The sequence below is a fragment of the Erinaceus europaeus genome, chromosome 12 (assembly GCF_950295315.1).
Source record: "Erinaceus europaeus chromosome 12, mEriEur2.1, whole genome shotgun sequence".
NCBI lineage: Eukaryota > Metazoa > Chordata > Mammalia > Eulipotyphla > Erinaceidae > Erinaceus > Erinaceus europaeus.
In genome coordinates, this window is record NC_080173.1 from 44470626 (window position 1) to 44757445 (window position 286820).

General features: G+C 44.3%; 6 protein-coding genes and 2 non-coding genes across 24 annotated transcripts; 5 read left to right on the forward strand and 3 right to left on the reverse strand.

Annotated features, from left to right (window-relative positions):
• Positions 1-11106: 11106 nt before the first annotated feature.
• On the forward strand, positions 11107-115788 carry GPATCH8 (G-patch domain containing 8). 5 transcript variants are annotated; one of them, XM_060203395.1, is made up of 10 exons: positions 11191-11237; positions 36867-36941; positions 44557-44574; positions 48058-48130; positions 71805-71849; positions 73821-73888; positions 75367-75453; positions 83194-83337; positions 103912-104045; positions 109628-115788. In XM_060203395.1, exons 6-10 carry the CDS (start codon positions 73862-73864, stop codon positions 113466-113468), a joined length of 4233 nt encoding a protein of 1410 aa, XP_060059378.1. In that variant the 5' UTR covers positions 11191-11237; positions 36867-36941; positions 44557-44574; positions 48058-48130; positions 71805-71849; positions 73821-73861; the 3' UTR covers positions 113469-115788. The 5 variants fall into 5 exon arrangements, with proteins under 5 accessions (XP_016047485.1, XP_060059378.1, XP_007531877.1 ...); XM_060203394.1 differs by lacking the exon at positions 71805-71849 and adding an exon at positions 38217-38251 and having other exon boundaries at positions 11192-11237; XM_007531815.3 differs by lacking the exon at positions 71805-71849.
• Positions 28546-28649, forward strand: LOC132542253 (U6 spliceosomal RNA). The gene has a single exon (XR_009553356.1). It is a non-coding gene; the product is annotated as a U6 spliceosomal RNA (small nuclear RNA).
• A 6561-nt stretch (positions 115789-122349) lies between the features above and the next one.
• On the forward strand, positions 122350-140182 carry ITGA2B (integrin subunit alpha 2b). Its single transcript, XM_007531817.3, has 30 exons — positions 122350-122616; positions 125014-125135; positions 125223-125320; positions 125421-125586; positions 125931-125980; positions 126054-126099; positions 126199-126327; positions 126626-126673; positions 126838-126881; positions 127006-127059; positions 127175-127227; positions 127405-127616; positions 131481-131663; positions 131891-131936; positions 132035-132139; positions 132233-132288; positions 132381-132532; positions 132691-132816; positions 133161-133228; positions 133391-133538; positions 135639-135731; positions 135993-136072; positions 136391-136471; positions 136581-136677; positions 136813-136965; positions 137079-137198; positions 137590-137703; positions 137884-137985; positions 138163-138279; positions 139774-140182. Exons 1-30 carry the CDS (start codon positions 122429-122431, stop codon positions 139828-139830), a joined length of 3108 nt encoding a protein of 1035 aa, XP_007531879.1. The 5' UTR covers positions 122350-122428; the 3' UTR covers positions 139831-140182.
• Positions 140183-144238: 4056 nt separating this feature from the next.
• Positions 144239-158614, forward strand: FAM171A2 (family with sequence similarity 171 member A2). The gene is made up of 8 exons (XM_060203373.1): positions 144239-144488; positions 148664-148891; positions 149122-149214; positions 154649-154807; positions 155108-155287; positions 155384-155500; positions 155628-155754; positions 156619-158614. The coding sequence occupies exons 1-8, from the start codon at positions 144371-144373 to the stop codon at positions 158063-158065; spliced, it is 2469 nt and encodes an 822-aa protein (XP_060059356.1). The 5' UTR covers positions 144239-144370; the 3' UTR covers positions 158066-158614.
• On the reverse strand, positions 158609-167122 carry GRN (granulin precursor). 2 transcript variants are annotated; one of them, XM_016192017.2, is made up of 13 exons: positions 166980-167122; positions 162764-162908; positions 162523-162648; positions 162326-162410; positions 161739-161851; positions 161509-161644; positions 161318-161412; positions 161009-161093; positions 160697-160794; positions 160364-160609; positions 159914-160141; positions 159148-159375; positions 158609-159057 (listed from the first exon to the last, which is right to left on the reverse strand). In XM_016192017.2, exons 1-13 carry the CDS (start codon positions 167084-167086, stop codon positions 158953-158955), a joined length of 1797 nt encoding a protein of 598 aa, XP_016047503.2. In that variant the 5' UTR covers positions 167087-167122; the 3' UTR covers positions 158609-158952. The 2 variants fall into 2 exon arrangements, with proteins under 2 accessions (XP_016047503.2, XP_007531880.2); XM_007531818.3 differs by having other exon boundaries at positions 161009-161132.
• Positions 167123-170216: 3094 nt separating this feature from the next.
• On the reverse strand, positions 170217-170416 carry LOC132542277 (small nucleolar RNA SNORA73 family). The gene has a single exon (XR_009553374.1). It is a non-coding gene; the product is annotated as a small nucleolar RNA SNORA73 family (small nucleolar RNA).
• Positions 170417-216384: 45968 nt separating this feature from the next.
• On the forward strand, positions 216385-221351 carry SLC25A39 (solute carrier family 25 member 39). 2 transcript variants are annotated; one of them, XM_060203374.1, is made up of 12 exons: positions 216385-216612; positions 217991-218090; positions 218211-218285; positions 218781-218825; positions 219058-219167; positions 219413-219480; positions 219640-219764; positions 219896-220069; positions 220188-220297; positions 220498-220579; positions 220667-220747; positions 220870-221351. In XM_060203374.1, the coding sequence occupies exons 2-12, from the start codon at positions 218006-218008 to the stop codon at positions 220983-220985; spliced, it is 1071 nt and encodes a 356-aa protein (XP_060059357.1). In that variant the 5' UTR covers positions 216385-216612; positions 217991-218005; the 3' UTR covers positions 220986-221351. The 2 variants fall into 2 exon arrangements, with proteins under 2 accessions (XP_060059357.1, XP_007531915.1); XM_007531853.3 differs by lacking the exon at positions 216385-216612 and adding an exon at positions 217117-217301.
• A 651-nt stretch (positions 221352-222002) lies between these two features.
• RUNDC3A (RUN domain containing 3A) lies at positions 222003-233268 on the reverse strand. Of its 11 annotated transcripts, XM_016192015.2 has the most exons (12): positions 232912-233268; positions 227369-227484; positions 226886-227034; positions 226663-226748; positions 225178-225267; positions 224995-225075; positions 224691-224856; positions 224432-224589; positions 223716-223877; positions 223516-223622; positions 222473-222570; positions 222003-222267 (listed from the first exon to the last, which is right to left on the reverse strand). In XM_016192015.2, the coding sequence occupies exons 1-12, from the start codon at positions 233016-233018 to the stop codon at positions 222256-222258; spliced, it is 1332 nt and encodes a 443-aa protein (XP_016047501.1). In that variant the 5' UTR covers positions 233019-233268; the 3' UTR covers positions 222003-222255. The 11 variants fall into 11 exon arrangements, with proteins under 11 accessions (XP_016047501.1, XP_016047500.1, XP_016047499.1 ...); XM_016192014.2 differs by having other exon boundaries at positions 222003-222570; positions 226886-227019; XM_016192013.2 differs by having other exon boundaries at positions 222003-222570; positions 226886-227022.
• Between the last annotated feature and the right edge of the window lie 53552 nt (positions 233269-286820).

Below are 286820 nucleotides of genomic sequence, written 5' to 3' on the forward strand. Positions count from 1 at the left end.
TTGCTGTTCGCCTATTTTGTTTTCCATGTCTTATGCCAGTTATTTTGAAAACGCCTGTACGATATACGTTTCTGTTCACCCCACAATGGCCATTAGTTAAAAAGAAAGGGGGAATTGTTGGTATACATGAGACCCTTTCTGTTTCATTTGGTTTAAATCCCCCCTGCTTAACACTATTCTATTTACATAACCACTTCATTCTATTTACTGTTAACAAGTTCTACCCTCCCTCCAGGGCATTTGTAGTTCAGTGACAGGATTCTTGCCTAATCTGCCCCCTCCTTGTCACACTCTGATTTTTACCAGTCACTTTTCTCTCTACCCTCTCTATGTCACATCCTGTTTCTACCCTACTTGGGAAGTATATATAAAGACAGCATTGTGAGTTTTAGAGTACTTTACCTTTAGTTTAGCTCAGCTCGGCTTAGATTGTGCTGCGTCCTGCATGAATAAAGAGATACTGCGTACAACCCAGACATGAGTCCCTGGTCATCTGTTACCCGCCCGTGAAGCCAGCCCGGTGAAAACAACATAACCCATCGAAAACAACAGAAGGTCTGGCTTCTGTAATTGCTTCCCCGCTGAACATGGATGTTGACTGGTCGGTCCATACTCCCAGTCTGCCTCTCTCTTTCCCTAGTAGGGTGTGTCTCTGGGGAAGCTGAGCTCCAGGACACATTGGTGGGGTCTTCAGTCCAGGGAAGGCTGGCCGGCATCCTGATGACATCTGGAACCTGGTGACTGAAAAGAGAGTTAACATACGAAGCCAAACAAGTTGTTGAGCAATCATGGACCCAAAGCTTGGAATAGTGGAGAGGAAGTGTTAGGGGGATACTCACTGCAAACTCTAGTGTACTTCTGCTTTCAGGTATATATTTTGCAGTAGTTTATGGATACGTGTGAACATATGCTCTCTCTCACAGAAACTGGTATATATCTAGGTTTTGGGACTTTGTTAGAAAATGAACCACTTGAGATGGAATTAGAGTATACTATGAAAGGAAAGGTCTCACCCGAGTAATGAAGCTGAAGGGTTGTCATTCCACACGTGAAGTCTCTGGACACAGTCTGAAGTGAAGCATGTTGAGGTGGCAATCGTGTTGTTTAGGTTGTGATTGGTGGATGCAATATTATTTGATATGGATTGGGAGAGGCATATGGGAAAGTGGGCCCTATCCAGTGGTTCCAGGACTGGGGTAAGTAGAGGCTCTATAGTGGAGATGTGAGGTTCCTGCTGTCTTAGGGTTCAAAAAGACAATTGATAGTTAATGTTATCATCACATTATTTGGTAATTGGGTTAACTTTGAAAAGTCCTTTTGTTAGGGTTTGCTGTACAGCACCCAGTATCTTGTATATAGCTGTGCTATAAAAGAACATTTTTAAATTAATAAAATGGAAATATTGACAAGACTATAGGATAAGAGGGATATATATATCCATACAATTCCCATCACTAGAACTCCATATCCAATCCTCCCCCTTGATAGCTTCCCTATTCTTTATCCCCCTGGGAGTATGGACCCAGGATCATTGTGGGGTGCAGAAGGTGGAAAGTCTGGCTTCTGTAATTGCCTCTCAGCTGAACATGGGCATTGGCAGGTCAATCCATATTCCCAGCCTGTCTCTCTATTTCCCTAGTGGCACAGGGATCTGCGGAGACAAGGCTCCAAGATATACAGTGGGATCCTCTGCCCAAGGAAGTTGGGTTGGCATCATGGTATCATCTGGAACCTGGTGGCTGAGATTCCCAGGTTGAAAGCAGCTTCCTTGCAGAGCTCACACCAGTGTTGTCTCCAAGCCACCATCTTGGCTCCTCCCCACAAAAGAACATTTTTCAAGGCTGCCAGACTGGGAGATAGCATAATGTTATTCGAAAAAGAAAAATAAAACATTCATGCCTGGGACACCAAAAGTTCTGAGTAGCAGTGCTCTGGAGAGAGAAAGCAAGAGACAGAGAGAAAGGGGGAGGAGGAGAGGAGGAGGGGTGTCAGAGGCACCAAGCTCCAGAAATAACCCTGGTGGAAATAAAAAAAAAGAAAAAGTCCAGAAAGTTCCATGATATGTGAAATTCTTCTAAAGATTTATTTTATTTATTACATATAAAAGAGTTTAATTTGAGGCAGGAGAGAGACAGGGAATGAGAGATAGACAGAGAGAGAGAGAGAGAGAATATCTGAGATCACCACTCTGGTATGTGTAGTGCTGGGGACTGAAAGGGGAGTCAGAGGGGTCAGGGTTATCTGCATGATGAATCCACTGCTCCTGGCAGCCTTTTTTTTTTTAATATAATTTTCTTTTTTATTTATTTATTTTTATAGAACAGAGAGAAATTAAGAGGAAGGGGGATTGAGAGAACAAGCGAGACAACTGAAAATCTGCTTCACTGTTTGTGAAGCTTCCCCCTATAGGTGGGAACCAGGGGTTTGAACCTGGTTCCTTACTCATTGTAACATGTATGCTTTACTAGATGCACCACTGTTCAGCCCCTTGAGTATTTTTAAATTCTTTTTAAAAATTTATTTATTTGTTTATGAGAAAGATAGGAGAAAAAGAACCAGACATCACTCTGGTACATGTGCTGCCAGGGATCTAATTTGGGGCCTCATGGTTGAGAATCCAATGCTTTATCCACTGTGCCACCTCTCAAACCACTTTTTAAAAATTCTTTATTCATTTATTACTGAGAGCAAGAGAGCCAGTCATCACTCTGGCATATGCAGTGCCAGGGATAGAACTCAGGACCTCATGGAAGCAAATTTAACTTGCTACCCATTGTGCCATTTCTCAGGTCATATAATTTGAGTTTCCTTTCTTTTTTTAACTTTATTTATTTATACATATATTAAAAATAATTTAATTGTTATTGGATAGAGACAAAGAAATTGAGAGGGAGATAGAGAAAGAGACAGAGACACCTGCAGCCCTGCTTCATCACTTGTGAAGCTTTCCCCCTGCAGGTGGGAACAACGGGCTTGAACCTGGGTCCTTGTGCACTGTAATGTGAGCACTTAGCCAGGTGTACCACAGACTGGCTTTTCTTTCTTTAGTTTTTTTTAAAATTATTTTTTAATTTTCCCCTTTGTTGCCCTTATTTTTTTTTTATTGTTGTTGTAGTTATTATTGTTGTTGTTACTGATGTGGTCATTGTTGGATAGGACAGAGAGAAATGGAGAGAGGAGGTGAAGACAGAGACGGGGAGAAAAAGACAGACACCTGCAGACCTGCTTCACTGCTTGTGAAGCAACTCCCCCGTAGGTGGAGAGCCCAAGGCTTGAACCGGGATCCTTATGTGGGTCCTTGCGCTTCATGCCACGTGCACTTAACCTGCTGTGCTACTGCCCTACTCCCTTTTTTAGTTTTTTAATTTTTTTATTATCTTTATTTTTATTCAATAGCCAGAAATCAAGAGGGAAGGGGTGATAGGGAGAGAGACACCTGCAGCAATCCTTCACCACTTGTAAAGCTTTCCCCCTACAAGGGGGGACCAGGGGTTCGAACCCGACTCCTCACACACTATAATGTGTGTGCTCCAACAGCTGTGCCACCACCCAGCCCGAGTTTTTTAATTTTTCAAATATTTTTGTTGTGGTCCAGGAGGTGGCACAGTGGATGAAGTACTAGATTCTCGGCCATGAAGTTCTGAAGTCAGTCCCTGGCAATACATGTACCAGAGTGATGTCTGATTCTTTCTCTCTCTCCTCCTATCTTTCTCATGAACAGATAAATTCTTTTTTTTTTAATTTTATTTATTTATTCCCTTTTGTTGCCCTTATTGTTTTATTGTTGTTGTCATTGTTGGATAGGACAGAGAGAAATGGAGAGAGGAGGGGAAGACAGAGAGGAGGAGAGAAAGACCTGCAGACCTGCTTCACCGCCTGTGAAGTGACTCCCCTACAGGTGGGGAGTGGGGGTTCGAACCGGGATTCTTATGCCGGTCCTTGTGCTTTGTGCCACCTGCGCTTAACCTGCTGCGCTACAGCCCGACTCCCAGATAAATTCTTTAAAAAATATTTTTGCAGAACCATTATGCTAATTCTCCAGCTCCTTTAAAATATTTTATTAATATCTTTAAATTTGTTGGATAGAGACAGAAAAACTGAGATGGGAAGGTGAGGTAGAGACGGAGAGAGAGAGATAACACTTCTAGCATTGCTTCACCACTCATGAAGCTTCCCCCTTGCAGGTGGGAACCAGGGACTTGTGTTTTATTAAACAATTTTTCTTTTTCTTTAATTATTTTTTTATTATATATAGAGAAATTGAGAGGGGAGGGGGCTATAGATGGGGAAAGAGACAGAGACACCTGTAGCCCTGCTTCATCACTCATGTAGCTTTCCCCCTGCAGGTGGGGACCAGGGGCTTGAACCCGGGTCTTCATGCATTGTAATGTGTGTGCTTAACCAAGTGCACCACTGCCTGGCCCCTTAAACTTTTTTCTCCGCAAGAATTGCCTAGTCATGATCTTGCCATTTTCCCATGGAGTCATCTTTTTCTTGTCAATTTGTAAAATCATTTTGTATAGTACAGCTGTTAATTCATGATTTGCTATCTGTATTATAAAATTTATTTCTAAATTTATTATTTATTTAACAACTGTTTATATTCTGTTTTTCACTCAAAAATTCTTTTAAATACATATCTTATTTATTTTATTTTTGAGAGAGATGTAGAGAGACACACACAGAAACACCAGAGCACTGCTCAGCTCTGGTTTATAGTGGCATGAGGGATTGAACCCAGGACTTTGGAACCTCAGGCATGAGAGTCTTTGCATAATCATTATGCTATCTCCCCCACTCCACTCAAAATATTTTTTTCAAAATTTTCTTTTTAAAATGTATTTATTTTTGATAGAGACAGAGAAATTGAGAGGGGAAAGGGTAAGAGGGAGAGGAACCATGGTTGTGCTGAACCATGCATGTCACCAGCCAGTCCTTCATTAAAATTTTTAACTCCCCTATCAATACATTGAGGTATAATTGATCTGGGGGCTGGATGGTGGCATACCTGGTTGAGTGCACATGTTACAATGCACAAGGACCCAGGTTTGAGCCCCCAGTTCCCACCTGCAGGGGGAAAGCTTTATGAATGAAGCAGTGTTACAGGTGTCTCTCTGCCTCTTCCTATCACCACCTTACCTCTTGATTTCTATCTCTATCCAATAAATAAATAAAGTTAAAAAATAAAAAAAGAGATATAGTTGATCTGGATCAGGGTGATAGGATAATGATTATGCAAAAAGACTTCTATGCCTGAAGATCTCACCAATGTGCCCCTGGACCTCACCTCTCCAGAATCCTATTCCACTAGGGAAAGTTAGAAACAGGATGGGAGTATGGATCGACCTGCCAACTTCCATGTCCAGCAGAGAAGCAACTAAAAAAGCCAGAACTCCCACCATTTCCACCCCATGAAGAATTTTAGTCCATATTCTCAGAGGGGGAGAAATATTAGGAAAAGATTACCAGAGGGCTCTGAACCCCAATTCCATCAGGACTCTGAGAAAGAAGAGGATAAAAGGGAGGGAGATTTGGAAGTAGTAAAAGGTGTAGATGTAACTAAGAAAGGAAGAGAAGAAAGGACCATAGGAAAAAAAGGGCAAATATATATATAAATATAAATACAGATAGTTCTAGAAATAGTACTCAACCTATATCTGTTGGGAGAGCTACTGCAGTTTCCAGTGGAGAGAATGTGGGCAGAGAACTCTGGAGGTGGAAATGATGAGGAATTATATCCCTGTTATCTCATAATTTTGTAAGTCAATATTAAATCACTAATTTAAAAAAAAGAATGTTGTGTCTGAGACTCCAAAGCCTCAGTTTCCTCAGCACCACCATAAGCTAGAACAGAGTAGTGCTCTCATTAAAAAAAAAAAAAGGCTGGGTGGTAGGTTAAGCGCAAATGGCACAAAGTATAAGGACTGGCTTAAGGATGCTGGCTAGAGCCCACAGCTCCCCACCTTGGCAGGGGGGTTGCTTCACAAATGGTAAAGCAGATCTGCAGGTGTCTGTCTTCCCCTCCCCTCTTAATTTCTCTCTTTCCTATCCAACAACACCAGCAATAACCACAACAAGGGTAACAAAATAGGAAAAATGGTCTCCAGAAGCAGTGGATTCATAGTACTAGCACTGAGCCCCAGCAATAACCCTGGAGGCAAAACAAACAAAAAAGTATATATGTATGTATACATTTGTGTGCCCACACACATATGTGTGTGTGTGTTTGTGTGTGTGTATAGGCTGGGAACTGGCACATCTGATAAAACATGCATGTAACAATATGCAAGGGACCAGGTTCAAGCCCCCATCTCCACCTGCAAGCAGGTCTAGAGGTGTCTCTCTTTTTCCTGCTGTATCTCTCCCTTCCTTTAATTTCCATATATATATATATATATATATATATATATATATATATATATATATATATATTTGACCTATAGTATTATGAAAGTTTTGAATACACAATGTGATGGTTTGACCTATGTGTATATAGCAAAATGAATATATATTTTTGCTTCCAGGGTTACTGCTGGGGCTCAGGGGCTGCAATATAAATCCATAGCTCCTAGCTGCCATTTTTTCCTTTTTATTTTTATTTATTTTTTATTGGATAGGACAGAAAAAAATTGAGGGAGGAGGGAGATAGAGAGGGAAAAAAAAAAAGTATAAGAACCTGAAGACCTGCTTCACCGCTTATGAAGTGACACCCCTGCAGGTGGGGAGCCAGAGGCTCAAATCCAGATTCTGTTGGTCTGCTTCTAAGACCCCTTCTGTTGCATTGTTTGTGGTCTATTTACATAATCATTGTTTTGTTCACACTGGCTTAATCCCCACTGGTTCCTGTGCTTTTTCCTTCTTCCCACCCCCTATCCTATGTACATCCTCTTCTGACCTGACACTTCCGCCTCAGGAGATATATATAGGACAGGATTGTGATTAGAGATAGCTAGATCACACTGCATTCCCTCTCAATAAAGATTGAACTGCGTCCCACTCAGCCATGAGTCCCTGGTCGTCTCTCTTCCGCCCGTGAAGCTAGCCCGGCAAGATTCGATATATATGAGGGCTGGGGAGACAGCATAATGGTTATGTTATGCACTAAAACTTTCTTGCCTGAGTCACCAAAGGTCCCAGGTTCCATTCCCAGCACCACCATAAACCAAGTTAAGCAGTGCTTTGGTAAAACAAACACATTTAAGTTTTAGACTTCCAATTCTGAGTTCCCAGGTTTTATCTCCAGCACAACAAAGTGCTGCTCTGGCCTCTTCTCACTCTTCTCTCTCCGTATTTCTCTCTCATGAAATGAAATAAAATAAATCCTAAAAATAATTTCCAATTTTTTTTCTTTTTTGCTTCCAGGGTTATTGCTTATGGGTGCCTGCACTATGAATCTATTGTTCCTGGAGGTTATTTATTCCTATTTTTGTTGCTCTTGTTACTATTGTTATTGCTGTTGCTATTGTTGGACAGGACAGAGAAATTGAGAGAGGAGGGGAAGACAGGGAGGGGAAAGAAAGAGACCTGCAGACCTGCTTCACCCTGCAGGTGGGGAGCTGGGGGGCTTGAGTCAGGATACTTAGGCTGGTCCATGCGCTTTGTGCCATACACACTTAACCCACTGCACTATGGCCCGGCCCCCTATTTTTTTGCTCTATGATATGGTCCTGTTTTTTTCTTCTTGACGTGATTTTATATCTCTATGGTTTTGATTATAATTCTCTTGAAACTTTTTTCTTTCTTTCTTTTTTGCCTCCAGGGTTATAGCTGGGACTGAGTACCTGCACTACGAATCCACTGCTTGTAGAGGCTATTTTTTCCCTTTTGTTGCCCTTGTTATCGTTGTTGTTATTGTTATTGCTGTTGTTGTTGTTGGATAGGACAGAGAGAAATGAAGAGAGGAGGGGAAGACAGAGAGGGAGAGAGAAAGATAGACACCTGAAGACCTGCTTCACAGCTTGTGAAGCCATCCCCCTGCAGGTGGGGAGTCTGGAGCTCAAACCCAGATCCTTACTCTAGTCCTTGTGCTTTGTGCCATGTGCCATGTGCACTTAATCTGCTGAGCCACTGCCCAGTCCCCCTCTTGTAACTTTATCTCTGCTATCTCCCCAGCCTGTTCCATATAGTTCAAGCTCAGTCTTGTGGTCTGAGAGGTAGCACAATGGATAAAGCATCAGACACTCATGCATGAGATCCCAAACTTGATTCCCAGCATCACATGTAACAGAGTAGTGATTTGGTTTTCTCTTTCTTGTCTTAAAGGAATTCAATTAACTACATTTTTTTTTTTTTGCCTCCAGGGTTATCGCTGGGGCTCGGTGCTTGCACTGCTTCTGGTGGCCATCTTTTTCCCATTGTTATTGCTGCTGCTATTGTTGGGTAGGACAGAGAGAAATTGAGAAAGGAGGGGAAGACATAGAGGGGGAGAGAAAAACACCTGCAAAGCGATCCCTCCCCTCTACAGATGGGAAGCAGGAGGCCAGAACAGGGATCCTTGCGCCAGTCCTTGAGCTTCGCACTATGTGCACTTAGCCCAGTGTGCCACTGCCCGACCCCCTAACAACAATTTTTATTAGAAATGTTACATAGGGGGCTAGGCGGTAGTGCAGTGGGTTAAGCGCACATGGCGTGAAGAATAAGGACATGTGTAAGGATCCCGGTTAGAGTGCCCAGCTCCCCACCTGCAGGGGGGTTGCTTCACAAGTGGTGAAGCAGGTCTGCAGGTGTCTATCTTCCCCTCTCCCTGTCTTCCCAACCTCTTTCGATTTCTCTCTGTCCTATCCAACAACAACGACAGCAATAAGAACAACATGGGCAACAAAAGGGAAAAAATAGCCTCCAGGAGCAGTGGATTCCTAGAGCATGCATTAAGATCCAGCAATTACCCTTGAGGAAAAAAAAAAAAACCAACAAAATGTTACATCACAGAGGATACAGGATCGTTTTTATCATTGGTGAATTAACATGACTTTACTTTGCATTTTTTAAAAAAAATTTATTTATTCATGAGAAAGATAGGAGAGAAAGAACCAGATATCACTTTGGTACATGTACTGCTGGGGATTGAACTCAGAATCTTATGCTTGAGAGTCCAACACCTTATCCACTGCACCACCTCCCAGACCACTTTGCATTTCTTTACGCTCTCCAGTTTCTCAAATGTTGATGAATGTTATTGTTTCTTCTCCAATCCTTGGTCCACAAAAGTTTATGTCTTCCTTTTCTCAATCTTTCACTATTATTTTAGTGGAATTTAGGAAGGTAAATGTGTCATGTGTGAATATGACTCTATGTTCTTTAGTTCTCCATCCATGAATACAGAGGTCTTTTCACTGCTTAGAACTGATTATAGATTGGGTGAGGCAGAGGATAACAATGGAATAGAAGACATACACCCTTCCTCCAAGGAGTCATATTTCATGTCTCTCAGGGGAGAGTGTTTTTCCATTATGTGATTTCTGTCAACTGTTCTTTTCAAAAGCAGGAGTCCTACTTCTCCTCCTGTGTATTTTGTGTTTTGGTTAATGGAGCTAGAAGGCTGGATGAAGTCCACAGGATGGTAAAAATCTTATTTATAACACAAAATCAGCGCTAGGCAGAACAGTATAGATTAGCAAATTTATTGTCTTTATCTTATAAAAAGAAGACTGGAGCCTAGAGCGCTTTAGTGGATTTGTATTAACTTGGATCACTTGAGAAATACTTCTCTCAAAATCTCGCTTGAACCAGTCAAATTCTTGGTAGTCTTCTTTTTTTTTTTTTTCCCCTCCAGGCTGGGGCTCAGTGCCTGCACTACGAATCCACTGCTCCTGGAGGCCATTTTATTTTTTTTTCCCTTTTGTTGCCCTTGTTGTTTATCATTGTTATTACTGTCATTGTTGTTGGATAGTACAGAGAGAAATAGAAAAAGGAGGGAAAGACAGACAACTGTAGTCATGCTTCACCGCCTGTGAAGTGACTCCCCTGCACGTGGGGAGCCAGGGGCTCGAACTGGGATCCTTATGCCGGTCCTTGCACTTTGCGCCATGTGTGCGTAACCCGCTGCGCTACAGCCCGACTCCCTAATTTTAAAAAATATTTATTTACTTATTTTCCCTTTTGTTGCCCTTGTTTTTTATTGTTGTAGTTGTTATTGTTGTTAGTGATGTCATCGCTGTTGGATAGGACAGAGAGAAATGGAGAGAGAAGACAGAGAGGGGGAAAGAAAGACAGACACCTGCAGACCTGCTTCACCACTTGTGAAGATTCCCCTGCAGGTGGGGAGCCAGGGGCTCGAACTGTGATCCTTACGCCGGTCCTTGCGCTTTGTGCCACATGCACTTAACCTGCTGCGCTACCACCGGGCTCCCACCAGCTAGTTTTTTAAAGTAGACTTTTAAAAAAGTTTCTTTTAAAATCTTTATTGGATAGAGACAACCAGAAATCAAGAGGGAAGGGGGAGAGAAAGGGAGAGACAGAGACACCTACAGCAGTGCTTCAACACACAAAATTTTCCCTCTGCAGATGGGTATCGGGACTCGAACCAGGGTCCTTGTGCACTGTGACATGTGCACTTAACCAGGTGCGCCACCAGCCCCTAAAAGCCATCTACTTTATTAGATATCTGACCTCCCTCCCCCCCCCCCCCCGCCCACCCAAAGATAAGTGACTGTCAGAAGTCTATCTCGTTTCAGTCACCGTTTACTCCTTTGAAAGAAGTGGGATTTAAGCAATCTGGTTCCAAAACTCGCGCTTTCAGTCACTACGTTATGCTGCTAGTTGGTGAAATAAAGCAGACTCTAAGATTCTGAATATATGGGAGTCAAGGGTATAAAGTTAACATTTAAGTGGGGGGGGGGGAGCCTGTTGGCAGGTGGAAAACATCCGTAGCGTGCACACTGCTCCCCCGTGACCTTTCTTCCCGGAAGCGCTTGCAGCTGTCGTGCCCGAGTGCGCATGTGCGTTCGCGGGTCGCTCTGGGCCGAGGGCGGAGCCGCGATATGAGGGAAGGCTCCGCCCCCAGGACTGAAAGGCTCCTGCGCATGCGGCTCTCCGGTCCGGACGCGCATTCTCGCTTTCTCACTCTCTTGCCTGCGCGCGCCGGGTGGGCGTGGGAGTAGGCGGGAACAGGGGAGGGGAGCGAGGGGGCGGGTGCCGCAGGAGGGAAGGAGCGAACCGGAGACCGTCGTCCTGAGAGGAGTAAAGGCGGCAAGATGGCGGACCGCTTCTCCCGCTTCAACGAGGACCGAGACTTTCAGGTAAACACGGGCGTCGCCGCGGATCCAGTCGAGACACCGACGGAGCCCGAGTCCCATCATCCCTCGGGACGGCGCTCTTTTCCTCTGGCCTCTGCGGCGGCGACGAGCCGGCTAGTTCTTCCGCCTCCGATTCCTCAAGGGGCCTCCCGGCTTGAGGCGAGGCCGCGTCTCCTTTCACCCCGCGATCTCTGGTTTCTTAAACTCCGGGACTTGGTTTGCGGCTTCGGCTCGTTTAGGCTTCGGGTTTTGGAGCCTCGGCCGGGCGCGGAGTCGGGTGCTGGCTCGCCTCCCGACTGCCCGACCCGAGGGCGGCTGGGCTGGGGGCCCGGGGCCCGGGGCCCGGGGGAGGGATGCCGAGGCCAGAGATTTCTGAGCACTTTCACTCACACGGTTCCTCTCGGGGCTCGCTCTCCTGTCTCACACACCAGTCCTTTCCATTGTCTTTCTCCCCCTCCTTGCCTGGGAAGGGAAGAAAAGAAAGAGAGAAAGGGCGCTTTAGCTATCGGACTTCTTGTCTTGTCAAGACAATTCGGATTTATCTGGGCGGAAATGCTGCTTTTGTTATTAGGTCGCTAATTGGGTTTGGAAAACCGTGAGTTGTAGGTTCATGTAAGCTGAGCCCCAATTCCCAGAGAAGACTCGTAAGAAGCCTAATGATAATGGACTGTCCAAGTGATAGAACTGGCGCCCAGGGCGTGAGCTATCTAGCTTAGGTCACAAACGCAGTGCTGTCCTTGGGGGTGGCGGCCCTGGGGTTGGGGGGGGCAGGATCAAGACCAGCTCAGACCACTTGGTCTTTCCGTCTGGCGGTGTCACTGTAGAGAGGCAATGAAAAGGGTTTCGGCAGAGATGAGTTGTTTCTAGGGTAAAACGACCTCCCCAGAGCCTCCAACCACTGCATTACTCCCGCATATGCTGGCAACAGCAATTTGGGTCAGGGGATGAGCGTCAGAACTCAAGTCCCCCTCCCCCCGTGGCACATCTTGCTCGAAGCGACACGGGGATGAATACTCGAGATACGTTTCGGAAGGCGATGGAAGGGTTTGCGTTCCCGGAGATGGTTGAGTTGGCAGATACACAGGGCAGACAGTTCAGCCAGCACTGGTAGCAGGCCAGGGTCTAGACCGCTTATGAGAAGTTTTGCAGCAGTCAGTGGTCATGCGCCTGCTGTCTAGCTGCGGCACAATACAGTGTTGAAGGTGTTTAGCAATATGATGCAGGTCCAGGGAAGTTTGAAGTAATTCATGTTAGCCATTTGAGCCCAAGAACAGTCGCTTTTTAGAGCGCACCATAAAACACAAACAGACTGCAAGATGTGTGGGCTTAAAAAAAATGTTGATGACCAAAACCCTCAAGTGTTTTTTGGAGGAAAGAATTTCAAGGTGACCTAGTGAAATTGAAAATAGATAAATACAGAATTAACTTTGAGGGAAATTGACTGTCAAGCACAGAATTTCAGCAGGTTCAAATAATAGAGCATGAATGCTGTCTTCTGAGCAAAGTGAGAAAGTTAGCTTCTACCTTTTCAAGTAAGGCGACTTTGTTGTCTGATATTTCTACTTGTGTTTATGTAAGACCAGTTTTTGTTTGCTTGGTAGTCCTTTGAAGATATTTCATATTTCTTTCATATTAGAATGGCCTACTCTTGCTGTTTGGGTCAGCCAGGATTTTCTTTCTTTCTTTCTTTTTTTTTTTTTTTTTTTGCTGCCAGGGTTATTGCTGGGGCTCAGTGCCTGCACCACCACTAATCCACTGCCCCTGGAGACTATTTGTTTCCCTTTTTGTTGCCCTAATTTTATCATTGCTGGGGCTATTATTATTGATTTCGTTGTTGTTGGATAGGACAGAGAAATGGAGAGAGGAAGGGAAGACAGAGAGAGGGAAAGATAGATAACCTGCAGACCTGCTTCACCGCTTGTGAAGGGATCCGGGTTCGAACCCCTGGCTCCTTACACCAGTCCTTGTGCTTTGTGCCATATGCGCTTAACCCGCTGCATTATTGCCCGACCCCCCCCCCCAGGATTTTTTTATTTTACTTTATTATTATTTAATCAAAGCACTACTCACTTCTGGTTAGTGGTTGTGTTGGGGATTGAATCAGTGATCTCTCCATTGCAAGTCCAATGTGTTACTGCTTTGTTATATCAAGATACTTGTTAAATTCTAGCATTATGGGTCAATTGGGAATGGAAAACTTTCAGGCAATTATAAAATGTTAAACCTTTTATCATTTGCTAACTTTAAAATATGTATTAAGATGCTTTAGAGTAATTTTTTCCTGGATATTTTAATAAAAGGAAAATGTAGGTTGACTTTGACCAGTGAGTGCTCTGATTAAGAGCATTTTTCATTGGAGAGAAAGTGTGAAGTCATAGGATACTTCTGAGTAGTTTATCTGAAACAGTTTTCAAAGTCAGGTTGTTCTGGATTAACTGTATTCTTTTAAGTGATAAATGAAGTGAAGCAACTGAATACACTTGAGTGAATTTTTTTTCTTTTTTTACACCAGAGCATTGCTCAGTTCTGGTTTAGGGTGGTGCAGGGGATTGAACCTGGGACTTTGGAGGCTCAGGCAGGCGTCTCTTTGCATAACTATTATGCTATCTACCCCAATTCACTACTGATTACACTTGAAAACAAATCTAAAGTTGCTTTCTAAACACAGTATATCTATCCTATAGTGCTAAAAAGAGTTTACCAATCTGGACTTTTTTTTTTTTCCCTTTCTGTACTTCACAGGTAAATTCTAGATGACTTTTCTTTGCCTTTCTTTTGGCAAAATAGTTTGGAATTGCAGAATTTTGGTAATTTGGCATTAAATGAGAATTTTGTAGAATTCAAATGACACCTCCAACTGAATGAAAGGTCAGTTCACTATTGGATTATGTAAACACCTACGTTTCAGAGCTATTTTTAAAAAGTCTTTTGTTTTTTTTTTCATCTGACATTGTTTTACAAAATGTCAGATTTCAGGAGTATTTTCCTCCCCACACATGATGCATGTAAGCCACCACAACCCCCCACCAAAGTTCTGTGGGCCCTACCCCCCCACACACACACTCAAACCATTTTATTTTATTTTTCACAAAGTCCAAGTGACAGTCTAATTACCTTTTATTTTTGCAAGATCATATACTGTAGTCATCTATATTTCACATATTAGTGGAACCATCAGTATTTGTCCCTCGCCTCTTTCAAAGTTACTGTTTTTTCTTTAGATAGAGGCAGAAAGAAAGTGAAAGAAACCCTAGCACCAAAGCTTCCCTCAATGTGGGGCAAAGTCCCAGGCTAGGGCCTGGGCTTTGTACATATGGAAGCAGCACACTATCCATGTGAACTATTTCATTTTGTTTTATTTTAATGAGAGAAACCAAGAGAAAGGGTACAAAGAGAGAGAGATCAGAGAACTACTCTACTGTGGCTCATGGTGATTCTGGGGGTTGAACCTGGAATGAACCTCAGAGCCTCAGGTGTGAAAAATCTTTTTGCAGAACCATTATGCTGTCTCCCCAAAGATATAACACTTTTTGTGTGTGGCATATATGATATGCTATTTGAAACATTTATGAATATAAAGAGTAATTATCATGGATATCTTTCAACAAATTTTTCTAACTTCATTATAGTAACAAACAGGTACTAATAGGCTTTGCATATATTGTCTCAGTCTTCACAATAACCCTAAGAGGTAAGTAATTTCTCTCTCATTTCCAAATGAGTAAGTTGGGATATAGAGAATTAAATAACATGACCAAGTACATACATCTGGTAAATGATACCCTGGATTCAGACTCTGACTTCTTAATTATTTTTATTTATTTATTTTTGTTGCCCTTGTTTTTTTATTATTGCAGCTATTATTGTTATTATTGATGTCATCATTGTTGGATAGGATAGAGAGAAATGGAGACAGGCGGGGAAGACAGAGAGGGGCAGAGAAAGACACCTGTAGACCTGCTTCACCACTTTTGAAGCGACCCCCCTGCAGGTGGAGAGCTGGGGCTGGAACTGGGATCCTTATACTGGTCCTTGCGCTTTGCACCACCTGCGCTTAACCCGCTGTGCCACCGCCCGACTCCCAACTTCTTGATTCTTGAACCTTTGCTTATGACCATTATCTCTACCAACAATTGTGTGTTTTGCATGACTAATTGAATCATTAACTATGGATGATAAACTTACAGGTTACAAAGGACAAATTTTCAGAGGAGTGATACAACTACAAATTCCACTCTTTGTCTTGATTTTTTAAAAATATTTTATTTATTAATGAGAGGGTTAGGAGAGAGAGAGAACCAGATCACTCCGGTACATGTGCTGCTAGGGATTGAACTCAGGACCTCATGCTTGAGAGATCCAATGTTTTATCCACTGTGCCACCTCCCGGACCACTATTTGTCTTGATTTGTTTGTTAGTTACTGTAAGCATTCTAAGGAGGCATCTGACAGTGATAAATTATGTTGTATTCTAGAGTTTATATTGTTAACTGTTCTTCCAGTTTAGGCATTTTTATGGTAACCTTTTTAACTACTACTGTTAATAATCTGGCTTCAGGGGCCAAGTGGTAGGGGTACTTGCTTGAGTGCACGTCTCCATACACAAGGACCTGGATTCAAGTCTCTGGTCCCCATCTTCAGGAGAAAGCTTCATGAGCAGTAAAGCCAGACGGTCTGTAGGTCCCTTTTTTTCTCCATCTCTGCCCAATAAATAAATAGTTAAAAAAAGAATCTGATCTAAATTTCTGAATGATGGTTTCTGCGTACATTTACTAAATTAAAGCTTATTTCACAGATTGAAATGTTAGGGAGTCCAGCGGTAGCTCAGTGGGTTAAGCGCACGTGGCGCAAAGCGCAAGGACCGGCATAAGGATCCCAGTTCGAGTCTCTGGCTCCCCACATACATAGAAATCACGTCACAGGAAGTGAAGCAGGTCTGCAGGTATCTGTCTTTCTCTCCCCTTCTCTGTCTTCCCCATCTCTCTCGATTTCTCTCTGTCCTATCTAGCAACAACAACAACAATAATAACTACAACAATGATAAAACAGGGCAACAAAAGGGGAAAAAATGGTCTCCAGGAGCAGTGGATTCATGGTGCAGGCACCGAGCCCTGGCAACAAACCTGGAGGCAAAAAAAAAAAAAAAGAAATGTTAGACAAATTAGGGGGAAATAGGTAATGCACTTTATTTATTTTATTTTTTTATTATTTTTTTTATTTTTTATTTTTTTATTTAAGAAAGGATTAATTAACAAAACCATAGGGTAGGAGGGGTACAACTCCACACAATTCCCACCGCCCAGTCTCCATATCCCACCCCCTCCCCCGATAGCTTTCCCATTCTCTATCCCTCTGGGAGCATGGACCCAGGGTCATTGAGGGCTGCAGAAGGTAGAAGGTCTGGCTTCTGTAATTGCTTCCTCGCTGAACATGGGCGTTGACTGGTCGGTCCATACTCCCAGTCTGCCTCTCTCTTTCCCTAGTAGGATGGGTCTCTGGGGAAGCTGAGCTCCAGGACACATTGGTGGTGTCTTCAATCCAGGGAAGTCTGGCCGGCATCCTGATGACACCTGGAACCTGGTGACTGAAAAGAGAGTTAACATACAAAGCCAAACAAATTGTTGAGCAATCATGGACCCAAAGCTTGGAAAAGTGGAGAGGAAGTATTAGGGAGATACTGCAAACTCTAGTATACTTCTGCTTTCTTACTTTGGTGCCATATTCCAAACTCAGTCAATTTCTGCTTTGCGTTTCTACTTCTTTTTTTTTTTTTTTTTTAGGTAATGCACTTTAAGGTACAGATGTATTCAGCATTTTGAATTATAGTTTCAGTAAAGAAAGTTGTATATGTACAGTTATGTAAAGCTGCAAGATATTAAAAAACACTAGTTTTTAAAAAATTTTAAAAAATATTTTCCTTTTAGTTGCCCTTGTTTTATTGTTGTAGTTATTATTGTTCTTGATGTCATTGTTGTTGGATAGGACAGAGAGAAATGGAGAGAGATGGGGAAGAGAAAGATAGACACCTGCAGATCTGCTTCACTGCTTGTGAAGCGGCTCCCCACCTGGCCGGTCCTTGTGCTTTGCGCCACATGCGTTTAACCCAGTGCACTACCACCCGACTCCCACTGTTTAGTTTTTAGTGGTTGTGCAGTTACTAATAGTGAAACATAGCAGATGCTAGTGAGGAATGTTTTCAGTTTGTGTACCTGCAGAGGATTGATGATTCTCTCATTCTTCTCTGTTCTGAATACTTTCTACATTAGATTTCAAACAAAAAAGTTATAATAAATCAGTAAGTGATAAAGTGAGAGAGACAAATATAAAAGGCAAAGGATTTTATAAAATCTATACAAGTAATCAGAATCGTAAATAGTTGTAAGTTACATATTTTTCTGATGTAGTGTATTTGTAGAATATCCTTCAGATAATTATTATATCTATTAATTTTTTTATTGATAGTACACTTGCATATGCCCATGCACACACACATAGAACAGTACTTCACTTGTGAAGCTTCCTCCATGAAGGTGAGGAGCAGGGCTTGAATTGGGGTCCTTTTACATGGTAATATGTGCACTTAACCAGGTGTACCACCGCCCAGCCGGTGCCTTTTCAAAGGCACCACAAACCTAGAATTTAGTGTTTAAAAGTTCATCTTGAGTGGTCTTGGGAGGTGGATAAAGTGTTGGACTTTATGAGATCCAGAGTTCAGTCTGGCACTGCATGTTCCCATGTGATGCTTCTGGTCACTTTTCTCTCTCCCTCTCTCTTCCCTTAATTTTTTTTTTTTTAAATGAAAGTTCAAGGAGTCAGGTGGTGGCTTACCTGGTTGGGCACAGATGTTACAGTTCACTAGGATCCAGGTTCAAGCCACCTATCCCCACCTGCAGGAGGGAATTGTCACAAGTGGTAAAGCAGTGCTGCAGGTGTCTTTCTCCCCCCCTTCCCTTTCCCTCTTAATTTTTCTCTGTCTCTATCCAATAGATAAAATGTAAAAAAAAAAAAAAAAAAAAGATCGTTCATCTTGAGGGAATAATGTATAATATAATTTGAAATAAAGGTATAAGTGGTCAAGGAGGTGGCACAGTGGATAAAGCATTGGACTCCTCCCAAGCATGAAGTGCTAAGTTAAGTCTCTGGTAGCACATTTCTCTCTCTCCTCCTATCTTTCTCATTAATAAATAAGTGAAATCTTAAAAAAAAAAAGTACTTTATGAAGAAGAGCATTATAGTGGGTATTACAGTGAATGAGGTAAAATTCTTGAATAGTTTTCTTACACAACTGAAATGCATTGACTAGGCTTTTATTTTGTTTTTTATTTTATTTTATTTTTTAAAATTTCTTTATTGGGGAATTAATGCTTTACATTCAACAGTAAATACAATAGTTTGTACACGCATAACATTCTCCAATTTCCCATATAACCCCCACCAGGTCCTCTGTCATCCTTATTGGACCTGTATTCTCCCCATCCACCCACCCCAGAGTCTTTTACTTTGGTGCGATATGCCAATTCCATTTCAGGTTCTACTTGTGTTTTCTTTTCTGATCTTGCTTTTCAACTTCTGCCTGAGAGTGAGATCATCTCATATTCATCGTTCTGTTTCTGATCATCCCATATTCATCCTTCTTATTTCACTTAACATGAAATTTTCAAGTTTCATCCAAGATTGGCTGAAAACGGTGAAGTCACCATTTTTCACAGCTGAGTAGTATTCCATTGTGTATATATACCACAACTTGCTCAGCCACTCATCTGTTGTTGGACACCTGGGTTGCTTCCAGGTTTTGGCTATTACAAATTGTGCTGCCAAGAACATATATGTGTACACAGATCTTTTAGGATGGGTGTGTTGGGTTGCTTAGCATATATCCCCAGGAGAGGAATTGCAGAGTCATAGGGTAGGTCTATTTCTAGCCTTCTGAGAGTTCTCCAGACTGTTCTCCACAGAGGTTGGACCAATTGACATTCCCACCAGCAGTGTAGGAGGGTTCCTTTGACCCCACACCCTCTCCAGCATTTGCTGCTGTTACCTTTTCTGATGTATGACATTCTCACAAGAGTGAAGTGGTATCTCATTGTTATTTTGTAATATGTAGTTCTCAAGACATTTTATTTGAGGGTGCTGGCAGATGGCTCATGTGGTAGAATGCATACTACTATGGGCTTGAGCCTCCAGTCACCAAATAGAAACATCATGTGAAAAGGGGTAGCTTCAAAAGTGGTGGAGTGGTGCTCTAGTTCTTTCTCTGTCTCTCTCTCTACCATTGAGGCTTGGTGTCTGCATAATTCACCCTTCCCAGTGGCCTTCTCCCCCACCCCTCTCCCCAGCTTCCTTTCTTTTTGTATTAAGAGAAGGGAGAGGAGAGATACCTGCAAAAATGCTTCACCACTTGTGACGCTCCCCTCCCATTACACTGATACACAGAAGCATTACTTTCTTTTTTTTTTTTTTTTTTTGCCTTCAGGGTTATTAGTGGGGCTTGTTGCCTGCACTATGAATCCACTGCTCCTGAGGCCATTTTTTTCTCTTTTGTTGCTCTTGTTTATCATTGTTTTTTTAATTGAATAGGACAGAGAGAAATCGAGAGTTGAGGGGAAGACAGTGGGCGAGAGAAAGACACCTGCAGACCTGCTTCAACGTTTGTGAAGCAACCCCCTTGCAGGTGAGGAGCCGGAGGCTTGAACCGGGATCCTTATGCTGGTTCTTGCACTGCACGCCATGTGCGCCTAACCCATTGCGCTACCACCCCTGCTACCGGCCCCTGTAGCATTACTTTTATGTTCCCTATACATATAATGATTGGTGGACAGGATTGGAATCGAAAACATACAAATTTCAAAATGATGAACTGGTATGATTACTAGTAAATGCAGTATTGTTGGTTAGTATTTTTTCAGAGCATCAAGAGTGATTAAAGAACAGTCACCCCAGGGGAGTTGGCAGTAGTGCAGCAGGTTAAGTGCACGTGGCGCAAAGCACAAGAACCAGCATAAAGATCCCGGTTCCAGCCTCTGGCTCCCCACTTGTAGGGGAGTTGCTTCTCAAGCAGTGAAGCAGGTCTGCAGGTGTCTATCTTTATCTCCCCCTCTGTCTTCCCCATCTCTCTCCATTTCTCTCTATCCTATCTAACAACAATGACATCAATAACAACAATAACTATAACAGTGAAAAACAAGGGCAACAAAAGGGAAAATAAATAAATATATTTAAAAAAAAAAAAAAAGAACAGTCGCCAGGAAGGTTCCTTGATGGTGATTTGGAAGGTAAAGAGTAGTATATGTATTTAAGACCAAAAAAAAAAAAATCCTTGGGTATCAGGCAGTGGTGCATATGATTGATCACATATATTGCCAGTTGCAAGGATCTAAGTTTAAGCTCATGGTCCCCGTCTGCAGAGGGAAAGTTTCATGAGTAGTGAAGCAGTGCTACAAGGTGTCTTATTCTCTCCTCTGTCTCCCCTCTCCAAGGATCCCTGGTCCTCATCTGCAGGAGAGAAGCTTCAGGAGCAGGGAAGTAGTGTTGCAGGTGTCTCTTCTCTATCACCCTCTATCAGTAGTGAGACAGTGCAAGTAAGGGTCATGCAAAAAAGTCTTCTTTGCCTGAGGCACCAGAGGTCCTAGGCACCACCATAAACCCAAGTAGTGAAGTGCTCTTTGGTGGGAAAAAAAAGGCTGCCAGGAGAGGTGGAGCCATTTTTTTAAAACCTTAAAAAAATATTTATTTATTTCCCCTTTTGTTGCCCTTATTGTTTTATTGTTGTTGTTATTGATGTTGTCGTTGTTGGATAGACAGAAATGGAGAGGGGAGGGGAAGACAGAGAGGAGGAGAGAAAGACACCTGCAGACCTGCTTCACCACTTGTGAAGTGACTCCCCTGCAGGTGGGGAGCCGGGGCTGGAACCGGGATCCTTATGGTCCTTGGGCTTTGTGCCATATGTGCTTAACCCGCTGTGCTACCACCCGACCCCCGGAGCCATTTTTTAGGTATCAGTAACCCTAGTGGCAAAAAAAAATTTTTTTTAAAGGATTTTGTTCATGTATTAATGAAAAAGATAGGAAAGAGAAAGAATCAGACATCATTCTGGTACATGTGCTGCTGCTGGGGATTGAATTCAGGATTTCATGCTTGAGAGGCCAATGCTTTATCTGCTGTGCCATCTCCCACACAACTTTTTTTTTTTTTTATATAGAGCTGGGAAATCAAATATACATGATTTCTTTTTTTAATTTATTTTCCCTTTTGTTGCCCTTGTTTTTTCATTGTTGTTGTTGTCATCGTTGTTATATAGGACAGAGAAATGGAGAGAGGAGGGGAAGACAGAGAGGGAGAGAGAAAGAGAGACACCTGCAGACTGCTTCACCGCCTGTGAAGCGACTCCCCTGCCTGCAGGTGGGGAGCCGGGGGCTCGAAGCAGGATCCTTACACTGGTCCTTGCGCTTTGCACCATGTGCGCTTAACCCGCTGCGCTACCGCCGTACTTATTAATGAGAAAGAGGAAGAAAGAACCAGATCATCACTCTGGTACATATGTTGCTGGGCATCAGATTAAGGACCTTATGCTTAAGGGTCTAATACTTTATTCAGTTTACCAACATCCAGATCATTTACCTTTATTTTACTGACTTAATGTTGAGGTCAGATAGCTCTTGCATTGTATGTCACTCAAAATTTTTCTTTTTCAAAAAAATTTTTCTGAGACATAATGATTTACAAGATAGTTGTCATATGACACAATTTCTTACTTCCCCGTGATAGGTATCTGCACACTATTACTGCCAACGTCCTCCATTGTGTACTAGGTTCAAGATATTTTCAACTAGAAAATATTGTTGTATTATTACATTTAGTTTCATCTCATGAGGCCTAATTTGTCATCTTTGCCATTCTGGCACTTGTGTTGATTTCAATGAGAAGTTTCAATACATTTCAGTGTTTCCTAGAATTAAAGTAAAAGAGTTTCTTATTTAAAAAAAAAAAAAAAAGTTCTATTAAGTTTTAGAGCGATAATGGAAAAAAAGTTATTGGTCCTTTGTGACTGACTATTAAAATAATGATTGTTGGAACACAGTATGCATATCTATGACTCATGTAACATTTTTCCATAGAGCAATGTAATTTCTCATCCTTCTTAAGGATAGTGCTTTTTAAAATCAAAGATTTATTTAATTATATGTTAATGAGAGAGGGAAAGAGAACCACATCTCTCTGGGATATGGAATACCAGGAATCAAACTTTGGACTTCTTACTCCTAAATTCAGCATTCTATTAACTGTGTTACCTCCTGGGCTACTCCTAATATTAGGAAAGATTGTTAATATTTGAGTAACATTTGTTCTTAAAAGTAATTTATGAGTTTATCTGAGGGGGAAATTAGTTAAGACATGCTTATTTGAGGGTTTTTTTTTTTTTTTTTTTTTTTTGCTCCAGGGTTAACACGGGCTCCCTGCCTGCACTACGAATCCACTGCTCCTAGAGGCTATTTTTTCCCTTTTGTTGCCCTTGTTGTTTATCATTGCTGTTGTTATTATTATTGTCATTTTTGTTCGATAGGATAGAGAGAACTTGAGAGAGGAGGGAAAGACAGAGGGGGAGAGAAAGACCTGCAGACCTGCATTACCGCTTGTGAAGTGACCCCTGCTGCAGGTGGGCATCCCGGGGCTCTACCTGGGATCCTTGCTCTGGTCCTTGTGCTTCGAGCCACGTGGGCTTCATTTGCTGCACCACTGAGCCCGGTGGTAACGCAGCGAGTTAATAAAAGAGACACAAGGGCGCAAAGCACAAGGACTGGCATAAGGATCCGGGTTCGAGCCCCTGGCTCTCTGCCTGCAGGGGATTCGCTTCACAGGTCGTGAAGCCTGTCTGCAGGTGTCTTTCTCTCCCCTTTTCTGTCTTCCACATCTCTCTCCATTTCTCTCTGTCCTATCCAACAACATCATGAATAACAACAACAGTAATAACTACAACAATAAAAAAATAAGGGCAACAAAAAGGAATAAATATTTTTTAAAAAGAGGCACAAGGAAAGAGTTAATAAAGAGACACAAGGAGGGAGTCGGGCTGTAGCGCAGCGGGTTAAGCGCAGGTGGCGCAAAGCACAAGGACCGGCATAAGGATCCCGGTTCGAACCCCGGCTCCCCACCTGCAGGGGAGTCACTTCACAGGCGGTGAAGCAGGTCTGCAGGTGTCTGTCTTTCTCTCCTCCTCTCTGTCTTCCCCTCCTCTCTCCATTTCTCTCTGTCCTATCCAACAACGACAACAACAATAATAACTACAACAATAAAACAACAAGGACAACAAAAGGGAATAAAAAAATAAATATTAAAAAAAAAAAAAAAAAAAGAGACACAAGGAAAGAGAGAAAGATTACCACTACATTGAAGTTTCCTTAACTTTCCTGAACCTAGGTTATATGCTTGACTAAGCAGTCACACTATCCAGCCCAGTGAAGTTAACATTTGAGCTGAATCTTGAAAGATGAGATTATATTTTTGCAAAGGAAAAGAATAGGAAGACATACATTTTTAGACAATAGCCAGGATAAAAATATTGAAGTGGAGCATGCAGAATTTGTCTCTTAAAACAATGAGTAAACCATTGGATATAGTGACAAAGTGAAAGCCAGGGCTACAAAAATAAAATGTTTATTTGGGGGTGGAGGGTTGTGAACCAGAGCATCACTCTAGCACATGCATACCAGGGATCAAACTCAGGATCTCATGCCTTGGAGTTCAGCTCCATACCCACCGCACCATCTGCCAGGCTTCAGAGCTACAAAAGTAAGATAATTTAATACTCCAAACAAGATTATAGTAGCTGTTTATGGTGTACAAGCAGGAGAATGGAGATCAAAACAATCTTTTAAGTAGGAAGATTTAATTTATAAACAATTGTGTTAGATGTGCTATACTTAACAGTTACAGTGGATTATAATCCCATCTCCATTAGCCATAATTAATGTAAAGTGGAGCAAAAGAGTATAAACTAGAGAGTTGTAATAATGAGCCATGTTTGTTTGTCTTTGTCTCTTGACTTTCAGAGAGGAAAGACATCACAGCATTAATAGTCCCATGGGGCATTAAACCTGGGTCACATTCATGCTGAAGCAGGCACCCTCCCAGATGAACTATCTTACTGGCCCTGGACTATGTAGTTTTAAGCTTAGCAAGGACATAAACGAGGACTTCTTTAAAAATATTCACTTTATAGGAGTTGGGCGGTAGCACAGCGGGTAAAATGCAGGTGGCGCAAAGTGCAAGGACCAGCATAAGGATCCCAGTTCAAGCCCCTGGCTCCCCACCTGAAGGGGAGTCGCTTCACAAGCGGTGAAGCAGGTCTGCGGGTGTCTTGTCTTTCTCTCCCCGTTTCTGTCTTCTCCTCCTCTCTCCATTTCTCTCTGTCCTATCCAACAACGATGACAATAATAATAACTACAACAATAAAACAAGGACAACAAAAGGAAATATTTTTAAAAATTCATTTTATTTGCACATCATATTTTTCTTTGAACTAGTGCAGAGTTTTTTGTTTAAGTGTCTGAATAAAGATTATACCAGTCAGTAGTTTTAAAAAAAGCATTACTGTGAATCCCATAGGATCTCATAAATATTCTTTCCGTACCTTTTTGAATGGATTGTATGCTTCATTTTGCATATATATCTAAATGGGTTTTCTCTAGTGTTGTTCTCCTTCCCCACCACCCCACTTCACCCCTGTTTTTCAGTGTAGTGCTCTTTTTGGAAACTAGTTTCTTCTGGTCATATTATCCTAGAAAACTTGATATGTCAGGCAGGTGCTGATATATTTTTAGACACTTGTATGATATGTTCATGTGCTTGGCCCAGTATAGTGTGTGTTCAAGTTGTTAGTTAGTTGCTGAGATTGCTAACCAACTGTCTTTTCTGCCAACATACACAGAATTAAATTTAATAAGTGAATTTATTCTTCTGTTTTTTTTATTGTCTTCTACAGTGCTTTAATAGTATAATTCACTATGTGTGTCTTTAACCCATGTAACCTATATGGTAACACATAGGGTAGTAATCTGAATTTCAAAGCTTGTGAAAGGTAGGACTAGTCCTAGAGAGAGTTTGGGTCATTTCTCCAATGTTATAGTTAGCAAATGATAATACTCAGTTTCTTGTGCCTTTAACTTCAGAGCTCTTTTGTTTTTATAATTTATAGGAAATTGTTGTAAATCTATATGATTTACATATATGACTATATATGAAAACAATAGTGAATTGATTTTGAGGAACTGATTACAGTGGTGCTGTTTTCCAAACTGAAATAAATTAAAATTTACTTATTTTTTCAGATAGAGACAAAAACAGAGGGGAGGGAAAGTAGAGAGGGAGAGAGACATCTGCAGCACTGCTTCACTGATCATGAAGTTTCCCTCCTGCAGGTGGGGACCAGGGTTTGAACTTGGATCCTTGTGCACTGTAACGTGTACTCAACTGGGTGTACCATCACCCAGCTCTTCAAATTGAAATAAATCTTAAGTATATTAATAAAGTGACACTAATAAATTCCTATAATATCCCATTTCTTTTTGGATGGGTTTTTCTTCCTGACACATTTTCATTAAAAAAAAAAAAAGTGGGAGGAAGAGTACAAGCACAAAACACTGCTCCACTATCAGTGGAATTCTGACACATCTTGTCTGTTTTTCTCATGTGGTGCAAACCCAGGACTTTAAGGCAGGTGATCTACCACTGAGTTAACTATCCTTACCTGAAACATTTTATTATTAAGTGTTTAGGATGATGCTAGAATTACTTTATTTGGAATATATAGGGATGAGAGGTCAACAGAGATGACTTGCCTCCCTCTTATTTAGAGGAACACTGAATCTGATCATAAATGAACTATGAAATAATCTATCATTTATAACTTTATTTGATAAGCACTTTTTTTTGTTCATGACTTCTGAAATTAATGTGTTTTCAAATCTGTAAACTACACGTTATAAACTAGTCTGTTACTTGAGTTGTGAGTTTGGGCTACAATTACTATATTCATATTACAAAATACTAATTTTTGTTGGAGTATTTGTGTTTTATTTTGTTGTTGCTGGAGCTTCAGTGCTCCAGGATGACATTTTGAAAAATTATTTATTTGATAGGATAGAGAGGGCCTGGGAGATGGTGCACCTGGTTAAGCACACATAGTACTAATCATAAGGATCTGGATTTGAGCCCCTGGCTCTGAAGGTATCTGTCTTTCTCTTTCCCTCTCTGTCTACCCCTCTTCTCTCAGTTTTTCTCTGTCTATCCAATAAAATGGAAAAAATGGCCTCCTGGACAGTGGATTTGTGGTGCCGGCTCTAAGCCCCATCAGTAACCCTGGAAGCAAAGAAAAAAAAGGGGGGGGGGAGGTAATGACACCTGCAGGTTTTGTTTTTTTTTTTAAAGAATGTTATTAACATTTTATGTTGTAAGAGTATAGAAAGAAATTAGATAACTTTTTGGGGCCAGGTGGTGATGCACCTAGTAGAATGCCTATGTTGGAATGCATTATTCCCTGGTCTCCACCTACAGGGGGTAAGTTGCTACTGGTGAAGCAGTGTTGCTGCTCTTTCCCTCTCTATCACCCCCTTTCCTCTCAATTTCTGGCTGTTTCTATCCAATAACTAACGATCATAAAAAATAAAAGAAATTAAATAACCTTTTTATAATAGTTTGTGATCTTTAAATTTTATGAATAATTGGCTCTTCTAAGTTTAATTGTTCCACTGGTTATCATTTGATTAATTATTGAAACAGGCACAGTTGGAGGATCATGTGAATGCTAAAAATCAGCACTGATTAGCAAATAAAGAGATCCCACATATGGGTAAATTTAGGGAAATTCCAATATATTTAAGAGATCAAACAAAGTGAAAACATTTTTCCCCAAATGAAATTGTAAAGAAATTTTCACATTGTCCTATACTTGGAAAGCAGAATCGTGACTTAAAAGAAACTAGAGCTGTTATGTATCTTCTTTTTTTTTTTTTTTTTTTTTGGCCTTCAGGGTTATTGCTGTGGCTCAGTTCCTGCACCATGAATCCACTGCTCCTGGAGGCCATTTTATTTCCCCTTTTGTTGCCCTTGTTGTTGTAGCCTTGTTGTGGTTATTATTTTTGTTGTTGATATCGTTCGTTGTTGGATAGGACAGAGAGAAATTGAGAGAGGAGGAAAGAAAGATAGACACCTGCAGACCTGCTTCACCACCTGTGAAGCGACTCCCCAGCAGGTGGGGAGGCAGGGGCTCGAACCGAGATTCTTACGTCAGTCCTTGAGCTTTGCGCCACGTGCACTTGACCCGAGTATTTAAATATTGTTAACTGTATACCCCATCAATTTGATCTGGAGCCCATATTCAGCTTAGGAGCCTATGTAACCTTTGCATCCCTGTAGGTCTGAGCTCACATTCTGTTGTCATGACTAGGAACATTCCAGGCTGCACTAATTTCAGGATCCATCTTCCCAGTAGAGTATGTTGTCCAACCTCCCTTCAGAGAACGGAACAGTCCCTTCCATTGTTGATCCACATTTGAGGGCAAGGTCCCTATAGGGGCCCACAGAGGCGTTCAGTATGTTGTTCCTGATAGAGATGACTAGTGACAGTGGAGAGAGGGATCTGTTAGAGGTCTAGGCCCATCATGTCTGTGTGGAAACCCCAGGGCTCCCTGACTAGGGCCCCAGGTGATCTGATGTGACTAAAGTGTCATCATTAAAGTATGCTTGTCTCTTGTTATCCAGCTTTTGTAATCTTTACTTTGTATGACTTTTTTTGTTTGCCTTGCGGAAGAATGAGCCTAGGACATTGTACATGCTCAGTACCACTACTGAGGGGTCTCCTTGGGCTGATTTTTTTTGTTGTTGAGAGTTTAATATGGATATAGATAGAAAGGGAGAAACACCACAAGACTGCTTCTTCTTCCACATAGTTTCACCTGATGCTATTTATGTGGTCTTGGGGCTTGAACCTAGCACCTCACCCATAGTATGATGAATATTATATTTGGGTAAACTTATCTTTTGACTTTATTGTGTGCATTTTAAAATCTTTTTTATATGAAAGTATTTATTTTTTTATTATTGGATAGAGACAGAGAAATGGAAAGGTGAGGAGGAGGTAGAGGGAGAGAGAAGAGAGATACCTGTAGCCCTATTCACCACTTGTAAAGAAACTTTCCCCCTGCAAATGGGAACCACTTGAACCTGCATCCTTGTATACTGTATTGTGTATGCTTAACTAAGTGCGCCACTGCCTGCACTCATTTTAAAATCTTTAGCATTATTTTTAAGAAATGTAGTGCTAGCTTCGGCAGCACATACACTAAAATTGGAACGATACAGAGATTAGCATAGCCCCTGTGCAAGGATGACATGCAAATTCATGAAGCTTCCATAGGGGGTCGGTGCAGCAGGTTAAGTGCACGTGGTGCAAAGCACAAAGGCCAACATAAGGATCCCGGTTTGAGCCCCTGGCTCCCCACCTGCAGGGGAGTCGCTTCATAGGTGGTGAAGCAGGTCTGCAGGTGTCTATCTTTCTCTCTTCCTGTCTTCCTCTCTTCTCTCCATTTGTCTCTGTCCTATCAACAACGATGGCATCACTAACAACAACAATAATAACTACAACAACAATAAAACAACAAGAACAACAAAAGGGAAAATAAATAATAATAAAGAAATGTAAAATCACTTCTGGTCTGGTTCTTAAAACTTTTTTTTTTCTTTGCCAGAGCTCTGTACCTGCACTACAAATCCACTGCTCCTGGAGGCCATTTTTTCCCTTTTTGTTGCCCTTGTTGTTTTTCGTTGTTGTTATTATTGTTGTCATTGCTGTTGGATAGGATAGAGAAACATTGAGAAAGGAGGGGAAGACAGAGAGGGAGAGAAAGATAGATACTTGCAGACCCGCTTCACCACTTGTGATGCGACTCCCCTGCAGGTGGGGAGCCGGGGCCTTGAACCAGGATCCGTACGCTGGTCCTTGTGCTTTGCACCATGAGCACTTAACCCGGTGTGCTAACGCCTGGCCCCCCCAAACTTTTGATTTGTCCACCCTGGTTTGAACCCCCCACATCCTACCTGTACTTGGGAAGATTCACAAACAGTGAAACAAATACTGCAGGTGTCTTCCTTCTCTCTCCGTTTCTTCCCCTCATAGTTTCTGTTCTATCAAATAAAGGGGGGGGGGAGGCCACCAGGAGCAGCTGATTTGTTGTACAGGCACCAAGCCCCAGGGATAACCATACTGGCAATAAAATAAAATAAAATAAAATTAAATTAAAATAAATCATTAGCATAAATTAAAGGTTATATTTTGGGGGTGGGCAGTTGCCCACCCAGTATAGCACTAGCTGTTACTATATATGAGGACCCAGTTCAAGTCCCTGCTCCTCTTGGTGTGTGTGGGGAGGGGCGGGGGGGGGGAGGGGAGACACACTTCATAAAAGTGGAACAATGTTACAGGTGTCTCATTCTCCTTTCCCCCTTCTGTTTCTGGCTCTATTTAAGAAAGTCATATTTTAGCTCTTAAAGCGGGTAGTATTCAGAATTAATTTGATAGTGAAATCTGTTTTCTTTTATTATTTATTGGATAGAGACAGAAATCAGGGGGCAAGCACTGTGAACTTTTCCCCTGAAGGTGGGGACCATGGGCTTGAGTTCACTGTGTCCTTGAGCATTTTAACATGTGCACCCAACAAGGTACACCACCTCCCCAAACCCTGGAATGTGTTTTCTAAGCAATTACTGTTTTTGTTGTTGTTGTTGTTTTTAAACCTTTTTTTTTTTTTTTTTACCTCCAGGGTTATTGCTGGGGCTCAGTACCTGCACCATGAATCCACTGCTCCTGGAGGCCATTTTTCCCCCTTCATTGCCCTTGTTGTTGTAGCCTTGTTCTGGTTATTATTGTTATTGTTGATATTATTCATTGTTGGATAGGACAGAGAGAAATGGAGAGAGGAGGGAAGATGGGGAGAGAAAGACACCTGCAGACCTGCTTCACTGCTTGTGAAGCGACTCCCCTCCCAGGGGCTCGAACAGGGATCCTTACGTCGGTCCTTGTGCTTTGCGTCACATGCGCTTAACCCGCTGTGCTACCGCCAGACCCCCGTTGTTGTTCTTATGAAAGAGAATAAGATCCAGAATATCATTTTGGTACATAGAATGCCAAGACCAAACTCAGAACCTCATGCTTGAGTGTGCAATGCTTTATCCACTATGCCCCTTCCTATGCCACCTGAGAAATTACTCTTAAAACTACACTGTAAGGGGAGTCGGACGGTAGTGAAGCGGGTTAAGCACAAAGCAAGGACCCGGCGTAAGAATCCCGGTTCGAGCTCGCGCCCCCCCCCCCCCCCCCCCCCCCCCCCGCAAGGTAGTGGCTTCACAAGCGGTGAAGCAGGTCTACAGGTGTCTTGTCTTTCTGCATTTCTCTGTGTCCTATCCAACAACGACAACATCAATAACTACAACAATAATAACTATAATAATAAAGGGCAACAAAAGGGAATGAATAAATAAATAAATATTGAAATACAAAAACTACATTGTAGGATGGCTTGGGATTTTTTTTTTTTTTTAATTGCCACTAGGGTTATCACTGGGACTCCATGCTGGCACTGTAATTTCACCACCTTCCAGAGGTCATTTTTTTTCTCTTCTATTTATTTTATTTGTTAGGACAGAGAAATTGAATGGGGAGAAGGAGAGAGAGAGGGAGAGAAAAAGATAAGATACCTGCAGGTCTGCTGCTCCACTCAGAAGAGTCCCCTTTGCAAGGGGGGATTGGGAGCTCAAACCTAGGCCCTTGCACATGGTAATGTGTGTTCAACTAGATATGCCACCATCTGATCCTGCTTTATGTTTTTTTTTTTTTTTTTTTTTTTAATTTAATTTTTTTTGCTTTCAGGGTTATTGCTGGGGCTCGGTGCCTGCACTACAAATCCACTGTTCCTAGAGGCCATTTTTCCCATTTTGTTTCCCTTGTTACCCTTGTTGCTATAGTTATTGTTGCCATTGCTTTTTTGGATAGGACAGAGAAATTGAGAGAGGAGGTGTAAACACCGAGGAGGGGTAAACACTGGGGAGAGAAAGATATGACACCTGCAGACCTGCTTCACTACTTGTGAAGCGACCCACCCCCCCTCCCCATCCCCCCACCCCACTCGTAGGTGAGGAGCTGGGGGCTCAAACTGGGATCCTTAGGCTGGTCCTTGCACTTCACATGAGCTTAACCTGCTGTGCTACTGCCCGGCCCTATTTTATGCTTTTAATATTGCACTGGGGCATCCTATTCTTGAGCTATTTTTTCTTTTCCTTTTTTAGTTTAAAAAGTGAAAGAGAGAGGCCATTAGAGGGAGAGATACCACAACATTGCTCCACCACCCATGGAGGAAGCCTAAGTTTGTGGTAGTCTCGTGTAATGCCAGGGCTTAAACCCACCCAGTTATAGTGAGCTATGTGCTCCACTGAGTGGGGTATTTCCTGGTCCCTGATTTGAAACTCATTTAAAATTTATATGGCACAGCAATAGCACACATAATTTGCATATAAGAAGTCTGAGTTAATCCTTGGCACTGCCACTAGCCAGACCTGAGTGATGCTTTGGTTTAAAAGTAAAATAAAACTATAGTATTCTTGGAGACAGTGCAGTGGTTGGAGTGTTGGACTATGAAGCATGAGGTCCCAAGTTTGATCTTCATCATATGTGCCAGAGCTGTGCTCTGGTGACTCATTCTCTCCCTCCCCCCCATCTCTCTTGCTTTGACTAGTCAGTGAATAAACTTGTTTTTTTTGTTTTGTTTTGTTTTGTTTTGTTTTTAATAAGGAGAGGTGCTAATCTCTCAAAACATGAGATCACAAGTTTGACCTCTGGCATCACATGTGCTACAGTGATGTGATCATAAAATCTTTTTAAAAACCTTTTTTTGGGTGGGGGTAGATAGTGTAATTGTCATACAAAGAGACTCTCATGCTTGAGGCTCCAGTATCCCAGGTTCAGTCCCCTGCACCACCATAAGCCAGAGCTGACCAGTGCTCTGGTTTAAAAAAAGAAACAACTTTTTTTTTTTGCTCCAGGGTTATTGCTGGGGCTCAGTGCCTGCACTGCTCCTGGAGGACATTCCCCCCACCCCTGTTGCCCTTGTTGTATAGTCTCCTTGTGGTTATTATTGTTGTTGATGTCGTTCGTTGTTGGATAGGACAGAGAGAAATGGAGATAGGAGGGGAAGACAGGGGGAGAGAAAGACACCTGCAGACCTGCTTCACCACCTGTGAAGTGACTCCCCTCCAGGTGGGGAGCTGAGGGCTTGAATTGGGATCCTTACGCTGGTCCTTGTGCTTTGCACTACTTGTGCTTAACTTGTTGTGCTGTCCCCGACCCCCCAAAACTTTTTTTTTTTTGGCGGGAGGGGGTGGGCTGAGTGGTGGTGCACCTGATAGAGTACACACATCTCAATACAGGAACCTGGCTCAACTCCGTCCCCATCTGTAGGAGAGAAACTTCACAAGTGGTGAAGCATTGCTACAGGTGTCTTTTTTTTTTAATATTTTATTTATTTATTCCCTTTTGTTGTCCTTGTTTTTATTGTTTTAGTTATTAATGTCGTCGTTGTTGGATAGGACAGAGAGAAATGGAGAGAGGAGGGGAAGACAGAGGGGGAGAGAAAGACGGACACCTGCAGACCTGCTTCACCGCCTGTGAAGCCACGCTCCTGCAGGTGGGGAGCCGGGGGTTCGAACTGGGATCCTTAGACCAGTCCTTGTGCTTTGCGCCACATGCGCTTAACCCGCTGCGCTACCGCCCGACTCCCTGCAGGTGTCTTTTTTATCTCTCTTTCTGTCTTCTCTTTCACTCTTGATTTCTGGCTCTATCCAAAATAAAATAAATTAACTAAAAAAGTGTAAAACAAAACTTTTTTTTTTAAATATAGAGGCTAAAAGGTAAAGAGAGTCGAAAGGCCCAAAACTTCCTTCGAGAACCAAAGCTTCCTTTGAGACAATGAGGGTAGGGCTCAAACCTGGGTTGTGCATACTGCAGAGCAGTATCCAAGTGAGCTTTTTACCAACCCTAAATAAATTTTCCTTTCTTTTTTTAAAAAATATTTTATTTATTAATGAGAAAGATAGGAGAGAGAGAAAACAAGAATCAGACATCACTCTGGTACATGTGCTTCTGGGGATTGAACTTAGGACCTCATGCTTGAGAGTCCAATGCTTTATCCATTGTCACCTCCCGGACCACATAAGTCAGTCAGTCTTTTTTTTTTTTTTTCTTTCCTTTCCTTTTCTTCCTTCCTTCCTTTCTTCCTTCCTTCCTTCCTTCCTTCCGTCTCTCTCTCTCTTTCTTTCTTCTCTCTCTCTCTTTTTTCTCTCTCTCTCCCCCTCCCCTTGCCTCCAGGGTTATTACTGGGGCTTAGTGCCTGCACTGTGAATCCACTGCTCCTGTAGCCATTTAAAAAAAAATGTTTTTTGGGTTTTTTTTTTATAGGATAGAGAGACATTGAGATGGAGGGGAGAAAGATAGACACCTGCAGACCTGTTTCACCATTTTTGAAGTATTCCCCCTGTAGGTGGGGAGCCGGGGGCTTGAACTGGGATCCTTGCACCACCACCAGAGTTGTGAGTCCCATCCCCTCCATTGGAATCAAAACAAAACAAAACAGGGAAGCTTCCACTGTCCTGAGACTTTTTTTCTTTGCTTTAGGAGTTAAGAGACATCATAAAACCTGTGTGCTGTAGTGCTTTTCTTGGATGTGGAGACTCAGGTCCTTTTGTGTGGTAAAGTGTACACTCTGCTGAGTGAGCAAGGCAGGTGCTATATATTTTTTAAATATTTAGTTATTCCCTTTATGTTGCCCTTGTTTTTATTGTTGTAGTTATTTTTGTTGTTGTTATTGATGTCGTTGTTGTTGGATAGGACAGAGAAATGGAGAGAGGAGGAGAGAAAGACAAGACACTTGCAGACCTGCTTCACCGCCTGTGAAGCGACTCCCCTGCAGGTGGGGAGCCGGGGGCTCGAACCAGGATCCTTACTCCGGTCCTTGCTTTCTGTACCACCATGTGTGCTTAACTGGCTGTGCTACCGCCCGACTCCCGGCAGGTGCTATTTTAAAGAGATCATAAAACTAGTGTTTCATTTTCTTGTTTAGTATTTGTTGATCACTTTTCTTCAGACTTTGAATTCCTGACTTTAGTTCTTTTTTTAAAATATTTTTATTTATTTATTATTGGATAGAGACAGAGAGAAATTTACAAGGGATGGGGAGGTAGAGAGGGAGAAAGACAGAGAGACACCTGCAGATGGGGACCAGGGGCTTGAACCTGGGTCCTTGCTCACTATAATGTGAGCACTTAACCAGGTGTGCCACCGCCTCGCCCCCTTATTCTGTTCATCTTAAACTTGATGTTGCCTTTGGAAAACTCACTCCATGTCCTATTACAATTTTTTTATCTTTATTTATTGGATAGAGTTAGCCAGAAATTGAGAGGGAAGGGGGAGATAGGGAGGGAGAAAGACAGACACCTGCAGTCCTGCTTCACTACTTGTGAAGCTTTCCCCTGCAGGTAGGGACCAGGGTTTTGAACCCATGTCCTTGTGCACTGTGATGTATGTGTTTAATCAGGTGCACCACTGCCTGGCCTCTTATAATTCTTTTTAATAGCCTTTACCACACATTTTATTTTTATGGGTGGGAGAGAACACAAAATGGTTATTCAAAAGACTTTCATGCCTGAGGCTCTGAAGTCACAGGTCCAATTCCCAGCACCACCATAAACCAGTGCTTCGCAGAGCTCTGATAAAAACAAAAACCTACACTTCTATTCTAAAAAGCAAAGTAACTTTTTGTCTTAAATCTCCACATCGAGTTAACGTAGGCTGTTGAAGTCTAGACAATAGTCCCTTCATTTGTGTAGGACTCCCAAATTATCATGCTTTCTATAACAGAAACGAAGTCAGAGAATTGACATTCTGATTTAAAGTCAGATTATGAACTTACTTTTTTAAAATTTATTTATTATTTGAGAAAGGATAAATTAACAAAACCATAGGGTAGGAGGGGTACAACTCCACACAATTCCCACCACCCAATTTCCATATCCCATCCCCTCTCCTGATAGCTTTCCCATTCTCTATCCCTCTGGGAGCATGGGCCCAGGGTCGTTGTGGGTTGCAGAAGGTGGAAGGTCTGGCTTCTGTAATTGCTTCCTTGCTGAACATGGATGTTGACTGGTCGGTCCATACTCCCAGTCTGCCTCTCTCTTTCCCTAGTAGGGTGGGTCTCTGGGGAAGCTGAGCTCCAGGACACATTGGTGGGGTCTTCAGTCCAGGGAAGCCTGGCCGGCATCCTGCTGGCATCTGGAACCTGGTGGCTGAAAAGACAGTTAACATACAAAGCCAAACAAATTGTTGAATGAACTTACTTTCTATGGGAGTAGGGAGACTAGAGAAACTTGTCTTTGTACTTTGAACTATTTTTATTCTAGTTGCTGTGAGAACTTTATGGTCTACATGACATTATACAGCCATAGCCACTTTTCTTAGCAGTTCTTTTGTAGCTTCATATGCTGTGTGAAGAAGTTGTGATTGTTCATTTCTTGAAATGGGAGATAACAATTTAAAGTTGAATATTTTAGTGGTTTTAGTTAAGAACATGTTAACTATAAACAGTACTATAATTTAGACTTCATTTGTATTCTTGTATAATTATTTGCTTTATTCGGTATAAAAATTCAGCACAGAACTGTTTTATGAAAGTGAAAAAGAACCACAAGAGAGATAACTCATCTGGCAGGGTGCCTGCTCTACCATGAATTGTGGCCGAAGTTCAGATCCCCTGGTGTTGTTAAAATTCGGAGGCTCTTGCCGGCCGGGTTGGCTTCACGGGCGGGTAACAGAGACGCGGAGACAACGGCTGGGCAGGGAAGCTGTATTTCTTTATTCAGGAACAACGATTCATAAACTAAGACAAACTAATCACCAAACAGAACTCTGCTGTCTTTTTGCGGTGGCGCAAGCACTCTCTCTAACTCTGCAACTCAGGAACCCTGGAACTCTGTAACTCTGGCACTTTTGAACCCTCTCTCGGGGTTCCTTCGGGGCGGGGCCAAGCAGGCCCGCGAAACTAACTGGACTGATCCAGTTCTCTTGGCGGGGGAGAACTAGAACCCAATGTAAAGCATACAACACCCTGGCATGCCACATAAGTGTGCCATTTCCTCAGCAGAAGCATCCTTCTGTGATATCTCTCTCCTTCCTTTGCCTGCATCTGTCTTTCATCTGAAGAAGTCTGTCCCAAGTGTGATGTGAGGTTCTTATGAGAAAGGAATGAAGGAAAAAAGATAGTATAGTTCTTTGATTTTAAGATTCTGTAGTCTTCCTAATGTAGTCAAAGACTCAATGTTCCAAATGGTCCAGCATATGGTAATGTGTGCACCCAACCAAGTGCACCACCAGGCCCTTAACTTTATAGATTTTTAAAAGTCTGGATTTGTGGTGCAATTTTGCCTGTTTACTGAGAAAATAGAAAACTAAAAATAACCCCTCATTTGATCAGATAATCAGTGAGTTCAACACTTACTGCTTTTGGAAAATGAAATGTTGTCTTTGTTTTTGTTTTTCAGGGTAATCACTTTGATCAGTATGAAGAAGGACATTTGGAAATTGAACAAGCATCACTTGACAAACCTATAGAATCGGTAAGATGATTAATGCTTAATTTTGGGTCATAGCTAGTTAGGCTTTGTTTGTGTGACCCTTGATGTGAATGAAGTTAAACTTAACAACTTATAGTATAGCCCAGAATTTTTTTCTTGCATGCCCATAGTAATCAAATAAGTTTGGGGTATAATCTCATAGTATGTTGGGAATTTAGTCTGAAAAAAAATCTAGAAATAATTTATTCAGCAGAATTTTGGTGGAAAAGTATCATTTGGCCCATACTGACATTCTGTTAAAGATAGTAAGTTAAAAGTTGAGGTTTTTGTAAATTGAATAAGGGAGTAAAATGTATTTTGATCCTTTAAAAAGACATATCTTTCATTGACAACATAATTGGGTGAAATGTTACTTAAGAACAGTTTTAGGATTGACTAATACATTTTATTTACCAGACTCTTAAGAAACATAGTTTCCACAACTTAAAAGATGTTTGTCTGATTTTTATATATCAGTACTTTCCTTTTGTATGTTGATACAAAACAACAAGATAAGGAAATCAATCTTACTGAATTTAATTTTTTAAAAAAATTTTGAACATTATTTTGAAAAGCCCATTTTCAAATTATGTAATCTGTTATTAAAATGTCTAAGATTGTCAGTATTGTCAGTACTTAGCATTTGTGTTTAAGTGTGCATATTCACTAAAGCGTTTCAGTGACTTATTTGTAATTGTGAATGGAAAAAAAGTGATCAAAGAGGAAGCCTTAATCTTTTAAAAAAGTATTTGTTTATTTATTCCCCTTTGTTGCCCTTGTTTTATTGTAGTTATTAATTGTTGTTGTATTGATGTCATTGTTATTGTTAGGACAGAGAGAAATGGAGAGAGGAGGAGAAGACAGAGGGGGAGAGAAAGATAGACACCTGCAGACCTGCTTCACCACTTGTGAAGGACGCCCTTGCAGGTGGGGAACTGGGGGCTCGAACCTGGATCCTTACGGTGATCCTTGCACTTTGCGCTACCTGCGCTTAACCCACTGCACTACCGCCCAACTCCCAAAGCCTTAATCTTTAAAGCGGTGAAGACAGCTCCCTGCCTCTTCTTTAAGAAACACTAGATTCTTCTTTCTCAGGAAAACAAGACAAGAGAGTACAGATATTTTAACTTTAGTCTTTATTTTCAGAACTATAACATAGTAAAGGATCAACATATATTTATGATCCTAATTAGGTTGGTGTTGTGTGTGTTTGTGTGTATGTTTAGATGTTTACAGAAATTTATACAACTTGGGGTGTTCGACATTTTTCTTCCACAGCAGTTGGCCCATATTAGCTAAGCAGCCATGATCTGGTTTGTATTGCACGGTCTGCCTTTTTTTTTTTTCCTTTCTTTCCTTTTTTTTTTTCCTTCTTTCTTTTTCTTTTCTTTTCTTTTCTTTTCTTTTCTTTCTTTCTTTCTTTTTTTTTAAATTTCTTCTCTAGGATTTCTTTCTCCCCCACTCCCCTGTATTTCTGTTTTTCGGGTCCAGTGAACACTGCATACAGTACCTTCTGTCTTAATGTGCTGGCATGATGCTAGACTTAGGCATGGCAGTAATTGATGACGCATGTGATAATGCTGCAGAGGGAGAATTCACATCTGATATTGTCCAGTCTTGTGTTTTGACACAAGCTATCTTCACTAAGTTAAAAATCACTCAAGTTTTTGCTTTGTTCTTTATCTTGGGGATTATCACAAGAATTCACACGAATTCTACAATGAAATTAGTGAACTAGCTAGATCAGTATTTTGTACTTGAAAAATTAATATTTTTTCCATTTCTACTTACATAGTTATTTGGGTCAGAGTTTAAAAACAGACAGCTGTCAGAAGCAAGGCTGTAGTATCACATTCTATAAGGTACATAATTGTTTAGTGTTCTTATATAAGCTGTACTTTTGTGATACTCAACAGTTGTAGAACTTTAGACTGAATTTAAAACCTTTTTCATTATTAAGCTCAAAGATTTGTTTAAAATAAACTAATATTTAATAGTTTAAGCCTTCTTAGGGCTTTTGGAAAATGTTTTTAAGGTTTTTGGAAAATCCATCCCTTTGACAAGTGAGACTAATGTACTCTCTCTTCTCACACTGTCCAGGATTTTTTCCCAGCACTTGTCATAGGGAGAACACTATCAGAAGACAGTCTGAGTAACCATTGTTGAATAATCTCAGTGAGTAGGATTGATATATGCTTTATTTATTAAATTATATCTCCACTTACAATAGCAAATGGTTTAGTACTCAGACTGGATGTAATTAAGTGCATGTTCAGGAATATATTCTAATATACTATTCTTTTTCTTTTTTTCCAGAGCACTGCTCAGCTCTGGTTTATGATGGTGCAGGGGATTGAACCTGGGATTTTCGAGCCTCAGGCAGGAGAGTCTCTTTGCATAACCGTTATACTATCTACCCCTGCCCATATACTATTATTCTAATGAAAATTTACTCCTAACATAAATATGTTCATTATTTGTGACTTGGGAGTTTAGGTAGTAGGAGGAGCTTTGTATAGCCTACATTGTGTTAGATAGAAATGGAGCTCACAAGATAGGAGTATATTTATTTCTGTTACCATTTGGAGATACACTTAAAGTCTTTTTAAAAACTCCTACAGTGATTGGCATCCAAATAGGTGGTATATTACCCCGTCTAAAAAGAAAAACAAAAAACACACAACAACAACCACAAAAAAAGCAGGTCCCAGTCACCTTTGACATGCCAACAAATAAATATATAGTAGTACTAAGCTACTTTGTGCTAAGGGAGAAATTGGTTTGCTTTTAACGCACTGAATCTCTGCTGAACTAAAATCTTTCTCTGCAGCAATATCTATTGAGAGGTGCTGACTGTTTTGCTACAGCATGCAACTCAAGTGGCTGGAAATATGCAAATATGCAGCTTTGGGAGTCTACAGATCATTGCAGGAGCTAAAGGTCTAGTCATTTTTTTTAAAAAAAAAAAAAAAAACAAAAGTAATCCTCAGCAGCTGGTAAACCTGGAAGTCTCTGCACAGGTTTGTGCCAAGAATATGCCTGTGTGAAGGATTATTACAAGTATAGGATTAAGGTTTTTTTTGTTTTGTAATAGGGTTTGTTTTTTTTTTTAACAGACTTGCAGGTGGAACTGAAATACAAAGATGCAGTAATTCATAGTACTTTTAGCGAATTTCTGAAGTCTAGATTTGTTAGAGACAAGTATTTCAGCTAGCAAATGTTGAAAACACAAAAATCAGGATTTGTAAAGTATTTCATAATCTTTGTTATAAAGTTTTATTCCCCTTGCTTTATTTCAACCACTATGATAATTTGAATGAAATTTCTGACCAAGAATAAAACACCATTCTAAGGAAATGGTGAAAGAATTGCCTAACATCTTGATTAACTATAAATAGAGACAGAAAGTTAGTGTTTTACCCTTATTGCACACACACATTCACACACACACACACACACACACCCCTTTGGTACTTGAGTTTTAAGTTATTCTTTTATCAGGTTTTTCGGTTCCAGATGTTGTAATTATGACCTCCACATTTTAAAAGATAAATTTAGAAAACAGAACTTGATTTAAGGTCATAGTTCAGTCTAGGATTCCACCAAAGTCCCCTTGATTACTTGGTGGAATTTGGGATATATGACTCTTTGTGGCCTTTGCCACAAAAGATAAGAAATCAAATGGGAGAAACTAAGCTATGCAGAAAGCATATGTTGTTATTGTTGTAGCTGTTAGTACAACTACTGATCAGCCATTAGTTGGTCTTTGTTCTGCCTGACTGATTTAAGTCGTCTTTGTTGTTGCCAGGTTTTCCGAGCAGGTTTTAAAAATTAATGCAGTTTTCCAAACTCCCATCACTGATACTTAGTTTGTTCATCTAGGGGTTTGGAGGTGTATGTATAATTAGATTTTGTCAAGTTGAATATCTGTTTAGATCTGTGGACTCCACTAGTTCCAAACTGTAATTCTATAAGACTGCTGATTTGACATTTAGCAGTGACCATATGTGAACTGCACTATAAATAATGTGCTTCTTGGAGCTGAATGGTGTAGCATTACTATATGGCTTTTCTCTCTAGTCTTCATTGTGTCATCTGTAGTGAGCAATAGAATTTTTATTTTGGGAATTTTTACAACTTGTTTGCATGGGTTTACCTGGTAGCATTTGGTTTTTGCTTATAGAGATACACAATCAGCAAAGCTTACAATCCACTCAAGAGGCAAGATTTTTGTCATTGTTGAAAATGGGTTAAATGGTGTAAACTATATGTGGCTGCTGTCAATTAAAGAGAAAATTCAATATGGAGTGAATACTAATGCAGTTACTGACATAATTATAGTGTAGTTTTGTCTTGATAGGTTATTCTGTTTCCTGCTATAATAGTTTTCAGTCAGGACCAGTGAGAGAGTTCACCTGGAAAGTTGCTTGCTTTGCCATACTAATTTAGATCCAGGTTTGAGACCCACACTCCCATAACACTGGGGAGAAGATTCAATGCTATAGTCTCACTATCTGAAAAGTTGACACAGAATAGTAAAGTCCTGGTGATGAAGAAAGAGAGAGGGAGGGAGGGAGAAGAAATGGAGTGAGAAAGAGGAAAGAAGACAGTTTACCTCATATAAAGTTACTTTTTAACCTATGTTTTTGCAAGATCCTATTATAAAAATGAATGGTACTAGGGCCAGAATAATTATTGTTAACTGTGATAACGTATAGTTCAAAGGAGCAAAGTTCCTCAATGTCTGAAAGTTTAGAAATAAAAAATAATAATAAAGGCTACCTGAAGTTATCTGGGTGAAAAAAATAACGGATTTTCAGCTTCACTTCATGGTTTAACCAGAATTAAGAATTTAATGTTTAGGGAGTCGGGTGGTAGCGCAGCAGGTTGAGCATTAAGCGCACGTGGCACAAATCTCAAGGATCTGCGTTAGAATCCCAGTTTGAGCCCCTGGCTCCCAACCTGCTGGGGAGTCACTTCACAAGCAGTGAAGTAGGTCTGCAGGTGTCTCTTTCTCTCCCCCTCTCTGTCCGCCCCCCATTTCTCTCTGTCCTATCCAACAACAGTGACATCAATAACAACAACAATAATAACTACAACAATAAAACAAGGGCAACAAAATGGGGAGCAAATAAATAAATAAATAAATATTTAAAAAGCAATATATATATATATATTAAAATAATTTAGTGTTTAACCAAAGAAAATGTCACACTGTCACTACACAGAGTTGAGCACACAATTATGGAAGCTTTTCCCCCCTTTTTTTCTTTTTAATATTTTATTTATTTATTCATGAGAAAGATAGGAGGAGAGAGAAAGAACCAGATATTGCTCTGGTACATGTGCTGCTGGGGATTGAACTCAGTACCTCATACTTGAGAGTCCAATGCTTTACCCACTGTGCCACCTCCCGGACCACCCTTTTTTGTTTTTTTCTTAGTAAGCACAAAGTACCACTCCATTATCCTTGCTGTTCCTATATTGTGCTGGTGAACAAAACCAGAAAAATATGCATATGAGGGAGGCACTCTGCCACTGAGCTACCTCCATGACCTAGTTATGGAAACTCCACCCCTTAAAATTTTTTTTTTTTATTTATAAAAAGGAAACATTGACTAAAAACCATAGGATAAGAGAGGTACAACTCCACACAGTTCCCACCACCAGAACTCTGTATCCCATCCCCTCCCCTGATAGCTTTCCTTTTCTTTAACTCTCTGGGAGTATGGACCCAAGATCATTATGGGATGCAGAAGGTGGAAGGTCTGGCTTCTGTAATTGCTTCCCCTCTGAACATGGGTGTTGTCTGGTCGATCTATACTCCCAGCCTGTCTCTTTATTTCCCTGGTGGGGAAGGAGAGCTCCAGGACACATTGGTGGGATTGTCTGCCCAGGGAAGTCTGGTTGACATCATACTAGCATCTGGAACTTGGTGGTTGACCAAGAGAGTTAACATACAAAGCCAAATTGTTGACCAATCATGGACCTAAGGGCTGGAATAGTGCAGATGAAGAGTTGATGGAAACTCTTTTAAGAATTATATAGAAAGCCAGATTTTTGCCTACCTCCTTTGAGAAAAGTCCATTGTTTAGTTTAAACCTAGTATTTCCCAGAACTGGCAAAAGAGTTCACTTGGATATTTTGCCTATATAACTTGGGTTTGAGCCTGGCTCCCACTGCAGTAGAGGAAACTTCAGTGCTGCTTCTGTCTTTCTATTTAAAAAAGTTGGTAATAGTAGCTTTACTATTACCTTGTGGTAACAACAACAAAAAAGTACTTCAAGGCAGTATTTAAATTATAAACAGTCAGTTACTATTATGATTCTTAATCAGACTGTGAAAAAAGAAAAACTTTTATTTGATGATATTATAATTAACCCCAAATTGAAATTTTAAAAATATTTTACTTATTTATTTTTAAATATATATAATTTTTTATAATTTATTAATTTATTCATGAGAAAAATAGGAGAAAAAGAACCAGACATAACTCTGGTACATGTGTTGCCAAAGATGGAACTCAGGACCTCATGGTTGAGAATCTAATGCTTTCTCCACTGTGCCACCTTCTGGACCACTTTATTTATTTATTTATTTATTTGAGATTGAGAGGGAAAGAGACACACCTGCAGAACTGCCTCACTGCTCATGAAACTTTACCCCTGCAGGTGGGGACTGGAGGAGGGGACTTGAACTATTCTTTTGTAAGACATGCTCTACCAAGTGTGCCACCTGACCCCCTAAATTGTGTTTTTTTGTTGTTTTGTTTTTTGGGGTTTTTTTAGATATAAAAAGTGGAATGATTTTGGGGCCAGGTGGTGGCGCACCTGGTTAAGTGCATGCATTACAGTGCACAAGGACTCAGGTTCAAGCTCCTGGCCCCCACCTACAGGGGGAAAGCTTCATGAGTGTTGAAGCAGGGCTATAGGTATCTCTCTGTTTCCCTCCATTTTTCCCTTCCCTCTTAATTTCTCTGTATATTCAACAAGAAATAAAAATATTTTAAAAAATGGAATGATTTTTAGTCCCTCTAATAGCAGGTATCCTGAAGTGATAGGAAAGAGCTAGATTTTATATACTAGTTAATCCAAGGAGTTGGTGAGGTGAAGAAGCTCTGGGAGATAAATTTACTGTTTTTGTTGGCTTTTTTATAATCACAAGGTTATAGAATGACATGTTTAATATAGCACCTTACATTTGATTCCCTAATCATACTTGAGAAAGTAGATTTAATCAAGGAACTATAGTTTTCACCTAAGATTATAGAAGAGAAATGGCCACTGCCATTTTGTATCAGTAGCTTTTTTTTTTTTTTAAACAAAAGGTGACAGCCATCTTGAGTGGTTTTGTAAAAGTGGTGCTAATGTGTATATTCCTAAAACTTTCCCTTTTTTTTTTCTTCCCCTTCCCTTTAACATTTGCTTTTCCTTTCACTGTTGTCAGTCACAACACGCTGCTCTTGAATCTCTCAGCTGGTCTTGACTCGTGAATTATGCTTTCACTCTTTAATAAATACATTAATTGCAAGCAGTGAATTGAAAACAAGACAAAAAATCGACCATTAGTTATTGGACAGTTTCTTACTTTGTGTTACATTTAACTGTTCTTTTGACAGCCCAGTTTTTAAAGCCAGGTTCGTATGGAAATGCTTTCACTCCACTTGCACTGCTTTTGGAAATAGCATACTGCTTCATCTGTCCGTTTATTTTAGTGCATTCATAACATAACACAGTCAGCATAATGTCTCATCTCCACTTAGCCAAATACTGTGTTTTATTTGATAAAAGGGGCAACAGTTTTTGTCAGCATGGTTTAATAACCCTAAATCTAGTCATAACACTAGTCTATTAAAAGATTAAACAATTTAATCAACAAAACAATCTTAGAGTTGTTCTGCTTTCCTTGTCCTTTCCCTCCAGTTATAGGGGATGTAATATAAAACAGATTTTAATATACAGGTAAGTTTTTTATAGTATATTAAAGGCCTCACTTTCTATTAACATTCAAATACTAAGATTTTAGTGGGTTTTTTGTTTGTTTACTTGTTTTTTTTAGCAATAGACACTAAGTACTAGTTAAGGAGATGTTTTTTGTGACTATACAGTTGGGAAGAGAGAACGGAAAAAAGCAACAGAGTTGGATTAATACTATGGAAGTCATCATGTGGGATCACACATAAATGTAGTACTTTCTAATTCACCTAGCAAAAATGAAAATTATTTTGTACATAGCTTTCTGTACATGACAGTGATTTAGCACCTGTATTTTTAAAGCAATATCATTTGTTTTAAAGATATTTTTCTTTGCTTTTTGCCTCATTTTTGTTTTTAAAGAAGGATCCTGTTCATGACCTTTGAGGTGGTTAGAATGGTTAAAGTGTTGAACTCGTAGGAGTTCCTAAGTTCAGTCACCCATATCATATATCAGAGTGGTTCTCTGGTTCTTTATTTTTCTCTTCTTTTCTCTTTTTAGTAAGTAAATGAATAAATAACCATTTTATGTATCTCGTTCAATGAAATAATAACCAGCGCCCAGTTTTCCAGTTGTATGCTATCATAAACTTGTAGGAGAAAATGTCCAGTTTTTAATAAACTAAGCATGGCAAAGACCTAACCTTCCTCTTCTAACTTTATCAGAGGGAATAACAGTAAAAAAAAATTTTTTTTTCCCATCTATAACTCTAAATAGCATTTGTCATAGAAATGGAACTGGAAGATAAAACGTGCTTTAATATGAGATGTTGAAAAAGTTGGTATTGCGTGTGTTTGTGTGTGTGAGTGGGGGGGGTTGATTTATTTTGGGGCCTGATACATGTGCACTCCCCAGGATGATTTTTTCATTCATTTAAAATTTTAGATCAGGGCAGAGACAGAAAGAGGGATACCCCAGCACCCCAGCACCATTCCACTAGTGGTGGGTTGTCCTCTCCTTTAGTGCTACCATGTGGTGCTTGTGCTGAACCCAGCCCCTCCTTCATGGTAAAGTTTGCCCCATACCAGATGAGCTAGTTCCTGATTCTCTTAATATTGTAAGTTTACTTTAGAAAATGAGATTTTTGTGATATAATAATAATAATAATTACATTTAGTCCTTAAAAATGCCTTTGGTTATAATTTGTAGTGATTTAAAAAATATTCACTTATTAGATACAGAGAAACTGAGATGGAAGGGGAGATAAAGAGGGAGGGAAACACCTGTAGCACTAATTCATTACTCATGAAACTGCCCCCCCCACACACACACACACAGGTGGGGACCAGGGATTTGAACTCAGGCCCTTGTACATGGTAACATGTGTGCTCAACTAAGTGTACCACCACCAGGTCCTTGTAATAATTTTTTTTTAATGATTTCTTTTTTTTCTTTTTAACCTTTTTTTTTTTTTTTTTTTTAAGATTTTATTTATTTATGACAAAGAGAGGAGAGAGAAAAAGAACCAGACATCACTCTGGTACATGTGCTACCAGGGATTGAACTCGGGACCTCATGCTTGAGAATCCAGTGCTTTATCCATTGCGACACCTGCAGGACCACATTAACCTTTTTTAAAAATTTGATTTTTTTTTTTTTTTTTCCTCCTCCAGGGTTATTGCTGGGCTCGGTGCCTGCACCATGAATCCACCGCTCCTGGAGGCCTTTTTTTTTTTTTCCCCCTTTTGTTACCCTTGTTGTAGCTTCGTTGTGGTTATTATTATTGCCCTTGTTGACGCAATTCGTTGTTGGATAGGACAGAGAGAAATGGAGAGAGGAGGGGAAGACAGAGAAGGGGAGAGAAAGATAGACACCTGCAGACCTGCTTCACAGCGTGTGAAGCGACTCCCCTGCAGGTGGGGAGCCGGGGGCTCGAACCGGGATCCTTACGCCGGTCCCTGCGCTTTGTGCCACATGCGCTTAACCCACTGCGCCACCACCCGACCCCCAAAAATTTGATTTCTATTTTTAATATTTATTTACTGGAAAGAGAGAGAATATCAGATTCTCAAAGGTTCTTTTTTAATCTTTATTTTATTTATTGGATAGAGACAGCCAGAAATCGAGAGGGAAGGGGGTGACAGAGAGGGAGAGACACAGGGACACCTGCAGCATTGTTTCACCACTTGCAAAGCTTTGCCCTTGTAGATGGGGACCAGGGGATTGAACTCAGGTGCACCACCACCTGTCCCCCATATTTCAGTTTTTATAAAAAAGCAAGTTGGACAAAGGTTTGCAGAAGCTTCTAAGATCTTGAACCTTTACATATAAGCTGACATATAATTGTTGTTTCTAAAGTCTTTTCATATACTTTACATTGTAGAATTTTTCACAATATGCTTCTAGGAAGATGAGACATTATGTATATTGTTTTTTCCCCCTACATGCACTAATGGTTCTTTACTGTTAACTTATTGCTAGGCCTGTTTCATTCTAACATTTTAGCATTTTTGTTAGATTACATGTTGAAATGCATCACTCCGTCTGTGCTTGAGCTCATTTTATTTTTGTTTTAATCAATTTAATTTCTTGTTTTACTAACCTCACTGTTTTTTCAGTTTAATATTGGCTGCATGCTAGTTATATATTTATATTATATATATTAAAAAACAATCAAATCTAGCCTGGATTTTGCTCTGATTGTGTTTTCATTTCTAGTAGAGGGGGGAGGTGGCAGTCTCACACTTAAACCTTACTTTGTTTCATGGAAGTTTGACACATAAAATAACTAAACACATACAGGTTTTCTCTACAAAAATCTTTTAAGTGGTGCTGTCTAGGTGGTGGATATGATTGTATAGGATTCTTGATTTTACGCTTTTTTAATGTTAAGTTTAAATTTTATAAATGTATTCATTTCCCTTCTCCCCTTCCCTTTTCTCTTTTTGAAAGTGTTACATATAAAAGTTGCCCAGCACACTATCAGAAAGGACCCTCACCTCCTATGTTCTTCCAATATGAAGTAATAGCCAGCATTTCTTTTTACATCAATGTTCCTTTTACTGGGCACATTTCCTCTACTATTAGCACCTTTTGCATGCATTTACGTAGATATCGCTTGTTCATCACCTGTGTAAATGTCACTAGGAAGGGAAGAATATATTATTGGAATATTTTTGGTTTGTCTCTCTGTTCTGTCTGTCAGGATAATATTGGACATCGCTTACTCCAGAAACATGGGTGGAAGCTGGGCCAGGGATTGGGAAAATCTCTTCAAGGTAAGTTTTTTTTTAATGTGTATACACACACACACACACACACACACACACAAATGAAACAAGTATCTCTGATGCAGATTCTTTGTCTGTATATACTTTTGTCTTTTTTTAATGTTTGGCTTTCCTCCCTCCTATCCCCTTGTAGAATAGTCTGTTGTTCCTATAATTATAAACCATACAGCTAATAATATGCAAGAGTAAGCTCCGGTGTATTGAAATTTTCCGTATCAGACATTGTTTACTGCTCATCCTCTTAATTTTTATTTTATTTATTGACTTATTTTTGTGGAGGTGATGGGTGGGTGGAGTAGACAAATATAGTTTCAGATTGTAGTACTCTCACTGTGTCTTTTAGTAGTGTTCTATTATGCATCCATACCTTACCATTCAAATGCAGAATTTAATATTTGTCTTTTCAGATGAGATCAGGCGTGTTCAGGGTGGTATGGCTGTAGACAATATTTGTCTTTTCATATTCTCACTGAAGATGGTGATTGTCCTGTATGTTTTTCTCTGTAGTCAGAGTCCACATAGTAGTAGAGAAAAAGCCCATTCAAAACAAAATGGAAGAGGAGATTTCCTAGGGCTCTTGTGAGCAGAGTCCATTTCTCAGAATCAGGTCAGGCTCTGGAAAATGTATGACTTAGAATGTCCATTGCATTTATTTGTTTTCTTTTAATTATATTAATTATTAGGGTAAAAACATGCTAATATTTCTGCTTCATATTCAAGAGCTAGTACTTCCAAAACGATGGGACTTATTGCACATAATACACCTGCTTGTGTAGGGTCTTATTTTACAAAGGGGCATTTTGGGAAAGGTACGCTTTAAGAGTCCAGAAAAGAGGATAATCAGAATTGAAACAGTAATGACTTCTTGGTAGAATTTTGTTCTGGTGGTTTGTGGTTATAAATATTTGTGATACATTGAGTGAGGTTGTTGCTCAGAAGAATGTCTGAAGACTGAGTGTGATCTTTCTCTTCTGCTTGAAATACTTACTCTAACTTAGGGATGTTTAGGACCATTGATGGTTATTACTTTCTTTGTTTAGTCATATACAGGAGTAGAATATTTCATAGTGGCTATGATATTTGTTTGAACCCCACAGGGTTTTTCATTGTAAATATCAGAGATGTTAAAATATAGCCAGATCTGCAGAGAAATAGAAAGATGAGAGAGCAGGTACTTCAGAAAAAAGTAAAATGGCAACACAGTAGGTTGAAATGTTGGACTCTCAAGCATGAGGTCCCAAGTTCAATCATCACATGTGTCAAAGTGATGCCTTCATTTTCTCATTAATAAATTAAATCTTAAAAAAAGGGGGGGCTAACCAAAGCACTGCTTAACTCTGGCTTATGGTGTTATGGGGGGTTGAGTTTAACTTTCATGCCTTCATGAAAGTCTCTTCCCCCCCCCCCCCCCCCGGGTTATTGCTAAGGCTCTGGGCCTGCACTACAAATCCACTGCTCCTGGAGGACATTTTTTCCATTTTGTTGCCATTGTTGTTATTGTCATTGGATAGGACAGAGAGAAATGGAAACAGATGGGGAAGATGGGGGGGGGAAAGAAAGATAGACATCTGCAGACCTACTTGCTTGTGAAGCGACCCCCCTGCAGGTAGGGTACTAGGGGCTCAAACTGGGATCCTTATGCTAATCTTTGAGCTTCAGGCCATGTGTGCTTAATCCACTGCACTACCACCTGGCTCCCATGAAAGTTTTTTCTATGACCATTATGCTATCTCCCCACTGCCAATTTTTCTAGATCCTTTAAAAAAATAGTAATAGTAAAAATAAAAAGAAGTAAATTATAATCACTTATTTTTGGAATGATAGAAAATTACTCTAAAAATATTTTGGAATATCGGTTTTTGTTTTTTCCAACTTTCTGGTTATTAAGAATTAGGGGGTGTCAGGAGATGGCTTATCCAGTAAAGCACACTTTGTCAAGTGAGAAGGCCCAAGTTTAAGCCCCTATCTGCCACATGGGAGCACATGAATGGGGAAGCTTCATGAACTGTGGAACAGTGCTGTCGTGTCTCAGCCCTTTTTTATTTTATTTTTTTCTTTCTGCCCACTAAAGGATCCTGCTTTGAGCCTCCCGGCTCCCCAACTATGGGGAGGGGTGTCGTTTCACAAGAGGTGAAGCAGGTCTGCAAGGTGTCTTTCTCTCTGCCTCTTTTTTAAAATTCTTTTTTTAAATCTTTATTGAATAGAGACAGCCAGAAATCAAGAGGGAAAGGGGAGATAGAGAGAAAGAGAGACACCAGTAGCCCTGCTTTACTCGAAAAGCTTCCCCACTACAGGTGGGGACTGGGGAACTCTAATAGTCCTTTCCCATTTGTAACATGTGGACTCTACCAAATGCTCCACCATCTGGCTCCCATGTCTCCCCTTCTCTGTCTCCCCCTCCCTTTCAGTTTCTGTCTGTCCTATCTAATAAAACGGGAAAAATGGTCACCAGGAGCAGTGGATTCATAGTGCTGGTACTGATCACCAGAGATAACCTTGGAGGCAATAATAATGATGATGATGATGATGATGATGATGATGAATCTTAAATAAAAATAAACTTGTTGATTTTCTATCTTGAACTAAAAAGAAAAAAAAATGCCAGGAGTGGTGGAATTGTGCTAAAAGACAGAATTATTAGGCTTGTCCATATTTTGCCTCCCTCACATTGGTGTGGTTGGTGGTGAAATAATCCCTCAGCTAAAGCCATCCCATCCCTCACCTTGGTAATGGGTGTATGGTAAGCTCTCAATGATTCAAAAAAGTTCATTATTTAAATATAAGGGGGAATTTGAAGCTCATCTTCCCTCGTAACTATTAAAGAAAAAAATGAAGGGTGAGGTAAAAAAAATATGAATAACCATCTTTTTTTTTTTTTTTTTTAACATTTTACATATTTATCAACTAGAGAGAGAACCAGAACATCACTCTGGCACAGATATGCCAAGGATCAAACTTAGGATATTATGCTCTTAGGTGTAGCATTATAGCCACTGTGCCTCTGCTGTAGCTGCCATATCCAGCACCTTTTTTTTTTAAGTGTACACTTTAGTAATATTAAGTAAATTCACACTGTTGTGCAAAGCCTATCATTTTGTATGACTAATACAGTGTTTTTACCTTTTTTTTTTTTTTGCCTCCAGGGTTATTGCTGGGGCTTGGTGCCTACACCATGAATCTACTGCTCCTGGAGGCTTCCCCCCCTTTTTGTTACCCTTGTTTTATTGTTGTGGTTATTATTGTTGTTCTTATTGATGTTGTTATTGTTGGATAGGACAGAGAGAAATGGAGAGAGATGGGAAGACAGAGAGAGGGCGAGAAAGATAGACACCTGCAGACCTGCTTCACCACCTGTGAAGTAACTCCCCTGCAGGTGGGGAGCCGGGGGCTCGAACCAGGATCCTTGTTGTTGTTATGTTGTGTTGTGTAAGTAACATTTTTCTTGATATTTGTCTGATTGTTTTTGGTTACAAACAAAATTTAAAGCCCAAAGGAAAATAAGCCTGATAATATATCTCACCTAGAAGGCCCAGTCAGCAATAAACAACAACTAAACTAATAATGCATTCTAGTTATACTGGGCTATATAAATTGTACAAGCTTGGACAGAATAGATAAAATATTTTTGCTGTCATTCAGGTTTAATTTCTAGTCCCCAAGACTTGCTTTTTTTTTTTCTTTTGCCTCCAGGGTTATTGCTGGGCCTCAGTGCCTACACTACGAATCCACTGCTCCTGGAGACCATTTTGTCCCTTTTGTTGCCCTTGTTGTTTATCGGTGTTGTTACTATTATTGTCGTCGTTGCTGGATAGGACAGAGAGAAATGGAGAGAGGAGGGGAAGACAGAGAGGGGGAAGGAAAGATAGACACCTGCAGACCTGCTTCACCACTCGCTCGTGAAGCGACCCCCTGCAGGTGGGGAGCCAAGGGAAGACTTGCTTTTTTAAATGCTATATCTCTGTGAAATATCTTGACCAGAGACCATGTTTTATACTTTCATGTACCCTCTTATGCGCAGAGTTAAGTATGTTATTATCTGAATTTTTAATTGAGAAACTGCTTCAAGCTCCTTGAGAGCAGGGTTCTCTATTCTTATATAAAAAGTACTTATAGGATACGAAGGTTGTAAATAGCATTTGGAAACAAGGTTTAGGTTTGAGTTTTACTTTACCACTTTAAATAAAGGGACAAGTTAATATCACTGGATAATAATAAATTGGAAGTAAATCTCTTATCTTTGCATAAAATAGTTATGAAAATGAAATAAATGAAGCCATGTTATAAAAAGCTGCAAAATATTAACATCTCTATAGCATAGGATATTGAGATACTTTAACTGAATTGGAAATCATTCATCTTTAGGTCTTAATCAGAAACCTAAAGCTAGAAAAAACAAATAGAGGGAGTCGGGCGCTAGTGCAGTGGGTTAAGCGCACGTGGTACAAAGCACAAGGACCAGTGTAAGGATCCCGGTTCGAGCCTCCAGCTCCCCACCTGCTGGGGAGACGCTTCACAAGCTGTGAAGCAGGTCTGCAGGTCTTTCTCTCACCCTCTCTGTCTTCCCCATCTCTCTTCATTCCTCTCTGTCCTATCCAACAACAATGACATCAGTAACAACAACAATAATAATAACTACAACAATAAAACAAGGGCAACAACAAAGGGAATAAATAAATAAATAAAGATAGAAAAATAAAAAAATAACAAAATGTTTAGAAAAAACAAATAGAGTGGAACTGGGCAGTGGTTTACCTGGCTGAGTGCACACATTACCAAGCACAAGGACCCAGGTTCAAGCCCCTGGTCCCCACTTGCAGGAGGAAAGCTTCACAAAAGGTGAAGCAGTGCTGCAGATTTCTGTATTTTATTCTCTTTACCCTTCTTTATCTTCCTTCTCAATTTCCCTCTGTCCTAGCAAATAAAAAAATATTAAAATGGGGGAAAAATCAGAGAAGCCCACCTTCCTGCTATTTCCAAGAATTAAGTATGTTTGACACATACTAGATTTTTTTTTTTTTTTTTTTTTTTTTTTTTTTTTTGTCTCCTGGGTTATCGAGCTCGGTGCCTGCACTACAAATCCACTGCTCTTGGAGGCCATTTTTTCCATTTTTTGTTGCCCTTATTATTATTGCTATTGCTGTTATTGCTATTGTTGTTGGATAGGACAGAGAGAAATTGAGAGGGGGGAGGGAGAGAAAGATAGGTACTTGTGGATAAAGTGTTGGACTCTCAAGCATGAGGTCCTGACTTTGATCCCTGGCAATACATGTACCAGAGTGATGTCTGGTTCTTTCTCTCTCTCCCTCCTCCTATTCCTGTCATTAATAAATAAAAACATTTTAACAACAAGAAAAAAGTAGGATGAACAGTGGGGTAATTAAAAAAATTAGAATGAAGACTTTTCTAAATTTAAGTTAAACTCCATATCCAGAATTCATTTTAATCTTATTTATTTATTGGGTAGAAACAGAAGTTGAGGCGCTAAGGGGAGGGGGAGATAGAAAAAGTGAGAGAAAATAATAAACCTGCAGCACTATTTCATCACTCTTAAAGTTTCTCCTTGTAGATGGGTACTGGGGATTTGAACAGTGGTCCTTAAACATTTAAACATGTACACTCTACCAGGTGGACCATCACCCAGCTCCCAGAATCCATTTTAAAAAGAGGATAGGGAGGCAATAACTTACTCATGAATATACACCCAGAACTACATGAGAGCACCATGTACTTGGCCAGAGGGAAACTCCATGATTAGTGGAGTGGTGCTGTGGTATCTCTGTTCTATCTCTTTCTAACTGAAATTAAGAGAGAAAAATAGGAGTTGGGTGGTAGCGCAGCGGCTTAAGTGCAGGTGGCGCAATGCACAAGGACTGGCTTAAGGATCCCGATTCTAGCCCCCTGTAGAGGGTTCAGTTCACAGGTGGTGAGGCAGGTCTTTCCTCCTCTGTCTTCCCCTCCTCTCTCCATTTCTCTCTGTCTTATCTAACAATGACGACATCAATAACAATCATAATTACAACAACAATGAAAAACAACAAAGGCAACAAAAGGGAAAATAAATAAATATTAAAAAAAGAGAAAAACAGTCCTTTAACATCATTGAAATCATAACAGGCATGAGACCATTTATTTTGTAAATAAACAAACTTTTAAAAGATGAGTCCCTTTGAGCACTAGAGTGTCCTAGATACCACACTGGAGCAGTATGGATAGTACTGGGTAGAATGAACTACATAGGTATTGGAAAGCAGTTATGATGTCTGTTTCTGTCTGTCTCTCTTAAAGAATTCTCTTAAAGAATCACTAGTATAACTCATGTTCAAGGCACCAGTTTGTTTCCCAGCGTTGTAAAGGAATGTAGATAAATAAATAAATGAAAGCTTTGAAATTTGGCTAGATTTCATCATAAATTTAAAAACAGACTGGGAAAAATATCATGTAGCATACACTAAGAACAAGTTTATTTTATGTAATTATCAGTACATAAAAGGTTTGCAACAAAAACATCTATGATCACTGTTTACAAAAAAAAAAAATGAAAATAATCTTTATGTGCCCTTCCCCCACTGCACTGAAGAAGTTTAGATATTGTGGTCTCCTCCTTTCCTTAAACATAAAAAGTATTCTCAGGGCCGGTGGTGGCACATCTGGTTGAGTGCACAAGTTACAGTGTGCAGGGACCCAGGTTCAAGCCCCTGGTTCCCATCTATAAGTGGTGAAGCAGTGTTGCACGTGTCTCTCTGTTTCTCTCCCTCTCTCTCTCCTTCTCTCCCTCTCTATCACCCTGTTCCCTCTCAATTTCTGGCTCTCTATCCAATAAATAAATAAATAAAGATAATAAAAAATTCTTAAAATTTCTCAACTTTCCTTATATGTATATTAAAATATAGTATACCATTTAGTTTCTGTACAGTGAATATACATTGGTAAAAACATTATGGAAAACAATTTTAATTGCTAAAAGATGAAAATGCATATAGCCTTTTCTGGACCCAGCAACTCATTCTCTTTCTCTCTCTCCCTTCCTTCCTTCCTTTTTTTTGTTTTGTTTTGTTTTGTTTGTTTTTTAAATTTCTTTATTGGGGAATTAATGTTTTACATTCAACAGTAAATACAATAGTTTGTACGTGCATAACATTCCCCAGTTTCCCACATAACAATACAACCCCCACTAGGTCCTCTGTCATGCTTCTTGGACCTGTATTCTCTCCACCCACCCCAGAGTCTTTTACTTTGGTGCAATATGCCAATTCCAGTTCAGGTTCTACTTGTGTTTTCTGATCTTGTTTTTCAACTTCGGCCTGAGAGTGAGATCATCCCATATTCATCCTTCTGTTTCTGACTTATTTCACTCAACATGATTTTTTCAAGGTCCATCCAAGATCGGCTGAAAACGGTGAAGTCACCATTTTTTACAGCTGAGTAGTATTCCATTGTGTATATATACCACAACTTGCTCAGCCACTCATCTGTTGTTGGACACCTGGGTTGCTTCCTCCTCCCTCCGTCCCTCCCTCCTCCATCCCTCCCTCCCTCCCTCCCTCCCTTCCTTCTTTCCCTTTCCTTTCCCTTTCCCTTTCCCTTTCCCTTTCCCTTTCCCTTTCCCTTTCCTTTTCCTTTTCCTTTCCTTCTTCGAGGCTCGCTCAGTGTCTGCACTATGAATCCACTGCTCCTGACGGCCATTTTTTCCATTGTTGTTGTTTTTGGATAGGACAGAGAGAAATTGAGAGTGGAGAAGACGGAGTGAGGGAGAGAAAGACACTGGCACTCTAGCTTCACTGCTTGTAAAATGACTCACAGGGGAGTCGGGGGGCTTGAACCGGGATCCTTGAGCAAATCCTATTGCTTCACACTATGTGCACTTCACCCAGTGTGCTTCCACCTGGTTCTCGGCTTTGCCTCAAGGCTTATTGCTGGGACTCTGTGCCTGTACCACGAATCCACTGTTCCTAGAGGCTATTTTTCCCCCTTTTGTTACGCTTGTTGTTTAAGGTTGTTGTGGTTATTATTATTGTTGTTACTGGTGTCGTTGTTGTTGGGTAGGACAGAGAGAAATGGTTTTGTGGAGTGACTCCCCTGCAGGTGGGGAGCCGGGGGCTCGAACAGGGATCCTTACGCAGGTCCTTGCGCTTCACGCCATGTGCACTTAACCCATTGCGCTATTGCCTGACCCACAGCAATTCTATTTCTAATTATCCTTAACTTAGTCTTGAAATGCACAGTTAAGGTATGAGTAAAGTTACTTTTACATCTCTGTTCATGGTAACTGAAGATTTAAAATAGTGCAAGTTAAAATCAGATGTATCTTAATGGCATCATAATACCAGCTTTTAAATTTCGTTCTTAGTGGCACATAAATTTGTGGTTGTTTTTTTCTTCAATTTGTGGAATCAGGACGTCACACAGGCATGAATTCACTGCTCCAGACCATTTTTTTTCTTCTGATAGACTGAAAGAAAGAGAGGTCATAGCACTGGACCTTCCTTTAGTGCTATGAAACCTATGATGCTTAGATCTGACCTAGCTTGTCAAGGCATACACTCTCTCTGGTGATCTTTCCATCCTCTAAAGTAAAAAAAATGTGTGTGTGTGTGTGTGTGTGTGTGTGTGTGTATACGTATATTTAAAGTTGACTTTTATGAGAGGAACAAAGAGAACTATCAGAGCATCTCTCTGGTATATGCTGTGCTAGGGAATGAACCTATGGTCTCACACATAAATGTCCTACATGCAGAGTCACCTCCCTAACCACATAAAATAATATGGTGGTATATAAAATACTTAATCTATTTATTTATTTCAAAATAATTAATATGGTTGTTAAAAACATTTGCTCTTTGCAGCCTGGGATGAGATGCAGCAGTAGAACTCTGGACTTAAAAAGCATGAAGTCCCAAGTTGAATCCCTGGCATCATTTATGCCAGAATGTGGCTTTTCTCCCTTCCCATCCTCATTAAATAAAAAGATTTTAAGTTCCTTTTTCTGTGGTAATATGCTGATATTAAAGTTGCTTCCTCAAAATTGGGTATATAACTTCTACTAGCAGAAAGTATCATATCCCTCCCGCCTCCTGCCCCATTAATTTGTGTGAGAGAGGAGAGAGCTGGAGCATCACTCTGGCATATATGACGCCGAGGATCAAACTGAGAACTTCATGCTTGAGAGTCCAACACTTGAGCCCTGTGCTACCTTCCAGGGCAATTTTCATGTATCTTTTTATTTATTTTTTAATTTTCCTTTATAACTTTTATTTCCTTTATTTATTGGATAAATATTAATTAATTAATATTACCTTCATTTATTGGATAGCCAGAAATTGAAAGGAAGGGGAAGGTAGAAAGACACCTGTAGCTCTGCTTCACCACTTGGGAAGCTTTCACTCTGCAGGTGGGGACCAAGGGCTTGAACCTGGGTTCTTGCACACTTATCAAGGTGTGCTACCACCTAGCCTCTCACATATCTTATTTTTTATTGCCTCCAGGGTTATCGCTGGGGCTTGGTGCTGGCATTACGAATCCACTGCTCCTGAAGGCTATGTTATCCCATTTTTTATTGGATAGGACAGAGAGAAATTGAGAGGAGAGGGGGAGAGACAGATACACCTAAAGACTTGCTTTACCGCTCATTAAGCAACCCCTGTAGGTGGGGAGCCAGGGCCTCAAACCAGGATCCTTGTGCAGGTCCTTGGACTTGGTAGGATGTGCACTTATCCCAGTGCACTAATGCCCAGGCCCCTCGCGTATCTTTTTATTAGAAACAATGAACTAGATTTTTGAGATTAAGCCATAATTAAGCCCCCGCCCCACCTCCAGGGTTATCATTGGGGCTCGGTGCCTGCACTACAAATCCACTGCTCCTGGAGGACATTTTTTCCCTCTTGTTGCCCTTGTTGTTTATTGTTGTTATTGTTGTCATTGTTGTTGGATAGGACAGAGAAAAATGGAAAGGGGGGAGAGAAAGATAGACACCTGCAGACCTGCTTCACCACCTGTGAAGCAACCCCCATTGCAGGTGGGGAGCCGGGGCCTGGAACTGGGATCCTTACACTGATCCTTGTGCTTTGTGCCACCTGCGCTTAACCCGCTGTGCCACCTCCTGGCCCCACCATAAACATTTTAAAGTGGGATAAAGAAACAAGAGCTTTGTTTATGATTTAGTGGCATAGATTTTCTATATAAAATATTTACAAAAGCTCAGTTGTAAGGGTCTGGTAGATAGCTCACCCAGGAGAACACACACAAGGACCCAGGTTTGAGTCCATGCCTATCATGTGGGAGCACCTCACAAAAGGGAAACTTCACAATCTACGGTGCAGTGTTGTGGTGTCTTTTCTGTCTCGTATCTGCCCAAAGGGAGCGGGGCAAGGAGAAGAATTCACCAGGAACAATGGCATTGTGTAAGTATGAGACCCCAACAGAAATTCTGATGGAAAAATAAAATAAAAAGCTAAATTCTTACGTATTCACCTTAGTTCTTTTTTTTTTTAATTTGGAAAAGAAACCACAGTGTGTTAAGTACCTGTAATTGATCTATAATCCAAATATCCTGATGTGCTGCCTACTGCACTAGTAATGTGGTAGAGTGATAAGAGGACAGCTAATAAAAGTTACTGCATGTTCTGGAAGTTGGGCAGTGATGCAGCGGGTTAAGTGCATATGCCAGAAAGCTCATGGACTGACATCAGGATCCCAGTTCCTATAGGAACCAGGCGGTGGCACAGTGGGTTAAGCGTACATGGCCCCAAGTGCAAGGATCCCGGTTCAAGCCCCCGGCTCCCCACCTGCAGGGGTTTCACTTCACAGGCGGTGAAGCAGGTCTGCAGCTGTCTCTTTCTCTCCCCCTCTCTGTCTTCCCCTCCTCTCTCCATTTCTCTCTGTCCTATCCAACAGCAACAACAATAACAACTATGATATTTTTTTTTATTTTTTCCCTTTTGTTTCCTTTGTTGTTGTTGTTATTGATGTCTTTGTTGTTGGATAGAACAGAAATAAATGGAGAGAGGAGGGGAATAAAGAGAGGGGGAGAGAAAGATAGACACCTGCAGGCCTGCTTCACTGCCTGTGAACTGACTCCCCTGCAGGTGGGGAGCTGGAGGCTAGAACTGGGATCCATACGCTGGCCCTTGTGCTTTGAGCCATGCGCGCTTAACCCGCTGTGCTACCGCCCAACCTCCTGTATGTTTCTTTTATAAACAAAGAAATAGTGTTGGAAAAGTCCAGGCTACTTAGTCTCTGTACTCAAGTATTTTGAAATCAATGTTTCTATATTTCTGCCTTTTCACATCTCAGAAAAAGCAAATGAAAATGAGTGAGTTGGGGGAGGATAGCAGACATCTAGATTTCTAAGATCACAAAGCTGAAGCTGTTACATAGACCTGATAAAGGAAAGAGTAGTTATTTCAGTTTCTATTCTCTCTTTTTAAAAAATTTTTAAAAATATTTATTTCCTTTTTGTTGCCCTGGTTTTATTGTTGTAATTATTACTGTTGTTATTGATGTTGTCATTTTCGGATAGGGCAGAGAAATGGGAGAGAGGGGGAGAGAAAGACAGACACCTGCAGACCTGCTTCACTTCTTGTGAAGCAACTCCCCTGCAGGTAGGTAGGTTCAAACCGGGGTCCTTACCACGGGTCCTTGTGCCTTGTGCCATGTGCGCTTAACCTGCTGCACTACCACCCAATCCCCCCCCCCTTAAATTTCTTTATTGAGGGGTTACTGGTTTACATTCAACAGTAAAGTAGAATAGTTTGTACATGTATAACATTTCCACAAAACAGTACAACCCCCACTAGGTCATCCTCTGCCATCTTGTTTCAGGACCCAAACCCCTCCCTCGTCTTTTACTTTGGTGCAATACAACAACTCCAGTCCAAGTTCTGTTTAGAGTTTTCCCTTCTGGTCTTGTTTTTCAACTTCTGTCTTTGAGTGAGATCATCCCATATTCATCCTTTTGTTTCTGACTTATCTCACTTAACATGGTATCTTCAAGCTCCATCCAAGATGGGGTAAAGAAAGTGAATTTACCATGAATGAACCTGAGACTTTGGTGCCTCAGGAATAAGAGTCTCTTTGCATAACCTTTATGCCATCTACCCCTGTTCAGGTTTCTGAGTTTTCCACATAACAATTCAACCCCACTCTAGGTCCTTCTCTGACATCAAGTTCCAAGACATGAACCCCTCCCCCACCCCAGAGTCCTTTACTTTAGTGCAATACAACAGACCCAGTCCAAGTTTTTGCTTTGTGCTTATTGTTCAATTATTTTTTTCTTTTTTGTAATTGGATTCGTTTGATTAAAGATGCCTTTAAAATTTAGATGGAAAAGAGTTCTGCCAATATTTTTCCTCTATAAGTATTTGATACTTTCTGGTCTAACATCCAAGGGGTGGGGTGTTGGAATCCCCTACTATTACTGTGTTGCTGCTAATGTTTTGCTGTAGCCCTTTCAGTAGATGTTTGATGTATTTAGATGGCTCCCCACCACACCCCCGTTGGGTGTATAGATGTTAATAATCGTTAAGTCCTTTTGATTGACTGATCCTCTGAGCATTAAGTAATGTCCATCCCTATCTTTTTAAAATTTTAGTTATTTTAAGGTCTGTCGTGTCAGATTGAGAATAGCTGTTCCTGCCCTTTTTTGTTGTCCATTGGCTTGTATGGTAGTTTTCCATCCTTTCACTTTGTCTTGTCTTATTGAGTTAGGTGGGATTCCTGCCAACAACATATGGTTGGGTTGTGTTTTCCGATCATCTTCCCACTCTGTGCCTTTTAATAGGTGAACTCAGGCCATTGACATTTATTGACATTAGAGAATTAATACCATTCTAAAATTTTAGAGTATTCTGATATATGGCATGTTTATGATGATGTGATTATTTATGAGACCTTTCAGAACTTCTTGCAGGGCAGGTTTTGTGATAGTTGATTCCTTCAACTGTTGCTTGTCTGAGAAGGTTTTTATGCCCCCATCTAGTTTGAATGACAATCTTTTTTTTTTTTAAACCAGGGTACTGCTCAGTTCTGGCTTATGGTGGTGCAGGGGATTGAACCCAGAACTTTGGAGCCTCATGCATGAGAGTCTCTTTGCATAACCATTATGCTATCTACCCCTGCCCAATCTCCTTTTTTTTTTAATTATCTTTTTTTAATTTATTTTATTTATTCCCTTTTGTTGCCATTGTTGTAGTTATTAATGTTGTTGTCGTTGTTGGATAGGACAGAGAGAAATGGAGAGAGGACGGGAAGACAGAGAGGAGGAGAGAAAGATAGACACCTGCAGACCTGCTTCACCGCCTGTGAAGCGACTCCCCTGCAGGTGGGGAGCCGGGGTTCGAACCGGGATCCTTATGTCGGTCCTTGTGCTTTGCGCCACCTGCGCTTAACCCGCTGCGCTACAGCCCGACTCCCTTTAATTATCTTTATTTATTGGATAGAGACAGTCAGAAACTGAGAGGGAAGGGGGTGATGGGGTGGGGTGGGTGAGAGAGTGAGAGACCTGCAGCACTGCTTCACCACTCACAAAGCTGTCCCACTGTAGTTGGGATCCGGGGACTCGAATCCAGGCCCTTGAGCATTGTAACTTGTGCTCACCTTGGTGCACCACCACCCGGTCCCCAGTCTCTATTCTCTAAATGGGCTTTGTAGTCTTTATATAGTTGCCAAAGGCAAGCATAATTCATGTATCATATTAAAATACAAATTATTTTCCATGTCTCACATTCTTGATGAATTTGGTTAATTTAAATGACATGTGGTGCCAGGTGGTGTAGCACCTTGTTTGAGTGCACATCATACCATATGCAAGGACCTATAATGGGGAAGTTTCACAAGCAATGAAACAGTGTTGCAGTTGTGTATGGTCTCTCCCCCCAGTTTCTCTCTGACCTGCAGGTAAAAGATGGGGTGGGAGTAGATAGCATAATTGTTGTGCAAAGAGACTCTCATGCCTGAGGCTCCAAAGTCTCAGGTTCAATCCCCTACATCACCATAAGCCAGAGGAAAAAATAAATAAAAAAGAAAAGTGGTTTGGGAGAAGAAAGTTAGCTACCAGGAGCCATTTCTTCATTTTTCAAGTACCAAGCCCCAGCTATAGTCCTGGTGGCAATAAAAGTAATTATATAAGTAAAAGAGATGAAACTCAGTAAGCAGAATTAGAATTGCCAGTTTGGAAAAGGAAGGGAAGAGGAGAAATGGTGAATTTAAGCACAAGGTAGATTACTTCTTTGTATAGAGATCGTAATATTTAATATATCAGAAAATATATAAAAAATGTTAAATATTAAATTCATGGCAAAATAAGAATTGGCAAACTTCTCATGCAGATTTAGTACAGTTAAATATGAGACTATTTTTCTAGTACTTATTGCTCTAATACATTATCTCTCCCCCCCCCCCCCCCACTACCAGGCTTATCACTTGAGCTTTGGCCCTACACAACAGATACACTGCTCTTGGCACATTTCTTCCCTTCCTCCCTCCCTCCCTCTTTTCTTCTTTAATCAGAGAGAAATTTAGAAGAGCTAGGGAGACAGAAAGAGATACACCCCAGTACTTGCTTCATTCATGAAACTTCTCGGTGCAGGTGAGGAGTGGGGGCTCAAACCCAGGTCCCTGAGTGTGGTGACTTTTGCACTTAACCAGGTGCACCACCACCCGACCCCCTCTAGTACCATATTTATAAAGAATAGAGGGAACCTGCTATAGAAACAAACTGAATTTGTCAAGATAGATTACTTTAAAAGAGGTGCTCAAGGTGTTTCAGTGGTAGAGCTCAGTACTTTGCAGTCTCTCTCACTACCATAAGCCAGAGCTAAGCAGTGCTCTGGTTTCTCTCTTTAAAAAATATAAATAGGGGGAGCTGGGTGGCGACACACTGCAGGAACCAGTATAAGGATCCCAGTTTGAGCTCCCAATTCCCCACCTGCATGCAAGGTGGGGGGGGGGGGGAATGTCACTTGACCAGTGGTGGAGCATAGGTCTGCAGGTGTGTGTCCTATCCCCCATCCCCCCACCGCCAACCCCCGTTTTCCCCATCTCTCTTGATTTCTCTCTGTCCTATCCAACAACAACAAAAAAAAATGAAAAAGCTTCTAGGAGCAGTGGATTCGTAGAGCAAGCACCAAGCCCTAGCCATAACCCTGGGGGGGGGGGGGCGGGACGAGGCGGAATAGAGCTGAAAAGCTAACTTAAAGGATATGCAAAAGACTTTCATGTCTGAGGTTCCAAGGTCCCAGGTCCAGTCCCCAGTATAACCATAAGCCAGAGCTGAGCAGTGCTCTGGATAAAAATATAATAAATAGATAAGAAAGATAGCATGATAGTTTTACAAAAAAAAAAAAAAAATCATTATTGAGGTTCTGAAGTCCCTGGTTCAATCCCCTGCACCATAATAAGCCAGAGCTGAGCAGTGGTTTTAAATAAGTAAGCAAGCAGACAGTATAGTGATACTGTAAATGTGAAATTAAAAGGGGCCTAAGTGAACAAGGTAGGATTTTAGTTTTCTTGAATGATGTTGCAAGTGAGAATTTTCAGATTATAACAAAAGAAGCAAGCTACTATATCACATCTACCCAAGTGTGCTTATTGGTGCTTGGTTTCTGAAGGGCAGTTAAAATATGAAACAGGACAAAATGTTTAATAAACAGGAACCAGAAATTAGGAATAGAGCAAATGAGAATAAGTAGATTAGGGTGGTAAGCTAGGAAATCTATTTTAGGTTTGTTCTTATGGGCCTATGACTTGAGTAATTTTTGCTTGAGGTTGACAGTTAACATAGAGTCACATATACTTTTGACTTAATTGTTTTTTTGTTTTTGTTTTGTTCTGCCAGTACTTTGTTTCACTCCTGGCAGACCCCCCCCCCCTTCCTTTTTTTATAAGTAAAAGGTAAGAGATTGGGTAGAGTGGCCAGAGGCATTACAGTACTGCTCCACTGCTCATGAAGCTTCTCCCTTGCCTGGGGCTCCTATGTAGTGGGGCCTGGAGCTGGAACCAGGTCCTCTTGCATGTTTCTTGACCCTCATGATTTGCTAGTTTTAAATTCAGCCTTTTCTCTGTCACTGAGTGTTCCCAGTCCAGTGTAGTAGTTTACCAAGTGAGAATTACAGACAAAATCCAGTGGAATGTGAAATAACAGGCTTTGGAGTAGGAATTGCAAACTCAGATGCTTTTTGAGACTAGGTGGTAAATTTGTAACATATATAGTTGAAGCCCATTGAATGTCAGACAGTAGGAATTAATGTGAGCTGTGCCATATCTGGAAAGGAATAACTGCTTTTTGTTGTTGTTATTACCACATGAGGGATATAATCTCACATGTTGTTGAAGCTTCTTAACTTTTAGAAAGAAACCAGAAATGCAATTAAGTTTCCTAATCGTTGACTCAACATTAAAATAATCTGGAGAGGGAGTCGGGTGGTAGCGCAGTGGGTTAAGCACACGTGGCACAAAGCACAAGGACCAATATAAGGATTCTGGTTCGAGCCCCCGGCTCCCCACCTGTAGGGGAGTCACTTCACAAGCGGTGAAGCAGGTCTGCAGGTGTCTATCTTTCTCCTCTCTGCCTGCCCCTCCTCTCTCCCATTTCTCTCTGTCCTATCTAACAATGACGACATCAGTAACAGCAACAATAATAACTACAACAACAATAAAAAACAAGGGCAACAGATGGGAAAATAAATTAATTAATTTAAAAAATAAAATAATCTGGAGGGGGCCATGCAATAATGCACTAGATAAGGCACACATGACACAAAGCACAAGAACCAGCATTAAGGATCCCGGTTCGAGCACCTGGCTCCCCACCTGCAGGTAGGTCACTTCACAAGCGGTAAAGCAGGTCTAAAGGTATCTCTATCCTTCTCTTCCCCCCACCCCCCGTCTTCCCATCCTCTCTCAATTTCTGTCCTGTCCAACAACGACAGCAATAACGATAAACAATAAGAGCAACAAAAAGGGAAAAAATAGCCTATCTAAGAATTTTGATGGTTGTTTTCTTGCATCTACCAGTGAATGGTGGTAGGTAAAGAACAAACCTTTAATGAACAGTAAGACAAAATTAAAATAATTACAATAGTTTGCATAATTTTTTGAGATGTGGAAGCGTGTGTAATACAGTTATATTGTTCTATTTGATAAAATAGAGTTAAATCATCAGTATGTTGTAGATTAAGAAGAAAGCACCATGGGGCTTGGGAGGTGGCTCAGTGAGCAGGGGGTTGAATTTGGAAGCATGAGATTCGGAGCTCAATCCCCAGTATGTACCAAAGTAATGCTCTAGTGTTCTTTCTCTCTCTCCCCCCCCCCCTTTTAAAAAATTTTTTATAATAATTTTCCCTTTTCTTGCCCTTGTTTATTGTTGTTGTAGTTATTGTTGTTGTTATTGATGTTGTTGTTGGACAGGACAGAGAGAGATGGAGAGAGGAGGGGAAGACAGAGGGGGAGAGAAAGATAGACACCTGCAGACCTGCTTCACCGCCTATGAAGCGACTCCCCTGCAGGTGGGGAGCTGGGGGCTCGAACCGGAATCCTTATACCGGTCCTTTGTGCTTTGCACCACATGTGCTTAACCCGCTGCACTACCACCCAACTCCCTCTTTCTATCTTCTATCTTGTTTTAATAAATGAGTAAAATATTTTTAAAAGGAGAAAACACTATGACAACTAAATATTTGTACCTAAACAAGTTTGACACCTATTGTAAACATCTTTTCTTAACAAATACTTTTTTTTAGCTCAAGGCCTTTATAAACTCAAAACAATTACTTGTCTTCTGGTTTGTTGAAACAATAAATCAGACATTTCATAAAAATTTGAGCACTGCATTCATATGAAGGGCACTTCTGACAAAGACAACTAATTTTGCCATTCTTATCACCTTAAAGAATTTCAGAACTGCCAGTTTTACCTTCTTTCTCTTAGGCTTATTTTTCTTGGGAGTAGTGCAAGACTTATCCATTTCTTAGCACCCCCATGAAGTCTCGAAACAAGATGAAGTGGACTCCTTTTGAATTTTGTAGTCAAAGTACGCCCATCTTCTAGTTGTTTGCTAGCAAAAATTAGTCTTTGCTGATCAGGAGGAATACCTTCTTTATCCTGGATCTTGGCTTTCACGTTCTTTATGGTATCTGATGATTCAACCTCGAGAGAAATTGAGAGAGGGGGAGAGAAAGATAGATAGCTGCAGACCTGCTTTTCTGCTTGTGAATCGACCCCCCTGCAGGTGGGGAACCAGGGTCTTGAACCAGGATCCTTATGCCAGGTCTTAATCTTTATGCCATATGCACTTAACCCAGCATGCCACTGTCTGGCCCCCTGGTAGTCACTTTTAATAAATGAATTGAGTTTAAAAGATTACTTACGGGAGTCGGGCAGTAGCACAGTGGGTTTAGCGCACGTGGCTCGAAGGACAAGAAATTGGCGTAAAGATCCTGGTTCCAGCCCCCAGCTCCGCACCTGCAGGGGAGGCCTTTCACAGGCAGTGAAGCAGGTCTGCAGATGTCTATCTTTCTCTCTCCCTCACTGTCTTCCCCATCTCTCTCCATTTCTCTCTGTCTAACAATGACGACATCAGTAATAACAACAATAATAACTATAACAACAATAAAAAACAAGGGCAACAAAAGACAAAATAAATAAATACAAAAATTTTTTAAAAGATTACTTACTATAGAGTCCCTCAAGATAGTTTTGTGGGGCCAGGTGGTGGCGCACCTGATTGAGCACACACGTTACAATGTGCACAGACCCAGGTTTGAGCCCCGGTCCCCACCTGCAGGGGGAAAGCTTCACAAGTGGTGAAGCAGGACTGAAGGTGTCTCTCTGTCTCTCACCCTCTCTGTCCCTCCCTTCCCTCTCGATTCCTGTCTCTATCCAGTAAATAAAGATAATAAAAAATTTTTTTAAATAGTTTTGCAAAATCAGAGATTAGTCCTTATCCTAACTTTGTATTATTCTTGATTTTCACTTACAGATGTGAGCTGACTTAGAGTGAATAAACTGGCCAGCTTAAGGTCTTTACCTTCATCATTATATTGGTTTTATAGTACAGTGACTTCGAAGTATAATGACTTTTTATTTTTCTTCTGTTGTCACTGTCATTGCTGGAAACCCGCTTTTCCAGATAGAAAAAGAGACATGCAGAGAGAAAGACGTGCTACTGAAACGTCTTCCTGTGTGATGGAGGTTTGGGCCATGCACATGGCAGAGCAGACACTCTTTTGTCAATTTGAATTATTTCTGGCCAGGTAAAGTCAGTTTTTTTGGTTTGTTTGTTTGTTTGTTTTTTAAACCAGAGCACTGGTTTATGATGGTATTGGGGATTGAACCTGGAATTTCATAGCCTCCAGCATGAAAGTCTTTTGCATAACCATTGTGCTATCTCCCCAGCCATATAGTGGCTGCTGTTCATGTTAGTGTGGTGTAGGGATAGTCCTTTGAAACAATTTAGAAATCTTTGGAAGATAAACTTCAGACAACTCTATACACTTTCTCTTTGCCCCTTCCTCTCATGCCGTTAGTTTAAATTTGTGAGTTTCTTTTAACTTATGTGCAGGTAATTTGTGGGTGTAGATCTGTCTTCAGCCATGGTCATGTGCCTAGTCATTAGCTTTCCAACAGTGTCTGGTATATAGGAATAACTCAATAAATATTTATATTTGTTGAAAAGAGTATCAGGGTCAGGGCCTGGGTACCCAGTTAAGCACACATATCACCATGCACAAGGACCTGGGTTCTAGCCCCACTCCCCACCTGCAAAGGGAACATTTCATGAGCAGTAAAGTGGGTCTGTAGGTGTCTTTCTCTCTCCCTCCCCTACCCCTCTCAGTTTCTCTATCCTTTCAAAGAAAAATAGAGGAGAAAAAAAAAAAAAGGAATTGAAAATGGCTGCCAGAAGGGGTAGATTCGTAGTGCAAGCACCAAGCCCCAGCGATAACCCTGGTGGGGAGGGAAAAAAAAAATTCAGTAAGAGAAGAGACAACAGAGATAACTTGTATTTTTATATCTGTTGAATATTTTTAAATTTAAACTGATTCATGAGGGGTTTCATTGTTTCTCAGAAACAATGAATCTTCCCATTTGGTCTTAGTCTCTATAGTTATGTTGAATAATGATTTTTAACAAGAAATATTTATGTGAAACTTTAAGTATATTATTAGAGGTAAAACTACCTTTTTAAGTAGAGAAAGTGCAATTCTAGTTAATTAGTGAAATATTGCTTAAAGTTTTTATTTAGAAGGTGTGAATAACAGTCTTTTCTACCATACGAAGCCTAAATATGGTGTATTTTCTCTTTATTCTCCAGTTAACTAGGTTATAATCAGTAGTATCTGTAGCTCTTTGACTGAGGTGGACAGTTGTTTTGTTATTGCCAGCTGGGTTATTGCATTTACAACCTCACCACTACCAGAAGCCTTCTCCCACCCCACTGCACCACTTGATAGAGGACGAGTGCCAGATGAAAAGGGGAGCCACTTGTAATGCTGCTCAGAGAGCTTCCTCCTAGCTGCTTCACCGCCTGTGAAGCGACTCCCCTGCAGGTGGGGAGCTGGGGGCTCAAACCGGGCTCCTAACACCAGTCCTTGCACCACATGTGCTTAACCCTCTGCGCTACCGCCCGACTCCTGCCCTTGTTGTTTTATTGTTGTAGTATTGTTGTTGCTGATGTCATCGTCGTTTTATAGAACAGAGAGAAATGGAGAGAGGAGGGAAAGACGGGGAGAGAGAGATAGACACCTGCAGACCTGCTTCACTGCCTGTGAAGCGACTCCCCTGCAGGTGGGCAGCCAGGGGCTCGAACCCAGATCCTTAGGCCAGTCCTTGCACTCTGCACCACCTGCGCTTATTAACCCATTGTGCTACCGCCCAACTCCCAATAATAAAACTTCCTTAATGAATTTTAAGAGATATCAGCTCTCTGTGAGAGCAAAGAAGTAGAAAGTGGATTTATTTAACTTTACTTTTTTTTTTCCTTTCTATTATACTTGATAGGACAGAGAGCAATTGAGAGGGGAGGGAGAAGGGAGATAAAGAGGGAGAGGCATGCTTCACCACTTGTGAGACTTCCCTCTGCAGATAGGGAGCAGAGGCTTGAACCCTGGCCCTTGCGCATAATATGTTTGCTTAACCGGATGCAGCACTGCCTAGCCCCCTTAACTTTTAAAATTACTTTAGTTTCCTAGAGAATATCATATTGGCAGTTTTTCTATTGCTTTTTTTTTTTTAATGCAGTAGTAGAGATGAAGTCAGGGTCGTGTGTGAGATACCTCAGCACTACTTCATCCAGTGCTGTCCTGAATGTTCCCATGTGGCACTAGGGTTTAGGATATTACTGTTGGGTGGGCTGTCTTCTTGACCCTACTATAATGTGCCTTTTAATTAGTCGTCACTATGAGATGTTATTATTCAGGTGTTCCACAGTATTTTTTTTTTTTTTGCCTCCAGAGTTAGCGCTGGGACTCTGCTGGCACTATGAATCCACTGCTCCTGGAGGTCATTTTTCCATTTTATTTGAAAGGACTGAGACAGGAGGGGGAGATAGGGAGTGGGAAAGATAGACACCTGCAGACCTACTTCACTTTTGAAGCAAACCCCCTGTAGGTGGGGAGCCAGGATCTTGAACCGAGATCCTTTTGTGGGTCCTTGTGCTTCAAGCTTAACCCGGTGCGCCACTACCTACCTGGCTTCCGATAACTTGTTTTTAACATAATTTCCCCCCCATTTTATAAAGATACAGAGGAAATCAAGTTTTTGAGATATGAGTGCCGTTTAATATGATGATATTCAGTATGGGGGGAATAGTGCTCTACTATTTGAGCTCCCACGGTGCTGGTGTTTAGAAGTGTTTATTGCTGATGACAAATGAATAAACTGAAGGATATTTTTAAAAATGTATTTATTGTTTTCCCGTTGGAATTTTGTTCTTGTTCTGAAGTCTATTTAATAATGGAAAGCAATTACTGTTTGGCCCAGGCATTAATACTACCTTCAAATTATTTTGAAAGCTAGAGCTTTTTCTCTGTAAATTATCTCTGAGTAGATTAGTGTTACAACCCTTTTGATGACACTTTTTTTTTTTTTTTAAACCAGAGCTCTGGCTTGTGGTGGTGCATGGGATTGGACCTGGGACTTGGAAGTCTCAGGCATGAAAGTCTCTTTGCATAACCGTTATGCTGTCTCCCCTGCCCTGATGACACTTTTTCTGGAATTTCTGTTCTCCAAAACTTGACTTTGTTGTATTATAGAAATATACTTGTGGGACGACTTCATTAAAAGGAAGCAAGTTTAGTGATCCTGGAGGCGGCAATGTGAATACAGTGTTAACTCTGAAGCATGAGGTCTTGAGTGATACTCCGGTTCTCTCTTTCTAGTCAGCCAATAAATATTTAATAATTATTTTTAAAGGGCCAGGCGGTGGCACGCCTGCTTAAACGCATATATTACAACGTGCAAGGAACTGGGCTCAAGTCATTGGTCCCCACCGGCAGGGGGAAAGCTTCATGGATGGTAAAGCAGGGCTGTAGGTGTCTTTGTCTCTCCCTCTCCCCTTCGCAATTTCTCTGTCTCTATGCAATAATAAATAAAGATAAAATTTTTAAAATATTTTAAATATTTTTTTAAAAATATATTTAAGATATATTTTTAAAGGGTCAGAGAGTTAGATAGTTATACAAAAGGACTTCCATGCCTGAGACTCTGAAGTCTTGGGTTCAATCCCCTGCACAAACACAACTGACAGCTGAGCAGTGCCATATTGTAAGGAGAGAAAAAGAAAAGACTTAATTCTTTTCTTTTTTTTAATATTTATTTATTTCCTTTTTGTTGCCCTTGTTGTTTTATTGCAGTAGTAGTTATTGTTGTCTGTCTTCATTGTAGGATAGGACAGAGAGAAATGGAGAGAAGAGGGGAAGACAGAGAGGGGGAGAGAAAGACACCTGCAGACCTGCTTCACCGCTTGTGAAGTGACTCCCCTGCAGGTGGGGAGCTGAGGGCTCGAACCTGGATCCTTACGCCACTGGTCCTTGCACTTTGCGCCATGTGCGCTTAACCCATTGCAATACTGCCCGACTCCCCGAAAAGACTTAATTCTAATGAAAGCTACATTGAGTTGTATCTATTCATAACAGAATGCAAAATACATATCCTTTCCAAACACTGAAAATCTATGGTTATTTTCCATACCTTTTTCACTTGTTATATTTTCTTAGTATATGATCTCTATGGTTTCCCTTCCACTCCTCAGCTCCTCTTAAGAGTTCATTTAGTGAAGCAGATTACTTGATTACTGTCCAGTTGATCAGTCTTTGATGCCTTTATAAGGAAATTTCCTACCATAGGTCCTGAATACTGATTAACAGAATTATTTAAATGAGAAATTGGAAGCTAGAGCTAGTTTTCTTACTTTAATCTGCCTCCCTACCCCCATCCCTTGCATCATTAAAGAAAGTTGTTCATGTTCTCAAGTAGCAGCACAAAAATATCACACCCTAGTCCAAACAGAATAAAAACAACTGCTATAGCACAAAGTGTCCTTCCTCTGCCCCCAGCTGAAATTGGGGAGGGACAAAAGCCCAATTGTTACTTTACCCCACCCCATGTGCCTGCTAGAAGGCCTATTTCCTACCCTAATGGTTTCTGCCTAACAAATGGTATTTCTTTTTTACAGCATTATGATCCTGGACTTGTTGTGGTGATGGTAAACTTAGCAGTGGTAATTTTTTATTTTCAGACTGAATTACTCCTTTTGTCATCAGTGCACCAATATGTTAGGCTTACTTTCTCTGTTGTAGCCTTCATCCTTCTGCTTGGTCTTTTTCATTTTCCTTTCCTTTCCTTATGCAACTTGTCTGATCCTTGTTCATTAAAGGGTAATTTAATATTAAGAAGGGATGTATCTGTTTGTTAGAACTGCCAAAAAAAATCAGTTAAAATATTAAATTCTAATACTGTTAAAAACTTGATTTCCCCACAATGTAATGGGCACTAGCACTTGCTACTTCAATTTATAAGTACATTAAAACAAACTTTGACTGCCTTAGAAGGCAAAAGTACTAATGCAGAGTCTATAAGCAGGGGTTTACAAGAAGCAATGAATTTGTACCAAAACATTCTCGATTTTTGAAAAACAAAAATACTAAAAAAGATACTAAAAATAAATTCCTTTGATGTTTCTTTTCAAATCTTTTATTAGACTATTTGTTTTTACCAGTAAATCCCTGACTAAGACGTTATGAAAGTGATATTGCACCTAGGAAGTCATTTTTATAACCTGTCTTTAATTTGGTCCTTTTGCTAAAGATTGCAGTCACTGCTTATTTATTATACCATTGGGCATAATGTAATAAATTTTAATTTTTTTTTAACTGGAAGGGTTGGATAGTGTCTTAATGAAAGGCTACATTTTAGAACCTTTTTCTCAGTATGAGATACTCTTAAAACCTTTTTACTGTAATTATTTCTAATCTTATTGTTTAAAAACAGTAATTGGAATTAGTGATAAATAGTTAAATTTCAGAATGTTTTATTACCTTTTAAAAACAAAAATTAATCCTGTAAATATAAAGCAATTGGCTACAAGTGGTTGCTGGCCACCTTGAAAACATTTTTCCCCCACCAGTATCAAACTTAGTCTTGATCATAGCATTCAAGAAATACATATTTTGGGTAATACTTTAGATTCAGCCCAACAAAATTAAACTTCTAGCCCAAAGGTATAATATATATATATATGTATGTATAACAACAACAAAAAATTGTTTACACCAGCCCGAGTGAAATGATGAGGGAAGTAAACATTATGTTTTTTCACTAAAGGTGTGCAACGGATAAGGTAAGTCCTTTTCAGTGGGCTTACATCACAATAAACAGCGCAAGTTGTGATGTAAAACAGCTGTGGTAGTAAAGTGCTTGTCTGCCCCATTTTGCTTTGTTTGGCTGGTTATGAGTGGATTAAATATACATTTTTTAAAAATCTCCAGCATAGATCGATTAGTTTAAAGTCAATTTTCTTTGCAACTAGTCCTTTTCACAGCTTACCGAATGCCATAGCCACTATGAAATTCACTTGAGAAAGTGAGAGGATCTTGGAGCACCAATTTAAAAGGAAACTATACTTTTTTCCTAAGGGCAACTAACTGTTGCTTTTTAATTATATTTATTGCAGCCCTATCTAATTTGAAAGCATCTTTAAAAAAAGAAAACTATTATTAACTGTACTGAGTTGCAGTTATAGTGTTATTTTATATTATGCTTGAAACTGTATTCTAAACATGTCTAGTTGAAAGATTTATGATCAGTTTTTAAAATGTATAGGAAGGTGTTAGTGGACAGTGTAAGTGAAGTGATTCTTCATGGTTTTGGGGAATCTTAAAAAAAAATCTAAGTTTCTTTTTGTTAATCTTCTGGTGCAATTGCTTAGAAGTACTTTGTATTGCTTATCAATTTAATTTAGCCATAATTATCTGGAATTATTCCTAACTAGAAGCTAACTAAATAGCTAGTTAGGTTTAAACTGGGAGAGATAGGTTTGGTTATAAGCTGTGAGAATGGCTTGTGTTTGGTTCACTGTAGCTTTCTGGTCTCTGCACTCCAAGGCAAGATCTCTAACCACCCAAACCCAATGTGTAAAGTGAGCTGTTGTCTTAGCTTTGCATCTTACCTTGATTATGTGTTTCTTTTACAGGGCGAACAGATCCCATCCCCATTGTTGTCAAGTATGATGTCATGGGCATGGGCCGCATGGAAATGGAGGTAAATTTATCTCACTTATTTTATGGGGCTTAGTACTTCACAACTCCCACCATTCACTAGAGCCACTTTTCAAATTCCTCCCATTTTCTGTTTGCTAGAGGGTGAGAAAAAGAGAGAAGTTTGCCCCTTGCAGGTGAGGACTAAGGTTCTGAACCCTGGGTCCTCATGCATAGAATGTGCTATACTGGGAGAGCCACCATCTGGCCCCCAGGATATTTTAAACTGATATTAATTCCAGATTCAGATACTAATGTAAAAATATTTTCAGTAGATAAAATATAGTTTCATTTTCTTTCAAATTTAAAAAGCTGCCAAAAAAGGGCTCACCTGGATAGTATGCTTGCTTTGCCACAAGTTAAACCCAGGTTTGAGACCAGCACGCAGTGTATTAGAGGAAGCTTCAATACCATGGAATATTCCCCTCATCCCTCTGTGATTCCTTTTTTTCTTTTTTTTATAATATTTTTATTTATTATTGGGTAGAGACAGAGAAGTTGAGAGGGATGGGGGAGATGGAGAGGGACAGAGAGAGACACCTGCAGCCCTGCTTCACCACTCATGAAGTTTTCACCCCTGCAGATGGGGACCAGGGGCTTGAATCTGGGTCCTTGTATACTTTAATGTGAGTTCTTAACCAGGGGCGCTGCTGCTTGTTGGTGTCTCCCCCTGCCCCCCAGCAGTGTTTCTGTTTGAAAAAGTTGATCTGGTACTGATCACTGGTGATGACAAAAATAAAAGTATATTTTATATTATTGTTTGGTGCTTCCTTTGAGGCAGGGAGGGTAGTAAGTAATGCCATACTTAAATTCATACTCTACTGTTCATTTTAGCAGATGGTGTTGCTAAATGCTTAAAATATTTGCTTGGTAGAAACTTTGCTCTGGGGTCAGGCATTGGTGAGCTCCAGGTTAAGCACACGTAGTATGAAGCATAAGGATCCCAGTTCGAGCTCCCAGTTCCCCACCTTCAGGGAGGTCGCTTCACAAGTGGTGAAGCAGGTCTGCAGGTGTCTATCTTTCTTTCTCCCTCTCTAGCTCCCCATCTGCTCTCAGTTTCTAGCTGTCTTTTCCAATAAAATGGGGAAAAAAGATGGACGCTAAGAGCAGTGAATTTGTAGTGCTAAAACCCTGGAGGAGGAAAAAAAAAAAAAAAAGAAAGAAAGAAACTTTGCCCCTATAAAACAGTGTATAGTTGCCATCTGTCATATTATCTCCATTTATTTACTCACTGAGTAAACATTGAGTAAATGTTGCCATCAACGAATATGCCTGTTGGGAACCACCACCAGCACAAAAGGATTAATGAACTACTTTGCAAGCTGTTTGCTCTATGGGGTGACAATAAAACAACAGGTAACAAGGTGTGATGCAGTGGTTTTTTTTGTTTGTTTCATTACTGCAGTTTTTGGAGTGACTTGTTTATAACTAATTGTCAGTATCTTACAGATTAAGGCTAATTATATCTATTTTTTTGTGAAGCTCGATTATGCTGAAGATGCTACCGAACGACGCCGTGTCCTAGAAGTGGAAAAAGAAGACACAGAAGAATTAAGACAGAAGTACAAAGTATGGAACCATTTTTGCATGTGGGATCTCTGTTGATGATACCATTTGTTTGACAGCTGGTAATGATAAATAGTAGAATTCAGATTTCTATTTTCTATTTATTGCTTTGGTAAAGACTACAGAGCTGGGACGGTAGTGGTGTACCCGGTTGAGCACAGATCTTACACTGCACAAAGACCTGTGGTGGGGTGGGGCTAAATGAATTGTGAAGCAGTGCTGCAGGTGTCTCTCCCTATCTCCTCTTCCCTCTTAACTTCTATCTCTATCCTAATTAATTAATAAATTTTAAAAAGACTATAGAGCTAATAATGTCACTTCTTAAGTCCATTGGGAATATTGAATTAACATTTGAAAATATAGTGCCTGAAGCCAGGGATCAATTCTCAGTGAGTATAGGATATGTATAAAGAAGATCCCAAGATTGATCTTCATCACCATGTGTGCTATAGTGATGTTTTGGTTTTCTTTCTTCTCTCTCAGTGCCTACCTAAAACACAATAGATAGTTAATAAAAAAAAAAAAAATGTTGAGTCTTTTAAGAACTTGATACCTATTGATAAGACTTTTCATTTAAAAGTTGTAACTCAGAACATGAACATGTAATAAGTTGTCTTTCAGAAAGCATTGACCACTGAACATACCTTTCATGGTGTTGTAGAATGCTCAGTTATAAAATAGGTCATTTGGAGCAGGGGAGATAGTATAATAGTTATGAAAAAAGGAGTCTTGTGCCTGAGGCTCAGAGGTCCTAGGCTCAGTGTCCCCAGACATCACCCTCCCTCTTTACCACCACCACCCCACCCCCCGCTGTAACCTCTTGTAAAAATAAATAAATAGGTCATTTGAAGATAAGAAATAGGCTTGTTAAGATGATGATATTGGGGGAGTCGGGCGGTAGCGCAGTGGGTTAAGCGCAGGTGGCGCTAAGCGCAAGAACCAGCTTAAGGATCCTGGTTCGAGCCCCCGGCTCCCCACCTGCAGGGGAGTGGCTTCACAGGCGGTGAAGCAGGTCTGCAGGTGTCTGTCTTTCTCTCCACCTCGCTGTCTTACCCTCCCCTCTCCATTTCTCTCTGTCCTATCCAACAAAGACATCAATAACAACAACAATAATAACTACAATGATAAAACAACAAAAGGGCAACAAAAGGGAATAAATAAATTAAAAAAAAAAAAAAGATGATGATATTGGGATTTGGGCATAGCACAGCGGGTTAAGTGCATATGGTGTGAAGCGCAAGGACCGGTGGAAGGATCCTGGTTTGAGCCCCCAGCTCCCCACCTGCAGGGGAGTCGCTTCACAGGTGGTGAAGCAGGTCTGCAGGTATCTGTCTTTCTCTCCCCCTCTCTGTCTTCCCCATCTCTCTCCATTTCTCTCTGTCCTGTCTAACAACGATGACATCAATAACAACTACAACAAGGGCAACAAAAAGGAAAATAAATAAATAAACATAAAAAAAATTTTTTTAAACTACTTAAAAAAAAAAAAAGTTGATGATGAAATTGAGAGACTGGTAGAGTGCCTCCATTGTAGAATACAGGACCTACATGCAGAAGCTCCCTAGCTTGATTCCCAGCATCACTGCATATATGCCCTAGTAATGTTCTGGTTTTTTCTGTCTGTCTCATTAACAATTTTTTAAAAATTGATACTATCAATAGAAACTACCTTTGGTTCTGATACTTAAATTGGAAAGAGAGAAAATAAAATTTATTTTTAAGTTTTTTTCTACCATAAAATGTGTGTGTATAAAGTAAAAAGTGAGAGAAATTTCATATTTACCATAATAGTGAAAGTTTTTTAAATATTTATTTTATGATTATGATTATTATTTTTTTTTACCAGAGCACAGCTGCTCAGCTCTGGCTTATGGTGGTGCAGGGGATTGAACCTGGGACTTGGGAGCCTCAGACATAAAATCTCTTTGCATAACTATTATGCTATCTATCCCCCACCCTAATATTTATTTATTAATTATTTTGTTGGATAGAGACAGAAATCAAGAGGGCAAGGGGAGATAAAGAAGGAAACACATGTATGCAGTCACCTTCAGCTCTGCTTCACTGCTTATGAAACTTCCTCCTAGGGGACTAGGGGCTTTAAAAACAGATCCTTATACACTGTAACATGTAACCCAGGTACACCACTGCCTGGCCCCTAGTGAAAGATCCCCCCCTCCCCCCCCCCGTCTCTCTCCCTCTCTCTCTCTTATTAATAGTGTTTTATAAGATTACAGGGTATAGTTTTATAAGATTTAGTTTTATAAGATTACAGGGTATAGTTCTACACTATACCCACCACCACAGAGTCTGAGGGACAGTTTGTCTACTTGTGGATTCCCCCTGCCCCCCCCCCCCCTTTTGGCAAGTTTATGTGTTTTAGTTCCATACATGCCACATATGAGTGAAACCACCTGGTAGTTGTCTTTCATTTCTTTACTTATTTTGCTTAGCATAACCACCCTCAAAGGACACAAAATCTTTTTTGATTGCCGAACATAAGACTTTTTCCCGAAATCTAATGAATATTTTATATTACTAGAGCACTGCTCAGCTCTGATTTATGGTGGTGTTGGGGATTGAACCTGGGGCCTTTGGTTCCTCAGGCATGAAGCTTTTTATATAACCATTATGCTGTCCGTCAGCCCCCTAGTTAAAGACACCACAGCAACATACTATATCCATAGTGCTCCCATGTGGTGCTGGGACTCAGCCCAGGCCTTCACACATAGTAAGGCGAACAGTCAACTGGAGGAACTGTCTCATGACCCTTGAGCTTTATTTAAATAGTATTTTTGCCTTGTCCTTGATCATAAACCAAATGTCAGTGCATTTCAAAGATCTGTAATTGAATTGTCAAGATAGTCATTTTTTTAAAGATAACCCCTATGTATGGGAACCAAGAATTATATTTCTGTATAATCCACCAGTAGAAAAAGAAATCATAGTATTAGCTGGAATTTTTTTTTTTTTTAATATCAAAGCACTGATCACCTCTGGCATATGAGAGTACAGGGATTAAACCTGGGACCTCAAAGCCTCAGGAATGAAATTATTTTGTGTCACTATTAATGTTGTCTCCCAGGCCCAAGTAAAATATATTTTAAATAATATTAGTATTGAAATAAATAGCAAAATACAAAAAAAAAATTATGAGAGAAGGAAAGAATTAGAGCATTACTCTGGTACATGTGATGCCAAGAAATGAATTTGGGATCTCATGCTCTTAGTTCCAGGGCCTTAGTCACTGTTCCACCTTTTGGGTCATAGTCCCTTTCTTTCTTATTTATTTGTTTATTTATTTATTTACTTATTTATTTTAACCAGAGCACTGCTCAGCTCTGGCTTATGGTGGTACAGGGGATTGAACCTGTGACTTCAGAGCCTCAGGCAGGACAGTCTGTTTGCATAACCATTATGCTATCTGTCGCTGCCCTTTCTTTCTGCTTTAAAGTTAGATGGTGTAGGGGCTAGCAAGATAGTGTAGTGGTTATGCAAAAGACTTCATGCTTGAGACTCAGAGTTCCCCAGTTTAATCCTTAGTACCTACCATAAGCCAGAGCTGAGCAGCACCCTGATAAACAAGAACAACAACAAGTTAATGTTTTCTTTGAATGTGAGATACAGATTAGATATAGATGAATATAAATTGGATATATATATGTATATATATATTTGTAGTTACTATTACAGCTGAAAACTATCTTTGTTTCTCGCAAAGATTTATTTATTTGGGGGAGGGGCAGAGAACAAGAGCGTTGCCTTGGCACACAGCAATACTAGGGATTGAATTTGGGGTTTCATGTTTGAGAATCTAGTGCTCTCTCAATTGCTTCACCTCCCAGGCTGCATCCTCTGTTTCTTTTAAGAACTGTTACCCATTTTCTTTAATATTATTATTTTTAGTTTTGCCATTAGGGCTATCACTGGGGCATGTGCATAATTCCACCATTCCCAGTAGCTTTCTTTTTTTTTCTTCTTCTTCTTTATGATAAAGGAGAAATGTGACGGGGGGTGGGTAGTGATACCTACAGCACTGCTCCACTGCTTGTGAGGCTTCCCTCCTGCAGCTGGGGATCAGGGTCTTGAACCCAAGTGTGTACACATAGTAATGGCTGCACTCTACTAGGTACGTTTCTTTTCCATTTTTTGCCTCCAGGGTTGTCACTGGGGCTCCATGCTTCCACTACAAAGCCACTGCTCCTGGTGGCCTTTTTTTTTTTTTTTTTGGATAGGACAGAGAAATTGAGAGGGGAGATGGAAGATTGAGATAGAGAGAAAGAGAGAGAAACCTGCAGACCTGCTTCATCGTATGTGAAGTGACTTCCTGTTTGCATCCTGCAAACAGGATGCCAGCTTTGCCATGAATGTTATTCAGTTTGAAGCCAGCTTTTGCTGAACTGCACAACACTTTGGTAGTATGGTTTCTTTCCCTCTCTTCCTCTGTCTCTCTGTTTGAAAAAGTCAGCCAGGAGCAGTGAAACCCCATGACAACAACAACAAAAACTCTGACATGTCTTAAAATATTTTTTTTTTTTATCTGGGCTGGGCAGTCTCATGCCTGGTTGAGCATATACATCCACAAGCACAAGGTTGTCAGTTCAAGTCCCTGGTCCTCAGCTACAGGAGGAAAGCTTCACAAGCAGTGAAGCAAGTCTATGGTTATCCTCTATCCCTCTCTATTTCCTGTTCCCCATTTCAATTTCTCTCTTTCCAATCAAATTAAAGAACAGAAATGGGAAAAGTGGCCACTGGGAGTGGTGTATTTGTGCATGAACTGAGCCCCAACTCAGTTTATTACCCTAGTGACAAATTTTTCTCCCTCTGGAATGTTGAGGTAGCATAAAGTTTATGCAAAAACTTTTATGTCTGAAGCACTGAAGATCCCAGTTCAGTTCTTCACGCCACCTTAAGTCAGAGCTGAGAAGTTTTATCCTTAAAAAAAAAATACACACACATTTTTTTCATCTGTGCTCTTTATTGGTTTTTTAGGATTACAATTAAGTGTGTGACTATGATTCTTTATTATACTTACTAAAATTTTTTTTTACTTATTTATTCCCTTTTGGTGCCCTTGTTGTTTTATTGTTGTAGTAATTATTGATGTCATCGTTGTTAGGACAGAGAGAAATGGAGAGTGGAGGGGAAGACGGGAGAGATAAATAAGACCTGCAGACCTGCTTCACCACCTGTGAAGCGACTCCCCTGCAGGTGGGGGGCTGGGGCCTCAAACTGGGGTCCTTAAGCCAATCCTTGTGCTTTGCGCCACCTGTGCTTAACCCACTGTGCTGCCACCCAAATCCCCACTTACTAAAAATTTTTGCCACCAGGATTATTAAAAGGGCTTGCCACGTGCACAACAGATCCATCACTCCTGACAGCCATTTCCCTCCCTCCCTCTCTACTTCCCTCCATTCCTTCCTGTATTTCTGTATTCCTTCCTTTAGTTTTTGAGAGAAATGAGAGGGAGGGAGGAGATAGCGATGGAAAGGAAGATACCTGCAGAACTATTTTACTGCGCTCTCTGTTGGTGGGGACAGGGGGCTTGAAGCAGGTCCTTGTTCCTGGTAAAGTATGTGCTCTACTGTGTGCCCTGCCTGATAACTTTTCATATTATCTGCTTTCTTAACTCTACTAAATCCTGTGTAGTTTCTGTCTGACTTCCGATTTCCTATACCTTTTACAAAATTGAGATAAAATTCACATGCCGGGGGTCGGGCGGTGGCGCAGTGGGTTAAGCGCACGTGGCGCAAAGCGCAGGGACCGGGTAAGGATCCCGGTTCGAGCCCCCGGCTCCCCACCTGCAGGGGAGTCGCTTCACGGGCGGTGAAGCAGGTCTGCAGGTGTCTATCTTTCTCTCCCCCTCTCTCTGTCTTCCCCTCCTCTCTCCATTTCTCTCTGTCCTATCCAACAACAAAGCAACGTCAACAATGGCAATAATAATAACCCGCAAGGAGGCTACAACAACTAGGGCAACAAAAGGGGGAAAAAATGGCCTCCAGGAGCGGTGGATTCATGGTGCAGGCACCGAGCCCAGCAATAACCCTGGAGGAAAAAAAAAATTCACATGCCAAAAATAAACCCCTTTTGAGTGTTTTTGACATACTTCATAAGATGATATAGCCATTGTATTTTATCAGTGGTAAAGTGTACCAGAGCAATACTCTATATACAATACCAGAGATCAAAATTGCTGAATATATAAATATACACAAGCTTATACATCCAGCAAGTTAGGCACTGTGCCACCTCCTGAGCTATTTGTAGACTTTTTTTTTTTTTTTTTTGCTCCCAGGGTTATTGCTGGGACTGGGTACCTGCACTACAAATCCACTTCTCCTGGAGGCCATTTTTTCCCCATTTCTGTTGACCTTGTTGCAGGTGGGGAGTGGAGGGCTTGAACTGGAATCCCTAGCCTCCCTACGGTGGTCCGTGCCATGTGCGCTTAACCCACTGCACTACTGCCTGGCCCCCTGTAGATGATTTTTTATAGTATTTTATTTCTGTACTTTTTTATATCATTTTATATTTTAAACATGTCATGTTATGCTGTAATATGTTATAGACATTTCGACATCTGAGACCTTAAAGGCCTAAATCTATTGCTTATTTCCTGTACCTCTTATTTGTGATGGATTTATTTCCTTTTGTATGCACATTCGATTAATGAGGATTCTCAGGTTTAACTACTCTACCTTGATAAAAATCCCAAGATTTTTTTGTCACCTATCCATCTTTTAAAAAAATAAAAGCATTGGGGGTGGGCTGGGCAATAATGCAGCAGGATAAGTGCATATGGCATGAAGTGCAAGGACCAGCCTAACAGTCTGGGTTGGAGCCCCCAGCTCTCCCTCTCTTGATTTCTCTCTATCATATTCAACAACAACAAGGGTAACAAAATGGGAAAAATAGCCTCCAGGAGCAGTAGATTCATAGTGCAGGTACCAAGCCCCAGCAATAGCCTTGGAGGCAAAAAAAAAAAAAAAAAGGCTTTTGTAGTCCTGGAGGTGGTACAGTGGATAAAACATTGGATTTTCAAGCATGAGTGTTCCAGGTTTGATATCCAATACCACGCGTACCAGATGATGTCTGGCTCTCTTTCTCTTTCTCTCTCTTTCTCGTAAATACATAAATAAAATATAATTTAAAAAGAAGAATAAATCACTTACCCATCACTGCTTTGGTTTCAATTTCAGGTTATACTTAATTTTTGTTTTCTTCTATTGCCCCCTTTGATTATACTCTTTCTGTTGTTCCTACAACACAATAAAAATGTAATTTATATATCTGGTTGGTTGGTTTGTTTTTTGTTTTTTTTTTTTCAATTTTGATAGAAATTGAAAGGGAAGGGGAAATAGCAAGAGAGAGTGAAAAAGAGACACCTGCAACACTGGTTCACTACTTGTAAAGCTTCCTTGCAGGTGGGGACGAGGGGATTTAACCTGGGTACTTAAGAATGATAACATGTGGTTTACAGGGTGTACCACCACCCAGCCCTATATATTTTATTTTTATTGGTTAGTTGCTCATTTGTTTTTTTTCTCATTATCTTTGAAATCATCTATTAGTACAACCATTTACAAATTACTTCACCAAATTTTTATTTGCGTTTCCTCAAGCTTTTTCTAGTACCACTAAATGTTAGGAAATGCCTGGTGTTTTATTTTGTTTCTCCTTCCCTCTCTCTTCTTTATAATATTCACTTAAAATTATACCACATCCATTTTTCTGTGTTTCACACAGGATTATGTTGACAAGGAGAAGGCAATTGCTAAAGCACTAGAAGACCTCAGAGCTAACTTTTACTGTGAACTCTGTGATAAGCAATATCAGAAACATCAGGAATTTGACAACCATATCAACTCCTATGATCATGCCCACAAACAGGTACGGTCTAGTTACTTGTTACAAAGAGAAAATAAACCTTATTGCTGTTAAACTTCCTGAGTATACACAGAAAATTTACTATCGTTTCTTGTGTCTGACATCATCTGACTTGATTTTCTTTCAGTAGCAATAGTCCTCACTTAGACCTTCCACTTAGGATTTTATCTAGAGTGAAGCAATGTGAGCTCTATAAATGTTAAGTTTTTAAACTTTGGACGATTCTACATTTGTATTTAATTTGATAATTTAACTAAGGATTACTGGAAACCACTGTCTTTTCTGAACATGCTAAATTTGGGATAGTTATGCCAAATTTTGGTCTTTTTATCTTCTGTATTTGAGTTCATGCTTTATTGATTACTATTTCTATTATGCATAAAATCATTTTTTTATATAGTATACTTTGGAAAACAGATGTATTTTAGCTGAAACAAAAACAAAAAAACTTCAGAGGGAGTCGGGCAGTTAAGCCAAGGACCTGCGTAAGGATCCTGGTTCGAGCCCCCGGCTTCCCACCTGCAGGGGAGTCACTTCACAAACAATGAAGCAGGTCTGCAGGTGTCTATCTTTCTCTTCCCCTCTCTGTCTTCCCCTCCTTTCTCCATTTCTCTCTGTCCTATCCAACAACAACAACATAAACAATAATAACTATAACAATAAAACAACAAGGGCAACAAAAGGGAATAAATATTTAAAAAAAAAAAAAAAAGATTTCCCATCACCTGAAAGTGTGTCTTTTTTGGTTCCTAAGGTTCCATCAGAGTGTTAATTTATCACAGAACATCTCTTTTTGGTGGGTTTTTTTTTTTTTTTTTTTTTTTTTTGCCTTCAGGGTTATCACTGGGACTAGGTGCCTGCACTATAATCCACTGCTCCTGGAGGCTATTTTCCCCATTTTGTTGCTGCCCCTGTTGTTGTTGGATAGGACAGAGAGAAATCAAGAGAGATGGGGAAGACAGAGAGGAGAAAAGATAGACACCTACAGACCTGCTTCACCACCTGTAAAGCAACTACCCTGCAGGTGGGGAGCCAGGGGCTTGAACGAGGATCCTTATGCTAGTCCTTGCGCTTCACCCCATGTGAGCTTATCCTGCTACGCTCCCGCTTGGTCCCCAAAGTTGCATCTTACAGGGAAAAACCTATTCCAAGTAAAATTGATTTATAAATTAAATCTTAGTTAAAGTTAAAACTAATAAAATATACATTGGCAAAATTGCGATAGATGATTCTGTTTGTTCTGTTACTGTCAACTCGAAAGTGGTAGAAATTATTATAGCTCTTACTCATTTAACATGTGTTCTCCTGTGGCCCTTGTGTTGACTCAGTTTTCTCGTCACTTTTCTATGTTGATTTGAATGATTTTCTACTTGGGGAATTTTTTTCCCCTCATAGGGAACTTGGCAATGTTTGTAGACATTCTTGGTTATCACACCTAGTAGTTAAGAGCTGTTAGTATCTAGTGGGTAAAAACCAAGGATACTGTTGACTTCATAACAGAGAATGTCCTGGTCTAAAGTGTTAGTATCATTAAAGTTCAGAAACCCTCTTTTAAGAACTACTACAAAACTTAGAAACACATTGCTTTTATTTTATTATTATATTTATTTTTTTAACCAGAGCAGTACTCAGTTCTGGCTTATGGTGGTGTGGGGGCTTGAACTTGGAACTTTGGAGCCTCCGTCATGAGACACTCTTTGCATAACCATTATGCTATCTACCTCTACCCTAATACATTGCTTTTATTATCATCATCATAAAAATGAAAACACAAGAGAATTGGGCAGTAGCACAGCGGGTTAAGCGCACATGGCACAAAGCGGAAGGGCTGGCGTAAGGATCCTGGTTCAAGCCCCTGGCTTCCCACCTGTTAGGGGTGTTGCTTCACTGGCGGTGAAGCAGGTCTACATGTGTCTATCTTTCTCTCCCCCTCTGTTTTGCCCTCCTCTCTCCATTTCTCTGTCCTACCTAACAATGACATCAACAATAATAACTACAACAACAATAAAAGCAAGGGCAACAAAAAGGAAAGATTAAAAAAAATTTTTTTTTAATTAAAACAGAGAAGTACTCAATCATGTTTATTCTCAAACCTGTTGATTAATATAGAATATAATTGTGCTCCCAGAGTGAGGGGTGGGTGGAAAGGGTAGAGTCCTTCATTGTATATTTATTTATTTATCTTGACAAAAAATTCAGCTTAAAGGGGCCAGGCGGTAGTAGCACCGGGTTAAGCGCACATTGTATGAAGCACAAGGAATCAGGTTCAAGCCCCCGGCTTCCCCACCTTCAGGGGGATCACTTTATAAGCAGTTAAGCAGGTTTCCAGGTGTCTGTCTATCTCCCCACCCCTCAATTTCTCACTGTGTCCTATAAAAAAAAATAAATCAGCTTATGTATTTAAAAAAAAATAGGGGAGTCAGGTGGTAGTGCAGCAGGTTAAGCGCACATGGCACAAAGTGCAAAGACCAGTGTGAGGAACCCGGTTCAAGTGCCCAGCTCCCCACCTGCAGGGCAGTCACTTCACAGGTGGTAAAGCAGGTCTGCGTGTGTCTATCTTTCCCCCTCTCTGTCTTCCCCTCCTCTCTTGATTTCTCTGTTCTATCCAACGACGACGACATCAATAACAACAACAATAATAACTACAACAATTTAAAAAAAGAGCAACAAAAGGGAAAATAAATAAATATAAAAAATTAAAAAAGAATATATGTGCTAGTATGAATTTGTTGCTTGTTGGCTTTGGCCTTAAGATAAGCACTAGGCTTTTCTGTCTTTTTTCTTTGTATTGTCACCAAGGTTTTTGCTGGGGCTCAATGCCTTCATGACTCCACCAATCCCAGTTCCAGTGGCCAGCTTCTCCCACCCCTCCCCCTTTCTCTAGGTAGAAGGTGAGAAACAAAAATAGGGAGAGGAGACACTGCAATACAATATCCAATGTGTGTGAACTCCCCCTCCCACCCCCACCCCCCCCCACGTAGGTACTCCCATGTGGCACCCCAGGGCTTGAATCTTTTTCTCACATGTGTGGTAACGTGCACTCCACTGGGTGAGTCTTCTGCCAGCCCTCCCCCCCCACACACACACACTTTTCCATCTTCTTAATACAAATAGCAGGATCTTGAAAATTACCAAAAAAAAAAAAATCACAGTGGTCCGAGAGGTGGTACAGTGGGTAAAGCATCGGACTCTCAAGCATAAGGTTCAGTCTCCGGCAGCACATGTACCAGAGTGATGTCTGGCTCTTTATCTCTCCTCCTGTTTCAAATAAATAAATAAATAAATAAATAAATAAATAAATAAATCTTTTTTATAAAAGAAAAGCACAGTATTACATCTTTCATGGTTTAGCTTTTCTTGCACTACATTTAGAATTCCTTTAATTGACCTTAGTATAGCATAACTAAATAATTTCTACAAGTAGGTTTTCTTTCTTCTTTGATGAACGTGATCTTACCATATCAATGGACCTACCATTTCCCAAATTCATATTTTAAAATTACAAAGACACCCTGTCTTGTCTTCCAGGAAGGCACACAGGATTATTATGAATCTGAGATAATAGGTAAGTACATTCAAGCCTGTATTAGTAACCCCTGGTTTGCACCTACCATCAAATTTTACCATTCAAATTTTTCAGAAATAATCTCTGAGGTAGTCTAATATAGGCAGAACTCTGAACATACCCTTATGTCTTAAAGAGAAGTAATCTCTCATACTGAGCTACATTCACATTCATGGTGGGTATGTGTGCGAGTGTGATACTAAGACCCAGCTTGATCAAAAATAAAAGATTATTTTGACTCTTAGTATTTTAACCCTAGTTTGTGGTAATTTCAATACATTTTAAGGAGGTAGGTCTTTTTACTCAAGAAGTAACACATGCTGTGATTTCCTTTTATATATATTCTGATATACCTGAGTACTCGATAAATATTAGTATTCATCTTCTCTTACCTTTGTTGACTTAGTTATGTTTGTTGAATTAAAGTGAAACATTTAATGATTAACAAGACTGTAAGATAACAGGGGCACTGTTATCTTACAGTCCTCTGTAAGTCCACTGCCCTCTCAGAGAATTGTTCAGTTCTGGTGTGCCTCTGACATGAAAGTCCTTTGGCATAACCATTAGGCTATCTCCTCAGTCTGCTTCCCAATTTTTAATGGGAGATTTTGTATAATTGAGTGTTTGACTTGAAAAAGTGAAACATTTGAGAACATTTTAATATAACAATTAACTATAGCAGAATAGTTAACTCCCTCTCTCTTTCTCTCTCTGTTATTTTCTCTTTATAAAGGCATGTATTTACTTTCCAGTTGGCTGTTATTTCCCTTTTACCTCTTTTTTCAATTTTTTTATATTTATTCCCTTTTGTTGCCCTTGTTGTTTTACTGTTGTTATTATTGATGTCATTGTTGTTAGCTAGGACAGAAATGGAGAGAGGAGGGGGAGAGAAAGATAGACACCTGCAGACCTGCTTCACCACCTGTGAAGTGACTCCCTGGCAGGTGGGGAGCCAGGAGCTTGAACCAGGATCCTTATTCCGGTCCTTGCACTTGGCGCCACGTGTGCTTAACCCACTGCACTACCACCCGACTCCCTTCCTTTTGCCTCTTACTTTACATCAACCTCTATGACTCATTGTTACCTGCCAAGCTTCTAAACATTTAAGCTTTCAACCAAATTGTACCTTTTCCTCATCCCAATACAGGTTCTGGTTAACAGTGAAAAAATAGCACATTTATAAGTTACCTTATTCATTATTCCTTCTTAAGGTTGGGCCCAACTGCCTTGCAATTTTTTTATAGTTTTGTTTGTTTTTGAGGAAGGGCTGGTATGCAGGACTGCAAGTATTTTATTTTATTTTTTACCTCCAGGGTTATTGCTGGGGCTCAATGCCTGCACTACAAATCCACTGCTTCCAGAGGCAATTTTTCCCATTTTGTTGTCCATGTTGTTACTGTTTTTGTTCCCAATGCTGTTGTTGGATAGGACAGAGAAATAAAAAGAGGAGGGTAAGACAGAGAGAGGGAGAGAAAAAAGAGACACCTGCAGACCTGCTTTACCGCCCGTGAAGCAACTCCCCTGCAGGTGGGGAGTCGGTCTCAAACTAGGAGCCTTGAGCCAGTCCTTGAGCTTCACACCATGTGCGCTTAACCTGCTACGCTACTGCTCAACCCCCTGACTTCAAGTACTTTAGATGTATAATTTATCATCTTTTGAAAATGTGTTATACCTCATCCCTCCAAAGTACAGTGGATTTCCTCTTCTCATGCAGCCTACGTCTGCTTCCCAACCCCCTTTGATAACCTCAGTTCTACAGTAAGAGACCAAAGGCATATCTTCGTTTGACTTTGCCCCTTCCTTTGGCTGCTGCTTTTTTTTTTTTTTTTTCCCCCCCGCTGGGGCTGCACTACAAATCCACTGTTTCTGTGGCCATTTTTTATTTTATTTTTTGGATAGAACAGAAAAATTGAGAGGCGTCGGAGAGAGAAAGATAGACACATGCAGACCTGCTTAACCACTTGTAAGGCGACCACCTCCTCCGCCCCACAGGTGGGGAGCCAGGGGCTCTATTGGGGATCCTTGTGCAGGGCCTTGTGCTTTGTATTATGTGTGCTTAGCCTGGTGCACCACCGCCCAGCCCCCTTAAAGTTCTTTAACTTACATAGCTCAACTAGAAGAGCATCAGGCTTTTCTACCTGAATCTCCTGGCTTAATTTTTAGCACTGCATGTTCCAGAATGGTGCACTAATATTTCTCTATCTCTTCCCACCCCATTCTCATCTGAAACTTTATCGTATGTAGTAAATAAGTATATTACTTTTAACAGCTTTTTTTTTAAAAAAAAAAAAAAAAAGATTTTATTTATTAGAAAGATAGGAGGAGAGAGAGAAAGAACTGGACATCACTCTGGTACCTGTGCTGCTGGGGATTGAACTCAGGACCTCATGCTTGAGAGTCCAATGCTTTATTCACTGCCCCACCTCCCTGACCACCACTTTTAACAACTTTGATCCTTGCCATTTTTATTATTACCTTGATGAGCTTATGCTTGATTTATTTATTATATATGAGAGGACGTATCAGTCTGGCACATGGCAATGTCAGGGTTTAAACTCAAGACTTTATGCATGTGTGTGTGGTCCTTTTTCTACTACATCACCTCCCAGCTCCATGAATTTCTTTTTCTTGGGGTCTTAGAACCTCCTAGATATGAAAGTCTTTATCTCCTTCAAAATTAGGAAAACTCTCAGCTAATGTTTCCATCAGATAAGAACTTGGGCTGTTTCTCTCTCTCTTCTGGTACCTAAATGATCATGTGTGTCTGTTGGGTCCCCATCCTGTGCACACCCCCCATCACCAGGATCAGATAGGAGACAAGGTACACTTCAGCACCCAAACTTCCTCCCATGTGTGGAGACTGGGCTCAAGCCTAGATTGAACTAATTGGCTGTCGTTCTTTGCAATTTAAAAATTGTTTGGTGACCTGGTGGTGCCTCACCCAGTAGTGTGCACATACTACCATGTAATGGAAAGACTTAGGCTCTAGCCTTTCAGTTCCCATCTGCAGATGGTGAAGCTTCACAAACAGTGGAGCAGTATTGCAGATGTTTCTCATCTCTGTCACCTTGAATCAAAAAGTATGGCCACTAAGAATGGTGGAGTTCTGTAAACCAAGCCCCACTAATAATCCTAATGATGAAATAATGATAGTAATAATAACAATAGAAAAGAAAAAGTATCTGGGTTAGTCTGATACTGTAAAACAGCTTTAAGAACTTTCTTCTGGAACTGGGGAGGTAGCATAATGGTTATGTAAAAGGACGTTCAATCCTGAGGCACCAGAGTTCTCAGGTTCAATCTCCAGTACCACCACAAGCCAGAACTGAGCAGAGTTCTAGTTAAAATATTCACCATATGAGTTTCTAGATACCTACAAACTTCCAAAATTAAACAGAGGAACTAGAAAACATGAACAGGCCAATCACAGCCAAAGAAATTAGAACAGTTATCAAGAACTTTCCCAATAATATAAGTCCTAGACCAGATGGCTTTACAAATGAATTCTACAAAACCTTCAAGGAAGAGTTAATAGCTCTACTTTTAAAGCTCTTCCAAAAGATTAGACACAGGAATATTCCCTTCCAGGTTCTATGTTGCTAACATCACCTTGTAACCAAAAAAGAAAAAGAAAACTACAGATCAATATATATCTCTGATGAACATCCATGCCAAAATATTGAACAAAATGCTAGCCAACTGGATACAGCAGTATATTAAAAAGGTTGTTCATCATGTCCAAATGGGGCTTAACCCAGGGGTGCAAGGTTTGTTTAATATATGTAGATCAATAAATGTGATTCACCACATCAATAAAGTCAAGACCTAAAACCACATGATTATCTCAATAGATGCAGAGAAAACCTTTGACAAAATCCAACATCCCTTTATGATCAAATGGAATACTACTCAGCTATTAAAAATGATGAACTCAGCTTCTTTACCTTATCTTTGATGGAGCTTGAAGAAATCACATTAAGTGAGCTAAGCCAGAAAGAGAATGATGTGGGATGGTCCCACTCATAGAAGTTGAAAAATAAGTAGTCCAGAAGGTGGCACAGTAAATAAAACGTAAAACGTTGGGCTCTCAAGCATGAGAAACTGGTAGTTCGATCCCAAGCAACAGTTGTACCAGAGTGATATTCTGGTTCTTTCATTAATAAGTAAAATCTTTTAAAAAAAAATAAATTAATAAAAAGCTTGAAAAATAAGAACAGAAAAGAAATGACAAAGCAGAACTTGGAATGGAATTGGTATAAAAAAGAGATTCCTTGGGAATTGGGCGGTAGCACAACAGGTTAAGCACACATGGCGCAAAGCACAAGGCATAAGAATCCTGGTTCGAGCCCCCAGCTCCCCACCTGTAGAGGAGTCGCTTCACAAGCGGTGAAGCAGGTCTGCAGGTGTCTTATCTTTCTCTCCCCCTCACTGTCTTCCCCTCTCCATTTCTCTCTGTTCTATCCAACAACAACGACATCAATAACTACAACAGTAACAATAACTACAACAATAAAACAAGGGCAACAAAAGGGAATAAATAAATAATTTAAAAAGAGATTCTTTAACCTGGAAGGAAAAAAGACTTTTTGGACACACCTAGGTGAACATACACATTACAGTGCTCAAGGGCCTGAGTTCAAGTTCCCAGTCACCACCTGCAGGAGTAAGCTTCATTGGTGCAAGTCTCTCTCTACTTCTATATCTACCTACCTCTCTCTGTTCCCCTGCCCTCTCAATTTCTCTCTGTCCCTACCCAAAATAAATATTTTTAAAGTCATTTAAAAGAGAGATGCCTTTAGCTTGCCTTTTATTTTTATTTATTTATTTATTTATTTATTTCTTCCCTTTTGTTGCTCTTGTTTTGTTGTAGTTATTATTGTTGTTGTTATTGATGTTGTTGTTGGATAGGACAGAGAGAAATGGAGAGAGGAGGGGAAGACGGGGAGAGAAAGACACCTGCAGACCAGCTCACCACCTGTGAAGGAACTTCCCTGCTGGTGGGGAGCCAGGGGCTCAAACCTGGATCCTTACGCCGCCGGTCCTTGGTACTTTGCACCATGTGCGCTTAACCTGCTGCATTACCGCCCGATTCCCACTTGCCTTTTATTTCTATTCAAAGAGCTTTATTTAAAAAAAAAAAAAAAAAACTGTACTTTAAAGACTGAAGTCTCGTTAAATACTAAAGTCTGTTTCATCTATAAAAATAGTGGTTTATTTTATTAATTTATTTTTTTAACAAGAGCACTGCTCAGCTCAGGCTTATGGTGGTGTGGGGGATTGAAACTGGAACTTCATGGAGCCTAAGGCATGAGAGTCTGTTTGCATAACCATTATGCTCTCTACCCCTGCCCAAAGTAGTGGTCTCCTAAGCTAAAAAAAAGTTGGATTATTAGAAAAAGGCAAGCCAAAACAACATGGAGATTCCACCTCACATCTGTGAGATTACCATACACCAAAAATGAAATAAGCAAGTAGTAGAGAGATTGTGGTAAAAACAGACCTCTTTTATAATATTAGTAGGAATATAAATTGAAAGTAATTTGAATGTAAATTAGCTGTAAATGAACAAATTATTGTATTTGAATGTGAAGTCATAGATCATGTCTATAGTAGGCATTAGTGACTTTTCTACTCTAAATTATGCAGAATAGAGTGGCTTACAACATGATCTATTTGATCTTTATCCTAAACTATTACAGTTACTTTTTTACTTCATTAGTTACTCTTGGCTGACTATTTTAGTACCTAGTAATATATATTACTAAGGAATAAAAAATTTAAGAATTTTCCTTTTTACTCAAATGAAAGAGGTTTTGAATTAAAGTATTTTCTAAGAAATTCTTTGGTGGTGGAACAAATGAAAGAAGTTGAGAGAAGAGGGAGATAAAGAAGGAAAGAGACAAAGACACCCACAGTACTATTTCACCACTTGTGAAGTTTCCCTAGTGCAAGTGGGAACCGGTGCTTATGTATTGTAATGTGCGTATAACCAGGTGCACCACCACTAGGCTTAAAATGATCATTGTTGTTAAAATTCGTAGGCTCCAGCCAGCTGGGCTAGCTTCACAGGCGGGTAACAGAGACGCGGAGACAACGGCTGGGCAGGGAAGCTGTATTTCTTTATTCAAGAACAACGATTCATAAACTAAGACAAACTAATCACCAAACAGAACTCTGCTGTCTCTTTGCGGCGGTGCAAGCACTCTCTCTTACTCTGGAACTCAGGAACCCTCCAACTCTCTTTTACTCTCGAACTCTGAAACTCTCCAACCCTGGAACTCTGGCGGGGTTCCTAGAGGCGGGGCCAAGCGGCCCGCGAAATTAACAGGACTGATCTAATTCTCTTGGCGGGGGAGAACTAGAACCCAATGTAAAGCATACAACAGATCATATTGGTTACCAAATAGCCTTCTGATTTGGAATGGTCATTTTTCACTTGAAGTATTGTTTATTGATAGGATTTTTGCTTCTCATGGTAGTTTATTACATTTGATCCTCCGTATGCATCCGTACATACAGCATCAGGAAAGTAAGTGCATCAAAACCAATACAAGGGCAGGATGGTGGTGCACACAGTGGAGTGCACACATTACATTACACAAGGACCTGAGTTTATGTCCCTGGTTCCCCACCAGCAGGAGGGGAAACTTCATGAGCAGTGAAACAGCACTGCAAGTGTCTCTCTCCCTGTCTTTCTCTTCCCTCTCAATTTCTCTCTCTAACTCTGAAAAAAGTGGGGAGGGAAGGTTGGGGAGAGACCATAATGGTTATGCAAAAATCTTTCATACTTGAGACTCTAAGGTCTCAGGTTTAATCCCCAGCACCACCATAAACCAGAGTTAAATTGTTTGTGTTTGTGTGTGCCTATCTCTCATTAAAATAAATTATTTAAAATACAAAGAATGCAGATCTGCAGCTGTCTATCTTTCCCCCTCTCTGTCTTCCTGTCCTCTTGATTTCACTCTGTCCTATCCAACAACAGTAGCAATAACAACAACGATAAACAACAAGGGCTACAAAAGGGACACAAAAGGAAGGAAAATGGCTGCCAGGAATGGTGGGGTCATAATGTGGACACCAATCCCCAGTGGTGACCCTGGTGGGGAAATAAATGCAAATATTTTTGGTGTTGCTTTGATACTCAGAGGGAGAGTCACTGTAAAAGTAAATTAAAAAACAAGATAAGAGACGATACTTCTAGGGCTAAAATAAATACAAAATGAACCTTTAAAAAAGCAAAACCGGGAGTTGGGTGGTAGCGCAATGGGCTAAAGCACGCATGGTGCAAAGCGCAAGGACCAGCATAAGGATCCTGGTTCGAGCCCCCGGCTCCCCACCTGCAGGGGAGTCACTTCACAGGCGGTGAGACAGGTCTGCAGGTGTCTATCTTTCTCTCCCCCTCTCTGTCTTTCCCTTCTCTCTCCATTTCTCTCTGTCCTATCTAACAACAGCGACATCAATAACGACATTAATAACAACAATAATAACTACAACAATGAAAAACAAGGGCAACAAAAGGGAAAATAAAATACTATTTTTAAAAAATTGAAAAAAATGGGAGTCGGGCTGTAGTGCAGCGGGCTAAGCGCAGGTGGCGCAAAGCACAAAGACCTGCATAAGGATCCCGGTTCGACCCTCCACTCCCCACCTGCAGGGGAGTCGCTTCACAGGCGGTGAAGCAGGTCTGCAGGTGTCTATCTTTCTCTCCCCCTCTCTGTCTTCCCCTCCCTCTCTCCATTTCTCTCTGTCCTATCCAACAACAACGACAATAATAAGTACAACAATAAAACAACAAGGGCAACAAAAGGGAAAAAATAAATTTAAAAAAAATTGAAAAAAATAAGGAAGCAAAAGCACTAGGATTAACTTCAAGTATTTATATAGTGCTTATCCTTAGAAAACCATAAACTGAGTGGGGGGTGGTGCACCACTTGCATGGGAAAAGCTTTGCAATGTGAAGTAGTGCTGCAGGTATCTCTATCTCCCCTACCCTCTCTGTTCCTGTCTTCTGTATTCAATTAAAAAAAGACTATATAAAGATTTTAAAAAGGAAAGAAAAACCATAAGCTGCCGATGGCTTCAAAATTGTGGAATGTACTAAGACTCAAAAGTTTGCATTGTAAGAAGATATATTTTATGGTGTTTGAATTATATCTCAAAAATTATCTTAGCAGCCTAGGAAGTGGTACAACATGCATTTATTTGCATGAAGTCCCAAGTTTGAGCCGCAGCACCACAAATACCAAAGACCTTATACACCTTAAAATTTGGTGTTAGTGCTGGTTTCAATTTATCTATTTATCTATTCCCTTTTGTTTTTTATCTATTCCTTTTATCTATTTATCTATTCCCTTTTGTTGCCCTTGTTGTTTTTTATTGTTGTTGATGTTGGATAGGACAGAGAGGAATGGAGAGAGAAGGGGAAGACGGGGAGGGAAAGACACCTGCAGACCTGCTTCACTGTTTGTGAAGTGACTCCCCTGCAGGTGGGGAGCCGGGGGCTCGAACCGGGATTCTTAGGTGGGTCCTTGCGCTTTGCGCCACATGCGCTTAACCATTATTTTTGTTATAGCTGTTGTTGGATAGGACAGAAAGAAATGGAGCAAGGAGAAGAAGACAGAGGGGGAGAGAAAAACAGACACCTGCAGACCTGCTTCACTGCTTGTGATGTGACACCCCCACACACACACACACACACACACACACACAGGTGGGGAGTCTGGGGCTCGTACAGGGATCTTTAGATGGGTCCCTCCCTGGGCCTTGGCGCCATGTGCGCTTAACCCACTGCACTACTGCCCAACCCCCCCCCCTTTAAATTTTCTTCACCAGGCTTCTCACTGGAACTTGGTGCCTACAAGGTCTTATTTATTCATTTATTTGTTTTATTGACTATGAGAAAGACAAATAGGGAGATTATGAGAGAGAAGGACACCTGCAGCCTATTCCACCACTTGAGAAGCATGTGGCGACCAGGAACTTGAACCTAGGTCCTCATATGGTAACTTACTCACTTTCTGGGTACATCACAGATTGGCCCCTGTACCATACTTTTTAAATGTTTGCTTAAATTGAGCAGCTAATACACTATAGCTTTATTATAAATTAGTTTGGCAATCACCTGTGTTTTTTTTTGTTGTTTGTTTTTGGTTTTGTTTTGTTTTAATTATTTTGCCACTAGATATTGCTGGGGCTCAGTTCCAGCATGACATATCCACTGCTCCTGGCAGCCTTTACTTATTTTTTTTTTCCTTTTTATTTGACAGGACAGAGAGAAATTTAAAGGGGAGGGAGGGAGAGAAAAACACTTAAAGCCCTATTTCACCACTCACAAAGCTTCTCCCCCTAAAGCTAGGACCTAAGGGCTTGAACTCTAGTTCTTGCACATGGTATCTACTGTGTGCTCAGCCAGGTATGCCCAGCTGTTTGTTTGTTTTTAATTTTTATTTTGTTTACCAGAGCACTGCTTAGTTCTGGCTTATGGTGGTGCAGGGGATTGAACCTGAGACTTTGAAGCCTCAGGCATAAGAGTCTCATTGCATAAACATTATGCTGTCTACCCCCACTCCAGCTGTTATTTTATTTTATTTTGTTTTATTTTATTTTGCTTCCAGGGTTATCGCTGGGGCTCAGTGCCTACACCATGAATCCACCACTCCTGGAGGCCTTTTTTTTTTTCTTTCCCCTTTTTTGATGCCTTTGTTGTTTATCGGTGTTGTTGTTACTATTATTGTTGTCATTGTTGGATAGGACAGAAAAAAGTCGAGAGGAAAGGGGGAGATAGACACCTGCAGACCTGCTTCACCGCCGGTAAAGCGACTTCCCTGCAGGTGGGGAGCTGGGGGCTCAAACCGGGATCCATACGCTGGTCCTTGCGCTTTGTGTCATGTGTGCTTAACCCGCTGCTCTACTGCCTGCCTCCCCCAGCTGTTATTTTTAATAGTTATCTCACAAAATAAGTGGGTACAAATTTCATAAATGATTAATAGAACTGTTCTCACCCAGAAAAAAAGGCTATGTCCCCTAGCCCCCATTTTTTGTTTTGTTTTTGTTTTTAGTGATAGAGGCAGAAAAAATGAAAGCAATCACAGTACCAAAACTTCCTTCAATGTGATGAGGGCCAGGATCAAAACTAGAACAGGCACATGGCAAAGCAGCACACTATCCAAGTCATCTGTTTTGCTGTTCCAAAATATAATACTTTTCTTTCTCCTTCTTTAGTTTACATAGGTATATAGTTTTCTGTTGTCATATATTTAGTCTTGTATTACTGAATAAATGTATATATATATTTTTTAATAGTTAAGCTGTGTGGTTTCTTTATATTATTTCTGTATCAACCCCATGTCCATTGTGAGATGTGCAAATATCTTCCAGTTAAAGGGTTGATATCTTTTTTTTTTAATTTTCTATTATCTTTATTTATTTTATTATTGGATAGAAATAGCCAGAAATGGAGAGGGAGGGATGACACAGGAAGAGAGAGAGAGGGACACATGCAATCCTGCTTCACCAGTTGTGAAGCTTTCCCACTGCAGGAGGGAACCAGGGGCTCGAACCTGGGTTCTTATACATTGTGACATGTCCACTCAACTAGGTGTGCCACCACCTTGCCACTGTGGGGTTATCTTTATGGAACTTTCTATTGTGAGAACTTTTTAATTTGATGGGGTCTCATTGCTTATTCTTGCTTTAGTTTCCTTTGCCGCTGAGTTGAATCTTTAATGTGCATCTCTAATGTTAATGACCTAAAGTGCTTCATCTGTGTGTGTTCTGTAGTTTCAGGTTCTGCCTGCTTCTGCTGTCTGAAACTCTTTGTAAATTAAGATAATCAGTTTTTTAATATTTTGAAAATAAAATAATTCGATTCATTCCTATGAGAGTATACTAATCGGGTCAGGATAACTCACTGGATCCAGACACAAAAAAAACCGAAGTTCAAGCCTTAGGTTTACAAACAGGAAACTTCATTAGCAGTAGAGCAGTGCTGTAGTTAGTACCTTTTTTTTTTTTTTAAAGATTTTATTTATTAATGAGAAAGATAGGAGATGGGGGGGAGAAAGGAAAAAAAAAAAAAAAACAGACATCACTCTGGTACATGTGCTGCCAGAGATTGAACTCCAGACCTCATGCTTGAGAGTCTAGTGCCTCAGCCACTGTGCCACCTCCTGGACCACAGTTAGTAGCTTCTTGTCAGTTTGTCTCTCACCCTCTGAGAAAAAAGAAAAGATAGAAACAAAGAAAGAGTCAGTGAGATTGAGCAGATATGAAGCACCCACAAAGCCCTGGTAGCAGTTTTTTTTTTTTTAAGATTTTTTTAATAGTTATTTATTCCCTTTTGTTCCCCCTTGTTGTTTTATTGTTGTTGCTATGGATGCCGTTGTTGTTGAATAAGACAGAGAGAAATGGAGAGAGATGGGAAGACAGAAGGAGAGAAAGATAAGACACCTGCAAACCTGCTTCACCACTTGTGAAGTGACTCCCCTACAGGTGGGGAGCCAGGGCTCTAACTGGGATCCTTACGCTTTGTGTTGCCTGTGCTTAACCTGCTGTGCTACCACTGGACTCCCACAATTTTTTTTTCTCTTGCAATTTATTAGAAAGGCAGAAGAGAGAACCAGAACATCACCCTGACACATATGATCCCAGGGATCAAACTCAGGGCCTCATGCTTTAGAGTCCAACACTTTATCCACTGAGTCACCTCCAGAGCCACTAAAGATTTACTGGTTTTGCTTGTTTGTTTGTTTGTTTTTTATGAGAAGGTAGGAGAGAACCTGTAGTATCATATGAAGTCCCTGAAAGGACTGAGCTTGGGATCTTACACTTGAGAATTCCAACACTTCACTCTGCCACTTCTTTTTATTATTATATATATATTTTTTAGTATTTATTTTATTCCCTTTTGTCACACTTGTTTTTTGTTGTTTTAATTATTATTGTTGTTGTTATTGATGTTGTCATTGTTGGATAGGACAGAGAGAAATAGAGAGAGGAGGGGAAGACAGAGAGAGGGAGAGAAAGATAGACACCTGCAGACCTGCTTCACCGCCTGTGAAGCGACTCCCCTGCAGGAGGGGAACCGGGGGCTCGAACCAGAATACTTACGATGTTCCTTGCGCTTTGCGCCATGTGTGCTTAACCCGCAGCACTACCACCCGACTTCCTCAGATATAAACTTCTGTCAAAGGCCAGAGAGACAGATAAGTTATGCAGATGACTTTCTCGTAACTTAGGCTGTAATGTCCCAGAAACAATCCCTGGTACCACCAGAAGCCAGAGCTGAGCAGTACTAGTGGGTGGTTGGCACACCCAGTGGAACACATACATTTCCATGTGTGAGAACAGAGATTCAAGCCCCTGGTTCCCACCTGCAGGAAGAAATTTCGTAAGTGGTGGCACAGTACTGCAAATGTCTCTCCCCCCTCTATGTCTGTCAGTCTAAGAAAAAAGATATTTGGAGAGGTGGAGGCTGAATTGGGGGCCCCGGGATGGGATGTTTTCCTTGTTTTGTTTACTGAACAGATAAATTGCCAGAAGTCATTCATGTTGGACCAAACAAAAAAAAAAAAGAAAAAAGATATTTAAAAGTCTTAGGAGACTCACCTTTACTTTATATGATCTTATGTCAGAGAAGACTTTGTGCAGAAGTGTTTCTGTCTCTTATTCCCACTTCAAGTACAGTTTAGCGGGAGCAACATCATTCCTCACTATTGGCATTCAACGTTATTGATAATATGAACACATTTATTACCCAAATTATATATTTAGTAAGAGTTAACAAATTCTCTTTTCTTTGGTTTCATTTGCTCTGAGTTGAATAGTGGAGCAGGGTTAGACATTTTCCTGCTAACAGAATGGTGTTTTAAGAACTGGAGTATCTCAGCCTGAGAGATTGTTTAGTGGATAAAGCACTAGGCGCTAGGGTCCTGAGTTCAGTCCTCAACATTGCATGTGTCAAAGTAATGTTCTAGTTCTTTTTCATTATATTGATAAATATTTTTAAAAAGAGAAAACTGGGGTGCCACTTACATTTGAAGTGGTCATTACTCCAGAATTGTGTGGAACTGTGTTTTAACTGAATGATCTGTTGAGCAGATGGATTATTTATTAAGATCATCTCTCTACAAATCTGTTGGGTACATTTTTTTTTTTAATTTTTTAAATTTTTACCAGAGCACTGATTAGCTCTGGCTTATGGTAGTGCAAGGAATTGAACCTGAGACTTCAGAGCCTCACATATGAAAGTCTCTTTGAGTAACCATCATGCTGTCTACCCCTGGCCTGTTGGAAAATTTAAGTGAAATTTCAGATAATTATGTGCTTAAGAATCAGAAAGATTGCTCACATTCTGTTACCACAAGTGTAGACAATTTTGGAAACGGGCTATGAAATTTTTCCTAATAAAACAAGTTCTTTAAACTGTTTAATTTAAAATGTTTATTTCTAAAAGTTTATTTCTATGAGTGGTGCCAGGATTGAATCTGGGACCTCTGGGGCCTTGGGTATGCAAACCTCATGCACTCCCACTTGTGCAATCCCTCAAGCCTCTAAGTTCTGAATACAATTCAGGCTCCTTTTACTTGAAACATATTTTCCAACTGAACATGTATCTATTGTGTGGCTTAAGTTTTATTAGTAAATTTCAGCAGTTACATAAATGAGCAAATTTACTGTTTTATTTTTTTTGCCTCCAGAGCTATTGCTGGGGCTCAATGCCTGTACTACAAATCCACTGCTCCTGTGGCCATTTATTTTTTATTTTTATTTTTTTCATTTTATTGAAGAGGACAGAGAAAAAAATTGAGAAGAGAGGGGAGATAGAGTGGGGGGGAGGGTGGCGGTGGTGCACCAGGTTAAGGCACTTAGAACAAAGTGCAAGGACCCCTGCAGTGATCCTGGTTCAAGCCGCCAGCTCCCCACCTGAAGAGGGGTCACTTCATAAGAGGTAAAGCAGGTCTGCAGTCGTCTATCTTTGTCTCTCCCTCTCTGCCTTCCTTCCCCTCTCAATTTATCTCTGTCATATCCAAAAATTTTTTTAAATGGCCATAGGAGCAGTGGATTCATAGTGCAGGCACCAAGCCCCAGTGAAAAACCCTAGAGGCAAAAAAGGGGGTGTGAGGGGTGGGGAGAAAGATAGTTACCTGCAGACCTGCTTCAACACTTGTGAAATGATTCCCTTGCAGGTGGGGAACTGGGGGCTCCAGCCAAAATCCTTGTCCTGGTCCTTGTGGTTCCTACTATGTGTGCCAGTGTGCCACTGCCTGGCCCCAATGAGCAAATTTATTAGCAACTCATCAGAGCTCTGTAATTTTCAGAGATAAGGGCGAAATTGATTTGTCATCAACTTAAATGACTAATGATATCTACTTGAATTAGGCTGTTTGAAACCTGATTTGAATATCTATTTAGTTTTTGAGAATATTTTTAAATGGTGCATCTGTAACTGTTTACTATTTAATGAGTGCTTTCTCTTTGATAGTGTATGTATGATAAGGTGTGTGCTCTAGTTCTGTGTGTATGTACACCAGGTAATCGATCTCCCAGCCCCACTCCATGTCTGTCTGTCTGTCTGTCTGTCTATCTCACTTGGGCCTTGTATGTGATTCCACAACTCCTGGACCAACACTTTAATTTTTTTTAAATACATATCACAGAGTGGGAGAGGAAAAGACCACATCGCCCAAGCTTTGCCTTGTGCTATAATGCTAAGGCTCAAGGTGCACATTCTGCCAAATGAACTATCTCCTAACCCCCAAATTAATTTTTTTATCATTGAAACACATTCATCTGATAGAGGAGCTCAAATGTACATCTTGAGTGTGGGATAGCTGTGAAGCTTTGTCTTAAAGGTTTGGGTTTCATTAGACTGAAAAAAAGATTGTTGCATGGAGAAGCTTCAGGTGTGTTGCAGTAGGGCTACCGGTGTCTCTTATGTATCTCTTCCTCTCTATCCTCCCTTCCCCTCTCAATTTCTCTCTGTCTCTATCCAATAATAAATAAATATATTAAGAGAAAAGCAAGTTCTATTTAAATCTTGACTAGAGAACCTGTGTAGTGTTTGGGATGGTAAGAAAAAACTATCTGTAGCCTAAAATAATCACCTAGTAGGCCCTATTCCCAGGAGGAGGACATTTAAAATTGAATATTTAAGATAGTTGATCTTCTTTCTTGAAATATTTTGTTGTTGTTGTTGTTGTTGCTTGCTTGCTTGCTTGTTTCTTAATTAAAAAAAAAAAAACTTGGGGCCAGATGGTGGCGCTCCTGGTTGAGCGCATGTATTACAATGCGCAAGGACCCGGGTGCGAGCCCCTGGTCCCCACCTGCAGGGGGGAAGCTTTTCGAGTGGTGAAGCAGTGCTGTAGGTGTCTCTCTTCCTCTCTATCATCCCCTTCCCTCTTGATTTCTGGCTGTCTCTATCCAATAAATAAAGATATAAAAAAAAGATGCTTAAAAAAAAAACCTTAAATCTGTGCAGCCAGTCACAAGGAATTTGTGACATGTTGCTTACTTACTGATTTTCTCCCAAAATAAAGATAAATGGCAATAAGACTAGCTGTTTTTAGATAGCAGTGGTCTTCCATAATGTTCTACAGTTCATTTTAAACTTTAGATTTAAAGTGACTTTTTCTGGGAAATACAAATAGTTCCCACTTATCTAGGAGGAATTATAACTGTGTCAGTCTGTGTGTATGTACACCTATGTGTTGTACAAATGCTTCCCTTCTCCCCAACCCTCTTAGAGTTGATGGCTTTGTCCCTGATTGTTCATTATAATAGTTTGCAGATTCACTAAGAGAGCTTGTGTAGTAACGCTTGCTTTATTTTTTTTTCTCTTCCACTCTTGTTTTATTTTTTACTTTTTTTTTCTTTGTGATATGACATTTTCAGCTGATGTATTGAAAGCAAATCCTTCTAATTTGGGAGCCCAGATCACAAGAGTGAGTTTTTCTACTAGTGTCTTTAGCTGTTATATCTTTCTTTTGTGTGTGTGTCTTCACCCCTACCCCTCCAAATTCAAAAATATTTGAAGCACATTTCATAAGTATTGGATATGAATATTCCTCTGTCTGTTAAACATCTTGCCTTCCCACAAAGCAATGTCCACTTTATATTGGGTCATATTTATTTTCCCAATACAGTTGTAAAAGCATAGGCTAGCGTGTGTTTTGCTTATTTAAAAAAATATATTATCTAGTGTGTTAAATGATTTTAGTTCTGTCTTCATTGCATATGGATTTGTCTTGACTCTGTCATCAGTGTGTAATACCACTGGGTTTTTTTGTTGTTTTGAGAAAAATCACAGTTGTTTCTATGAAGAAAGGATCCTCTCTTTATCAGGACTTATTATTTATGTTTACTTTCCCTTCTCATCCCCTGGATATTCCTCTCAGGGCTACACATTTAATTTCGGCAGACTGACCAGATGAAAGTGGTCAAACTAGTAAGTTCTAAACATGCTAGCATTGGAAGATTGTTTGATAGTTACTGGAAAACTGTTCATTCTGAAAATAAATAATGACACCTTTTTATGGTGAATTGAAAGTATGCATTCTATTTGTTAGTCTTGATTCAAATAGCCTCCCCATGTAAGCTGTACATTGCTGTACATTTAATACATTTTATGTATTAAAATTTTATGCTTAATCCTTTTCTGTCATCTTTATTTTTGTTGTATTACAGTTTATCATGTTCTGTTTAGTTTTGCATCCTGGAAGAACAGGTGATGATTAAATAGTTTCTTTTCTTTCTTACTACTGTCCTAAAATTTGCTTACTGCTTCCAAAATCACCTAATTTGCTAAATAAAGCAAATGGTAGAGAGTCCTAATTAGAAATGCAGACAATCCGGGTGTCTCCCCCAAAGCAAACATTGTTCAGTTATCATTAGAGACAAAAGTATTCTGCATTAGCACAATAACTATTGAAACAAGAATGAGTGTTCTAAAGGTATAGAATTGCCAGCTTATTCTAAATCACCCACCCTCTGTTCCTTTATTTCTGTTATTTCAGAGATTGAAAGATCTCAAGCAGAGAGAGTTTGCTCGAAATGTATCATCAAGATCCCGGAAGGATGAGAAGAAGCAGCAGGAAAAAGCACTACGAAGGCTCCATGAGTTGGCAGAACAAAGAAAACAAGCTGAATGGTAAGGATTTTTTTTTCTTTCTTTATTCTCTTTTTTTTTTAATTTCTATCATTGTACTTATGTTTATTTACATTTTTTTCCTTTAGTTGTCCTTGTTGTTTATCATCATTGTTATTACTGTTGTTGTTGTTCTTGGATAGGACAGAGAGAAATGGAGAGAGGAGGGAAAGACAGAAAGGGAGACAAAGATAGACATCTGCAGACAAGCTTCACCACTTGTGAAGCGACCCCCATGCAGGTGAGGAGCCGAGGGCTTGAACCAGCATCCTTGCACTTGGCGCCATGTGCGCTTAACCCACTGCGCCACCGCATGGCTCCTGTAGGATGTTTTCTCTCAGAAGGTTGTAGAGTTTTTGTTTGTTTGTTTTTAAAGAATTTATTTCTTTATTCATGAGAAAGATAGGAGGAGAGAAAGAACCAGACATCACTCCGGTACATGTGCTGCCGGGGATCAAACTCGGGACCTTATGGTTGAGAATCCAGTGGTTTATCCACTGTGCCACCTCCCAGACCACTGTCAAGTATTTTATAGCCCAGATTTAAAGTTACATAACTTTTAATTTTATACTTAAGTTGAAGATTTAAGAATTATAAATCTTAACACTTTTAAGAGAAAACTTGGGGTATAGCATGGTGGCTTATGCAACAAACTGTGTTGTTTTGTTAAGATTTATTAATGAGAGAGGAGAGAGTCAGAACATTATTCTGGCACATGCAATGCCAGGGCTTGAATGCAGGACTTAATGTTTTGAGAGTCCAATATTTTATTCACTGTGCCACTTCCCAGATTCAATAAGTAGATTCAGTAAGTTCGGCCCTGGTCACTACTATAAGCCCAAACTGAGCAGTGTTTTGGTTAAAATAATTTAAAATAATTTAAATTTTTAAGTATTTTTCATATGTTTATTTATTTGATAGAGACAGCCAGGTATCAGGAGGGAAGGAGGAAACAGAGGAAGAGAGACAGAGATTCCTGCAGCCCTGTTTCACCACTTGTGAAGCTTTCCTCCTGTAGGTGGGGACCAGGGTCTTGAGCCTGGGTCCTTGCTCATTGTAATGTGCACTCAACCAGTTGCGCCACCACCCAGCCCCTAATGTTTAATGTTTTTTAACCAGAGCCCTGCTCAGCTCTGACTTACGGTGATTCTGGGGATTTAACCTGGGACCTCAGCATTAGACATGAAAATAACCACTATTTTATCTCATCATTCAGTAAAAATAAATAAAATTAATAGCTGTATCTTTAAAACTAAAGGCACAGAGAAATAATTGCAGAAGCCACACAGACCTTCTACCTTTGCACCCCATAAAGAATTCCCAGAGGGATAAAGAATAGACAAGCTTTGGGGCTGGGGAGACAGCATAGTGGCTATGGCAAAAAGATTTTCATGCCTGAGGCACCAAAGGTCCCAGATTTAATCTCCAGCCTCACCATAAAAGCCAGAGCTAAGCAGTGCTATGGTTTCTCTCTGTGTCTCATTAACAAAGAAAATTATTAGAAGAAAGGAAGAAAATACAAAAAAAGAACTCTATAGGCATTCTTGAATCTGTTTTAAAAAAAATAGAGAAGCTTCTAGTGGAGGAGATGGGACACATAACTCTAGTTGCTAGAACTATATGGAATTAGACTCCTGGAACTTTATAGAATTATATTTCTGGGGCCAGGTGATGGCATACCTGGCTGGCTAAGCACACACATTATAGTGCTCAAGGACCTGGGTTCAAGCCCCTGGTCCCCACCTGCAGTGGGAAAGCTTCACAAGTGGTAAAGAGAGCTGCAGATGTCTCTCTGTCTCTTTCCCTCTTTATCCCCCCTCCCCTCTCAATTTCTGTCTTTATCAAGTAAATAAAAGTTTTTTAAAAAATGTACTCTTGTTATTTTACAATCTTGTTATTTTATAATCATTATTAAATCACTAATTTTTTTTTAAAGTCATATCTATTCCTAGAGTGGGATATACTGTTTAAGAACATGAACTTTTGAGGTCATATTCTATTATGTAAACTTTGGTAAACATACCTCATTTTGCTAATTTGGAAGATGGCAATGATAACAAAGTGCTTTAAGAGTTCTTGTGGTCCTGGAAGAGTTGGCACAGTGGATAAAACATTGGACTCTCAAGCATGAGGTCCTGAGTTTGATCTCTGACATCACATATACTAGAATGATGCTATGGTTCTCTCTCTCCTTCGTAAATCTTTAAAAATAAAATGTCTCATTCAGCACACATGTAGAAAAGGACATGTAGTATTTCATTTTATAGCTAAAAACTACGAGGACATGCATTTAAATACTGTAACTGCTTTTTCTTAAGTAATAGATATAGCTAAAGCCAGCAAAATAACTCACCTAGCTAGTATGCTGCTTTGGCCATGTGCACAGCCCAAATTTGAGCCTAGCCCCTACCACATTGAAGCTTCAGTGCTATAGTCTCTTTCTTTCTGCTCGGTCTCTCTCTCTCGTGTGTGTATGTGTGTGTGTGTGTGTGTTTACTACTCTGAATTATAGGGAATTCTGCTGTCTTATTCTCTGTAGGTTCTTGTCTTGGTTGAGTGTTTTTTTTGTTGTTGTTTTTTTACTTTCAGGACATAAAGAGGAAAGAAAATCAGCATCACTCTGGCACATGTGTTTCTGGGGGGTTAAATTCAGGGCCTCATGTTTAAAGGTCCAACACTTTATCCACCAAGCCACCTACTGGGCTGCTTGAGTGTTCTCATAGTTCTTGGTGATTATCAGTTTGGGATCAGTATTTAGTCTTAGGTAGAATTTGCTCCACTTAGGGCTAAATTTCCAAACAGCTAGATTTTGGGAGCCTGTTCTTTGAACATATGAAGATTTATTAGGGGAACTGAGGAGAGAGCCTAATAGTTATGCAAAAGACTTTTCATGCCTGAGGTTCCAAAATCCCAGGCTCATTCCCAACACTGCCATAAACCAGAGCTAAGCAGTGCTCAGGTAGCTCTGTATGTATCTTTCTCTCTGTCGTTAAAAATTAATTAATTAATTAATTAATAGAAAATTTCACTTAGGTATGTGTCCCAATTAGAAGGACTTAGCGCACCTCCCTAAGTTTATTTTTATATTATTAATTTTAAATATGGCCCAAATGAATTTTTGGCCTTGCACATGCAGGACATGTACCCAAGGGGTCAGGCGGTAGGTAGCGCAGCAGGTTAAGCACACATGGCGCAAAGTGCAATGACCATCATAAGGATTCCAGTTCAAGCCCCCAGCTCCCCACCTGCAGGGGAGTTGCATCACAGGTGGTGAAGCAGGTCTGAAGGTGTCTGTCTTTCTCTCCCCCTCTCTGTCTTCCCCTCCTCTCTCCATTTCTCTCTGTTCTATCCAACAGTGAGCAATATCAACAACAATAACCACAACAAGGCTACAGCAAGGGCAACAAAAGGGGGAGGTGGCCTCCAGGAGCAGTGGATTCATGGTGCAGGCACTGAGCCCCAGCAATAACCCTGAAGGCAAAAAAAAAAGACATGCACCCCACCAGATGAACTGTTTCCTAACCTCCATGCTTGCTTTTAGTGACAGAATAAGATGACTTTTTCAGATAGAGATAGAGTGAGAAAGTAAAAGAAACCATAGCACCAAAGTATCCTCAGTGTACTAAGGGACCAGGCTCAAACCTGGATCACACATGGAAAAAAGTGAAGTATTTTGCCGGCTCTTTGACAGAAGGTTGTAAGGCTGGTTGGTTGTTTTAAATGCAGAAAGAATGAAAGAGACTACACCACCAAAGCTTCTTTCAGTGTAGTGGGAGCCAGGCTCAAACTTGCATCATCACACGGCATAGCAGTGCACTCACTACCCAGGTGAACAGTAACAGAGTTTTAAACAGTGTGCTGATACTCTTCAGTGTTCTTGTCAAAGTTGACAAAGTATCACAAAACAAAGCACTCATTTGGGTATGGTGGATATAGGCACAAATTCTTAGTTATAATACAAACTTACTAACTACAGACTGTTAATAGTCTGAGTATAGTGAAGGTTTCTGACTAACTCAGAATATGCTCATTTAAAAGAGTAAATTTGTAAACCAGGTACTGTCACAGTAGATTCTTAACTGTGAGGTCCCAACATCAGTCCCTAGCTTCACATATGCCAGAATGATGCTCTGGTTCTCTCTTATTAATAAATAAGTGAAATATGACACCAGGAGGTGGTTCCAAAAGCACGAGGGTATCTTGCACACTTAAGACCCCGGGTATGATCCCCAACACCACAAGAAGACAAATAATAGAAATATCAAAAAAATTTAAAAAGCCACCTGTCAGAAGTCGGCGGTAGCGCAGTGGGTTAAGTGCACATGGTGCAAAGAAAGCACAAGGACTAGCATAAGATTTCCGGCTCCCCACCTGCAAGGGAGTCATTTCACAAGCAATGAAGCAGGTCTGCAGGTGTCTATCATTCTCTCCCCCTCTCTGTCTCCCCCTCCTCTCTCCATCTCTATCTGTCCTACCCAACAACAACAATAACTACAATGCTAAAACAACAAGGGCAACAAAAAGGGGGAAAAAATAGCCTCCAGGAGCAGTGGATTCATGGTGCAGGCACTGAGCACCAGCAACAACCCTAGAGGCAAAAAAAAAAAAAGATTGGCTAGAGACAGAAATCAACAGGGAGAGGGGAGATAGGGAGGAAGGGACAACTGCAGCACTGCTTTACCGCTTGCAAAGCTTTTCCTTCTACAGATGGGGAATAAGGGCTCAAACCCTAGTCCTTGAGCATAGTAATATGTGCACTCAACCAGGTTTCCACCACCCAGACCCTCAGTTCTCTTATAAGTTAGTGGAGTTCATGCATAATTTCACCACTCTAGGTGGGCACTTTTTAGATAGAGACAGAAAGACATCACAGCACTAAAGCTTTCCTTGGGTTGTTGGACAACTATATGGTATGCTAGGGGCTTGAACATGGGTAGAGTACATGGCAAGGCAGGTACCCTTCCAGGTGTGCTAGTTCATCAGCCTTATGCTGGTCCTTGCGTTCTGCACCACGTGAGCTTAACCCACTGCGTCTGGACACCCCTCCCCTTTTTGTTCTTAAAGAGAGAATTAAGCAACCTAGGAGATGGCATATTGGACTTAGAAATCTTTTTTTAAAAAACTAAAATTTGAAAACACAGAAAATCAGTTAGGTTTGGGTCTTTGTGGAGTTTGTTTGGTTTGGGGCTTTTTCTAACTGAATGAATTTACCTTTGTAAATAGCTATCTGGCCATATACTGTTAGCACACTGACGGGTAAGATGCTAAGTGAGAATGGATAGAGGATGAGTCGACCATGCCTATCTATCTTTGTTAATGAGATACTGTTTGAATTATGAACTAAGCCTTACATTTTTTTCTTTAAATAGCTTCAAAAGAAAAGGAGTAACTAGTTTGTTCTAGGAATTTAGTTTGCTAGTACAATAATGAGACTTTGTTTAACCTCTTCTAAGACATTGCCCATCAGCACAGAACTAAAGAATGAAAACCTACCATGATGAATGGTAGAATGTCAGATATAAGATTTCTAAAATATACTTCTAAACTTATTTTTTGTTTGTTTTTCCTTCTAAACCAATATGTAGTGCACCTGGAAGTGGTCCCATGTTTAGACCAACTACGGTGGCCGTTGATGAAGAAGGTGGAGATGATGATAAAGATGAGTCAGCTACTAACAGTGGCACTACCACATGTGGCCTAGGATCTGAGTTCTCCACAGATAAAGGAGGCCCTTTCACTGCAGTACCAATCACTAATGCACCTGGACTGGCACAGGCATCCGGGTTAGCCTCCCAAGGTATCAGTTTTGGCATTAAGAATAATATGGGGACACCATTGCAAAAGTTGGGAGTTTCATTTTCCTTTGCCAAGAAAGCTCCAGTGAAACTTGAATCAATAGCATCAGTTTTCAAGGACCATGCAGAGGAAGGGACCACTGAAGATGGAACAAAAATGGATGAGAAGGGCTCAGATCAAGGATTGCAGAAGGTAGGAGATTCTGATGGTCATAGTCATCTTGATGGTAAAAAAGAGGATGAAGATCCTCAGGATGGAGGATCCCTTGCCTCCACCTTATCTAAGTTAAAAAAAATGAAGCGAGAAGAAGGAGCTGGGGCTACAGAGCCAGAGTATTACCACTATATCCCCCCCGCACACTGCAAAGTAAAGCCTAATTTTCCCTTTCTGCTCTTTATGAGAGCTAGTGAACAAATGGAAGGTGATAGTAGTACGCATCTAAAGAATATGCCAGAGAGCAAAAAAAGCAGCTCTCCAAAACCTAAAGGCTGTAGCAAGGTGGCAGCAAGCCAAGGAGCAGAAAAGACAGTCAGTGATGCCTCTGAGCAGCAAACAGAAGCCAGTGTGAATGAGCCTTCAGAACCTGGAAGCAAAGCTGAGACAAAGAAGGCCTCAGGAGGAAGTGTTGCTGAGCAGAGTTTAGAAGGTCAGAGTGAGAAGACTTCAGAAATTGAAGTGTGTGAGACTAATCCTCCTAAAGAAACACCTCAGGCTACCCCAGCAGGGAGGGAAAGCCAGGAGGGACCAAAACATCCAACTGGTCCTTTCTTCCCAGTTTTGAGCAAAGATGAAAGCACTGCCCTCCAGTGGCCATCAGAACTATTGATTTTTACCAAGGCAGAACCCTCCATTTCATACAGTTGTAACCCTTTATACTTTGACTTTAAACTTTCAAGGAACAAAGATGCTAGAGCTAAAGGAACAGAAAAACCAAAGGACACACGAGTCTCTTCTAAGAATCTTGATCTTGGGGATCCAAATAAAAGCAAGGAGGGAGAAGAGAATGTAGAACATGCAGCTGCTTCAGGATCTGCCTTTAGCAGCCTGAATAAGCAGGAGCCTGGGGGCAGCCATGCATCAGAGACAGAAGACACAGGGAGAAGCCTTCCTGGAAAGAAGGACCGATCTGGTAAGTCCCATCGACACAAAAAGAAAAAGAAGCATAAAAAGTCCAGCAGACATAAACGGAAACACAAGACTGACCCAGAGGAGAAAAGTTCAAAGGCAGAGTCGGGGGAGAAGTCTAAGAAGCGCAAGAAACGAAAACGAAAGAAGAATAAGTCATCAGCCCCAGCAGATTCTGAACGGGGACCCAAACCAGAACCACCTGGAAGTGGTAGCCCTGCACCACCAAGAAGACGACGACGAGCTCAGGATGATTCCCAGCGGAGGTCCCTTCCCTCTGAAGAAGGGAGCAGTGGCAAAAAGGATGAAGGTGGAGGTGGTAGCAGCTCCCAAGATCATGGTGGAAAGAAACACAAAGGTGACCCTCCAGCTTCTTCTTGCCAGCGGAGAGCTAGCACCAAACAGAGTAGTCGGTCCAGCCATCGGAGTCAACCCAGTAGTGGAGATGAGGATAGTGATACTTCCTCACATCGACCACACCAGAAATCTCCACCTCAGTATAGTGAAGAGGAAGAGGAAGAAGATTCAGTTAGTGAGCACTCACGTAGCCGTTCAAGGTCTGGTCGACGCCATTCCTCACATCGTTCCTCCAGGCGTTCTTACTCAAGTAGCTCAGATGTTTCCTCAGACCAGAGCTGCTATAGTAGACAGCACAGTTACTCAGATGACAGCTATAGTGACTACAGTGACCGATCACGAAGGCACTCCAAGCGTTCCCATGACTCTGATGACTCAGACTACACCAGTTCCAAACACCGATCCAAACGGCACAAATACTCATCATCTGATGATGACTATAGCCTCAGTTGCAGTCAGTCCCGAAGCCGGTCTAGGAGTCATACCAGGGAGCGTTCAAGATCACGGGGACGCAGCCATAGTAGCAGTTGTAGTCGCAGCCGGAGCAAGCGGAGAAGCCGAAGCACTACAGCCCACAGCTGGCAGCGGAGTCGAAGCTACAGCCGGGACCGCAGTCGCAGTACCAGAAGCCCTTCCCAGAGGTCAGGCTCCAGGAAGGGCTCGTGGGGTCATGAGAGTCCTGAGGAGAGACGTTCTGGCCGTCGAGATTTCATTCGATCTAAAATCTACCGTTCTCAGTCTCCTCATTGTTTTCGATCAGGCCGGGGAGAAAGTTCTGGGAAGAAAGAAAATGGCAGAGGAGATGATGGTAAAGGGACAGCCCCACCTTCCCAGAGTAACAACATTGGTTCAGGAAGGGGTTCAGAGGGTGACTGCAGCCCTGATGACAAGAACTCTGTTACTGCCAAACAGCTACTGGAGAAGATCCAGTCAAGGAAGGTAGAGAGGAAGACCAGTGTGAACGAAGAGGTGCTGGCCACCCCTAATAAAGCTGGACTCAAGCTCAAGGACCCCCCACAAGGTTACTTTGGGCCCAAGCTTCCCCCTTCTCTTGGCAGTAAATCTGTTCTTCCACTGATAGGGAAACTTCCAGCTACCCGAAAACCAAACACCAAGAAATGTGAAGAGTCTGGCTTAGAAAGAGGAGAAGAGCATGAACAGTCAGAGACAGAAGAAGGACCTCCAGGGAACAGTGACACCACATTTGGACATCAGTTTCCCTCAGAGGAAACAGCTGGCCCTTTATCAGACCCACCCCCAGAAGAGCCAAAGTCTGAAGAAGCTACTGTTGATCACCCTGTGGCTCCACTAGGCACCCCAGTGCATTCAGACTGTTATCCTGGGGACTCAGCCATTTCCCATAACTACCTCCCTGACCCCAGTGATGGGGATACCCTAGAGTCCTTGGATAGTGGCAGTCAACCAGGTCCTGTAGACTCCAGTTTGTTGCCTGTAGCCCCAGACCTTGAGCACTTCCCCAATTATGCGCCTCCCAGTGGGGAGCCTAGTATTGAGTCAGCTGATGGTGCTGAGGATGCTTCACTGGCCCCCCTGGAGAGTCAGCCCATCACCTTTACCCCGGAGGAGATGGAGAAGTACAGTAAGCTCCAGCAGGCTGCACAACAGCACATCCAACAGCAGCTTCTAGCTAAGCAAGTAAAGGCATTTCCGGCCTCTGCTGCCCTGGCCCCAGCCACTCCAGCCCTGCAGCCCATCCATATTCAGCAGCCAGCCACAGCCTCAGCCACCTCCATCACAACTGTTCAGCATGCCATCTTACAGCATCACGCTGCAGCAGCTGCTGCTGCCATTGGCATTCACCCTCACCCTCATCCCCAGCCGCTTGCCCAAGTCCATCATATTCCCCAGCCACATTTGACTCCCATCTCCTTATCCCACCTTACTCACTCAATCATCCCTGGCCACCCTGCTACCTTTCTTGCTAGCCATCCCATCCACATCATTCCTGCATCTGCCATCCATCCTGGACCCTTCACTTTTCACCCTGTCCCACATGCGGCACTGTACCCCACCCTCCTTGCCCCACGACCTGCTGCAGCTGCTGCCACTGCCCTCCACCTTCACCCACTACTTCACCCCATCTTCTCAGGTCAGGACCTGCAACACCCTCCCAGCCATGGCACATGAGCTGGGGAAGGGAACCCAGGTAGGGCCAGGGAAGGTGACCCATGGATCTTCCCTTGAGGGTGTTGAGCCATTAATACCAGCAAGTAGAAGTTTGGACGAGCAGTGTCTGACAGCCAAAGAATCGAGTTTTGGCTTGCAAGGGTGGTTTAGATTTGAGGTTTGCTTTGGGTTAACTTTCAGGGATTTTTTTTTTTCCTTTTTCCCTGTTTCTGTTTGTCCTCCCTTCTCCATGTTTCTGAGCTAATAAACACCAGTAAGTGCTCCCCACCACTCTGCAGCAACATCTCTACACTGTCAAGATTACTCTCCTCCTTCTGCTCTTCCCTTCTATAAAATTTAAAACAGTCTCCTCTCTGGCTGGTGGGTTGTCCACCTGTTCCTGCCTTCTCAGTGTCTTTGACCATCCCATGGTGACCATATGTGATGCCTGTGAATTAGAAAAGGAGTCTGACCTAGAACCAGATGCCACTCAGGCTGTTAATCTACTTCCCACATATACAGAGCCACATATTTGACACTTGTCCTCACGTCCTTTGTCCCAGAAGAAACATCTGCATATCCAAGAAAAGAAGATCCTATCATGAACAGAAGCTATGTGGAACAGTGTGCTTCCCCAGAGGAGCTCATGTGTCTGAAGGGTGTACTTTCTTCTGTCATGCTGATGTTTCCTTCTTAATTTATAGGATTTTTTAATGTAAAAACAAATTGCACTGAACTCTATAAACATAAATGCTGCTTTTTGTAGCTCATATTAAAAAAGGTTCCATATTTGTAGTATACTGCAATAATATTTTTTACATCCAGCTCTTTTAAGTGATCCTTGTTCCTGGTGGCTTTGTGTAAATATGTTTGCCCTAGTTGAATTAAGAAAATTTAAAGGTTATAAAAATGAAAACAAAAAATAAAGTATTTGTTTTCTGCTAGATGCAAAAATGACTAAGCATGTATATTTTATCAAGCTCATGTATTTTTTTGAGGTTATGAACTACAAATGTAAAAAAAAAACAAATTTTTTTCTGAGGAAAATGTTGAATAAGTGGTGCCCCAGCTCTGGGATTTATGAACTAATTGGCAGTACTTGGCTGGGGTGAGAAAGGGATACTCAGTTATGACAGTCTCTCATGTGCTATTAAACAGAGAAACAAGTGGGCCTCATGAAGAAGAGATTCAAGAACTTTATTCTCTGGAAGCAGTGAGATTCAGAGTGATTAAGAGGTCCCTGGGTTTCCTGGGTCCCTTGTTCCACACAGTCCATTTGCCTTCCTACTACTTAGCCCCCGTCTTGACAATTTTTTTAATGTGCCTTTTGGGTTGGCTAGAAACTGAAGTAGAGATAAATGGGAGATTGATAGAATTGGGATAGTTTTTCCTCCTTTAATTCGGAGGTGAGCACATTTATACATACTGCAATTTTTTGTTTCATTGTTATTTTTGCTTTCCATGTCCTCTGACCAGCTTCATTTAAGCAGTAGGTGATTCATTCCCTCCTCCCCCCCTGCCCCCCCCCCCCCCCCCCCCCCGTCCATGATACCAGAGGTAATTCCACCTAAGTTCTTCCTCCTCCTCTTGCCTTTCACCTGGCTATCAGACCTAGTTAGCAGTTCCCTGTCTGGCATTTCTCATCCTTCCTGTGGCTAGAATTAGTTGGGTAATCATCTGGTAGGAATAAAACTCTGCTTACCTGGATCAAGACTCTGGTCTGCCTTTCTTCTCAGATTCTCAAAAAAAAGTTTTGAGTTTATGAGAAGCAACTGATGGGCAAATAAGGCTCTTGACTTTAGCCTTTTTCCTGTTCAGTAGGAATAAAACTCTGCTTACCTGGATCAAGACTCTGGTCTGCCTTTCTTCTCAAATTCTCAAAAAACAAAGGTGTTGAGTTTATGAGAAGCAACTGATGGGCAAATAAGGCTCTTGACTTTAGCCTCTTTCCTATTCAGTGTTCCTGTCTGATTCAGAAGCATCACTTTTTCTATAGCTAGCACTGGAAAGATGAAAGCTTCTGTTGCACGTGGAGGGACTCATTCTTTTTGTTCAACCCATGTAAATATTTAAATAATACAGTATTAACATTTTGTGCTGCTTCCCATTAGCTTGTAGATTGAGCCATACTCTGGCTGCCTCTGCCTTCCTGGCAGCAGTTTTCTTTAATTTCCAGAATAGTGATTTTAAAATTAAAAAATTTAAAAAAAGGAAAAGCAAAATAACCTATCCTTACTTACAAGCATAACAGATTGTATTTAACTTTATCACATATGATAGAGATATATATGCTGTAAATATAGGGAAAGGAACTTTCTAATAAACCAGTGGTTTCTGGAAACTTAGAGTCTGTCATGATTTGCGAAGGGATGGAGTTATGGATTAAGTAATATCTTGTTTGAAAATAATTGAGGAGGGGCCAGGTGGTGGCGTACCAGGTTAAGCGCACACACTACCCACGTTCAAGTCCCTGGTCCCCACCTGCAGGGGGAAAGCTTCATTAGTGGTGAAGCAGGGCTGCAGGTGTCTCTCTGTCTGTTTCCCTCTCTGTCTCCTCCCAATTTCTCTTGTCTATCCAATAATAAATAAATAATAAAAATTAATTTTAAAAAAATGACTGAGGAGACCAGGTGGTGGTACACCTGGTTGAGTACACGTGTTGCCATATACAAGGACCTGGGCCCAAGCTACTGGTTGCCTGTGCTGCAGGTATCTTGCTGTATCTCTCCTCTATCTCTCCCTTCTCAATTTCTCTCTATCAAAGTAAGTTTTAAAAAGAAAAAATCTTAGGAAGATAAAAAAATGATTGAGGAGTCGGTTGGTAGCACAGCGGTTAAGCGCAGGTGGCGCAAAGCACAATGACCGGCAAGAGGATCCCGGTTCAAGCCCCCGGCTCCCCACCTGCAGGGGAGTCGCTTCACAAGCGGTGAAGCAGGTCTGCAGGTGTCTATCTTTCTCTTCCCTCTCTATCTCCCCCTCCTCTCCATTTCTCTCTGTCCTATCCTACAACGAAGACATCAATAACAACAACAACAGTAATTACTACAACAATAAAACAACAAGGGCAAAAACAAAGGGAAAATAAATATAAAAAAACAGTTAAAATTAAAAAAAAAAAATGATTGAGAGGTGGATCAATGGTTAGAACTTTGCACATAAAAGAGTGAGGTCCTATGTGCCAGAATGATGTTCTGGCTCTTTTTCTGTCTCTGTCTCGTTGATGAATATATAAAAATATTTTTAGGGAAAAATATGATTAATAAATTCTTGTGAACCACTTTTATAATGTTTGGAACTGTGCTTCTCAAAAAGTCTGGCTGCCCAAATAGTAAAGATTATGACTGTGGAAGAGAGCAAGTTAAATTTTCTCTGTATATGTCTTGGTGTATGCACCTTCTTTTCAGCTTTTTCCATTGAATATTTTCCTTTTTTTTTTTTTCTTTTGCCTCCATGGTTAATCACTGGAGCTCAGTGCCTGCACTACAAATCCACTGTTCCTGGAGGCCATTTCCCATTTTTTGTTGTCCTTGCTATTATTGTTATTGTTGCCATTGCTATTGTTGGATAGGACAGAGAAATCAAAAGAGGAGGGGACACAGAAGAAGAGAGAAAAACACCTGCAGATCTGCTTCACTATTTGTGAAGCGACCGCCCTGCAGGGGGGGGTGCTAGGGTCTGGAACCAGGATCCTTGGCGTTCCTTGTGCTTCGCACCAAGTGCGCTTAACCCACTGCTCTACCACCAAGCCCCCCCAAGAATATTTTTTATTTCTGCTCTTTATAATTGAGACACATGGCCTATGTATAATATGTGTATGACATATAGGTTCTCAAAATGGATTTAGAATTTCCTACTTTGATTTTTTTTTTGGTAAGAGATTTTTTTTTTAATATTTATTTTATTTATTCCCTTTTGTTGCCCTTGTTGTTTTATTGTTGTAGCTATTATTGTTGTTGTCGTTGTTGGATAGGACAGAGAGAAATGGAGAGAGGAGGGGAAGACAGAGAGGAGGAGAGAAAGACACCTGCAGACCTGCTTCACCGCCTGTGAAGCGACTCCCCTGCAGGTGGGGAGCCGGGGTTCGAACCGGGATCCTTATGCCGGTCCTTGTGCTTTGCGCCACCTGTGCTTAACCTGCTGCGCTACAGCCCGACTCCCCCTACTTTGATTTTTTAAGATGCTGACAGAACTTCGAGATAATTATTGTGCATCATCTGATAGGTGTCGAGGTGGGCTCTTGAGCATGAGTTCCTGAGTTTGAACCTTAGCATCACATGAGCCAGAGTGATGCTCTGATTATACCTCCCGCCATAAATATATTTTTTTATGAGCAATCTGTTTAGCCTTTGCCTTCCAAGTGGAGTTCTAGTTACCAGAACCAGTCTTGAATTACTTACTTCACCCTTTAATTCCACTGCTATACATGAGAGCTACCTAGTCACAAGAAATAATACCATACTTGTTCCTGAACAGATAAAGCTCTTGTATCAAATCACAAAAAGTGAAGTTTAGCATCAAAATTTGCCCATCAAGTAAGGTTGGATGATAGCTTACTTGCAGTGTACATTTTACCATGTGAGAAGACTCAGGCTCAAGCCCCTACCTCTCCACCTGCTTCTATCCAAAAAAAAAAAGGCTGCTGGAAATGGTGGAGCTTTGCAGGCACCCTGGCACCGAGCCTCAGCAAAAAGAAAAAAACTAACCACAGTGGTCAGGCGATAGTTCACCCAGTGAGCACACACTTTACCGTGTGCAATGGCCTAAGTTCAGTCCCCTGGTCACCACATGGGAGCACCATGAAAAGGGTAAGCTTTACTTGAGCAGTGGACCAGTAGTACTGTGGTATCTCTTCTCTGTATCACTCTAATAAAAGGAGGTTGTCCACTGGGAGCTGCAGAATCACACAGGCACAAAACCCCAGCATAGATTTGTAGGGGCAAATTAGTTTCTTCTTTAACCTTTCAGGAAGGAATACAATGTTTGTTTTCCTACTCATTTAACTGTGCCCCTCCCTTGACAAAAGCTCTTTACTTTGAATTTTGGATTGAGAATAAGAGAAAAATTTGTGGTCCGGGAGGTGGCGCAGTGGATAAGGCACTAGACTCTCAAGCGGGAGGTCCTAAGTTCGATCCCCGGCAGCACATGTACCAGAGTGATGGCTGGTTCTTTCTCTCCTCCTATCTTCCTCGTGAATAAATTCTTTTAAAAAATAAAAGAAAAATGAAAATTTTTGTCATCAGGGTAAAGTGAAAAGAGCAGACCAGTCTGTATCGAGTCTGCTATGTAAAAGTGCTCAGCTACCTGCTTCTTAGAGGGATGCTGCCTGCCTCAGCCAGTCACCTGGGGCTTGAAGTAAGAGCATGCCCACTTCTGTAAACTGGATTAATTGAGGCCTCATCAGCCTTTTCCACTCTTACTTGCTACTGATGGTTTCCTCCTCTCTGGTCCATATCTAAAGTTTCCTGGCTTGTCTTTCTGACTAGGATATAACTACCTGTTTCATATAAAGTAGCTAACTTCTCATAATGAGTGCAATTCATACTGCATTCACTGTTCCCTGGTAAAACTGTAAGCTTTAAGAGGACAAATGGAGCTGGACAGTGATACCCAATTGTGTGTGTTAACAAGCACCGTACAGTCCCTGCCAGTAGAGGGAAGTTTCACAGTGAAGCAATTTTGCAGGCATCTTTCTCTCCCTCTCTATCCTCCCTCCCAATTCCTCACTGTCCTACTATATAAAAGGGGGACATAAAAGGAAAGTAACCTTTAACTTCTCTCTGTCATATCAAGTAGAAAGTAAAAATACATATTTTTAGTTTTATTTTCATTGAAGGGGTTAGTGGCTTACAGTGCAGTCATTGGCAGAAAAAATTTATCATGCACCAAGACCCCGAAGTTCTGTTCTGCCCCTCCCCTCCTTCCTCAGAGCCCTTTGATTTAATTTTTTAAGCTTTATTATTTATTGGATAGAGACAAGAGGGAATACAGAGCTACAGGAAAAAAACACCTATAGCACTGCTTCACCAGTCATGAAGGTTTCTTACTGCAGATGGGGACCTGGGGCTTGAAACTGTATTCTTATGCATTACATCGTGGGCCCTAGCATGTGTGCCACCACTTGTCCCCAAAAAGTTCTTTAAAATGTGAATTTAAGTACAAACATGTTAAAATCATAGTTTTGCAATAAAAAAAAAATATTTTGGGCAGGGGTAGATAGCATAATGGTTATGCAAAGAGACTGTCATGCCTGAGGCTCTGAAGTCCCAGGTTCAATCCCCTGTACCGCCGTAAGCCAGAGCTTAGTAGTGCTCTGGTAATAAAATAAATGATTTAAAAAAATGTTTTGGCACCTACTGACAGTGAACTTGGAACAATTTACCTAAAATTCTGTCATACTTTTTGCACTTGTAAAACAGGCATAGCTTTTGGGGCCCAGGCCGGTAGTACAGCGGGTTAAGTGCACATGGTACAAAGTGCAAGGATAGGGGAGTCGGCCGGTGGCGCAGCGGGTTAAGCACACATGGCGCAAAGTGCAAGGGCCCAGCAAGGATCCTGGTTCGAGCCCCCAGCTTCCCACCTGCAGGGGGTTGCTTCACAAGCAGTGAAACAGGTCTGTAGGTTTCTATCTCCCCCTCTCTGTCTTCCCCTCCTCTCTCCATTCTCTGTCCTATCCAACAATGACAGCAACAATAATTTAAAAAGCAGCGACAATGATAAACAAGGGCAACAAAAAAGGAAAGAAAAAAATAATAATAGCCTCCAGGAGCAGTGGATTTGTAGTGCAGACACCTAGCCCCAGCAATAACCCTGGAGGCAAAATAAAGCAGGCATCGCTTTTAAATCTATTTTACGATTATTATTATATGCATGTGATAAAAGCCACTTGAACTTAATCTCAAAAAGCTTTCTCAAAAGCTTTACTGGGTTGGAGAAATAGCATAATGGTTATACAAACAAATTAGGTCCTGTGGCTTTAAAAAAAGAGCCTTGTGGGGGCCAGGCAGTAGCACAGTGGGTTAAGTACACATGTCCCCCAGCTCCCCACCTGCAGGGAGGTTGCTTTGCAAGTAGTAAAGCAGGTCTGCAGGTTTCTATCTCTCCCCCTCTCAATTTCTCTGTCCTATCCAACAACAACAGTGACAATAACAACAAGGGCAACAAAAATGAGAAAAATGCAGGCACTGAGCCCCAGCGTTAACCCTGGAGGCAGAAAAAAGGCTTTGTGGGGGTTGGGCAGTAGCACACTGGGTTAAACACACATAGTGCTAAGCGCAAAAATTCTGGTTCAAGCCCCTGGCTTCCCGCCTGCAGGGGGGGGGGGGGTCACTTCACAAGCAGTGAAGCAGGTCTGCAGGTGTCTTTCTCCCTCTCTATGTCATCTTCTCTCAGTTTCTCTCTGTTCTCCCCAACAACAGCAGCAGCAACAACAATGGGGTGGAGGAGAAAGCCTATAGAGCCCCAGTTAATAACCCTAGAGGCATTTTAAAAAAAGCCTTACTTTCAAGAGACTCATGAGCACAATCTAGTGAACAAACATCATGACTAATCAATGTGAGTTGTGCCCATGTGTGTTAACTCCAAGGACCCAGCTTCCAGTAGGAAATGACCCCACTAGAATTACTATGTTTTCAAAGTGAACAAGAGCTCAATCAAGAAAAGTGAGGGCATGCAAAGTGCAAGGACCAGTATAAGGATCCTGGTTCAAGCCCCTGGCTCCCCACCTGCAGGGGAGTCACTTCACAAGCAGTGAAGCAGGTGTACAGGTGTCTATCTTTCTCTCCTCCTCTCTGTCTTCCCCTCCTCTTTCCATTTCTCTCTGTCCTATCCAATGACAACATCAATAACAACAATAATAACTACAACAAGGGCACCAAAAGAGATTAAATAAATAAATAAATATTAAAAAAATAAATAAGTGAGGGCTAAATTTCTGATGCCTGATCTCAGAACCTGTGAACCAGAATACCCTGGAATAATTCCTTTTTTTTTCTTTTTTTACATTTTATTATCTTTATTTACTTATTGGATAGAGACAGCCAGAAATAGAGAGGAAGAGAGACAAACACCTGCAGCCCTGCTTCACCACTCGTGAAGCTTTCCTCCTGCAGGTGGGGACCAGGGACTCAAACCTGGGTCCTTGCACATTGCAACATGTGCACTCAACCAGGTGCACCACCACCCAGCCCCTGAAATAATTCCTTATTCTTATTGCCTTGCCCTTCAGGCTACGATTCACTCGCCATCCCTTCTCCACCACCGGCAACATTGCTATGGCCACATTAAGTGACCTGAGTTAGGCAGCTCACTTGGATAGTGTGGTGCTTTGCCATGAGCATGACTCAGGTTCAACCTCCCACAGCATTGGAAGAAACTAGTGCTTGTCATTTCATTCTCTCTGTTTCCCCTTCCCCCCACATCTGAAAAAAGAAAAAAAAAAGTTAGGAGCAGTGACACTTGGCCTAAGATGAAAAAAGAGCTGTGCCAATATGGCTGATTGAAGTTACCCAAAACCTCCTAGAAGAGGAAATAGATATGACCCTTCTCTAAGAGGATACACCAGTATCAGGTCTTACCAGAGAGCAGCAGCTTCCTTACTGCTTACCCCACCTCTGACCAAGACAAGCCACAGCAGTATAGTCAGCCTGTGTCGGGAGGAGAACTGAGCAGTTGTTTGAGAGTAAAAGTATATATGCTAATTTGTTTATGATTGCACTATCCCAAGCAGAAAGTGATGGTGACTTAGGCTAATGTGGTGTGGTGAAAGGCAGAAAGAATCAGCAGGGCTTGGTGATGAACTGCTCAGGAAATGGGAGGAGTCATGACTTTCAGTCTTAAGCATGCACCCCCAGGATGACCTCAGCTTCTTCCTAGCAGCAAGTGGGTGATAAGGAAAAAGAAAATTGATACAGAACACTTCCTGTGGTGAAAACTAAAAGAAGGCTCTGGTCCATTCCTGCTTTGGAGATTATGGGAGAAGGAAGATGGCTAGAACTTTATATCCACTTCATGTTCTCTGGCCTCTGGAGTGGTTGCAACTGCTCTTGGGATCTGGAATAGCACCTCTAACCTGGGCCCTCAACCTGGACCCAGTGCAGCTCACCACCTACACAGGTCCCAATGGCAGCCATTTTGGATTCTCGCTGGACTTCTATAAGGACAAACCTGGGAGGTAAGCCTTGGGAAGTTTGGGTATTAGGAGAAAGGATTCTGAGGCTCCAAGGTACCAGGTTCACTTCCCAGTACCACTATAAACCAGGAGAAAGGATTCTTCTACCATCACTGCTCCTGTGGGCCTCAAGTTCCTCACCTGTGATAGACGGTGAGCAAAGTGAGTTCCAGGGTCTTCACTGTGAGTACTTTCTAGGAATACTGGGCAGGTACTTTCCTGGGTGAGGTTAGTAAGGAGGATTATGACAGGGAAGATGGGCACTGAACCCCAAAGCAAAAGGAAGACAAAAGCTGATGCATTTTTCCAAAGGGTCAGTTGTATAGCCTATTGCATCATTATCCCTTAAAATACAGAGAGGAGTACTTTTCTCTTTTAAAAATTATTCTTTAATTTTTTTAATATTCTAGTTTATATATTTTAATTTTTAATTTATTTTTCCCTTTTTGTTGCCCTTGTTTTTTATTGTTGTTGTAGTTATTGTTGTTATTGATGTTGTCGTCGTTAGATGGGACAGAGAAATGGAGAGAGGAGGGGAAGATGGGGGGGGAGGGAGAAAGACAGACACCTGCAAAACTGCTTCACTACTTGTGAAGCAATTCCCCTGCAGGTGGGAAGACAGAGGCTTGAACCAGGATCCTTACTCCGGTCCTTGTTCTTTGCGCCACCTGTGCTTAACCCGCTGCGCTACCGACCGACTCCCTCTATTCTATTTTAATGAGAGAGATATAGAGAAACACAAATACCAGTGCACTGCTCAGCTCTGGCTTACGGTGGTGCTGGGGATTGGACCTGAGACCTTAGAACCTCAGGTATGAAAGTCTTTTGCATAACCATTATGCTGTCTCCCCAGCCATCTTCTTTTTTTTAGATAGAGGCAGAGAAAGTGCACCAAAGCTTCCTTCAGTATGGTGGGGTGAGGCTAGAACCTGGGTGGCATACATAACAAAGCAGCACACTTTCAAGTGGCAGAGCAAATGTCTTCTATGGTTTTATGAAACTAAAATGGTTCCCATTCACATTTTTCTACATCATTCCCCTAAGTAATACTGGAAAAGAATCAGTGTTGGAGGGAGATAGCATAATGGCTGTATAAGAGACTTTAATGCCTAATACGCATTAAGGTCTCTGGTTCAGTCCCTAGCATCACCATAAGACTGAGCTAAGGGGGAGTTGGGAGGTAGCTCAGCAGGTTAAGTGTGGGTGGTGCAAACCACAAGGACCAGCATAAGGATCCAGGTTCGAGGCCCCGGCTCCCCACCTGCAGGGGAGTCAATTCACAAGTGGTGAAGCAGGTCTGCAGGTGTCTATCTTTCTCTCCCCCTCTCTGTCTCCCCTCCTCTCTCCATTTCTCTGTGCTATCCAACAACGACGACATCAATAACAACAACTATAATAACTAAAACAACAAGGGCAACAAAAGGGAATAAATAAACATTTTTAAAAAACTGAGCTAAGCAGTTCTCTGGAGATATATATGTGTGTGTGTATATATATATATATGTACATATATATATATATATATGACATACATATGTTGAAATAACAAGATTGGGTTTTATAAGGATATTCTCCCCTCCCAAGTAAGATAGCTAACTCCTCCTAGTCAAGTCAAACCAAATGTAGTGATAGTCACAGCTTTATCTCTAACTTCTGGTTTACTGTGTCCACAGCCTTATGAAGAGGTTGGCCTCCATGACTTGTGAGATCACGCTCTTTAAAGATACTTATTAGAGAAGCGGTGAAGCAGGTCTGCAGGTGTCTGTCTTTCTCTCTCCCTCTCTGTCTTCCCTTTATCTCTCCATTTCTCTCTGTCCTATCCAACAACAACATCAATAATAACTACAACAATAAAACAACAAGGGCAACAAAAGAAAATAAAGAAAAAACAACAATAATAAATTTGTTAGAAAGAAGCAGAGCCCCACTCTGGCTCATGTAAAAAAAAAAAAAACTTATTAGAACAGCAGTATCACTCTGGCACATGCAATGCTGGGGATCTTCTTCTTCTAGCGTTTGCCCTTCTTCCGTAGCCAGTCAACAGCGTCAGGTTGAAAGCTGTCAGGAGCTGCTTGTTCCTGGCTTTGAAAGTGACTGGGATCCATGTGGATTCAGTCGGCTAGGAAGGATCGTCAGTTTCCCCAATGAATGGGTACTCACGGGATGCACCACGAGAAGGTCGATCCAAGCATCCCATGCTGGGGATGAAACTCAGGACCTCATGCTCTTATTAAGCCCAGTGCTTATACACTATGCCACTTCCCTGCCTCAATCTGTGAAATCTTTTTTGAGAGAAGCCAATTTCCTCCACCAAGCACACCACCCTTCCTATTAGTGCTTACAATGAGGGCACCGGGGCCTGGAGTACCCAGGTCATGATCATCTCATTTTCCTACATAGTGTGGCCATAGTGGTGGGCGCCCCGCGAACCCTTGGCCCCAAAGGGGTAGAAACTGGTGGTGTGTTCCTGTGCCCTTGGAGAGCCAAGGGCGACAAGTGCAACTTGCTGCCGTTTAACTTGAGTAAGTCAAACACAACACGGAAAAGGGAGGGGCTGGGGTGTATGGGACTCCTGTTTTTAGCGTCCTACCCCTCCTTGTACCTTCCAGATGATGAGACCCGAGAAGCAGGCTCCCAGACTTTCCAAACCTTCAAGACCCAGCAAGGACTGGGGGCATCCGTGGTCAGCTGGAAGGACAAAATCGTGGTGTGCACCGTGGAACAGGGGGTGGGGTGGGGCACAGGGGCACATAGTGTGGGGGGCGAGTCCTGGGCTCCTTTCCCACTCTTCTATGGCCCTGCCTCAGGCCTGCGCCCCCTGGCAGCACTGGAACGTGATAGAAAAAATGGAAGAAGCTGAGAAGACGCCCGTAGGTGGCTGCTACGTTGCTCAACTCCAGAACGGGAGTCGGGCCGAGTACTCGCCCTGCCGGGCCAACACCATGAGCTGGTTTTATGAGGACAATCCATATAGTGAGCGCCGCTCTCCGCTTTGGCTCCGCCTACTCGCGACTGTTCGCGCAGCCCTAACCTACTCCTTCTGGCACCCTAAGACCCAACTTTCTTTATTTATAAAAAGGAAACATTGACAAAACCATAGGATAAGAGGGATACAACTCCACACAATTCCCACCACCAGAACTCTGTATCCCATCCCCTCCCCTGATAGCTCTCCTATTATTTAACCCTCTGGGAGTATGGACCCAAAGGACCCCACTTTCAACGCAGCAGCGCCCCAAGGCCCCCTCCAAGCCTGCCGCCCCTCACATCCCCGCCCCTAGGCCCCGCCCCTCACCGCCCCGCCCCCTTGCTTCCAGGCAAAGACCTGCGCTACTGCGAAGTGGGCTTCAGCTCTGCAGTCACTCAGGCAAGTAGCAGCTTGTGCGGCTAGGGGACAACTCCCCAGCCGCACGCCTCTCACCACGGGGCTTCCCTTTCAGAATGGAGAGTTGGTGCTCGGGGCCCCTGGCGGCTATTACTTCAGAGGTACGTCTATCTATACACCGCCCCCCCCCCCGCCCCCGGCCTCTGGCTGCCGGGGGAGACCCTTGCAGCTCGCCACACACCTGCATCCTCGCGCCCTAGGTCTCCTGGCGCGGGCTCCAATTGCCGATATTGTCTCGACTTACCGCCCCGGCACCCTCCTGTGGTTCCTGTCCACCCAGCGCATCACCAACGACAACAGATACTCAGAGTACTTCGACGGCTACCTGGGTACACCGGCTCCCTGCTCGGAGTCCCAGTACTGCCTGCTGCGGGAGCGCCCCCACGCCAGCCCCTGCGCGCCGGCCCAGCGCCTCAGGCAACGCTGCCCTCGGCTTCCGCTGCTCCCCCTGCACCTGCAGCTCCCACCGCGCCCTTCCCGCTGCGCAGCTTAGAGCAGAGAGACTGCACAGCAGTCTTCTCTCGGTGGCCTCAGTTTCCCCATCCACACATGCGGGGTTTGCTCGGGTGGTCTCCAAGTCTCTGCCTTTTTCTCCCTCCCGGACACTAATGAGCTCTGTGTCTTTAGGGTACTCGGTGGCCGTGGGCGACTTCGACGGGGATGTCAGCACCACAGGCAAGAAACCCGCTTAGCCAGGGGCGGAGGCTGGGAAGCCCTGCCTGGGGAAGAGCACTGCCAAGGCCAGAACCGAAATCTCCTCTGGGTGCGGAGGTGGGGTGGTGGCAGGGCGAAGCTGGGTAAATTGGAAGGTCTTCATTCTGTGGACTGGCTCTCCCCAGAGTATGTCTTCAGCGCCCCCACTTGGAGCTGGACCCTGGGAGCGGTGAGTTAGCAGCATCCCGAAGCCCCCAGCCCTAGTCCTAGCACACTCCAACCCCACCTCTGCCCTGCCCTTTCCTGGAGTGAGGGGCCGGGGCCAGAGTGACTAGCTCCTGCTGTCCGCACAGGTGGAAGTTTTGAACTCCAACTACAAGATGTTGTACCGGCTGCATGGAGAGCAGGTGAGGTCGGCCGGGTTTCCGTGTGGGTGGCGTAGGATGGAGGTTTACGGTGCGAGCACGTTCTTCAGGCTGTAGAGGGCCACGTGTTAGAGAAGGTTCGCCTGTGTTCCCGCAGGTGGCTTCATATTTTGGGCACTCGGTGGCTGTCACTGATGTCAACGGGGACGGGTAAGGAAGAGTGTGCCCCACTCCTATCCGTCCCGCAGGCCTTCAACCTCCTTTTCTAACTCCCGTGTGACCCCCGCGGGCAGCACCAAGCAGGTGGGGGGCCGGGGGGGGGGAGCTTTGGGTTAGTTGCAGCACCTTCCCAGCCCAACCCCCTATAACTTCTGCTCTGGCCTGCAGGAGGCACGACCTGCTGGTGGGGGCGCCACTGTTCATGGAGCACCGTGCCAACCGAAAGCTGGCCGAGGTGGGGCGCGTGTATTTGTTCCTGCAGTCGCGGGGCCCCCACGTCCTGGGTGCTCCCAGCCTCCTGCTGACCGGCACTCAACTCTATGGACGGTTTGGTTCGGCCATTGCACCCCTAGGCGATCTCAACCGGGATGGCTACAATGGTGAGGGAAGAGATAATAATTTCCAGTTGCTGCCCAGAGGTTAACATCCTCAACAGGAGCAGAGATAGACCTGCGTGAGACGAAATTCGGAAGGGCTTTTAAAAATTTGATTAATTTTCCTTTAATGAGAGATACAGAGAGAGAGACCAGAGTACAGCTCAACTCGGGTTTGTAGTGGTGCCAGGGATTGAACCTGGGACCTCAGAGCCTCAGGCATGAAAATCTTTTGCATAACCTCGATGCTATCTCCTCAGTCCACTACAAGTGGTTTAAATGCTTACTGCTGAGTGGGAAAAAACAGAGTTTAAGGAGACTAGCTATGATATTTTTGTACTAGTTTGCAGTTGAATGTGGGTTGGGACAGTAGAGTTAAAGATGATAATTTCCTAGATGTTGAGTACTTAGATTATTAGAATCTGAGAGGTGAGTGGAGGAGCTGGGTGGTGGCATACCTGGTTGAACACATGTTACAATGTGCAAGGACCTCAGTTCAAGCCCCTGGTCCCCACCTGCAGGAGGAAAGCTTAAGAGTGGTAAAGCAGTGTTGCAGGTGTCTCTCTCTGTCTCTCTCCCTCTCTATCTTCCCCTTTGTCTAAATTTATGGCTGTCTCTATCAAATAAATAAAAATAATAATTTTTTAAAGGAGAGGTGAGTGGACGTGGGGCTGGAGGAGAGAATGGATTTGATGGCTGATAGTATCTTTCACTGCCCAGAACTCAGGCCATGCAGCAGGTCTGGGGAGGATGAAATGGAGACCAGCAGTCCATCTCTAGACTTTTCTGAGTCTGAAGAGCTTGGTAGCATGGGCAGGGGTAAACAGCATAATGGTTATGCAAAGAGACTCTCATTCCTGAGGCTCCAAAGTCCTAGGTTCAGTCCCTCACACCACCATAAACCAAAGCTGAGCAGTAGGAGAGAGAGAGAGAGAGAGCAAGCATTAGGCAGATGTGTTTAGAGGACTGTTGTATGTGACTTCCTTCACTTCCACACCAGACCTCAATGAAGTCTAATGGATGGTGAGGTAGGGAATGGAAGCTGAAATATGGGAAGAGGCTTGGGGAGCAAGAACATTTAGAGGATCCCAGTGGAAGTGAGTCAGAAAGTAGACAGCATGTCCAGAGAGTTAGGAGGCAAATCAGGAGACCTATGGCTTAGAATTCAAAGGGAAAGCTTTAAGCAGAAAAAGGGTTTAGTGGCTCAAGAGGCTGCTAAGAGGTACAGTATGATGATACTAGAAAAGTATATATGAGACTCAGCAATAAGGAGATCATTGATGACAGTGACAAGAACCAATCTAGGTGGTCCAGGAGGTAGTGCAGTGGCTAAGGGACTGGACTCACGAGCATGAGGTCCTGAGTTCAATCCCCGGCAGCACATGTACCAGAATGATGTCTGGTTCTTTCTCTCTCCTATCATTTCTCATTAATAAATAAATAAATAAAATATAAAGAAAAGAACCAATTTAGAACTGGACGAGGACAGATGCCAGAATGCCATAAGGCAAGACGGGAATGAAGGCAAAGAACTGGAGGCAGCCAATGTATACTGACTCTCAACCAGTCCAAAGAGAAAAGTTGATCATTGAAAGGAAATTAAAGTCAAGGGAAGATTATTTTCATTTGGAAGAATAAGAAGTTAAATTTGGAGGAAAAGGTGCTTGTGTAAAAATGGAGAATGGGTTAGAGGGTGGTTCCTATGATGTCCTGGGGACACAGAGATGGGATACATACATAGCAGTAGGGTGAAAGAAGGAAGATACCCACTCAAGAGCTAAGTGGCAGAATGGAGAAAGTTTGAGATAGGCATAAAGCAGATTGGGAGAAGGTTCTCAGCAGAAAAACCTGTAGGACTGCTGGGCAGCATAGAGGGCACTGGGGATAACTGGAAAGCAAGAATTTATGAAACACCAATCTGGCAGGGGCTGGCCAGGCTGGCCCAAGACTGGCCACAAAGCAAGATAACTGAGGATATGGCAAAAAAAAAAAAAAAACTCTGTGATCAGGAAATACGTGAAGAGATAAAGAAACAAAAGGTCAAGAGATTGGAGACCTAGGACTTGGGGACCAGACTATGGTCAAAGTGGTTCTTTTTTAGATAAACTGTTTGTAGCTTGATCAGAAAGAGAAAAAAAAAACTTTAAGATTTATTTATGAATGATAATGAGAGAATTAGAGCATGCAGGGTCAGGGGTTGAACTTGGAACCTCATGCACACAAATTGGATACTTTATCTGCTTGCCACTTCCCAGGCTCAAGAAAGAATTTTAAGTGGCCAGGGAGGTGACACAGTGGATAAGGCATTGGATTCTCAACTATGAGGTCCTGAGTTAGATCCCTGGCAGCACATGTACCAGAGTGATGTCTGGTTCTTTCTCTCTCTCCTATCTTTCTCATGAATAAAGAAATAACTTATTTTTAAAAACAATTTTAAAAGCTTTAATTTTTATTTTTAATATTTTACTTATTTATTAATGAGAGGGATAAGAGGAGAGAGAGAAAAATCAGACATCACTTGGGTACTTGTGCTGTTGGGGATTGAACTAAGGAGAGAGAGAGTCCAACTCATGCTTGAGAGTTCAACACTTTATCCACTACACCACCTCCTGGACCTAAAAACTTTATTTACTTAGTGTATTTATTTTATTTTATTTGTTTATTAACAAGAGAGAGTGAGGGAGGGAGGGAGAGAGAGAACCAAAACATAACTCTAGTTTACAATGCTGGGGGTCAAACACAGGACCTCATGTTTTCAAGTCCAACACTTTAGCCTCTGTGCCACCTCCCAGGTCACAAGCTTTATTAATGAGGGGAAAACAGTGAGAGAGAGGTAGAGAGAGCCAAAGCCAGAGCCAGCACTCTGCCACATGAGATGCTGGGGATTGAACTTGGGACATCATACCTGAGAGCCTAACATTTTATCCACAGTGCTACCTCCAAGGCAACAGCTATATTTGTTTCTTTCCTCCTCCTCCTCCTCCTCTTCTTCCTCTTCCTCCTCCTCTTCAGCTTCTCTCTTCCTCTTCCTCTTTCTCCTCCTTTTTTCCAGAGCACTGTTCAGCTCTGTTTTATAGTGGTTCTGGAATTGAATCTGAGACCTCAGAGCCTCAGGCATGAAAATCTTTTTGCATAACAAGTATGCTATTGTCCCAACCCAAGATTTTTAAAAAGAAGGAGGTGACACAGTAGATAAAGCATTGGACTTGTAAGCATTAGGTCTTAGGGTTGATCCCTGGCATCATATATGGCAGAGTAATACTTTGGTTCTCTCTCTCTCCACTCCTCTCATAAATAAATATTTTAGAAAGAGATAGTAGTGGTGACTAGTCTATTGTGTGGCTCTAAGTAGACATGGAATACAGTGAACATCCCCTGGGAAAAGTGCATTCACTGTTTGATTTCTCTTTAATCTTCTGGTACTCAATATTCTCATATAAAATGAAAATAATACTTAATTTATATGCAGTCAAGGAGGTAGCACAGTAGATAAAATGTTGAACTCTCATGCATGAGGTCTGGAGTTTGATCTCTGGCAGAGCATGTACTAGAGTTATGCTCTGGTTCTCTCATTAATAAAAAAAATTAAAAAAAAACTTGATTTGCATGATTAAGTGCAATCTTATCAATGTATTATTCTTAGCAGATAGTGAAGGTTATTAAATTTTTTTGTACAAGTCCTCCTTAGTGGGTCTCTTTCCTACCTCATTATAAGCTTCTGAAGGGCACGGCAGCTGTCTCCTTGACTCTGCTGTCTCCTCTCTCCTGGTCCCCTAAGGTCTACCCAGAGAAGTAGCTCAGAGAAGTTTTACAGGACCACTTGGAGAGGCCGAATAACCAATAGCAATTTCCTCTCTCTTGTCCTTTCAGATGTGGCAGTGGCTGCCCCCTATGGGGGTCCCAGTGGTCAAGGCCAAGTTCTGGTGTTCCTGGGTCAGAGTGAGGGGCTCAGCTCACGGCCCTCCCAGGTTCTGGACAGTCCCTTTCCTGCAGGCTCTGGCTTTGGCTTCTCCCTTCGAGGTGCCACAGACATCGATGACAACGGATACCCAGGTGCCCCCAGACAGCCTCCTAGCTAGACAAGAAGGGCCACTGGACATTAGCTGGAAGAGCTGACATAGCCAAGGGCCTGTACCTGATCTGGTGTCCCCCCAAGAGCTGTGATTCCTCTATGGGTATAGAATGAAGTGGGGGCAGGAGGTATCTCCAGTGGGGGAGGTGGTGTGGAGGCCTCCATGCCCTATCTAATTGCTAATCGTCACCCCCTTCCCTGTGTGTAGATCTGCTGGTGGGAGCCTATGGGGTTAGTAAGGTGGCTGTGTACAGGTGAGCACTGGATTCCTGGGTGCGGAAGGGTGGGGCACATATTCTCAGAGGTGACCTGGCCAAGGGTCCATAATGGCGAGCCTCCTGTACCCAACCAGAGCTCAGCCTGTGGTGATGGCCACTGTGAAGCTGCTGGTCCAAGATTCACTGAACCCTGCTGTGAAGAACTGTAAGCTGAGCCAGACCAACACACCAGTGAGCTGGTGAGGAGGTGGTGGCATGTGCCCTGTGGGCTCAGGAATCAGGTGAGATGGGACTGGGGGTTCAGATGCTGCATCCCACTCGTGTCTTTGCAGCTTTAACATACAGATGTGTGTGGGAGTCACAGGGCACAACATTCCTCAATGTCTGCGTGAGTAACATGTGGTCAAGGAGATGGACCTGGCTCCCTAGGAGGCTGGCTAGGGTGATCCTCACGTACCCCGAATTCCCCACCCCCACCAGTTCTAGATGCTGAGCTGCAGCTGGACCAGCTAAAGACCCGCCAGGGCCGAAGAGCGCTACTGCTAATCTCTCAGCAGTCCAGCACCACCCTGCACCTGGATCTGGGGGGACGGAGCAAATCCATCTGCCACAACACCACAGCCTTCCTCCGAGTATGACAAAGTTTGGGGATGGGCAGGGCTGGGTGTGTAAAGCTGGTTCATCCAGCAGAGGGGAATGGTCTGAGATCTGCAGGGCTGGAGGCTGGCAGATAGACACTCATGGAAGGGTATGTGGGAGCAAGATGACCTGTCTTTTGTCCCCTCTCTAGGATGAGGCCGACTTCCGGGACAAGCTGAGCCCCATTGTGCTGAGTGTCGACGTGTCCCTACAGCCTGAGAAAAATGGACTAACCTCTGCTCTTGTGCTACATGGAGACACACATGTCCAGGAGCAGGTGGGGCTGGGCCAGGGCGAGCAGGGCGGGTAAAGGACCCCAGCAAGTCAGGGGTCCAAGTCTGTATGCGAACCTTCAAACCTCAATGACACCTCTAGTCTGTGATACCACTCTAAACCCTAATGAAAACCACACATCTAAGCCTTAGAGTAAACCCCACGTGCTGATGCCAACTCATAGACTCTGATGTCACCACCAAAAGCCTAACATTGGCCCAAACCCTGTGGCAAATCAGAGTCATCACCCATGTCCTTTTCATACTTAGACCTGCTAGTTCCCTAAGGCTGATATGACACATGTGTACCCAAGTTACCCTCACAGTGTACCCAATGTACCCACTCCAGACCCGAATCATCCTGGACTGCGGAGATGATGACCTGTGTATACCCCAGCTTGAGCTCACTGCCAATGTGTAAGGAGACCTGCTCTTCCCTATCCTGGCCCTGCCTGCCCCAAGGCACCCCCTTTCTGCTTGGGTCCTAGTCACCTGATACTCTATTTTAAGCCCCTGTCTTTCCCCAAAAATGCTGGGTCTGGACCTGGCCTTCTTGGCTTTACTGCTTCCTCCTTACAGAACTGGCTCACCACTCATGATTGGAGCTGACAATGTGCTACAGCTGCAGGTGAATGCAGCCAACGAGGGTGAAGGGGCCTATGAGGCTGAGCTGGTGGTACACCTGCCCCCAGGTGCCCACTACATGCAGGCCTTCGGCAACATGGAGGTGAGGCCCCAGCATGGGCATTCCTAGGAGGTACCTTGATTCTCAATTTCCAACATGACAGCTCCCATTTCGGTCATGCTTTGCTGTAAAAGTTGTAATTATTTAAAATTTTTATTTATTTATTTATGAGAGAGAAAGAAGGAGTGGTCTGGGAGGTGGCACAGTGGGTAAAGCACTGGACTCTCCAGCATGAGGTCCCAAGTTCAGTCACTGGCAGCACATGTACCAGAGTGATGTCTGGTTCTCTCTCCTCCTATCTTTCTCATTAGTAAATAAAAATAAAATCTAAAGAGAGAGAGAGAGAAAGAGAGAAGAGAATCAAAGCATCCCTCTGCCACATGCCATTCTGGGGATCCAACTCAGACCTGCATGCTTGGGATTCAACAATGTGCCACCTCCCAGGCCACATGTAATTATTTAAAAAAAAAAAAATTGGTGTAAAATGCAAGAACTAGTGGAAAGATCCCGGTTCGAGCCCCCAGCTCCCCACCTGCAGGGGAGTCGCTTCACAGGCGGTGAAGCAGGTCTGCAGGTGTCTGTCTTTCTCTCCCTCCTCTGTCTTCTCCTCCTCTCTCCATTTCTCTCTGTCCTATCTAACAACGATGACATAAATAACAACAATAAAAAAAAGAGTTGGGTGAGGAGCAAGCACTTGCTAGTGGCACAAAAATTTAAGAAATCCATATCAAACTAAACGTTAGCAGGAACCTCTGTTACCATTTAGGTTTCCTCCCAGACTTTTTTTCTCAGCATCAACAGATACTTACAGCTATATGTTCATTGTACTTGATGATGATAATGTAGTTGATAACAATAGGACCATACTTTGCAAACAGTAACAATAAAATAGGACTGGGGAGGTAGCATAGTGGTTATGAAAAAGATTTTCATGCCTGAGGAAACAAAATCCTAGTTCAATCTCCAGCACCACGATAAGCCAGAGTTGAGCAGTGCTCTGGTTAAAATAAATAAATAAATAAATAAGAGAAATATTTAAAATAAGGCTGGAGAGATAGAGCTTAGTGATTATACAAAAAGGCTTTCATGTCTGAGGGCACCAAAAGTCCCAAGTTTAATTCCCAGCACCACCATAAGCCAGGGATGAGAGTGCTCCAGTATGGGGCAGGGGGAGTTGGGATCTGGTGCTGATACACTTGGTAATGCCTGGGTTTAAGCCCCCAGCCCCCACCTGCAGGGGAAAACTTCACGAGCGATAAAGCAGTGCTACAGGCCTCTCTCTCTTTCTTTGCCCTTCAATCTCTCTTTCTCTAACCAAAATAAACAAAATACTAAAGAACAGTTGCTTAAAATATAAAATAGAGGCTGGGGAAACAGAATAATGGCTATGCAAAAAACTTTTGTGCCTAAGTCACTGAAGTCCCAGGTTCAATCTTCAGCAAAGCCATAAGCCAAAGTTGAACAGTGTTCTGGTCTCTATCTATCTATCTGTCTAAAAAATAAGGGTCATTTAAAAAATTTCTTTATTGGAGGATTAATGTTTTACAGTTGACAGTAAATACAATAGTTTGTAAAAGCATAACATTTCTTAGTTTTCAGCATAACAATACAACCCCCACTAGGTTCTCTGTCATCCTTTTCCAGGACCTGTATTCTCCCCCACCCCCACCCACAAGGGTAATTTCCCCCCCCCCCTTCTCATTTCCCTTCTTTCACCAGAGCACTGCTCAACTTTGGCTTATGGTGCTGCAGGGGATTGAACCTGGGAGGTAATAAAAAAGAAAAAAGAAGAAAGAAAGAAAGAAAGAAAAAGAAGGGGAAAAGTATATAAAGTAGAACATGGCAGTCCCTTGAATGCTCACCCCAAGAAATCCATACCCCTGAGTCCACCCTATGAATGAATCTTTCCCAGACTTCCCCAGGGAATGTAAAAATGTATGGAGGGGGCTGGGCAGTGACTACTTTCCAGAAGCCCCATTTCCCACCTGTAAGGAAAAAGTTTCATTAGCAATGAAGCAGTGCTGCAAGTGTCTTTCTCCCTCTTTATTTCCCACTACCCTCTCAATTTCTGTCTTATCAAATAAAACAGAAAAATAAATATGTATGGAAAGCTCTGTAACTACCTTTTTGAACTTCCTGAAGGGCTTTGAACGTCTCATCTGTAACCAGAAGAAGGAGAATGAAACGAAGGTGGTGATGTGTGAGCTGGGGAACCCCATGAAGAAGAATGCCCAGGTGAGAAGATGGGGATGAGGATGGAGTGCCTTGCAGACACCCAGGCATTGTGGCCTGGGCTCACAGTCAGCTCTGGGCTGGAGTCCTGGCTCCTCACTCCTCAGGGACATGTTCTAATATGAGTGACTCCCTCTCCCAGTGGGCTTCAGAGTAAAATGGAGGTACTAATGGTGATCCTGGGGGACAAGGAGGTCATATTCAGGACCCAGCTGTCCAGAAGGGGCATTTGGGCAGTGACCCTGGCTCTTCCCTGTCTTTCAGATAGGAATTACAATGCTGGTGAGTGTGGGGAACCTGGAAGAAGTTGGGGATCAAGTGTCCTTCCGGATGCAGATCAGGAGGTAGGGATAGGGGAGCAGTCCCCCCACCCCATCAACCTTTCTCTACTGAGCCAGAAGCAGAGATACTCAGTGCCTTCCGTGCAGAGCTTCTGGTTCCCTCTCCCTCTGAGACTTGTTTCTGAATCACAGAGTTCTAGGGCTGACTTTAGTGTGCTGTGCTGTGCTGTGCTGTGCTGTGCTGTGCTGTGCTGTGCTGTGCTGTGCTGTGTGTAGAGTCAGTGTTTCTGCAGCCTCTGGAAGTCTGCCCCCAGAAAGTCCTGGGGTTTACTGGTGTCTCTCACCTGATTCTCCTTCTCCGCCCCACCCCCACCCCTCCAGCAAGAACAGCCAGAATCCAAACAGTAAGAAGTTGCTGCTGGCTGTGCCTGTGCGGGCAGGGGCCCAAGTGGAGCTGCGTGGGTGAGAGAAGGGGCGGACAAAGGAGATGGGGGTCTAAGTTTCAGGGGCCCTGGGAGAACCCCCACAGCAAGCAAAGAACTCAGATTCACTGGAGCTTGGGTGCCTGCAGGAACTCCTTTCCAGCCTCTCTGGTGGTAGCAGCAGAAGAAGGCAACGGAGAAAACAGCACAGAAAACTGGGGCCCAAAAGTGGAGCACACCTATGAAGTAGGAAGGAGCCTCTGAGCCCTTGGCTGGCGGGCGGGGGGGGGGGGGGGGGGGGGAGGGGGGGGCTGGGAGAGTCTTAGGACCTGGGAGCTGGGTGCTGAGCCACCTAATATCCTGTTACCACTACTACCACAGCTATACAACAAGGGGCCTGGTTCTGTAAGTGGCCTTCATCTCCACCTGCAGCTCCCTGGCCAGTCAGGGTCCTCAGATCTGCTTTACATCCTGGATATACAGCCACAGGGGGGCCTTCAGTGCTCCCCACAGCCCTCTCCCAACCCCCTCAAGGTGAGAACCTGGGGGCAGGGGAGAAAGAGCTGTGAGTGAGTCCCCCACTGGGGTGCCTCTGGAGGGTAGGGAGAAGGTGGGGGTGAGGATCCAGCGGCTCTTTTCCTCCCCAGCTGGACTGGAGGCCGCCCACCCCCAGCCCGACTTCTGCTCTCCCTGCCCACCACAAGAGGGAGCGCAGACATGCCTTCCAGCAGAAGCAGCCCTCTGGGCTCCAGGATCCAGTTCTTGTGGTGAGCAGGCCCTGTGGCCTCCTGCTAGGGCCTCCCTGGGGCCCAGGGACCGAGGTAGAGGGTGTGATGTGGGCTAGCTGGGCCCCAGGGAGTACTCCTGTGAATGTGAAGGATTGTGCTGGTATTGTGGGGAAGGTGGGGGGCTGGAGGCGAACATTACAGAAAAATGAATAACCGTCAAAGCTGGGCTGTAAAGAGTACCGAACACCATGATGATGAACACCCCCTTCTTCCCGCCGTCTCCCTGATGCTCTGTAGCTTGGATCTGAGATCCTTCCTCAGGGGAAGACCAAACATCTCGACCCCGAACCCTCCATGGGTCCTTGGGGGAAGGGGTGGTAAGTCCGAAGGGGCTGGGGACTGATGATGTAAACCCCCCGCCCCCACCCAGAGTTGCGACTCGGCGCAGTGCACTGTGGTGCAGTGCGAGCTGCAGGAGATGGCGCGCGGGCAGCGGGCCATGGTCACCGTGCTGGCGCTCCTGTGGCTGCCCACCCTCCGCCAGGTGGGCGGGGCGGGGCCCCGCCGGGAGGGGGCGGGGCTTCGGCGGGTGGGCAGGACTGGGGGCGGGAGGAGCTGGCGAAGCAGGCCTGGGGTGGGCTTCCCCAGATAAAAGGGGACCTGCGGCTGGGATCCGGCAACCTGTAAACTGCGCCTAAAAGGCTTTTCCCCTCGTCCAACCCAGAGGCCCCTGGATCAGTTTGTGCTGCAGTCGCAAGCCTGGTTCAACGTCTCCTCCTTTCCCTACACGGTGCCCGCCCTCAGCCTGCCCAGCGGGGAAGCCGTGGTTAGTGTGGAGCAATCAATCAGTGGTCTTCCCCAGTGTTCCTGCCCTGAGGCGGAAGAGGGGCGTGGGGTGGGGGGCTATCCAGGGGCTGCTGGCGGGCACTGACCTGGCCGTGGGCGCCTGCAGCCTACGGATGGCAGTCTTTGGGTGGCTGAGGAGACACATGTTTGCCCTCAGGTGCGGACACTGCTGCTCCGTGTCTTGGAGGAGAGGGACGTTCCAATCTGGTGGGTGCTGGTAGGCGTTCTGGGTGGCCTACTGTTGCTCACACTCATGATCCTGGCCATGTGGAAGGTAAGGTGTGAAGGAACGGAATGGTGGGGGTGACCAAATGGGCACAGGCTTTGCCTTGCCCTACTTCACAAGGGGGACAGAGAGCACCTGCATAGGTGGCCTAGGGCCCATCAATCTGTATCACTATCGGAGTGTCATTCCTCAGAGGACCTCTTCTGGGGCACAGGCCCCCAGGAGCCTGAAATCTGAAGGCCTTTAGAGCCTTTCCTACCTTTGGGAATTCACGGGGTGCTAGAGAGAGCAGGGTTCACTTCTTCCTGGGTCTGTCCTTCCCCATGAAGTGGGTGTTCCAGGTCTGATCCACCCGACCCCCTTCTTTTTCTTTTTTTAACCAGAGCACTGCTCAGCTCTGACTTATAGTGATGGGGGAATTGAACCTGAGACCTCCAAGCCTCAAGCATGACAGTTTGCATAACCATTATGCTATATCCCCAGCCTAGAGGTCCCAGTTTCAGTCTGTTACCACCACAAATCAAAACCGATCAAGAAAGACACTGGTAAAAAAATAAAATAAATAGCGAGTCTGGCGGTAGCGCCGCGGGTTAAGCGCAGATGGCGCAAAGCGCCAAGGACCAGCATAAGGATCCTGGTTGGAGTCCCTGGCTCTCCACCTGCAGGGGAGTTGCTTCACAGGTGGTGAAGCAGGTCTGCAGGTGTCTATCTTTCTCTCCCCCTCTGTCTTCCCCTCCTCTCTCCATTTCTCTCTGTCCTATCCAACAACAATGACAACAATAATAACCACCACAACAACAAAAAACAACAACAGGGGCAACAAAAATAAATAAATATTTTAAAAATAAATAAATAAATGTAAAGAAGAAAAAGACGAAAACCAAATTAAAACTTATTATGTGCATTCTCTCTACATGGGCAAGGCCTCCCTTTGTGTATACAGTGTAGTCTATTGTGCGGGCAGAGTATGTAGTTGGCTGGTTTCTTTTCATTTTTTAAAACAACTTATTTATTTATTTATTTATTTATGGGAAAGATAAGAGGAGAGAGAGAGAAAGAACCAGACATCACTCTGGTACATGTGCTGCCAGGGATTGAACTTGGGGCCTCATGGTTGAGAATCTAATGCTTTATCCACTGTGACACTTCCTGGACCACTTTGGCTGGTTTCTAATATACTTCCTCCACTGTTCTGGAGAATCATTAAGATCTGGGATCCGGAAACAAAAACAAACAGAGAAACAAAAAAGATCTGGGAGCCTGACGGTGGCTCAGTGGGTTAAGCGTACATGGTATGAAGTCTAAGTGCCGGCATAAGGAATCTGGTTCGAGCCCTGGCTCTACCTGCAGGGCAGTCGCTTCACAGGCAGTGAAGCGGGTCTGCATGTGTCTGTCTTTCTCTCCCCCTCTTTGTCTTCCCCTCTTCTGTCCATTTCTCTCTGTCCTATCCACCAACAACAATAAACAACAAGGGCAACAAAAGGAAAATAAATAAATAAAAAAAACCCATTAAGATCTGTTCCTAACCTCTGTGTACCCCAGGTTGGCTTCTTCAAGCGGAACCGGCCACCCTTGGAAGAAGATGAAGATGAGGAGTGATGATGCAGCCTTGCTGTGTGCTGCCAGTGAGTGGCTGCTCTGTCCCTTCTCTAATGAGTGGCCTGAAAATTCTGGTTACCCATAAATTCTTCTATACATACTTCTTGGTGCCTCTTCTCCCAGCTGAGCTGGACAGCCCCCTTCCCTGATGACCAATACAGAGGCTAAGCTCTACCAACCCTCACCCCCTTTTGCTACCTTTTCTTGGGGTCAGAGGAGAATAGTTATGCTTGGAATGGGAATCTAGGGCCCACAGAGTGTGAGTTTCCCATGAGTCAATAATTAAACCATTACCTTTCCAATAAAATTATTTTAAAAATAACTAAAAATAAAGAGAAGCGTGAGTAGTGGGCTGGGGCAATAGCATAGTGAATATGCAAAAGACTTTCATACTTCCAATGTCTGAGGCTTAGAGAACACAGGTTCAATCCCCAGCACCACTATAAGCAAGAGCTGAGCAGTACTATGGTTACAAAATTAATAAATAAATAAAAAGAGCTTGGGAGATAGCATAATAGCTATGCAAAAGACTTTCATGCCTAAGGCTACAAAGTCACTGGTTCAGACTTCCCACCACCATAAGCCAGAGCTGAGTGGTGGCCTGGTAAAAAATTAAACACATACACATATAATTAAAAAATACAAAATAAATATGAGCAGAGAGGGTCTCTGCCAGAGCAGACTATATGTATAGACTCAGGGAGTAGCAAATGGGTGTGAAACAAGGAGAAAGGGTGTCAGAGTCTCCAGGTGAGACTGGAGGGGGTTAGAAGGTGTGAGTGTGTGCAAAGTGCAAGGACTGGCATAAGGATCCCGGTTCGAGCCCCCGGCTCCCCACCTGCAGGGGAATCGATTCACAGGCGGTGAAGCAGGTCTGCAGGTGTCTATCTTTCTCTCCCCCTCTCTGTCTTGCCCTCCTCTTTCCATTTCTCTCTGTCCTATCTAACAATGATGACATCAATAATAATAATAACTACAACAATAAAAACAAGGGCAACAAAAGGGAAAATAAATAAATATATAAAAAGAAGGTGTGAGTGTGACTAAGAATAGGAATGGGGAACATCAGATAAGGCAAGTCTGATAAGTAGCTTTAGTCTGAGCACGTGTGTGTGTGTGTGTGTGTGTGTGTGTGTGTGTGTGTGTGTGTGCATTTACATATATATGCTCATGAGAAGAAGGTGAGAACCAGAGTATTACTCTGGCACATTCAATGCTAGGAATGGAACTCAAGACCTCGTGCTTGCAAGTTTAGTACTATCCACTGCACCACATCCCAGGCCACACACACACTTTTTTTTTTTCAGAGCTACAGTCTTGTGTATGAGTACATATACAATTTCACTGCTCCCAGGATGATTTTTTCTTTCAGTTAGAGAGTAGAGAGATATGTAAGGGGAAACACCATAGTATTGGAACTTCCCTCGGTCCTATGGTAACTCTTATGTGGCGCTGGGATTCAAACCTAGGCCCAGCACATAGCAAGGCATGCATCCTGCCTAGTGATATTATCTCTCCAGCTTTGACCATATTTGTTTTAAGATATTTATTTTTATGCATTCCCTGGTAATGAAATCTGTATCCTGTATGTCTATGACTCTCTGCTGAGTGGCTTCCTTAGCCCAATTTTTATTCTACTGCATTGATTTATTTTTGAGAAGGAGGAGAAGTGAGAGAGAAAGATACCAAAGCACCACTCCACCATTATTGGAGTCCCCTTGGTGCTGCTCATGGTGTTCCTGTGTGATGCCAGAGATGGAGTCTGGGACCTGAGGCATGGTGTGGCATGTGCTGTGAATACTGATCCATCTCATGATCCTGATTTGCTTTATGAGAAGATGAGAGAGAAAGACCAGAGCACCTCTCCATCAAATGGCTGAGGAAAGAGAGCAGCAAGCAGGGAGCCCACAGGAGGGTTAGCACGGAGGACAGCTCTCTCACAGCTGGAACAGGAGGCAGGTGATGGCAGTGGGGGCCCCCACCTGACATCCTGATAGATTTACTGATTCGTGTATTTATTTATTTATTTATTTATTTATTATTGAATAGAGACAGAGAGAAATTAAGAGGGGTGTGGGAGACAGAAAGGAAGAGATATATAGAGACACCGGTAGTGCTACTGCAACACACCAGAAGCTTCCCCCACAGGTGGAGACCAGGGGCTTGAACCAAGGTCCTGGTGAACTGTAGTGTGTGGGCTTAACCAGGTGTACCACCGCCTGGCCCCCTCATGTAATTATTGAGTTCCTACCATGAGCAGGGGCACAGGCTTGAAGTGTACCAGTTAAAGCAAGGAGCCTTAGTGGCTGTGGACAAGTGGGCAGGGGCTCTGGGAAGTGGTGGGAGGTATGTGGTAGGCAGCACCTTGGGGCCATCAGAAGGACTTTGGGCTTGATGCTAAGAGCTGCGGGAAATCCTTGATGGACAGATCACATAGAAACTGCTCATGTTTGACTTTACTCAAAGGGGCAGAAGGTAAATTCAGAAAACAACAAAACAGTTTGATATCCACCTATGGCAAGTTTCAGAACAGTTTTCAGGTGAGGGAGTGAACATTTAGGAAAAGATTAAGTCCTAAGCTTTGGACACCAGCCGAACATCTCCCCCCACATCCCCATGCCTTTGTATCTGGATGGTCCTAGACAATTTATCTTGATCCAGAAAAAGCATTTGGTATTTGTTCTTATGGACAAGACAGAAAATATGAACTGGATGATAGTGACTCAGATTTAAACCTGAACAATTTTGACAAAGCCAAAGATTTTGGGGCCAGGCAGTGGCACATCTGGTTAAGTCTCACATTACAATGTGGAAGGACCCAGGTTCAAGCCCCTGGTCCCCACCTGCAGGGGGAAAACTTCATGATTGCTGAAGCAGAGCTGCAGTTTTCTCTCTGTCTCTACCACTGTATCTCCCTCTCCTCTCTCAATTTCTTTCTGTCTGTATCCAATAATAAATAAATAATATTTTAAATTTATTTATAAAGTAAATCTATGGGACTACATCAAATTAAAGAGCTTCTTCACAGCAAAAGAAAACACTACCCAAACCAAGAGACCCCTCACAGAATGGGAGAAGATCTTTATATGCCATACATCAGATAAGAGTTTAATAACCAACATATATAAAGAGCTTGCCAGACTCAACAACAAGACAACAAATAACCCCATCCAAAAATGGGGGGAGGCCTTGGACAGAATATTCACCATAGAAGAGATCCAAAAGGCCGAGAAACATATGAAAAAATGCTCTGATTGTCAGAGAAATGCAAATAAAGACAACAATGAGATATCCCTTCACTCCTGTGAGAATGTCATACATCAGAAAAGGTAACAGCAGCAAATGCTGGAGAGGCTGTGGGGTCAAAGGAACCTTCCTGCACTGCTGGTGGGAATGTCAATTGGTCCAACCTCTGTGGAGAACAGTCTGGAGAACTCTCAGAAGGCTAGAAATAGACCTACCTTATGACCCTGCAATTCCTCTCCTGGGGATATATCCTAAGGAACCCAACACATCCATCCAAAAAGATCTGTGTACACATATGTTCTTGGCAGCACAATTTGTAATAGCCAAAACCTGGAAGCAACCCAGGTGTCCAACAACAGATGAGTGGCTGAGCAAGTTGTGGTATATATACACAATGGAATACTACTCAGCTGTAAAAAATGGTGACTTCACCGTTTTCAGCCGATCTTGGATGGACCTTGAAAAAATCATGTTGAGTGAAATAAGTCAGAAACAGAAGGATGAATATGGGATGATTTCATTCTCAGGCAGAAGTTGAAAAACAAGATCAGAAAAGAAAACACAAGTCGAACCTGAAATGGAATTGGCGTATAGCACCAAAGTAAAAGACTCTGGGGTGGGTGGGTGGGTGGGTGGTGGGGAGAATACAGATCCATAAAGGATGATAAATGACATAGTGGGGGTTGTATTTTTAAATGGGAAACTGGGGAATGTTATGCATGTACAAACTATTGTATTTACTGTTGAATGTAAAACATTAATTCCTCAATAAATAAATTTAAAAAAGAGAGAGAGAGACAGAGAAACACCTGCAGTACTTGTTTCACCGCTCATGAAGCTTTTCCTTTGCTGGTGGGGCTTACACTTGTTGCAAACACCCATGACCCCACTGCATCTCTAAGTGTGTTGTAAGCAATATCCATCAACCCTCCGCACTCCCCTCCCAAATACACTAAGTCTTGGGGCTTCTGGACCCCAAGGCCCCAGTGATCCGACCCTCTTCGGTGCACACCCTTATAGCCCAAGGTCTGGGAACCCGGGTGGCGCGTTGCTGGTAGGTTGTGCCGGGGTGGGCGGGCGGAGCGTGGCGGTGAGGGGGCGGTGCCCCGAGATGCAGGGTTGAGTGCGGCCTGCAGAGGGCGCTGGCGGCGGCTCCGGGCGGAGACAATCGCTGCGAGCCTCCGCCGCAGCCAGAGCGGGAGCTCGAGCTGCGCGGCGCGGAACAGGGCTGAGCGGGGCCGGCCGCGCGGGGCCGGGGGAGCCCTGGGCCGCTAGGGCCGGCCCGTGCCCCGCGATGCCGCCGCCGAGTGGCCCCGGCGTCCTCGCGCGGCTGCTGCCGCTGCTGGGGCTGCTACTCGGCGGCGCCTCCCGCGCTCCCGGCAAGTCGCCCCCGGAGCCCCCCAGCCCGCAGGGTGAGTCTCGGGCTGGGGGGCAGTGATCGCGGGCCCGCAGCCCCCTCCTTGCGGCGCTCGTGGTTGGGGGCTGATTCCGCTACCCGGCTTTGGGTGGGGGAGCTCGGAGACCTGGGTCGGCGCTGACGGGGGGAAGGAGCGAGACAGCCTGCCGGGTGGGGGTCTCGGAGACACAATGAGGGGGGCGGGGGTCCCCGGGCTCCGCTCCGCCGCCCCCTCCCGCCTTGTTTTCCTCCCTCCGGGTCCGGGAGGCGCTGCTGCCTGAGCCATTGTCTACCGAGGACACCCGCCCAGGGGCGGGCAGGGGCGGGCGCCCGCTCCGCAGCCCCTCGCGGGTCCCTCGCTCCAGACCCGGGCTGGGTGGGGGCGCAAGCGTGAGCTGCCACCCCGGGCCCGGACGGGGGCTGGGCGCCTGCGGGCGCTAGGGCTGAAGGGGGAGGGGAGCAGGGGGAGTGGGTGAGGCCGTGGGCGGATTGACTGCTGGAATGGGGTTCCGTTTGCCTTGGAGCCTGACGGCCCCCCCGTCGCCCCTCCTCCCGGGTTTAGAATTTGGGGTACTCTAAGAGGCGCGGGTTAGCCCATGACGGTGAAGGGGCTGCAGTGGGCGGGGGGCTCTGGAAAAAGGGGTGCATTGTGATTCCCATCTCAAGGCGCATGGCAGGGCTGTGCCCGCGGAGCTATGCTGAGCTGGCTGGCAGTGGCAGCCTGGCTGGGAGGGCAGGTGCCTGGGTCCCCATCCAGCTAGCCTGGGGCCACTCCTGTGCCCAGTTTACCCCAACCGCCCCCCACCCCACCCCACCGCACCATCACAGTGGAAGACGTCCTCTCAGTGCCTCAGCCTGCCAGGGTGGGTGTGTGAGGTAGATGGGGTGGGTTTCTGCAACGAGAGGGTGGGACTCCCCACCTACTTCAGCCCTGCACCCATCTTCCAGGCCCCTACCCCACTACCTCAGCTACTGCCTAGCGCCCATCTCTGGTCTCCCTTTCCAACATAAACCCCACTCTTCACTCCTCACCTCCCCACCTCCCCACCAAGGACCTGGCAGGAAAAGCGGGGGTGGGGTAGTGAGGGGTGTCTGCATCAGGGAAGTGGGGTCCGGAAGAAGGGAGCGGGTCGCATTTCCTCCTGGAATGAGGCAAGACTTAAGCCAGGAGAGGGGCGGATGCTGTGTGGAATGTCAGGCATTGGGCTCCTCAGACCTCAGTCTTCCCTGTGCTTCACAGGAGAAAGGGAGGCTTTGCTGGGTAGGAAGAGGCCTTAGTTTCTCAGGAAGACTCTCCTTGAGTGCTGCACTACACCAGGGGAGGGGGCCCAGGGCATTGGCTGTTACAGAGCCAGGGTAAAGGACTCTGGGGATGCTGGTAAGGGGCCCACTTAGAGAGGGAAAGGGGAGAGAATTAGCTAGGCACCTGCCCACCCCAGCAACCGCCCCCACCCCACAAACACACTTCCCAGATTGACATGGATGTCTCCTTCAGGGCCTTAGCCTGCCCACTCCTGTCCTATTCCCTGGGCCACTCCCCTTCTCTGGGAGTCTGACCCTTGAACCCAAGATATTCCCTCAAATGACCATATTCCAGACTTCTGGGCCTCTTCCCAGCTGCTTCATCCAGCTGTTCCCAGCCAAGGGTAAAGATGGGTGAGTAGCCACGCTCCCCAAACTGCTCAGAATTTATGCCTTGTAGCGGTGGAGGAAGAATGGGGAGAGCTGCCAGTTCCTGGGAGAGCTGGAGAGCAGAAAGGGGTGGAGTGTGTGCACCCACACTGCAGAGTTGGGCCCTGGCCTGGGAAGGGAGGAGGAGTTAGGCCCTGGTGAACAGCTGGATAGGATGCCAGGGGCAGGCGTGGTGCTGGTACTGAGAGGGGAGCCTGAGACAAGACACCTGTCACTGCAGTGTCGTGCTTCGCCCATGAGGCCCTGGCCCAGGCCTCCCCCTTAACACTTGCCTCCAGGCTCTGCCTAACGCTGGACTTGAGTCTAGTAGCCAGTGCTGGGCCCTCTCACTGACTGGACCCCTACTGAGGTCCCTCTGCCTCTGCCTTTCCAGGCCTGACACTACCTCTTAGCAGCACGGGCTGGCTGGTATTATGGTCAAAGAGGCCCTCCTCCCACATCTGTGAAGAATGAGGACAACTCAAAGCCTCACACTCACCCTCCCACCCTGGCCACCCAGGATGCCTGCAGGTCCTTCCTGGCTGTCACTTTGGGTGCCAGTGACAGGGTAGCTAGAAAGCAGAAGAGCTGGATTCCTTCCCAGTCCCTCTGCACAATTTCTCATGGGCCTGGGTCTCCAGGCAGATCTACCTTCCCCTCCCAGGGCCCCAGTTCCCCAGGCTCTCCTGGGAGGAATGAGGGCGTTGCCATGGTGACTGACTTGTAGCTGACCAGTCAGCTGGGAGGGGAGTGGGCAGCCCCTGCCCTGCAAGGGGGATGGGCCCGGTTGTTTGGGTACAGGGATTGGGGTGAGAACCTAAATCTGAAGGGAAATAGGCTTGTGCAAAACATTCTGGGAAGAGGCTGGGTGATGGAATGGCCAAGACTCCAGTGTTCCCTTCAGCTCTGTCCTGGGCGCTCAAGCTCTGACCCAGTCCGTTTTTCTTTCGTGTGTCCAAATGGCTGAATGCTGACCTTCTCCTCTCCAGCTGCAGACCTCTGGCTCTCCATCCTTTTAGTATCAGCCCTCCCTCACACCAGCCAGTGGGTAAGAATTGGCACCTGGAGTTCAGTTCCCAGATATCCCACTGAACTCTTTGAACATCAATTTCTAGATTTGTAAATAGTCTAACAGCATATTTTCTTGAGTCTAATACATCGTCTCTAAGATGACCAATGAGAAAGGGGAAAAAAGATGCTGTTGTCCACTATAATTCTAATCTCAACAATCAGAGGCACAGCCTAAGTTCACAAGTGTCAAAGGATGGGGAAATACATGTGTTAGACATGATAAAACATGGTAACACCTACCTCATAGGCTGATGTGAGGTTTAGAGGAGTACTCTGTGGAAGCTGACTCTTGGGGTTGGGAGACAGCTCACCCAGTAGAGCACACACTTTACCACAAAAGAGGTCCCTGCCACGTCATGGGGACACTATCCAAAGGGAAGCTTCCTGAGTGGTGGGATGGTGCTGCAGTGTTTCTTCATCTCAGTCGCTCCCTCTCTGTCACTCTTTATCTGGGGAAAATAAATAAATGAAACAGTCCACCTGGAGCGTGGAATCATACAGCTGTGAAGTCCTGGCAGCAAAAAACAACAAACTGGTTCTTTTTCTTTCTTTTTTTTTTAAATTTTATTTTTAAAATTTATTTATTTATAAAATGGAAACACTGACAAGACCATAGGATAAGAGGGGTACAGTTCCCACCACCAGAGCTCCGTATCCCACCCCCTCCCCTGATAGCTTTCCTATTCTTTTTTTTTTAATTTTTAATATTTATTTATTTATTCCCTTTTGTTGACCTTGGTTTTTTTTATTGTTGTAGTTATTACTGTTGTTCTTATTGATGTCATCATTGTTGGATAAGACAGAGAAATGGAGAGAGGAGGGGAAGACAGAGAGGGGGAGAGAAAGATAGACACCTGCAGACCTGCTTCACCGCTTGTGAAGCCACTCCCCTGCAGGTGGGGAGCCTTATGCCGGTCCTTGCACTTTGCGCCACGTGCGCTTAACCCGCTGCGCTACTGCCCCACTCCCAGCTTTCCTATTCTTTAGCCCCGTGAGTGTATGGACCCAGGGTCATTATGGGGAACATACTGGTTCTTTTTTAAAATATATATATTTATTTATTTTCCCTTTTGTTGCCCTTGTTGTTGTAGTTATTAATGTTGTTGATGTCGTTGTTGGATAGGACAGAGAGAAATGAAGAGAGGAGCAGAAGACAGAGAGGTAGAGAGAAAGACTTACACCTGCAGACCTGCTTCACCGCCTGTGAAGGGACTCCCCTGCAGGTGGGGAGCCAGGGTTTGAACCGGGATCCTTCTGCAGGTCCTTGCGTTTTGCGCCACGTGCGCTTAACCCGCTGTGCTACCGCCGGACTCCCAACATACTGGTTCTTACAATACCATGTCTAGCCTTGGCTTCAGCTGCTCATGACCCCCATAGCCCTCTCTTCTAATCTTAGCACCCCTGGTTCCCCCACCCCACTTCTCACTCTCCTCCCTCTCCCTCCCACAGAGATCTTGATCAAGGTGCAGGTGTGTGTGAGTGGGGAACTTGTGCCCTTGGCCCGAGCCTCAGTAGATGTGTTTGGGAACCGGATGCTGCTGGCGGCTGGCACCACCGACTCGGAGGGTGTGGCCACACTGCCCCTCAGTTACCGCTTGGGCACCTGGGTGCTGGTCACTGCCGCCCGCCCTGGCTTCCTCACCAACTCTGTGCCCTGGCGTGTTGACAAGCTGCCCTGTGAGTACAGGGGCAGGTGGAGCGGGGAGCAGCTGACCCTATCAACTCCTTCTCAAAATAGGCCTTGGGGGTGGTGGGGGCAGATTGTCTCGGGCAGCTGCTGCCTGGGCTAGTATATGCTGAGGGGCTGAAGTGGGTGATGTCACTGAGATTCAATGGGAGGGCCTGGCCTGGGTGTGTCTGTTTGGGGGGGACCTGTCTCTGGGGCTGATCAGTCCACTCTCCCGCAGTGTATGCATCTGTCAGCCTCTATCTGCTCCCTGAACGGCCGGCCACGCTTATCCTCTATGAGGACCTGGTGCACATCCTCTTGGGCTCTCCTGGTAAGGCACTGCCAGCTCCCCTGCTTAACCCCTCTCCCTACTTCCCAAGAGGTCTGTTTTTTTTTACACATTAGTTGGTTACCCTTAAGGGAAATCACTTAACCTCTCTGAGTTTACATTGGTTAATCTGTAATATGTGGTTAAAAAAAAAAAAGATTTGGGGGCAGGAGTAGATAGCATAATGGTTATGCAAAGAGACTCTCATGCCTGAGACTCCAAAGTCCCAGGTTCAATCCCCTTGCACCACCATAAGCCAGAGCTGAGCAGTGCTCTGGTTAAAAAAAAAAAAAAAAAGATTTTGTCTATTTACGAGAAAAAACTAGAGCTAGAGCGTCACTTTGGTACACGTGATGCCAGGGATCAAACTCCGGACCTCATGCTTAAGCGTCTAAGACCACAGTACCTCCTGGGCTGCCACATGTGGAGACTGATAGTGTCTACATCAAAACTGAAAGAAGAACTAAATAACATCAGATACACCAAGAGAAGTGCGAAAGGTGGCCCATAACTGCTTATTGTTATTGGAGCTTCTCGTGGTTTCCACTTTCCCTCAATGGCCATTCAGAACCCCCACTCCCTCCCATCTGTATCTTCAGTGGATCTTTGTAACTCTCTGTGCACTTACTGGGTGCCAGGATCTCTTAGAAGGCCAAAAGAAGATCAATCCACAGGATTTGGACACACATCAGGTCCAAGGCAGGAGCAGTGACCCTTGTCTGCTGTCAGGTGTTCAGTATCTCTGAGCCAGTGCTTTGAGAAGTGCCTGTGCTGTGCCTGGCACTGTGTAGGGCTGGGGTCAGCCTGGAGGAAGACGAGACCAGTCGGTGCTTGTGGGATCATGGAGAAGTAGGAATAGAGACATGCTGTTCATGCACACTGACAAGCAAAACTGTAGGTCAGCTTCACACAAGATCAAGAAAGCCCTACAAGTGAAAGTAGTCAGCGAAGACTCTGGTGAAGGGGGCTGTGGAACTGAGGATCTCAGGAGCTAAAGGGAACAAAGGTACCAGAGATGCATGGAGGCAGGGCCCGAAGGGGAGTGTGGGGTGCGACCACTGTGCTGGCCTGGCTCTACAGCAGGGGTGCTGGGCGTGCACTGGCTGACGAAGCCGGCAGAAGGGAGGCTCCATCTGGCTCACACTTGGCAGCACAGGGCAGGACAGCCCGCTTCCTGGTTTGTGTCCTTAGCTTGAGTGTTTGCCCTCCAGTTATTCTTGTGTGCCTTTCCTCTCTCTGATTCTGAATCAAAGGCTTTGGGGGCTTCAAAAATATCATATGAGTTTTGGGTTGGCCTGGCTGAAAGCCCTCCCCTGCTCCTGCTGCCTTCAGGGAAAATGCCTTCCCCAAGCTGACAACCACAGGGCCTGGCAATGGGGCCAGCTGCCCTTCCTTCCTGCCTGCCTCCTGTTCACCCCCCCCCCCCCGAGTCACTACTGCCTCTGCCTCCTGGGCCTCTCTCCTGGTGTCCTCCTAGATGCCCTCTCCACTGTCCCTTCCTTAGATGAGTCTTACTTGTCTCACCAGGTTCCAGAGGACTGGGACTGGTGAGGTGGGGGTGGGGAAGTGAATGAGGGTGGTGCTGACACCAGGCACTTGAACTTCAGTCCCACCTAGGACTGTCACCTTGAGCAAGTTTGAGCTCCAGCCTCCATTTCCACATCTGTAAAAATGGGGTTGATGATAAAGGCATCTACCTCAGCTGTGGCTGTACTAGTTACAGGGGTTGAGACATGAACCTGCTCAGAACAGTGCCCAGTTTACCTGAGAAATGCAGCTTAATTTTTTTATTTGTTTTGTTTTAAAATTGTATTTATTTTTGCCACCAAACTTATCTTTGGGGTTTGGTGCCTGCACAATGACTCCACTGCTCCTGATGACCTTTTTTTTTTTCTTTTTTCTTTCTTTTTTGACAGAGACAGAGTGAGATATAAAGGAGAGACACTTGGCAGCACTGCTCCACTGCTTGTGAAGGTTCTCCTTGTGGTGGGGCCCAGGGGCTTGAACCCATGGTGATCATATCCTGGCCCCTGCAGCTATTTTTTTTTAAATTAATTTTATTATCTTTATTTATTTATTGGATAGAGACAGCCAGAAATCAAGAGGGAAGGGGGTGATAGAGAGGGAGGCTTTTATTTTTAAGATTTACTTATTTATGAGAAAGAGCTATACAGAGAGCCAGAGAGAGAAAAGAGAAGGGGGAAGAGCAAACCAGAGCATCACTCTGGCATATGCAGGGTCAGGGATTGAACTCATGACCTCATGTTTGAGAATATAACACATTATTCACTGTGCCACCTCCTGGGCCATGCCTACCATATCTTGAAACTTAGTAAATGTGGGTGCTGGGTGGTAGTGCATCAGGTTAAGCACACATAGTACGAAATGCAAGGACCCGCAGAAGGATCCCAGTTCAAGCCCCTGGCTCCCCACCTGCAGGGGGGTCACCTCACAAGCAGTAAAGCAGGTCTGTAGGTGTCTGTCTTTCTCTCTCCCTCCCTATTTTCTTCCCCCTCTCCTCTCAATTTCTCTCTGTCCTATCCAAAAAACAAATAAAATAAAATGTCCACAGGAATAGTGAATTCATAGTGAAGGCAACAAGCCCCAGTGATAAGCCTAGAAGAAAAAAAAAAAAAAACCTTACTAAATGTTTGTTATTGCCATATTACCATATGGACTGGAATTTTGTTTTTTTAAATTTATTGTTTATTTATTTATATATAAGAAAAGAAGAAAAAAAATCAGACCATCACTTTGGCACATGGAATGCCAAAGATTGAACTTAGGACTGTATGCTTGAAAATCCAAAGCTTTGGGGGCCGGGCAGTAGCACAGCAGGTTAAGCACACATGGTACAAAGTGCAAGGACCAGCGTTAAGTATCCTGGTTTGAGCCCCTGGCTTCCCACCTGCAGGTCAAGCCGAGAAGCAGGTCTGCAGGTATCTATCTTTCTCCCCCTGTCTTCCTCTGTTCTCTGCATTTCTCTCTGTCCTATCCAACAACAATGACAGCAGTAACAACAATAATAACAACAACAATGATAAACAACAAGGGCAACAAAAAGGGAAAAAATAGCCTCCAGAAGCAGTGGATTCATAGTGCAGGCATCAAGCCCTGGCAGTAACGCTGGAGGCAAAAAGAAGGAAGGAAGGAAGGAAGGAAGGAAGGAAGGAAGGAAGGAAGGAAGAAAGAAAGAAAGAAAGAAAGTCCAAAGCTTTATCCACTGTGCCATCTCCTGAGCCTCTCAGACATGGGTTTTAAAATTATTTTGACTAAGATAGTGGCTACTGCAGTAGACAACTGTGTGTGTGTGTGTGTGTGTGTTGTCACCCTTGGTTGGAGGGAACATTAGAACAGAATTCCAGGGGCCAGGCGATGGTGCACCTAGTTAAGCGCTCACATTACAGTGTGCAAGGACCTGGGTTCAAGCCCCTGGTCCCCACCTGCAGGGGGAAACTTTCACGATTGGTGAAGCAGTGCTTCAGGTGTCTCTCTGTCTCTCTTCCTCTCTATCCTCCCTTCCCCTCTCAGTTTCTCTGTCTCCAATAATAAAGAAAGAAAGAAATATAAAAATAAAGAAATAAATACTTTCAATTTTTTAAAATTTGTTTTACTAGAACACAGCTCAGCACTGACTTATGGTGGTGCTGGGAATTGAAACTGGGGCCTTGATGCCTCAGACATTAGTCTTTTTGCATAATCACTTTGCTTTTTCTTTACCAACAAACTAGTAAATTTTTTTAAAAATCATGCCTGAGGCTCTGAGGTCTCAGGTTTAATCCCTGGAACTAACACAAGCCAGAGCCCAGCAGTTCTCTGCTATAAATAAATAAATAAAATTTATAAAGATTTTTAACGGAGTCTGGCGGTAGCGCAGCAGGTTAAGTGCAGGTGGCGCAAAGCGCAAGGACCAGCGTAAGGATCCTAGTTTGAGCCCCTGGCTCCCCACCTGCAGGGGAGTCGCTTCACAAGCGGTGAAGCAGGTCTGCAGTTGTCTTTCTCTCCCTGTCTGTCCTCCCCATCTCTCTCCTTTTCCCTCTGTCCTATCCAAAAATGACGACATCAATAACAACAACAATAATAACTACAACAATAAAACAACAAGGGCAACAAAAGGGAATAAATAAATTTAAAAAAAAGAAAAAAAGATTTTAAAATTTAAAGTCTTGATTCTCAGTAACACAAGCTACATTTCTTTTTTTAAAAGAAACTTTATTTTCCCCCTTTTGTTGCCCTTGTTGTTTATATTTTACTTTTTAAAGATCTATTTATTAATGAGAAAGATAGGAGGAGAGAAAGAATCAGATATCACTGGTACATGTGCTGCCGGGGATTGAATTTGGGACCTCATACTTGAGAGTCCAATGCTTTATCCACTGTGCCACTTCCTGGACCACTTTTTTTTTTTTTTTTTTTACCAGAGCACTGTTCAGCTGTGGTTTATGGTGGTGGTGGTGGTGTGTGTGTGTGTGTGGGGGGGTGGGGTTTGAACATAGGACTTTGCAGCCTTAGGTATGAGAGTCTCTTTGCATAACCATTATGCTATCTACTCCCATCCCACAACCTACATTTCTTCTTTCTTTCTTTCTTTTTTTTTGTAGAATGGAAAAAAAAAGAGAGAATGAAAAAGAAAGAAAAAAAAAAAGAACGGGAGTCGGGCGGTAGCGCAGCAGGTTAAGCGCATGTGGTACAAAGCTCAGGGATCCCGGTTCAAGCCCCCAGCTCCCCACCTGCAGGGGAGTCGCTTCACAGGCGGTGAAGCAGGTCTGCAGGTGTCTTTCTCTCCCCCTCTCTGTCTTCTCCTTCCTCTCTCCATTTCTCTCTGTCCTATCACAACAACAACAACAATAATAACTACAACAACAATAAAAAGACAACAAGGGCAGCAAAAGGGAAAATAAATAAATGAATTAATAAATTAAAAAAAAAAGAACACCATCTCGCATGCCTGAGGCGCTAGAGGTTGCAGGTTCAATCGTGACGCCACTTTATGCCAGAGTTAGAGGTGCTGTGGTTCTCGTCTATGCCTAATTTTCTCACTTGTAGAAAATGATAAATAAATCTTACTTTTTTTTTAAATAAAATGCTAATGGATACCACAATGGACAGACCAAGTTCCTAGATCATGAACTTGAAGGCAGGGGATTGTAAGTGTGGCTTCATCATTTTGTAGCCCTTGCACTTAGTACAGTACCGGCAACATATTAGATAATAACTGTTAGAGGACCTGAACCTTATTGTAAGTGTTACCACAAAAACTGTTTCAGAAAGAGCAAGTAACATGCCAAGGATCACAGGGCCAGGGCTAGATTTCAGAGTAACGTCCTCCAACTGCTGTTCTGTCCCCAAGTCACCACCAGCCCTGTTCTTCCCACTTGCTTACCTGACCCAGTGGCTTGTCTGGGACCAGGCTATAGTAGTTTCTTTCTCCACCCAGGTGCCCGGTCCCAGCCCTGGGTGCAGTTCCAGCGCCGGGCTGCTCGCCTGCCGGTCAGCTCCACCTACAGCCAGCTCTGGGCCTCGCTCACACCTGCCAGCACCCAACAGGAAATGCGGGCCTTCCCAGCCTTCCTGGGCACTGAAGCATCCAGCTCAGGTATGCCGAGCCCCAGGCATGCTTCATGTCCCCTTTGGCCACCCAGCACCCAAGAGTCTAGGGGGCCAGTGTCTGTGTTGTTTCTGGAGAGAGGACTAGACACTATCCCATCCAGGCAGGGAAAGCCTCTGGGCCTGAAAGCGTAGATCTCATGGAAAAGGCTAGTGCCAAGTGTGTAGCCCTCTTTCCCTCTTGCTGCCTCTCAGCCCAAGCTCTTGCTGGGAAGATTCATTCATCAGTGGACAGGAGGACATGAGGTCTTCATAGACTTGGCCCTTAGCCCTTCTCCCTTCTCCCTAGGCAATGGCTCCTGGCTGGAACTGATGCCCCTGGCTGCTGTGAGTGTGCACCTGCTGACAGGTAATGGGACAGAGGTGCCACTCTCAGGCCCTGTTCACCTGTCCTTGCCTGTGCCCTCGGAGCCTCGTGCCCTCACTGTGGGCACCAGCATTCCAGCCTGGAGGTTTGACCCCAAGAGTGGTGAGTGCCTTGGTGCTATAGGTGCTGCAGGTTTATAGGGGAAGATGGGGCTCAGAGGGGGGACACTGAGTCTGGCGAAACCCCTATCCCTCTCAGGATTGTGGGTACGCAATGGCACTGGCGTGATCCGGAAGGAAGGCCGACAGCTCTACTGGACTTTCATCTCTTCCCAGTTGGGCTACTGGGCGGCTGCCATGGCCTCCCCCACGACTGGTGAGAGCCAAGGGAGCCTTAGGGATGGGGAATAAAGGGGGAGGAGGGAGGCTGGGAGAACTGACTCCTTCTGACAGTGGTGGGATGGCCTCTCCTACCTGTATTGCTAAGCCCTTGCCTGGCACAGGGCTGGTCACCATCACTTCAGGCATCCAAGACATTGGCACCTACCACACCATCTTCCTGCTCACCATCCTGGCAGCCCTGGCCCTGCTGGTGCTCATTCTACTGTGTCTGCTCATCTACTACTGCCGGTAAGTGGGCCTCCCAACATACCCCCCCACTAGCTTTTACACCCCTTGTCACCTCTCATCCCAGGCACAAACTGAGGCCTGCTCTATGCCTGGTCTTGTACTGGGTGCTGAGACCCCAAATATGTGTAAAACATGATGCTAATCCTCAAGGTGCAAACAGGAAAACACTGAGTATAACAAGACAAGGATTGAAAGACTGTTAATTTAAGAGAAGGGGTAAGGGGAGCACAGCCTGCAGCCCAGCTTTCACTTCCAAAGGACCTGGGACTGCGCCTGGGTAGCCTCCTCTGGGGCTCTGGCTGCTCCTCCAACAGGGAAGGAATGGACCCATATGGGCATAGCTGCTTCCCAAGCTTGCTTGCTTTTTTGTTTTAAATATTTATTTATTGGATAGACAACCAGATATCAAAGGGTGGTGATAAAGACAGAGGCAAACCTGCAACACCGCTTCACCACTCGTGAAGCTTTCCTCTTGCAGGTGGGGCCCTGGGGTTCGAACCGGAGCCCTTGCACATTGTAACATGGGCGCTTAAACAGGTGCGCCACTATCTGACCCCCTCCCCCTTGCTTGCTGTGTAATAAAAAATGTATTTATTCACTGATGAGAAAGTGGAGAGAACCAGAGCTTCACTCTGGCACATGCGATGCTGGGGATCGAACTCAGGACCTCATGTTGGAGAGTTCAACGCTTTATCCACTATACCCCTGCCTGGGCCACGACCCAAGCTTCCTCTCACCCCCCTCCCAGGACTCCCCAGGACTCTCCTAGGCACCCCAGCATCTCTCCCGAGCCCCTGGCATTCAGTTGACTGCCGCTCTGGCCCCACTCTCTCCTGAGAGTCCCTGTCTGCCCCTCTTGTGCAGGAGGCGCTGCCTGAAGCCCAGGCAACAGCACCGCAAGCTGCAGCTCTCCGGGCCCAACGACGCTAACAAACGAGACCAGGCCACCTCCATGTCCCAGCTCCACCTTATCTGCGGGGGGCCCCTGGAGCCCACCCCGTCCGGCGACCCCGAGGCTCCGCCCCCAGGCCCGCTGCACTCGGCCTTCTCCAGCTCCCGGGACCTGGCCTCCTCCCGCGACGACTTCTTCCGCGCCAAGCCGCGCCCCGCCAGCCGCCCGGCCGCAGAGCCCGCGGGTACCCGCGGGGCCGAGGGCGCCGGGCTCAAGGGCGCGCGTTCCGTCGAGGGCCCCGGCGGGCTGGAGCCCGGCCTGGAGGAGTATCGGCGGGGGCCCTCGGGGGGCGCGGCCTTCCTGCACGAGCCGCCCTCGCCCCCGCCGCCCTTCGAGCACTACCTGGGCCACAAGGGGGCGGCCGAGAGCAAGACGCCCGACTTCCTGCTGTCGCAGTCGGTGGACCAGCTGTCGCGGCCGCCGTCGCTCAGCCAGCCGGGCCAGCTCATCTTCTGCGGCTCCATCGATCACCTCAAGGACAGTGTCTACCGCAACGTCATGCCCACCCTGGTGATCCCCGCGCACTACGTGCGCCTGGGCGGCGAGGCGGGCGCCGCGGGGCCGGGCGACGAGGCGGCCCCGCCCGAGGGCCCCGTTCCGGGCCCCGCGCGCCCGTTCCCGCAGCCCGACCCGCAGCGCCCGCTGATGCCCGGCCACTCGGGCGCGGGGGGCGAGGCGGGCGGCGGCGAGGGCTGGGGCGGCGGGCGCTCGGCGCCGGTCAGCGGCTCGGTCACCATCCCGGTGCTGTTCAACGAGTCCACCATGGCGCAGCTCAACGGCGAGCTGCAGGCGCTGACCGAGAAGAAGCTGCTGGAACTGGGTGTGAAGCCTCACCCGCGCGCCTGGTTCGTGTCCCTCGACGGCCGCTCCAATTCGCAGGTGCGCCACTCCTACATCGACCTGCAGGCGGGCGGCGGCGGCCGCAGCACCGACGCCAGCCTGGACTCCGGCGTCGACGTGCACGAGGCGCGGCCCGCGCGCCGCCGACCCCTCCGGGAGGAGCGGGAGCGCCCCCAGCTGGCCGCCCCGCCGCCCGCGCCCCCGCGCCTGGCGCTCAGCGAGGACACGGAGCCCAGCAGCAGCGAGAGCCGCACGGGCCTCTGCTCCCCGGAGGACAACTCGCTGACGCCGCTGCTGGACGAGGTGGCGGCGCCCGAGGGCCGGGCCGCCACGGTGCCCCGGGGCCGGGGCCGCAGCCGCGGGGACAGCTCCCGCAGCAGCGCCAGCGAGCTGCGGCGCGACTCGCTCACCAGCCCCGAGGACGAGCTGGGGGCCGAGGCTGGCGACGAGGCGGGTGACAAGAAGAGCCCGTGGCAGCGGCGGGAGGAGCGGCCGCTGATGGTGTTCAACGTCAAGTAGCCGGCGGCCCCAGGTGCGGTCCCGGCCTGGCCCGGCCCGCCGCAGCTGCGGGTGGCGGGTTCACTCCAAGCCCCGCCCCCACGCGGAGAGGCGCCCAGGGCTGGGCGGCGGCGGGTGCAGGCTGAGGTCCTGGGAGGGGCCCAGGCCTGCCTCCACGAGGGAGGTGGGAGGTGTGGGGGAGGAGGGCTGGGTGGGGGGAAGCTGTGCCTGTATGCGGGGCTGTACATAGAAAGTTCTATTGTGGAAGCAGGAGGGGCAACCTATCCTCAGCTGCTGGTGTGAGGGCTGGGAAGGGAGGGGCACTGAGGACCCCTGGGCGGGAGTGGGGGGTGCTGCTTGCTGATCATCCCCTCTGGGCTCGGGCATGGCAGGGCTGGTGGCAGGGGCGGCTCTGGGGACTGGGGGATCACGTGCTGGGGTCACTGGGCAACAGCAAATATACACAAGAGGTGAGATGAGTGCCGTGTGTCTTTGTGGAGCAGGACAAGGTGAGCCTTGCATGCCAGTCCCTAGGCAGGGCGGCCCAATCAGACACTATTGAGAAAGTGTACAAACTCTTTAATAGAGTATACATATACACATACACACACTCACACTGGTGGGGCAGAGGCAGCACCTGGCCACAGGGGCACAGAAACCAGGGTGGCAGCTTGTGATGTGGCTTTTGCCACAGTTCCCTTCCTGACAGGGAAGACCTTAGGTTAAGGCCCCTTTGCCCACTGTAGGTTTGGAGTGTGGGGCACTCAGAACAGAGAGGTCCAGGAGAATCTGGTGGGTGGGGGAAAGGTGGTGGAGAGGCCTGAGCAGTGGGCATCCTTGAGCAAGGCCTCAAGGGTAGAGTGTCTTCAGTCCTCGGTCCTCATAGCAGCTGTCTCCGGGTGGGTCCCTCAAAGAGTATCCCAGCGTAGGGTCTCTCTGAGACACTTGGTGCCCTTGGCCCGGCAGTGGAAGCCAGCAGGACAGCAGTGGCGCTTATCTGCACAGCAGACTCCCTGGATGGTCAGAACAGGCAGACACAGCTGGAGCTGAACTGTGCCCAGCTCTCAGGCCAGCGTGGGCGGGGGGGAGAGGGTGGCACTGACCTGGCGATAGGGACAGCAGGCCCAGCCCCCATGACTATCCTGGCAGCAGGTCTGGTTGTCGTGGCAGAAGTGCCCGGCACTGCACTCCACATCCCCTACCCCCACAAGTGGGCTGTGGGCCAGGGGGGCAGGCTGGGTTGAGTCTACCTCCTTTTCACAGGACCGAGCCTTCACATTGCAGGTATACCCTGATGGGCAGCAGTGCTGGCGGTCCTCACAGCACACAGCCTGAGGGGACAGGTTGCATCAAACACTACCCCTTCTAGTGACCTGGGAGGTGGCACAGTGGATAAAGCACTAGACTCTCAAATATAAGGTCTTGAGTCCAATCTCTGGCGTCAAATGTGCCAGAGTGATGCTGTGGTTCTTTCCCCCCTTATAAGTAAATAAAACAGCTCAGGTGGGGGCACTGTGTATAAAGTATTGGACTCTCAGGCATAAGGTTCTGAGTTTGGTCCCTGGCAATGTATGTGTCAGAGTGATGCTCTGATGTTCTCTCAAGTAAATAAATATGTCACAGAAAATAGAAATGTCAGGCAGTGACATATCTGGTAGAGTGTGCACCTGTTACAACATGTAAGGACCTGAGTTCAAGCCCCTGGTCTGCACTGGAAGGGAGAAAGCTTCATGAGTGGCAAAACAGTGATGCAGGTGTGTATCTCTCCTTCCCCTTTCAGTTTTTGCCTCTCTATCCAATAAATAAACATTTTTTTAAAGACACCCCCCCATAACTCCCCTATTCAGGAGTAAGCAGGTAGGTACTCACATGGGGCAGCTGGCAGCAGGCCCAGCCTCTACTCAGGCTTGGGCAGCAGGTCTGTCCCACGGGGCAGCTGGTATGCTGGTCACAGCCCATGTCCCTGGGATGGGATGCTTGGTGGGCAGGCACCTTCTCCAGTGCAGTCATCACCTTGTGCCCCCTCTGACAATGCCCCTCAGCAGTGCACGTGTAGCCCTGGGGGCAGCAGTGCTGGTGATTGGGGCAGCAGACAGCCTTGGGAGGGGGGGGAGGGGTTGTAGAAAAAGGTGATCTAGGTAGCCATTGTGGGACGGAGCCCAGAATTCCTCCCCACCCACCTTCTGTTCATGACTCTATCAGGGCTGCTGTGCCAGCCATGGGCCAGGCAGGGACAGAAGAGTGAGGCCACAAGTCTAGCCACCTGCCCAGGGCAAGACTCTGACCCCCTCCCTCAGGGGCCAACCCCCAGCCACGCACCTCTGGGACAGGACAGCAGCCCCACTTCCCAGATGCTAGCCGACAACAGGTATTGTTAGGGGGACATCGAGTGACATCATCACAGGAGACATCAGTGCCCACAGCTTGTGGCTTCTGCAGCCTGACACGGGCTGGGGCCTGCTCTATCCAGGCCACCTCGTGGGTCCCCTGCTCACAGGTGCCCTTCTCCGTGTTACACTGAAACCCTGATGGGCAGCAGTGCACATGGTCATCACAGCAGACAGCCTAGGATAAGGAAAGAGGGGACAGTGAGCTGGGGGCCTAGCTGGCTGCTGCCCCCAACTCAGCTGCCCATTCACCACTCCTGGATACCTGGACAAAAGGGCAACAGCCCCACGCCCCCGACTGGAGGCGACAGCAGGTGTAGTCATCGGGGCAGCTCACCTCCATGTCACACTTTACTTCCCACACTGTGAGGGAGGTGAGGGGGACAAGTCAACAGTGACACTAGAGACCCCATGGTAGCCAGCCTTTGCCATCTCCACAGTTGGAGCTGGACACCAGGCCGCCCCAGTGTGGAGGGAAAGGCCCTGCCCCCCATGTGGCCACCAGTGACCCAGCCCAGCATCTGTGATAGAGAGCAGCTTCTGGGGTGCATGTGAAGGGGGTACCTATGCCTGGTACCTGTACGTGCTGGAAACTTGGTGAGCAGATCTGTAGCATTGTCCTTGGAGAGGCACTTACTCTGGGCCAGGTCACACACAGTGTCCTGGGGACAGCAGTGCAGGTGGTCGGCACAGCAAATGGCCTGGGTGGGGATGGGAGCCACCAGTGACTTCCCTTCTCAGAGGGGTCCAGGGAGCAGGCAGCAGTAGGCACTGCAGCAGTCCTCCACTAGGGGGCGCCATCAGCCTTTAGCAGCCAAGCTCCCGCAACATGCTGGTAGGTCCCTCTTACTGAAGTCTCTGCCCTAGGTCTCTGCCCCTCACTCACGTTGGGTATTGGGCAGCAACCATACTTCCCAGTAGGCAGCTTACAGCAGGTGGAACCATCACGGCACTGGGAGCGCCCATCAGGGCACATTATAGCTGGAAGGGGAAAGGCATGAGAGCAGCCAGGCTGGAGGGGGCTTTCCCCAGCTGGGAGCCATGTGAGTGCTCTTCTCACTCCCAGTCCCACCTCACCTGCCCTAACATTCCTCTGTGCCAGGACCTTCTTTGCCAGGGGGAAGGTGCCTGTGGGCGTGAGACAGCGGCCATGAGACAGGTCACAGGAGGTGCCGTGTGGACAGCAATGCACCTTGTCGTCACAGCAAGTAGCCTAAGGAGAGGCAATCTCCACTCCATCTATGTCCTTCCAAGACACACACCATTTCCCTACTGCCCACCGCTCTCCCATCACCCCAAACCTCTACCTGGGGCATGGGGCAGCATCCCCAGGAGCCATCTGGCATGGGGCAGCATGTGGAAGAGTTGGGGCATTCAAACTGGCTATCAGGGCACTGGACGGCACCCAGAAGGTCAGTATCTGTGGAAGGGGACAGAAAAATCCAGCATTCCCCCATCCATCAAGTGACAGCCCTTCACCCCTCACTCAAGGAGCTACTGGTACCAAGGCTGGAGAGCTGGAGAGTTGGCACAAGGACTGAATGACTCCTCAGGCTCCCAAACCGCTCTCCCCATCCCTGTCTCAGGATTATGTCCAGGGCAGAGCAGCCATTGACAGCGAGTTGGCACTAAATTACCACAGCTTGGCCTCTCCTTCCACCCCTCGCCACTAGATCTGGCCACAGACCTGGAGTCCTGCCTTCTCTCCTGGCCCCCTGCCAGCCCCAGTGCTGCCCCTCTGTCCAGAGCAAGGAGTTTGCTTAGTGCAGGTACTCCATGAATGTGAATAAGGGCACAATGGCATGATGGGGCCACCCAGCTGGCTGGGCTTCAGGGTGTTTCAGGCTCTCTGTGCTGCCTGCCTGCGTGCCCTCCATCCAACCCCACACTGCACCTGATCCTCGGAAGCAGGACTGCCCGTCGGCACTGCAGTGGAAACCCCGGGGGCAGCAGTGGTGCCCATCCCCGCACGCCACGGCCTATGGGACACAGAAATGGCTGCTTTGGCCAGGTTCTACCTGGAATGGGGAGAGTGCAGCAATGATGTAATGGCAGATTTGAACCTCTCTATTAAGGGGATGGCACTCTCACCTCTGGGAATGGGCAGCAACTAGAAGTTCCTGACACAGTGAAGATACAGGAGTAGCCAGCAGGGCACTGGCCATCAATCTGGCAGGGTCTCCCCACATGCCAGCTCAGCGTGGAGGGCCATTTGTCCTGCAAAGAGAAAGTGTACACAGAAGGGTCTGAGCCTGCCCCCTTCCTCTGGCCAGTCCAGACTCTCTGGGAAATCCCAGACCACCTGCTCTTGCCTGGGTTGAGGGACACTCACCAGGACTGGGTTGCAGCAGCTGTAGCCAGCTCCTCCTGGGTCCAGGCAGCAGGCCACAGGACAGAGCTGACCATCTGGGCACTGTGTTCCAGCCACCAGCCCTGCCACTAAGGCCACCCAGCTCACCAGGGTCCACATAGTCCACCTGTAACATACAAAATCAAGAGGCATTTGTGCACATACCACCCTTGGTTCTGGGGCTAGTTACACTCCCCACCCCCCAGCCAGGGTCTGGGACTATTTCAGGTCCTTACACATATCTTGTGTATGTCACACACGCAGTGTGAGTGCTCCCATGGGCACTGTCACCACTATGAGCCCATGTGTGAATCTGGGTCTCTAGCATATGGCCTAATGCCCAAGTCTCTGTGTGAGAATCACGAAGGTCTGTGGCTTTTGTGGGCCTGATTTGTGGGGACATGGGTCTGACTTTGGGGACTAGGGGGACAGCCATGGGAGAACATGGCTGGGGGATAAGCGATCCCTTCCAAGAAAAACAAGCGTTCAGTTTCCCCAGCCAGCTCCTCCAGACACTTCCTCCCCTCAATGCGGTGTTCGCACCTGCTCCCTGCAAAGGTTGGTGGGGGGAGGCAGGGAGGACAGATCATATGATGACATGGGAAACCACAGAGTTGAGAAAGTTATGAAAAGGGAAGTGTGACGGTCAGTGCAGTCTAGGCTGCCTCTCCCACAAGCTAGTCACTGCCTCCCCACTGACTTTCCCTCCCCACCTAGGAAGGGACAAACAGCCTTTGTGATACTTGTGTTCTGTGGGTCCCCCATCACCACCAGGCCCTTTCAAGCCCCCCAGATGTACCATCCACTAATGTTGGAAACTCAAGCTGCACATGGAGAGAGACCATATATGCCTCCTTGGCAGCAGTGAGCAGAAGGAATCAAGCCCTCATTTCTGTGGGGAGCACCCTTTCACTTCCTAAACAGCTCTTCCCCCAAGCTCAGCCAGTCCCACTAGTTCAGTCAGGCAGTCCTGGACATGTTACCCTGGTGGGGGGGGGGGGGCAAAACCAGTAATGTTTGCTGAGCCTCTTGGGAGCCAGTTATATCATTCTACGTTATTTTCTCTCTTCTTTGCCACAACCATGCAGAGCAGTAATTACTGCCTGTAGTGTTCAAAGGAGGAAGCTGGGACTCAGAGATGTTAAGTCACATGCCCATGACACACACCAGGCCCACTTGAATGCTCCAGAGCCTGCTGGGCCTGGGTTCATGTCTCAGATGGCACCATGGCATTGCCCAGGAGCAGACCCCCAACCCCAGGAGGACAGCGTCCCAAGGCTCAAGCAGAGGGAAGAAGGGTTTATTGTGGGCTGAGGACATAGCATAGAGGTTATACAAAAGACTTTAATACCTAAGGGTCTAAGGTCCCAGGTTCAATCTCCACAAATCAAAGTTGAGCAGTGCTCTGGTCTCTCTTTCTCATTAATAAATACATAAAATATTTTAAAACAGAAGGAGGAGGAGAGGAGGAGGAGGAAAGCTTACTAGGTAGGTGGGCCAGGCAAAACAGAAATGGGAAGTGCAGGGCTGGCAAAGCAGTTCACCTGGACAGTGCACTGCTTTGGATGTGCACAACCCAGCTTCCAGCCTGGTCCCTACCACACTGGAGGAAGCTTTGGTGCTGTGGTCTCGTCCTCTCTGTATCTCTCTATCTGAAAAAGTCAATCCAGAGCAGTAAAATCATGGCAATGGGGAGTCGGGCTGTAGCGCAGCGGGTTAAGCGCAGGTGGCGCTAAGCACAAGGACCTGCATAAGGATCCTGGTTCAAGCCCCCGGCTCCCCACCTGCAGGGGAGTCGCTTCACAAGCGGTGAAGCAGGTCTGCAGGTGTCTATCTTTCTCTCCCTCTCTCTGTCTTCCCCTCCTCTCTCCATTTCTCTCTGTCCTATCCAACAACAATGACAACAATAATAACTACAACAATAAAACAACAAGGGCAACAAAAGGGAATAAATAAATAAATATAAAAAAATCATGGCAATGACAAGAGAAGAGAGGGGAAAAGGAAAAGAGAAAGAGAAGGAAGGGGGGCCTGGTGGTGGTGCACCTGGTTGAGCACACATGTTACATACAGTGTACAAGGACCTAGGTTCGAGCCTCTAGTCCCCACCTGCAGGGGGTAAGCTTTGCAAGCAGTGAAGCAGGTTTGCAGGTGTCTCTCTGTCTCTCTCCCTCTCTATCACCCCTCCCCTCTCAATTTCTGGCAGTCTCTATCCAATAAATAAATAAAGATAATAATCAAAAAATTTTTTAAAAAAGAGAGAAGGGAGGAAGAGGCAGTGCAGGGGCTGCCTGGATTCGGCACTTGAGTCCCAGTCCTAGAATTGTCACTGCTGATTGTTTGAAGCTGCTCCTGGTCTCTGGACCTCAGTTCCTGGTGAATACATGTGTTCATACAGCTGGGAGTGGGGGAGGTTTGCCTGGCACGCTCACAACCTTTCTACCTCCGCTGGCTTCCCTCGTGCCTCCTTCTCTAGTTCAAATACCATCCCCAAGTGGTGCACCCAGTTGAGTGCACATGTTAGAATGTATAAAAACCTGTGGTCCAGGAGGGGGCGCAGTGGATAACACATTGGACTCTCCAGCATGAGGTCCAAAGTTCAATCCTCAGCAGCACATGTACCAGAATGATGTCTAGTTCTTTCTCTCTTTCCTCCTATCTATCTTTCTCATAAATAAAAAAAAATAAAATAAATAAATAAACAAAATCTTTAAAAGAGGGAGTCGGGCGGTAGCGCAGCGGGTTAAGTGTACGTGGCGCAAAGCGCAAGGACCTGCGTAAGGATCCGGATTCGAGCCCCCAGTTCCCCACCTGCAGGGGAGTCGCTTCACTAGCGGTGAAGCAGGTCTGCAGGTGTCTATCATTCTCTCCCCCTCTCTGTCTCTCCTCCTCTCTCCATTTCTCTCTGTCCTATTCAACAACGACGGCATCAATAATAACAATAATAACTACAACAATAAAACAAGGGCGACAAAAGGGAATAAATAAGTAAATATTTTTAAAAATCTTTAAAAAATACACAACTAGGGTTCAAGCTGCCAATCCCTACTTGCAGTGGGGAAGCTTCGCAAGTGGTGGAGCAGTGCTACGGTTGTCTATCCCCCCCTTGATTTCTCTATCAAATAAAATAAAACAAAATAAAGGAAAATACCATCCTCAGAGGGCTATCTCCTGATCAAAGCAGGATGAAGACTGGTACTGGTCCACCGCCCTCTTCACCCTCTCCCAAGCTAATGCTTCGCTACAGCTGGCTCCACCGTCTTGCCATGACCAAACCGCAACTTTCTGCAGGTGTCCAACCGCTGCCCTGCCTTAGGCCACAAATGCTGTTCTGTCTGCGTACATCTCAGATCACTTTGCACTCTAGCGACTGGTGTATGAATATTTCCTTCCTGAGTATCCTGAGGCTGTGTTCTTACTGAACACGCACAAGCACACGCACACGGTGCAGGGAAGCGGTGGGTAAATTCCTCTCAATCAAACCACACTGCCACAGTAGACAGAGGACAGGGTTGTCTTCAGGCCCCCAGCTCCAATCTTCCACTAGGTGGCACTTTCCCCCCGCCCCCCAGTGCCAAGGATGAGATAGATTTCCAAAATGTGACCCAACCACAACTGCAAATGTGCAAGGAAAAGTGGCGGGGAGAAGCGGAAGTCAGCTGTTCCTACCCCACCCCACCCCCCACCGGAGGAAGTAAAGGACGGCAGAACCCACAAGGGTTTCAATCACCACTTCAAGTTCCCACTACCTCTGCGGAGGCAGGGGTCTCAGGCCCCACTCTCAGTCCTCTGGACAGAGGGACAAGGGCGGGCAACACTCTTGCTCAGTCTGTGAGCTCCGAGACGCCCTCTGTCCAACACCTCCCACCACCAAAAGTGGAAAGAAGAGGAACTGATAGGGGGGTGAGGGTGGGGGCGGAGCCGGCTCAAGAATGGAGCGGTCCCTGCTTAGGGGAAAGAGGCTGCCGCTACCAGAGATGCTGGCGAGAAAGTCCCCTTGCAATCGTTGTCACAGCCATGATTGCTCCTGCTCCCTCCCCATAAATCTCCTTCCAGTGCACCAGAAACCCGAAAGGAGTTGCTGTAAGCGACTATCCTCTGGTCTCCTAGCTGAGACTAGACGAACCTCAATCCCCCACAGCCCTCTGGCTGAGCCCACCGGGAAGCCGCGAACCCGGGGTGTGCGCCGAAGCCTTACCTGCGCGGGGTCCTAGCTCCTGGCCAGCAGCCGCCGGACAGCTCGGAAACTCGAGTCTCTCCATGAGATGGCCCGCCCATCTCGGTTCCCATTGGCCAAATGTCCATAGTGTCGCTCTCCCATTGGTTACTCGTGATGTAGAGGCGGGGCCAGGCCAGATGCTGCGCTTCTTTCTTACTCAATTCGTTCTGCTCCCTCCCTTCCTCTCTCTGATTTCTAGGGATCATGTGATTGGAGAATCATGTGATGCCCTGGCCTGCTCGGCCCTTGGGTGAGTTGACTGACTGATCGCCTCCTACTTCTCTGTGGCTCTCGGTGCAGTTGGCCAGCTGGGAGGCTTCGCCTAAGGACGTTTACAGCCTAGACGTTGTGTCCTTAAAAGTTGTAATAAAAGTAATTTTAAAAAAGTTGTAATAAAGGATGTTTTTAGGCTGTTCGCCTCTAGATTTGGGAAAAGTGTGCATCCTGTTTCTATTCTCTTCAGCAAACTCAGGTTAAATGCCAGGCATCCAGGTTCTGAAGGTGCTCGATGGAGTGTCCTGAGGACCTTTTTCTCACCGTGTTCACGGGGAGGTGGAGGATAGAGAAGATTCACGTCCGTGTGTCAGGTGCAGTCGCTGTGTATGGAGAAAGGCAACACTCTATGTGGGGAGCAAATATTGCATCTTGGGGGAAATATTTTTGAACTGAGTCCTAGAGAAGTGGCTGGCTGGCTGGCTGGGAAAGCATCCTTTGGTAGAGATTAAATGCCAAGTTAAATTCGAAGTGAAGTAAGGAGTTTAGTGGTCGGGGAGGTGGCGCATTGGGAAATGCACTGGACTCTCAAGCATGCGGTCCTGAGTTCGACTCCAGACAGCACATGTACCAGAGTGATGACTATTCTTACTCTCTCTCTCTTCCTATCCCTCTCATTGATAAATAAATATTTAAAAAAGAAATAAGTAGGTTAAAAACAACTACTTTTTTTGGAGTACTTTTTTTTTCGACCTGCTAACGCCCACGTTCAGCAGAGAGTAATTACAGAAGCCAGACCTTCCACCTTCTGCACCCCATAATGATCCTGGGTCCGTACTCCCAGAGGGATAAAGAATAGGAAATCTAACAAGGGAGGGAATGGAATAGGGAGTTCTGGTGGTGGGAATTGTGTGGAATTGTACCCCTCTTACCCTATAGTCTTGTCGGCATTTCCCTTTTATAAATAAAAATTATTTTTAAAAAAACTACTTTCTGGTTTCACTCATGTGGAATCTAGATAACTAAAGTAAAGGAAGAGAGACGGACAGTGGCACATCCAGTAGAGCATACACTTCATCATGCCAGAGGACCCAGATTCAAGTCCCTTGCCCCCACATTTTCTCTCACATTTTCTGGGAGGAAGCTTCTTAAGTGGTGGAGCAGTGCTTCAGGTGTCTCTCTTTCTTCCTGTCTCCCCTTCTCTCAAATTTTCTTTGTCTCTATTTAAAAAAAGGGAGAAGGGCAGGGGTAGATAGCATAATGGTTATGCAAACAGACTGTCATGCCTGAGCCTTTGAAGTCCCAGGTTCAATCCCCTGCACCACCATAAACCAGAGCTGATCAGTGCTCTGGCAAAAAAAAAAAAAGTAGAGGGGCAGGTGGTGGCACACCTGGTTGAGCGCACATGTTATAATGCACAAGGACCCAGGTTCAAAGCCCCTGGTCCCCACCTGCAGGAGGAAGCTTTGCCAGTGGTGATGCAGTATTGCAGGTGTCTCTCTATCTCGCACCTTCTATATCATCTCTTTCCCTCTTGATTTCTGGCTGTCTCTAATCAATCAATAAATAAAGATAATAGAAAAATAAAATGAAGTTTAAAAAATAAAATTTTAAAAGGCCAATAGGTGTGGTGGAGTTGAGGGTGCAGGCACTGAGCCCCAGCAATAACCCTGGTTGGGAAAAAAAAGGGGGGGGGAAGAAAGTGGCTAAACTATCTTTTTAGACTAAGTGGAAACTATGATGATTATTAGAAGAAAGAGGGGTCATAGGGTCATAGTGGTGGTGGGCATGATGAGCTGTACACACATAGATGTGAAATTACAAATTCTGTACCAATGTTAAACCACTAATAATAATTTCTTTTAAAATATTTTATTTATTTATTCATGAGAAAGATAGGAGGAGAGGTAAAGAACCAGACATCACTCTGGTACCTGTGCTGCTGGAGATTGAATTCAGGACCTCATGCTTGAGAGTCCAATGCTTTACTGAGCCATCTCCCAGACCACCTAATAATAATTTATTTCAAGAAACAGTCTCTTTCTCTCTTTCTCTCTCTCCCTCTCCCCCTCTCTCCCTCTCCCCCTCTCCCCCTCTCTCCCTCTCTCCCTCTCTCCCTCTCCCCCTCTCCCCCTCTCTCCCTCTCTCCCTCTCTCCCTCTCTCCCTCTCCCCCTCTCTCCCTCTCTCCCCCTCCCTCTTTCCAAAGCACTGCTCTGCTCTCTGGGGATTGAACCTGGCTGGGACTTCAGAGCCTCAGCCATGAAAGTCTTTTTGTGTAACTATTATGCTATCTCCCCTACCCAGAAACAGTATTTTCATGAAAGAGAAAGACTGTGCTGAAAAGCATATAAAGACTGCAAAACTTAATTTTTAAATTCAAGAAAATATCTGAAATAGTCATGGATATATATATATATGTATATATTTAAAAAGATATAGTTGTGGATGAATAAAAAACAGCAACACAGTTTTTTTTTTTTTGTCATCATTGGTGCTTTGCCATTCCAGGCTGACTTTTTTTTTGGCAATCACAGAAACACAGATCTGTTCATTTATTATTTATACAGTTAGAAATTGGTTGACATGAAACCACCCCACAGGTCGGAACAGGGCCCTGTGCACTAAGTTGGGTGATGCACCTCCCCAGCCCCTGACAGACACCTAAGTTCCCAGGGTTACCCTCCTTAGTAGGCACCTGCTGAAGTCCTGCCCTCCATTTGTGACAGCAGGAGAGCAAGCCTGTACTAGGTGAGCTCTATCTCGATGCACCTTCAATTCTTGATTCACCATGCAACCTGACAGACAAAGGAACGGAAGCAAGTGAAGACATCTCCCCTGTAAGCCAGCTGTGTGGAATTCTCAGCGAGAGCTCTAAGCCAGACATCTGGAACTCCCAGTGAGAGCTACAAAAACAAGATAAGAGCTTAAATCACGGAGACTGTTAAGGGTGGAAAGAAAAAAAAAAAAAAAAACAGCCTCCACCCAGGCAGGGTGTTTGGGTAAACTGTTTCCTGCATGGTTTGTCTCCTCAGTCACGGTCCGTGGGACTCTGAGAAGCTGTAGGAATATGCAGGCGCTGACTCGGGGCCCGGCTTCATCTTCGATGCTGTGGAAAGGGACTGTACGTCACGGGGCAGAGCCCTGCACTCCTGCCGCCACCCGGACAGAGCCTGGGAGAGTGACCCCAGGGTATCCGCACCAGGCTGACTTTTTCATATTAGAGAGAGATAAACCACAGCACTGAAGTTTCCTTCAATGCTATGGGGGTTAGTCTCAAACCTGGGTTGCATACATGGCAAAGCAGCACGCTAAGTGAGCTAATTGTCTGCCCCCCCCAAATATTTTTAAGTGCCAAATTCAATGTAATGGGCTTGATAAGCTGCTGGGCACCTAGCACAAGGGTGGACGAGCTGGGGACTATGAAACTAAGAAGTGGAAACACTTCTTAGTTTCAACTGGCTTTACCTTCCAGGAATTGGCATGATGGATGAACAGAGAGCAGAATAGCCATAAAGAACAGACTAGCCGGTGATGGGAGCCAGATTGCTTGGTGCCAAAGGGTCTGGCTTAGGCAGAGGTGGATGGTGGAAGATGTGCCAGGAGAGAGAAGAAGCCCAGAAAAAGCTGATGCTGAGCCTTGGAGGGAGGGTAGTATCTGACTGTATAAAGCAGAACTCCATGGAACATGATACTGCAGGGAGTCTGGGAGGGGAGTAGTGGCAGATTGTAGAACTGTATGGCAGGGCCATTAAGCCTGGGACTAGGAGGGCCAAGAGGTGGATGAGGCCCCACCAAGAATCAGAACTCTTCTGCACAATGAGAGCATATTCCTGCATATTTCTCCTTCCTGTATATCCTGACATGAAAACGCTTCCATGGAATACACATGATTTTCACAAAACATTGAGAAAATTGACGAATAAATGTATTAACCACAGCTACACAGAACCAGAAGCAACAGAGGCAAGGAGAAAACTATCACAAGATCCTCAGAGCAGTTGTTCTCAATTAGGGGTGTCCCATCCCCCAGATCTAGCTAGTAGTGTCTGGGGGATACTCTGGACTGTCACAGCTGGGGGAGGTGCCAGTGGCATCTAATGGGCAGAGGCCAGAGTTGCTACTTAAAACTCCATACCGCAAAGACAGCCCCTCAACAGTCATTTTGCTCAAGATGTGGGTAGGACTGAGGCTGAGACACCTTGCTCTAAAGGACCACAGACTTTGTCTGTGAGGAAGTATACAGTTCTCCTCACACACAACCTCTTTTTTTTTTTCTCACATCACTACTAGGGATTCATGTCTCTGTGATTCCACTGCTCCAATCATAGAGTTTTCTACAGTATTTATATACCTTTTTTTTAACAAGAGCACTGCTCAGCTCTGGCTTATGGTGGTGCAGGGGATTAAACCTGGGACTTTGGAGCCTCAGGCATGAGAGTCTATTTGCATAACCATTATGCTATCTTCCCCTGCCCAATATTTATATAACTTTTAAAGTATTTTTAGATAGAGACAGAGAAGGCAGAGAGATAGGTAGAGAGTGAGAGAGACCACAGCACTGAAGCTTCCTTCAATGTAGTGGCAGTGGGTTTGAACCTGGGTCTCACACATGACAGAGTAGTGCACTATCCAAGTGAGCTATTTCACCTGCCCCTAAAATGTTTATGTCTGAGAGAGAAGAGAGGGTGAGAAAGAGGTAGAACAAGGGCATGACTCTGGTGGTCTGGGAAGTGGCACAGTGGATACAGCATTAGACTCTCAAGCATGAAGTCCTGAGTTTGATCCCTGGCAGCACATGTACCAGAGTGATGTGTGGTTCTTTCTCTCTCTCTCTTCAGCCTACCTTTCTAATAAATAAATAAATAAATAAGTGGACCTGGAGGTGGCACAGTGGATAAAGTGTTGGACTCTCTAGCTATGAGGTCCCGAGTTCAATCCCCAGCAGCACATGTACTAGAGTGATGTCTGGTTCTTTCTCTCTCTCCTTCTATCCCTCTCATTAATAAATAAAATATTAAAATAAATAAATAAATAATTTATTTTTTAAAAGATTGGGGGCTGGGCAGTAGCACAGCGGGTTAAGCGCACATGGCACAAAGCGCAAGGACCATCATAAGGATCTGGGTTTGAGTCTCTGACTCTCCATCTGCAGGGGGGTTGCTTCACAAGTGAGGAAGCAGGTCTGTAGTTCTCTCTCACTCTCTTTAAAATATTTATTTATTTATTCCCTTTTGTTGCCCTTGTTTTATTGTTGTAGTTAGAGAGAAATGGAGAGGAGGGGAAGACAGAGGAGGAGAGAAAGATAGACACCTGCAGACCTCCTTCACTGCCTGTGAAGCGACTCCCCTGCAGATGGGGAGCTGGGGGCTCAAACTGGGATCCTTACACCGGTCCTTGAGCTTTGCGACATGTGTGCTTAACCCGCTGTGCTACCACCTGATTCCCCTGTAGTTCTCTCTTAATCTCCCCCTCTCTGTCTTCCTATTCTCTCTCAATTTCTGTCCTATCCAACAACAGCAATAATAATCACAACAATGATAAAACAACAAGGGCAAGAAAAGGGGGAATAAATGGCCTCCAGGAGCAGTGGATTCATAGTGTAGGCACCAAGCCCCAGAAATAACACTGGAGGGGAAAAAAAAAAAAACATCACTTTAGCACATGTGGTGCCAGGGATCCAACTCAGCACCTCATGTTTGAGAGAGTCCAACAAATTGTCTAATGCAATACCACCTGGGTTTTTTTTTTTCCTTTTGACTTCAGACAAAAAGAGGCAAAGGGGGTGGAGGTAGATGCATAATGATTATGCAAAAGAGATTCTTATGCCTGAGGCTCTGAAGTTACAGGTTCAGCCCTCACCACCACCACCATAAGCAAAGCTGATCAGTGCTCTGGTAAAAAAAAAAAAAAAATATATATATATATATATATATTCAGATAGAGCAGGAAAGGGAGAGAAACAGAAGGAATGACATCACAACTTTCATCCACCAGATGTGGAGCATCCTCCAGTGCCATGGTGCTCCCATATGGTGCCAGGGCTCAAACCCCAGGCCTTGTGCATGTTGAGGTACACACACTGCTAGATGAGTTGTCTTTGGGCCATATTTTTAATTTTGTTAGAAGTTAGTGCAGTCTAAGTGTGAATATTTGTTTATTTGTTTGTTTACTATCATAGCACTGCTCATCTCTCTGGTTTATGAAGATGCAGGGGATTGAACTTGGAATCTTTGGTGCCTCAGGCATAAAGGTCTTTTTGCATAACCATTATGCTATCTCTTCACCCTAAATGTGAGTTTCTTTCTGTGCTCTTAATTAGATTTGATTGATAAAGATTTTTGTATGTCTGTCCTTATGCCAGAATGGAACTATCTTGGTTTATTGTAGCTTTCTAGCAAATTTTTAAAAAATGTTTATTTTATTTATTTATTCCCTTTTGTTGCCCTTGTTTTTTATTGTTGTAGTTATTATTGTTGTCATCGTTGTTGGATAGGACAGAGAGAAATAGAGAGAGGAGGGGAAGACAGAGGGGGAGAGAAAGACAGACACCTGCAGACCTGCTTCACCACTTGTGAAGTGACTCCCCTGTAGGTGGGGAGCCCAGGGCTCGAACCAGGATCCTTACACCAGTCCTTGTGCTTTGCACCATCTGTGGTTAACCCGTTGCGCTATAGCCCGACTCCCACTTTCTAGAAAACTTTAAAATCAAAGAAATAGGGGTCCTCTAACTTTTTTTTTTTTCAGGATTGGTTTTTGCTTCTCTTGGCCCCATGCACCCATCTTCCTTCCTTCCTTCCTTCCTTCCTTCCTTCCTTCCTTCCTTCCTTCCTTCCTTCCTTCCTCCCACCCTCTCTCCCTCTCTCCCTTCCTCCTTTCCTTCCTTCTCTTCCTCCTCCTCCTCCTCCTCCTCCTTCTTCTTCTCTCTCTCTCTCTTTTTTTTTCCAAAGCACTACTCACCTTGGGCTTCTCGTGGTATGGGGGATTGAATTTGAGGCTTTAGAGCCTTAGGCATGAAATTCTCTTTGCAAAAAAAAAAAAAAAAAAATTCTCTTTGCATAACCATTATGCTATCTACCCCTGCTCAGCCCCATGTATTTTTATGTGAATTTTATATCAAGTTTCTGCAAAGAAGATAGCTGAGATTATATATATAATTATATATAATATATAATTATACATATAATTATATATTATAATACATATAATTATAATACATATTATACATATAATTATATACATATATATTATTATACATATAATTATATATTACTAATATATATTAGTAATATATATTAAGATTATATATAATATATAAAATATATTATAAAAAATATATTAAGATACATATTTATATATGGAGTGTATTGAAACTAATTCAGTTTGGAGTGTATTTCCATCTTTGGTAATATATGTTAATTTTTTTAAACCTTATTCAATTTGATAGGACAGAGAGAAATTGAGAGGGAATTGGGGTAGAGAGGGAGAGAGAAGCAGACACTTGAAACACTGCTTTACTACTTGTGAAGCTTTCTCCCTGAAGGTGGGGACTGGGGCCTTGAACCCAGGAATTGTTGTTGTTACTGATATCATTGTTATTGGATAGGACAGAGAGAAGTGAAGAGAGTGAAGCAACCCCCCTGCAGATGGGGAACCTCAGGCTCAAACTGGGATCCTTAAGCTGGTCCATGCACTTTGCACCACCTGCAATTAACCCACTGTGCTACCACCCAACTCCCAAAAGTTTTTTTTTTAAGAAAGTTTTAATTAAGGGGCTGGATAGTGGCGCACTTGGTTGAGCGCACATGTTAAGATACGAAAGGACCCAGGTTCGAATCCCCAGTCCCCACCTGCAGGAGGAAAGCTTCACAAGTGGTGAAGCAGCGCTGCAGGTGTCTCTCTGTCTCTCTCCCTCTCTACCATCCCCTTCCTTCTCAATTTCTGGCTGTCTCTATCCAATAAATAAATAAATAACTAAAGATAATTATTTTTTTATTTTAAAAAAGAAAGGTTTAATTAAGATTTTATTTATTTATTAATGAGAAAGATAGGAGGAGAGAGAGAGAAAGAACCAGACATCATTCTAGTACATGTGCTGCTGGGGATTGAACTAGGGACCTCATACCTGAGAGTCCAATGTTTAAATCATTGCACCACCTCCTGGACCACAGGCATGAAAGTCTTTTTGCAGAACCATAAGGCTGTCTCCCCTACCTCCTATTCCCATCTTTATAATATGAAGTCTTTGGGCTCATGACATTAGATTTCTTTCCATGTACTTATCAGCTTCTTTCTGACAGTTGCCAAGTCCTGCACACTGTTACATAGTTTAAGTCAGCAACCTCACTTAGTAAGCTTTTATATAATTATAGTTATATAATTTATATAATTCACAGTTAACAAATAATAGCATGATGGAAGCCCAGTGGTGGTGCACCTGGTTGAGTGCATGTTATAATGTGTAAGGACCTGAGTTCAAACCCCTGTTCCCCACCTGCAGGGGGAAAGCTTCACAAGCCGTGAAGCAGTGCTGCAGGTGTCTGTCTGTCCATCTTTCTCCCTGTCTCCCCTTCCTCTCAATTTCTGGCTATCTCTAGCCAATAAATAAATAAATACTAAAAACTTAAAAAGAAAACAAAAATAATTGGATGAAGAATATTTGTGAACTTGTTTTGGGATTAATTTTCTAAAGACAGACTTGCTGGGTAAAGGGTACGCAAATTTGAAATGTCAAGTTGCCTTGAAATGTTTCCAATTCACACTCCCAGCCACAGTACCTCTGGGAACTTACTTCCTTAGTTTCTCACTAATATTGGAAATAATGGCTTATATCTTTTTTTGCCAGTCTCATGACAGACCATAGTTCATGGATGTTTTATCTGCATTTCCTTGAATTCTGAACTTTTTTTTTTTTTTTTTTTTTGCTTATTCTGCATTTGCATTTCTTCTGTAAAGCATCTATTCTTATTTGTGTTAGGCAGGGCTGAGGGCGGTGGTGGAAACAGAACCAATTGATGTGTGTATAAAAAGAGGTTTAGGGCCAGCCAGACTTCCCTGGACAGAAGACCCCACCAATGTGTCCTGGAGCCCTGCTTCCCCAGAGCCCCACCTCACTAGGGAAAGAGAAAGACAGGCTGGGAGTATGGATCGACCTGTCAACTCCCATGTTCAGTGGGGAAGTAATTACAGAAGCCAGACCTTCCACCTTCTGCATCCCACAATGACCTTGGGTCCATACTCCAAGAGGGTTAAAGAACAGGAAAGCTATCAGGGGAGGGGATGGGATACAGAGTTCTGGTGGTGGGAATTGTATGGAGTTGTACCCCTCTTACCCTATGGTTTTGTCAATGTTTCCTTTTTATAAATAAAAAATAATTTTAAAAAGAGGTTTAGAGTGCGAGTAGATAGCATAATGGTTATTTAAAGAGATTCTCATGATTGAGGCTTCAAAGTCTCAGGTTCAGTCCCTTGCACCAACATAAACCAGAGCTGAGTAGTGCTCTGGGAAAAATAAAATAAATAAATAAACAAACAAACAAATAAATAAATGAAAATTTTCCTTAAAAATAGTTCAGGGATGCAAGGACCTGTGTAAGGATCTGCGTTCGAGCCCCCGACTCCCCACCTGCAGGGGAGTTGCTTCACAAGCGGTCTCTCCCCCTCTCTGTCTTCTCCTCCTCTCTCCATTTCTCTCTGTCCTATCCAACAATGACGACATCATCATCATCAACAACAATAATATCTACAACAACAATAAAAAACAACAAGGGCAACAAAAGGGAAAATAAATTTTAAAAAAAATTTAAAAAACTGAGGAAATAGCCACAGGAACAGTGGATTCGTAGTGTAGGCACTAAGCTCCAGTGATAACCCTGGAGGGAGGGAGGGAGAAAGAGAGAGAGACAGAGAGAGAGAGAGATAGAGAGAGATACAGGTTTATGAAAAGGAATTGACTCGGGTTACTATGAAACTAACAAGTTCAAAATCTGCTCTGTAGGCTAACAGGCTGGACACCCAGGGAAGTCAGTGGTCCAGAGGAAGGTCAAAGACAGCAGTGGTAGGAGAATTTCCTCTCACTTGGAGAGGCAGGTCTGTTTGTTCTATTCATGTATTCAACAGGTCAGATGAGGGCCAACCACATTATTGAGGGCAGTTTGCTTTAGATAAAATTTATTGCTTTCCATTTCCTCTCATTCAAAAGCATCCTCTGGGTTGACTCATGACGTTATTCTTTGTTCATTTTTCTCTAATTTTTTTTTTTGCCTCCAGGGTTATTGCTGGGGTTCAGTGCCTGCACCATGAATCCACTGCTCCTGGAGGCCATTTCCCCCCTTTTGTTGCCCTTGTTGTTGTAGCCTTGTTGTGGTTATTATTGTTATTGTTGATGTTGTTCGTTGTTGGATAGGACAGAGAGAAATGGAGAGAGGAGGGGAAGACAGAGAGAGGGAGAGAAAGACAGACACCTGCAGACCTGCTTCACCACTTGTGAAGCGACTCCCCTGCAGGTGGGGAGCCGGGAGCTCGAACCGGGATTCTTTTTTTTTTTTAATTTTTTTTATTTAAGAAAGGATTAATTAACAAAACCATAGGGTAGGAGGGGTACAACTCCACACAATTCCCACCGCCCAATCTACATATCCCACCCCCTCCCCCGATAGCTTTCCCATTCTCTATCCCTCTGGGAGCATGGACCCAGGGTCATTGAGGGTTGCAGAAGGTAGAAGGTCTGGCTTCTGTAATTGCTTCCCCGCTGAACATGGGCGTTGACTGGTCGGTCCATACTCCCAGTCTGCCTCTCTCTTTCCCTAGTAGGGTGGGGCTCTGGGGAAGCTGAGCTCCGGGACACATTGGTGGGGTCTTCAATCCAGGGAAGCCTGGCTAGCATCCTGATGGCATCTGGAACCTGGTGACTGAAAAGAGAGTTAACATACAAAGCCAAACAAATTGTTGAGCACTCATGGATCCAAAGCTTGGAATAGTGGAGAGGAAGTGTTAGGGAGGTACTCACTGCAAACTCTAGTGTACTTCTGCTTTCTTACTTTGGTGCCATACTCCAAACTCAGTCAATTTCTGCTTTGCGTTTCTACTTCTTTTTTTTTTTTTTTACATGCATAACATTCCCCAGATTCCCATTTAACAATACAACTCCCACTATTTCATTCATCATTTTTCATGGACCTGTATTCTCCCCACCCACCCACCCACCCCAGAGTCTTTTACTTTGGTATAATACTCCAATTCCATTTCAGGTTCGACTTGTGTTTTCTTTTCTAATCTTGTTTTTCAACTTCGGCCTGAGAGTGAGATCATCCCATATTCATCCTTCTGTTTCTGACTTATTTCACTCAACATGATTTTTTTCAAGGTCCATCCAAGATCGGCTGAAAACGGTGAAGTCACCATTTTTTACAGCTGAGTAGTATTCCATTGTGTATATATACCACAGCTTGCTCAGCCACTCATCTGTTGTTGGACACCTGGGTCGAACCGGGATTCTTAAGCCAGTCCTTGCGCTTTGCGCCACGTGCACTTAACCCGCTGCGCTACCGCCTGACCCTGTCTAATTTTTTTTTTTTTAACCAGAATACTGCTTATGGTGGTGCTGGGTATTGAACTTGGGAGTTTAGAGCCTCAGACATGAGAGTCTCTTTGCATAACGGTTATGCTATCTACCCCCACCCATAATGTTTGTCTTGTTGAACTATGGAAACTATATATATTTCGATACATGTATCAAATGTTTTCTCCCAATTTGCCATTTGTCATCAATTATGTATCTGTTGTGGTTTTAAGTTGTGCATTGTTATGTCATCTAAAACCTAGCCATTGATCTTATTTATGGCTTCTCCCTTCCTCCCTCCCTTCCCCCCTTAAAGAGGTATAAATATGTCTTTCTGGTTTCTGTTCCTACTACAGCTCCAGCTGGCCCCAGATATCAATCTTAAGTGGATTGAAGCTCCACAAATGCCAGGAAGTTCTGTTCAGAAGCCTGGGAGAGCCCCTATATGCATTTCTGGACAGGGATTCCTCTAGCTCACACCCAAGCTGCTTTCAATGATTTTATATTATTTTTAGATAGAAACAGGAAAAGAAAGTGAAAGAGACCACAGCACCAAAGTTTCCCTCAGGGCAGGGGGCCATGCTCAAGTCTGGACTGTGCACATGGCAAAGCAGCACATTATCCAAATGAGGTATTTTGCTGCGGACCACCCCCCCCAGGCTGTTTTCAGAGCTGGAGATCTGGAGGAAGGTTGGGGGCCTCTTTCTCTCCCTTCTCTGCCTCTCAGTTTCTTCTGATTCTTCCAATGACCCCAAAAGCATTTTTTTCCATTCAAATATACTGTTCTATCCCCCCCACACACACCCCATACCTGTACCAGGTTCTTTCTTCCCTAGAGTCTTGACTTACCAGATAAAACATGAGATGAGAAGCTCAATGCATCTGAATTTCAAGTTAGAATGAAAAATATTTTTTTCCCACCAAAGCAATTCTCAGCACTAGTTTGTAGTGGTTCTGGGCAATGAACCTGGAACCTTGGTGCTGAGAGCATGAAAGCTTTTTTTTTTTTTTTTTTTGCCTCCAGGGTTATTGCTGGGGCTCAGTGCCTGCACCCTAATCCACTGGTCCTGGAGGCCATTTTTTCCCTTTTGTTGCCCTTGTTGTTTATTTTTGTTGTTGTTATTATTGCTGTTATTGTTGTTGCATAGGACAGAGAGAAATTGAGAGAGGAGGGGAAGACAAAGAGGGGGAGAGAGATAGACACCTGCAGACTTGCTTCACCACTTGTCATGAAAGTTTATTGAATAAACTGCTAGGCTATTTCTCTAGTTCCTCGTCCCCCACCCGCTAAGTTTTGCTTTTTTTTTTTTTTCCCCACAAGGGTTATCTCTGGGTCTCTGGGGTTCAGTAACATACAATAACTCCACTGCTCCTGGTGGTCATTATTTTTTCTCCTCTTTTATTTCTAATATAGAAGAAGGGTTAGAGAGAGAGAGAAAGAGGACACTTGTGGCACAGCTCCACCACTCCACCACACTCCCACCACAGGTCCTCCTGAGGAGATGTGCCCTCTATTAGGTGTGTCACCATTTTGCCACTTCTCTAGCCCCTTAAGATTTATTTTATATAAGTGGAGAGAGTTTTCACATGAGAGAGGGAGAGAAAGCAGAGCACCACTGTGGTGTATGTAGCACTAGGAATCAAACCAGGAGCTTCAGGCATGCAAGTCCTGTGTGTTATCAACTGAGGTATTTACCCAAATGAAAATATTTTAAAAGGTGTATTTCTTTTTTTTTAATATTTATTTATTCCCTTTTGTTGCCCCTTTTTATTGCTGTAGTTATTATTGTTGTTGTCGTTGTTGTTGGATAGGACAGAGAGAAATGGAGAGAGGAGGGGAAGACAGAGAGAGGGAGAGAAAGACAGACACCTGCAGCCCTGCTTCACTGCTTGTGAAGCGACTCCACTACAGGTGGGGAGCAGGGGGCTCGAACCGGAATCCTAACAAAGGTCCTTGCACTTTGTGCCACACTGTGCTAGTGCCTGACTCCCAAAAAAGTGTATTCTTCTTAATTTTTTTTTTTTTTTACCAGAGCACTGATCAGCTCTGGCTTTTGGTAGTGTGGAGAATTGAACCTGGGATTTTGGAGCCTCAGGCATGAGAGTCTCTTTGCATAACCATTATGTTATCTACCCCCGCCCTGGTGTATTTCTTTATTGATGAGAGAGAGAGGACGAGAGCTTGAGAGAACCAGGGCATCACACCGGCACAGGGGATTAAACTCAGGACATCATGTTTTTTTTTGTATTTATTTATTTATTTATTCCCTTTTGTTGCCCTTGTTGTTTTATTGTTGTAGTTGTTATTGTTGATGTTGTCATTGTTGGATAGGACAGAGAGAAATGGAGAGAGGACAGGAAGACAGAGAGGAGGAGAGACCTGCTTGACCTGCTTGACCTGCAGACCTGCATGACCGCTTGTGAAGCGACTTCCCTGCAGGTGGGGAGCTGGGGGCTTGAACCAGGATCCTTATACTGGTCCTTGTGCTTGGCGCCACGTGCACTTAACCCACCGCTCTACCGCCCAACTCCCATTTTTTATTTATTTTACTTTTTTTTTTTTTTCCTTCCAGGGTTATTGCTGGGCCTTGATGCCTGCACTACATCAACAATGGCTCCTGGAGGCCATTTCCCCCGCCCCATTTTGTTGCCTTTGTTGCTATTGTTATTGTTACCATTGATGTTGTTGTTGGATAGGACAGAGAGAAATGGAGAGAGGAGGAGAAGACAGAGAGGGGGAGAGAAAAATAGACACCTGCAGACCTGCTTCACCACCTGTGAAGTGACCTTCTGCAGATGGGGAGCCAGGGGCTCGAATCAGGATCCTAATGCTGGTCCTTGTGCTTTGTGCCATGTGCGCTTAACCCACTGCACTACCACCCAACCCCCTAGGACTTCATGTTTATGAATCCAACACTTCATCCACTGTGCCATCTCCTGGACTACAGAATGTAAAACAAAGTATTTTAGGGGTGAGGATAGATAGCATAATGGGTATGCAGAGACTCTCATGAGTCTCCAAAGTCCCAGGTTCAATCCCCTGCACCATCATAACCCAAAGGTGAGTAGTGCTCTGATTAAAAAAAAATATGTATGTATATGTATGTATATATATATATATATATATATATATATATATATATATATATATTAGAGAGAGAGAGAACCAGAGCAATACTCTGACACATGTGATACTGAGACTTGAACTTGGAACCTCATATTTGAAAGTCCAACACTTTATCCTTGGCTCCACCTCCTGGGCCACCAAATTATTATTATTCCTATTATTTTTATTTATTTATTGGATAGAGACAGCCAGAAATTGAGGGGGAAAGGGGTAATAGAGAAGGAGAGAGACAGAGAGACACCTGCAGCGTTGCTTCACCACTTGCAAAGATTTCCCCCTGCAGGTGGGGACCTGGGGCTCAAACCTGGGTCCTTGAGCATTGTAGCATGTGTGCTTAACCAAGTGTGCCACCACCTAGCCCCGGCCATCGAGTTATTTTTAATGTGAGTATATCCTATGCAATATTTGAAATATGTCAAATTTAAGAAGTCTTCATAGCGTATCTGAAATTCAAATTGAAGAAGGCATCTGTATTTTCATTTGCTGTGTCTGGCAACCCAGAAGACCTAAGTCTGCAGTGAGAACACAAAGCAGCCTCTCCTCCCCCCACCTATTTTCCCCCTTCCTGACTGAGTCACCACTGGGGTGAGCAATTGTTGCCCCAGTTTCTAAGGCACCTGCCGTCCTGTCATGGGGCCTGTGACTGGTGAGCGGGTGGGGCTGTACTAGGCCCTCCAGGCTTCCTGGGTGGGGGAGGGGTGGCAGATGCTTACAGGTGTTGGTGGGGTATTTGGCAATAGAGATGCTGGACAAAGTCCTGCTTCCTGACTTAGCATAGACATGAGGCCACTTCCCTTCTTTTTGATGTTTTTTAAGTCACTATATTTTAACAAAGTACAATGTGTACATGTAATCTAATTATAACACAGAGCAGGACTCCTGTCCTCTCTCTTTCCTTCCCCTAGATGTCCACTTATAAATCCTTTAATAGTTTCTTTTGCATTTCAGAATCAGACTTCACATGCAAATACCTGGTTTGCCTTTGACCCCAGTGCAGCCATCAGGGCCATGGAAAGCACCGCCTGCTCCCTGTGTGCCAGGAGACATGAGGTTTGCAGAGAGCTGATATGCCTGCCTCACCAGGCCTGAGGGCCAGGGCCACAGTCCTGCAAGGTGATGTTGGAGAACATCTTTAAATGCCCTTGTGGGATGGTCCCAGAGGTGGCAAGGTGGATGAAAGCTGGACTCTCAAGCATGAAGTCCTGGGTTTGACCCCTGGCAGGACATGTACCAGTGATGTCCAGTTCTTTTTCTCCTCCTATCTCTCTCATTAATAAAAATAAATAAATAAAACTTTTGTGGCAGGTGCAGTGTGGAACTATACTCTGTAATTTTACAATTTTGTAATCCATTATTAATCACAAGTAAATACATAAAATATTTAAATAAATAAAAGGATGATTTATTTAAAAACACATTTTAGAACATATTTATTCCAAAAAAAAGAAAATATTTATTTCCTTGTTGTTGTTGCCCTTGTTGTTTTATTGTTGTGGTTATTATTGTTGTTATTGATTTCGTTGTTGTTGGATAGAACAGAGAGAAATGAAGAGAGGAGGGGAAGACAGAGGGGGGAAAGAAAGATAGACACCTGCAGACCTGCTTCACCACCTTTACTCTGGTCCTTGCGCTTTGTGCTATGTGTGCTTAACCCGCTGCACTATCGCCCAACTCCCTTAAAATACCTTTATGAACCCCCATAGGACCTTTCCCTCACCTTGTGTCAACAATGGTAGAGAAGGTTCCATCCTCTGAAAGGAAGCTGGACAACATACTCTATGCTACACCTGAGGAAGATGAGTCCTGATATTGGGGCAGCTTGGAATGTTCCTACTCATGACCACAAAATGTGAGCTCAGATCTATAGGGATGCAGAGGTCACATAGGCTCCTAAGCTGAATATGGGCCCCAGATCACATCAGATTGATGGAGCTTACAGTCAACAATATTTATATACCTTTCCCATATTTGGGAGCTACTCTCTTCCCAAATCCAGCTTTCTCATCTTTTTCCAGCCATGACATCATCTTCCCAGACAATAACTAGGATCCACCTGCATATCAGATTTCAGGCTCAGGGAAAAAAAAAACCTAGTATAGCCACAGGCCCTTTGGAATATAACTAAAATATGCCTACTTGCTATCTACAAAATGGAGTACCCCCCAACTCTTCATCTGCACTATTCCAGCTTTTAGGTTCATGATTGTTCAACAATTTGTTTGACTTTGTATGTTAACTCTCTTTTCAGCCACTAGGTTCCAGATACTAGCATGTTGCTGACTAGACTTCCCTGGACAGAAGACCCCACCAATGGGTCCTGGAGCCCTGATTCCCCAGAGCCCCACCCCACTAGGGGAAGAGAGAGGCAGGCTGGGAGTATGGATCAACCTGTCAATGCCCATGTTCAGTGGGGAAGCAGTTACAGAAGCCAGACCTTCCACCTTCTGCATCCCATAATGACCCTGGGTCCATGCTCCCAGAGGGATATAGAATAGGAAAGCTATCAGGAGAGAGGATGGGATATGGAGTTCTGGTGGTGGGAATTGTATGGGTTGTACCCCTCTTATCCTATGGTTTGGTCAGTGTTTCCTTTTTATAAGTAAATTTTAAAAAAACCTTTATGAGTTTCAGGGTACAGGAGAAGGGGGAAAGAGCCAGGAGCTAGTGGTGAAGAGAAAGGTAAGAAGGGAAGAGGGTAGGAAGAACATTTGAGCCTGTAGCATCCCAGGCTGTGGGTGTTTTCAGCAGTGTTCTGATCTGGAGTTCTCAGCCCCAGCTGCCTGCTAGAATCACCCAGGGAGCTTTTTAAATTTTTAAAAAATCTTTATTTATTGGATAGAGACAGCTAGAAATCAAGAGGGAATGGGTGTTAGAGAGGGAGAGAGAGACACCTGCAAAACTTTCCCCCTGCAGATGGGGACCAGGGACTCGAACCCGGGTCCTTGGGCATTGTAATACATGCACTCAACAAGATGCACCACCACCTGGCCCCTCACATGGAGCTTTTGCATCTGCAGAAGACTTGATGTGCAGGTCTGAGAACTTTTCATCAGCTCACCTCCCTTTAATGTTTTTATTTATTTATCTATCTATTCACTTGTTTGTTTATAGAGAGATAACCAGAGGGCAGGGGTAGATAGCATAGGGTTATTCAATGAGACTCTCATGCCTGAGGCTCCAAAGTCCCAAGTTCAATCCACTGCACCACTATAAGCCAGAGCTGAGCAGTGCTCTGGTAAAGAGAGGAGAGAGAGAGAGAGAGAGAGAGAGAGAGAAGAGTGAGCCAGAGCAGCAGTCTGGCAAGGATGGAAGTGAAGCTAGGGATGGAACTCGAGACCTCATGCTTGTAAGTCAGGTCCACTGCACCAACACCCAGTGAAGAGCCTGGGTCTCAGTGGGGAAACTCCTCTCTGGCTTCTTGATTTATTATATTTATTTGTTTTATTTATGTGGAGTTGGAGACATAGGCAAGTCACACACTATACAGCTGGACTATTTCCCTGTAGAGATGCACATGAGGTCACCTGAGGTCACTTCTCCATTTCAACCTCCAGGATCCTATGATGAGGACATTACCAGTGAGTCCTGTTTCTCCACAGAATGGAGTGGTACCTGTGAAGCCCTCAACTAGGTCTGAGCCAAGACTGCACTCAGAGAAGCTGTCTCCATGGGGGAGCTCCCAACACCCCAATTCTCAGCTTAAGAGGTTGCCTTCCCACCCTTCAGCCACATGTCTCTGGTCCTTCCTGGCCCTGCCCACATGACTGGCCCCACCCAGTCCTGATGCCCAGAGCCCTGCACACTCAATTCCCATCAGACTCCTAGATGCAAACCACCAACTTCCTTCAACCAAATGACAGAGACTGTGAGAAGATTCAGCCCCTCAGCCATGGAGTGACTTCCCCCTCCCATCCTGATGTGAGTCAGCATCTGTCTCAGCATCTGTCTCCTCCAGGAGGAGAAGGGAGGGGGAAAGCACATTCCAGAGTTAAACTTTCCTTTCTTTTCTCCTTATTTTTTTTAACTAGAGCAATACTCAGCTCTGGTTTATGGTGATGCAGGAGGATAGAACCTGGGACATTGTAGCCTCAGGCATGAGAGTCTCTGCATAACCACTATGCTATCTACTCCTGTCTCTCTCCCTTTATGTCTCTCTCTCTTTCTCTCTCATCTTCTTTTTTTTTAATTTTATTTATTTTCCCTTTTGTTGCCCTTGTTGTTGTTTTATTATTGTTGTAGTTATTATTGTTGTTGTTAGATAGGACAGAAAGAAATAGAAAGAGGAGGGGAAGACAGAGAGGGAGAGAGAAAGACAGACACCTGCAGACCTGCTTCACCGCCTGTGAAGTGACCCCCCTGCAGGTGGGGAGCCGGGGCTCGAACTGGGATCCTTACGCCGGTCCTTGCATTTTGTGCCACCTGTGCTTAACCCGCTGCGCTACCACCTAACTCCCTCTCTCATCTTCTTTAAGATTCAGAGAGAGTGAAAGAGACCACAGCACTGAAGCTTCCTTCTATGTAGTGGAGCCCAGCCTGGAACCTAGGTTGTGCACCTTATCCAAGTGAGCTATGTCATCAGTTCAAAGTTTCAAGTTTTTTTTTTTTTGTTTGTTTTTTAAACCAAGAGCAGGGAGTCATATGAGGACTTCCTGCCTGGGGCAGGAACAGACAGAGCCAGTCTCCAGGAAGTGAAGGTGACCTGGGTATCCGCTGGGGCTCCTGTTAGAGGAGAGGAATCAGTTCCTTTCTGGAAACCCCAACAAGGGGGCTGGAAACTTTTCTTGTTTTGATCTATGCAAACTGGGTGGTGTGTGTGTGTGTGTGTGTGTGTGTGTGTGTGTGTGTGTGTGTGTGTGTGTGTGTGTAGAGAGAGACAGACAGACAGACAGAGAGAAATTGAGGGGTGAGGGTAGATAGCATAATGGTTATGCAAAAAGAATCTCATGTCTGAGTCTCCAAAGTCCCAGACTCAATCCCCACACCACCATAAGACAGAACTGAGCAGTGCTCTGCTATTAAAGAGAGAGAGAGAGAGAGAGAGAGAGAGAGAGAGAGAGAGAGGGAGAGGAGAAATGGAAGAAAGAGTAAGAAAGAGAGATACCTACAATACTGCTTCACTGCTCGTGAAACTTTCTCCCTGCAGTTGGGGGCCAGAGGACTGAACCTGCTGGGACCCTTAGACTTGGTAACATGTGCATTCTGCCAGGTCTGCCACTACCTAGCCCCTCCGGCTGGGTGACTTTGAGTGTTTCCTTTGATCCTAAATGATTTCATCTGTGAAATGGAGTCACTATACTACTAACCTCATCAAACAACTGGATGGTACCAGGCATATAGTTAATGGCCTATCATTTCCTTCTCCTTCCCCCTAGTTATTAAAGAATTTTGACAACCAAAATATATTAAAGGGACATTAATGGTCCAGGAGATGGCACAGTGGATAAAGCAGTGACTCTCAAGCATGAGGTCCCAAGTTCAGCACACATACCAGAGTGATGTCTAGTTCTTTCTCTCTCTGCCTAACTTCTTTGTGAATACATAAATAAATAAAGATCTTTTAAAAACAAATAAATTGGCTTGTAGCTTTCAAAAAAAAAAAAACGGGGACATTAATGGCTTCAAGAACTTGGGGGAGTGATTTGGGAAGTGGCACAGTGATTAGTGTTGAAAGCATAAGGTCTTGTGTTTTGAGTTTGTTATCATATGTGCCAGAGTGATGCTCTGGTTCTCTCTTTCTCTCTCGTGTTAATAAGTAAACATTTAAAAAATACATAAAAGGCCAAATTGTGGTTTATCTAATAGAGAAACATTACTATGCGTAAGGAACTGGGTTTAAGTCTCTAGTCCCCACCAGTAGAGGAGAAGCTTAATGAGCCCTGGAGCAGTGGAGCAGGTGTCTCTCCTCTGTGTCTCTGAATGCTGAAAAGGGTCAGGCCATTCAGGCACTGAACCCCAGCAATAACTATGTGGAATATATATATTCTCTTAATGACTTAAAAATAAAAAGGAACGGGGGGGGGGGCGGGTCGGACGGTGGCGCAGTGGGTTAAGCGCATGTGGCGCAAAGCACAGGAACCGGCGTAAGGATCCCAGTTCGAGCCCCTGGCTCCCCACCTGCGGGAGAGTCGCTTCACAGGCGGTGAAGCAGGTCTGCAGGTGTCTATCTTTCTCTCCCCTTCTCTGTCTTCCCCTCCTCTCTCCATTTCTCTCTGTCCTATCCAACAACGAATTGCGTCAACAAGGGCAATAATAATAACCACAAGGAAGCTACAACAAGGGCAACAAAAGGGGGAAAAAATAAATGGCCTCCAGGAGCGGTGGATTCATGGTGCAGGCACCGAGCCCAGCAATAACCCTGGAGGAGGAAAAAAAATAATAATAAAAAAAAAATAAAAAGGAACAAAAATAAAATAAAAAGAATGAAAGACAGAAAGAAAAACTAAAAAGATTTTTAAAAAGAAAATAATAATAAAATAAAATAAATAAGAAGAACGAACTAGTGGAGGGACAAATCAAGCTTGTGTTTTGAATGCCTACATTGTACCACAACACTACTCTGGGATGAGTTTTTCAGAGAGACAGAGAGATAGCGAAAGACACTAAGAAAGCACCAAAGATTCCCCTAGGGAGTCAGGCGGTAGTGCACCAGGTTAAGCACAGATGGCACAAAGCGCAAGGACCGGGTGTAAGGATCCCGGTTCGAGCCCCCGACTCCCCATCTGCAGCAGAGTCGCTTCACAAGTGGTGAAGCAGGTCTGCAGGTGTCTTATCTTTCTCTTCCTCTCACTGTCTTCCCCTCCTCTCTCAATTTCTCTCTTTCCTATCCAACAACGACGACATCAACAATAATAACTACAACAGTAAAACAACAAAGGCAACAAAAAAGAATAAATAAATAAAGATTAACAAAAAAAAGATTCCCCTAGTGTAATGGGACCGAGCTCAAATGTGGGTTACCATCATCACAAAGCAAGCACCTCCCAGATGAGCTATCTCAACAGCCCACACATCACTGAGTTTTATTTATTTATTTATGAGACAGAGAACCAGAGCATCACTCTGGCACATGTAATGACAGGGACCAAACTCAGGATCTCATGTTTTAGACCCCAACACACTATTTACTGTACCACCTCCCAGGCACATCACTGAGTTCTTATTTTCTGTTTGTTTGTTTGTTTTTAATTATTTTTAATGTTTTATTTATTCACTTACTAGATAGAGTCAGAGATAAACTGAGATGGAAGGGGAAGCTAGAGAGAGAGAGAGAGAAAGAGAGACATCTGAAGGCCTATTTCCTCACTCATTCGAGCTAGAGGCTCGAACCCAGGTCTTTGTGCATGGCAGCATGTGTGCTCAATCAAGTGTGCCATCACTTGGCCCCTACCACTGAGTTTGATTTTTTTAAAGGTCTTCTTATTTTAATTTTTAAAAATATTTATTTATTTATTTTCCCTTTTGTTGCCCTTGTTTTTTACTGTTGTAGTTATTATTGTTGTTGTTACTGATGTTGTCATTGTTAAATAAGACAGAGAGACATGGAGAGAGGAGGGGGAGAGAAAGATAGACACCTGCAGACCTGCTTCACCACTTGTGAAGCGACTCCCCTGCAGGTGGGGAGCTGGGGGCTGGAACCAGGATCCTTAGGCCAGTCCTTGAGCTACGTGCCAAGTGCACTTAACCTGCTGCGCTACTGCTGGACTCCCTTCTGAGTTCATTTAACAAAACAGAGTATCATCTCCATGTCACAAGTGGGGGAGACAATAGGGGTCTCACCCTGACTCCCATGGTCGCTGGGCAATGTGGTGTAGGCATCGATTCCAAGTCAATCTGAGTCTGAGCTTTGTGCCCACATCACCAGGCTCCACTGGGTGCTGACACCAGCTCAGTCCAAGTCTCCTCCCATCTGAGTTTCCTGGCCCTTCTCCATCCAAGCCCTCTAGGAGTCAGAAGACACCAGCTTCAAAGTACAAGGTCACTTAACTCCTCAGAAACTCATTTGCTTTCTCTGCCAAATGATCTCCCACATGCACTCCACACAGTCATGTGAGGCCTAGTAGGAATGATGAATGTGACAAGGCCTTGTAAACTGGCACATAAAAGGTGGGAGTCATCCTAGACATCAAAGAAGTTCCTCTTGTTTAGTCTGATGACCTGTCCCTGGGCACTGGGCCACTGCCTCTGTGAGGAAACCACCCTTTCCTCATACAGCTCAGGGAGGCTAAGTCAGAGTCATGCCTGTAGCCCCAGGAGGAACAGAAGAGACAGCCATGAGAAGGCAGCAGGCAAGAGACTTGGGGTTCCAAGAGGTGTCCTTATCTGATCACAAAGCTCATCTCTGGGTAAAACCCTTTCAGCAGGCCAGAGAGGGCCACAAGACCAGAAGATTTTTTTTTTAGAAGATTTTTATTTGTTTGTTTTTACCAGAATACTGCTCAACTCTGGTGGTGCTGGGGATTGAACCTGGGACCTCAGGGCTTCAGGCATGAAGTTTTTCCTTTGTATGTTTATTTTTTGCTTAACCACTATGTTATTTTCCTAATGAAAGGCCAGGAGTTTAGTCTTTCCCCTTTAAAGATGAAAAACAGCTTGGGAGTTGGGTGATAGCACAGCAGGATAAGCACACGTGGCGCAAAGTGCAAGGACCCACTTAAGGATCCTGGTTCTAGCCTCCCGGCTCCCCACCTGCAGGGGAGTCCCTTCACAAGCGGTGAAGCAGGTCTGCAGGTGTCTATCTTTCTCTCCCCCTCTATGTCTTCCCCTCCTTTCTCCATTTCTCTCTGTCCTATCCAACAACAACAACAATAGAACAAGGGCAACAAAGGGAATAAGTAAATAAATATTTAAAAAAAAAGAAAAAGAAAAACAGCTTGAGGGGAGGAAGGATAGTATTGCAGTTTACACATCAAACTTTCATACCTGAGGCTCCCAGGTCCCCAAATCATGGCACCATCATAAACCAGAATTGAACAGTGTTCTCATTTAAAAATAAACAAAAACAAAACATAACCCAAGGGGTAGAAAGGAGAGTCCTGGGAGACAATATAGTGGTTGTTCAAGAAAAGACTCATGCCTGAGACTCTGAGGTCCCAGGTTTAATCCGCATCACCACTATAAGAGCTGATCAGTGCTCTGGTACAAATAAAATAAAATAAAATAATCCCCCAACAAATCAGCAGAGATATCTGTATCACATGTACATGGAGGACTTTAAACTAATGTCTTATGTGAAGATGGTGACTGCTATGCTAAACTTTGGTCTTTTAAAAGAGTACCCTGCTTGGGGCCAGGGTGATGGCTCAGCCAGTTAAAAGAGTTCCCTGCTTGTATTTATTGAGATTTACATTGTGTCTAACTCTGTATTATGTTTTCCTTTGTTCTTTTTTTTTTTTTTAAAGAATTTATTCATTTATTCATGAGAAAGATAGGAGGAGAGCGAGAAAGAACCAGACATCACTCTGGTACATGGCTGCCGGAGATGGAACTCAGGACCTCTTGCTTGAGAGTCCGATGCTTTATCCACTGTGCTACCTCCCAGACCACATTTTTCTTTTATTCTTTTTTTATTATTATTCCGTTTTGTTGCCTTTGTTGTTTTATTGTTGTTATTGTTGTTGTTGTTGTTGGATAGGACAGAGAGAAGTAGAGAGAGGAGAGAAAGATAGACACCTGCAGACCTGCTTCACCGCCTGTAAAGCGACCCCCACCCCCTGCAGATGGGGATCCGGGGCTCGAACTGGGATCCTTACACTGGTCCTTGCGCTTTGTGCCACCTGCACTTAGCCCGCTGAGCTACCGCCTGACTCCCTTCCTTTATTCTGTTAAGAATATATTTTATCTGTAACCTGGGAGGTAGTATGGTAGATCACGTGTTGGACTGTCAAACATGAGGTTCTGAGTCTGGTCCCCAGCATCGTATGAGCCACACTGATGCTCTGGTTCATGTTATCTCTCTCAGCCCCACCTCACACTCTTCCCACCAGGGTTATCTCTGGAGCGCAGTCTGCATGATGACTACACTGCTCCTGGAGGGAGCACCCCACCCCACCTCTGCTTTATAGAGACAGAGAAATGTAAAGAAAGAGATACCTGCAGACCTGCTTCACTGTTTGTGAAGCCCGAGGATGGGAAACCTGGGCTTGAACCCCAGTCCTTTCAAATGGTGATATGTGCACTCTACTGGGTGTAACACTGCCCAGACCCAGCATCACAATATTCTTTGGTGGCCCCAGAGGAAGCACTGAAGCACTGGACTCTCAAGCTGAGGTTCCAAATACAATCCTTGGCATCAAATGTGCCAGAGTGGTGCACTGGTTCTCCCTCCTATCTCTTCACTAATAAATCTTAAAAATACAAACATTGGAACCAGAAAACACTCAGAATCAGCAAAACAATCCTGAGTAAAAGAAACACAAATGTAGACATCTCATTCCCAGAGCTCAAACTATATTACAAAGCCATAATAATCAAAACAACCTGGTACTGGAACTAAAATAGACAGAACAATGGAACAGAATTGAAAGCCGAGACGCAAACTCCCACATTTATGGGCATCTGACTTTTGATAAACTGGCTCAGATTATTCAATGGAGGAAGGAGGCTCTCTTCAATAAATGGTGCTGGGAAAACTGGATTGAAACATGCAGACGCATGAAACTGAACCACTTTATCTCACCAGAAACAAAAGTCAACTCCAGTAGATTGAAGACCTGGATGTTAGACCAGAAACTTTCAAATACTTAGAGGAAAATATTGGTAGAACATTTTCCCACCTAAACCTCAAGGGCATCTTTGATGATACAAACCTAATTGCATGAAAGACAAAAATAAACACTAACCAATGGTACTACATCAAATTGAAAATGTTTTTCAGAGCATACTCCCTGCCAGCTTCTATGAAGCCAACATCACCCTGATACCAAAAGCAGACAGGGACACAACCAAAAAAGAAAACTACAGACCAATATCTCTGATGAACATAGATGTGAAAATATTGAACAAAATCATGACCAAGTGGGGTTTATCCCAGGCATGCAAGGTTGGTTTAATATACGTAAATCAATCAATGTGATCCACCACATCAACAAAAGCAAGACCAAAAACCACATGGTCATATCAATAGATGCAGAGAAAGCCTTTGACAAAATACAACATCCCTTTATGATCAAAACACTACAAAAAATGGGAGTAGATGGAAAATTCCTGAAGATAGTGGAGTCTATATATAGCAAACCTACAGCCTACATCACACTCAATGGTGAAAAACTGGAAGCATTTCCCCTCAGATCAGGTACTAGACAGGGCTGCCCATTATCACCATTACTATTCAACATAGTGTTGGAAGTTCTTGCCATAGCAATCAGGCAGGAGCAAGGAATTAAAGGCATACAGATTGGAAGAGAAGAAGTCAAACTCTCCTTATTTGCAGATGACATGATAGTATACATGGAAAAACCTAAGGAATCCAGCAAGAAGCTTTTGGAAATCATCAGGCAATACAGTAAGGTGTCAGGCTATAAAATTAACATTCAAAAGTCAGTGGCATTCCTCTATGCAAACACTAAGTTAGAAGAAATTGAAATCCAGAAATCAGTTCCTTTTTCTATAGCAACAAAAACAATAAAATATCTAGGAGTAAACCTGACCAAAGAAGTGAAAGACTTGTATACTGAAAATTATGAGTCACTACTCAAAGAAATTGAAAAAGACACAAAGAAGTGGAAAGATATTCCATGTTCATGGGTTGGAAGAATTAACATCATCAAAATGAATATATTACCCAGAGCCATCTACAAATTTAATGCTATCCCCATCAAGATCCCAAGCACATTTTTTAGGAGAATAGAACAAATGCTACAAATGTTTATCTGGAACCAGAAAAGACCTAGAATTGCCAAAACAATCTTGAGAAAAAAAGAACAGAACCGGAGGCATCACACTCCCAGATCTCAAATTGTATTATAGGGCCATTGTCATCAAAACTGCTTGGTACTGGAACATGAATAGACACACTGACCAGTGGAATAGAATTGAGAGCCCAGAAGTGAGGCCCCACATGTATGGACATCTAATCTTTGACAAAGGGGCCCAGACTACTAGATGGGGAAAGCAGAGTCTCTTCAACAAATGGTGTTGGAAACAATGGGTTGAAACATGCAGAAGAATGAAACTGAATCACTGTATTTCACCAAATACAAAAGTAAATTCCAAGTGGATCAAGGACTTGGATGTTAGACCACAAACTATCAGATACTTAGAGGAAAATATTGGCAGAATTCTTTTCAGCATAAATTTTAAAGACATCTTCAATGAAACGAATCCAATTACAAAGAAGACTAAGGCAAGTATAAACCTATGGGACTACATGAAATTAAAAAGCTTCTTCACAGCAAAAGAAACCACTACCCAAACCAAGAGACCCCTCACAGAATGGGAGAAGATCTTTACATGCCTTACATCAGATAAGAGTTTAATAACCAACATATATAAAGAGCTTGCCAGACTCAACAAGACAACAAATAACCCCATCCAAAAATGGGGGGAGGACTTGGACAGTATATTCACCACAGAAGAGATCCAAAAGGCTGAGAAACACATGAAAAAATGCTCCAAGTCTCTGATTGTCAGAGAAATGCAAATCAAGACAACAGTGAGAGATACCACTTCACTCCTGTGAGAATGTCATATATCAGAAAATGTAACAGCAGCAAATGCTGGAGAGGGTGTGGGGTCAAAGGAACCCTCCTGCACTGCTGGTGGGAATGTCAATTGGTCCAGCCTCTGTGGAGAACAGTCTGGAGAACTCTCAGAAGGCTAGAAATAGACCTACCCTATGACCCTGCAATTCCTCTCCTGGGGATATATCCTAAGGAACCCAACACATCCATCCAAAAAGATCTGTGTACACATATGTTCTTGGCAGCACAATTTGTAATAGCCCAAACCTGGAAGCAACCCAGGTGTCCAACAACAGATGAGTGGCTGAGCAAGTTGTGGTATATATACACAATGGAATACTACTCAGCTGTAAAAAATGGTGACTTCACCATTTTCAGCCGATCTTGGATGGACCTTGAAAAAATCATGTTGAGTGAAATAAGTCAGAAACAGAAGGATGAGTATGGGATGATCTCACTCTCAGGCAGAAGTTGAAAAACAAGACCAGAAAAGAAAACACAAGTAGAACCTGAAATGGAATTGGCGTATTGTACCCAAGTAAAAGACTCTGGGGTGGTTGTGTGGGGAGAATACAGGTCCATGAAGGATGATAGAGGACCTATTGGGGGTTGTATTGTTAAATGGGAAACTGGGGAATGTTATGCATGTACAAACTATTGTATTTACTGTTGAATGTAAAACATTAATTCCCCAATAAAGAAATAAATTTTAAAAAAAAGAAAATGTTTTTCAGAGCAAAATAAACTATCACCCAAACAGTGAGATCCATCAAAGAATGGGAGAAGATCTTCACATGCCAGACATCATACAAGAGACTAATAACCTAAATATATAAATAGTACATCAAGTTTAGCAACAAATAAAAGCAAATGATCCCATCTAAAAATGGGGAGAGACAACAAATAACTCCATCCAAAAATGGGGGGAGGACATGGACAGAATATTCACCACAGAAGAGATCCAAAAGCTGAGAAACACATGATAAAATGCTCCAAGTCTCTGATTGTCAGAGAAATGCAAATTAAGACAACAGTGAGATACCACTTCACTCCTGTGAGAATGTCATATATCAGAAAATGTAACAGCAGCAAATGCTGGAGAGGGTGTGGGGTCAAAGGAACCCTCCTGCACTGCTGGTGGGAATGTCAATTGGTCCAGCCTCTATGGAGAACAGTCTGGAGAACTCTCAGAAGGCTAGAAATAGACCTACCCTATGACCCTGCAATTCCTCTCCTGGGGATATGTCCTAAGGAACTCAACACATCCATCCCAAAAGATCTGTGTACACATATGTTCTTGGCAGCACAATTTGTAATAGCCAAAACCTGGAAGCAACCCAGGTGTCCAACAACAGATGAGTGGCTGAGCAAGTTGTGGTATATATACACAATGGAATACTACTCAGCTGTAAAAAATGGTGACTTCACCGTTTTTAGCCGATCTTGGATGGACCTTGAAAAATTCATGTTGAGTGGAATAAGTCAGAAACAGAAGGATGAATATGGGATGATCTCACTCTCAGGCAGAAGTTGAAAAACAAGATCAGAAAAGAAAACACAAGTAGAACCTGAAATGGAATTGGCATATTGCATCCAAGTAAAAGACTCTGGGGTGGGTGTGTGGGGAGAATACAGGTCCATGAAGGATGATAGAGGACCTATTGGGGGTTGTATTGTTAAATGGGAAACTGGGGAATGTTATGCATGTGCAAACTATTGTATTTACTGTTGAATGTAGAACATTAATTCCCCAATAAAGAAATAAAAATAATAAAAAAATAAAAAATAAAATTTGTCATCATTAAATTGGTTATTGACAAAAAAAATGGGGAGGATATGAACAGAATTTTCAGTGCAGAAGAGATCTAAAAGGCTAACAGACATGGAATATTGCTCCAGGTCACTGATTGTCAGAGAAATGCAAATAAAGACAACAATGAGATACCACTTCACCTAAGTGAGAATGTTATACATCAAAAGTGACACCAGAAAGAAGTGCTGGAGCAGTTGTAGGGACAAAGTAATCCCCCTACACTGCTGGTGAGAATGTAACTTGGTCCAGCCTCTGTGGAGAGCAGTCTGGAGAACCTTCACAGTGCTAGAAATAGACCTCCCATATGATCCAGTAATTTCTCTCCTAGGGATATATCCTAAGGACTCCGTAACTACTAACCAAAAATGTATTTGTATACCTATGTTTAAAAAAAAAAAAAAACATTGGGGGCTGGGCGGTGGCACAAGGACCCGCACAAGGATCCCAGTTCGAGCCCCAGATTCCCCACCTGCAGCGGGGGCGGGGGTGGGGGAAGGTGGCTTCATAAGCGGTAAAACAGGTCTGTAGTGTGTCTGTCTTCCTCTTTTCCTCTTTCTTCCCTTCCCTTCTCAATTTCTCTGTCCTAACCAATGGAAAACAGGCCTCCAGGAGCAGTGGATTCGTAGTTCTGGCATCGAGCCCCAGCTATAAGCCTAAAGACATAAATAAATAAATAAATAAATAAATAAATAAATAAATAAATAAATAAGGGAGTCCAGCAGTAGCTCCGCGGGTTAAGTGCACTTGGCGCAAAGCGCAAGGATCCTGGTTCGAGCCCTGGTTCCCCACCTGCAGGGCAGTCTTTTCACAGGCGGTGAAGCAGGTCTGCAGGTGTCTATCTTTCTCTCTTCCTTTGTTTTCCCCTCCTCTCCTCCATTTCTCTCTGTCCTATCCAACAACAATGATATCAATAACTACAACAATAAAACAAGGGCAACAAAATGGAATAAATAAATATTAAAAAACCATAATAAATAAATAAATGTCTATTTTAGTTACTTTGACTTCTGGTCCCTCAGTCTTATCCCAACCTGCCCCACCCACCCCTTGGCCTCACCTCTGCTTTCTGTTGCCCCTTATCCCCTCCCAGGGGCTGTCTCAGTGCTCTCTAGCTCATGGCCTGTTTCATTGCCTTCACAGATGTTCTTGCTGTCTGCAGTGCTCTTATTTATTCACTAATTTATTTGGGTTTCCTGCACTACACAGTGTGAGCAGGGACCTCTGTGATTTGTTCCTGGCTGCGTCTTGGGGCCCACAGTGGTTTTTGGCACACCCAAAAAAAACACTCAAAAATTAAAAAGAGAGGGATTCGACTTCCGGAGGGGGAGCTACGAGCAGCAGATCGATTTCTCTCCTCTCCTCTCCTCTCCTCTCCTCTCCTCTCCTCTCCTCTCCTCTCCCGGATCAACTAGGAATACCAAAGGAAACCACCTGGACCGAAACAAGACAGGACTAGAATGACCACAGAAACCCAGTAAATCACCCGTGAGTACAAACACGCGTGGCTGGTGACAGAGAGGAGAGAGGGGCCTAAGGAGAGATTAAGTGACTGCTAATAGATCGACAGTTTGTCAGTGGAGACACCACCTCCAGTCTGCTCCACCAACAAGGGGACAGCTGAAGGGAGGAAAGGACTCCCCAGAGACTCACCAAGTGCAACTCTGAGTCTCCATTGCTACTACCCTCAGAATCTGGAGCAGCAACAGGGAGGGACACCAGGGGACAGAGATCTAACCGGGAAACTCAGGAGAAGACCTATATATACCTCTGTGGCATAGCTGAGGGGCTGTGAAAGTCTCTTTGCATAACCACTGAATTATCTCTGCCACACCCTGCTTTATCTCTTGGTCAGGAGTCAGTGATTAAGCTAAGAAGCCTATTGATAGTTTAAAAGCCCTCAGGCTCCCATAGCCTACAGGGGGGAAAAAAAAAAGGCTTTTACACCACTGAACTCCAACTCAGGGATTGAAAAAACTGTTAACTTATATAAAATGGTTAAAACAACAAGAAAAAATATTGGAGACTCGAACCAGGACAAGAGTCCAGCTAAAAGTCCTCCAGAGGGTGAAGCACAAAACAACGAGTTCAACATCCAAACATTAGCTAAGGAAATAATAACAGGAGTGAGTAAAGAATTTGAAAAAATTGTAATCAGAAATGCAGGAACAACAAATGAGAATATGGAAGAAAATTCTAATTATCTCATGGTTATTAGAGAGCTGAAAGCTGAAATCGCTGAGCTAAGAAGGCAACTAGCTGAACAAGCTAAAACAGTATCAGAGCAGGGCAACAAAATAGATGAACTCCAGAAAGCAGTAGAGGGCAGAGAGAATAGAATCAATGAGGCTGAAGACAGAATTAGCAAGATTGAGGATGAATTAGAGACAACTAAAAAAGAAGTAAGAGATCTCAAAAAGAGATTAAGAGATGCTGAAAACAACAACAGAGTCCTATGGGATGACTTCAAAAGAAACAATATACGCATTATTGGCTTACCAGAGGAAGAAAGAGAAGGGGAGGAAGAAAGCATTCTCCAGGCCATAATAGCTGAAAATTTCTCTAGTCTAGACAACACCAAAGACATAAAGATTCAAGAAGCCCAGAGGGTCCCAAACAGAATTAACCCAGACCTAAAGACACCAAGACATGTCATAATTAGATTGGAAAAGAATAAGGATAAAGAAAGGATCCTCAAGGCTGCAAGAGAAAAACAAAGAGTCACCTACAAAGGAAAACCCATAAGATTAGCAGCAGACTTCTCCATACAAACACTACAGGCCAGAAGAGAATGGCAAGATATCTATCGAGTGCTCAATGAGAAAGGCTTTCAGCCAAGAATACTATATCCTGCTAGATTGTCATTCAGACTAGATGGAAGCATCAAAACCTTCTCAGACAAGCAACAGTTGAAGGAAGCAACCATCACCAAGCCTGCCCTGAAAGAAGTTCTGAAAGGTCTCCTATAAACAACCAGACCACCACAAATAGGACATATATCAAAACACCCTAAAACTCTACAAGAATGGCGTTAAAATATCTTCAATCTTTGATATCAATAAATGTCAATAGCCTGAATTCACCTATTAAAAGACACAGAGTAGGAAGATGGATCAGAAAACACAACCCAACAATATGTTGTCTACAGGAAACTCACCTAACGCAACAAGACAAACACAGACTTAAAGTGAAAGGATGGAAAACTATCATTCAAGCCAATGGCCCACAAAAAAGGGCAGGAACAGCTATTCTCATATCTGACATGATAGACTTTAAAATAGATAAGATTAAAAAAGATAGGAATGGACACTACTTAATGCTCAGAGGATCAGTCAATCAAGAGGACTTAACAATTATTAATATCTATGCACCCAATAAGAAGCCATCTAAATACATCAAACTTCTACTGAAAGAGCTACAGCAATATATTAACAGTAACACAATCATAGTAGGGGACTTCAACACCCCACTATCTCAACTTGACAGATCATCCAGGAAGAAAATCAGTAAAGACATAAGGGAGCTAAATGAAGAGATAGATAAACTAGAACTATTGGACATTTTCAGAGTCATTCATCCCAAGAAACTGGAATACACATTTTACTCAAATCCACATGGATCGTTCTCAAGGATAGACCATATGTTAGGCCACAAAGACAGCATCAGCCTATTCAAGAGCACTGAAGTCATCCCAAGCATCTTCTCAGACCACAGTGGAATTAAACTAACACTTAACAATCAACAAAAGATTAGTAACAGTGCCAAAATGTGGAAGCTCAACAGTACACTTCTTAACAACTTCTGGGTCAAAGAGGAAATCAAGGAAGAAATCAAAATGTTTCGAGACTTCAATGAAAATGAAGACACAAGCTATCAAAATATTTGGGACACAGCTAAAGCAGTCCTAAGAGGGAAGTTCATAGCTATACAAGCACACATTAGGAAACAAGAAAAGGCACAAATAAACAGCCTGATTGCACATCTTAAAGACCTAGAAGAAGAACAACAAACAATCCTAAAGCAACCAGAAGGACAGAAATTACTAAAGTTAGGGCAGAAATAAATAACATTGAGAATAGGAAAACCATACAAAAGATCAATGAAAGTAAATGTTGGTTCTTCGAAAGAGTAAACAAAATCGACAAACCTTTAGCCAGACTCACAAAACAAAAAAGGGAGAAGACCCAAATAAATCGGATAGTAAATGGAAGAGGAGAAATCACAACAGACACTGCAGAAATTCAACATATATATAAAAAAAAAAAAAAAAGAAATTCAACATATCATGCGAGGCTTCTATGAACAACTATATGCCACCAAGCTAGAGAACCTGGAAGAAATGAATGATTTCCTAGATACCTACCAACTTCCAAAACTAAGTCAAGAGGAAGTAGATAACATGAACAGGCCCATCACAGCTAATGAAATTGAAACAGTTATCAAAAATCTTCCCAAAAATAAAAGTCCTGGACCAGATGGTTTTACAAATGAATTCTACAAAACTTTCAAAGAAGAACTAATACCTCTACTTTTAAAAGTCTTCCAGAAGATTGAAGACACTGGAATACTCCCTGCCAGCTTCTATGAAGCCAACATCACCCTGATACCAAAAGCAGACAGGGACACAACCAAAAAAGAAAACTACAGACCAATACCTCTGATGAACATAGATGCAAAAATATTGAACAAAATTCTAGCCAACCGAATACAGCAGTATATCAAAAAAATTGTTCATCATGACCAAGTGGGGTTTATCCCAGGCATGCAAGGTTGGTTTAATATATGTAAATCAATCAATGTGATCCACCACATCAACAAAAGCAAGACCAAAAACCACATGGTCATATCAATAGATGCAGAGAAAGCCTTTGACAAAATACAACATCCCTTTATGATCAAAACACTACAAAAAATGGGAATAGATGGGAAATTCCTGAAGATAGTGGAGTCTATATATAGCAAACCTACAGCCAACATCATACTCAATGGTGAAAAACTGGAAGCATTTCCCCTCAGATCAGGTACTAGACAGGGCTGCCCACTATCACCATTACTATTCAACATAGTGTTGGAAGTTCTTGCCATAGCAATCAGGCAGGAGAAAGGAATTAAAGGCATACAGATTGGAAGAGAAGAAGTCAAACTCTCCTTATTTGTAGATGACATGATAGTATACATGGAAAAACCTAAGGAATCCAGCAAGAAGCTTTTGGAAATCATCAGGCAATACAGTAAGGTGTCAGGCTATAAAATTAACATTCAAAAGTCAGTGGCATTCCTCTATGTAAACACTAAGTTAGAAGAAATTGAAATCCAGAAATCAGTTCCTTTTTCTATAGCAACAAAAACAATAAAATATCTAGGAATAAACCTAACCAAAGAAGTGAAAGACTTGTATACTGAAAATTATGAGTCACTACTCAAAGAAATTGAAAAAGACACAAAGAAGTGGAAAGATATTCCATGTTCATGGGCTGGAAGAATTAACATCATCAAAATGAATATATTACCCAGAGCCATCTACAAATTTAATGCTATCCCCATCAAGATCCCAAGCACATTTTTTAGGAGAATAGAACAAATGCTACAAATGTTTATCTGGAACCAGAAAAGACCTAGAATTGCCAAAACAATCTTGAGAAAAAAGAACAGAACTGGAGGCATCACACTCCCAGATCTCAAACTGTATTATAGGGCCATTGTCATCAAAACTGCTTGGTACTGGAACATGAACAGACACACTGACCAGTGGAATAGAATTGAGAGCCCAGAAATGAGGCCCCACACGTATGGACATCTAATCTTTGACAAAGGGGCCCAGACTATTATATGGGGGAAGCAGAGTCTCTTCAACAAATGGTGTTGGAAACAATGGGTTGAAACATGCAGAAGAATGAAACTGAATCACTGTATTTCACCAAATACAAAAGTAAATTCCAAGTGGATCAAGGACTTGGATGTTAGACCACAAACTATCAGATACTTAGAGGAAAATATTGGAAGAACTTTTTTCCACATAAATTTTAAAGACATTTTCAATGAAACGAATCCAATTACAAGGAAGACTAAGGCAAATATAAACCTATGGGACTACATCAAATTAAAAAGCTTCTTCACAGCAAAAGAAACCACTACCCAAATCAAGAGACCCCTCACAGAATGGGAGAAGATCTTTACATGCCATACATCAGATAAGAGTTTAATAACCAACATATATAAAGAGCTTGCCAGACTCAACAACAAGACAACAAATAACCCCATCCAAAAATGGGGGGAGGACATGGACAGAATATTCACCACAGAAGAGATCCAAAAGGCTGAGAAACACATGAAAAAATGCTCCAAGTCTCTCATTGTCAGAGAAATGCAAATCAAGACAACAATGAGATATCACTTCACTCCTGTGAGAATGTCACACATCAGAAAAGGTAACAGCAGCAAATGCTGGAGAGGGTGTGGGGTCAAAGGAATCCTTCTGCACTGCTGGTGGGAATGTCAATTGGTCCAACCTCTGTGGAGAACAGTCTGGAGAACTCTCAGAAGGCTAGAAATAGACCTACCCTATGACCCTGCAATTCCCCTCCTGGGGATATATCCTAAGGAACCCAACACATCCATCCAAAAAGATCTGTGTACACATATGTTCTTGGCAGCACAATTTGTAATAGCCAAAACCTGGAAGCAACCCAGGTGTCCAACAACAGATGAGTGGCTGAGCAAGTTGTGGTCTATATACACAATGGAATACTACTCAGCTGTAAAAAAATGGCGACTTCACCGTTTTCAGCCGATCTTGGATGGACCTTGAAAAAATCATGTTGAGTGAAATAAGTCAGAAACAGAAGGATGAATACGGGATGATCTCACTCTCAGGCCGAAGTTGAAAAACAAGATTAGAAAAGAAAACACAAGTCGAACCTGAAATGGAATTGGAGTATTACACCAAAGTAAAAGACTCTGGGGTGGGTGGGTGGGTGGGGAGAATACAGGTCCATGAAAAATGATGAATGAAATAGTGGGGGTTGTATTGTTAAATGGGAATCTGGGGAATGCTATGCATGTAAAAAAAAAAAAAAAAAAGAAGTAGAAACGCAAAGCAGAAATTGGCTGAGTTTGGAGTATGGCACCAAAGTAAGAAAGCAGAAGTACACTAGAGTTTGCAGTGAGTACCTCCCTAATACTTCCTCTCCACTTTTCCAACCTTTGGGTCCATGATTGCTCAACAATTTGTTTGGCTTTGTATGTTAACTCTCTTTTCAGTCACCAGGTTCCAGGTGTCATCAGGATGCCGGCCAGACTTCCCTGGATTGAAGACCCCACCAATATGTCCTGGAGCTCAGCTTCCCCAGAGACCCACCCTACTAGGGAAAGAGAGAGGCAGACTGGGAGTATGGACCGACCAGTCAACGCCCATGTTCAGCGGGGAAGCAATTACAGAAGCCAGACCTTCTACCTTCCTCAACCCACAATGACCCTGGGTCCATGCTCCCAGAGGGATAGAAAATGGGAAAGCTATCGGGGGAGGGGGTGGGATATGGAGATTGGGCGGTGGGAATTGTGTGGAGTTGTACCCCTCCTACCCTATGGTTTTGTTAATTAATCCTTTCTTAAATAAAAAAAAAATTTAAAAAAAAAGAAAAATTAGGTATTTTTGGTGCTGTGGTATCTCTCACTCTGTCTCTTTGTTTCTATTGGCTCAGAGTGGTGAAACCACACATGTACAAGGTCGCAATGCAAAAAAAAAAAGATTGATAATAAATAAAAAGGGAAAAAATCAAAAGGAGGACAGGATATATATATCCTGAAGTCAGGAGGTACCTTTAAAAACAAAATTAAAAAGAGAGAGAGAGAGAGACTCACTCAATAAATCCTCAAAAAGAGAGAGACAAATATACATCAGGTCTTTGGGCTGAACACAACTGGGACAGGTCCTCCCTATTTGGGTCATGGGGATCCCTGGCATGGGCACCATGGTCTGGTGGCCAGCATGATTTAGGCAGCCTTGACCACTTGGAGTAGCAAAGCTTGCACATCCCAGAAGGCAGTGATGCTTGGGGAGCTCACAGTTTTTCTTACTGAGGTTGTCAATCAAATCAGATCCAGATTCTGTTTGATGGCTGGGAAAGTGGCTCAGAAGGTAGAGCACAGGTCTTGCATGTGTGAGGCCCTGGGCTTATCCCCAGCAGACAGTCTCTGGTTTTTCACTCTCATTAATATAAATATATAAATATATAAATAAAGGTCTGCTTGGGGCTGGGCAGTGGTACACCCAGTTGAGGACACATTACAAGGTGCAAGGACCCAAGTTCAAGCCCTCTTTTCCCATCTGCAGCGGGAAGCTCTATGAGTGGTGAAGCAGTAATGCACTGCAGATCTCTCTCTCTCTCTCTCCCTTCCCTAGCAATTTCTCTATTTCTATAGCCAATCAGTTATAAACACAATATTTTTAAAAAGGTGATATATGTTTTGTAGCTCTCCCTTAATAATTTATCAAAAGATAGATAGGCTGGTGTATTGCATCAAAGTAAAAGACTCTGGGGTGTGGGGAGCAGGGGAGTGTTCAGGTCCTGGAACATGATGACAGGGAGGACATAGACAGGGGTGAATTGTTATGTGGAAAACTAAGAAATGTTACACATGTACAAACTACTGTATTTTACTGTTGACTGTAAACCACTAATCACTCCAATAAAGGAAAAAAAATACATAGGGTGCTGGATGGGTGTGCACCTGGGTAAGCACTCAGATTACCATGCAAAAGGAGCTAGGTTTGAGCCCTTGCTCCCCACCTGCAGAGGGGATTCTTCATGAGAAGTGAAACAGGTACAGTAGGTGTCTCTCTGTATCTCTCCCTCTATATATCCCCTTCCCCTCTCAATTTCTCTCTGTCATTTCAAGGGGAAATAATGGCTGCAGGGAATGGTGGATTCATAATGCAGGCACTGAGTCCCAACGATAACCCTGGAGACAAAAAAAAAAAAAAACACACAAACATACATACATACATATATACATACATACATAGCCAGTCTTGCTAGAACTGCATAATGGCTTCATTCCTGGGAATATATATATACTGGAGGTTGTGTACAGTAGTTAGAGCACTGGACTTGCATGCATAAAGTTTCAACTTGGGTGGTCTGGCTCTCATTTGCCTATACAAATAGTTTTTCAGAGATGAGCCTTCACAGGTACCAGACAGGTGGATTGGCAGTTAAAATGCTCACCTTGACTGTGTGAGCCTGTGAGTTCAATCCCCAACACTACATGGGAACAATAAGAACTCCCTGAGTGAGAGAGCAGGGCACTAACCTCTCTCCTCAATCTCATTCTAAAAGTATTAAAAAGTTGAGATGGGGAGGTGGCTCTGTGGTAATTCACATGGATGAGACCCTAGGTTCAATTTCTAGCACCACAAAAGAGAGAGAGAGAGAGAGAGAGGTCTTAGATGACAGAGAGGGGGAGAAAGACACCTGCAGACCTGCTTCACTGCTTGTGAAATGACTCCCCTGCAGGTGGGAAGTCAGGGTTCCAACCAGGGATTCTTAAGCAGGCCCTTGCGTTTTTCGTGCCACGTGCGCTTAACCCGCTGTGATACCGCCCAACTCCCGCAAAAAAGACTTTCATGCCTATCACCCTGAGGTCCCAGATTCAGTCCTTTACATCTCCATAAGCCAGCGGGCGGCAGCAGGTTAAGCGCACGTGGCACAAAGCACAAGGACCAGCATAAGGATCCAGGTTCGAGCTCCCAGCTCGGCTCCCCACCTTCAGGGGAGTCGCTCCACAGGCAGTGAAGTAGGTCTCCAGGTGTCTTTCTCTCCTCCTATCTGTCTTCCCCTCCTCTCTCCATTTCTCTCTGTCCTATCTAATAACAACAACATCAGTAACAACAATAACAATGAAAAAACAAGGGAAACAAAAGGGAAAATAAATAAATAAAATAATTCCTTTCACTATTAAAAAAAGAGAGAGAGAAAATAAAAGGAAAAGAGAAAAGGAAATCTGTATAAACCTCAAATTGTTAACATAGTAAAAAAGCAAATCTGGGGGGCAGGGCGGTAGTGCACTGGGTTATAAGCACATAATATGAAGAGCAAGGATCCTGGTTCAAGGTCCTGGCTTCCCACATGCAGGGGGTCGCTTTGCAAGCAGTGAAGCAGGTCTCCAGGTGTCTCCTTCTCCCTCTCTGTCTTCCCCTCCTTTCTTGATTTCTTTTTATCCTATCCAGCAACAACGACAACAACAACAAGAACAATAATAATGGAAAAAGATAGCTGCTAGGAGCAGTGGACTTGTAGTGCAGGCACTGAGCCCCAGCTATAACCTTGGAGGCAAAAAAAAGAGAAAGAAAGAAAGAAAGAGAGAGAGAGAAAGAGAAAAAGAAAAGCAATTCTGAAATGGTGAACGACTGTGGGTAATATTTCAATGGGCACAAAGTCCAGTCTTGCTAGAACTGCACAGTGGCTTCGTTCCTAGGAAATTCAATGAACATTAACACCATTAAAAAAAAAAAAGTGGAGGGGCAGAGCCAAGATGGAGACTCCGAAGCAGCTGCTGGCTTGAGTTCTGAGGACAACTGCTACAAAGCATCAGTTCCTGGCCTTCAGCAGGACTGTGAACAAGACATTCTAAGCGTGACATCAAGGAGCCACCAGGTTCTGGATGCCAGCATGATGCCGACCAGACTTCCCTGGACTGACGACCCCACTAATGTGTCCTGGAGCTCCGCTTCCCCAGAGCTCCACCCTACTAGGGAAAGAGAGAGGCAGGCTGGGAGTATAGACCGACCAGTCAACGCCCATGTTCAGTGGGGAAGCAATTACAGAAGCCAGACCTTCCACCCTCTACACCCTGGGTCCATGCTCCCAGAGGGATAGAGAATGGGAAAGCTATCAGGGGAGGGGAGGGGATATGGAGACTGGGTGGTGGGAATTATGTGGAGTTGTACCCCTCCTATCCTACGGTTTTGTTAATGTTTTCTTTCTTAAATAAATCAATTAATTAATTTTTAAAAAGTGGTGTGGTCCAGGAGGTAGCGCAGTGGATTCTCAACCATGAGGTCCTGAGTTCAGTCCCCAGCAGCACATGTACCAGAGTGATGTCTGGTTCTTTCTCTCTCTGCCTAACTTTATCATGAAAATAAATAAATTCTCTTTTTAAAAAAAAGTGGGATACCTGAAAGCAAAAGTACACAATAGTCTGCAGTGAGTCAGTATAAAGTTCCTAATGAAATAGTATCTAATTAGGCTTATGTACCTTCCTCACCTACTTCCTATTACAGTTCTCTCACTCCAATGACAATGTTTCCCTTTTATAAATTAAAAAAAAAAAAGTGTGGCGGGTAGATAGCATAATGGTTATGCAAACAAACTGTCATGCCTGAGGTTCCAAAGTCTCAGGTTCAATCCCCTGCACCACTATAAGCCAGAGCTGAGCATTTCTCTGGTAAAAATAAATAAATAAATAAATAAATAAATAAATAAATAGTAATAATAGTAAATAATATGAGTAATAAAAGAAAGTGGGTAGAATAGAGGAAACTTCCAGGTGGAAACTGGATGGTTTAGGAAAAGATTTCACATGTGAGTGGGTATTCAGAAAGACAGAAGAAAGCACAGAGCAATTCCCTTTTGTGTCAAACAATTTTATAGGATGTTTAGCCTCCCTGACCTGCCATCTATTACATGCCAGGGTCACCCGTCTGGCGACAACCTAAAAAGCCTCATGTGTTTCAAAAATGTCCCCTAGGGGGCAGTAAAGCTATGGTGAGAACAACTACTCAGGTACTTTTTTTTTTTTAGTCTTTTAATTTATTTCTTTATTGTTGTAGTTATTGATGTCATTGTCGTTGGATAGGACAGAGAGAAATGGAGAGAGGAGGGGAAGACAGAGAGGGGTAGAGAAAGACAGACACCTGCAGACCTGCTTCACCGCCTGTGAAGCGATTCCCCTGCAAGTGGGGAGCCCGGGGCTCGAACCGGGATCCTTCCTCCGGTCCTTGCGTTTTGCGCCACCTGCGCTTAACCCTCTGTGCTACCGCCGGACTCCCTCAGGTATTTTTAAATTTAGTTATGGGGCAGGGGTAGATAGCATAATGCAAACAGACTGTCATGCCTAAGGCTCCAAAGGTTCAATCCCCTGCACCACCACAAGCCAGAGCTGAGCAGTGCCCTGGTTAAAAAAAAAAAAGTGACAGTCTCAGATAAATTTAATTCTCTCTTTGAGGTTGTTGTACATAAAGAGGTGGAGCTCTATATTCCTTGCAAAGCTGGGTGGTATATTCTCCAGATTGGGGTGTGGGGGGGTGGCCGGCAGTGTTCCATGGCTTTCTGCTGCAGAATAAACGGCCGAAAGCTCAAGTGGGCTGGCATTCACACATGTACAAGCCCACCAGTGAAGGGCATCTTAGTGGTGGCCAGGCTGAGTCACACAGTTCAGGCATTTGAATTTGGTTACTTAAGGCCTAAAACCACTTTTCATGGAAACAGATAAATCCACAGACAGGATTGATCTACAGAGCAGGAGAGAGTCAGTCCCCAGACTTCTTTTCTGGCTGTCCTGGGAGGAGAGCAGTTCTGCTTCTTTTCTTTTCTCCTTTCCTTTCCTTTCCTTTCCTTTCCTTTCCTTTCCTTTCCTTTCCTTTCCTTTCCTTTCCTTTCCTTTCCTTTCCTTTCCTTCCTTCCTTTCCTTTCCTTTCCTTTCCTTTCCTTTCCTTTCCTTTCCTTTCCTTTCCTTCCTTTCCTTTCCTTTCCTTTCCTCTTCTTTTTTTAAACACATATGCATATATAGCTTTTTATTTTATTTCTATTTTAAAAAATATTTTATTTATTTATTCTTTTCTCTCTCTCTCTCTCTCTCTTTTTTTCTTTATTTATTTCTCAGAGCATTGTTCAACTCCGGGCTTCTGTTGGTGCGGGGGATTGAACCTGGGACTTTGGAGCCTCAGGCATTGAGTCTCTTTGCATAACCATTATGTTATCTACTCCTATTTATTTACTTATTTGTTTGTTTGTTTATTTGGAAGACAGGAAGAGAGATAAAGAACCAGACATCATTCTGGTACATGTGCTGCCAGGGATTGAACTCGGTACCTAATGCTTGAAAGTCCAGTGCTTTATCCACTGCGCCACCTCCCAGACCATGTACTGTTTTGTTTTGTTTTGTTTTGTTTTTAACCAGGACTCTTATTGCTTGAGGACCACCTCCTTAGACTACACTCAGAGTCCTCCCCCAATAAGCCTTGTTATCCAGAGCCCTCCAACCCAGAATCTCAGGACATGAGGGAGAGGGAACAGGAAGGCTTTCTCTGGGTGGGCACTTGTTAGCTAATACAATTCTCCATCTCTGTTTCCTTTCCTTTCTTTTCCTTCTTTCTTCCTTTCTCTTCCTTCCTTCTTTTTAGATTTATTTATTTATTTCATGAGCTCCAGAGAGAGGATGGGAGGGATGAGAGAGTGGCAGAGCAGCACTGTAGCATGCACTGTGCTGGGGGCTGAAACTAGCACTTCATGACTGCAAGCCCAAAGCTCCCTGCTGTGCCACCTCCCAGGCCAACTCATTTATTTTTAAATATTTATTATTTCTTCTTTTTTTAATTTTCTTTTCTTAAATATTTATTAATTAATGAGAGTGAAGGAGAAAGGTAACTAGAGCATCACTGTGGTACATGTGATGTCAACACTCAAACTCAAAAACGCAAGTCTGAGAGTCCAACTCTTTATCCACTGAACCAGCTTCCAGGTCACCATCGATATTTATTTATGAGAGAGAAACAAACCCAGACAGCACTCCGCTTACATGCACTGCTGGAGATCGAACTGTTCAATGCTTTATTCACTGCCACCTCCCTGATATTTCTTTCTTTCTTTTTTTTAAAATAAATTTATTTATTCCATTTGTTGCCCTTGTTGTTTTATTATTGTAGTTATTATTGTTATTATTGATGTTGTTGCTGGATAGGACAGAAATGGAGAGAGGAGGGGAAGACAGAGACTCCCTTGCAGGTGGAGAGCCAGGGGCTTGAACCAGGATCCTTATGCTGGTTCTTGTGAATTTATTTCTTAATCTTAGACAGAAAGAGAACTTGGTTGCATTTTCTGATTTCACAAGTAACACATATGTGTTACAGAGGAGGAAATTCCTTTCCCAAGCAACTTTTTCATATATATATATATAATATGAATATATATGAAATATATATTATATATTTATATATAAATATATATTTATAAATTTATATTATATATTATAAGTGTATATTATATATTTATATATTAATTTATATATTTATATATTATAAATATATATATTCCCTTTTGTTGCTCTTGTTTTATTGTTGTGGTTATTATTGTTGTTATTGATGTCGTCGTTGCTGGATAGGACAGAGAGAAATAGAGAGAGGAGGGGAAGACAAAGAGGGGGAGAGAAAGACAGACATCTGCAGACCTCCTTCACCGCCTGTGAAGCGACTGCCCTGCAGGTGGGGAGCCAGAGGCTCCAACCTGGATCCTTGCGGCCGGTTCTTGCGCTTTGCGCCACATGCGCTTAACCAGCTGCACTACCGCCCGACTACCTTCCAAACAACTTTTTCTTTGGAAAACTTTTAAGACTTCATAAAAGTAGCAAGAAATAAAAAAAAAACTGGAAAAAAAAGTGGAACATTGGTAAACTGCGCCTACTTCGTTCTACTTACTTTGGCAACTCCCATAAAATCCTCTAGAACTGCCTCAACCCTCCCAGAGGGTCAATCAAGGTGTGACTTGGCCTTAGCTGTTGAGCCTGGACTTTTAGATTCTTCCTCCTTGGCTCAGTAAGGCAGTTCTAGGTGGGGCTGCACTGGCTGCAGTAGGCAGAGGAGCCCTGGGGGGAAGGAGGCTCCCAGCTCCTGGGATCACCTTGGAGGGATTCAATTTCTCCCCCCCCCCCTTGCTCTCCCCACCCACCCCTGTGCTTGTCTAGTTCTCCAGGTTCTGCAGCAATTCTTCTCGCATTCAGTAGTTGAAAGGAGGAAGTGGTGTTTTTTCCTTCTCATGAGAAAGCTGTGAAGGTTACAGGGAGTCACTTACTGCATATGGAAGGACCACTCCATGCACCCCGCAATATGAACTTTCAGTCAGCCAGACAGACAATACCCACTTCCTTAGGCCTCTAGGTTTGCACCTCTGGAGAGGCACATCTAGCCAGGCTCCTGCTCTGTGGAGATACCTCCATCCCCCAAGTGGTGGGGTTTAACCTACAGATGTCCGATTCAATGACACCAGCATTGCTCTGAAGTTTTCTAAGCTTCACAGAACTTACACTTGGGGAAAGACACATGGTTTAGGGCAGGGGAGACAGTGTAATGGCTATGCAAAAGACTTTCATCCCTGGGAGTCGGGCGGTAGCGCTGCGGGTTAAGTGCATGCACATGGCGTGAAGCTCAAGGACCATCAGAAGGATCCTGGTTCGAGCCCCGGCTCCCCACCTGTAGGGGAGTCGCTTCACAGGCAGTGAAGCAGGTCTGTAGGTGTCTTTCTCTACCCCTCTCTGTCGTCCTGTCCTATCTAACAACGACATCAATAATAACTAACACAACAATAAAGGACAACAAAAGAGAAAAAAATGTAAAAAAAATTAAAAAAGAAAAACTTTAAGGAAAAAAAAAAGTGACTTTCATGCCTGAGGCTCTTAACTCCTAGGTTCAATCCTCAGCACCACCATTAGCCAGAGCTGAGCAGTGCTCTGTTCTCTCTTTATCACTCTCTCTGATTTAAAAAAAGATGGGGTCCATAGTGCAGTGGATAAAGCACTGGATTCTCAACCATGAGGTCCCAAGTTCGGTCCCCAGCATCACATGTACCAGAGTGATGTCTGGTTCTTTTTTCCTCCTATCTCTCTCATGAAGAAATAAATAAATTCTTTTTAAAAAAATGATACATAGTTTATTCAGTTCTAGTGCCTGACAGCAGTCACAGAACCTTCTATGGATGTGACTTCAGCTAAGTCTATAATCTAGATAGGTGGGGTGACATCATCTTATTTTCAGGTCAGGAGAGTGTGATGCAATGACAAACCTCAAAGTTGTCCTTTTTTTTTTTTTTTTTTTTTAACCAGAGCACTGCTCAGCTACGGTTTATGGTGGTACTGGGGATTGTGTCTGAGGCTCCAAAGTCCCTTTGCATAACCATTATGCTATCTACCCCCCACCAAGTTGTCCTATTCTTTTTTTTTTTTTTTTTTCCTCTAGTTGTCCTATTCTAAGAAGAAAATCAGTATGTGTCTCTAACCAAACTTGAAATTCTGGGTTTGAGGCCCAGCCATCACCTAGAGCACCGCAGATGGCACCAAGGTAATTCCATGGATGATGGAGCCGTGTTGTAGGCATCTCATCTCTCTGAATTTGCCTCTTTTCTAAAATAAAAGTGTTGGCCTAGGAACAGTGGTTTTTGTATGAGGCCTAGATGCTGTGTTTAAAAAATAAAAAGTGGTCTGGGAGGTGGTGCAGCGGATAAAGCACTGGACTCTCAAGCATGAGGTCCTGAGTTCAATCCCTGACAACACATGTACCAGAGTGATGTCTGGTTCTTTCTCCTTCTTTCTCATTATTAATTAAAATAAATAAATAAATAAAATAAAAAGTGGGTGGGGGTAGATAGCATAATGGTTAATGCAAAGAGACTCTTGTGCCTGAGGGTCCAAAGTCCCAGGGCAAATCCCCCATACCACCATAAGCCAGAGCTGAGCAGTGCTCTGGTAGAAATAAAATAAAAAATAATATGTAAATAAAGAGAAAGGGCAAAATCAGGAAATAGAGTGCAAGCTCTGTATTTTACTGTTGGGGAAACTGAGGCTTAGAGGTCAACAGATTTAATTCTTGGCTGTACTACTTTACAGAATCAGATCTCTCTCTCTCTCTCTCTAGTAAAAATGGAAATATTGACAAGACCATAGGATAACGGGTACAATTCCACACAATTCCCACCACCAGAACTCCCTATCCCATCCCCTGCCCGATAGCTTTCCTTTTCTTTATCCCTCTGGGAATATGGACCCAGGATCATTATAGGATGCAGAAGGTGGAAGGTCTGGCTTCTGTAATTGCTTCCCCACTGAACATGGGTGTTGGCAGGTCAAACCACACTCCCAGCCTGTCTCTCTCTTTCCCTAGTGGAGCAGGGATCTGGGGAAGCGGAGTTCCAGGACACATGGTAGGGTCATTTGCCCAGGGAAGTCAGGCTGGCATCATGGACACATCTGGAACCTGTTGGCTGAAAAAGAGTTAAGATATAAAGCAGAGGGAGTCGGGTGGTAGCACAGCGGGGTAAGCGCAGGTGGCGCAAAGCACAAGGACTGGCGGAAGGACCCCGGTTCGAGTCCCCAGCTCCCCACCTGCAGGGGAGTCACTTCACAGGTGGTGAAGCAGGTCTGCAGGTGTCTGTCTTTCTCTCCCCCTCTCTGTCTTCCCCTCCTCTCTCCATTTCTCTCTGTCCTATCCAACAACGACGACATCAATAACAACAACAATAAACAACAAGGGCAACAAAAGGGAATAAATAAATAAAATTTAAAAAAAAAGATATAAAGCAGAACAAACTGTTGACTAATTATGAAGCAAAGTCAGATCTTAATTCTAAAAAGGGACAGGTGTAAGGGGTTGAGCACACATGCTACAATGGTCAAGGCCCCAGGCTCCAAGGGGAAGTTTCACAAGTGATGAAGCAGTGCTGCAAGTCTCTCTTTCTTCATCTCCCCTTCCCTCTCAATTTCTCTGTTTCTATTCAAGATAAATTTAAAAACATTTTAAAGAAACAGTTAATTATAATCTGTGCCAGCACCTAGATCAGAAGGAGGACCAGAACCTAAAGGTTCTTTCCACTACTTTTGGGGAGCGAGCAGTCAATAATAGTTATTAAGTGCTTCCTACATACCAGACAGATATTAATTTGTTAAACTGTCACAAAACTAATTATTGTGGGAGTCAGAGGTAGTGCAGCAGGTTAAGTGCACGTGGCACAAAATGCAAGGACCAATAGTTGTAGTTATTCTTGTTGTTGTATTGATGTCATCGTTGTTGGATAGGACAGAAAAAAATGCAGAGAGGAGGGGAAGACAGAGAGGAGGAGAGAAAGATAGACACCTGCAGACCTGCTTCACCGCCTGTGAAGCGACTCCCCTGCAGGTGGGGAGCCAGGGGCTGGAACCAGGATCCTTCAGCCGGTCCCTGTGCATCACGCCACGTGTGCTTAACCCGCTGCGCTATCACCCGACTCCCTCAATCTCTTTTTGAATTTTTTAATTATATTTATTGGGTAGAGATAGCCAGAAATCAAGAGGGAGAGAGACAGAGACACCTGCAGCACTACTTCAACACTCACAAAGCTTTCCCCTTGCAGGTGGGGACGGGGGGCTTGGTGGGTCCTTGTGCATTGTAACATGTGCGCTCAATCAGGTGTGCCACCACCTGCCCCTCAGGTTCAATCCCCCATACCACCATAAGCCAGACCTGAGCAGTGTCCTCACATCCTCATCATCCTTATCATAAAATAAATGTCTTAGGGGGTAGGGGAGACAGCATAATGGTTATGCAAACAGACTCTCATGCCTGAGGCTCCTAAGTCCCAGGTTCAATCCCCCGCACCACCATAAGCCAGAGCTGAGCAGTGCTCTGCTGTTTCTGTGTGTGTCTCTCTGCATCTCTCTCAAATATAAAATTAATAAAAATTAAAAAAAATAAATGTCTTAGGGAGACATTTATTTATTATTATTATTTTTGACAGAGCATCATTCAGCTGTGGCTGATGGTGGTGCTCGGGATTGAACCTGGGACCTCAGAGCCTCAGGCATAAGTCTTTTTGTATAACGATTATGCTATCTCCCTACTATTTATTTTTTGTTGTAGTTATTATTGTTGTTATTGATGTCGTCATTGTTGGATAGGACAGAGAGAAATGGAGAAGAGAGGGAGAGAAAGACACCTGCAGACCTGCTTCACCACCAGTGAAGCGACTGCCCTACAGGTGGAGAGCCGGGGACTCGAACCGGGATCCTATGCTGGTCCTGTGCTTTGCGCCATATGTGCTTAACCCGCTGCGCTACCGCCCAACTCCTTATTTATTTATTTATTTATTTTTGTAAAGTGTTTTCATAGAGGCAGGGCACTTTCTTCACAAGACAGTTCAACTTTGTTTTAACTTTTTCATTGTTTTTATATTTGATAGAACAAAAAGAAATTGAGATGGGGAAGGGGGAAAAGAGTGAAAGACACCTGCAACGCTGCTTGCCCCCTGCAGGTGGGGACCAGGGCCTTGAACCTGCTTTCTTGCGCATGGTAGCCTGTGCAGTCAACCAAGCGTGCCCAGCTCTTCAACAACACTTTTTGTCTTTGCAGATCTCGGCTTCGTTTGGTAGGCAAAAGGAAAGAGCCTTCTGCCAGACAGGCTCTTCAGTCACCGGCGGCACTCTCCCCGCCACCAAGTTGGCCTCAGGAGCTAAGTAACATCTTTTTTTTTTTTTTAATTTTTATTTTTTAAATATTTATTTTATTTATTTATTCCCTTTTGCTGCCCTTGTTGTTTTATTGTTGTAGTTATTATTGTTGTTGTCGTTGTTGGATAGGACAGAGAGAAATGGAGAGAGGAGGGGAAGACAGAGAGGGAGAGAGAAAGACACCTGCAGACCTGCTTCACCACCTGTGAAGCGACTCCCCTGCAGGTGGGGAGCCGGGGTTCGAACCGGGATCCTTACGCCGGTCCTTGTGCTTTGCGCCACCTGCGCTTAACCCACTGCGCTACAGCCCGACTCCCCAAGTAACATCTTTTCTCAGGGACAGTGGGTACTTGGCAAGGAACCCACAATGTGACCCCGCGGGCGCCCGCGGGCTGGGCGGCTCCCAACTCCGCAGCGACCACTGGGGGCGTGAGGGGCGGAGACGCCGGTGACGTCAGAATTTACCCCCCCCTCCTTAAAGGCACAGGCCTACAAGCCACGATACGCTGTTTTTTCAGGAGTTAGCACAAGCCATCCCGTCATCCGCGTTATAGGTAGGCATGAAGTCGCGTCCGGAAAGCAGCCCTGGCGGGAAGACGCGCTTTCTCGAGGAGCGAGACTGGAGTCCTCAGTGCTGAGTGTCAGTCCACCTCTCACTAGGGAGGCTGCCGGGAGGAAGAGGCCAAGGCACCGCGCTCTTTTCCCCATATTCCAACACTGAGTTTTTGGGATCGAGGCTCGGTTACATCTTCTGTGAAGCGAGGTAAGTCAGGACCCAGTTCCCCCGTCCAGGAGGGGCGCAGTGGACAGGGCCCTGGCCTTGCACGCCGCCGGAGTTCCTCCCCCTTGCACGTGCTTGAGTGAGACTGGTTCCCCATGTCCCAAATCCTGAGATAACGATGAATAACAACCAGAAGGCAACCAGCACCCGGCGGCTGCCCCCTTCTGCTCCCGCTCAGTCCTCTCGCAGCGCAAGGAGGACCCCAGCTTGGGGGGCGTAGTGTCACCTGCCCAGGGCCCGGCGGGGGTGGGGTGAGGACTTCGTCTCTCCTCGCTGCTCAACCTCACCAGTGCCCTGCGGTTTGGCTTCGGAGCTGCGGGTTGTCCCGCGGCGTCGCAAGGACAGACTGAAGCAGGGGGCTGCAGGCCGAGCGGCTTCCGGTAACTCGCCTCCCGGCGCCCACGTGCCCGGGAGGCGAGGGGGCGGGCCCGGAACCCTTTGCGAGGGGCGGAGCCAGCGTCACTCCGGGAGAAAGGCTGGTCGGCCTCGGGGCGCGGCCTCGCCGCACGGGCCGGGGCGGGCCGGGACCCGCAGCTTTCCGCCGCTTTCCTAGTCGGCCTTGAGGCGAGGCGAGGCAAGGCGAGCTCTGCCGACCCTGCTCCGGCGGCAGGGCGGCTATGGGTCCGCTCGGTCCCGGGCGGCGAGCCGCGCGAGCACCAGCCTAGAACTAGGTGGGCGGAACCGGGTCCGCGGCTGAGGCCTGGCTGGGGGCGGTGGCTAGAGCCGCGTCTATGGGGGTCGGTCTGGGGGTGTCCAGAGCCGCGCGCGGCCGGGCGGACCTGGCGGGGCCCTCCGAGCGCCCTGCCGCCCTGGGCCGCGGGACAGCCTGCTCCCCGCCCCCTGTCCAAGCCCGGGGCCTGTGTTGGTTTGGGGGAGCGAGCGGAGGTTGCTCTCGGGTCCCGCGGCAGGCACTTCCGGCGGCGGGCGGGGGCCTGTGCGGAGTCCGGGCTCCGCGTTCCCGGGCTAGTTCACCCGCCGCCCGCTATCCCCGCCTGGGGCGGATCGGGCGCTTTGACCTTTGACCGCGGGGGTGGCGTGGCCCAGTGCGTGGTGTGGCCCAGTGCGTGGCAGTGGGCCATCACTGCCCACTGACTGACTGTCCCCCTTGCTTCCTGACTGCTCCTGGCAGTGACCTTGGGCAGGTCACCTCCCAGCTCAGAGCCTCAGTTTCCCCATAGGCAGAGTGGGGCTTTGGAAGGTTCTTGTGAGTTTTACCTGGCTTCGTACTCGGGGGGGGGGGGGGGGGGGAGGGGGAAGGAGGCGAGGGTCTGGCGGAGCCTCCTCAGTGGCCCTGTGAGCTTCTCCCCCTTCCCACTGGTGCCCTAGTTGCTGCTTCGACTGACTGAGATTTGCTTTTCAGGACTGAAACTACAAGATGTCTGACCAGGACCCTGGGGGCATTAGCCCCCTCCAGCAGATGGTGGCCTCGGGCACTGGGGCTGTGGTTACCTCCATCTTCAGTAAGAGCTGAGGTGGTGGTAGGGTAGGGTGGCTGGGGTGCGGATCATAAGCAAGGACTGGGGGTGACATGGATCTGGAGGTTTGGGCCCAGAAGCTTCAGATCTGCCTTCCTTTTCCAGTGACACCCCTAGACGTGGTCAAGGTCCGCTTGCAGTCACAGCGCCCCTCAGTGACCACCCCCTCTTTGACCAGCGGTAAGCATCCCGCTCTGGAGTCATTAGCCAGTATGGAGCCAGGGAGAAACAAGGGCCTCCCAGAGAGATGGGGCCTGTGAGGGCAAGTGTGGGGTTTCCCCTTACTTGAGGGGGTGTTATTTTATTTGCTCTTTTATTTATTTTGTGGAACTGCTGTGCCGAGCATGTGCAATTTTGCTGCTTCAGGCCACTTTTTCATTCAGAGGGAAAGTAGACACCACAGCACTGGAGCTTCCTCCATTGCCACAGTACCTCTTACTACATGTTGCCAGAGTGGAGCCTGGTCACACACATGGCAGTGCAGGCACCCTATCCACAAGTTGGAACTCCAGTTCTGTGACTATATCTTAAGGTCTTGTTTGGCTCAAGATCTTTATTTTCACAAGAGATTCAACTCTAGTATGTGCTAGTACTAGGGATTGAACCTGAGGCATTAGGCATGAAAATTTGGTGAAATGCCACTGCAGTATAACCCTGACCCTAATTATATTTTAGAGTTGATACCACCTACCAGACTCTGGAGCCTGTCTCACACCAAATGTGAGTGTCTCAAGCCACTGGGAGCTGGCTAGGGCCTAGGGGAGGAAGTGTCCTAGTGTCCCCAGGTTACCAGTGAGCCCCATAGCCATGGACTCACGTGCTTCTAGGTCACACCGACAAATCCTGTGTCTTGTACAGTCAGATCCACCCAAGAGCCTCCAGGGTTGGGGCCTGTCTCCCTATGGGGTGCCAGGGTCCTGTACCCCAGTGCCCTCCTGTCTCCGATCCACAGGGAAGTGCTTCCTGTACTGCAATGGAGTCCTAGAGCCACTGTACTTGTGTCCGAATGGTACCCGCTGTGCCACCTGGTTTCAGGATCCCACTCGCTTCACTGGCACCATGGTGAGAAGTAGCTGCGCCCTCCTCAACTTGTGGGAGTGACTAGTCTGGAAAGGTAGTGGAGTGGCCCCGGGAGGTTTTGGAGGGTGGATAGGAGTTCACTTGGTGCCAGATGAGGGATTTCATTTGTAGAGATCAGAGGAACTACTGCCTATTGGCAGAACTAAGGGCTGTGGGTAGAGCAAGGGCACTGGGCAAACGGGCTCTTTGATGTGCATTCTCTTCTGGGATGGTATCTACCTGGCTAGGATGCCTTTGTGAAGATTGTGAGGCATGAGGGTGCCAGGACCCTGTGGAGCGGGCTCCCAGCCACCCTGTGAGTACCTAGTCCTGTATGGTGCCTTCCTCTGCTCCTACTCATCCCTCACCCCCTAACTGGGGGGAGAGGAGGGCTGGGGGAGCAGGGGAAGTGGTGGTAGGAGTTTGGGAACCTCTGAGGGTCCCAAGTACCAACTAACCCCAGTTCTCATCTAAGGGTGATGACCGTGCCAGCCACTGCCATCTATTTCACCGCCTATGACCAGCTCAAGGCCTTCTTGTGTGCCCGTGCCCTGACCTCTGACCTCTATGCACCTATGATGGCCGGTGTCCTGGCCCGCTGTGAGCACAGTCTGGGTCCCTAGCTCCCTCAGTCCCCTCCTGTGCCATCCTAGAGGTGGGGGTGTCCTTGGCCCTATGGGGTAGCCTGTCTTTGGGATCTGTGAGCTGACCCCTCCCCACTCCCCTTGCAGTGGGCACTGTGACTGTAGTAAGCCCCCTGGAACTGGTACGGACGAAGCTGCAGGCTCAGCACGTATCCTACCGGGAGTTGGGCACCTGTGTCCGGGCTGCTGTGGCTCAGGGCGGGTGGCGTTCACTGTGGCTAGGCTGGGGCCCCACTGCCCTTCGGGATGTGCCCTTCTCAGGTAAGCACCAGGGGACACAGATGGGGTGAGGGGGCGGGCTTTGTAGATTAGTGGGAACTGGGAAGCATGGGGGCCATCTGGTTCTCGTCAATAATGAGTGTACCTTGTGACCCCCAAGCCCTGTACTGGTTTAACTATGAGCTGGTGAAGACCTGGCTTAGTGGACACAGGCCAATGGACCAGACATCTGTAGGCGTCAGTTTTGTGGCTGGTGGCATCTCAGGGACGGTAAGCTGACCAGGTCGGGGGTGAGGTTTCTCTGGGCCTGAGGTGGTTGGAGGAGCTCCAGAAAAGAGGCTTTGTGTGGTAGTGCATTCACCAGCTTGCTGTCCCTGGAGGGGGCATGGTCACTTCTACAAGAGTGGTGGGTCCTGTGGCGTGCAAGCAGCCCCTCCCTACAGTGGAGACAGTCCTCTCCACCCTGCTAGGTGGCGGCCATCCTGACCCTCCCCTTTGATGTGGTGAAGACACAGCGCCAAGTGGCACTGGGAGCGATGGAGGCTGTGAGAGGTGAGGGGCCAGTTGGTTGGGGGCAGGCGGCCAGGTGGTATGCTGGAGTCTCTCCAGGGTCTCATTGGATCCACCTTTCTCCCACAGTGAAGTCCCCGCGTGCTGACTCCACCTGGCTGCTATTGCGTAGGATCCAGGCTGAGTCGGGCACCAGGGGTCTCTTTGCAGGTGAGTGGTGTTTAAGTGCATGTGCCCTGGTGGTGGTGGTGGTGGTGGTGGTGGTGGTGGTATTTTGGGGCCCAGACCTCTGACACCGTCCCCGTCCTTGCCCTCCCCCACTCCCGTTGCAGGCTTTCTCCCGAGGATCATCAAGGCTGCCCCCTCCTGTGCCATCATGATCAGCACTTACGAATTTGGCAAAAACTTCTTTCAGAGGCTCAACCGGGAACAGTCTCTGGACTCTTGAAAGGGTTGAGGGGATGAGGGACCCCATCTCTCCCATGGATGGGGTGGGGCAGAAGGAAGACTGAGCCAAGTGCCTTTTTCTCAGCACAGAGGAGAGAGGCCTTCTTTCCCCTTCCTTTCACTCTGAGCCCCAGGCACAAGGGGATGCCCTTCTGGGTCCACTCAGGCTCTCCTCAGCTTTCTTCCTGCTGCTCCCCATTCCTGAGTCCCAAGGATCCTATCACTTTTCTACCCCCCAGCCCCTGGTTCAAGACCAAATCTGACTTTATCCCCATCCTCTGCCACTTGCCTGTGATACTTGCTGTAGCCGGGTCCTGTCATTCTTCACCCATCCGTGTAATCCCTTGAGTTAAAGATGATGAACTGCTCTGTGGTGTCTTGTGATTTTGTGTGTGTTGTGGCAGGGGGGTGGGGTGGGGGTGGGGGACACTGTCCTGGGGAAAGTGGGATAAATGGTTTGCACAGAGGGACCTTGATGTTGGCTACCCATGTAGCACCCATGTAAAAGACCCCCCCCAACTTAGCCAGGTTGGGGTGAGGGACTGAAATAAGGGGCACCAATAGTATCTTGATAGTTTAGGACCAGGGTGGAGGGTAGTGAATCTGCCCACAGGCACACTAATGATGGTGCACTAGGGAGATGGACTGCGTTGCCAGCCTTTGGCCTAATGCAGCAGGATTTGAAGCTAGAGTGTTCAAAACAATGGGAGGAAACAGCATGCTGGGTTTCCACTGCATCTTTATCCCACCCCGGGATCACACTCAGTGTTTTCTCCAGATGGAGCTAAGCTAGTTATCAATGAAGATCAGGTTGAAGGGACATTTTTTGGTTCTTGGTCAGAACCCAGTTCGCTCTAATCTTTTGGCATATTACACCTCATCCCTCTGCATTACTCTTGACCCATCTGCTCCCCAGGTTTGGCACCAACTCCCTGGCTCAGCATCGCTTCACTTATGGGCGGGCTGGCTTAGCCAACTACAGGAGAAGGCCCCTGATCCCCCACAGACAAGGCTCCCCTCAGTCCTCAGATTTTTATTTGCCTGGTTCCGTTGGAGCCTCCCAATAGGGGAACCAAGGAAGGAGGGCCTCCAAGGAATACACAGTGACAGAAAGGAGAGGTGTGGGGAGGGTGCAGGGTGAGTGAAGGAGAGTCCATCAGGGGTCAGCCAGGCCTCAGGGTCACCAGAAGACTAGGACAGGCTTCCCCAAGGGTTCCTATGGTCATGGTATCTCTGCCTTCCAACCAGTTTCCCTTCACAGCTTTTGTCTTCTAGGCAGGAAGCTAAGATGAGCAAGAGGCAAAGGTTGTCTTTCCCCCCAAGAACCCTGGCTGGGTCGGCATTGCAGTGTCTTTGAAAGGGTGGTCTGGTCTGGGGGCCCTGAGGAAAGGCAACAGGTGTCTGTGCCCCTTGCAATGGGGCTGGCACTGCCCATGCTGCTCCTCAGCTGGGGCTCAGTGCTGGGCTGCCCTCAGGACTGTCGCTCACCAAGCACTCGTTGGATTTGAAGCTCGCCAGGGACTTGCAGCTGGGGATGGAAGCCAGGGAGCCGCAGAGGCCCAGCATGGAGGGCGTGGGGTCCTTCCCTGGGAAAAGAGGGTGAGTGAGGTAGGGCCAGGCAGCCTACATGTGTGTGGGTGGGGGTGCAGGAGGCAGGCAGTGAAGGGGCAGCCCTCGGGTCCCCCCTCAGGAGGCTTCAGGAGTATCTGCTGTTTTTGACTAGACCTAGAGAAGCACTGGCCCAGGCCATGTGTGGAGCCGAACATAAGGTCACTATTGAAATTGTCAGCTTATGTCTCTGTCTCCCCCGAGGGTCATCCTCTCTCTTTATCCATTTATTAAAACACACAGCGAGCATTTGCTCTGTTCCAAGCACTGGGGATACAGAGAACGGATGAGACATGGTCCCTGCCCTCATGGAGCTCACAGTCTGGGAGGGGACGGAGAGACAGACACACAGATGATCATACACAGTGTGGTGGGTTTGCTGGGTTACATGTCCGTAGCCTGCCTTGTCTCAGAAGATTTAGCATCATCCAATACAGTGTGGTTTTAAAAAAAAAGACAGGGAGTCCAGGAACTGGGGAAAGGAGAGCAAGGTAAAGCCAGGGGTCAACACAAAGTGCATGCGTTGAAGTCCTGGACATTCACTCGAGGGAGCCACTAACTTGGCTTTGAGCTTCCTGGCAGCCAAAAAAAGGGGGGAAACAATGGTCAGGAGAGTGGTTCACAGGGTTCATGTGATAAGAGAAAATTTGGCTGAACCGCCCAAGAATTTGAGAGGACCCTAAGCATGTCCCAGTACCAGAAGCCAGTGGGGTTTAACTGGACACTGGTGACTTTCAATCAACATCCCTATTCTTCACAGATAGAGAACTTAGCAAAGTGAGGTTGCTGACCAACCTCACCCTACCAGCAGGGATCTGTACACCTTAATGCAAACTACTACGCTAAGCTCTCTGGAGGAGCTGAGGAGATGGATCAAGTTCTTGCCAAATCCCTTCCTGGAGTGACTGGGTTTAGGGGCTCACCAAGAGGGCCCCAGGGCTCCTCGTCCCGCTTGCCCTCTCCTAGGCGCTGGGAGTCCGAGCTCAGACTGGCTTCAGCAGACAGTGGCTCCGGGCTCATGAAGCTGTGCCTGCAGAGCAGAGAGCCCAGTGGAGCCAGAGCCCCGCAAACCCCTCTCCCCAGGAGGGACTGGCTGACCTCAGTCCAAGGGTGCAAGGCTTACCTCCGATAGAGCTTGGGGTTGTTGGCCCCCTCAGCTCCATTGAGTGTTCCTAGGGACGGCCATTGGTTGACCAAGTGTGTGGTGAGCTCCTTGGAACCCTGGGCCAGGGGAGCGTGGTCACCAGGGATCAGACCTGTCCTGGGATGGGGAGGGGTGTGAGGCCTGGCTGGAGACAGTGAGGAAGATAGGTTTAACCATGGGTGAGGAAGGGGTTGGAGTGGAGCTTGGCTAACAGCTCCTGGGACTCAGCGATGGTATTGGGGTGAGGGGCGACAGGAATTAGGGCACACCTATTGGGGATTAGGAGTAATGGGGTGTTGGAATTGGGTGATGGGGAGAGGTGGAGAGTAGAGTGGGTCATGCTGGAAGGTCACAGGGTGATGAAGTATGAGGGTAATGTTGGAGGCACACATAGGAATGAGGTATTGGGCCCCCATGGGTGGCAACAGTGGTCCTGTGTTGCAAGGGGTGGTGTGCTGAACGGGACATGCAATTTGCTGAGTAAAGTTGGAGGTTCCTGAGTGGTAGGGTCCCTGTTGGGTGGGGGGACATTTCTAGCTGATGTTCCTGTTCGAAGGGAACTGGAGGGGGTTACATCGCTCATCGCTGGACCTAGTGCTGAGGGTGGCGTCAGAGGAGATCGTGGGTGGGGATGAGGGGTCAGTAGCGGGGCGGGGGTTGCCTGGGTGGCCGGGGCCATGCACCGGCGCGCTCACAGCTGCTCCTGCAGCTCCAGGATCACGCCTTCCAGCTCCCGCTTCTCGCGCTGGTTCTGCGCCGCCGCTTCCTCCAGCTGCAGCTGCAGCCGCCGGTTCTCTGCTTCCAGGTCCTTCAGCTGCGACTCGCGCAGGCGCACCAGCTCCTCCAGGTAGCCCTGTGGGTCGCCGGCTCAGCGCGAGCCGTGGGGGGTGGGGGTCCCCCGCAGCGCCCAGCCCCCCAGCGCCCCGAGCACACCCGCCCCCAGTGCATCAGCACCTTCTGTGCATAGACGATGCGGAACTTCTGTTCCATCTTGTGCCACTTGCTGTACCAGCTGTCCTCGTCGGTCACTAGCGGCAGGTACGGGTGCTCGGGCGAGTTGTCCTCGCTGGTGCTGCTCTCTGCACTGTGCCGCTCCTCCTCGTCAGTCAGGTAGTCATAGCTGGAGGGGGCAGCGGGTAGCGGCTGGCCCGCACCAACCCCTGGGCCCGGGATCAAGGCCACCCTCCTCCTGCTATGCCATGCATACCCTCCCCCAGGATGCTCTGCCCTCACCCTTCTCAGGAAGCAGATTGCTCACCTCTGGGTGAACTTCAGATAGGGTGTATAATCAATGACTACGGGGGTCTTCCCATCCAGAACTTCACCCTTTAGGCAGAAGCTGAGGACCGAGGATCCAGAGGTTGGGGGTGTGTGGGTGGGTGGAAGGAGTGACCTGTGGGCCTTAGTAAGGACTCCCCCCAACACACCACACAGACCCCACCTGAAGTCTATTGCGCTCAGTCCAATCAGCATCCCAGTGAGAACCATGGCCTCCTCTCGGAGCATGATGGCCCCAGAGTCGTAGAAACGCCTGTAGAGGGGGTCGGGGAGTTAGTGTTATGCTCCGAGGTCCCAGGTTCAAGCCCTGGCACCACCATAAGCCAGAGCTGAGCAGTACTGTGAGGGAGGGATAGGAGGTAGAGAGGAAGGGGACTTGTGGGGAGGTGGGAATAGGCCTGGTGATTCAGCATCCTCCCAGGAAGCCCCAACCTTAGGATTTAGTTGTTGGATCCCTACAGACCTTTCCGAGTGGAAGGAAGGATCTCCTTCCTGATCATCCCTTGTACTACTTGGGTGTGGATCTTGTTTCTCCCAGACCAGGATTCACTGGGGATAGTGTCTGTACCCCCCCCCCTTAGAAGTTGTGTCCCCTGAGAATAGACTCCCTAATCTTCTGAACTACCCCTTCCCCTGCAGGTACTAGTCACACAGATCCTTAAAGCAGGAGAAAAATTCTAATCAGTGCTTGTCATATTAGCAGGTGCTCAAAACATGTTGATGTGGGGTGGCACAACCAGTAAAGTGCTCGCTAGGACCTGGGTTCAAGCACCTGCTCTCCACCTGCAAGTGAGAAGCTTCACAAGTGGTGAAGCAGTGCTGCAGGTCTCTTTCTTCTTCTCTATCTCTCCTCCCCCTCAATCTCTCTCTTTTCTAGCAAAATAAAAGAAAGAAGGGGGGGGCAAGCAGTGGTGCACCTAGTTGAGTGCACATTACCATGAACAAGGACCTGGGTTCAAGCCCCTGGTCCCCACTTGCAGGAGGAAAGTTTCACAAGCAATGAAGCTACAGTCTACAGTGCTACAGGTCTCTGTCTCTCTCTCCCTCTCTATCTCCTGTTTCCCTTTTGATTTCTCTTTGTCTCTGCCTAGTAAATATTAAAGAAGGAAAATATTTTTGGTGGGGGTAGATAGCATAATTGTTATACAAAGAGGCTCCAAAGTCCAAGGTTCAATCCCTTGCACCACCACAAGTTATAGCTGAACAGTGCTCTGCTAATAAATAAATAAATGAGAATATTTTTTAAAATCACGAGTCTTAGTTAGAAAACACACACAGACACACCCCCACACACACCAAAAATGGTGAATTCATCATTCAGGCATTGAGCCCCAGCAATAACCCTGGTGGTAGTACTTTTAAAAAAAAAAAGCGAGTCGGGCGGTAGCATAGTGGGTTAAGCGCAGGAGGCGCAAAGCGCAAGGACCAGTGTAAGGATCCTGGTTCGAGCCCTGACTCCCCACCTTCAGGGGGGTCGCGTCATGAGTGGTGAAGCAGGTCTGCAGGTATCTCTTTTCCCCTCTCTGTCTTCCCCTCCTCTCTCCATTTCTCTCTGTCCTATCCAACAACGATGATATCAACAAGAATAAAGGAAAAAGGAGAACCACTGTAATACTTCATAAGTCTAAGGTTATGAAGAGTGGCTGACCTGGTGGTCCGGGTGTCCCGCAGAGCTGTTGTGATATATTCTGACATGCGCTTTTCCATCAGTGCCACCCGGATCCATGCCCGGCCCTGGAAAGCATGCTTACCTTTAACAAGTGTGCAAGAGTGAATCTGAACCCCGTATGGCTGGTCTCCCTCCAAGCTCCCACCCCTGAATTCACAGCAGGGAGCAGCTCCCCTGGCCCTAGCTGTCCTAGGCCCCTTACCTTGGCTCGGGCTGTGCTGATATTCTCCATATTCTCAATGCTGCTCACGCAGTTGTTGGGCACTTTGTTGCAGGCCAGCCGGATGTAGTCCCAGAAGCCCCGCTGCCCGTCTGAGCTAAACCAGCTCACTGGACCTGCTGGGGCACAGGCTGAGCCAGGGCAGGGAGGGGAGGGGCTCAGCAAAACCAGGGTATTTGGAGTTATACTTTTGAATAGGGCACACGTGCAGGCTTACAAATAACCACATGCCAGTGCCCACCCCAACACATATCCACACACATGCTTGCTTATTGTCCGTACCTCTGGACGCCCACTGCCTTGGGCCCAAAGACCCCTCCCCATCCCCCAGTTGTGCACATAGCCTAGACTTTAGGCAGAGTCAGTCAGTGGTGGGGTTCAGAAAGCCACAGAATTATTGTTTGGGGTGGCCGGAAGCTAAAGGTTGGGGGGACTGGGCAACCAGAGGTTGGAGCCTGGGCCCACCTTTGAAACGGTGGCTGAGGATCTGCTCTAAGATGGCTGCAAAATTCAGAAACTCCTCAGATGAGTCATCAATGGGTTCTGCTGTATACTTCTCCAGCAGTGTTTTCACAGAGAACCTGTGTGGGGGTCAGGAGAAGGGGTTGGGGGAGGGGGATCAGGTGAGAAGACTGGATGATAGTGTTAATGGAAGGGAGGAGTAATGGGCCAAGGAGAGGTCATGAAAGCTCAGGTAAAGGGGTGGGGTAGATAGATGGTTATGCAAAGAGACTCTCGTGCCTGAGAGTTCTATCCCAGGTTCTATCCCCTGCACCCACCATCAACCAAAGCTGAACTGTGCTCCGGTAAAAAAAAAAAAAAAAAAAAAAAAAAACTCAGGTAGGGAGGTAGAGAGGAAGGGTGTGTGGGGGAGGTGGGGTGGGGGTAGATGAGAATATAGTGACCAAAGTGGTGAGGTGATGGGCGGTGAGAAGGATGCAGAGAGGAGACTGATAGACAAAATGGTTGACAGGAGAAGCAACAGCCAGGGCAGGGAAGTTTCAGGAGCAATGCATGAGAAAGGATGGAACAGGCAGAAGGATAAGGCACTTAAAGCAGGAAGCTATCCAGATCCTTTTCCCTCATGTCCACTCCCCATAAATTAAAAAATATATATATCAGAGTGTTGCTCAGCTCTGGTTTATGGTGGTACTGGGGATTGAACCTGGAACCTTTGGTGCCTCAAGCATAAGTCTTTTGCATAACCATCAGCTATCTCCCCAGCCCCAGAGTTCATTCTTTGTGTATGGGTGGGAGTTATCTAGGTGCGAGAAGTTGGTTTGTACCCCTGTCCTGAGGTGTCTCCTGCTACACTTGATCTTAGCCAAAAGGCCGAGAAGCAATAGGAGTGTCTCCTGCTAACGCTGGAACAGCTTTCTGTTGCTTCTGAGGTGGGGAAGGTCACCTGTGACAGGTCACATAAGTTAGCATGAGCACATGGAACGTGGGCATGCACGGGGAGCCAGGTGGGCTCTCAGCACATGGGTTCCCCCCACTCCCCATTTTCTTTCTTAGCTTGGCTGCCCACACACCAGCTGCCCAGAGCCAGGCAGTGCAATGCTGGGTTGGGGGAGGTGTGTGGGTCTGACACATAGACTAACTGGGAGGGGCATTGGCATCAGATTGCTGGTAGAGGGTTTTAGGGTGCATGGGAACAGACTCCTGGCTTCTAAAGAGGAAGGGAGCCCCAGGAAGTGAATGGGGTTGAGGTGACAGGAATCCAGCAGTCCTCTCTATCCCTCTCTCCAGGCATGCTCAAAGCCTCTGCTACCAGGGCCAGACTGGGAATACAGCTCCTCAAAGCCCTATTGTGACTAACAGAGTAGGAGAGGGGTGTCCAGGGAATGGAGATTGCTTGGAACATTCCTTTTAATTTTTTTTTCCTTAAGTATATCAAGCTCAGCACTTACCTCATCCATCTTTTTTTTTTTTTTTCTTCAGAGCACTGCTCAACTCTGGCTAATGGTAGTATAGGGGACTGAACCTGAGATTTTAGAGCCTCAAGCATAGAAGTCTTTCTGCATAACTATTATATTATTTCTCCACCTTTTCTCATCCATTTTTTAACATTTTTTATTTATTTCCCCTTTTTTGTTGCCCTTGTGTTTTTTTATTGTTGTTGTAGTTATTATTGTTGTTGTTATTGATGTCATCATTGTTGGATAGGACAGAGAGAAATGGAGAGAGGAGGGGAAGACAGGGGGGAGAAAGATAGACACCTGCAGACCTGCTTCACCACCTGTGAAGTGACTCACCTGCAGGTGGGGAGCTGGGGGCTCGAACCTGGATCCTAAGGCCGGTCCTTGCACTTTGCGCTACGTGCATTTAACCCACTGTGCTACCGCCCGACTTCGTCCCATCCATTCTTACAACAGTCCTGGAAAGTAGGTTCTCCTCAGATTTATTATTTATTTATTTATTTATTTATTTATTTATTTATAGAGCACTGCTCAGATCTGGCTTATGGTGGTGCTGGAGATTGAACCTGGGACCACAGAGCCTCAGGTATAAGAGGCTTTTGATAACCATTATGCTGTTTCCCCAACCTCACTGTCCCCATTCTACAGATAAGGTGTCAATAGAAGGTTCACAGGTTGACAGATTTGTTCAGAGGTACACAGCTTGGAAGGGGTAAAAGTTTTTGCTTTTTCTGCTACATCTTGTGGCCACCTTGTGGCTGTCATGATCCCCAAGGTTCAGAGTAACCCCCCTGCCCCCCATCCTCTGTCCTCTGCTCTGAACAATGACCAGTGAATGGCTCAGCTGAACCTATGGGCCTCCATTCCCTTCCTTTTGAATTTAGAGAGCAGAGTCAGAGAGATAGCCTAGTGGATTCAAATCCTGTTTCCTTGTGACAAGTCATGCCATCTCTGTGAGGCCCATTTCTACAGGTAAGGACAAAGATATTAGTACTGGCATTCTTACATTTTAGTTCAGGTCTCAGGCAGGATTGGGAGAAGATGAGTGTATAGCAGGTGGGGGTGTCAAGGAGCTGGGCCATTAATGGGAAGGTTAGCCTTGCCAGGAGGGAGCCTGTGTTTGGGGTATCTTCTGGGCCCAGTCCTACTTCTTTCTTTCTTTTTTTTTTTTCCTCCAGGGTTATTGCTGGGGCTCAGTCCTGCACCATCAATCTACTGCTCCTGGAGGCTATTTTTTTCCCCTTTTGTTGCTATTGTTCTATTTATTTATTTATTTATTTTTATTATCTTTATTTATTGGATAGAGACAGCCAGAAATTGAGAGGAGGAGGGGAGATAGAGAGAGACAGGGACTGGGTGGTGGTGCACCTGGTTGAGTGCACATGTTACAGTGCACAAGGACCCAGGTTCGAGCCCCCGGTCCCCACCTGCAGAAAGAAAGCTTTGCAAGTGGTGAAGCAGCGCTGCAGATATCTCTCTTTCTCTCTCTCTCTATCTCCCTTACCCTCCTGATTTCTGACTGTCTCTATCCAATAAATAATTTTTTAATTATTTTTATTTATTGTCTCTCTTTAATTTTTTTAAATTATTTTTAAAGAGAGACACCTGTAGCACTGCTTCACTACTCGCAAAGCTTTCTCCCTGCAGGTGGGGACTGGAGGCTCAAACCCAGGTCCTTGTGCACTGTAATATGTGTGCTCAACCTGGTGCACCACTACCTGGCCTCTACCATTGTTGTTTTATTGTTGTTGTGGTTATTATTGTTGTTATTGCTGTCATTGTTGGGTAGGACATAGAGAAATGGAGAAAGGAGGGGAAGACAGAGAGGGAGAGAGAAAGATAGACATCTGCAGACCTGCTTCACCGCTCATGAAGTGACCCCACTGCAGGTGGGGAGCATGGGCTTGAACCGGGATCCTTAACGCTGGTCCTTACACTTCATGCCACGTGCACTTAACTGCTGCACTACTGCCCAGCCCCCTACTCTATGATTTCTTCTGGTCAACTGCGTCAGATCTCAGTGGAGGCCTGGGACAGGGCTTAGTGTGACAGCCATCTGCCATCTGTCCTCAGGGCTGCTGTGGAACTAGTCATCACCCCCAGGAACCCCATCGTGTGCTCCCTGTCTGGAGGTACTGAGGCTGCTGCAGGTTACCATGGAGACAGGAAGGCCAGGGCCCAAGGGAGCTGGCAGCCTGCTAAAGGGAACTGTTCTGGGAGCTAGAGGCAACCCACGTGACAGAGATGAAACAGCAGGAGCCCTAAGGGGTTTCTAAGCTATTGTTTGGCCCCTAGACCCCCTGCCCCCAAAATCTATCACATCCCCAGCTGTAAATGTGCTTCTAATCTACCAGAACCTCTACTTCTCCAGTCTAGGCAAAGCAGAGTTCTTTCCTTCCCACACACTTAGAAGGCCCAGCTGTCCATGCAGACAAGAGAAAGAAGAATCTAGCAGGTCAAGTGGGAAAAGGGGTCAGAGAGATAGCTCAGTCTGTTAGAGCATAGAACTTACATGCCTGAGGTGCCAAAGGCTGCAGGTTCAATCTCCCAGCACTACCATATGCCAGAGATAAGCAGTGCTGCAGTCTCTCTCTCCTCTTTCATAATAGGTAAATCGACACAATTTTAAAAAGGAGAAGAACAGGAAATGTGGCGTCAGGATGGAGCTATTTCTGAGTTCTGAGCACTGGACTCGGCTCTTACATGGGTTATGTCATTCCCATTCCTTGACATGACTGCTTTACATCTAAAATGGGGATGATGGGGCACCCAAGGTCCAGGCTGGTTAGGCTACTTCCTCAAGGCTGCACAGCTAATCACTGAGGATGTAAAAGCTTGAACCTATATGACCTTTTGGACCCAGAGGCAGAAATCTTTGTTTTACCCCACACTGGTATGGCAGGTTTTTTTTTTAGGGGGGGGGGGTCAGGGTGGCAATGGGGGCATGAAGTGGCCTGAATTTTGATCTGGCTAATATCTCCACTCATTTCTTATATGACATTCCAGGCATTTTTATAGAACCCAGATCTGCAGAACACTATGCAAGGCACTAGAGACATAATGGTGTGGACATGTAGTGTGGTTGGCTGAGTGCCCAGGAACCTGAGGAGACAAGGCATCAGGTGGGCAGTTTCCAGGGGAAGGGAGGGGGAGTAGGGTCACGGTCTGTGTGCAGGCAGGTGGGGCTGACAAGGGAAGACAGCCGATCCCTGAACTGGGAGGGGTGGAGTGAGGAGAGGAGATATTGCAGGTGCAAGAGCAGTAGGCATAGGAATTCTAGAGGGAGATGATGCTGAAGGAGAGTGGTTGAGTTCTTGGCAGCAGGGCAGGGCTGGGAAGGAGCATCCCTTAAGGCCTGAAGTGGAAAGTATCACTTCTAGTCCCAGGAAACGAGACAGATTTTCCCAATACTGCAACAGCCCCACCCAAGGGGACCAATGGCCCTGCCTTTTCAGTATTCTCTCTTTGAGCCCTGGAGACTGTAGCTTGTGCAGTTTGGAGCCCTTCTCAGACCTTCCTGGGATAGAAGCAGCCACCCTTCCCCATCTTTAGATGAATCCAGGTACTTTGCCTACACGCCAGTTGACCCTGCCATGGACTGCAGATAGACAGAGATGGAGGAAGGTATGAACGACCCTGATCCAAGCTTCGATCTCTGGAGTGTCTCCCAGTAACGCTCCACCCCAGATTGACCCAGGAGAGTGGTTGGAGGGCGCTCAGTGACCACCTCATCATGCCTCTGCCCACCCTGCCCCCAACCCCCTGCAAGGGAGCCAGCCATCCTCCCCGCCCCCCCCCCCCCACGTAATGTCACTTCCTGGTTCTCACAGGAAGCTGCAGTGCCAATTAGACACCCCTCACCCCCAGGTCCCAGACTGGGCATGGGCCTAGCTAGGCCTAGAGGATAAGGACCAGACCTCCAAACTCTTCCTAGTCCGTGCCTGAGAGGGATGGTGTTGGCGTTCCTCTTTGCCTGTTTCTCCCCTTCCTTCCGAAGCTGCTAAGCCTTCTCCCGCCAGTCAGCATGCTCGCAGCAGCTGGCCACATCGCCCCCTGACCGTCCCACCCCCGCCTGCCAGTGGTGCCCACCTGCACACGGTGATCAGGTTCCTCCGCTCCACTGTCACATTGCGGGAAGACGCTTTCTTGGAGGACAGCCCCAGAGCCATGGTGGTCTGGACAAAGCTCGCTTCCATCCAGATGTGTGGTCACTGCTGCTGCCGCCAGCTGCCCCTCCCGCCCTGTGTCCTGGTACCACACCGAATCACGGTTGGACCCTCTGCCCACAGGGGCCCCTCCACCCCACTGCAGCCATCCCTCTGCAGCTCCGCCCGCTGCCCACCGAGTTGCTCCCCAGGCGGTGATTCCTGAGCAAAACAAGGCCGGGCGGGAGCTCTCCGAGGTGCTGAACCGGGTGCCGCCACCCCTCCCCCAACCTTGCACCTCCCTCGGCCAGTGACGTCAGGGACCTTGAGCCCCGCCCTCTGTAGGCGGGGGACCAATCCGCAGAGAGGTGGGGGAAGGGAAGAGGCAAGGCTCCAGAGAGGGCCAAGGGGGTCCCCGGAAGAGGCTGCTATTGCAAGGGGGAAGTGGGAATATCTGGCCTGGCCTTCACCCCCATACTCAGTGCCCAGAACCACTTGTTTCCTGTCTCTGGGTTCCAGCGCCTCTGTATCTCTTCTTCTAGTCTGTGATCAGTGGTGTCTGAGATTTCCACCCCTGCTGTCTGGAGAATGGAGGGCCTAGTCTCACGCCCCTCATCCCCGCTCCCACCTGCTCACTGTGGGCATTCCCTGGGCCAGGTCTGTATGCAGAGAACTCAGGATGCTCCACATGACCGACTCAAGACACCAAGAGCAGTCAGGCTGCGTGTTTCCTTCTGTGCCTGGCCCTTCATTTGTGTGCACCCGACAGTGGAATGATCTGTTCTTGGGGTGGGGGATGGGGATCCGGAATAAACACCAGCAACCACTGGGGACCGGGGGTGAGTGGAGAGTAGCATGTAGCTAAGGGCTGGGGCTTTGTGGAGATTCCCAACAACAGAGCTGATGCTCACAGTGGTGTCAAGGCAACCGGAGGGCAGACAACGAAGATGTTTCTTCCCTCAGAACCCTCCCCCCTCAAGCCACTCCAGGGTCAGTGTGCCTAAGCACTTTGGTCACCAGTATTGTTGCATGATGGCAACAGGATTTTGCAAGACCAGGAGGGTCCTGTGAAGTTGGTTGCTCAGCTCGGGTTTATGGTGGTGCTGAATTTGGGACTTCATAGCCTCAAGCTTGAAAGTCTTTTGGCTGTCTCCCCAGTCTGCAGTTTACTTCTTTCACAGAAGATAACACAGTTTCCCCCTAGATATTTGGAGTTAGTCACCCCCAAAGGTAACCCTTTTCTTTTTTCAATTTTTTAAATATTTGTTTATTTATTTTCCCTTTTGTTGCCCTTGTTGTAGTTATTATTGTTGTTGTTATTGATGTTGTCGTTAGATAGGACAGAGAGAAATGGAGAGAGGAGAGGAAGACAGGGGGGAGAGAAAGACAGACACCTACAGACCTGCTTCACCGCCTGTGAAGTGACACCCCTCTACATGGAGAGCTGGGGGCTCAAACCGGGATCCTTATGCTGGTCCTTGCACTTTAAGCCATTTGCACTTAACCCCGCTACCGCCGGACTCCCAGTAATCCTTTTCTTATCCTGAACCCATGAGTATCTTAACTTCCAGTTTAATGAAACTACTGTTGTATCTAATGAAAAGATTTTTCTCTTGGTGTAGTTGACATTGTCTGTGCCTCTTTCATGTACCCTAAGCTCTTTGATACACTTCCAGCTCTTGGATGAACTTCCAGATCTCGGAAAAACTGCAACCCTGGGCTGGGAGATAGGTCAGTGTTAGAGCACAAGACTTGTGTGACTAAGTCCTATTTTTTGTTTGTTTGTTTGTTTGTTTGTTTTGTTTTTTCCACAGCACTGCTCAACCCTGGCATTCAGACATGAAAGTTGTTTGTAACCATTATGCTATCTTCCCTTACCTGCCCCTGAGGTGTCAGCTTTGATTTTCAGCATGACCTTTCTCCAGAGCTGAGCAGTACTCTGATCTCCATCTCATCTCATCTCTTGTCCTCTTTTCTCTTCTCTTCCATTTCATATCTCTCTCTCTCTCTCTTTTACCAGAGCACTGCTCAGCTCTGGCTTATGGTGGTGCAGGGGATTGAACCTGGGGCTTTGGAGCCTCAGGTATGAGACTCTCTTTACATCACCATTGGGGATTGGTGGATAAATAGTTATGCTATCTACTAGGATAATTTCTCCCCTCCCCCCTTCCCCTCTCCTCTCCTCTCCTCTCCTTTCCTCTTCTCACCTTTCCCTCTTCTCCTCGCCCTTCTCATTTTTCTTCCCTTTCCCTGCCCTTACCTCCCCACCCATTAAATAAATCTCTAGGAAAACTTAACCCTTTACTTAAGAGCTCCTCTGCCTACTGGTGCCTATGCTATTCAAACTGTGGGCAGGCTGAGTTCTGGGGAGTTATACTTAATCACAGTCACTCTCAGTTAACAGCTGATGGGTATTGGTGGATAAATATCAAGGTTCCTTAAACCTCTAACATAGGATAGTTGTGAGGCTCAGGACCATCTTTGACTCCTTTAATTCCACAGCAAGATTAAGTTTCTGATTTCTGTGTTCTTAATTTACTTGACAGTATACCATTCATTCATTCTGGTAGAACCAGGATTCTGGGCCATTTTTCCATTTAGAAAGAGTTAGAAGGGGATACACCACAGCACTGAAGCTTCCTCTGTTGTCTCCCTGTGGTGGGGAGCTTTAGCCTGGGTCACATGCATGGCAGTTCAGGTACCCTGTCTGGGGAGCCGTGACCCCAGCTCAGCAGTGCACCCTATGCTGGTTTCTTCTTTTCCCCATGTCATTTTCTTTTTTAAATATTTTATTTATTTATTTATTTATGAGAAAGATAGGAGGAGAGACAGAAAGAACTCTGGTACATGTGCTGCTGAGGATTGAACTCCAGACCTCATGCTTGAGATCCCAATGCTTTATCCACTGCGCCACCTCCTGGACCACTGTCCTGTGTTATTTTCCTATTCATCTGCTGTGGTCTTTCTTTCACTTTCCTTTACTTATCTTTCTTTCATATTTATTTCTTCTTATTTTTATTTTATTGCCGTGAGGGTTATTATTGGGGCTTGGTGCCTGCATGATGAATCTAGTACTCCTAGGGTGCATTTTTTAAATTTTCCTTTCCTTTCTATCTCTCTTTTCTTTTTTTTATAGAATCAGAGAGAAATCAAGAGAGGAGAGGGTGAAAGAGAAACATCTACAGCACTGCTCCCCCACTCTTGAAACTTCCTCCCTGCAGGTAGAAACCTGAGATTTGAACCTGGGTCCTTGCATATGGTAATGTGTGTGATCTACCAGGTGAATCACTGTCTGGCTCATTAGTTCACCCATTCCTTTGTTCTTTCTTTCCTTCCTTCTTTACCTTTCACCAAGGTTATCACTGGGGTGTGGTGCCCACATGACTCCATTGTTCTCAGCAAATATTTTCCTTTCCCTTCTCTCTCTCTCTTTTTTGACAGGAACTGAGAGAGAGAAATAGAGGAGAGAAGCTGGGTCCCTTTTCGGGGAGTCCTGAGATTCCCAAACAGACATGATGGGCCTAGACCTCAAATAAATCCTTCTCTCCATTGTTACTGGTCATCTCTATCAGGAACAACAAAACAGACCCCTTTGTGGGCCCCCATAGGACCTTGACCTCAACGTGGATCAACAACAGTAGAGAATGTTCCACCCTCCAAAGGGAGGCTGGACAGCATACTCTATGCTACACCTGAGGAAGATGGGTCCTGATATTGGGGCAGCTTGGAACGTTCCTACTCATGACCACAGAATGTGAGCTCAGATCTATAGGGATGCAGAGGTCACATAGGCTCCTAAGCTGAATATGGGCCCCAGATCACATGAAATCGATGGGGTTTACAGTCAACAATATTTATACACCTTTTCCATATTAGGGAGCTACTCTCTTCCCAGATCCAGCTTTCTGGTCCTTTTTCTAGCCATGACATCATCTCCCCAGACAATAACTAGGATCCACCTGCATATCAGATTTCAGGCTCAGGGAAAAAAAAAAAAAAAAAAAAACTAGTACAGCCACAAGCCCTTTGGAATATAACTAAAATATGCTACTCGCTATCTACAAAATGGAGTACCCCCCCCCCCCAACTCTTTATCAGCTTTTAGGTTCATGATTAGTCAACAATTTGTTTGGCTTTATATGGTGACTCTCTTTTCAACCACCAGGTTCCAGATGCTAGCATGATGCCAAACAGACTTCCCTGGACAGACAACCCCACCAATGTGTCCTGGAGCTCCAATTCCCCAGAACCCTGCCCCACTAGGGGAAGAGAGAGGCTTGGAGTATGGACCGTCCTGTCTATGCCCATGTTCAGTGGGGAAGCAATTACAGAAGCCAGACCTTCCACCTTCTGCTTCCCACAGTGACCTTGAGTCCATACTCCCAGAGGGTTAAAGAATAGGAAAGCTGGGAGTCAGGCGGTAGTGCAGTGGGTTAAGTACAAATGGCACAAAGGTCAAGGACCGGTGTAAGAATCCTGGTTCGTTTTCAGCCGATCTTGGATGGACCTTGAAAAAAATCATGTTGAGTGAAATAAGTCAGAAACTGAAGGATGAATATGGGATGATCTCACTCTCAGGCAGAAGTTGAAAAACAAGATTAGAAAAGAAAACACAAGTCGAACCTGAAATGGAATTGGAGTATTACACCAAAGTAAAAGACTCTGGGGTGGGTGGGTGGGTGGGGAGAATACAGGTCCATGAAAGATGATGAATGACATAGTGGGGGTTGTATTGTTAAATGGGAATCTGGGGAATGTTATGCATGTACAAACTATTGTATTTACTGTTGAATGTAAAACATTAATTCCCCAATAAAGAAATAAATTATTAAAAAGAAAAGAAAAGAAAAGAAAAATTCACCAGCAGTTTTGATATCTGTGCTCTAGTCCTTACACTCCCACTAACTAGCCCAACAACAGAATATTTAGACTCACTTGCATAGAGGAGTAAGTTCATTCCCTTCAGAGACTGAAAATGATCTTTGAGACTAAGAAAACTTAAGAGTTGCCTAGAAAGCCCACAAGATTTGTTGATAACCTCTCAGAAGTATGGGGGAAAGTAGAATAATGAGACTACTGAAATGTGTTCTCCCTACTAAAGCAATCTTTCCTCTGGAGACCAAGAGAGCTGTCCTGGGTGCTGATTCAAAATCCCTGAACAACTTTTGAGCTCACAGTATTGCTTCCATCAGTGCTCCTCAGAGCATTTGAAATGTACCACTGATTGGCCAGAGAAGAAACCTAAAATCTGTCCGTTACACTCATCTACTTGAGCATCTTTCTTGGCTTCTTTCTACAAAAAAAAAAAAAGTCCACATAAATTGATAACCACTGATAAGTTAACTTCAAAAGCTAAGATTATCCCATCTGATAATTAAGATGTCATTGTAACTTTGAGAAGATACAAACTCAGAAGTGCAGTTCACACAAACTAGAAAGGCGAAGCATGCCACTGTTGTCAAGATTTCTCATCTAACAGAACCATGTCTGGATGGGATTACTACTCTTCTACAAGAAACACAAGTACGGCTGACTCCTTTGTTTGGATCAAGGCTGGTTTTGGGGTGCAGAAGGTAGGAGTTCTGGCTTCTATAATTGCCTCTCCACTGAGCCTGGGCATTAACAAGTCAATCCATACCTCTAGCCTATATCTATCATTCCCTAGTGGTCCAGGACACATTGGTGAGTCATCTGCCTAAAGAAGTTGGGATGGAGTCATGGAAGATGAGAATATGCAAAATTGGATGTCACTAGTTTTCTTGAAATATTTCTGTCTCTAAAATATCTGTAAATTTACTTTCAGAAAAAGAGAAATATCCTATCACATTTCTATTAGGTTAAAAATTATTCTAAGTTTTTTTTAAAAATTAAGTATATCCCTATTTTGCAAAGTAAAGAACTCTGGAGAAGGATGATAGGGAGATAGGTGTTGAGAGGAGGGGTGGGACCTGATGATGGACCTAAGTTGGGGGTGAAAGTAATTTGCAGATAAGTAATTGTACCCATGTGCCAACAACTGTACTGTAAACCACTAACCTCTCAATAAAATAATAAAGGGGAAAGGAAATTAAAAAAAAGAAGAAAAAATCATGTTGAGTGAAATAAGTCAGAAGGATGAATATGGGATGATCTCACTCTCAGGCAGAAGTTGAAAAACAAGATCAGAAAAGAAAACACAAGTAGAACCTGAAATGGAATTGGCATATCTCACCAAAGTAAAAGACTCTGGGGTGGGTGGGTGGGGAGAATACAGGTCCAAGAAGGATTCAGAGGACCTAGTGGGGGTTGTATTGTTATATGGGAATCTGGGGAATGTTATGCATGTACAAACTATTGTATTTACTGTTGAATGTAAAACATTAATTCCCCAATTAAAAAAAGGGAAAATAAAAAAAATTAAAAAGAAAAAAAGAATCCTGGTTCAAGACCCTGGCACCCCATCTACAGGGGAGTCTCTTCACAGGCGGTGAAACAGGTCTGCAGGTGTCGGTCTTTCCCCCTCTCTGTCTTTCCCTCCTCTCTCCATTTCTCTCTGTCCTATCCAACAACCAATAACAACAACAATAATAACTACAACAAGGGCAACAAAAGGGAATAAATAAATATTATAAAAATATTTTTAAAAATGGGAAAGCTATCAGAGAAGGGAGTGGGATATGGAGTTCTGGTGGTGGGAATTGTGTGAAGTTGTACCCCTCTTATCCTATGGTTTGGTCAGTGTTTCATTTTTTAATTTTTTTTAATATTTATTTTCCCTTTTGTTGCCCTTGTTTTTATTGTTGTTGTAGTTATTACTGTTGTCATCGTAGTTGGATAGGACAGAGAGAAATGGAGAGAGGAGGGGAAGAACGGGGGGGGAGAGAAAGATAGATACCTGCAGACTTGCTTCATCACCTGTGAAGCGACTCCCCTGCAGGTGGGGAGCTGGGGGCTGGAACCGGGATCCTTATACCGGTCCTTGTGCTTTGCGCCACGTGTGCTTAACTGGCTGCGCTACTGCCCGACTCCCCAGTGTTTCCATTTTATAAATAAAAAAAGAAAAAAGTAATCATAAAAAAATAGAGATAGAGGAGAGAGAGACAGAGAGAAAGTTACCTGTAGCACTGCACCACTGCTTGTAAAGCACCCCACTGGCCCTGTAAGTGGGGTCCAGAGGCATAGATTTTGGTTCTTGTACAATGGTAACATATATACTCAGGGGCTGGGTGATGGCACACCTGGTTGAGGACACTTGTTGCAGTGCACAAGGATCCAGGTTTAACCCTCTGGTCCCTACCTACAGGGGTAAAGCTTTGCAAATGGTGTAGCAGTGCTGTAGATGTCTCTCTGTCTCTCTCCCTCTCTGTCTCCCCCTCCCCTTTCAATTTCTGGCTGTCTCTACCTTATAAATAAAGATAATGAAAAAATAAATAACTAAATAACATGCATACTCTACCAGGCAAGCTACCACATGGCCCTACTTGCTGTAGTTTCTTGCTCTTTCTTTCTTTTAAGATTTTTTAAAGAATATTTATTTATTTATTTATTTATTCCCTTTTGGTGCCCTTATAGTTATTATTGTTGTCATTGTTGGATAGGACAGAGAGAAATGGAGAGAGGAGGGGAAGACAGAGGAGGAGAGAAAGATAGACACCTGCAGACCTGCTTCACCACCTGTGAAGCGACTCCCCTGCAGGTGGGGAGCCGGGGACTTGAATCAGGGTTCTTCCTCTGTTCCTTGTGCTTTGCACCACATGCGCTTAAGCCGCTGCGCTACCGCTGGACTCTCCCTCTCCCTCTCCCTCTCCCTCTCCCCATCCCCCTCCCCTCCCCTCCCCCTCCCCCTCCCCCTCTCTAGCAATATTCAGCTCTGGCTTATGGTGGTACGAGGGATTGAACCTGGGGCGGGTCTTGGGGGCCTCAGACATGAGAGTCTCTTTGCATAACCATTAGGCTATCTACCTCCACCCATTGCTGTAGTTTCTTACATCACTTCTCAAGTAAATACTTGTCTTTTGGGAGAAGGTAGTGCAGCGGGTTAAGTGTACGTGGCTCAAGGGCTGTAGTAAGGTTCCTGGTTGGAGCCCAGGCTTTCCACCTGCAGGGGAGTTGCTTCACAGGCAGTGAAGCAGGTCTGCAGGTGTCTATCTTTCTCTCCCCCTCTCTGTCTTCCACTCCTCTCTCCATTTCTCTCTGTCCTGTCCAACAGTAACGACATTAATAATAACAACAATAATAACTACAACAATAATAAAAAAGGGCAACAAAAGGGAAAATAAATAAATAAATAAATACTTGTCTTTGAATCTTTCACTTTTATGGCAGAGGTGAGGCACTTTTTTTTTTTTTTGCCAAGGGCCATTTGGATATTTATTATTTTATTTTTTGAAGTATTTAAGAATATTGTATTTATTAGATAGAGACAGGGAGAAATTTAAAGAGCAGGGGAAGATTTAAAGGGAGAGAGAGAGACACCTGTAGCCCTGCTTCACCACTTGTGAAGCTTTCCCCTTGCAGGGTGGGAAAAGGGCCTTGAACCGAGGTCCTTGCATACTGTAATGTGTGCACTTAACCAGGTGCGCCAATGCCTGGCCCCTCAAATGGAACTTTTTGGCATTTATCTATCTATCTATCTATCTATCTATCTATCTATCTATTTATTTTACTGGAGCATTGCTCAGCTCTGTCTTATGGTGTTGCTGGGGATTGAACCTGAGACCTCAGAGCCCCAGGTATGAGTGTCTTTGCATAGCCATTATGTTATCTCCTCAGCTGGAGCCATTTGGATATTTATAACATCAATTGCAGGTAACACAAAGTTTTCAGTTTAAAAATGAGTACTTAATGAATTCTGACTCCTGTCTCTGGTTTATCTGGCAGGGACAGACTAAATGATTTTGTGGGCTGTGGGTATAGGCTGCATGTTTCCCACTTCTGTTCTAGAGGACCCCTCCCCCCCAGAAAAAAGAGAAAAAACAGGTGGCATTTGTAGTGGTCCTAGGAACAGTTCTTCAGAACTCTGGAATTGGATCAGTCAGCATCAGACGACAACAAGAATTCCATTGCCTTGTTTCTGCACTGTTATGGTTACTAATGTGGTAACCTGGGTATGTCTCTAGGATTTGAGATAGAAGAGGGAAGAGATAGAAGAGAGAAATATGGGAGTTGGCCGGTAGCACAGCGGGCTAAGCGCAAAGCACAAGGACCAGCGTAAGGATCCCCACATGTAGGAGAGTCGCTTCACAGGCGGTGAAGCAGGTCTGCAGGTGTCTGTCTTTCTCTCCCCCTCTCTGTCTTCCCCTCCTCTCTCCATTTCTCTCTGTCCTATCCAACGATGCCGACCGACATCAATAACAACAACAATAATAACTACAATAATAAAACAAGGGCAACAAAAGGGAATAAATAAATGCTTTTTAAAAAAAGAAGAGAGACATATTTTGGTGGAGAGAGCGTGGAAGAGACCACAGCACCAAAGCTTCCTTTAGTGTGGTAGAGACCAGGCTCCAACCTGGACTGCATACAAGGCAAAGCAGCACACTATCCAGGTGAGCTATTTTGCTGACCCACAGAAGTTTGTTTGTTTTGCCTCCAGGGTTATTGCTGGGGCTCAGTGCCTGCACTACAAATCCACCGCTCCTGGAGGCCATTTTCCCCATTTTGTTGTCCTTGTTGTTATTGCTGTTGTTGTTGTATAAGACAGAGAGAAATTGAGAGAGGAGTGGAAGACAGAGGGGGAGAGAAAGGTAAACACCCGCAGACCCCGCTTCAGTACTTGTGAAACGACCCCCCTGCACGTGGGGAACCAGGGGCTAGAGCTGGGATCCCAAACCAGGATCCCTATGATGGTTCTTACATTTGGTGCAGTGTGCACTTACCCATCGTGCTACTGCCTGACCCCCGCTAGTTGCTTTAAAATGGTTTGTGGGACCAACAAAATAACTCAATTGGCGGGGAAGCAATTACAGAAGCCAGACCTTCCACCTTCTGCACCCCAAAATGACCCTGGGTCCATACTCCCAGAGGGATAAAGAATAGGAAAGCTATCAGGGGAGGGAGTGGGATATGGAGTTCTGGTGGTGGGAATTGTGTGGAGTTGTACTCCTCTGATCCTATGGTTTTTGTCAGTGTTTTCTTTTTTAAATATTTTTATTATCTTTTTTATTTATTGGATAGAGACAGTCAGAATTCGAGAGGGAAGGGAGCGGTAGAGAGGGTGAGAGACAGAGAGACACCTGCAGCACTGCTTCAGCACTTGTGAAGCTTTCCCCCTGCAGGTGGGGACTGGGGGCTCGAACCTGGGTCCTTGTGCATTGTAACGTGCACTCAATCAGGTGCATCACCACCCAGCCCCTCAGTATTTCCTTTTTATAAATAAAAATTTAAAAAATAATAATAACTCAATTGGTAATGATCTACTTTTGTCAGAACATTATTTATTTATCTGCCACCAGAGTTATTGCTGGGGCTTGGTGTCTGCATGACAAATCCACCACTCCCAGCAGCCATTTTAAATATATATATATATTTATTTCCTTTTTGTTGCCTTTGCTTTTATTGTTGTAGTTATTACTGTTGTTATTGATGTTGTTGTTTTTGGATAGGACAAAGAGAAATGGAGAGAGGAGGGGAAGACAGAGAGGAGGAAAGAAAGACAGACACCTGCAGACCCGCTTCACCACCTGTGAAGTGACTCCCCTGCAGGTGGGGAGCCGGGGGCTGGAACTGGGATCCTTACACTAGTCCTTGCACTTTGTGCCATGTGTGCTTAACCAGCTGCGCTACTGCCCAACTCCCCCAGCAGCCACTTTTTAATTTGGTAAGAAGTAGAGGAGTGGGAGATAGAGAGGGAGAGAGAAAATCCCACCCATAGGTGGGGGCTGGGGCTTGAACTCTGTCCTTAAGTATGGTAATGTGTGCATCCAACCTCCATTCAGTAGTTTCAGAGATAAGTATACTAATGTATTCTACACACCAGCTAAGACACAGAACATTTCTATCATTCCTAGGAAGTTCTATCAGTTCCCAAACCCCCACATACCAGGAGCAACCACTGATATGATTCTAAAATAAATAGATTAGTTTGGCTTATTCTGAACTTTATATAAATGGAATCATAACAAATGTTTGGGCACTTTTTTTTTTTCTTTAAATTCAACACAGATTAAGATTCATTGATGCAGGGGGCTGGGCGGTAGTGCTTTGGGCTAAGCGCACATGACACAAAGCGCAAGGACTGGCCTAAAGATCCTGGTTCAAGCCCCCGGCTCCTCACCTGCAGGGGGGTCACTTCAAAGTGGTGAAGCAGGTCTGTAGGTATCTATCTTTCTCTCCCCCCTCTGTCTTCCCCTCCTCTCTCCATTTCTCTCTGTCCTATCCAACAACAATAACGATAGCTATAGCAACAATAACAATAACAACCACAACAATGGCAACAAAAATAAGAAAAATAGCCTCCAGGAGCAGTGGATTTGTAGTGCTGGCACCAAGCCCCAGTAATAACCCTAGAGGCAAAAAAAAAAAAAAAAAAAGATTCATTGAAGCAGTAGCATATAAAAGATGTTTGTTTTTTTATTTTTTGTTGATGAGAAGTCTAGCAGTGTCTTTTCATTCTTTCATTGATACATTTGAACTGTTACCAATTTGATGTATGATAAATAAGATTCCCATGAACATTCAAGGTTTCTGTGGACATATATTTCCTTTATTTTTTGGCCAGAACATGTTTTATTTTTTTATTAATAGTTTGATAGTCTTACAATATTTCAAGGGTATAATTTCACAACCAAATATGGCCAGTGTAAGTAAGTTACCACACCCTCCCCCAAAGTTTTGTGCCTATAAAATGTTTTAAGCTGAATTTTTTAAAAATATATTTATTTACTTATTCCCTTTTGTTGCCCTTGTTGTTTTTTATTGTTGTAGTTATTATTGTTGTTGTTGTTGGATAGGATAGAGAGAAATGGAGAGAGAAGGGGAAGACAGAGAGGAGGAGAGAAAGATAGACACCTGCAGACCTGCTTCACCGCCTGTGAAGCGACTCCCCTGCAGGTGGGGAACCGGGGGCTCGAACAGGGATCTTTACACCGGTCCTTGTGCTTTGTGCCACCTGCGCTTAACCCACTGTGCTACCACCCAACTCCCCTAAGCTGAATTTTAATAATATTTGCATGATATAGCTAACACAATACTCAAAAAAAAGTTACTGAGGGGGTGGGAGGTAGTGCATCTGGTAGAGCTCACTTTAGTATATGTGCGAACCTGAGTTTGATCCCCAGACACCACATGAGAGTCCTGTTTACAGGGGAAGCTTCATGATGGGTGGACCAGTGCCGTAGTGTCTCTCCTTTTCTCTTTCTCTCTCTCTGTTTCTCACTATCCTGAAGAAAAAAAAGAAGAATCTGCTGTAAGCAGTAGAACTGTACAGGTGCTGGGGGCCAGGCGGTGGCACACCTGGTGAAGTGCACACACTACAGTGCACAAGGACTCAGGTTCAAGCCCCTGGTTCCCTGCAGTGGGAAAGCTTCACAAATGGTGAAGCAGGGCTGAAGGTATCTCTCTCCATCTCTATTTCCCCCTCCACTCAATTTCTCTCTGTCTCTATCAAATAAATAAATAAATAAATAATTATACACGTGCTGAGCCCTATGGACTAATATATATATATACACACACACATATATATATATGTCTTAAGTATTTATATCAAAGTTAGTATAGCTTATATATATTACCAAGTAATTGGCTTACTCAACTGTGGGGACAAATAGGCAAGGCAAGCCTGAAGTCCGTCAGGCAGATGAAGACACTATACTTCACAGGGAGAGTTTCTTCTTCAGGGAATTCTTTCTTCCTTTCTTTCGTTCTTTACTTCTTTTTTTTTTAAGATTTTATTTATTTATGAGAAAGATAGGAGGAGAGAGAAATAAACCAGACATCACTCTGGCACATGTGCTGCTGGGGATCGAATTTGCGACCTCATGCTTGAGAGACCAAAGCTTTATCACTGCGCCACCTCCCGGACCACCGTTCTTTACTTCTTTTTAAAAAGTTTTAAATCTATTTTTTTTTTTTGGAGACAGAAATTGAGAGGGGAGGGGGGATAGACAGAGGGAAAGAAACAGAGAGACACCTGCAGCCCTGCTTCACCACTTACAAAGCTTTCCCCCTGCAGGTGCAACCTGGGGCTTGAACCCAGGTTCTTGTGCATGGTAACATGTACACTTAACCAGTTGTGTCACTGCCTGGTCCCACATCAGGGAATTCCTGATTTTGCTTGTAAGGACTTTCAACTGATTGCATAAAGACTCTCTAGATTATCCAGGATCATCTTGACTTAATGTCAACAGATTGCAGGTGTAAGCCCATGTACAAAATACCTCCACAGCAACACCTAGATCTGAGTTTGACTGAGAGAGTCTAAGCTAGCCATGCTGACACACGTGGCACTAACAGCCGCACTTCTCTACTGGGAACTCACACTTCTCTCATGATTAAACTCAGGTGAGGCGTTTTCTCCTACCACACAGCACACACACTCTCAATACTATTTGTGACTGATGTTCTTGACCTTGCTCACTGGCTGGGGTAATTTGTCAGGTAAAGTTTGTAAAGTTTCTCCTCCTTCCTCTACTGTCCAAACTCTACTGTGTTGCAGGGAGTGACTACGCATCCCCACACTTAAAGAGTAGTGTGGTCTGGGAGGAGGCAGAGTGGATAAAACACTGAACTCTAAAGCACAAAGTCTCAAGTTCAATTCCTGGTAGCACATGTACCAGAGTGGTGATGTCTGGTTCTTTCGCTCTCTCCTATCTTTCTCATTAATATATAAATAAAAATGTTTAAATATTTATTTATTCCCTTTTGTTACCCTTGTCTCATTGTTGTAGTTATTATTGTGGTTGTTATTGATGTCATTGTTGCTGGATAGGACAGAGAGAAAATGGAGAGAGCAGGGGAAGACAGAGAGGGAGAGAGAAAGATAGACATCTGCAGACCTGCTTCACCACTTGTGAAATGGCTCCCTTGCAGGTGGGGAGCTGGGGACTCGACCTGGGATCCTTATGCCCGTCCTTGTGCTTTGTGCCATGTGTGCTTAACCCACTGTGCTACCGCCGACTCCCAAATAAAGTATTTTTTTTTAAAGAGTAGGGAGTTTCTTAGACTACAAGCTCCCAGGTTAGTCCCCAGCACCACCATATGCCAGAGCTAAGCAGTGTTCTGGTAAAAACAAAACAAAGCAAAACAACAAAGGGGAGGGGAGTCAGGTGGTGGCGCACCTGGTTAAATGCTCACGTTACAGCGCACAAGGACCCAGATTCAAGCCACTGGTCTCCACCTGCAGGGGGAAAGATTCATGAGTGGTGAAGCAGGGCTGCAGGTGTCTCTCTATTTCCTCTTTCCCTCTCAATTTCTCTCTTTTTCTATTCAATAATAAATAAATATTTTTAAAAAAATAAACAAGCAAGCACAGGGGACTGATTCTACCTCTCCTTGAGGGTGGAATAGCCATATACCATCATTTGGAATTCTTCTGTATGGGATATTTATCTGTTCTACCTCATTTACTAACATATTTCATTACTTAAATACATCTTTGTAGACTCAGAGACATTAAGTTTATTACACTTTAGGTTATAATTCCTTTGTTAACTTTGTTATTCAGATTGTTCTAATTTGAACCATCAGCAATTGGATGTTGTCTCTTCTTTTACTTGTCAGCAGGCATACTGCACATACATTTATGGACCACCTATGTTGGTCATGCCCTGTGCTAAATCTTCTCGGGTCTATTCACAGTTTAGTATAAAACTAGGGGTGAGGGCAGTCAGGCAGTAGCACAGCAGGTTAAGCACAGGTGGTGCAAAGCTCAAGGATGGCGTAAGGATCCCAGTTTGAGCCCCCAGGTCTCACCTGCAGGGGAGTCACTTCACAGACGGTGAAGCAGGTCTGCAAGTGTCTGTCTTTCTCTCCCCCCTCCGTCTTCCCCTCCTCTCTCCATTTCTCTCTGTCCTATCCAACAATGACAACATCAATAACAACAACAATAAAACAACATGGGCAACAAAAGGTACTAAATAAATAAATTTTTTTTAAAATTTTTAAGTGGAGGGGGGGAGGATGAAGAGAAAGAATGAAGCTTGAGGTGAGAAAGAGGCTGCAGGATTCCAATGCTCCCATTTGATCAAAATTACGAATTGAAGGAGCTGCAGGCAGATTCCAGTGTGGACTATAGCTAGTCATCACTATAAACAAGCCCATGATGGTGCCTTGGTGGTTGGTTGGCCAGATAAGGTGGAAGTTTTGACGTCACTCACCTCAGGTTTCTAACTTGAGCAATGAATGGGTGGACTGGGTGGAACTGATAGAGACAGGACACTTTGGAAAGGGGTAAAGCTACCAGCGTGTGTAGAGTGGAAGGAACAGATAGTGCAGGAAAGGTGACCAAGGGGTGTGTGTGGGGGGAGCCAAAGGTGATAGGAAGGCAAGCCAGCCAAGAAAATACAGAGGAAACCACCAAAGAGATAGGAGGGGAACTGGAAGCAGACGTTTCCAAGAAAGGAGAACAAACATGTCAGCTGCTACAGAGGGCTCCACCTGGGAACAGGGGCAGCTTTGTTAATCTTGGCAACTAATAGGTATTAGTGGAAAGGGGCAGTGGGGAGGTGGGGAAAAGGAGGTTGTCTGGGGCATGAAAGAAAGGGAGGCTGGGGACCGGGTTAAGCACATATAGTATGAAGCACAAGGACCCAGGCAAGGATCTGGTTTGAGCCTCCCGCTCCCCACCTGTGGGGATGGGGGTTCACATTACAAGCAGTGAAGCAGGTCTGCAGGTGTCTTTCTACTTCTCTATCTTCTCCTCCCCTCTCAATTTCTCTCTGTCCTATCCAAAAAAAATTTTAAAAATGGCCTCCAGGAGCCGTGGATTTGTAGTGTGGGGACTGAGCCCCAGCCATAACCCTGATGACAAAAGAGAAAAAAAAATATGAGGGAGGTCGAAGTTGAGGGCAGTCCTGAAGTCACCATATGGTTAAGGGAGGGTAGCCTGCTAATGGGATATCCTTTAGCTCATTTATGGCTTTAGGGAAGGGGTGAGTAGGGGAGGGAAGTGTCTGAGCAGGGGGACAGGCAGGGAGGAAGAGTGGAGTGGCATTTGCCCATGGAGTGGGGAGGACAATTATAGAGAGCTAGGGAAACTCACTGAAACCTGAGCCTCTTGGACGGTGGTACTGTTACCTTATGGGGTATTAAACTTTTCCCAATCCAAAGGTCATGACTGATGAAGAGAATTCCTCATTACCACCCAAAAGAGGTTTCAAGTCCAGTTTATAGCAGTCCCCACCTGCAGGGGAAAAGCTTCACAAGTGGTGAAGCAGTGCTGTAGGTGTCTCTCTTTCTCTCTCCCATCCTCTTCCCTCTCAATTTCTCTTTGTTTTCATCCAAAAATAACAATTAAAAAATAATAGTGGTCCAGGAGGTGGCGCAGTGGATAAGGCACCGGAGTCTTTAACATGAGGTCCTGAGTTCAAACCCCAGCAGCACATGTACCAGAGTGATGTCTGGTTCTTTCTCTTCTATCATTTATTTATTTATTTATTTATTTATTTGGGGATTAATGTTTTACAGTTGACAATAAATACAATAGTTTGTACATGCATAACATTTCTCATTTTTCTACACAATAATACAACACCCAGCAGGTCCTCTGTCATCCTGTTCCAGGATCTGAACTCTCCTCCCCCACCCACCCACCCCAGAGTCTTTTTCTTTGGTGCAGTACACCAACTCCAGTCCAATGAGATCATCAGATATTCATCCTTCTGTTTCTGACTTATTTCACTTAACATAATTTCTTCAAGCTTCATCCAAGATGGGCTGAAAACAGTGAAATCACCATTTTTACTCTGAAAATGTCCAATAGTTCTAGTTTATCTATCTCTTCATTTAGTTCACTCGTTTCTTTATTGATTTTCTTCCTGGATGATCTGTCGAGTTGAGAGAGTAGGGTGTTGAAGTCCCCTACTATTACTGGGTTGTTGTTAATATACTGCTGTAGCTCTTTCAGCAGATGTGTGATGTATTTAGATGACCTCTCCTTGGGTGCATAGATGTTGATAATTAACTCCTCTTGATTGATCCTATAAGCACTATCTTTTTTATTTTTTTTCCTCCAGGGTTATTGCTGGGCTCGGTGCCTGCACCATGAATCCACCGCTCCTGGAGGCCATTTTTCCCCCATTTGTTGCCCTTGTTGTTGTAGCCTCGTTGTGGTTATTATTATTGCCACTGTTGATGCTGTTCGTTGTTGGATAGGACAGAGAGAAATGGAGAGAGGAGGGGAAGACAGAGAGGGGGAGAGGAAGATAGACACCTGCAGACCTGCTTCACCATTTGTGAAGCAACTCCCCTCCAGGTGGGGAGCCGGGGGTTCGAACCGGTATACTTACACCGGTCCTTGTGCTTTGCGCCACATGCGCTTTATCCACTGCGCCACTGCCCGACCCCCAAATTTTACTTATTTTAAGGTCTATCATGTCAGATATGAGCATAGCTGTTCCTGCCCCTTTTTTTGTGGTCCATTGGCTTGTATGATAGTTTCCCATCCTTTCACTTTGAGTTTGTGTTTGTCTTGTTGAGTTAGGTGGGATTCCTGCAGACAACATATGGTTGGGTTGTGTTTTCTCATCCATCTTCCTATTCTGTGCCTCTTAATAGATGAACTCAGGATATTGACATTTATTGATATTATAGAATGAATATATTTTAATGTCATTATTGTAGATTTTTAGAGTATTCTGATATATGGCATATTTATGGTGATCTGGTTGTTTATAGGAGACCTTTCAGAACTTCTTTCAGGGCAGGCTTGGTGATAGTTGATTCCGTCAACTGTTGCTTGTCTGAGAAGGTTTTTATGCCTCCATCTAGTCTGAATGACAGTCTAGCAGGATACTGTAGTCTTGGCTGAAAGCCTTTCTCATTGAGCACTCAATAGATATCTTGCCATTCTCTTCTAGCCTGTAGTATTTGTGTGGAGAAATCTGCTGCTAATCTTATGGTTTTTCCTCTGTAGGTGACTCTTTGTTTTTCTCTTTCAGCCTTCAGAATCCTTTCTTTATCCTTATTCCTTTTCACTCTAAATATAATATGTCTTGGTGTCTTTAAGTCTGTGTTAATTCTGTTTGGGACCCTCTGGGCTTCCTGAAACTTTATGTCTTTTATGTTGTCTAGACTAGGGAAGTTCTCATCTGTTATGTCCTATAGAATGTTTCCTTCCCCTCCCTCTCTTTCTTCCTCTGGTGGGCTATAATGCATATGTTACTTCTTTTGAAGTCATCCCATATGTCTCTGTTGTTGTTTTCAGTATCTCTTAATCTCTTTTTGAGATCTCTTACTTCTTTCTTAGTATTTTCTAATTCATCCTCAATCTTGCTAATTCTGTTTTCTGCCTTATTCATCCTATTCTCTCTCCCCTCTGTTGTTTTCTGTAGCTCAGCTATTTTCTTACCCTGTCCTGACACTGTATTAGCTTGTTCAGATAGTTGTGCTCTTAACTCAGCTATTTCAGCTTTCAGCTCTCTAATTTTTTTATTGGGGAGTTAATGTTTTACATTCGACAGTAAATACAACATTTGTACATGTATAACATTTCCCAGTTTCCATATAATAATACAATCCCCACTAGGTCCTCATCAGCTCTCTAATTACCTCAAGACAGTGTTTTCTTTCAGAGTCTCACTTGTTTCTGCATTTCTGATGACAATTCTTTCAAACTCTTTTGTCACTCCTGTGACTAATTCCTCAATTAGCATTTGGATGTTGATCTCATTCTTCTGTGCTTCTACCTTTGGGGGACTTTTAGCAGGACTTTTGTCCTGGTTCAATTCTCCAATGTTTCTCCTTGGTTTAACCATTATTATAGTGTGTTATGAGGTCTTTCTCTCAGTACTTTTCAGTACTCACTGATCACTCTTGCCTGGATTGATTTGTGTCTAAGTAAGGCACTTAAAAAGTCCACAGTTGTAGGGACTGGGTGGTGGCGCACCTAGTTGAGTGCACACATTATGGTGCACAAGGACCTGGGTTCAAGCCCCCAGTTCCTAAGTGCAACAGGAAAGCTTTACAAGTGGTGAAGCAGTGTTGCAGGTATCTCTCTGTCTCTCTATCACCCCTTTCCCTCTCAATTTCTGGCTGTCTCTATGCAATAAATAAAGGTAATAAAAAGTTCACAGTTCGATTCAACTTCTGGAGGCGGAGCTATGAGCAGCAGATCGCTTTCTCTCCTCTCCTCTCCTCTCCCAGATCAACTAGGAATACCAAAGGAGACCACCTGGACTGAAACAAGACAGGACTAGAATGACCACAGGAACCCAGTAAATCACCCGTGAGTACAAACACGCGTGGCTGGTGACAGAGAGGAGAGAGGGGCCTAAGGAGAGATTAAGTGACTGCTAACAGTTCAACAGTTTGTCAGTGGAGACACCACCTCCAGTCTGCTCCACCAACAAGGGGACAGCTGAAGGGAGGAAAGGACTCCCCAGAGACTCACCAAGTGCAACTCTGAGTCTCCATTGCTACTACCCTCAGAATCTGGAGCAGCAACAGGGAGGGACACCAGGGGACAGAGATCTAACCGGGAAACTCAGGAGAAGACCTATATATACCTCTGTGGCATAGCTGAGGGGCTGTGAAAGTCTCTTTGCATAACCACTGGATTATCTCTGCCACACCCTGCTTTATCTCTTGGTCAGGAGTCAGTGATTAAGCTAAGAAGCCTATTGATAGTTTAAAAGCCCTCAGGCTCCCATAGCCTACAGGGAAGAAAAAAAAAGAGGCTTTTACACCACTGAACTCCAACTCAGGGATTGGAAAAACTGTTAACTTCCACCACGGTTGTTGTTGAGGTGGTCTGGTGTCGGGCTGCACCGCGGAGAAGAGAGCGGACGTCCAGAGCAAAGGGGTACACAGATCTTTATTATAGGATGGGGGGGGGGAGGTTTGGTTCAGACCACGTGGAGCCAGCCAGCAATGGCCGACCACGGGGGGAGAGCAGGGAGCGAGACCTCAGAGAGGGAGAGCCGAGAGCCCAGAGAGAGAGAAGGGAGGGGTGAGGGGGCTTTTTATTGGGCGACAACCAGGGGTGACGTGTAGGGCCAGGATTGGTTGAAAGGGGGCACTCTAGGATTTAGCGGGGCATAGAAAAACCTGGGGGCGGAGCCAGGATTGGTTGAAAGGGGGCACTCTAGGATTTAGCGGAGCATAGAAAAACCTGGGGGCGGAGACTGCATCAGAATAAGTCCTCAGCAACATCTCCTCCTATCCCTTTATATCTAAATGGACACAGTAAAGAAAAATGGAGCAGGCTTAAATGTTTTAGAGGAATGCCATACTCAGGTGGGAAGATGTAGGACTTTCTGTGGAGGAGGGAAGGCTTAAATGGCTGCCAACCTTGTGAGATTTATGCGTCCTCCTGTGCTCAACCCCTCTTTAGAGAGAGAGACTTACCTGGAGAGACTCATCTCATAGGTTTAAGCGCAGCCTGCTCAACCATCTCTTCACAATATCTCTACATCTTTTCTATCTTTCTACCTAGTAATAGCATAAGATGTACAAAGTCTATAAAAGACTATCATGGGGCAGAAACCTTTTGGGCATAAGCCTACATGACATAACAAAATAGGAAGGGACACGAAGGGGAGAAGTAAAAGCCAGTGTGGTGTGAAGGGAAGGATTGGTGTGTAAAGGAGCATTCCCTGTTTGGGTGGGGAAAGGGGCAAGGGTACATAATGAGGGGGAGGCGGGAGGCATGACCCACCAAACAGAGGGGCTATTTGGCATTGTATAGTCCTCAAGGCAACAGTCTGTAAAGTCTATGAATTACTCAGGATCAGTCTATGAAAAACCAGCAACGTGAAGGGAAGGAAGCTGCTGTAAAATTGTCTAAAGTGTCCGAAGGGTATACCAGCAAGTCCGATAGAAGTCTCAGTCCAAAGTAGGCGACTGGGGGAGAAATGGCAGGGGATGAAATGCTGCATGAGGAAGGTCAGCCTCTGGAATTCTGCTTTTCTGTAGATTGTGAGCTGGAACCGCCAAAACGTGACAGGTCAAAGCAAAAGCAGGAAAGGCAGACAGGCAGTAAAAAGGTTCTGTCCTTGGAGTCTGCGAATCAGATTCTTCAGATCGCGTTGAGTGACATCTAGGGTTTCGGGGGGTGTGCCACGGTAGTCGTGCCATCTAGTGAGTGACGTCAGGGTGTGCAGGGGTTCAGATGGTTTTTCCGGGATTCCTGTAAAGAAACACAAACAATCTGCTTCTCGTGGTTAGCAGGGCATCTGATTTGAATGCTTTATAGAAGAAGAGGTTTGGTGCCTTGACCAACTGAGTATTGGGGGATGTATCTTTCCTATTCATTTATGATTACATTTTATATTATTTGTCATGGTAGTCAGCCGTTTATCTGGAGGGTCCTGGGTGATTCATGGGGAAAAAGACCTTATCTTTTAACAAAGACTCTAAGGTGTAGGGAAGCGGGAACTATCTTATCCCTTTTTTTTTTTTTTTGTATCTTGTATCTTGCCTTTGTTGCCCTAGTTGTTCTTGTTGTAATTATATTGTTGTTATTGCAGATATTGTGGTTGTTGTATAGAACAGAGAGAAATGGAGAGAGGAGGGAAAGACAGAGGGAGATAAAGATACCTGTAGACCTGCTCCACCGCCTGTGAAGTGATTCCCCTGCAGGTGAGGAGCCGGGGGCTCAAACTGGGATCCTCAAGCCAGTTCTTGCTAAACCCGCTGCGCCACCACCCGATTCCCAGGAACTATCTTTTAACATAAACTCTATGGCCATGCCAATAGCAACCTTGAGGGCACATGTGGCTCCCCACATGTCCCCCTGTCTTATATCATGTTTTGATGTTTGGCGGACTTTGTTTTGTGGCAGGGTGGACTGTGCCTGTCTTAGGTTGGGGATCAGCCTTCCGTCTTACCCGTCATTGGAACACCTGGTCATTTTTGCCCAGTAGTACCAGATGCCCTGTCTTAGGTTGACTGGATAGCGCTAGTTTCCTCTTACCCGTCATTGGCTAGCCAGCCCTCTACATGGTGGACGTTCTGATGGAGGGGGGCAAATCCTCCACAGCAACTCAATATTCTGCCATGTCCAGCCTATGATAGTGACTTTGTATAGGTTGCATCTTTATGGCATCAATCTGTTGCTGCAAAAGGCCATGGGCTTGTTAAGAATTATAGGACTGTGGTCCGGGAGGTGATGCAGTGACTAAAGCCTTGGACTCTTAAGCATGAGGTCCTGAGTTCGATCCCTGGCAGCACATGTACCAGAGTGAGTCTGGTTCTTTCTCTCTTTCTCATTAATAAATAAATTTAAAATGTGAAAAAAAAAAGAATTATAGGACCTATTGTGAGCAGAAGAAGTAAAACAAGCTAGGGTCCCACAACTAAGGGTATACAGGTAAGGAAGGGGGAATGTATCCATTGATATGAAGAGGTAGGAGCATATCTCAAGTCTAAGGGAAGCAGTCAGTGAATGTGATGTCCAGGGGAACAGCCATTTGTCTTTGGGGGTAGTAAAGGATGTCCGTGGCATGGGTGATGATATAAAGAGAAACATCTTTAAATTGTTGGCTGACAAAGGCAGGCCTATGGTGGCAAGACAAGATACACCAGTTAAGTTTACAAGAATATGTGAATGTTGCTAATTCACATAGGTTGGATATGGAGGAACTTCTTACAGTTTAATACCTTACCGTATGAACAGATGATTCCTCATATGAAGGCTTGATAGCTGTAATCACTTACTTGTGAAAAACAATAAAACTTGTAACAAGTTAGAGGTTTACTATAATTGACTTTGGACTATAAGCAGACTCAGGTTACTTAGAGAGTTAATGCATGTTAGTAACAATGGTTTTAACATTTAGAGTACTTCTGAGCAGATGGGTCATACAAAAAATTTTTGGTCATTCAGCACACTCACTCACAAAACACAACTGGCCATTCATAACATAAGACATTCAGGGAAGGGGTAGGAGAGAGGGCTCTGTGAGCCAACTTTTGTAGGTTCTGCCATGCCATATTATGGATCCTGGGATGTATCCTGCATCTGGTCCTCTTGTGTTATTTCTTGTTCTTCAGGAATAACAGCGCCATCCTGCGGGTATTGTCGGACATGGCGGGCAGGAACCCAGACAGGTTTAGAGAAATTTTGAGGGAAAATGCATGCGAAACCCCTTCCCATGGTCAATAATGGGTCAGGCCCTTTCCAAAATTTATCGAGTGGGTCTCTCCATTTGACCTTAATAGATGGGAGGGTAGATGGTGTTTGCCAGTGAAGAATAATAGGGGGTAAGGCCGAGTTATTGTAAATATTAAAGAGATTTAACGTAGTTAAGGCTTTTGCTAGCTGGATATTTGGGGGATATGTTCCTCCTTTATCTTTATTTAGTTGAGCCTTCAGAGTTTGATGGGCCCTCTCAACAATGCCTTGTCCCTGTGGATTGTAGGGAATGCCCGTGGTATGAGTAATATTCCAGAGGGAACAAAAATCTTTAAATTGTTTACTTGTAAACATAGGTGCATTGTCTGTTTTCAAAAATAATGGGACCCCCATAACGGCAAAACAAGAGAGCATATGGCTTACAAGCTTTTTAGCACTTTCTCCTGTCTGAGCTGTAGCCCACATAAATTTAGAAAAGGTATCAATTGAGACAAACACATATTTTTGTTTGCCAAAGTTTGGTATGTGGGTGACATCAATTTGCCAAATAGCATTAGCTTTTAAACCTCGGGGATTAACCCCAAGGGTCTGGATAGCAGGTGTCTTTATGAGACTTGCACAAGAAGAGCATGTAGCGAGGATATGTTTTAACTGTGATACAGGAACATCAGGGAATCGAGCTTGAAGGCCTTTAAGATTAACATGGGTTAGAGAGTGAAAATTAGCAGGATCAGAGACAGAGACTGGGAAAGTTCCTGTGGAGGCAAGGCGGTCAACTGCGGCATTCCCTTCGGACAGGGAACCAGGAAGAGGGCTGTGGGAGCGAAGGTGTTGAATATACAGTGGTTGGGTTCGAGAACAGAGCATAGAGGCGATTTGAATCAAGAGAGGGGAAAGTGGGTTGTCATCAATTTTCACATACGAACGAGCAAGCCATGGAAGTAAGTTAACAGTATACACACTGTCAGAAAAAAGGTTGAAGGATTCTGGTACAGCTTTTAGTGCAAGAAAAACAGCATAAAGTTCTTTGTACTGAGGGGAATTATCAGGAAGCTCAGTAAAGAGAGGTTTAGGAGATTGTTTGTCTGGGTAATATATAAGGGCAGCAGCTCCCCTTTTTCCGCCATCAGTAAAGATTGTAGGAGCAGAGGGAATGGGATCCTGAGAGAAAAGTTTAGGTGCTAGTAGAGGCAGAAGAGGTAAAGAAGCTATCAATTTATTAGAAGGAAAATGGTTATCTATTTGTCCTGGAAACCCCACGAAGCTTATGGCAAAGCGGGAATGATGGCGTATAAGCCACTCTGTATCTGTGAGAGAAAAGGGCAGAATGATTAAATCCGGTTCTTTCCCTAAGACCTGCACAGACCTATTTCTTCCTTGGCGAACCATGAATGCTAACGCATCTATCTCAGTGAGGAGTCTTGGAGCTCCTCCTACTGGCGTGTGAAGCCATTCGAGAACCCCATGGTCTTGCCACAGTGCCCCTACTACTGTGGGGGTGGAGTTGAAGATTAGAAGGTTTACCGGAGAGGAGGGGGAGAATCGAACAAGGTGCATGTCCTGGAGGGCCTGGTTAACCCTTTCCAGTGCCAAGGAGGCCTCAGGAGTTAATTTACGTTTTGAAGAGGGCTGTTTGTTTCCTTTCAACAGGTCAAACAGTGGTTGGAGGCAGCTTGTGGGCAGATAGAGATACTGCCTAAGCCAATTTAAATTTCCTAGAAAACTTTGTAAAGAAGCAAGAGTAAGGTTAGAAGGGAAGGTAACATTAGGTTTTAAGGGACGAATTTGCGTTAGAGAAATCTCTGAACCTAGGAAGTATATTGGAGGGATTAGCTGTATCTTCTCAGGGGCTACATTAAGGCCGCTTTTCTTTAATGCAGGAATGAGAAAATCACGTAAGGCATAGAGATCTGTATCTGATTTTCCCCATATTAAAATATCATCTGTATAATGAAAAATATTAAGGCCCTTATGAATATATGGGACAAGGGCAGATTTAACAGCCTCCTGACAAATAGTAGGACTATTGGCCATACCCTGGGGCAGCACCACCCATTCAAATCTATCAGCGGGGCTGGCATTATTAATAGACGGAACAGAGAAGGCAAAAGGTTTACAATCTCGCGGATGCAAGGGGATAGAGAAAAAACAATCTTGTATATCAATAGCTATGATTGGAATTCCCGTGGGAATTGCAGAAGCAAGAGGCAAACCCCTTTGGGGGGAGCCCCAGACCTGCATGGTTTTATTTACTGCACGGAGATCTTGAAGGAGGCGCCATTTTCCCGAGCGCTTTTTAATCACAAAGACAGGAGTATTCCATGGGCTTCGAGAATGACGAATGTGTCCCAAGGACAACTGCTCTCGGACGAGCTCTTTTAAAATTTTTAGCTTATCCCTAGGTAAAGGCCACTGTTCCACCCAGACAGGCTCATTAGAAAGCCAGCTTAAGCGGGGTGTTTGGCTACGAACAGTGGCATTTAGTATTGGGGATGCTGAATAGACCTGGTATCGCGGGAATGAGTTTTACGCTCTGCAGAGGCGTCTGTGGATATCCTAACATTAAGACATTCCAGAAGATCCCTGCCCAGTAAGTTGGTGCTAATATTAGCTACCAAAGGGCGGAAGTGTCCAGTAGAACCTTCTGGGTTTTCCCACATAAGCGAGTCTCGTGTGTAAAATGCTCTCGTCATCCCTCCTATTCCATGTAAACTGGGTCCAGGGATGAGTTCCCAATCTTGGGGAATCTCTTCTTGCCTTAAAATCGTCTTTGCTGCCCCCGTGTCAATCAAAAATTTAAAAGGAATGTTGCCTATCTTTACTGTCATAGAAGGGTGACCTTGTTCTAAAACAGGAGTAGTCCACAAAATCTCAGGCCCCGAATTTGTACTATTCAGGGGCGAACCATCTTTATGAAATTGGGACCAACAATCTCTCTTCCAATGAAACCCCTTACGACATTTTGGACAAACAGTACGTGGTCTCTGGCTCCCTGACTGAAAGCGGGGTTGCTCTGGCTGGAGGCGTGGTTTCCCTGACTGGAGGCGTGGTTGCAATTTATCAGGACATTGGTTACGCCAATGTCCTTGGCGACCGCACTGAAAGCAGGCCCCGTTTTGCTTACGTGGGGCAACTGCATAGACCTGCGTCGTAGCGGGTGCCCCATAATTGCCTGATGTAAGTTCCTGTGTCGCTAGAATCCAATTATCTGGGTGTAGGTGTTTAAGATTAAGGCATACCTGACGGAATTGTGGTGTCATGCCTTCCCAGACAATAGAGCGCAGGAGTAGTGTGCGGACGTCAGGATTATAAACCTTTCTCTCTAAGCTTCTCTTCACCCTTGAGATGAAGCTCGCCAATGACTCATCAGAGCCTTGGTGAAAAGAGTTAATGGGAGCTGATGGATCTACATCAGGTGTGGTCACCCTTTCCCATGCTTGTGTTGCACAGATGCGTACCTGTTCAAAATAACCAGTTGGAAACCTGGCTTCTGCCTGCTGAGCTCCAGATTCATAAGCTCCTGCTCCAAACAAAGCATCAAAATTCCATTCTACCTGTTTGTTACTATTTTCCTGCGATTGCCTAGAGCACTCATGGCGGAAACATGCCTGCCACTGAAGATAGAGTGGGTCTGGGAGTGCAGCACGAGCCAGTTCTTTCCAGTCTTGTGGTATATTTAAATGATGGTAAAAGCTTCTCAAAACGGACTTGGTCCATAGAGAGTGCATACCATCCTCCCTGACTGCTTGCCTGAGCGTTCCAAGTTCTTTCGAGGAATATGGCTGCCATGGCTGAGGGTTTTGTTTAGAAGGGGCCAAGTTTACCGGGAATGTGTGGATTTGGTCCGATGGCGTGGGAGCGGGAGCTACAGAAGTGGAAAGTTCAGTAGAAACTGCTGTAGTGGCTGCAGGGGAGACTAAACGCATATCTACGGGGACGGAGCTCCCGGGGTGGACTGCACATGGTTTAAAATCCTTAAATGCTGAAAAAATATCCTTTAGCTCTCGTATCTCAGCCACTAGGTCCCTTAATGGTGACGTATCAGCAGGGGGCGGGGTCAGGGACGAGGAAGCCTCAGGCGGAGCTGAAACCCTGGCGGCAGGGGCCAGGGGCGGAGCTGAAACCGGAACGGCAGGGGGAGGGGCTAGAGAACCGGAAGCCTCACGGGAAGCAGGGGGCGGGGACAGAGAAGCAGAAGGAACTGAACACGTGTCTGCCACAGAAGGGACCGAACACTTGTCTGCAGAAGGAGCCGAACACGTGTCTGTGGGGACAGCTGGGGGAGGGGTCAAAGGAGCGGCAAAACACGTGTCTTCAGGGGCAGTGGGGGGAGGGGTCGTGGAAGCGGAAGCTGCCGCAGGAGAAACCGAACACGTGTCCCCGGAGGCAGTGGTTTGGGAGCTGACTGCAGATTGCTTAGGGTGTTTAAGTCCTAAGCAAATATCCTTTAACTCCTGTATCTCAGCCTCAAGGTCACTTAACCTTTTGGCAGGAGGCCTTGTACATATCCTGAAAATAGTAAATATAGCCATGAGAACCCATGGTGTAGCAAAAATTAAAGCGTCTCTGAGATCGAAAGCCTGTCCCAGGAGAGAAGGATAGAATGTCTGGGACACCTCCTCATAAAACGGAAAAAATCCCATGGTGGAGGGAAACGCGGGGCCACAGAAGCGGGCGGATTCCACTTACCTGTGTCTGGGCGGTTTCGGAGACCTCAGGCCGGGCGTGGTGTGGGTACGGAACACGATGGGCGCCAGATGTTGTTGAGGTGGTCTGGTGTCGGGCTGCACCGCGGAGAAGAGAGCGGACGTCCAGAGCAAAGGGGTACACAGATCTTTATTATAGGATGGGGGGGGAGGTTTGGTTCAGACCACGTGGAGCCAGCCAGCAATGGCCGACCATGGGGGGAGAGCAGGGAGCGAGACCTCAGAGAGGGAGAGCCGAGAGCCCAGAGAAAGAGAAGGGAGGGGTGAGGGGGCTTTTTATTGGGCGACAACCAGGGGTGACGTGTAGGGCCAGGATTGGTTGAAAGGGGGCACTCTAGGATTTAGCGGGGCATAGAAAAACCTGGGGGCGGAGCCAGGATTGGTTGAAAGGGGGCACTCTAGGATTTAGCGGAGCATAGAAAAACCTGGGGGCGGAGACTGCATCAGAATAAGTCCTCAGCAACAACGGTAAAACCTTTAATTAAATTACTTAGACACAAGTCAATCCAGGCAATAGTGATCAATAATTTGAAAAGTACTGATAAAGGGAACTCATAACATAATATATAAAATGGTTAAAACAACAAGAAAAAATATTGGAGACTCGAACCAGGACAAGAGTCCAGCTAAAAGTCCTCCAGAGGGTGAAGCACAAAACAACGAGTTCAACATCCAAACATTAGCTAAGGAAATAATAACAGGAGTGAGTAAAGAATTTGAAAAAATTGTAATCAGAAATGCAGGAACAACAAATGAGAATATGGAAGAAAATTCTAATTATCTCATGGTTATTAGAGAGCTGAAAGCTGAAATCGCTGAGCTAAGAAGGCAACTAGCTGAACAAGCTAAAACAGTATCAGAGCAGGGCAACAAAATAGATGAACTCCAGAAAGCAGTAGAGGGCAGAGAGAATAGAATCAATGAGGCTGAAGACAGAATTAGCAAGATTGAGGATGAATTAGAGACAACTAAAAAAGAAGTAAGAGATCTCAAAAAGAGATTAAGAGATGCTGAAAACAACAACAGAGTCCTATGGGATGACTTCAAAAGAAACAATATACGCATTATTGGCTTACCAGAGGAAGAAAGAGAAGGGGAGGAAGAAAGCATTCTCCAGGCCATAATAGCTGAAAATTTCTCTAGTCTAGACAACACCAAAGACATAAAGATTCAAGAAGCCCAGAGGGTCCCAAACAGAATTAACCCAGACCTAAAGACACCAAGACATGTCATACTTAGAATGGAAAGGAATAAGGATAAAGAAAGGATCCTCAAGGCTGCAAGAGAAAAACAAAGAGTCACCTACAAAGGAAAACCCATAAGATTAGCAGCAGACTTCTCCATACAAACACTACAGGCCAGAAGAGAATGGCAAGATATCTATCGAGTGCTCAATGAGAAAGGCTTTCAGCCAAGACTACAGTATCCTGCTAGACTGTCATTCAGACTAGATGGAAGCATCAAAACCTTCTCAGACAAGCAACAGTTGAAGGAAGCAACCATCACCAAGCCTTCCCTGAAAGAAGTTCTGAAAGGTCTCCTATAAACAACCAGACCACCACAAATAGGACATATATCAAAACACTCTAAAACTCTACAAGAATGGCGTTAAAATATCTTCAATCTTTGATATCAATAAATGTGAATGGCCTGAATTCACCTATTAAAAGACACAGAGTAGGAAGATGGATCAGAAAACACAACCCAACAATATGTTGTCTACAGGAAACTCACCTAACTCAACAAGACAAACACAGACTTAAAGTGAAAGGATGGAAAACTATCATACAAGCCAATGGCCCATAAAAAAGGGCAGGAACAGCTATTCTCATATCTGACATGATAGACTTTAAAATAGATCAGATTTAAAAAGATAGGAATGGACACTACTTAATGCTCAGAGGATCAAGAGGACTTAACAATTATTAATATCTATGCACCCAATGAAAAGCCATCTAAATACATCAAACTTCTACTGAAAGAGCTACAGCAATATATTAACAGTAACACAATCATAGTAGGGGACTTCAACACCCCACTATCTCAACTTGACAGATCATCCAGGCAGAAAATCAGTAAAGACATAAGGGAGCTAAATGAAGAGATAGATAAACTAGAACTATTGGACATTTTCAGAGTCATTCATCCCAAGAAACAGGAATACACATTTTACTCAAATCCACATGGATCATTCTCAAAGATAGACCATATGTTAGGCCACAAAGACAGCATCAGCCTATTCAAGAGCACTGAAATCATCCCAAGCATCTTCTCAGACCACAGTGGAATTAAACTAACACTTAACAATCAACAAAAGAGTAGTAACAGTCCCAAAATGTGTAACAGTCCCAAAATGTGGAAGTTCAACAGTACACTTCTTAACAACTTCTGGGTCAAAGAGGAAATCAAGGAAGAAATCAAAATGTTTCGAGACTTCAATGAAAATGAAGACACAAGCTATCAAAATATTTGGGACACAGCTAAAGCAGTCCTAAGAGGGAAGTTCATAGCTATACAAGCACACATTAGGAAACAAGAAAAGGCACAAATAAACAGCCTGATTGCACATCTTAAAGACCTAGAAGAAGAACAACAAAGGAATCCTAAAGCAACCAGAAGGACAGAAATCACTAAAGTTAGGGCAGAAATAAATAACATTGAGAATAGGAAAACCATACAAAAGATCAATGAAAGTAAATGTTGGTTCTTCAAAAGAGTAAACAAAATTGACAAGCCTTTAGCCAGACTCACAAAACAAAAAAGGGAGAAGATCCAAATAAATCGGATAGTAAATGAAAGAGGAGAAATCACAACAGACACTGCAGAAATTCAACATATCATGCGAGGCTTCTATGAACAACTATATGCCACCAAGCTAGAGAACCTGGAAGAAATGAATGATTTCCTAGATACCTATCAACTTCCAAAACTAAGTCAAGAGGAAGTGGATAACATGAACAGGCCCATCACAGCTAATGAAATTGAAACAGTTATCAAAAATCTTCCCAAAAATAGAAGTCCTGGACCAGATGGTTTTACAAATGAATTCTACAAAACTTTCAAAGAAGAACTAATACCTCTACTTTTAAAAGTCTTCCAGAAGATTGAAGACACTGGAATACTCCCTGCCAGCTTCTATGAAGCCAACATCACCCTGATACCAAAAGCAGACAGGGACACAACCAAAAAAGAAAACTACAGACCAATATCTCTGATGAACATAGATGTGAAAATATTGAACAAAATCATGACCAAGTGGGGTTTATCCCAGGCATGCAAGGTTGGTTTAATATATGTAAATCAATCAATGTGATCCACCACATCAACAAAAGCAAGACCAAAAACCACATGGTCATATCAATAGATGCAGAGAAAGCCTTTGACAAAATACAACATCCCTTTATGATCAAAACACTACAAAAAATGGGAATAGATGGGAAATTCCTGAAGATAGTGGAGTCTATATATAGCAAACCTACAGCCTACATCATACTCAATGGTGAAAAACTGGAAGCATTTCCCCTCAGATCAGGTACTAGACAGGGCTGCCCACTATCACCATTACTATTCAACATAGTGTTGGAAGTTCTTGCCATAGCAATCAGGCAGGAGAAAGGAATTAAAGGGATACAGATTGGAAGAGAAGAAGTCAAACTCTCCTTATTTGCAGATGACATGATAGTATACATGGAAAAACCTAAGGAATCCAGCAAGAAGCTTTTGGAAATCATCAGGCAATACAGTAAGGTGTCAGGCTATAAAATTAACATTCAAAAGTCAGTGGCATTCCTCTATGCAAACACTAAGTTAGAAGAAATTGAAATCCAGAAATCAGTTCCTTTTTCTATAGCAACAAAAACAATAACATATCTAGGAGTAAACCTAACCAAAGAAGTGAAAGACTTGTATACTGAAAATTATGAGTCACTACTCAAAGAAATTGAAAAAGACACAAAGAAGTGGAAAGATATTCCATGTTCATGGGTTGGAAGAATTAACATCATCAAAATGAATATATTACCCAGAGCCATCTACAAATTTAGTGCTATCCCCATCAAGATCCCAAGCACATTTTTTAGGAGAATAGAAAAAAAAAATGCTACAAATGTTTATCTGGAACCAGAAAAGACCTAGAATTGCCAAAACAATCTTGAGAAAAAAGAACAGAACCGGAGGCATCACACTCCCAGATCTCAAACTGTATTATAGGGCCATTGTCATCAAAACTGCTTGGTACTGGAACATGAACAGACACACTGACCAGTGGAATAGAATTGAGAGCCCAGAAATGAGGCCCCACACGTATGGACATCTAATCTTTGACAAAGGGGCCCAGACTATTACATGGGGAAAGCAGAGTCTCTTCAACAAATGGGTTGAAACATGCAGAAGAATGAAACTGAATCACTGTATTTCACCAAATACAAAAGTAAATTCCAAGTGGATCAATTTGGATGTTAGACCAGAAACTATCAGATACTTAGAGGAAATTATTGGCAGAACTTTTTTCTGCATAAATTTTAAAGACATCTTCAATGAAATGAATCCAAATACAAGGAAGACTAAGGCAAGTATAAACCTATGGGACTACATGAAATTAAAAAGCGTCTTCACAGCAAAAGAAACCACTACCCAAACCAAGAGACCCCTCACAGAATGGGAGAAGATCTTTACATGCCATACATCAGATAAGAGTTTAATAACCAACATATATAAAGAGCTTGCCAGACTCAACAAGACAACAAATAACCCCATCCAAAAATGGGGGGAGGCCTTGGACAGAATATTCACCAGAGAAGAGATCCAAAAGGCCGAGAAACACATGAAAAAATGCTCCAAGTCTCTGATTGTCAGAGAAATGCAAATCAAGACAACAATGAGATATCACTTCACTCCTGTGAGAATGTCACACATCAGAAAAGGTAACAGCAGCAAATGCTGGAGAGGCTGTGGGGTCAAACGAACCCTCCTGCACTGCTGGTGGGAATGTCAATTGGTCCAGCCTCTGTGGAGAACAGTCTGGAGAACTCTCAGAAGGCTAGAAATAGACCTACCCTATGACCCTGCAATTCCTCTCCTGGGGATATATCCTAAGGAACCCAACACATCCATCCAAAAAGATCTGTGTACACATATGTTCTTGGCAGCACAATTTGTAATAGCCAAAACCTGGAAGCAACCCAGGTGTCCAACAACAGATGAGTGGCTGAGCAAGTTGTGGTATATATACACAATGGAATACTACTCAGCTGTAAAAAATGGTGACTTCACCGTTTTCAGCCGATCTTGGATGGACCTTGAAAAAATCATGTTGAGTGAAATAAGTCAGAAACAGAAGGATGAATATGGGATGATCTCACTCTCAGGCCGAAGTTGAAAAACAAGATTAGAAAAGAAAACACAAGTCGAACCTGAAATGGAATTGGAGTATTACACCAAAGTAAAAGACTCTGGGGTGGGTGGGTGGGTGGGGAGAATACAGGTCCATGAAAGATGATGAATGACATAGTGGGGGTTGTATTGTTAAATGGGAATCTGGGGAATGTTATGCATGTACAAACTATTGTATTTACTGTTGAATGTAAAACATTAATTCCCCAATAAAGAAATAAATTATTTTTAAAAATTAAAAATAAATAAATAAATAAATAAATAAAAAGTTCACAGTTCTGGAAATTAACAGTTGTTTTGATGTTATCGCAATCTCTGAGTTGAAGGACCGTGACTGTTAAAGCCTCTTTTGTCCTTTTTCTTCCCTGTAGGCTATGGCAGCCTGAGGGCTTTTTACCTATAAGTAGGTTTTTAAAAATATTTATTTTATTTATTCCCTTTGCTGCCCTTTTTGTTTTATTGCTGTAGTTATTGTTGTTGTTATTGATGTCATTGTTGTTGGATAGGACAGAGAGAAATGGAGAGTGGAGGGAAAGACAGAGAGGGGGAGAGAAAGACAGACACCTGCAGACCTACTTCACCACCTGTGAAGCGACTTCCCTGCAGTTGGGGAGCCGGGGGCACTCAAACCAGGATCCTTATGCTGGTCCTTGCACTTTGCAGCGCCTGCGCTTAACCCGCTGCGCTACCGCCCGACTCCCTATAAGTAGGTTTTTTAGCTTAATCACTCACTCTTGACCAACAGATAAAGCAGGGTGGGGGAGAGATAGCACAGTGGTTATGCAAAGAGACTCCCACACCCCAAGGATCCAAAGCTCTGAGCTAAATTCAGTTTCTCTGTGGGCAGCCAAAGCCAAGCAGGGCAGCACTGCTGGGCCCTGTGAGTTTCTAAACAAGTCCCATTTATAGTCTGTAGGTTTTGAGGCAATTATTCACCATGTTCTCATCCGGAGAACAATTTGGAAAGGCTCCCACTATACAGTCCCACTGCTAGACCACTGGGGTGTAGATCTTCTCCTGAGTTTCCTGGTCAGTTCTTCCTCCTGCTGCTCCAGCCTCTGAGGGCAGTAGCAAATGAAGGCATTTGGTGGGTCTTAGGAGAGTCCTCTCCTACCTTCAGCAGTCTTTTTGTTGGTAAAAGACTGGAGGTGGCTCTTCAAATGGCAAACTGCCAGGCTATTACCAGTTACTTGGGAGTAGATATGGGCTTTAGCCCCAGGAATCTCTCCTTAGGCTCCTCTCTGTCCATGAGCTACTTGTGTTTTCACTCACCAGTGACTTGGTGTGTTCCCAAAGTAGTCCCAGTCTTGTCTTGTTGCAGTTTCAGGTGATCTTTGATATTCCTTGTTCATTTTTCTTTCTTTCTTCTTTTTTTAACCAGAGCACTGTTCGTCTCTGGCTTATGATAGTGTAGGGGGATTGAACCTGGGACTTTGGAACCTCAGGAATGAGAGTCTCTTTGTATAACCATTATGCTATCTACCCCCACCCATATTCCTTGTTCTTTAGATAAGTTTCTCAACTGGGTAGAGCTGGAGGTCTGGGCAGAGTTATGGTCTCTGGATGCTCTGGTGATTTATTTGGTGGGTTCCCAAAGTAGTTTTAGTCCTGTCTCTTTGTGGTCCCAGGTGGTCATCTTTGATATTCCTAATTGACCAGGAATCTCTCCTGTCATTTTTCATGAATAAATAAAAATAAATATTTAAAGGAAATAGTAATATAGAAGGCTTGATTATGGTACACCTGATTAAGTGCACACATTAGTTTATTAACCTTAATCTATTGAGGAGTTCACATTATTCTGAATAAATGGGGAACTGGGATGTACCTCAGTGGTAGCATACATCTTGGCACAGCAACTATATTTTAGGTACAGCAAAACAGGTGAATTATTGGCAGGGGATAAGACTAGGCTGGGCCCAAGAATCCATGAGTTGGTTACCAGATTTCAGCTACAGGTATTCCAGTCATAGTAGGAGCAGCCTTGTCAGGCTCCAGGAGCCAGGAAAGCAGGGAGCTGGAAGATCCAGTAGCACAGGAACAGAAGGGCCAGGACTTCTGGCCACCTAGAAGTTAAATAACTTGGTTCTGTCAGCCTGATGTCAACCTATGCTAATTACATTCTCATGGTCAGCCTCTGTCATATGCTGATCAAGTTCCAAAGTCCTATCAAGGGCTGTGCCACAACACACCACTGTAAGCCCAAGCTGAGCAGTGCTCTGGCAAAGAGAAAAAAAGCTGGGGCCCTATTCGGGGAGTCCTGAGATTCCCAAACAGACATGATGGGCCTAGACCTCAAATAAATTCCTCTCTCCATTGTTACCAGTCATCTCTATCAGGAACAACAAAAAAGACCCTTTTGTGGGCCTCCATAGGACCTTGACCTCAACATGGATCAACAACAGTAGAGAATGTTCCATCCTCTGAAGGGAGGCTAGAAAACATACTCTATGCTACACCTGAGGAAGATGGGTCCTGATATTGGGACAGCTTGGAACATTCCTACTCATGACTACAGAATGTGAGCTCAGATCTATAGGGATGCAGAGATCACATAAGATCCTAAGCTGAATATGGGCCCCAGATCACATCAAATCAATGGGGTTTACAGTCAACAATATTTATACCCCTTTCCCATATTAGGGAGCTACTCTCTTCCCAGATCTAGCTTTCTGGTCCTTTTTCTAGCCATGACATCATCTCCCCAGACAATAACTAGGATCCACCTGCATATCAGATTTCAGGCTCAGGGGAAAAAAAAAAAACTAGTATAACCACAGGCCATTTGGAATATAACTAAAATAGGCCTACTAGCTATCTACAAAACAGAGACACACACACACACACCCCCACTCTTCATCTGCACTACTCCAACCTTTAGCTTCATGATTAGTCAGCAATTTGTTTGGCTTTATATGTTAGCTCTCTTTTCAGCCACCAGGTTCCAGATGCTAGCATGATGCCAACCAGACTTCCCTGGACAGACAGACAATGTTCTGGAGCTCCAATTCCCCAGAACCCCACTGCACTAGGGAAAGAGGCTGGGAGTATTGATCGACCTGTCAATGCCAATGTTTAGCGGGGAAGCAATTACAGAAGCCAGACCTTCCAACTTCTCCTTCCCACAATGACCCTGGGTCCATACTCCCAGAGGGTTAAAGAATAGGAAAGCTATCAAGGGAGGGGATGGGATACGGAACTCTAGTGGTGGGAATCGTGTGGACATGCACCCCTCTTATCCTATGGTTTTGTCAGTATTTCCTTTTTATAAATAAAGAAAAAACATAAATAAAGAAATAAGAGAGCCAGGATATAACTCACTTTTTAAAATATTTATTTATTTATTTATTCCCTTTGCTGTTAATTCTGCTTGGGACCCTCTGGGCTTCTTGAAACTTTATGTCTTTTATGTTGTCTAGACTAGGAAGTTCTCATCTATTATGTCCTATAGAATGTTTCATTCCCCTCCCTCTGATAGGCCTATAACGCTTATAATTAAAATGGCCTATAATTAAATAGGCCTATAATTAAAATGTTTTATTGTTGTAGTTATTATTGATGTCGTCATTGTTGGATAACTCACTTTAAAAAAAATTTTTTTTATTTATGAAAAGGAAACATTGACAAAACCATAGGATAAGAGGGGTACAACTTCACACAGTTTCCACCACCAGACCTCCGTATCCCTTCCCCTCCCCTGATAGCTTTCCTATTCTTTACCCCTCTGGGAGTATGGACCCAAGATCATTGTGGGATGCAGAAGGTTGAAGGTCTGCCTTCTGTAATTGCTTCCCCACTGAACATGGGCGGTGAAAGGTCGGTCCATAATCCCAACCTGTCTCTTTCCCTAGTGGGGAAAGGCTCTGGGGAAGTGGAGCTTCAAGGCACATTGGTGGGGTTGGCTGTCTGGGGAAACTCACTTTTTTTAAAAAAAATATTTATTTTACTCCCTTTTGTTGCCCTTGTTGTTTTATTGTTGTAGTTGTTATTATTATTGATGTCATTGTTGTTGTTGGGTAGGACAGAGAAATGGAGAGAGGAGGGGAAGACAGAGAGGGGGAGAGAAAGACACTTGCAGATCTGTTTCACTACTTGTGAAGTGACTCCTCTACAGGTGGGGAGCCGGGGGCTCGAACCAGGATCCTTATACCGATCCTTTCACTTAGTGCCACGTGCACTTAACCCGCTGCGCTACCACCTGACTCCTGATAACTCACTTTTTAAAGTAGTCACTAAATGTATCCTAAGTTCAACACTACATGGGTGCACCATAGACAAAATGGAGGAGTTCTGTGGGTGTTGAAGTGGAGTAATGTGTCTCTCTCTTTTTAAAAAAAATTATTTTATTTATTCCCTTTTGTTGCCCTTGTTGTTTTATTGTTGTAGTTATTGTTGTTATTGATGTTGTTGTTGTTGTTGGATAGGACAGAGAGTAGTGGAGAGAGGAGGGGAACACAGACAGGGGGAGAGAAAGATAGATATCTGCAGCTTTGCTTCAATGCTTGTGAAGTGACTCTCCTACAGGTGGGGAGCCGAGTCCTCGAACTGGGGTTCTTATGCCAGTCCTTGTGCTTTGCACCACCTGTGCTTAGCCCGGTGCGCTACCGCTCGACTCCCATCTCTCTCTTTTAATAAAGTTCTTTTTAAAAAATTGTTAATATTATCTTTATTTATTTATTGGCTAGAGATAGCCAGAAATTGAGAGAAGGGGAGAGAGAGAGAAGGAGAGCTAGACAGAGAGACACCTGCAACACTGCTTCACCACTCACAAAGCTTCCCCTGCAGGTGGGGACCGGGACTTGAACCCAGGTCCTTTGCACATTGTAACACATGTGCTCAACCAGGTGCACCACCACCACCCAGTCCCTGTGATGTGTCTCTCTTCTGTCTCTTTCCCTTCTCCTCTCTCTCCAAAGAATTAAAAAAATACTGGTCTCAGTAGGATGCTTGATATTCACACGTATATGTGAGGTACTGAACTATACCTGGCACCACACTGAAACAAAGCAAGAGAAAGGAAGGTAAAAAGAAAGAGTCAGTCAGGCAGAGGAAAGAATATCTAAACTAAAAGATACAATTCACTCTTTCAATTTAAAGATGATGGAGAAGAAAGGTTTAGAAAGAAAGAAGTAACACTTTGTGAAGTAGCAGACTCTATCAAAAGGTAAAATGTGAGAGTGATAGGAATTCCTGAGGAAGAGGACAGGGTGAAAGAAACAGGGACTATATTCAGGGAAATTATAGCTGAGAATTTTCCTCATCTACACAATCCTCAGAACACAAAAGTACTGGAAGCAGAGCATACAGCCAGGTATCTAAATGCACAAAGACCTACACCAAGACACATCATAGTGAAACTATCAAAACTCAAAAACAGGCGGAGGGTAGATAGCATAATGGTTATGCAAACAGACTCTCATGCCTGAGGCTCCAAAGTCCCAGGTTCAATCCCTCGCAACAGCATAAGCCAGAACTGAACAGTGCTCTGTTTAAAAATAAATAGAGTGTCGGGCGGTAGCACAGTGGGTTAAGCACACATGGCACAAAGCACAAGGGCCAGCGTAAGGATCCCGGTTCAATCCCCAGGCTCCCCACCTGCAGGAGGTCACTTCGTAAGCGGTGAAGCAGGTCTGTAGGTGTCTATCTTTCTCTCCTCCTCTCTGTCTTCCCCCCCTCTCCATTTCTCTCTGTCCTATCCAACAACAACAATTATGACAACAATAGCAACTACAACAAGCACAACAAAAAAGGCAACAAAATGGGGAAAAATAGCCTCCAGGAGCAGTGGATTTGTAGTGCAGGCACCGAGCCCCAGCAATAACCCTGAAGGCAAAATTAATTAATTAATTCAATAAATAAAAAATAAATAAAAGTTAAAAAAAAACAAACCTCAAAGACAAGGAAAGAATTTTGCAGGATGCCAGAGAAAGGAAAGAGGTGACATTATATATTATAAAGGAACCAAAATTGTCCAACGAGGAAAGGAAGTCTCTTTAACAAATGGTGTTGGGTGAATCGGACAATCATATATAGAAAAATGAAACTAGACCACCACCTAACACCATGCACCAAAACTAACTCAAAATGGGTTATTAGACCTAAATCTATAAAATACATAGGAGAATACATTTATGAAACACTTCAGGACCTTTACATTAAAGACATATTTGGAGACTCCATGTGCAAGGGAAACTAAAACAAGAATGAACAAATGGGACTATGTGAAATTGAAAAGCTTCTCTACATCAAAAGAAAATTCCATAAGGATAAACAGGAAATCCATCAAATGGGGAAAGATAATTGCACACTACACTTCAGACAAGTGATTGATATCAAACATCTATTAAGAACTCATATAGTTCAATTAAAAAAAAAAAAAGAACAACCCAGTAAAAAAGAAGTGGACAGATGGTCTGCGAGGTGGCCCAGTGGATAAAAGCATTGAATGTTCAAGCATGAGGTCATGGGTTCAATCCCCAGCAAAACATGTACCAGAGTGATGTCTGGTTCTTTCTCTCTCTCTCTCCTCTTATCTTTCTCATGAATAGATAAATAAAATCTTTTTTAAAAAGTGTGCAAAAATATGAATAGTTGGTTCTCTAAAGAAGAAGATATGTGCATGGTCCACAGACATAAGCATAAATACTCCAATTCATTCATCACTAGAGAAATGCAAATTAAAAACACATTTAGAGTCCACCTCACACCTGTGAGAATGGGCTCCATCAATAAAACAAGAGAAGGTAAGTGTTAGAGAAGATGTGGAGAAAGAGGAACTTTATTACACAGCTGGTGGGAGTGCAAACTGGTGCAGCCATTATGGAGAATCCTTAAAACATCAACAAATGGAAATACCTTATGGTCCGGCAATTCCACTACTAGACACTTACCCAAAAGATATAATAACCCTGATTCAAAGGGATATATGCACCTTCATGTTTATAGCAGCTTTAGTCACAATGGCAAAGTGGAAAAAGGAAAAAACTTAGAAAAAGCCAAAATGCCCACTGACAGATGACTAGATAAATTTATGGGACACATACTCAATGGAGTGTTACTCAGCAATAAAAAAGATAGTATTGTGGTTTTTTGGGGGAATAAAGTGGATGGAATTAGAGATTATGCTTAGTAAAGCAAGTAATGAGATAAAGTACAACCACAGAATGTTTTCACTCATATGCAGAATATAGAGAATTGAACATATGCATGTGAAAAAAATTGTCAACCTATATTTAAGATTGTAGGAGCACTATTGTGGTTTTCTATGGGGTTGGGGATGAGACTTTTGGTGATGGGAGTGGTCAGAAAAAAAACTATACCGTAAACCATTAACTCTCAATAAAATAAAATAAAATAAAAATTTTAAAGAGAAAGAAAAAAAAGGCAAAATAGCTGCTGGGAGTAGTAGATTTGCTGTGCAGGCACCTAGCAATAGCCTTGGTGGGGGAAAAATGCTTGTGAACTGACTCTTTGAATGAAAAAAAAAATTAATTTCCCATTTCCTCAAAGTTGAGGACAGGATATACCATTTCCTTGTTAATCTAAAGGTAAACTGAGGCACAGACTGAAAATTCCTCCCAATCTCCCTCTCCTGAGCTGCTATGAGATCCAGTGTTTCCCCTCAAGGCAAGATGGGTTAATGTCCCTTCCCAAGTGCCCCAGCTGACAGAGCTGGGTCCTAAGATAAGGCCTGTCCCTTAAACCCCAGTGGTAAACACTGTTCCCTATTCCTAACCCCACCCACAGTCCTTTAGCACCATTGGCCAGGTGCTAGCTGATCAGGCTCCGGGTGCTTATTGGATGCTCCCATGTCTAGTCAAAAAAGAAACAAAGGAGACCAAGAGATAACTCAGCTAGCAGAGCACACACTTTAAAAAATATTTATTTATTTTTGTGGTCTGGGAGGTAGCACAGTGGATAAAGCATTGGATTCTCGACCATTAGGTCCTGAGTTCAATCCCTGGTAGCACATGTACCAGAGTGATATCTGGTTCTTTCTCTCTCTTTTATTTAAAAAAAAAAAAAATTCCTTGTGTGTCTCTTTCTCATCCTCTACCTAGAAAAAAATATTGGGGGGTAGGAGGAAGTTTAACAGAGCAGCGGAACCATTAAGGTTTCAAGTCCGGGGTCGGGCGGTAGCACAGTGGGTTAAACAAACATGGTGCGAAATGCAAGGACTGGCGTAAGGATCCTGGTTCAAGCCCCTGGCTCCCCACCTGCAGGGGGTGGGGGGGAGTCGCTTCACATGCAATGAAGCAGGTCTACAGGTGTCTTTCTCTCTTCCTTTCTGTCTCCCCTCCTCTTTCAATTTCTCTCTGTCCTATCCAACAACAGCAATGACAACAGTAATAATAACGACAACAACAAGGACAACAAAAATGGGGAAAATGGCCTCCAGGAGCAGTGGATTTGTAGTGCAGGCACAAAGCCCCAGCAATAACCCTGGAGGCAGAAAAAAAAGGTTTTCAAGTCCCAGTGAAGTCCTGGTAGCAAAATTTATTCAACAAACAAACAAAAAGAGGTATGGTTGATACAGAAAGTGGATCAGTGATTGAACAACTGCTCATGGGTGAGAGGCCCTGGGTGGGTGCCAAGCACTGCATAAACCATCAGAGCAGCATTCTGCTCTTTTGCTCTGAGAGATTCCACTGCTGCTCTGCCAATTTTCTCAGTCTCTTTATTTCAGAGAGAGAGAGAGAGAGAGATGGAGAGAGATGTCACAGTACTACTCCCATTCTGCCATCTGTGGAGCTATGCTTGGTGCTGTGATGTTCTCATACAGTGTTGGGTCTGGAAGCTGTGCTTGGTAGAGTGCATATCCTACTGCAGACATAAGGAATGTCTGCCCAAGGACTATATGCAGCCTTGAAATTATTTGGTCTGGGAATGGGAGACTGCATAATGATTATATATAAAAAAAAAACTTTTAGGGCTGGGCAGTGGTGCACCCAGTAAAACACATATGTTCCAGTGAATAAGGACCATGGTTCAATCCCCTGGTCCCCACCTGCATAAAAAAAGCTTCCCCACCCCTGCATTGGGTGAGCTCTCTCCCCGACCATAAAAAATTTTTAAACAAAAAAAGAAAGAAATGCCAGTGGTACTGCATCCTGTTGAGCACACATGTTATCAAGAACAAGAACCTCCCCACCTGCAAGGGGGAAGCTTCATGGGTAGTGAAGCAGGTCTGCAGGTATCTTTCATTCTCCTTCTCTATCGTCCCCTCCTCTCTAGCACCGAGCTCCAGAAATAACCCTGGTGACAATATAAAATAAATAAAAACAAAAAGAAAGAAAGAAAGAAAGAAAGAAAGAAAGAAAGAAAGAAAGAAAGAAAGAAAGAAAGAAAGAGCCATTAAAGAGAGGTTTGGACTGGGCTTCCTGCCCTCTTGTACGTCCTTAAAGAGACATTGAGTCACTGAGCTAAGTTTGCTAGACCCTCCCCAACACCTCAGGGAAACTGAGGTACAAAGCAAGAATAAAAATTTTTGTGGTTTCCTCCATGAAGTCTCCTCAAAGTCCAATCTTCTTGGTGGGACTGAAGAGTGATGGGTGGGGCGGGGATGTGTAGGTGAGCAGCTCAAGTTCTCTGACTACCACAACCCACAAAGGAGAAGTTAGAATCAGGGAATTTGGTCTTTTGTTGTCACTGGGTTTGCTACTCTAGGTCAACTTTTTCAGATAGAGAGACAAAGAAATACAAAACAACACACCACCACAGCACAAGATAAGGATAGGTAGCATAATATCAATAGTTATATAAAGAGACTTTCATGCCTGAGACTCCCAATTCCCAGGTTCAATCTCCAGCCAGTGTTGAGCAGTGCTCTAGTAAAAACAAATAGAATCAATGCTTCCTTTAGTGTGGTGGTGGCTGAGTTTGAATCTGGGCCATGAACATGACAAAGGATCACACTTTCCAAGTGAACTGTCTCACTATCAGGGGGTTTTAAACTTGCATGTCTTGCTCCTCCCAATATCAGTCAGGACTCTGGGCAATCCCGCAACCTGCAGGGAGCCACCACCTCAGGATTCAGGAGGTGGCTCCCTCTAGAGAACCATCCCTAAGTGGGGTTTCTCTCCTCCACTTATCAAAGGATACTGTGTGTGCTGTGTTTGTGGAGCTGTGCTGGGGGCTCCTGTGCCGTGTCTTGTCCTCTCTGGGAGGCTGGATGCTGCCAAGAATCTGAGACTTTGGGAAACTCAGAGACATCTGGAAACATATTCAAGGTCACATGGTTAGAAAGAGGTCAGATCCAGCTAGTTTGATTCCAAAACCATTGACTAAACCACAACTCCACCCTCTACCCACCCCTCCTTACACAGTGGGGACCACTCCTGTGGGTCAGGATACTCTGACAAGCCCAGCCACCAGCTGTCAGGCAGAAGCCCCAAACATCTGGTTCAACAGATAGGAGGGACCAAGAAGGGGAGGAGCTATTCCCCAAGGGAGGGGTTGTCCTCTAGCCAGGCCTGGCCCTTTTCTGGAGGGGTTATCTATCCCCAGCTCTAGGAAAGGCAGAGAGAGTTATTATTATTATTACTATTATTATTATTATTATTTTGCCTCCAGGGTTATTTCTGGGGCTCAGTGCCTGCACCACGAATCCACTGCACCTGGAGGCCACTCCCCCCCCTTTATTGCCCTTGTTGTTGTAGCCTTGTTGTGGTTATTATTGTTATTGTTGATGTCGTTTGTTGTTGGATAGGACAAAGAGAAATGGAGAGAGGAGAGGAAGACAGAGAGGGGGAGAGAAAAACAGACACCTGCAGACCTGCTTCACCGCCTGTGAAGCAACTCCCCTGCAGGTGGGGAGCGGGGGGGGGGGGGGGGGGCTCCAAATGGGCTCCAAATGGGATCCTTATGCCGGTCCCTGCGCTTTGTGACACGTGCGTTAACCCGCTGAGCTACGGCCCGACCCCCAAGAGTTATTTTTCTTTCCTCCTCTCTTCCTTCCTTCCTTCCTTCCTTCCTTTCTATCTTTCTCTCTTTATTTCCTTCTTTCTTTCTTTCTTTCTTTCTTCCTTTCTTTTTCTTCTTCTTCCTCTAGTCACATGATCTGGGAGGGGAAGCCCAGAGCCACAAAAACAAAAACAAAAAAACACCTGTCCTGAAGAGGGATGAGTCTCACAGAAATATCCCAAAGGAGTGCGTGTGACGAACAAAACTGGGGCAAAACACAGGGAAGATAGAAGTAAATCACCCCTAAGTCCTGTCTCCCTACCCACACCCCCCATGCTCAAGTAGCCAGCAGCTGTCTGGCCACACAGACACTCACTAGGGAATAGAGACACATCTCCCCTCTCTCCCCACCTTCCCCTCCCCCATCAGTCACCCAGCCCAGGTGTTCCAGTCATTTATTACTATTAGGATTTGCTGTGGACTCACAGCTTTGGTGACACATATATCACCAGCCCTTGATTGTTATATTACTTTTAAATTTTATTTTAAATTTTAACACTGGGGGAGAGAGAGAGACCCCAGCACTGAAGCTTCCTTCAATTCAGTGGGGGCTTGACTTGAACCTGGGTTATGGTTTTAGCACTATGGCAAAGCATCCCACAATCCAAGTGGGCTATTCTGCTGGTCCTCTTGATTATTTTAATACAGTGGATGGCATAGGGAGTGGAGGTCAGACCTCTTAGTGTTGGGGTCTATCCCACATATTGCCCAAAGGAGCTGAATACACTTTCCTAGACACTGAACCCCCATCCCGGATCCCAGCACCACCGGCTTTTTGAGCCCAAATTAATTCTGCTGGGGGCTGACCTTGAGCCCAACCTCCCTGCAAAGGAATCTGTTCTGAGTGTTTCAAAGGATCAGGCAAGGGAGAGGGGAGGGGAAGAGACAGCTCCTCAGCAGGTAGGACTGAGCTCAGTCTAAAAGATTAAAGCAGAGACAGGGACCAGGGGAAGGGCCTGGGTCAAGAGCAAGCTCACAGCCAGGCCCAGCCACAGAGAACGCACTGAGAAGTTTGGCCTTTATCCAAGTTGCCAGCTGCTGGGTGACAGGTACACAGACTAAGTCAACTCCTGGAATACACCTGCATTGAAGCTCTGAAGGAAGAGGGTCCACCCGCCAAATTCCCTCCACACACGCAGGGCACCCTACTCTCAGCTACTACCCCTTCTCACCCTGCACAGAGACCCTCAGTATGGCTTCTTTGCAGGTTATCTTCAGCCTGCACTCTCTCTGCCCTTCCTGCAGGTCCTTCTGTGAAGGCCTTCCTCAAGCAACTGAGCTCCTTAGATTACTAATATCTTTCCCCAGATTACTGAGACTTTGCATGGGCAGAGTTGGGTTCCTCAGCCCCTTGCTCCACCATCAAGACAGTGCCCACTCCTCCACTTGGAGCCAGCTGCCCTCAGGCCAGTCTGGTTTCCAGTCTGCTTTGGTCTTGCTTGAGTTGGATCCTTTGCTGATCTGACCTCAAATTCTCACTGACCCACAAGTCATTTCCTTAAGAGTTTTTCTTCCCTGTCCCCATCCCAAGCTTTGTGCCCTGGCTGCCTGCCTGCCAAGTCTGTTCCAGCTACCCTGTGTGTGACCTCTAGGAAGTGACTCCACCTGGATTCGACTTCCGGAGGCGGAGCTACGAGCAGCAGATCGCTTTCTTTCCTCTCCTCTCCTCTCCCGGTAGGAATACCAAAGGAGACTACCCTGACCGAAACAAGACAGGACTAGAATGACCACAGAAACCCAGTAAATCACCCGTGAGTACAAACACGCGTGGCTGGTGACAGAGAGGAGAGAGGGGCCTAAGGAGAGATTAAGTGGCTGCTAACAGTTCGACAGTTTGTCAGTGGAGACACCACCTCCAGTCTGCTCCACCAACAAGGGGACAGCTGAAGGGAGGAAAGGACTCCCCAGAGACTCACCAAGTGCAACTCTGAGTCTCCATTGCTACTACCCTCAGAATCTGGAGCAGCAACAGGGAGGGACACCAGGGGACAGAGATCTAACCCGGAAACTCAGGAGAAGACCTATACCTCGGTGGCATAGCTGAGGGGCTGTGAAAGTCTCTTTGCATAACCACTGGATTATCTCTGCCACACCCTGCTTTATCTCTTGGTCAGGAGTCAGTGATTAAGCTAAGAAGCCTATTGATAGTTTAAAAGCCCTCAGGCTCCCATAGCCTACAGGGGGGAAAAAAAAAAGGCTTTTACACCACTGAACTCCAACTCAGGGATTGAAAAAACTGTTAACTTATATAAAATGGTTAAAACAACAAGAAAAAATATTGGAGACTCGAACCAGGACAAGAGTCCAGCTAAAAGTCCTCCAGAGGGTGAAGCACAAAACAACGAGTTCAACATCCAAACATTAGCTAAGGAAATAATAACAGGAGTGAGTAAAGAATTTGAAAAAATTGTAATCAGAAATGCAGGAACAACAAATGAGAATATGGAAGAAAATTCTAATTATCTCATGGTTATTAGAGAGCTGAAAGCTGAAATCGCTGAGCTAAGAAGGCAACTAGCTGAACAAGCTAAAACAGTATCAGAGCAGGGCAACAAAATAGATGAACTCCAGAAAGCAGTAGAGGGCAGAGAGAATAGAATCAATGAGGCTGAAGACAGAATTAGCAAGATTGAGGATGAATTAGAGACAACTAAAAAAGAAGTAAGAGATCTCAAAAAGAGATTAAGAGATGCTGAAAACAACAACAGAGTCCTATGGGATGACTTCAAAAGAAACAATATACGCATTATTGGCTTACCAGAGGAAGAAAGAGAAGGGGAGGAAGAAAGCATTCTCCAGGCCATAATAGCTGAAAATTTCTCTAGTCTAGACAACACCAAAGACATAAAGATTCAAGAAGCCCAGAGGGTCCCAAACAGAATTAACCCAGACCTAAAGACACCAAGACATGTCATACTTAGAATGGAAAGGAATAAGGATAAAGAAAGGATCCTCAAGGCTGCAAGAGAAAAACAAAGAGTCACCTACAAAGGAAAACCCATAAGATTAGCAGCAGACTTCTCCATACAAACACTACAGGCCAGAAGAGAATGGCAAGATATCTATCGAGTGCTCAATGAGAAAGGCTTTCAGCCAAGACTACAGTATCCTGCTAGACTGTCATTCAGACTAGATGGAAGCATCAAAACCTTCTCAGACAAGCAACAGTTGAAGGAAGCAACCATCACCAAGCCTTCCCTGAAAGAAGTTCTGAAAGGTCTCCTATAAACAACCAGACCACCACAAATAGGACATATATCAAAACACTCTAAAACTCTACAAGAATGGCGTTAAAATATCTTCAATCTTTGATATCAATAAATGTGAATGGCCTGAATTCACCTATTAAAAGACACAGAGTAGGAAGATGGATCAGAAAACACAACCCAACAATATGTTGTCTACAGGAAACTCACCTAACTCAACAAGACAAACACAGACTTAAAGTGAAAGGATGGAAAACTATCATTCAAGCCAATGACCCACAAAAAAGGGAAGGAACAGCTATTCTCATATCTGACATGATAGGAAGTGACTCCACCATTCTGTACCTTGCTTTCCTCAGTCCTGAGATGAGTAGTATTCAACAGCCTATAAGGAAAAGCTGTTTAGCCTACTGAGGATGGACTTTGGCTGTGACTCTAAGGAAGCAGGGGCTCAGGAGGTGCTTGTCACCAGGAAGAGATAAGGTGGAAAGGGCTGAGATTTCAGACTCCCTTGCTTGCCTTCCTCACTTCTCAACCCTCCTGTCTCCAGAGATTTAGGGGGAGGAGCATCCAGAGCTTCATCCAGTGAAGGCTGTGTGTGTGTGGCCTCCCTGGGAACAGAGACATTGGGTGAGTGAGGATGAGATAGTGTGAAAAGGTCGGAAAGCTGTAGGCCAGGGAAGCCACGCTGGAGAAGAGAAGTGACTTCTCCATGGTCAGCACTACACAGGAGAGAGACAGTATAATCATATAGTCTCCACCAAAGGGTTCCTCCCAGTCTTCAAGATGCCCTTTTTTTTAAAAAAAAATTTATGTATTTTCCCTTTTGTTGCCCTTGTTGGTTTTTTTATTGTTGTTGTAGTTATTACTGTTGTTGTTACTGATGTCATTGTTGGATAGAACAGAGAGAAATGGAGAGAGGAAGACAAAGAGGAGGAGAGAAAGATAGACACCTACAGACCTGCTTCACTGATTACAAAACCACCCCCACCCCCTCCAGGTGGGGAGCCAGGGGCTTGAACCGGGATCCTTATGCCAGTCTTTGCATTTCATGCCACACGCGCTTAACCCGCTGTGCTACCGCCCGACTCCAAAGATGCCTCTTCCTTGAAACCTTTTTGACCACATCACTGTCTTATGGTGGTAGTAAATAAAAAAGCTGTACCTGTACCCCAGGTGTTAGGAATTATACAGATTTGCCTGGAAAAAGACAGGCAGATTGGAACACACCTGCAGCCAGGATCAGGCCAAACCAGCCCCACCACCAGAGAAGAGACCTGAAGGTTCTTCCCTTAGCAAGAGGCCTCCCACCAACCCTCACCAATGCCTGGTCTGTCAGTTAAATAGGACAGTCAACCAACAGTGAGAATACAATCTGACCAGTTACGAGTAAATAAGGGGTAAGACTAAAAAAGACCATAAAATCCCAAATGTGTTTGACCTCCAGTCCTTCACTGGGAGGGTGTAATTTTTCATAAATAAATTTACTCTAATTATTTTTCTTTCTTTTTGGTATATTTTAATTAATTTATTTTGGATATAGACAGAGAGAAATTGAGATGGGGGCAGACAGGTAGAGAGAAAGAGGAACACCTGTAGCCCTACTTCAAGCTTGTAAAGCTCTCCCACGTGCAGGAGAGAGCCAAGGGTCTGAGCCCAGGTTCTTGTACATGGAATAAATGCACACTACTGCCCAGCCACTATCATTTATTCTTTTCTTATTTTTTTTTTTTTTTTTTTTTTTATATTTTATTTTATTTATTTCCTTTTGTTGCCCTTGTTGTTTTATTGTTGTAGTTATTATTGTCGTCGTTGTTGGATAGGACAGAGAGAAACGGAGAGAGGAGGGGAAGACAGAGAGGGAGAGAGAAAGATAGACACCTGCAGACTTGCTTCACCGCCTGTGAAGCGACTCCCCTGCAGGTGGGGAGCCGGGGTTCAAACCGGGATCCTTATGCCGGTCCTTGCGCTTTGCGCCACCTGCGCTTAACCCGCTGCGCTACAGCCCGACTCCCTTCTTATTTTTTTTTTTAAATATAGGGTCAGAGAGGTAAGAGGCAGAGAGAGTGAAAGAGAACACACCACTGAGGCTTCCTTCAGTATGTTGGGGCCAGGCTTGAACCTGGCACATGGCAAAGCAGGGCACTATCCAAGTGAGACCCCAACCCTCTATTAATTTTTCTTTAATACTCTAATGGTTCTTTTTTTAATATTCATTTATTTCCCCTTTTGTTGCCCTTGTTTTATTGTTGTAGTTATTATTGTTGTCATTGATACCGTCATTGTTGGACAGGACAGAGAGAAATAGAGAGAGGAGGGGAAGACAGAGAGGAGGAGGAGAAAAAGACAGACACCTGCAGACCTGCTTCATCACCTGTGAAGTGACTCCCCTGCAGGTGGGGAGCCGAGGGCTTGAACCGGGATCCTTATGCTGGTCCTTGCACTTTGCGCCACCTGCGCTCAACCCGCAGTACTACAGTCCGACTCCCACTCTAATGGTTCTTATACTCACTGGAAATTCTGGTATTTGGTTAAGTCCTTCCTAGAAGAGGAAGAACCTAGAAGACTCAAAGTGGAGGCAGGAGGTCATGAATTATCCTATTGGTGACACTGGGGCAATTCAATACCAATTCAATGCCAGCTTTGGCCTGAGAAGCTGCAACTCAGTCTTGGCAAACTGAGTGATTACCTGGTTGCTGTGTGAGATACAGGTTGGCCTTCTATTCACAATGAGTTGGGGTTTTTTGTTTTGTTTTGTTTTGTTTTCTTTTAGAAAGGTTTCCCATGTATTGACTTCACATAGTCCTAACAGCCCCGGGTGGGAAGGATGATATATCATCACCTTGGAGCTAAGGTTCAGGGAAATTTAAATGACTTGCCTGTAGAATATCAACTAAAGCGCAAGTCCAGGCTCTCTGGTTCTAAGTCACACACATTCTGTCCAATGCCACACTTATTCTGAGGAGGTTGTGGCTGCCTCTAGGCTTCCCCCCCTCTTCCAAATAGAGCGAAATAGAGAAGGAGAGAGAAAGAGAGAATAAAAAAAAGAAAAAGAGAGAGAACAAACTTGAACCTAGGCCGTACACATGGCAAAGTAGCTCTCTATCCACTGTGCTATTTACCCAGTGATTCCTCTGGGCACTTAATTCAAACTAAGTTTCCTAGCAGTCAAGGTAAAAAAAAGAACCTGGGTGGGGGGAGGGGGAGTCAGGAACCCACCGGAAGGATTCCGGTTGGAGCCTCCGGCTCCCCACCTGCAGAGGAATCGCTTCATAAGCAGGTGAAGCAGGTCTGCAGGTGTCTTTCTCTCCCCATCTCTGTCTTCCGCTCCTCTCTCCATTTCTCTCTGTCCTATCTAACAATGACGATATCAAAAACAACAACAGGGGGAGTCGGGCTGTAGCGCAGCGGGTTAAGCGCAGGTGGCGCAAAGCACAAGGACAGGCATAAAGATCCCAGTTCGAACCCCGGCTCCCCACCTGCAGGGGAGTAGCTTCACAGGCGGTGAAGCAGGTCTGCAGGTGTCTATCTTTCTCTCCTCCTCTCTGTCTTCCCCTCCTCTCTCCATTTCTCTCTGTCCTATCCAACAATGACGACAACAACAATAATAACTACAACAATAAAAAAAAAAACAAGGGCAACAAAAGGGAATAAATAAATAAAATAAATATTTTAAAAACAACAACAACAAGGAGTCAGGCGGTAGCGCAGTGGATTAAACGCAGGTGGCGCAAAGCGCAAGGACTGGCTCAAGGATCAGGGTTCGACCCCCAGGCTCCCCACCTGCAGGGGTGTCGTTTCACAGGCGGTGAAGCAGATCTGCGGGTGTCTATCTTTCTCTCCCCCTCTCTGTCTTCCCCTTCTCTCTCTATTTCTCTCTGTCCTATCCAATAACAACATCAATAATAACTACAGCAATAAAACAAGAACAACAAAAGGGAATAAATAAATATAAAAAATAACCACAACAATAAAAAAACAAGGGCAACAAAAGGGAATAAATAAATAAACCAAAAGAAAAAGAACGTGGGGAGTTAGTTCTCCCTTATCTGATACAAATGAAGCTTATCAGTTCACCTGAATTTCTAGGTTTCAACCTGAAGGAATTTATTTCATGAATTCTTTTTTTTTTTTAATAATCATCTTTCATTTTTATGTTGAAAAAATATATATGTTCTTTTTTCCCATGGGTTCTGTGTAGCATCCTCACCTAATGATCTTCTGGAAAGATTATAGGAACTTGTCTTAGACAGATGCCTGCAGCTCTGTTTCTCTGTTCATAAAGTTTATCCTCTACAGGTCAGGACCAGGGATTTGAACCTGGTCCCCTGAGCATGATGATGTGTATGCTAACTGGGTATATACTAATTGCCCTTCACTTTTGTCATCTTTATTTTTAAATTATCTGTTTATTTTTTTTATATTTATGTATTGGATAGAGATAGCAAGAAATCGAGAAGGAAGGGAGAGGTAGAGAGGAAGAGAGACACCTATAGCTCTGCTTCACCACTCGTAAAGCTTCCCCCCTGCAGGTGGGGGTTGGGGGCTCAAACCTAGGTCCTTGTGTACTATAACATGTGCGCTCAACCAGGTGTGCCACCTCCTAGCCCCTCTTTCTTTTTTATTATTTTTAATTTTTTATTTATTATTGGATAGAGTCAGAGAGAAATTGAGAGGGGAGTGAAAAATAGAGAGGGGACAAAACATAGAGACACCTGCAGCCCTGCTTGTGGTAAAACTTAAGCCCTGCAGATGAGGACCAACCTGTAATGTGTGCACTTAACCAAGTGTGCCACCACCTACCTCACCCCCCCTTTCTTTCTTTAACCAGAGTACTGCTTAGCTCTGGTTATGGTGGTGCTCGACACTGAACCTGGGACCTTGAAACCTTAGGCATGCTAGTCTTTTGTATAACCATATGCTGTCTCCCTGACTCAGGAATAATTTTTAAATTTTTTTTATGTTTATTTATTTGCCCTTTTGTTGCCCTTGTTTTTTATTGTTGTAGTTATTATTGCTGCTTGTTGGATAGGACAGAGAGAAATGGAGAGAGGAGGGGAAGGACAGAGGGGGGAGAGAATGATAGACACCTGCAGACCTACTTAACCGCTTGTGAAGTGACTCCCCTGTAGGTGGGGATCCTTAGCCGGTCCTTGCGCTTCGCGCCATGTGTGCTTAACCCTCTGCACTACTGCCCGACTCCCCAGGAATAATTTTTAAAAAATTTTTAAACTATACTTATTGATTTATTGGGCAGAGGCAGCCAGAGGCAGCACTGCTTCACCACTCACAAAGTTTTCCTCCTACAGGTGTGGACCAGGGCCTTGAACGTGGTACCTTGAGCACTGTAACATGTGTGCTCAACCAGGTGTGCCACCACCCAGCCCCAGAACACTTTTTTTTTTTTTACCAGAGCGTTGCTCAGCTCTGGTTTATGGCAGTGTGGGGGATTGGCAGCCTCAGGCATGAAAGACTCTTTGCATAAGCATTATGTTATACCCCCATCCTCAGAACACATTTTTAAAGTAATTATTATGTGGAATAATTCAGTAAAAACTCAGAGGCTCCTTTGTGCCCAGCACTGTGCTAGACTCTAGAGGTATAATAATAGACAAGTTTGCAAAGAACTTGTCATCATATACAAACTGAGAAGTGGCACAGTGAGTAAAGGATTTAAAGGACTGGACTCTCTGGCATGAGGACATGAATTTGATTCCTGACATCACATGTGCCAGGGTGATGCTCTGGTTCTTTCTCTCTCTTCTCCTCTCTCTTTCTCATTAACAAAAAAAATTAAATTAATCTATAAAAGTGCTTTGTCCTCATGAAGTTTATGTTCTAGTGGGGAAAGGAAATAATAATAGTCAGGGAACTATCAACTGACAGGAAAGAGATATTGTTTAAAAATTTTTTAATATTTATTCATTTTCCCTTTTTGTTGCCCTTGTTGTTTTATTGTCGTAGTTATTATTGTTGTTGTTATTGATGTCTTCATTGTTGGATAGAACAGAGAGAAGTGGAAAGAGGAGGGGAAGACAGAGAGGAGGAGAGAAAGATAGACACCTGCAGACCTGCTTCACCCCCTGTGAAGCGACTCCCCTGCAGGTGGGGAGCGGGGGGGCTTGAACCGGGATCCTTATGCCGGTCCTTGTGCTTGTGCTTTGGAGATGATTGTTTAATAGGTGATGTGAATCTGGCTGAGATTACTGGGTGGGCTCTTGTGTCTGTTCTATTCTTCTTGTCTAGTAGAACTCTGGACATACACATGCCCAGAATCAAGACTGCCTTTCCTCATTCCCCTTTGTATTAAGTGTAACAAGTGTGATCAAGTCCTAACTAATGGACTAACAGCAGAAGCAACATCCAGGAAATATCC

Bases quoted from the DNA above. Each gene is read 5' to 3' on its own strand.
- GPATCH8 (XM_016191999.2), top strand. From the start codon at position 11,193: ATGGCGGACCGCTTCTCCCGCTTCAACGAGGACCGAGACTTTCAG. The intron at 36,942-48,057 runs GTAAGATGATTA...TCTGTCTGTCAG, and splicing joins TTGACAAACCTATAGAATCG to GATAATATTGGACATCGCTT. The intron at 104,046-109,627 runs GTAAGGATTTTT...ACCAATATGTAG, and splicing joins CAAAGAAAACAAGCTGAATG to TGCACCTGGAAGTGGTCCCA.
- ITGA2B (XM_007531817.3), top strand. From the start codon at position 122,429: ATGGCTAGAACTTTATATCCACTTCATGTTCTCTGGCCTCTGGAGTGG. The intron at 136,966-137,078 runs GTGAGAACCTGG...TTTCCTCCCCAG, and splicing joins CCTCTCCCAACCCCCTCAAG to CTGGACTGGAGGCCGCCCAC. The intron at 137,986-138,162 runs GTTAGTGTGGAG...GTTTGCCCTCAG, and splicing joins TGCCCAGCGGGGAAGCCGTG to GTGCGGACACTGCTGCTCCG.
- FAM171A2 (XM_060203373.1), top strand. From the start codon at position 144,371: ATGCCGCCGCCGAGTGGCCCCGGCGTCCTCGCGCGGCTGCTGCCGCTG. The intron at 154,808-155,107 runs GTATGCCGAGCC...CCTTCTCCCTAG, and splicing joins CACTGAAGCATCCAGCTCAG to GCAATGGCTCCTGGCTGGAA. The intron at 155,501-155,627 runs GTGAGAGCCAAG...TGCCTGGCACAG, and splicing joins CATGGCCTCCCCCACGACTG to GGCTGGTCACCATCACTTCA.
- GRN (XM_007531818.3), bottom strand. From the start codon at position 167,086: ATGGACATTTGGCCAATGGGAACCGAGATGGGCGGGCCATCTCATGGA. The intron at 161,852-162,325 runs GTGCAGTGTGGG...CCCCTTCCACAG, and splicing joins GTCCTGCTTCCGAGGATCAG to ATACTGACCTTCTGGGTGCC. The intron at 161,133-161,317 runs GTGAGTGAGGGG...ATCCCCACCCAG, and splicing joins GTTGCTGCCCAATACCCAAC to GCCATTTGCTGTGCCGACCA.
- SLC25A39 (XM_060203374.1), top strand. From the start codon at position 218,006: ATGTCTGACCAGGACCCTGGGGGCATTAGCCCCCTCCAGCAGATGGTG. The intron at 218,091-218,210 runs GTAAGAGCTGAG...TTCCTTTTCCAG, and splicing joins TGTGGTTACCTCCATCTTCA to TGACACCCCTAGACGTGGTC. The intron at 220,580-220,666 runs GTGAGGGGCCAG...TTTCTCCCACAG, and splicing joins AGCGATGGAGGCTGTGAGAG to TGAAGTCCCCGCGTGCTGAC.
- RUNDC3A (XM_016192012.2), bottom strand. From the start codon at position 233,018: ATGGAAGCGAGCTTTGTCCAGACCACCATGGCTCTGGGGCTGTCCTCC. The intron at 227,485-232,911 runs GTGGGCACCACT...ACCCCCACACAG, and splicing joins AACCTGATCACCGTGTGCAG to GTTCTCTGTGAAAACACTGC. The intron at 222,571-223,515 runs GTGAGCCCCTAA...CTCTTTTCCCAG, and splicing joins GGAGCCCTGGGGCCCTCTTG to GGAAGGACCCCACGCCCTCC.